Raw genomic sequence first — 266,103 nt, 5'->3', positions numbered from 1 at the left:
TCTGCTGGTTTAAAGGTTAGATGTTCCATTTTTGTTCTTACGATAGTTGCCATTAACTTAAGACCCATTTGTAGGTTTCTTAATACAATAGTGTGCTATAGACAACTTGTGCACCTCTTACTTGGCATTCATTGTACTCTGTGTTTCTTAGTAGCTGGAATTCTGTCATAGCAGGAGAATATTTACACTATAGAAATTGTCAAGTGCTATCCCTATGTCTGGAATTGGTTCCTTCCAGTGGGTTCTTGGTCTCGCTGACTTCAAGAATGAAGCCACAGACCCTCGTGGTGAGTGTTACAGTTCTTAAAGATGGTATGTCCAGAGTTTCTTCCTTCAGATGTTCAGATGTGTTCAGAGTTTCTTCCTTCCGGTGGGTTTGTGGTCTCACTGACTTCAGGAATGAAGCTGCAGACACTCGTGGTGAGTGTTACACTCATAAAGGTAGTGCAGACTCAAAGAGTGAGCAGCAGCAAGATTTATTGTGAAGAGTGAAAAAACAAAGCTTCCACAGTGTGGAAGGGGACCCGAGCAGGTTGCCGCTGCTGGCTCAGGTGGCCAGCTTTTATGCCCTTATTTGGCCCCACCCATGTCCTGCTGATTGGTCCATTTTACAGAGTGCTGATCGGTCCATTTTACAGAGTGCTGATTGGTCCGTTTTTACAGAGTGCTGATTGGTGTGTTTACAAACCTTTAGCTAGACACAGAGCGCTGATTGGTGCATTTTTACAGAGTGCTGATTGATGCGTTTACAAACCTTTAGCTAGACAGAAAAGTTCTCCAAGTCCCCACTTGACCCAGGAAGCCAGCTGGCCTCCACTCTCAATCCGCCGTCTAAATAGGACACCACAACTGCTGTTGGGAACTGGGCAATGACTGCTCTAGCTACTTCCTGGCTGGATGGGGCGAAGAAGGGGCCCTACAACACCGCAGTTGTAGTGTCCTTTAGAGGGGAACTCTTTAGGCCAGTGAAAGGGCCAGCAGGTCGGTTCAGGGGTCCTCGGTAGAAGTTGTTAGTTGAGCTCATTGAGGGTTCCATTTGTAAGACCATCTGTAGCTTGATGGCCTCAATTCTAGAGGCAACAAATTTGACAAGGAGGTTAAAAATACAGGGCCTGAGGGTGAGTAATAGCAGGATGGCTGCCACGGGACCTAGAAAGGGGAGAAGCCATGTTGCCCAACTCCAGAGGTTGGTATAAGAGTTTGAAAGGCGTTGTCTGATTTCAGAAGCCTTTTCCTGTAAATGCTGGGTGGCATCTCGTACTATCCCTGACTGGTTAGTGTAAAAACAACACTCTTCCCCTAAGAAGGTGCAGAGTCCTCCTTTCTCAGCAGTGAAGAGGTCTAGGCCTCGGCAGTTTCAGAGAGTCACTGCTGCCAAAGAGTCTATTTGGGATTGTAGAGTAAGGATAGATTTCGTTATTTCTTGCAAACTGTCTGAGAAATCCTTTGAGAGTGTGTGGTAGTAGGATAATGAAGTAGATAAACTGGCTATTCTGGTTCCTGTAGCAGTAGCCATTGCTAACCCTATAAGTAGGGGTATTAGTTGTTTGGCTCTGCGCTGATGGACTTGAGCTTTGAGGAGTACTGATAGGGTCTGATTTCCTGAGGCAATGTTAATGTTGGGACTTAGAAAGACTAAGGTGCAGGTGCCTGTCCAGTGGGGAGGCAGATATACGTCGACGTTCCACATAAGAATATACCTTGACTGGGTAGACAGAACTGGTTGTGTATGTTAAAAAGGTGTATGAGTTTGTTGTTTTCATTTTCCCATACTCCTAGAGTACTTGCCAAGGTAGCCCTGGTGAGCGGCTGGAAAGGGGTGTTGGGAGCCAACTGAGTGGCTCCCTGTGTTCTATTCTCCCGTTGGAGAAAAAATCTCTTTGTATCTACTAGGAACCATTCGAGAGAGCGATTGAAAGAGGGGATGAGAAGGCATTCACTAGTGGTGGGGGCGCTGGTGCAGGGGGTCCAGGGGTGAATGGTCATGTAGGGAGTGTGTTTGCCATTACAAAACCTGGACTGTTTGTTAAGCAGGGAGGAGGTGGTGATTTTAGGGGTCCCTGAGAAGCGGATGAGCCATCTGAATGGAGCTGTTTCGGTGACTCGGAAGTTACTATGATCAGTTGGGGCTTGAAGTTGTAGGGTGTAATTACACTGATGGGGTAGTAGGTGCCCAAGAGGCAGGCCTGATAACAGGTTGCGTTGGATGCATAAAGGGGCTTGGAAAGTTAAGACGGTATTCGTAGTTACAGGGCCATATATGGGCTATTCGTTGCTTGTGTAATAGTTGAGGTTGGAAATGTAAGAACGTAAAAGTTGGATTGTAGTCCTGTTAGGGTATTCTTGGTCCTATCAGAGATGGGGAGGTTGGCTAACGATTGAATATTTAGAAGTTGGAAAGGGTCTTTTCCTTCATAACGAGGGTGGTAGGTTAAGTTGGTAAAGACCCAATTTTTTGTGGGAATGGGAGTGGCAACATAGCAGAATTTGATAGATACAAAGCCAACAGTCATATGCCAGGGAAGGATTGGACTGGTTTAGCAGAGAGTGGGTTAAGTTGAGAGTCTTGTAGAGGTAATTAGGAGCTAGTGGAAGGGGAGGGGCGATTGTATGAGGTATCCAACGAAGCAGGAGGGATAGATAGGCAAAGAGTAAATAGGAAGGTAAAGAGGGTGCTCTGGAAGACGAGATCATTTTATCCAGTCTGAGTTAAAGGTAGGAGTAAATAGCTGTCAGAAGGAAGAAAGATAGAAAGAAGGTTGATGTGATTAGGATTTTCATCGCAGCAGGAGCTACAGTATATAGTCCTATTGCAAAGAGTATGGTTAATATGCTGCTTAATAATATGATGAAATAGTAAAAGGGTTTCATTAAAGGGGCAAGGAGAGGTGTTAAAGATTATGTAGCTTTTCACTTATCTTTTTTAAAGAAGAAGGGGTTTTTCCTCAGGATCAGCAGTAGGAGCCTTTTTAGTCTGGGATGTTTCCTTCCAAAATAGGAGATGCAAGTCCTCCAATGGTTCATGGGTATATTGAGGCTATTCTGGCTGATCTTGGGACTCCTGAGCTGATGGTCCCACAGGTTCCTCAGGGGTTGCCCAAAATTTAACTCAGGTGTGGTGAATCCAATATTCCACTCCTGCCACCTTAATATCTGTAGCGAAGTCTCCCAATTACAACTGAGGAGGTGGGAGAAATATCTGGTTACAGGCTGTACCAGGCCTCCTTGGATGGTAACGGACCTTGAGGACAGCTGTCTCAGACAGGAGATTAACACTGAGAAAGCTGTGCCAGTGTCCAGGAGGAAGTCAATTTCCTGGCCTTCAATGGTTAAATGCACCCGGGGCTCAGTGAGGGTGATGACATGAGCTGGCGCTTGCCCCGAGCACCCTCAGTCCTGTTACTGGATCATCTGGTTGGAGGCTTCTGATCCAGAGAACCTTTGCCCTCTGGGGCAGTGTACCTTCCAGTGATTGCCTTGGCGTAGTGGACATGGACAAGGGGGCAGCTTGTTTCTCATTGGACAATCTTTTTTAAAGTGTTCTTGTAAACCACACTGATAACAAGCCCTACCGAGTGATTGCCCTGCCCCATTTTCTTTCCTCTCTGAACCACCAAGGTTTGTTTGTCTGAGGGCCATGACTAAGGCTGAGAGCCATGACTAAGGCTGAGGCCTTTCTCTGGTCCTGCTTTTCCTTTTGGGCCTCTTCCTCTTGGTCCCTATTATAGAACACCGAGGTTGTCAGGTTTAATAATGCCTCCAGATTTTGTTCAGCGCCCAGGGCTCACTTTTGGAACTTTATTCTGATATCTGCACCTTATTGGGTAATAAACTTATCTTTTTTTTTAATTATACTTTAAGTTCTAGGGTACATGTGTACAACATGCAGGTTTGTTACATATGTATACGTGTGCCGTGTTGGTGTGCTGCACCCATTAACTAGTCATTTACATTAGGTATATCTCCTAATGCTATCCCTCCCCCTCCTCCCACTCCACAACAGGCCCCAGTGTGTAATGTTCCCCATCCTGTGTCTAATGTTCTCATTGTTCAATTCCCACCTATGAGTGAGAACATGCGGTGTTTGGTTTTCTCACCTTGCAATAGTTTGCTGAGAATGATGGTTTCCAGCTTCATCCATGTCCCTACAAAGGACATGAACTCATCATTTTTTATGGCTGCATGGTATTCCATGGTGTATATGTGCCACATTTTCTTAATCCAGTCTATCATTGTTGGACATTTGGGTTGGTTCCAAGTCTTTGCTATTGTGAATAGTCCCACAATAAACATATGTGTGCATGTGTCTTTATAGCAGCATGATTTATAATCAGTATATATCCAGTAATGGGTATATATCCAGTAATGGGATGGCTGGGTCAAATGGTATTTCTAGTTCTAGATCCTTGAAGAATCACCACACTGTCTTCCACAATGGTTGAACTAGTTTACAGTCCCACCAACAGTGTACAAGTGTTCCTATTTCTCCATATCCTCTCCAGCACCTGTTGTTTCCTGACTTTTTAATAATCACCATTCTAACTGGTGTGAGATGGTATCTCATTGTGGTTTAGATTTGCATTTCTTTGATGGCCAGTGATGATTAGCCTTTTCTCATCTGTCTGTTGGCTGCATAAATGTCTTCTTTTGAGAAACATCTGTTCATATTCTTTGCCCACTTTTTCACGGGGTTGTTTGATTTTTTCCTGGAAATTTGTTTAAGTTCTTTTTAGATTCTGGATATTAGCCCTTTGTCAGATGGGTAGACTGTGAAAATTTTCTCCCATTCTGTAGGTTGCCTGTTCACTCTGATGGTAGTCTCTTTTGCTGTGCAGAAGCTCTTTGGGTTAATTAGATCCCATTTGTCAATTTTGGCTTTTGTTGCCATTGCTTTTGGTGCCATCGCTTTTGGTGTTTTAGTCATGAAGTCCTTGCCCATGCCTATGTCCTGAATGATATTGCCTCGTTTTTCTTCTAGAGTTTTTATGGTTTTAGGTCTAACATTTAAGTCTTTAATCCATCTTTAATTAACTTTTGTATAAGGTGTAAGGAAAGGATCCAGTTTCAGCTTTCTACATATGGCTAGCCAGTTTTCCCAGCACCATTTATTAAGTAGGGAATCCTTTCCCCATTTCTTGTTTTTGCCAGGTTTGTCAAAGATCATGTTGTTGTAGATGTGTGGTATTATTTCTGAGGGCTCTGTTCTGTTCCATTGATCTATATCTCTGTTTTGGTACCAGTACAATGCTCTTTTGGTTACTGTAGCCTTGTAGTATAGTTTGAAGTCAGGTAGCGTGAAGCCTCCAGCTTTGTTCTTTTGGCTTAGGATTGTCTTGGCAACGTGGGCTCTTTTTTGGTTCCATATGAACTTTAAAGTAGTTTTTTCCAGTTCTGTGAAGAAAGTCATTGGTAGCTTGATGGGGATGGCATTGAATCTATAAATTACCTTGGGTGGTATGGCCATTTTCACAATATTGATTCAATAAACTTATCTTTTAGAATCAATTGATCCTCAAGTGAGTTGGGTGACAGGGGAGTATATTTTCTTAAGGCCTCCTGTAGCCACTCAAGGAAGGCAGAAGGATTTTCTTCCTTTCCCTGAGTTATGGTGGACATCACTGAATAATTCATGGGCTTTTTCCAAATTCTCCTTAGTCCTTCTAGAACACAGGTCAACAGATATTTATGACTCCAGTTCCCATGATCTGAGCCGAGGTTCCAGTGGGGAGCCATACTAGGATGGCTTGCTGAACGATAGGGAATTTGTCCCTTTCTTCAGCTGTCATTCTGTCATTTACTTGACTAAGATACCAGGTATCTCCAAACTCTCAGGCTAAGCTAAAGCTGCATTCTTTTCATTAAAGGCCAGTGTTTGATCTAACAATAGCATGACATCTCTCCAAGTGAAATCAAAGGTTTGCTCTAGACCCTGTAGGACATCTATGTACCTATCAGGATCATCTGAAAACTTCCCCAGGTCTGCCTTGATCTGCTTTAAATCAGAGAGGGAGAAGGGGACATGTACCCGGGTTGGGCCAAATTCCCCTCCCCCATAGCATGAAGGGGACATAACTGATAGCCCAGAGGGTTTTGTGGTCCTTTGGAGATATCTTTTTTTATTTCCTTCTGGGTGGGGGAGATGAGAGGAGGCTTATCATTAATAGGAAGGGGAGCTATAGGGAGGCTAGGATATGGGGGTAAGCTGAGAGGTCCTCCTGTGGGATGTAAATTGCAAGCTTTGCATAGTTGTGGATTCTCCTTCAATGAAAAGAAAGCTTGGACATAAGGTATTTCACCCCATTTGCCTTCCCTCTTACAGAAAAGATCAAGCTGCAGGAGAGTATTATAATTTATACTTCCCTCAGGTGGCCATTTTTCCCCATAAGAGAGAGAATATTGGGGCCCGGCTGTACTGCAGAAAAAATGAGCCACCTCTTTTTCAGGGTTTGCAGGTCAAATTGGTCCCAGTGGCTTAGGATGCATTTCAAGGGTGAGCCTGTTGATGCCTGAGTGTTTCCCATCTGAAAGAAAAAAACGTCCATGGTTTTGGTTGTTTGGCTTCTCCCCCTGCCTAAGAACCTGCAACAGTCCCTGGACCCTGCTGATCGGAATAGTTGCACTCACCGATGCAGCAGCAGAAACACCTCTTGCCCAAGAACCTACAATGGTCCCTGGACCCTGCTGATCAGAATAGTTGCACTCACCAATGCAGCTGCAGAAACACCTCTTGCCCAAGAACCCGCAACAGTCCCTGGACCCTGCTGATTGGAATAGTTGCGCTCACTGACACAGCAGCAGAAACACTAGTTTTCCTCCTAGACCACAAGGAGGACTGAGGAAGGTCGGATTTAGTGGCCCTTACCGACACATTCTCAAAAACCTGTTAGAGTTCTAAGCATTCTCCTGTTAGTATTGGGACCTTACCCGTGTCCTATAAAGATGTTATACCCCAAAAATGAAGTGGAGGGCCATACCCTGAGGGAGGAAAGGGACCTCCAGAGTTGGAAGAGTGATGCATTTTGTCCTCACTTATATGAATAAGAAAGATACCATTTCTGAAGCTCCCCATATCCTAGCTTCAGGAATAGCTTTTGTTAGGCCTGCTAGTCTGAGGAGGGATCCTAAAATTCCAGATAGTCCCCGCCCTAACAGGGCTTTGGGCAAAAATTATATCTTTCTGATTGGTGAGCCCAGGTGCCTAAAGAAGGTAACAGAGTCCTGAGGTTTATACTAGAAATCATTCTTATAGGAGAAACTAGAAAAGCACCAGAGACAGGGAGTGGTTTTTAGAAGTGGGACTAACCTTGGAGAAGAGAGGCGAGAGGAAGTTTGTCTGACAGGCGTTAGGACCCAGAAGGCAAGGGTCAGGATAGATAGGATAGATGGGCGAGTCTTGCTTGGGTGACATGACTTTGAGACTTCTGCTCTTGGCCGCAGAGTCAACCAACTTGCTGTCAGGACCCTGGAGCTGAATAGCTTTCCTCTTTTTTGACCCTCAGCTCAGCCCAGAAGTACAAGAAAAGTGGAAGCTCATTCCAGGCAAACCAACGCTCCCAACTCTGAAGAGTCAGGGTTTGTTAGAGAGTGCTTTCCCAGAAAGCCTGACACCCGTGTGTTTAGTCTGGCGGCCATGCTAGTCGCTTTTAACTGGCTGAAAGATGCCCGGTATTTAGCCCCCGAATTCTAAGGAAAAATAGGAGAGAATAGCAAGCAAAAGGGGTCCAATGGTGCTCACCACTTGGCGATAGTCAATAGTCCCTTTGTGGTTGCCAAAATGTGTCTGGAATTGGTTCCTTCCGGTGGGTTCTTGGTCTCGCTGACTTCAAGAATGAAGTCGCGGAACCTCACAGTGAGTGTTACAGTTCTTAAAGATGGTGTGTCCAGAGTTTATTTCTTCAGATGTTCAGATGTGTCTGGAGTTTCTTCCTTCCAGTAGGTTCGTGGTCTCACTGACTTCAGGAATGAAGCCGCAGACCCTCTTGGTGAGTGTTACAGCTCATAAAGGTAGTGTGGACACAAAGAGTGAGCAGCAGCAAGATTTATTGTGAAGAGCAAAAGAACAAAGCTTCCACAGTGTGGAAGGGGACCCAAGTGGGTTGCCGCTGCTGGCTCAGGTGGCCAGCTTTTATTCCCTTATTTGGCCCCACCCACGTCCTGCTGATTGGTCCATTTTACAGAGTGCTGATTGGTCTGTTTTTACCGAGTGCTGATTGGCACATTTACAAACTAGATAGAGCGCTGATTGGTGCATTTTTACAGAGTGCTGATTGGTGCGTTTACAAACCTTTAGCTAGACACAGAGCGCTGATTGGTGCGTTTTTACAGAGTGCTGATTGGTGCATTTACAAACCTTTAGCTAGACACAGAGTGCTGATTGGTGCGTTTTTACAGAGTGCTGATTGGTGCGTTTACAAACCTTTAGCTAGACAGAAAAGTTCACCAAGTCCCCACTTGACCCAGGAAGTCCAGCTGGCTTCACCTCTCATCCCCCCTTCAGAGAACCAATTGTTAGACATTGATCAGCATATTACTGTCTTAATCACTATTGATAACTAATTTGTCCCTGAAACAAGACAGGTATTTTAGTACAGCTCTACCCAATATGGGATCCATGGGCCTATGGTGACCTACAAGCATTTACCATAAGTCTGCAATAAGTAAAGAAATTTAGAGTAATTTACAGCAATTTGAAATTACAGTGATACCCAAATGTGTGATTTTATATTTCACAAAAGCATCAGTCCAGGATGGGATGGAAATTTGAAACTCATCCATCACCACTGGTTGTTTGAGAAGTACTGCTTTAGCACACTGTCATGATTCTTTGTTCACCTCCCACCTCCTAAGACAGGTGGTGACATTGTCTTTCCAGATCTTATAATAAAAGTCCTGTTAACTGGTTGTGGATGGATTCCTCATCACCTTCTTAACTCATGGGCTTTAAAAATTGATTTGATACCTTCGCTCGGGTTCCACTGTTCTAACTTCTCCTTGGCAGCCTCCTCTTCCAATTGAAGTAGCATCAAAAGGCTTAGAAGAAGTGCAAGAGTTTAAAAACAAACAAAGACTCATATAGATTATAAAAAATCCCTTCCTCTCTTTATCTTTCCCATTTTTAAAACCAAGAAGGCTATCCACAGACTTATATTGGTGGTTATCTTTGGGTGGTAAGACAATGAGTAGAATTTGTGTTATTTTGCGTATATGAATTTTCTATATGATCTATAATCAATTATGTATTATGTTATCAAGAGAAAAACAAGTCCATGCCCTCATATCCTGGGTTTTATGGACTTGCAATGGATTTTCCTTCTTATATCCTGGTTCCCTTCAGAGGAAATGCTGAATTTTATGTATAATTCCTGGAAAGTCTCAGGACACTGTCATAAAACTGTTGTCTTGACATTCTCAGATATTTAAAGCCATATTAGAACTTATCCACAAACACTGAGCTGTTACGTAGAGTTGTGGTTTGTCTCCTCTCCACCAATTTTCCGCTAAATCCTGCAGTTCCTACATTTATTGAGAAATTATTTTAATCTTGAAGATTGGTTTGCTGGAACATCATCACTAGTATTCCTACATGAGGATATGATACATGTATTCAACTCTGAGTTCTCCATATGTAAAGCAGGGCTCTTTCTGGGCTTATCCTAAGCATCTTAAACATCAGAACTATTAGAACTATTTTGGCTTGTGGTCAGAACCTAAGTATTGCAAGACAGTAATACATGCCTTGCATTTCTATAGAAAAAATTTATATCCAGGGGAAGTTTAACACATATAACATCATCTCATCCTATTCTTAAGTAGGATCCTTAAAGTAATTGTAATTAGAGAAATTAAAATTAAATCCACAATGTAATGCATTTTTTACCTATAAATTACAATATATTCATTTAATGCTATTATCCAATCCTGGAAAATGTATAGGGAAACTGGCGCTCTCATATACTACTGACAGGAGCATAAATTGGCATAAAGTTTCTGGAAAGCAATTTATCTCTCTGTATCAAAAATGCATGCGCCAGGCCCAGCGCAGTGGCTCACGCCTTTAATCCCAGCCCTTTGGTATGCTGAGGCGGGCAGATCATTTGAGGTCAGGAGTTCGAGACCAACCTGACCAACATGGTGAAACCTCATCTGTACTAAAAAAATTTTTTAAAAAAATACAAAAAAGTTGGCCAGGCATGGTGGCGCATGTCTGTAGTCCCAGCTACTTGGGAGGCTGAAGCAGGAGAATAGCTTGAACCTGGGAGGTGGAGGTTGCAGTGAGCTGAGATTGCGCTACTGTACTCCAGCCTGGGTGACTAAGTGAGACTCTGTCTCAAAAAATAAGATAAAAATAAAATAAAAATGCATGCATAGACAGAACATCTGAGTAAAGCAGAAAGATGAGGAAGGCAAATCTCCCCCCCTTCCCCCAACCACCTGCAATGACAAAACTGGACAAAGTTATTCAAAAATAATTATTTCAGGGCTCTGGAAGTTGACCAAAGGCAAACAGAAAATTTAAAAATATATACTCATGAAAAGCTGCTGAACTTTGGGTGAAAACAGAAGGAGTCTACTATATTATTGTCTGGAACTATTCCCATCCTGCCAGCCAACTTGTGACCCAGTGGTGCTATCAGTGTGGGGCAATCTGTGCATATCAGTAGCTTTGATGCTAGAAAGGATTTGATTTGGGGTGGAGGGAGGAAAATCTGTGCCCAGGAGTATTGTCAGTAAAAGTAGCAAACAAATAGGGAATAGTACTGATAGTTTGAAGTTGCATTGCTAGTTGGGCTGAGTGACAGAATGGGGAACTATCCAGAAATTTGACAAGAAGATCCTGGAAATTATAGAATCATAGAAATTTGACATAGAAGCTCTCCACACATCCCTAGCTAAGTGGGACACTGCATGCATTGATGTGTAGATCCAAGAAGTTCAATAATGCCTAAGTAGGATAAGTGCAAATAGACTCTCACCTAGACACATAACAATCAAACTATTAAAAGCCAAAAACAAAGACGAAATCAAAAACAGCAAGGGGAAAAATGACTTACCACCTACAGGGAAACAGCAGTATGATTAGTAACTGACTTCTCATCAGAAACAATAGAGGGCAGAAGGCAGTGGAACAACATGTTGGAAGTGCTGAAAGAATTCTGTCAAAAAAGAATTCTAGCTGGGCTCAGTGGCTCATGCCTGTAGTCCTAGCTACTAGGAAGGCTGATGCAGGAGGACTGCTTGAGCCCATGAGTTTGAGATTGCAGCAAGCTATGATCATGCCACCGCACTCCAGCCTGGGCAACAGAGCAAGACTCTATCTTAAAAAAAAAAATTGTGTATCCAACAGAGCTATTCTTCAAAGACAAAGGCAAAATAATGTTATTTGCATTTGAACAAAAATTGAGGCAGTGTTGCTAGGAGACTTGCCTTATAGTAAATACCAAAATAAGTTCTTCAGGCTAAAATAAAATGACATCAGATGATAACCAGGATGGACAGAAAGAGGCAAATGGTAAATATGTGGGCAAATATAAAAGACTGTATAAATGTTTTGTCTCTTCTCATCCGTTAGTGTCTTTTAAAAGATATAATATTGTCTAAAGAAACAATTACTACACTGTATTATTTGGTTTCCAATACATATCAATGTAATACATATGACAATAATAGCACAAAGTAGAGTGAATAAAATGGAAACATATTGGAAGAAAGTTGCCATATTTTACTCAAATGAAGTCAGGAATAGCCTCAAGTAAAATGTGAAAAGCAAATGGAGATACATATTATAATTCCTAAAGCAATCACCAGGAAATTAACTAAAAATATATAGACTTTACAAAATATAATCCCATTAGGTAAATACAAATCAAAACCACAATGAAATACCACCTCGTACCCCACAGGGGGGTTATAATTTATAGAAAACAGAAAATAGGCTGGGTGCGGTGGCTCACACCTGTAATCCCAGCACTTTGAGAGGCTAAGGCAGGCAGATCACCTGAGGTCAGGAGTTTGAGACCAGCCTGACTAACATAGTGAAACCTCATCTCTACTAAAACTACAAAATTAGCCGGGCATGATGGCACATGTCTATAATCCCAGCTACTTAGGAGGCTGAGGCAGGAGAATTGCTTGAACCCAGGAGACAAAAGTTGCAGTGAGCCGAGATTACGCCATTGCACTCTAGCCAGAGCCACAAGAGTGAACCTCTGTCTCAAAAAAAAAAAAAAAAGGAAATAATAAGTTTTGGCAAAGATGTCTTGTTTTTGGAACCTTCATGCATTGCTGGTGAGAATGTAAAATGGTACACACACTATGGAAAGCAATTTGGTGGTTTCTCAAATTAAACATGGAATTACCATATAACACGGCAATTCCACTCTTATGTCTAAACTGAAAAGAAATCAAAACAGAGACTCAAAGATGTGCTTGGGCACAAATGCTTATAGCAGCACTATTCGCAATAGCCAAAAGATGGAAACAATCCAAATGTCCATTAACAGATGAAAGAATAAGCAAAATATGATATAGACATACAATGGTACATTATAAAAAGGAAGAACTGATACATACCCACAATATGGATGAACCTCTAAAACATCATACTAAGTGAAAAAAGTCACACACAAAAGGTTGCATGCTGTATGATTCCATGTATATGAAATATACAGAAAAGATAAACCCATAGAGACAGAAAACAGATGGATGCAAGGAGCTGGGGGGTTGGATGCAGGAAATGAGGGGTGACTGCTTAATTGGTATGGGGTTTTCTTTTAGAGTGTTATGTGTTGGAAGCAGATGGGGTGGTGGCTGCACAACCATGTGAATGTACTAAATGCCACTGAATTGTATATTTTAAAATGATTAATTTTATGTTATGTGAATTTCATCTTAATTTTAAAAACCTTGATCCTATACATTGAAAATCCTAAGGAATCTACCAAATTTTAAAAACCCTACTAAAACTAATAAAACTGTATAATTTTAGCAGGCTTCAGGAAATAAAATCAATATGCAGAAATCAATTGAAAAGAAGTCAATTGTATTTCTATATACTAGCAACAAACAATTTGAACATGAAATTAAGAAAACAACTCCATTCTCAATAGCATCAAAAAGAAAAAACTACCTGGGATTATGAAAAGATAGGCTAGAGAACGAAATAAAATATTTTCAAATCATATATCTAATAAAGGATATGTATTTAGAATATATAAAAAAACTCTTACAACTAACTCTGAAAAATAAAAAATCCAACTTAAAAATTGGTGAAATAGGCCGGGCACGGTGGCGCACCCCTGTAATCCCAGCACTTTGGGAGGCTGAGGCAGGAGGACCACGAGGTCAAGAGATGAAGACCATCCTGGCCAACATGGTGAAACCCTGTCTCTACTAAAAATACCAAAATTAGCTGGGTGTGGTGGTGTGCACCTGTAATCCCAGCTACTCAGCAGGCTGAGGCAGGAGAATTACTTGAACCCAGAAGGCAGAAGTTGCAGTGAGCCAAGATCACACCACTGCACTCCAGCTGGGTGACAGAGCAAGATTCTGTCTCAAAAAAAAAAAAAAATTGGTGAAATATTTGAATAGACATTTTACTAAAGGTATACAAATAGCTAATATGCATATGTAGCGGTGCTCAACATCATTAATCATTATGAAAATCCAAATTAAAACTATAGTGAAATACCACTACAAATCTACTAGAATGGCTATAATCCAAAATATTGGTAATATCAAGTCTCTGCAAGGATGTGGAGAAACTGGCACCTGAACACATTGTACCCGGAATGTGGATGGTACAGCCACTTTGGAAAGTAGTATGCAGATTTTTATACAGTTGAAAATAAATTTACCATACAACCTAGTAATTCCATTATTAAGTATTTACCCAAGAGAAGTGAAATATATGTCCATGTCCATACAAAGACTTTTATGTGAATTCTCACAGTAACATTATTTAAAATAGCTAAAAGTAGAAACAACCCAAATGTCATCAACTCATGAATGAATACACAAAATGTGGTCTATCCATTCACTGAAACACTCTTGGGCAGTATAAAGGAACAAATTGCTAATATGTGCTGCCAGAAGAATAACCTCAAAAACATTATTTAAGGGAAAGCAGCCGGATACAAAAGAGTACCTTTTATATGATTCCATTTATATGACATTTCCAGAAAAGACAATCTGTAGAGCGGATCAGCGGTTGCCTGGAGTTAGGCTCATCAGCATGAAGAAACTTTTGGGGCTGATGAAAACATTCTCAAACTGAATTGTGGTGATGGTTGCACAACTCTATAAATGTACTAAGAATTATCGAATTGTACCCTTTTGGTAAATTATAATTCAAAAACTGTTAAAAAGGTATTTACTTTTTTGAACCAGTAATTCCACTTCTATTTATTTTAACACTTATAACCATTTATGTGATCAGTTTTAGCTCTAAGGGTGTTTACCACAGCCTCATTTATAAATAGAAAACAATTTGAAATAAATGGTTCAACATTGCGTAACGATTAAGTAAACTGTGGTATAGCTTTACATAGGAATATTTTTACATAGGAATATTTACCAAATTATAATATTATATACAATATTACATATTCTAAAATGATATAAAATACATTTATTAACAATGAAAGATGTTCAAGACATTCTGTTAAGCTAAAAAAGTAAGGCTATAAAACAGTACACAGGGCCAGGTATGGTGGCTCACTCCTGTAATCCCAGAACTTTGGAAAGCCGAGGTGGGTGGATCACAAGGTCAGGAGATCCAGACCATCCTGGCTAACACGGTGAAACCTCGTCTCTACTAGAAATACAAAAAAATTGGTCAGGCATGGTGGCACATGCCTGTAATCCCAGCTACTCGGGAGACTGAGGCAGGAGAATCGCTTGAACCCGGGAGGCAGAGGTTGCAGTGAGCTGAGATTGCACCACTGCACTCCAGCCTGGGTGACAGAGCAAGACTCCATCTCAAAAAAAAAAAAAAAGTACACCAAATGATCTCATTTTAGAAATACACACACACAAGTACATGCATAGAAATAAGTCTGGAATGGTATACATCAAAATTATATCTGGATGATGGGATTGTGAGTGTATTTCTAGTTCTTTTTTATCTTTGCTTGCCTGCATCTTATATTTTTATACAATATGAATATTTATGAAGTAAGAAAAAAATAACATGGGAGGCCAAGGCAGGAGGATTGCTTGAACTCAGGAGTTTGAGGCCAGCCTGGGCAATATAGTGAGACCTCGTCTTTACAAAATGCTTAAAATTATAAAGAAAAAAAAAGTTAAAAGAAAGGTCTGTGAGGTAGGCATGGCTGATCAGTATAAGTAAATGAAGTGATTTGCCCACCTGATTTATCACCTGTGATTTATCACCTCAGCAAATGAATTTCTGCAGAAAAATCCCTTCCCCCTTCCTTTATGCCATATTCATTAATCATAACACTTCATACTTGTCATAGTAATTTGTGCATATTTATACTATATGTTATATATAGTGTATAACATAATGTATATTTTTACATATACATATATATTCCTCATTTAGCTTTCACAACAAATCTGAAGTAGTTATTATCTTTATTGTATAAATTGGAAGAAAATCTGAGTCACAGGTTAAGAAACTAGCAAAGTTACATTATTATCCCCATTTTAGAGATTGGAAAACAAGGACTGAGCCTCAGAAAGGCTGAGGTATGGTAAAATCACACAGCTAGAAAGATGCAGAATCGGCACTTAAACTTTCCATTAGAATGACTCATTATTACAATGGCCTATCCAGGATCTTCCATATTGTTTGAATGCTGACTTTCTTTGGAGGTGGAGAAATAACGAGTGTTGGCACAAACAGGTTTATTTCAGGGCTGGTAGCAAGTAACAAAAGTTGAAAGAAATGATGGATCCCTTCCAGTGGTTTGTCCAGGAGGTGCTTGGCCTACTTTCTCTCCCCGTGGAATTTGGTTCTTGGGAAAAGGTGATTTTCTTTCTTTGGATTTAGACCTTAATTTGGATTTGAGTAAATGCAAGCCACAATGCTCTGCCCATGTAAAGGGCCTAATATAATTTGTTCAAGTCCATTTGTTCCTGGATTTCAGGCAAAAACTGCGATGTTAAACATAAAAATATAAAAGCATAAAGTTCTTCTTTTGGAATCCAAATGCTCCAAACACTGAAACACATGTTTGAGTATGTTGAACATTGTATCATGCCTTTTAGGAACCAGGCACTGCAGAAAAGTTTATGTATATTGTGAGCAGCTAGTGGAAGTTACAACAGCCATTGTTGATGCCAAGTGCTAGTCATATGACCTTGAATATGTTATTACTGTAGCTAGGCTTCAGTTTCCTCATCTGTAAAAAAAAAAAAAAAAAAAAAAAAAAAAAAAAAAAAAGCACAAAAATGGTACCTTCCTCACAGGGTTGTTGAAAGGAGGATTTCATAAAATCCCATATACAATGCACTAAGCTCTATGCAAAGCACACAGTAAGCACTCAATAAAAGTAGATATTATTACTGCTTAGTGTTCTGGGTTTGACAGCTGTAAAAACAACCCTAGCACTTAGCACAGACAGAATTCAGACTCAGATCTGTTGGACTCTGAAGTTGAACTGTGTTCTGTAACAGATTCTGTCTGTTGGACTCTATACTGCCCCCTCTTAGAATTGTGGATATAGGTATCCCTGACTGAAAATTTGACTACTTCAATTAAGTGTATTCTCAGAATATTCCCAAAGACCTCTACAGTAGTTTAAAAAAAAATAAAAGGAGTAAGAAATATGGCATTTATATATGAGACCAATTTCAACCTATGTGTGAAGGTGCTACCCACTTGCTGAAGTTGGAAGAGTTAACCAGCTGGTAAGGATCAGAACCACAGATAGTTAAAATCAATGAATTCATTTCACTCAGATTTCCGTCATGGCTATGGGGGTGCTAGGCCTTTTATAATATTATATTTGTGTTTACAATATGTACAATATATAACATGTGTTACATGTGTTACAGTGACAGCAGGGTGATGTTTAACATTTTCAACCTCTGATATGGCATGGGCACTGACCCACCAAGTGGAGTGGACCCTAACTGTAAAGTATTGGTATGGCTGTGCATTCCTAGTAGTGAATGTCAGCTCTGCAGAGTCATACCTACAAGAGCAGGGAAGCTTCAAAGCAAGGTAGTATTTGATGATTTAAATTGAAAAAGGAGTTGCATTTCCCTAGGCAAAGAGCCAAAAGAGCATTCTAGGAAATAACAGCATGAACAAAAGAAAGGCAAGGAAAGGGCCAGGCATGGTGGCTCAAGCCTGTGATCCTAGCATTTTCGGAGGCTGAAGTGCAGGAGGATGGCTTGAGGCCAAGAGTTCAAGACCAACCTGGCCAATATAGAAAGACCTTGTCTCTAGAAAAATAAAATTTTATTTTTAAAAAAATAGAAAGGCAAGGAGGGAAGAAACTATGTGATCAATGGACCAGTTCAGCTTGGAAATGGCTCCCTAATGGGGACAGTAGGAGATAACCTGGGAAAGATAGATCAGAGCAACATTCTGAAGGGCCTTGAGTATCACAGTGAATGCTGTGATATTAATAAAGGAATAGTGTGATTCCTTTCTATTCTTGGCAATTTGAAGCCTTAGGGTATTTTTAAGTAGGAAACTGATGTGATTACAAACTGATGAGAATCATTGGATATTTTCTAGCCCCTCATCCTTAAAAATGCAAGTGTTAATCCCTGCAAATTGGTCAGCCAATTTTTCCTTGAATACATTCAAAAATAAGCAGCTCATTATTCTTAGTCTAATTCTCTGCTAGAGAAAATACTTTCTCAACTGCTTTGCTAAGAAAGATACACTTTATGGTATTTTGTGACTGACTGACTGATGAATGAAGAAATTCATTTCCATGTACTAGTTCTTCAAAATGACATAGAAGATAACTCCGTTTCCCACACTGAGCCTTCAAAAATTTGAAGTTAGCTACATTCACTCAAAAATCCCCTCCATATAACCAATGTTTGGAAGCAACCTAAGTGTCCATCAACAGACAAATGGATAAATAAAATGTGGTACATATACACAATGGAGTACTATTCAGCCATTAAAAAAAATGAGATCCTGTCATTTGCAATGATGTGAATGGAACTGGAGGTCATTACATTAAGTGATAAACCAGGCACAGAAAGGCAAGCTTCACATGTTCTCACTTATTTATGGGAGCTAAAAATTAAAACGATTGAACTCACAGAGATAGAGTGATGGTTACCAGAAACTGGGAAGGGTAGTGAGGGTTTGGGGAGTGGGGGGTGGGAATGGTTAATGGGTACAAAAAATAGAAAGAATGAATAAGATCTAGTATTTGATAGCACAACAGGAGGACTATAGTCAATAATTTAACTATGTGTTTAAAAATAACCAAGAGTATAATTGAATTGTTTGTAACACAAAAGGTAAATGCTTGAGGTGATGGATACCCCATTTACCTTGATGTGATTATTATACATCGTATGCCTGTATCAAGGTATCTCATGTACCCCATAAATATCATAAATATATACAACTACTATGTACCCACAAAAATTAAACATTTAAGAAAATTCCCTCCATGACCTGATTCATAGCACCCTTCACTGTCTTGATTTCTGTCCTTCTGAATACAGTACTTTAGGTTATTGATATCCTTTTTATGCTCAAGGCTACGCAATAGACATTCCCTGCAGTCTATATAGCACATGAGACTATTCCCGTTCTTCATCTGAACATCTTTCTTTATCCTCAGTTTTTGTTAATTACTATTTTTTTAACTTTTTAAGATTTGCTTATTACAAAATTAATAAAATGCTCGTTGTAAAATAAGTCAAGTAATACAATATGTATAAAGTAAAACATATAGCCCTTTCTTCCTCCTAGTTCCACTGCCCAAAGATGACTACCATGAATTCTGAGACTTCTTCCAGACTGTATCCAAATATTAACACAATGTGATTGCACCATTATTAGAATTTAATTAGGTTCTTACGTGTCTGGCTGGCCACTGTCTCTGCAGACTCATACACAGATTGCAGTCAGCTAAACCTCCTCCCCTGCCTCACATCCTCAAGTTATTAGAGAGTTTTGCTGGTTCTGTAGCCAGAAGCAGTGCTTTATTATTTCTCTTTGTTGAACTTCAACGTGTTGGTTTGAGCATTTTGTCCCAACTTCTAGCAGTCTCTCCAACTCTGTGCTTTGTATCACCCATAGATTTCACCATTGAATTGAACAGGAGAGGCTTACAGAGAGCACCGTTGGCCCATCCCTGTTTAAAATCTTTCAGGGGCTCCCCACAGTGCCTCTGAGCTTTCCTTTCCTTACCCGTAAAATTAAGAGGTATGATTTGGTGGTCTTTGAGCTCCCTCTCTGATTCAAAAGTCTCGGAAACCATGTGCAGAGTGGCATGCCCTGAAAAGCCTCCTTCTAGCAGTAGCTGAAATGCTTTACAACCCCAGGAAAGCCCACATTTCCAAGACACGTTGCAGAAGGTAGAGGTGATTATTCTGAGAAGCCGACCAAGGGCAAAGCAAACAGCTTTGATGAAATTATGCAGTCTTTTGTTTTGAAAGACGGGCTGTGAAAACATTTGCAGCAATTCTAGAGAGCGGCCTAGCTTAGTACTGTTTTCAAGTTTCAAGTCCTGGATACATTTTTTCCTAGAGGGAGAGTTTGATCTTAAAAAAAAAAATAAAACAAACCCAGCCGGGTGTGGTGGCGCATGCCTGTAATCCCAGCACTTTGGGAGTCCAAGGCGGGTAGATCATGAGGTCAGGAGACCATCCTGGCCAGCATGGTGAAACCCCGTCTCTACTAAAAATACAAAAGTTAGCTGGGCGTGGTGGTGCGTGCCTGTAATCCCAGCTACTTGGGAGGCTGAGGCAGGAGAATCACTTGAACCAGGGAGTCAGAGATTGCAGTGAGCCAAGATCGCACCACTGCACTCCAGCCTGGCAACAGAGTGAGACTCTGTCTCAATAAATAAATAAATAAAAACAATAAAATAAAATTCCCTCATTTAGCTAGGCATGGTGGTGCGTGCCTGTAATCTCAGCTACTCAGGAGGCTGAGGCAGGAGAATCTGTTGAACCCAGGAGGCAGAGGTTGCAGTGAGCCGGGATTATGCCACTGCACTCCAGCCTGGCAACAGAGTGAGACTCTGTCTCAAAAAAAAAAAAAAAAAAAAAAAAAAAAATCAAATCCATGAGTTACAGCTGTGGCTCCCACTTCTACCAAGTTTGGCTGGAAGTTAGAAACTTCTGAAGGTGACTTAATTGCTTGGCTGGGAAATTCTCTTGGATGAGAATCTCAGCCTAACCAGCCTTGTGAGACTTTTCTTGAAATGGAATTCAATGCTACCTCAAAGAACTTGTCCTCACTTAACACCTAGAAAAAAGAGTGACCTGCAGAGCAGAGCAAGGAAAATCTTGAAGTGTAATTAATAGTTGAGTACACTTTAATTATTTGGCTGAAATACATTATGGGAATAATTTTCATTTTTAAATGATTTACTTATTTTGCTCTTCCAATGTAGAGGATAAAAGCAGTCCCTAATTTCTTTTTCTCAAGGGCATATTTTTAGGGTTCTGTTCAGACCAGAAGGCATTGTTATTTCCCTTTACACCATATGTCACAATAGGAAATACTGCAGTACCCAGCCTTGATTGATGTTAGGAAATAGATGTACAGAAGGACTTTCAAGAAGACGGGAGATGATGAAAGGGAAATCCAGTGCATAAGAAGTTACCAAAATAAGTAGAATTAAGCAAAGCTACCAGAAGAGAAGATGTCTGAGTGTCCTTTCGGCAAAAGCAAGGACTCTGGAGCCAGACTGCTGAGTTCAGATCACCACATTCCAGCTGCATGACCATAGGCAAAGTCATGCGTACGTACCCTCTATGTGCCTGCTTTTTCATCTATAAACTGGAGACCGTAATCATACCTGCTTTATGTGGTTATTGTGAGCATCACATGAGCTAAGACATGTAAAGTGCATAAGAGCAGTGTCTGGCTCATGGTGGGTCTCAATAAAAGTTTTATATACAGTGTGTATGTATTATATATTTATTCATAATACATATTCAAATACGAATGAGACCTTCACAGCCATTAGGATGGCAATTGTATTAGTCAAAGTTTTCCTGTGCAACGGGACCAAAGTCGACCTATCTATATCTATCGATCTATCGATCTACGGATCTATCTATCCATCTATCTATCCATCTATCAGCTATCTATCGATCTATCTTAGACATAGATAGGTAGACTTTGGTCCTATTGCACTGGAAAACTTTGACTAATATAAATGCCACCCTAATGGCTGTGAAGGTCTCATTCGTATTTGAATATGTATTAGATAGATCGATAGATGATAGATAAATAGATAGATAGATAGATAATAGATAGTTGTAAGATATATTGAGATTTGTTGTAAGAAATGACCCACATATTGTGCAGGGCCAACGGTATAGTTCCAGTTAGCAGGCTGTCAAGCTGGAGAACCAGGAAGAGTCAATGTTCCAGTTTGAGTCTAAAAGCCTGCTAAAGAACTCCTACTACTGAGGGGAGGGTTGTCTTGTGTTCTATTCAGGCCCTCAACTTATTGGATGAAGCCCACCCACATTATGGAGGGCAAGCTGCTTTACTCAAAGTTTTACCAGTTTAAATGTTAACCTCACCCCAAAACACCCTCACAGAAACACCCAGAATAATGTTTGACCAACTATCTAGGCACCATGACCCAGTCAAGTTGATATATAAAATTAAACATCACAGCTATTGTTATTTTTTAAAAAATAGGGAACAACAAGATTTGGCAAGGATGTGGAGAAATTCAGCATTTGTGCATTGCTGGTGGGAATGTAAAATGGTGCAGCCACTGAGGAAAACAGCATGGCAGTTCCTCAAAAATCTACACATAAAATTACATTTGGTGGCCAGGCGTGGTGGCTCACACCTGTAATCCCAGCAATTTGGGAGGCCGAGGCAGGTGGATCACCTGATGTCAGGAGTTCGAGACCAGCCTGACCAACATGGTGAAACCCCATATCTACTAAAAATAGAAAAATTAGCTTGGTGTGGTGGCACGTTTCTGTAATCCCAGCTACTCGGGAGGCTGAGGCAGGAGAATCGCTTGAACCTGGGAGGCAGAGGTTTCAATGAGCCGAGATCATACCACTGCATTCCAGCCTAGGCAACAGAGCAAGACTCTGTCTCAAAAAGAAAAAAAATTACATTTGGTGCAGTAATTCCACTTCTGGGTATATATATAAAAGAGTTGAAAAAAGAGACTTAAGTAGATTCTGTACACCAATGTGTATAGCAGCATTAATTACCATAGCCAAAATGTGAAAAAGAACACAAATGCCCATCAGTGTATGAATGGATAAACAAAATGTGGTCAACACATACAAAGGAGTATTATTCAGCCTTAACTCGGAGTGAAATTCTGATACATGTACAATAGAGATGAACCTTGAAGACATTATGCTAAGTGAAACAAACCAGACACAAAAAAGACAAACAATGTATGGTTCCACCTATGTAAGTCACCTGGAATAGTTGAATTCATAGATACAGAATGTAGGACAGTGGTTGCCAAGGGTTGCAGGAAGAGAAAAATGGGGAATTATTATTTAATGGGTGCAGAGTTTCCATATGGATAAAGAAGTTCTGGAGACATATAATGATGATAGTTGCACAACAATGTAAACATACTTAATGGCATTGAACTTTATACTTAAAAGTAGCTAAAATGGCAATTTATGTTATGTGAATTTTACCACCTTTTTTAAAATGACTCAACAGACACACACACGCATACATGCACACACACACACATATTTTAATTAGACCTAAGCAACCTGATTCATCTTTACATGTAGCTTAAAAAACTCATCATGATATAATTTCAGGGGCTTTTGAAGTGACTCCTTGTTAAAATATAACTATGAATTCAGCATATTCAAGCTGAAAGGGACCTAATTGACATTACTTAAATGTTTTTTCACCTGACATGCCCTACTTAGTGCTTTACATATGATAACTCATTTTATCTTCTCATGATCCAATGGCAAAAGTCCTCATCTTACAGATGAGGAAACTGAGGCACAGAGAGATCAAGTAACCATCAAATGGTCACATAATTAATGATATAAACATGGTCTTTTTTTTTTTTTTAACATTACCCTGAACTGTGTTTATTTTCAGAAAAAAATCTTCACAGATGAATGATTTTAATATAAAAGAAAACAAATTGGTCAGAAATTATCAATTAAGTAAGTATAGGTCAGTAAGAAAGAAAAGCTTGCTCCCGTTGTGCTTTGAGGATGAATTGAAAAACCCACATGCCAAGATAATCAACGTTAGTCCAACAAAGACAGTAACTTCTCACATGGTAATAAGCATATCATCTACCGTTAAGTAAATATGTGTAGTCATATGACTCAAAACATGGTCTTTTTGTCCTGGGTCCAGGTCTTTCCCACTCTATCACTTAGAAATTCTTCATTCAGCTGGGGCTTGAAATTCCCCACCCCGCCTGATACCTCCCCACAACACTCAAAGACATCTAGAAATTTTTTCTGTCATTGAGCCTGAAGACAGTTTTACCAGATTCTTTTTGATAAGGAGAGTAGAGAAAAGACTTGAGGAACATAACTATCTGAGGTGGAGACAAGAGGATGCCAAGGAAAGAGAGAGAGAGAAACGAAGAAATTTTAACCCTGCCCTGGTTTGAGTGTGTTCCCCAAAAGTTCATGTGTTAGAACTTTAATTCCTCAATGTGCAATGCTGGAAGGTGGGGCTTGGTGGGAGGTTTTTGGGTCATAGGGACTCTGTCCTCATGAAGGGATTAATGCAGTTCTCATGGGACAGGGTTCATTCTTGAGAGAGTGGGTGGTTATAAAGCAGGTTGCCCATTTATCACCCCTCTCCTTCATGTGCACTTGCCTTGCCTTCTGCTTTGCTACCATGCTACAAAGTAGCACCAGGCCCTCACCAGAGGCAGCTGCTTGATCTTGGACTTTCCAGCCTCCAGAACCATAAGAAATTAATTTCTTTTCTTTATAATTTTCCCAGTCTGTGGTATTCTGTTATAGCGACCCAAAAAGGACCAAGACAGACCAAATTGGGGAGCACCCTAGTTTTCATAAGAACAAACCCTAAAACCAGTCAACCATAATCTTGCTCTGTGAACAAGGGGGAGCCAAGTTTTAAAGGCAAACCAATGTTTGAAAGTCACAGACTTTCCTGTGGAAGGTCTTAGGTGCTTGGGGAGCAATGGGAATAGTATACTGAGTTTCCTGGGCAGATGCAGGACCTCACAGGAACATTGTCCCTGCTCCCTCCCATCTGGGTCCCCAGGAGCCATACCATGTGGAGCAGGCTTGGCATTCAGGTAAACAGCTGCCATGTGCTATGTAGGGGGTCCTCCTCAGTACCTGGTCATCCTTTCCATTTGGCCTAGCTGACTTTAAGAAGTAAAGCAGCAGGGTCCCAGTTTATTTCCTGTGAAAGCCTTACTGGGCCTCATGGGGTGATGTACTGAGACCAGGTTCCATGTACTGAATGGAGAGTACCATTTCTTTTTGCCTTGATGATAAGGAATTTCATTTTTAAACTTGGTTTATAGGAGGTGATTCTTGAGGCTCTTTCAGCCCCAGGCATGTTTTGGGGACTCACGAAATCTTTGTGACCCTGAGGACCTCATGTGATGCTCTGTGGTGCCTGATGGTGCCCATAGGACATAACCCCACTTTGCAGGACTTCTTGCCAGAAAAAATCTGATAAGTCACTGCTTTTTAGATGATAAGACACCCTCCCTCCCAATTATGTCTACCCCTAACACCCACTCCAATCAGGGGCAGGGTAGCTACCACCTTAGTCCTTCATTCTGACAATAGCCACAGACTTGCAAACCCTGATAATAACAGTACCAGCAGTAGTAATAATAATAGCTAATGCTTATATATAATCTAGCACAATTACTGTGTATCAGCAAAGTTTCTAAGTGTTTCTCACATTATAACTTCACTTAATACAACAATCCTATGAATTAGATAATATTATATCACTCCATTTTATCGGTGGGAAAACTGAGGCACACACCAATGTCCTATACCAAATAAAATGGCAGAGTCTGGGATTCCAACCCAGGTAGCCTGATCCAAATTGCACATTATTCCCTAAAGGATTTTAAACATGAAAGCCCCCACCTGTGAATAGAGTCAAAAATTACATGAAATTACTGCAAGGTGCCTGTGAATCCATATGGCAGGCAAGTATAATCTGCAAACAAATATATAATGCTTGAGACATTTATGTACAAATATTTTTCAAATGTATATAGATGTTACTGTGAAGAATAAAAATATCAAATATTGAATACATTGTGGCTCTACTCATTATGTTGTTTCTCAATCTCAGATATAGAGGAGAAATCAAAGCTCATGGTGATATATCTAATTACTGTCTTCTTTTGCCTTCTTTCGAGACGCTGATAGATTTGCTTTTCTCTAATATTTTAGAGAAACATAAATCAAAAGAATAAACAAGTGCAAATTCTAAACAAAGGTGACTTAAAAAATTGTTTTTATTGAAGCAAAACATACATACAGAAAAGGGTATATATTATAAGGGAAGAGCTGGATGAATTTTCATAAATGGAAGCCAGGAGTAGCTAGCATGCAGATCAAGAAACAGAACATCGCCAGCACTCCTGAAGACTCCTCCTGCTTCTCAATCACTCAACAACCCTCTTCAGGGGGAGCCCTTTAAAGGGGTAGAATCATGTCCCTAAAAAGTTATATTCAAGTCCTAACCCCAAGAATCTCAGAATGTGACCTTATTTGGAAATAGGGTCCTTGCAGATGTAATCAAATCAGGATGAGGTCATATTGCATTGGGGTGGACCCTAATCCAATGACTGATGTCCTCTTAAGAGGACAAAGACCCAACACACAGAGAGGAGAATGCCATGGGAAGACACAGACACATGCAGGAAGGATGGCCATGTGACATGGAGACTGAGATCAGAGATGCAGCCACATGCTGAGGAGCACCAAGGATTGCAGGTGGCAACAGAGGCTGGAAGCAACAAGGAAGGCCCCTCCCTGGAGCCTGGAGAGGGGGCATGACTCTGCTGACACCTTGATTTTGGACTTCCAGCCTCCAGAACTGTAAGAGAATAAATTTCTGTTGTTTCAAGCCACCACCTTGTGATAATTTGTTACAGCAGCCCTGGGAACATAATACACTGTTATTCTGGCTTTCAACACCATAGAATCATTTTTGCTTGTTTCTGTCCTTTACATAAGCGGAAGCATACAGGGCCTATTCCTTTGTGTTTGCCTTCTTTCACTCACCATTGCTCAGCATCATGTTTGTGAAATTCCCTCACGTTGTTGAGTGCAGTTGTAAATCTCTCATTCTTTTGTTCTTAGTATTCTACATAAACAAAAGGACTTATTAACAGGAGATCTACCTACATCACATGTTCTCCTGTCTCACCACAAATTTGCAATCTACCTTTGAGTAAAGGCAGAGAACCTTGGCAGACTGTATAAAAACAATAGTTAGTGTCTTCACATTCCATTAGCATCCTAGGAGAAGAAAACAATGCTACGAAGTTGTGTCAGAGAGTCTCAGGTCCCATGTAAAAGGGTCCCTAAGGGTCTCCCTAAACAGACTCCAAACATCGCAAGGAATCCTATCACAGCATTTGCCTGCTGGTACAGGCCTTTGGCTGGAAAAAATATTGGTATTTGGAATTGAGGGGAAATTATTTTTTATTATACTTTAAGTTTTAGGGTACATGTGCACAATGTGCAGGTTAGTTACGTATGTATACATGTGCCATGTTGGTGTGCTGCACCCATTAACTCGTCATTTAAAATTAGGTATATCTCCTAATGCTATCCCTCCCCACTCCCCCCACTCCACAACATGCCCCGGTGTGTGATGTTCCCCTTCCTGTGTCCATGTGTTCTCATTGTTCAATTCCCACCTATGAGTGAGAACATGTGGTGTTTGGTTTTTTGTCCCTATGATTGCTTGCTGAGAATGATGGTTTCCAGCTTCATCCATGTCCCTACAAAGGACGTGAACTCATCATTTTTTATGGCTGCGTAGTATTCCATGGTGTATATGTGCCACATTTTCTTAATCCAGTCTATCATTGTTGGACATTTGGGTTGGTTCCAAGTCTTTGCTATTGTGAATAGTGCCGCAATAATCATACATGTGCATGTGTCTTTACAGCAGCATGATTTATAATTTTTTGGGTATATACCCAGCAATGGGATGGCTGGGTCAAACAGTATTTCTAGTTTTAGATCCCTGAGGAATCACCACACTGTCTTCCACAATGGTTGAACTAGTTTACAGTCCCACCAACAGTGTAAAAGTATTCCTATTTCTCCACATCCTCTCCAGCACCTGTTTTTTCCTGACTTTTTAATGATCACCATTCTGACTGGTGTGAGATGGTATCTCATTGTGGTTTTGATTTGCTTTCTCTGATGGCCAGTGATGATGAGCATTTTTTCATGTGTCTTTTGGCTGCATAAATGTCTTCTTTTGAGAAGTGTCTGTTCATATCCTTTGCCCACTTTTTGATGGGGTTGTTTTTTTCTTGTAAATTTGTTTGGGTTCATTGTAGATTCTGGATATTAGCCCTTTGTCAGATGAGTAGATTGCAAAAACATTCTCCCATTCTGTAGGTTGCCTGTTCACTCTGATAGTAGTTTCTTTTGCTGTGCAGAAGCTCTTTAGGTTAATTAGATCCCATTTATCAATTTTGGCTTTTGTTGCCATTGCTTTTGGTGTTTTAGACATGAAGTCCTTGCCCATGCCTATGTCCTGAATGGTATTGCCTAGGTTTCCTTCTAGGGTTTTTATGGTTTTAGGTCTAACATTTAAATCTTTAATCCATCTTGAATTAATTTTTGTGTAAGGTGTAAGGAAGGGATCCAGTTTCAGCTTTCTACATATGGCTAGCCAGTTTTCCCAGCACCATTTATTAAATAGGGAATCCTTTCCCCATTGCTTGTTTTTCTCAGGTTTGTCAAAGATCAGATAGTTGTAGATATGCGGCATTATTTCTGAGGGCTCTGTTCTGTTCCATTGGTCTATATCTCTGTTTTGGTACTAGTACCATGCTGTTTTGGTTACTGTAGCCTTGTAGTATAGTTTGAAGTCAGGTAGCGTGATGCCTCCAGCTTTGTTCTTTTGGCTTAGGATTGTTTTGGCAATGCGGGCTCTTTTTTGGTTCCATATGAACTTTAAAGTAGTTTTTTCTAATTCTGTGAAGAAAGTCATTGGTAGCTTGATAGGGATGGCATTGAATCTATAAATTACCTTGGGCAGTATGGCCATTTTCATGATATTGATTCTTCCTACCCATGAGCATGGAATGTTCTTCCATTTGTTTGTATCCTCTTTTATTTCATTGAGCAGTGGTTTGTAGTTCTCCTTGAAGAGGTCCTTCACGTCCCTTGTAAGTTGGATTCCTAGGTTTTTTATTCCCTTTGAAGCAATTGTGAATGGGAGTTCACTCATGATTTGGCTCTCTGTTTGTCTGTTATTTGTGTATAAGAATGCTCGTGATTTTTCCACATTGATTTTGTATCCTGAGACTTTGCTGAAGTTGCTTATCAGCTTAAGAAGATTTTGGGATGAGACGATGGGGTTTTCTAGATATACAATCATGTCATCTGCAAACAGGGACAATTTGACTTCCTCTTTTCCTGATTGAATACCATTTATTTCCTTCTCCTGCCTGATTGCCCTGGCCAGAACTTCCAACACTATGTTGAATAGAAGTGGTGAGAGAGGTCATCCCTGTCTCGTGCCAGTTTTCAAAGGGAATGCTTCCAGTTTTTGCCCATTCAGTATGATATTGGCTGTGGGTTTGTCATAGATAGCTCTTGTTATTTTGAGATACATCTCATCAATACCTAATTTATTGAGGGTTTTTAGCATGAAGTGTTGTTGAATTTTGTCAAAGGCCTTTTCTGCATCTATTGAGATATCATGTGGTTTCTGTCGTTGGTTCTGTTTATATGCTGGATTACGTTTATTGATTTGTGTATGTTGAACCAGCCTTGTATCCCAGTGATGAAGCCCACTTGATCATGGTGGATAAGCTTTTTGATGTGCTGCTGGATTCGGTTTGCCAGTATTTTATTGAGGATTTTTGCATTGATGTTCATCAGGGATATTGGTCTAAAATTCTCTTTTTGTGTTGTGTCTCTGCCAGGCTTTGGTATCAGGATGATGCTGGCCTCATAAAATGAGTTAGGGAGGATTCCCTCTTTTTCTATTGATTGGAATAGTTTCAGAAGGAATGGTACCAGCTCCTCCTTGCACCTCTGGTAGAATTCGGCTGTGAATCCATCTGGTCCTGGACTTTTTTTGGTTGGTAAGCTATTAATTATTGCCTCAATTTCAGAGCCTGTTATTGGTCTATTCAGAGATTCAACTTCTTCCTGGTTTAGTCTTGGGAGGGTGTATGTGTTGAGGAATTTATCCATTTCTTCTAGATTTTCTAGTTTATTTGCGGAGAGGTGTTTATAGTATTCTCTGATGGTAGTTTGTATTTCTGTGGGAGCGATGGTGATATCCCCTTTATCATTTTTTATTGCATCTATTTGATTCTTCTCTCTTTTCTTCTTTATTAGTCTCGCTAGCGGTCTATCAATTTTGTTGATCTTTTCAAAAAACCAGCTCCTGAATTTACTGATTTTTTGAAGGGTTTTTTGTGTCTCTATCTCCTTCAGTTCTGCTCTGATCTTAGTTATTTCTTGCCTTCTGCTAGCTTTGGAATGTGTTTGCTCTTGCTTCTCTAGTTCTTTTAATTGTGATGTTAGGGTGTCAGTTTTAGATCTTTCCTGCTTTCTCTTTTGGGCATTTAGTGCTATAAATTTCCCTCTACACACTGCTTTGAATGTGTCCCAGAGGTTCTGGTATGTTGTGTCTTTGTTCTCATTGGTTTCAAAGAACATCTTTATTTCTGCCTTCATTTTGTTATGTACCCAGTAGTCATTCAGGAGCAGGTTGTTCAGTTTCCATGTAGTTGAGCGGTTTTGAGTGAGTTTCTTAATCCTGAGTTCTAGTTTGATTGCATTGTGGTCTGAGAGACAGTTTGTTATAATTTCTGTTCTTTTACATTTGCTGAGGAGTGTTTTACTTCCAACGATGTGGTCAATTTTGGAATAGGTGTAGTGTGGTGCTGAAAAGAATGTATATTCGATTGATTTGGGGTGGAGAGTTCTGTAGATGTCTATTAGGTCTGCTTGGTGCAGAGCTAAGTTCAATCCCTGGATATCTTTGTTAACTTTCTGTCTCGTTGATCTGTCTAATGTTGACAGTGGGGTGTTAAAGTCTCCCATTATTATTGTGTGGGAGTCTAAGTCTCTCTGTAGACCTCTAAGGACTTGCTTTATGAATATTGGTGCTCCTGTATTGGGTGCATATATATTTAGGATAGTTAGCTCTTCTTGTTGAATTGATCCCTTTACCATAATATAATAGCCTTCTTTGTCTCTTTTGATCTTTGTTGGTTTAAAGTCTGTTTTATCAGAGACTAGGATTGCAACCCCTGCCTTTTCCATTTGCTTGGTAGATCTTCCTCCATCTCTTTATTTTGAGCCTATGTGTGTCTCCACACGTGAGATGGGTTTCCTGAATACAGCACACTGATGGGTCTTGACTGTATCCAATTTGCCAGTCTGTGTCTTTTAATTGGCGCATTTAGCCCATTTACATTTAAGGTTAATATTGTTATGTGTGAATTTGATCCTGTCGTTATGATGTTAGCTGGTTATTTTGTTCGTTAGTTGATGCAGTTTCTTCCTAACCTCTCTGGTCTTTACAATTTGGCATGTTTTTGCAGTGGCTGGTACCAGTTCTTCCTTTCCATGTTTAGTGCTTCCTTCAGGAGCTCTTTTAGGGCAGGCCTGGTGGTGATAAAATCTCTCAGCATTTGCTTGTCTGTAAAGGATTTTATTTCTCCTTCACTTATGAAGCTTAATTTGGCTGGATATGAAATTCCGGGTTGAAAATTCTTTTCTTTAAGAATGTTGAATATTGGCCCCCACTCTCTTCTGGCTTGTAGAGTTTCTGCCGAGAGATCAGCTGTTAGTCTGATGGGCTTCCCTTTGTGGGTACCCCGAACTTTCTCTCTGGCTGCCCTTAACATTTTTTCCTTCGTTTCAACTTTGGTGAATCTGACAATTATGTGTCTTGGAGTTGCTCTTCTCAAGGAGTATCTTTGTGGCATTCTCTGTATTTCCTGAATTTGAATGTTGGCCTGCCTTGCTAGATTGGGGAAGTTCTCCTGGATAATATCCTGCAGAGTGTTTTCCAACTTGGTTCCATTCTCCCTGTCACTTTCAGGTACACCAATCAGACATAGATTTGGTCTTTTCACATAGTCCCATATTTCTTGGAGGCTTTGTTCATTTCTTTTTATTCTTTTTTCTCTAAACTTCTCTTCTCACTTCATTTCATTCATTTGATCTTCAATCACTGATACCCTTTCTTCCAGTTGATCGAATCGGCTACTGAGGCTTGTGCATTCGTCACGTAGTTCTTGTGCTGTGGTTTTCAGCTCCATCAGGTCCTTTAAGGACTTCTCTGCATTGATTATTCTAGTTAGCCATTCATCTAATTTTTTTCAAGGTTTTTAACTTCTTTGCCATGGGTTCGAACTTCTTCCTTTAGCTCGGAGTAGTTTGATCATCTGAAGCCTTCTTCTCTCAACTCATCAAAGTCATTCTCTGTCCAGCTTTGTTCCTTTGCCTAGGTTTTCTTCTAGGGTTTAATTTCAGAAAAATTGCTAGAAAAAAAATCAGGGATCTATTCCTTGGCTTTCCAGCCCTTCTTTCTGGGGCTGCCTGCTAAAGTCGTTATAGAGTTAGATTTTCTGTGTGTTTCTGTGCTGGTTAAATGAGGTAAACATACCTGCAGTGATAAACAAATAATAAAACAAAAAGTCTTCATACTTGAAAAGATGAAGAGTCATCAGAGAAAGTGATTGTATTACTTTGCTAGGGCCACCATAACAAAACACCACACACTGGGTGGCTTAAACAACAGAATTTTATTTTCTCACCATTTTGGAGGTTGGAAGTCCAAGATCAAAGTGTCAGCAGGTTTAGTTTCTTCTGAAGGCATGTCTCCTTGGCTTGCAGGTGGCCACCATCTCACTGTGTCCTCATGTGGCCTTTCCTCTATCAATGTCAAATAAAATATGGAGACAAATCTCTAAATTTAGAACGTTTTCTTTGGGAAGCCAGAATTGCAACTTAGGGCATACACACAGACTGGGTGGTCTTTAGTATGTCCAAAGAACAAAGAGAAGGTTGGAAGTTTTATAAAAAGGAGAAATGTTACATATTGTTTTAAAAGAAACTTCATTGGCATTATGGATGGGGGAGCTGGCAAGTTTTGATTGGTTGAGTGACTGTGGTGGGTAAAACTAGTCTTAATGTCACAGCAAGTTGTTTCAGGAATTATTAGATAGAACTGGTTTCAGGTTACAACAGGCAGTTTCAGCAGCCAGAAATAACCAGACTTACGAAGAATTACATTCTTGGGGCAATGTTATATGCCCTGAGTGCTTTTTTACCCCCGGGTCTTTCAACTGTGTTTTAATTGGGTGTAACAAGAATGACGCAATCTATGTGATCAACTTTCACACCTCTGTGTGTGTGGGTCCAAGGTGTCTTTCTATGTGTCCAAACATCCTCCTCCTGTAAGGACACAGTCAGATAGGATTAGAACCCACCCTACTGGTCTTATTTTAACTTAATCACCTTTTTAAGGTCCTGTCTCCAAATACAGGCACATTCCAAGGTGCTGGGGGTTAGATCTTCAGCATATGAATTGGGAGATGGGGTGTATGGCAAAATTGAGCCCATAACAGTGATTTACTATTGTTTTCATTGTTAACTTTTATGGTCGTTCTGACCTCACCATGGGGAACTTTTACACAAGCAGGTTTCAGACAGTAAAGCCTGAACCAAGGAGATTGCTGGTGGGCCTTCTAACACAGAAGCTCTCTCTCCTAGGCCACAGTCTCTGTGGTCTTTTTTTTTTTTTTCTTTAATATGAAGACGTTCTGATTTTAGAATGTGGGAGGAAATGCCAAGTGAAGTTCTAAATCATCTCCTATAATGAGGTTTGACACCAGTGTTTCCCTATGTAGAGTTGTACTGCCCATGACTGACAGTAATTGCCTTAGAAGGAAGAATTTTCCACTCAGTCACTTTCTAAGGCAAGCACTTTTCAGGTTTGGTTTTTTTCTCCTTTCAGAGAAGGTATGCCCTTTCCAAGGATATGCCTCAAGATGCTCACTGTTGTTTTTTCTTCCTTTTTTCTCAACTCACTGTGTTTTATTTTGTAGTGTTTCATTGAGAGGTTTGTAAATAGGGACTCTCATTATTATTTGTGTGTAAAAGCAAATGAATAAATGCTCATTCTTTCAAGGAGTCTTTTTTGAGTGCCCACACTGTGCCAGGCAATGTGTTTTGAGCTTGAAGCTATAGAGATGAGTCCCTGGGGGCTCAGGGTCTAGTGGAGGAGACAAGAATGGTGCCAATGATTTCCAGGAAGCCTTGTAAGTGTTATGACACATTTCATTCAACCTGGGATCCCATTTCTCTAAGGAATTGCTCCTTCTGATATGCAGGAACAGGACCTGGCAACAATGTGGGCCAGTGATCCTGCCATCCAGCCTTAGCAGATGAAATAAGAGGTGTACAGCTGTCACTAGCTGGGTGTATCATGGTCCCTCTCCTTTGAGTTGTGTAGAGATACTCATTAGTCTCTACTGATCACTTGAACCAAGGACATGTGAATTTGGGAGCAGCATCTTACGCTGCTGTTTAGAGAAACAGCCAGTCTGTAAACAGGAAAGACTAAAACTCGCGCTCAGAAAGATGTGAAAACAGGCTACTACATGGAGAGAGAAAGAGAAAGAGAGAGAATGAATGAGCAGATAAACTGATTCTTAGCATTCTAGGTCCTTTTCTGGGACCTCCTGATAAGCCCCTCTTTCTCCTTATGCTAGAAAGTGTAATTGATGTTTAGGGCTGGATAAGTCTTTGTTGTTGGGGACTGTCCTGTGTATGGTAGGATGTCTAGCAGCATCCCTGACCTCTACCCACCATATGCCAGGAGCACCCTCCAGTTATAATAATCAGAAATGTCTCCAGACAATGACAGATGTCCCTGGAAGGGTGAGAAGTGGAGCAAAATCAACCTTCCCTGGAGAGCCGTTGTGCTCACTCTAGTGTGAGTGAGGTCCTGTTACCTGCAACCGAAGGATCCCTGGCTGAGATCCTCCCTGGGGGAGACTGGCCTGGCCCCAAGTATTGCCAGATGCATCTACAGCAGAAGGGGTGTCCCAGAGAGACGACAGGCTGGATGTGGGTGCTAGACCCTTGGAGAAGATAAAAATTTGAGGGAAACATGGTGGCTGCTGTTAGAGGTTCCTAGAGAGTGGATAATATAATTTTAGAAAGAACAGCTCCTTAACCTTTGAGACATCAAACGTGGTCATATCTCTTTTATTTTTCTAAATTAAATTTAAATGAGCTGGAATACTCATCTGCCACATTAGAAGGAATACCCACCCTTTTGGTTCCCTTTTCCACCTTAACTATCTGAAATAAAAAAAAAAAAACACAATTCTGGGGCTTAAGCACCCCAAAAAATAGAGTCGATTCTACTTTTAACCCAAAAGGAATGAACACTAGTTCTAAGGCAGAGATTTTCAAACTTTATTGAGCATGGATTCATATCAGTAAAATCTTTTTGAGATTGTCTCTCCAATATATGTACTTATGTATTTTTTTTTTTTTTTTTTTTGAGACTCCTCTCACTCTGTTGCCCAGGCTGGAGTGCAATGTGCGATCTCAGCTCACTGCAACCTCTGCCTCCTGGGCTCAAGAGATTCTCCTGCCTCAGCCTCCTGAGTAGCTGGGATTACAGGCACGTGCCACCATGCCCAGCTAATTTTTGTATTTTTATTAGAGACGGGGTTTCACCATGTTGGTCAGGGTGGTCTCGAACTCCCGACCTCGTGATCCACCTACCTTAGCCTCCCAAAGTGCTGGGATTACAGGAATGAGCCACTGCACCTGGCCTTATATTTATTTATTTATAAACCACAGATGAGGTGACATATAAAGAAAGACAGATGAATCCTTTTACAGTAATACATTAAATTATGTAACAATGTACTATGTTATAAAACATGGAAAATATCAACATTTTAAAGTGATTAAAGTACATATAGTCCATCAATGAACAAATAGATAAACAAAATGTGGTATATTCAAACAACAGAATATTATTTGGCCATAGAAAGAAACGAAGTACTGATACATTCTACAACAAGGATGAATCTTAAAAACATTATGCCAACTGAAAGAAGCCAGCCACAAAAGACCACGTGGTATATGATTCTATTCATATGAAAATTCAAAACAGGGGAAACTATAGAGACAGAAAGTAGAATAGTGGTTGCTTAGGCAGATCGGGATACTGGGTGATGAGGAGGGGGCAATAGCTACAGGGTAAAAGATTTCTTTGTGAGATGAAGAAAATGTTCTAAAATTGCCTTTGGTAATGGTTGCACATATTTGTGAATATACTAAAAACCATCGAATTGTACATATTAAATGGGTGAATTGTATGGTATGTGAATTATAGCTCGATAAAGCTGTTTTAAAAATACATATAAATAGAAGTTCTATTTTCTCCTCTCGCCCCTTATTTCATGCTGGGTCCTCTTGGGCAAGAACGTCTCACTTTGGAGATCACAAAAGCAATGTATCAGACCTACTCTTGCCATTGCCTTCCACTGCCAAATTGAGGCACTATTAAGACCTGGTCTGCCAGACATGGTGGCTCATGCTTGTAATCCCAGCACTTTGGGAGGCTGAGGTGGGTGAATCACTTGAAGTCAGGAGTTCAAGACAAGTCTGGCCAACATGGTGAAACCCCATCTCTACTAAAAATACAAAAATTAGCTGGGCATGTTGGCAGGCTCCTGTATTCCCAGTTACTCAGGAAGCTGAGGCAGGAGAATCACTTGAACTCAGAAGACAGAAGTTGCAGTGAGTTCGAGATCACACCACTGCACTCCAGCCTGGGCAACAGAGTGAGAGACTCCCCCTCAAAAAAAGAAAAAAAAAAAAGAGCTGGTCATCCTAACGTGCCTCAATATGATGGCTAGAATTAAGAAATCTTTCCACACCAAGCATTGCCAATGATGTAAAGGAATTAGGTGAAATGGATATACACTCATATACTCTTTGTGGAAGTGTAAATTGGCACAATCACTTTACTATTAAAACTAAATATGTGCACACTTTAAGTCCCAGTAATTTAATTTCTTGGTATTTACCCGATGGAAATGCAAACACGTGGAAATCAAAAGATATGTACTAGAATGCTCATAAAGGATTATAAATCATGCTGCTATAAAGACACATGCACACATATGTTTATTGCGGCACTATTCACAATAGCAAAGACTTGGAACCAACCCAAATGTCCAACAATGACAGACTGGATTAAGAAAATGTGGCACATATACACCATGGAATACTATGCAGCCATAAAAAATGATGAGTTCATGTCCTTTGTAGGGACACGGATGAAGCTGGAAACCATCATTCTCAGCAAACTATCGCAAGGACAAAAAACCAAACACCACATGTTCTCACTCATAGGTGGGAATTGAACAATGAGAACACATGGACACAGGAAGGGGAACATCACACACCGGGGCCTGTTGTGGGGTGGGGGGATGGGGAAGGGATAGCATTAGGAGATATACCTAATGCTAAATGACGAGTTAATGGGTGCAGCACACCAACATGGCCCATATATACATATGTAACTAACCTGCACGTTGTGCACATGTATCCTAAAACTTAAAGTATAATAATAAAAAAAAAAATAGAATGCTCATAGCAGTGTTGTTTGTAACCGCCCAAAACCAGAAACAACCCAAATGTCCATCAACAGTAGAATGGGCAGATAAATTGTGACCTATGGATACAATGAAATTATATTCAGCAATGAGAATGAGTGAAATAATCTTACACATAATAAATGAATAAATCTCATGAAAATAACTTGAGCAAAAAAAAAAAAAAAGCCAGACACAAAAGTGTACATACTTTATGATTCTATTTAGATGAAGAAAGGCAAAACTAATCTAAGTTTTTAGAAGTCAGGCTAGCAGTTACTGCCAAAGATATGGGTGGGGACTCGTGAGAAGGAATGAGCAAGGAGTTCTGGGTTGTTGTAATATTTTATTTCTTGACCTAGGTGGTGGCTACATGGGTGGATTCATGTTGTAAAAATTCATTGAATGTTACATTTTGACTTTTGCATTTTTCTACATGAGTGCTATACTTTAGTAATGTTTATTAAAATAAAGTGAAAAATATAAATAAATAAAATTTGGGGAGGAGGGTCTGCTAGAGTCCTTCAGCCCACTCCAGAGTGCTGCTGTGATAGGTTTCTCTGATGCACACACACCAGGTCAGTATACTTAGGCAACAGGGATTGCAGCAGAGAAAGAGTTTAATAATTGTAAGGCAACCAAATGAGGAGATGGGAGGAAACCTCAAATCCACCTTCCTGAGGAGTTTGGGTCTAGAGAGTTTAAGGGGTTCGGAGTGGGCTGAGGTGTGGAGATAATTGATTAGTCAAAGAGTGCAGGGTGACGTCATGGGACAGGGAGATGAAGAAACTGCATCCTCATGCTGATTCGATTCCTCTGTGGGGATCTTTAAACTGGTTGGCATCAGCCATTCTGCTGGAATTTAGGATCTGAAGAACATCTCAAACAATTCCTAAACAAAAAGGCTTATGACCCTAATGTCAGAAATCCTATCAATAGAAACAATGGGGCTCTCCCTCTCCCTCTCCCTCTCCCTCTCCCTCTCCCTCTCCCCCTCCCCCCCCCCTTTTTTCGGTCTCCCTCTGTTGCCGAAGCTGGACTGTACTGCCGTGATCTCGGCTCGCTGCAACCTCCCTGCCTCGGGCTCCTGTGACTCTCCTGCCTCGGCCTGAGGAGTGCCTGGGATTGCAGGCGCGCACTGCCATGCCTGAATGGTTTTTGTGTTTTTGGTGGAGACTGGGTTTTGCCGTGTTGACTGGGCAGGTCTCCAGCTCCTGGCCTGGAGTGATCTGCCTGCCTCGGCCTCCCAAGGTGCTGGGATTGCAGACGAAGTCTCGCTCACTCAATGCTCAATGGTGCTCAGGCTGGAGTGCACTGGCGTGATCTCGGCTCGCTACAACCTCCACCTACCAGCCTCCTGCTTTGGCCTCTTAAAGTGCTAAGATTACAGCCTCTGCCCTGCCGCCACCCCGTCTAGGGAGTGAGGAGCGTCTCTGCCTGGCCGCCCATCGTCTGGGATGTGAGGAGCCCCTCTGCCCGGCCGCCCCATCTGGGAAGTGAGGAGCACCTCTGCCCAGCCGCCATCCCTTATAGGAAGTGAGGAACGTCTCTGCCCCGCCGCCCATTGTCTGGGATGTGAGGAGCGCCTCTGCCCGGCCGCCCCGTCTGGGAGGTGAGGAGCGCCTCTGCCCGGCTGCCACCCCATCTGGGAGGAAGTGAGGAGCACCTCTGCCTGGCTGCCCTGTCTGGGAGATGAGGAGCACCTCTGCCCGGCCGCCCCGTCTGGGAGGTGAGGAGCACCTCTGCCTGGCCGCCACCCCGTCTGGGAGGAAGTGAGGAGCGCCTCTGCCCGGCTGCCACATCTGGGAAGTGAGAAGCGCCTCTGCCCGGCCGCCACCCCATATGGGAAGTGAGGAGCGCCTCTGCCCGGCCACCCCGTCTGGGAGGTGAGGAGCGCCTCTGCCTGGCCGCCACCCCGTCTGGGAGGAAGTGAGGAGCACCTCTGCCCGGCTACCCCGTCTGGGAGATGAGGAGCACCTCTGCCTGACCGCCCCGTCTGGGAGGTGAGGAGCGCCTCTGCCTGGCCGCCACCCCATCTGGGAGGAAATGAGGAGTGCCTCTGCCCGGTTGCCCCATCTGGGAAGTGAGGAGCGCCTCTGCCCGGCCGCCACCCCGTATGGGAAGTGAGGAGCGCCTCTGCCCGGCTGCCCCGTCTGGGAAGTGAGGAGCACCTCTGCTCGGCCGCCCCGTCTGGGAGGTGAGGAGCGCCTCTGCCCGGCTGCCACCCCGTCTGGGAGGAAGTGAGGAGCACCTCTGCCCGGCCGCCTAATCTGGGAGATGAGGAGCACCTCTGCCCAGCCGCCCCATCTGGGAGGTGAGGAGCGCCTCTTCCTCGCCGCCACCCCGTCTGGGAGGAAGTGAGGAGTGCCTCTGCCCGGCCGCCCCCTCTGGGAAGTGAGGAGCGCCTCTGCCCGGCCGCCCTGTCTGGGAGGTGTACCCAACAGCTCTGAAGAGACAGCGACCATCAGGAGCGGGCCATGAGGACGATGGCGGTTTTGTTGAAAAGAAGGGGGGGAAGTGTGGGGAAAGGAAGGAGAGAGCAGATTGTTGCTGTGTCTGTGTAGAAAGAGGTGGGCATAGGAGACTCCATTTTGTTCTGACTAGGAGAAATTCTTCTGCCTTGGGATGCTGTTGATCTATGGCCTTGCCCCCAGCCCCGTGCTCTCTGAAACATGTGCTGTGTCAACTCAGGGTTAAATGGATTAAGGGCGGTGCAAGATGTGCTTTGTTAAACAGATGCTTGAAGGCAGCATGCTCTTTAAGAGTCATCACCACTCCCTAATCTCAAGTACCCAGGGGCACAAACACTGCAGAAGGCCGCAGGGACCTCTGCCTAGGAAAACCAGAGACCTTGTTCATGTGTTTATCTCCTGACCTTCTCTCCACTATTATCCTATGACCCTCCCATATCCCCCTCTCCGAGAAACACCCAAGAATCATCAATAAATACTTCATAAATTAAAAAAAAAAAAAAAAGAAAAGAAACAATGGGGATGCAAATGGTCAGTATCTAGTGCTATGACTTTCAGATACAAGAAAGTGCGCCCAAGTACCCACTGATTATTGTTAAATTATAACTGTATTTCTGCCCAGAGCCAGCATGTAATTCCTATTAGCCCTGTGAGGACTGCTTCAGGCCTCCATGGCCCAGCTTAGCTCTCAGGACAGACGGCTGCCAGGGTCCTCTGAGGGATGCCGACTCAGCTTCCTCTTCCTCCCCTCAGCTAAGCTGGACCACGGATATCTCAGCCTCCCAAGTGTGTCAGCTCCTTCTTTCTGACTCTTGGACTGCCCTTTCCTACTCCCTCTACCCACCTTGCAGCTGCCACCAGAGGGTTTTATCAGAATCATTCAAGCATTGTCCTTTCATATCCAGAACCACTTGCTCCTTTCTGGGAAATACAGAGGGATCAGACCGGTTCCTTTTAAATCTTTTTTTTTTTTTTTTTTTTTTTGAGATGGAGTCTCACTCTGTCACCCAGGAAATAGTATAGTGGCATGATCTTGGCTCACTGCAACCTCCGCCTCCCAGGTTCAAGCGATTCTCCTGCCTCAGCCTCCCAAGTAGCTGGGACTACAGGCGCGAGCCACAATGCCCATCTAATTTTTGTATTTTTAGTAGTAATGGGGTTTTGCCATATTGGCCAAGGTGGTCTCAAACTCCTGACCTCAAGTGATCCGCCTGCCTCGGCCTCCCAAAGTGCTGGGATTACAGGCATGAGGCACCGCGCCCAGCCTTAAATCTTAAACAGAGTGCATTTCCCAATTCACACCCTTTCTAGTGAATTGCCCTATAGCTGTCTGCTCCACCTTCCTGTGGGAAACACCCCTCAGGATGCTGGTGGCTGTGAATTTATGTTTCTGAGGGAGGTTCTCCCCATTGGCCATAATAGCTGCCTTTTGGGGGGTTTACTCTTCACCATATCCTGTGTTAGGTGCTTTGAATGCATCATCTCATTTAATCTTCACAACAAGCTTTTGAGGTAGATACTATTATCATCTTCACTTTCCGGACAAGGAAGTAAGAGCCAGCAAAAAAGAAAAAAAAAAGTGTCAAGGCAATTTGTTCCTGTAAGAGAACTTCCTAAGGAATTCCATCCTTTCAGCAGTTCCTTAGTGAATTCCTGCAATTTGTCCTGGAAGAGTAGAGTGTGAAGAAAAGTTGTTCTAACTAAACATCTCATTTCAATGATAAACATATAAATAATAATTATAGGAGGGAAGTATGTTAAATGCCCAAGAGAGACATAAACAAAGGAGAGACAAAGAGGTGAGATAACCTCACAGCGAGGAAAGGAAGAGAGGAAAGGAGGAGACACCAGTTGGAGGAGGTGGTATTGAGTGGCCCTCAATGAGCAGCCAGGAATTGGACAGGAAAAAATGAAGCAGGGACCCATCTAGACCAAAGCAGGGAGGTGGGAGAAGCCAGGCATGATTAGAAAGCACTAGGGGTGGCCAGGCACGGTGGCTCACGCCTGTAATCCCAGCACTTTGGGAGGCCAAGGCTGGTGGATCATGAGGTCAGGAGAGCGAGACCATCCTGGCTAACATGGTGAAACCCTGTCTCTACTAAAAATACAAAAAAATTAGCTGGGTGTGGTAGCGCCCCCTGTAGTCCCAGCTACTCAGGAGGCTGAGACAGGAGAATCGCTTGAACCCAGGAGGTGGAGGTTACAGTGAGCCAAGATCACACCACTGCACTCCAGCCTGGCGATAGAACGAGACTCTGTCTCAAAAAACAAAAACGAAAAGAAAGAAAGGAAGAAAGAAGTAGAGGTCCAGTGTGGCTGGTGTGTAGAGTATGTAGAGAGGCAATTGAGAGGTAGGGCTGGAAAAAGAGGCTGAGTGCCCCTCAATGGCAGTGTGATGATCAATTTTATGTGTCAGATTTACTGGGCCATGGAGTGCCCAGATATTTGGCCAAACATTATTCTGGGTGTTTCTGTGAGGGTCTTTTTGGATGAGATTAATGTGTAAATCAGTGTACTGAATAAAGGAGCTTGCCCTCCCTAATGTGGGTGGGCCTCATCCAATCACTTGACGGACTGAATAGAACAAAAAGGCTGACCCCCTTCTGAGCAGGAAAGAATTCCTATTGCCTGATTGCCTTTGAACTGGGACATCAGCTTTTTCCTGCCTTTGGACTTGAACCGAAATGTCCTCTCTTCCTGGGTCTCAAGCACACCAGCCTTCTAGACAGCACCATCAGTTCTCCTGGTTCTCAGGCCTTTGAGCTCAGACTGGAACTGCACCATCAGTTCTCCTGGGTCTCCAGCTTGCCGACTTAACCTGCAGATCTTGGGAGTTGTCAGCCTCTATAATCCTGTGAGTTTATTCCCTGTAATAGCTATTTATCTGTATGGAGAACCCTGACTAATACAGGCAGGAAAAGGAGTCGACACTAAATCTGGTGAACAGTAAGGAACAAGTGAAAGGGTTTGGCAAGTGGACTTTGGAAAGATGAATTCAGCAATGGAGTGAGGTGTTTCCTCCCTGGGGGAAATACTCAGTTCAAGGGCACCTCTTCAACCACCTTTTAATAGTTGGGAAGGTCTTTGGTTGAAGGATTGGTCTGAAAGTGCTGTGGTCTTCTGGTTCTAAAGTAATTCTAGAATCACATTCAGGTCATAGATGCCTCACACAAGCAAAGGGCTCTGTCATATTATTTTAAATTTTAAAGGTACAAGAATATCCAGTGAAAAGTGCCACTCCCACTTACATCCTTCATCTATCCAATTTCCTTCCCCAGAGGATTCTAGTGTTAGCAGTTCTCAGAAATATTTTGTTCATACACATTCATATTTTTTTCACTTTGCTACAAACAGCACAATAGACACGCTATTTTTGAACCTCACCTTATTCAGTTGACAATATATCTTGGGGATCATTCCTTACCAGTGCATAAAGATCCTCTCATCCTTTTTATGGCTATATAATATTCCATGGCTGGGATGTGCCATCATTTTATTTAACTAGCCATCTAGGGGTGGGTATTTAAGTTGTTTTCATTCTTCTGCTATTACAAACAATGCTGCAATTTAAAAGCAAACAAAAACTCTTGTACATATGTCACTTCACATATATGCAAGTATTTAGGTGACAGAAGTCAGACATCATTCTGCTCAAGACCCTTCACCGCCCTCCTGTCATATTCAGAACAACATCAAAATCCTTCCCACAGCCTTCAAAGCCTCACATGATCTGGCCTCTGGCTCCTCTCCAGTTCCTCTTTCCCCTGGCTCACTCTCCACACTGTCCTCCTTTCTCTTTCACAAACATGAGCTCCTTCTCACCGCAGGGCCTTTGCATTCACAATTCTCTGTACCTAAGAGAGCTGCACAGCCCTCTCTCTCCCTCCACCAGCTCTCTGCTCAAAAGTCTTCCCAGAGAGGACTTTCTTGACCACTCAGCTAAAGTAGTCTCGTCTGTCACTTTTTTTTAGAGACAGAGTCTTGCTCTTCACTCAAGCAGGAGTGCAGTGGCGTGATCGCAGCTCACTGCAACCTCTGCCTCCCAGGTTCAAGTGATCCTTCCACCTCAGCCTCCCTAGTAGCTGGGACTACAGGTGTGCATTACCATGCCTCCTAATTTTTTTTATTTTTTGTAGAGACAGGGTTTCACCATGTTGCCCAGGCTGGTCTCAAACTCCTGGCCTCAAGCAATCCACTCACCTTGGTCTCCCAAAGTGCTGGGATTACAGGTGTGAGCCACAACCCCTGGCCTTACTCTGTCACTCTTAATCCACTTTCCCCATTCTGTTTTCTTCATAGCACTTACTGCTACCTGAAACTACGTTTGCTTAATTTTATTTGTTTCTTTATTTTCCATCTCCCCAATTGAACATAATAGAACATAATCTCCAGGACAGCAGGGACTTTGTTTTGTTCACTGCTCTATCCACAGCTTCAACAACAGTAGCTGGCATATACAGTCAGCTCTCCATATCCATAGGTTCCACATCCATGGATTCAACCAATTGCAGACCAAAAATATTTGGAAAAAAATTGCATCTGTACCAAACATGTACTGATTTTTTTTCATATCATTATTCCCGAAACAATACATTATAACAACTATTTACATAGCGTTTACATTGTATTAGGTATTATAAGTAATCTAGAGATGATTTAAAGTATATGGGAGGAAGCATGTATGTCATATGTAAATACTACATTATTTTATATTAGAGACTTGAGCTCTATAGATTTTGGTATCCGTGAGTGGTCCTGGGATCAATCCCCCACAGATAACCAGGGATGATGGTAGTAGATGCTCAATAAATATTTGTTGAAGGAAGAAATTTAGTGTCTCCCCTCTCTTAGCAATGTGCCTGGCCTATGGGCGATGTTCAGGAAATATACATTACATGGGTAATTGCCTGTGATCTAGTTATTTCTATACTTGTTTCTCTTTCACTCTAGATTACAAACTCTCTGAGGCCAGGTATCCCCTATTTATAGCCCACATCACCTATGTATCACAGAGCTTTATATATTATAGGCCATGCATTTATTGACATCTTTGCCTCTAAAGTGGGTGGTAACTGCTGTGCACCTATGATGCACTCCATCAATATTTTTAAATTGCTACTGAACATTTCTACTTAAACATTCCATTACTGGGTTCATTATGAAGAAAGAACACAGACATTAAACAAGCGAATGACCACATGGGGAAGATCTGACCCTCATTTTGATTCATTGTATGATTTTATGTCTACAGCATTAGCAACCTGCTATTTAACTATGCCACAATAATTTTGTTGCATACAGAATTGGATCCACTCATAATGTGATTGGGTTCTTTTTAAAGTGCCACTTTTGCTGTTTTTAAAGGATGCATCTTTGAACTAGCATTTTCAGGACATCTTGTTTCAGAAAGTTGCGTCTTCAGTGAAATTCAATAGCCTTGATGAGAAGCACTTTTTGGAATAAACAAGAGAAAGAGAGAAGAGACTTTTCTTTTTGATCCAAAGGTCACAGGAGAAAGAAATTGTCAAACACTTTTGCCCCCGTGAGAGAGCTAAAGGGCTGAGTTAAAGCTGCTTCATTATAGAAGCAAGTGAAGAGTGGAAAGGAGAGAAGGGAAAGAATGTTGGCGTTATCTAGTTAATTTCCTAACTAACTCCAAGCATGCGACACCCGTGTGCTTGCGCAGCAGCGTCCATCTGGAGCTTGACTTCTTCCAGTGGAATCAGAGGCTGTGCCCAGGCGCTGAGGTGATGTGGGTTTTTATTTCACCAGGCATCCACTTGGTACACACAAAGCTTGGGAGGATTTGTATTCTCTCTGATTCTGGAGGAATCAAATTTAGACAGGACAGAAAGGGAATTTTCTAGAATCTAATGACTGCCATTATAAGCCAAAGGCAAAATGTCAGCTCAGGGCGGCGTGATAATGAAGTTGGTCATTAGCAGCTAGGAAATACTATTCCTGCAAATCCTGCTCTGGTGAACCACGTGAGATTGGTTGGAAGATTACAGATTGCCAGTTTATCCTGCTCTCAGTGGCCTGTCACATAGTGAGAGCTGGGTGTCGTCACGAGTTTTCCCGTTTGTAGGAAAACAATAGAAGCTGAATAAAACTGAAAAAAAATCTGTAAAAAATTTGGAAAGAATATGGAATGGTGAATATTTTAAAAAGTGATCAGATTCTAAGGGATGGAGCAGGAGTTCTCAACCATAACACACATAAGCACACATTTTAAAGGAAAAAAAATTATCCTCCTCCCCAACCAAAGAATTTATTTGCCATAAGAAACGAAAGCCATTTTGTTAAATGGCTGTGAATGGCAAATAATCATGCACAAAGAGAACTTTTATCTTTCTCTTTATAACTGATGAAGTATTTTAAGATTACCATGAAAACTACATACTATATTTTAAAATCCTGGTAGAACATGCAGACCCTAGTTTAAGAAATACTGTGTTGAAGAAGATCTGGCTTCTGTCAACTTCAGCTTCTATCATATGGTCACTGGCTTACAACCGACATTTTTCACATAAACCTAAAACTATGTTAACTATTAGGTAGAGGTAAAAGAGGAAAATGCATACAAAACTGGTGCATTTCTTCTTCTTCTTCTTTTTTTTTTTTTTTTTAGACAGAGTTTTGCTCTTGTTGCCCAGGCTGGAGTGCAATGGCCCAATCTTGCTTGGCTCATCACAACCTCTGCCTCCTGGGTTCAAGCGATTCTCTTGCCTCAACCTCCCCAGTAGCTGGAATTATAAGCATGCGCCATCACGCCTGGCTAATTTTGTATTTTTAGTAGAGACAGGGTTTCTCCATGTTGGTCAGGTTTATCTCAAACTCCAGACCTCAGGTGATCCACCCACCTCAGCCTCCCAAAGTGCTGGGATTACAGGCGTGAGCCACCGCACCCAGCCCGGTGCATTTCTTTAATATGACTTTGCTTCTATTTTTGTGAGTCATGAAACATCAGGTTTTATAGGCATATCTTCCCCCCAGAAATGGTTGAGTTAGTGTTACAGGTTAAAATCCTCAGTTAGCCATAATATTCAAGGATGCATGTGGTCCTAACTAGAACATTGGTAGTTGAATGCCAAAGACCAAGAGCAAAGGTCCGTACAACTCAAAGTCATCAAGGCAATGATGTGCTGGAATTACTATTGCTGGCTAATGAGAGCTGACTGTTAAATAATCAGGAATTTTGTAAGGTAGTTGATAAAGTGATGGTAGCTTGAGATCTGCTGTGCTGAGAATACTTACACCATAGAAATTGGCACACACTACATAGTTTGGGTTTTTGTTTTGTTTTGTTTTGTTTAAGAGACAGAGCCTCACTCTGTTCCCCACGGTGGAGTACAGTGGTGCAATCATAGCTCACTGCAGGCTCCAACTCCTAGGCTCAAGTGATCTTCCTGCCTCAGCCACCCAAGTAGCTAGGACTATAGGTGTGTACCACCACCTACTAGTTAATTTTTAAATTTTTTGTAGAGACAGCATCTCACTACATCTCCCAGGCTGGTCCTGGCCTCAAGCAATCTTCCCACCTTGGCCTCCTCAAATGCTGGGATTACAGGTGTGAACCGCTGTACCCAGCCTTTTTTTTTTGAGAGTAAATTTCCCAGCACACCTCTCTACATAGAAGAGTTTTTAAAGACATGCAAAACTGGTCTTTCAGGAGCTGCCAGGGCAAGCTCAGGAGTACAGGCTAACTGAGAGTCACGTAATAGTCAAGAACATTGGCCTTGAAGTTAGGCGGACAAGGTTTCTAACTGCCAGATTGCCTCTTATAGTTGTATGACCCTGGTCCAGTCACTTACCTGAGCTTTCTCATTTGTAAAATGGAATGATGGCTGGCTGCAGTGGCTCATGCCTGTAATCCCAGCACTTTGGGAGGCTGAGGAGGGCAGATCACTTGAGGTCAGGAGATCAACACCAGCCTGGCCAAAATGGTGAAACCCCGTATCTACTAAAAATATAAAAAATTAGCCAGGCGTGGTGGCACACACCTGTAGTCCCAGCTACTCAGGAGGCTGAGGCATAAGAATCACTTGAACCCAGGAGGTAGAGGTTGCAGTGAGCTGAGATCACGCCACTACACTCCAGCCTGGGCAACAGAGTGAGACTCCATCTCAAAAAAAGAAAAAAAAAGGAATGATGCCAGCCACTTCATGTGTTTGTGATGATTGGGTAAAACAATGTGTATATAATCTGACTTACCTAAATATAGTCCTTGGCACACAGTAGCCACATAGTGGGCATACATGTGTTGAATGGCAAATAAGCCCATTCCAAGCACACACTGTTGGCTTAATTGCCTCACAGACCTCTGAATCTAAACCACTTCTTATCCAATTCTGATCCCTCCTGAGTCATATATATATATGTATATATAGAGAGAGAGAAAGAGACAGGATCTCACTCTGTCACCCAGGCTGGAGTGCAGTGGCATAATCACGGCTTGCTGCATCCTCAGCCTCCCCAAGGTCAGGTGATCCTCCCACCTCAGCCTCCCAAGTAGCTGGTACTACAAGCGTGTGCCACCATGCCTGATAATTTTTTTTTTTTTTTTTTTTTTTGGAGAGACAAGGTTTCACCGTGTTGCCCATGGCTGGTCTTGAACTCCTGGGCTCAAGTGATCCACCCATCTCTGCTTCCCAAAGGGCTAGGATTATAGGCGTGAGCCACCATGCCCGGCCAGGTCATCTTTGGTGACTGCCCTTGTCTTTAAGCTCCTATTCGTGCTCTTACTCAAGCTTGGGCTCTCTCTCTCTCTTTCTCCCTTTCTATTTCTCTCTCTCTCTCTCTCTCTCTCTCTGTCTCCTATCTCTCCTCAAGTCATCTGGTCCTGAACTCTAAGGTTACAGGAGTGGATGGGGGATGGCAGCTGAGTTCCTCTATAATCAATATGTTGAACAAGCACAACTTGTGACATAATCAAAACACAATTTTGTATTTATCTCCCACTATCTCTTTAAAAGTAATTCAGTGAACAGTCTGGCAGTTCCTCAAAAGGTTAAACATGGCAGTTTTTCAAAGGTTATCATGTGACCCAGCAACTCCACTGGTAGGTATACATCAAAGAGAAATGAAAATACATGTCCAAACAAAAACTTGTGTACGAATGTTCAGAGCAGCATTATTCATAGTAGCCAAAAAGTAGAAACAGCCTAAATGTCCATTAACTGATGAATGGATTTTTTAAAATGTAGATATCTAAACATGGGTCTCCAACATCCATCTCATAAATACTGGCATATTACTTGGCTGGAAAAAAGGAAATAAAGTACTGATTCATGATATAACATGGGTGAACCTTGAAAACATTATCCTAAGTGGAAAATCCAGTCACAAAATACTGCAAAGTACACAATTCCATTTATATGAAATGCCCAGAATAAGCACATCTATAGAAATAGAAAGTAGATTAGTGGTTCCCTAGCACTGGTGAGTTTGGAGGGAAATGGGGAGTGACTTCTAATGGGCACAGGACTACTTTTGGGATGATGAAAATGTAAAATTGATTGTGGCAATGATTGCACTAGACTTGGGGCGAAGGAAGTAGAACCCTTTTTCTCTCCCCTCCTGGGAGGATAGAGGGAAATTGCACAGGACTTCCCCAAAGAACTCTTTCCATAAATCTTTCCCACCCTGACCCTTTGTTAGATCTTTGATGTGGTTGAGGGATCCAAGAGTCACAGAATTGTTCTTAGAGATTTGCTTTGTAAATTCTGCAATTGTAATGTGACCCCTTAATTTGAAGCACTTGAATGTCTGAGCATGGGAAGTACAAATACTATACTTACTTGTCACCTGGTCAGGTTCCTGGACCATCTCTGCTCTCAAGGAACAGTTCTACTGAGCAATTCCTCTTTAGACCATAGTGAGGTCCAGGAGACTCTGCTACCTTCTTGAAAAGTTAGCCACAGAGGTACCGGGGCTGGCCTGAGCTTTCTACTTGGAGCAACGGTGGGGATGTGAGCAAGGAGTGAAGAAAACTTACTCCTTTATTCAGTAGTTGATAGTTAAGAACAGAAGTAAAGTGCACAAAGAATTTAGTCCTCAAATCTAGGGTGCGAGACATGTCACAACACTTCATTTCTTGAAATCAAACGTAATCTGCTCCAACGCACCCCCCACCACATTCCCCTCACAGGTGGGGAATATTGTGGGTATTCAGTAATTGCAAGGTGGAAGAAAGGACTCTCTCCCCACTTCCACTGGGTAATTCAAGAATTCTAGGCTAGGCATGGTGGCTCACACCTGTAATCCCAGCACTTTGGGAGGCTCAGGTGGGAGGATCACTTGAGTCCAGGAGTTCAAGACCAGCCTGGGCAACACAGGGAGACTTCATCTCTACAAAAATTTAAAAATTAGCTAGGCATGGTGGCACACACCTGTGGTCCCAGGTACTTGTGGGACTAAGGTGAGAGGATTGCTAGGGCCCAGGAAGTCGAGGCTGCAGTAAGGTGTGATTGTGCTACTGCATTCCAGCCTGGGTGACAGAGCGAGATCCTTTCTCAAAAAACAAGAATTCTGAAATTACAGACAAGTCCCTTCAGCAGACACAGCATGAAGGGACAGTGGTAAAGCTGGCGCCAACTGTGATGCAATGAGTTGCTTCCTACCCCAGGTTTCTAGTCTCAGAATGGGTCTTCTCAATGGGTCTTTAGAAATCTAGTGTTGGCCTTGTTACGTGGTGGGAGGTGGAAGGAAGCAGATGCTAACTTAGCTAGTCTTTCCTGTGTGTGAGTGTGTGTGTGTGTGTGTGTGTGTGTGTTTCCTTAAAAATTTACCCTCTTACAGAATCTCAGCAAACCATGAGTCTCAGCACACATATTCATGACCTGTTCAACAGAATAACTCTGAACATGTGGACTCCTGAGTGGCCCAACCACGAATAACAAGGGCAAGCTGGTACAGGAGACACAGCAGGGAGAACTCGACTTCCGGCACTCTCCAGCCAAATTCACTGTGTGCCTGGAGGGACTGCACAGCTGGAAAGCTGGCATTGGCTCTTGTGGACACCTTCACTGTCCTCCGCTCCCAGCTGGTCCAGGGCATGTCCATAAGTTACACACATGCTTCAGGAAAATGCAGATATCTTGGTGCTCAAGCCACACCGACACAGTCTTCAGTACCTAGCTAGCCCTTCACTGAAGTCAATTTCAGATGTAGAATTTTGAGTAGAAAGAACACAGTGATTATGGATTTGTACTCACTGAGAAAGTAGACAAGGCTTTGCTCCACTTATATTTTATTAAAAACACTCTGCTCCATGAAAACAGCCTGTATACTGACCCCTGAAAGCCAATCTCATTGTCTCCTGGAAATCACATCCTCTTCCTTCCCGCCCTGCAAGGTCTGTTAAGGACCAGCTCCTCTCCCACCACCTCTGGGAAGTCTCTGATCATGTCAGTCTGAGGAGCACTTCTCTCTTCTGAATCCTGATATTGTCACTCTCTGCCTGTTCCTGCAGCTTAGTTCAGGTTGTCCTTTAAGGTTTTAATGTTTTATAAGTTTTACCTCTTTGAGGCCAGGGACTCTGTCCTCTGTCTTAGCTCGATTCAGAGGGGGCCTTTTTGCTTTAATGTTTTATATGTTTTACCTCCTTGAGGTCAGGTTCTGTGTCCTCTGCTTTAAGCCTCCCATCTCTTCCCTGACCCCATATCCTAGCACGTTGTTTTGGTCATTATCATTATTGCAACTATTTTTACTGTAACCACTTATCAATGGCATGCCGTGTATCAAGTAGCAAGCTGTTTACATGTACCCCTTCAACAATCCCCACAGCAACCCTGTAATGTGGGGACAGTTATTACCCCCATTTCACAGAGGAGGAAACAGGGACTTCCAGAGGCTGAGTCTCTCTCCAGCCAGATGTAACAAAACTAAGTCTTCACTTGGGTCCATTTGACTCCCACGCCTGCACTCGTAGTTTCCAAAATTGCTCTGGGTCAGATTACAGAGCAGAAAATGGAAGGCAGGGGTTACTTCTTAAATATTTATTTTATAGATGAGCAATAATCCCAGGAAAGACTCTGAAATTCAGAAAGGGACCTACCCCAAGCCAACAATTTGTCCAGACAGAGAGGGGTATAAATGCAGAGTTCTTGATCCCCCAAGCCAGCACTCTTCCTTCCGCACCCTGGTGCTCTGCTATAGGACAAAAATACTCCTTTTGGAAACTTAGTCTTTTTGTACTTCTCTACTGTAGAACAAACCACCCTTTAGCAAAAACCAAAATAGTAATTTTCTGTGGAGTGGATAATCATTCAATCCAGTAAACTAAAACAACATACTGTGGTTAGAGCAGGAGAAATGTGAAAAATCTTATGCTCTGTTTCTCTCTGTTTATACAAAGTAGACATGTATGTCTGTGTGTACACGTGATGTATACATACTTTCCAGTTCACCTCCCTTGTGAATAAGAGCTGCTCCTAGTCTGGCCACTAACCCACTGCTGCCCTGAACTCTTCAGAGACTAGACCAGAGCAAAATAGAAACTGTTTCTGTAACCATTATTTATAATCTTTAGTTTAAAAATTTCACATCCTGAAAAACTTTTGAACAGCGTGGCATTGAAAAGGCATGAGGGAGGGTGACTGAGAGAAAGGGGAGGGGGAGAAATGGATGAGGCTGCACTTTGCCTAGAATACCCGTCCCAGCACCGATCCTGTTTTAATAGAGGTCAACTCAACAGACTTTAACTGACTGTAATACCTGCCAGAGTTTCTGCTAGTTGGTGAAGATGCAAAAATGAGTAAGATGATCTCCAGCTTCAAAGGCTCACAGTGATGGGGTAAACGGACATGTCAGAATGAACACCCTCAGGGAAGATTAAAAGAACACAAAACAGCCTCCAAGTACCAAAGTAATCATCTTCAGGAAGAGCTTTCTAGGGGTTGGATAGCATGCTTAGCAGTCAGACCATCACATCCCAGCTCCATTACGGACCTGACCACTCTGTGCCTTTGTTTCTGCATCTGGAAAAATAGAAATAACAACCATATTTATATCCTGGAGTTGTCAGGATTAGAGAAGACAATGCACATCAGAGACTTACTGCAGTGCTTACTGCAGCACTTGGCTGGTAGAAAGTGCTCACTTAAACTGTAGTAAAATAAAGCAGGACAGGGTCTAAAGAGAGATGGGATGGACAGCTTATTCTGAGAAGGGTAACTGGAAAGATGTCTCCGAAGAGCTAAAACTCAAATGAGGTGATGGAGAGAAATATAAGGAAAGTGTACCCCAGGCAGAGGGACAGGAAGTACAAAGGCATGATTGAGGAAGGACAGACAGACAAATGTGGCTGCATGGACAGAAGAAGGGAGTGAGCGGTAGGAAGACAGTGAAGAGGTAGCCAAGGGATAGATCATATAGGAAAAGGCTTTGGTTTTTGTTTCAAGTGTGATGGGAAGCCATCTGTAGGTTTTAAGTAAGGGAGTGCTATAATGTAATATCCACATATGCTGCTGGGTGCAGAATAGGCATGAGGGTACCAGGAGTGGACACAGGGCAACCAGCTGGGGGGCTGGTTCAGTAACCAAGGCCAGAAATGATGTTGATTTGTATGATGGTAGCAGGAAAGGCAGTGGGCATGGTCAGATCGGAGCTATATTTTGAAGATATAGCTCACAGGACTTGATGGGGTCATGGTATTCATTTCCTCATTTGTTTATTGTCTATTACTGATAGTACTTTCGAAATGATTACCAAGAGGACAGAGACTTTGAATTTTTGTTTTCTCAGTTTCTAAAAGATGGCCTGGTGAATATCTGGCACTTACATTTGTTATGTATTTGTTTAATGAATAATACATTGAATATGGGTATGAGGGTGAGTGTCAAAATAACTCCATCACAGAGGTGACTTTGCCAACATGCTCATAGTTTGATTCATAATCATGGGTCAGTTTTACTCCTATGCTCTATGTTCAAGACAAATGGAGAAAGAGAGAGAAAGAGAGAGAGGAAGAGATATGGATATATGGAAATACAGATATAAGATAGATAGATAGATAGATAGAGATATAGATATAATTTTTTTTCAGTCAAGAATCATGGGACATCATCTTGGGAGATCATCTATCCACATGCCCTCAAATGAGTACGAATAGTCATGCTCATTTTGACTTATGAGGCAAACTAAGGACCAGAAAGCTGAAGTGACTTACCTAATATAATTGAACATAATGATGATAATAGATACATTTATTTTGCATTTACTATGTGTCAGGTCTATTGCAAAGTGCTTTAGAATTCTCACAGTTACTCACAGAAGTAGAGACTGTATTATCCCCATTTTACAAATGAAGAAAATGTGATGTCACAAGGCCACATAGCCAGGAAATAATGGAACCAGGACTCAAATCCAGGTTCTGTTTAATGTTAAAGGAACAACCCTATAGGGTCTCCAAGAGTTACACAACATATTGTGTTACAACAATCAATCCTCTCCCATCCTCCTGGGTTAGGTAGGGAAGAGCAATACAAGGGTTTATGAATGATTAGCTTCTCTGGGTTCCCCCACTGACTCAGTTGTCCTTGTGACCTTTTGGACTTAGAGCCTATTAAACTGAGGAGGTGAGGTGAGTCAATCTATTATTTTTCTCTGTTCTCGGTCTTTGTCTTTCCCACAAATAGATCACCTTTAATGAAATGTGTAGCAGTTAACTTGCACATGTGATATTGTGTGTTGTTACAACAAATTGTAAAGCCCCATGGAACTGATTTCTTATTGTCTATTCAAAAGATTCAAAAGGTATTGTAGTTTATCTTTCTTTTATATCCAAATCAGTTATCAAAGCTCTAGAAGTTAGATAACTTTTCCACATACTATATAGGTCACTGGTTATCTTTGGTACCTTTTCAGTGTTTTCATGCATTTTAATGAGATATTGATTGAGACTGTTATTCAATTTCCAGTACTTACTTAAGAAATGTTTTATATGTAGCCAATAGCTAAAACTGAGCCATTAACTCAGAAAAGGTACAGCATCTGTTGACAAGAAGTAAAACTTTGAAGCACCTCATAGTATGCTAAATTTTCAAAGGCTAACAATTCATTTTTCCTCTTCTTTTGTATGAAAGTGGCTTTTATTTAAATAAGTATATGACTTTTAGGCTGGGTGCAGTGGCTCACATCTATAATCCAGCCTGGAAAACATAGCAAGACCTCATTTCTACAAAAAAAATTAAAAATTAGCCAGATGTGATGGCATATTCTTGTAGTCCCAGCTACTTGAAAGGCTGAGGCAGGAGGATCATTTGATCTCTGGGGGTTGAGGCTGCAGTAAGCCATGATCGTGCCATTGAACTCTATCCTGGGCAACAGAGTGAGACCCTGTCTGAAAAATAAATAAATGTTATGAGGCTTTTAGAAATGACTTAACACTTTTGAATACTGAAACGTGAAATGGTCACAAAACCAAACATTTCATATCAAATATGCAATATATAGTATAAAATCAGAAAAGGCAAGCATAGAATTTTAATACACAATTGATTAGGGACCTACTGTTTATACTAAGCACTAGACAGAGAGAAGATATGGCAAGAAAAAATTGCATGTAGGAAACCAAGACAATTTTCCATTTTCTAACATAGAAAGCTCAAAAGGTCCCATATCACTTGGCCTATATTAAGTCATAAGGTTGATTTAATGCCATGCTGTTTCATTTGAAAAAAAAAAAAAAGATGTAATTAGGCAAGAGAAACGAAACTACCACACGAACCACTAACAGTCTGAAGTGTTTAACTGTGCCAGGTACTGTTCTAAGCATTTTAAATGAATTAACTCAATTCTCATAACAACTTTGTGAGGCAAATATTATTATTATTGTCATTTTGCAGATGGAAACAATGTGTAATAGGAGATTGAGTGACGTATACAAATAATGTGACAAGTACATTGCTGAGCAGGGATTTGAATACAGGCATGCTGAGGTTCTCAGTCTAGGTTCTTAACTACCATATTCTGGCATCCCTCAACAATAACAATATAATAATTTAAATAACATCATTTTTAAGTTCTAGCATGTGCTAGGCCTTATTGTTGAAACGTCTTATCTCTTATCTCATTGAATCCTTCCAACAACCCAATGAAGTAGAGTTTGCTATCCCAGTTTTACATGTGAGGGGCTTAGAACTTTCAAAGGCTTAGATTTATCTTGTTTTCACTTTCCTCTCCCCATTAAGTTGTTGGTATTAAGAGGCAGAAATAGAGCAAATGCTTGAGAACACAGACTCTCATGACTAGAAGGGAATTAAAAGCAACTAAGCCCAACCCTGAGATGAGACTTAATCCCCTTCTCCACCATCTCTGACTGGGCTTGAACTTCCGTTAATGAGGTTGTTACTTCTAGACCTTCCCCTCCAGATGGAAAAATAGACTTCTGCTTCAGATTTAAAAAGGGAAACATTTCTTCATTTCAAAGAAGCTGAAATAAAACAAGATGAGGCCATTTATTAAAAGGAACCCATGGGAAAGTGTTAAAAAGCTATGAGAGTCCAAGACTATCCTCAAAGCTATTAATTTGCTAAACCATATGAAGCTGAAGGGGAAAAAAGGTGGAGATACTGTCTGACAATCCAAACTACAGGAAAAATGCCTAGTAGAGATGATCCTGCTCCTCGTCCAGAGCATAAAGGGTTTTAGAGCCAGACCTGGAAATGACATACATTACCTCTGCCCACATCTGGTCCAACTTAGTTTCAATGGAGGCTGGGAAATGTAGTCTTCCTATGTGACTAGGAAGAGGAAAATAAAATAAGCTTTGAGAAATATATGTTATCTCTATCCACAATTACAATGATTTCTACAGTTCTACCCCTAGATTTCGATTTAATATTTGAAGGTGCAATTATGAAAATGAACCAAATGAACTGTATCCCTAGTATGTAATACTATTCTTAACATATTGTAGGAGAGCAGTAAGTATTTGTTGGATGAATGTATGAGCTAACTTCACAAATTTGGACATAACAAGTCTATCACCCTGTAAGTCTGGGACATGGAAACAGGAAAAGAAATTCCCCTTGACTTGGCTCTCTACTGACTTCCATTTCTTCCCAAGAACTTTTATGGTTAAAGGTTAGTTTAAAAATTATTGAATGGAGGAATTAATTCTAGGACATAAGATGAAGGACTCAGTCTTGGCTTGGACACATTCTATGTATGTGTTCCTTAGGAAGCCTTTAACCTCAATGGACCTCAGATTTCTCCCCTATAAATGGTGGTGGCAGTAGGTAGGTGGAGACTAGGCAGGTGCGCTTATCCAACAGTCCTTTCATCTTCCTTCTGGATAATAGAACCACAGTTGTTTCTATGTGGAAATGTGCCCACCCCCAGAAGAATTAATTATGATTGGTTTAAGCCAAGGATGGGAATTATTTTCTTTTTGACACTAATTGTCAAAAGGTAGGCTTGTGATTAGGTTATGACCCATGAGATTAAGAGAAGGTCTGATGAAAACATTCAAGAAAAGTTTGTCCTCCCTGATAAAAGAAAAAGATTCATGAGAAGGACTTTTGACCCTATCTGCTTCCTTCTTGGGATGCTGAAAAGTGAGACTATAATACTTGGAGCTGCTACAGCTTGCCTAGACCTTGAGAGGAGACATTGCAAAACACTGAAGTTCCAGCATGGAAAAATGGGAAGAGCCGGGTGGTCACTGACATTGTTGAGCCTTTGAAACAACTTGGGACAACCTATTTTCAGACTTAGTGTTATATGAAAAATGTGCACTCCTATTGTTTAAACCACTTTATTTGCATATCCTGTTACTTGCAACCAAGAACATTCCAAACTCATCATCTATAAAATAGATGACTTTTAGAGGTCTTTCTAGCTCCAAAATTGTCAGAGTCTTAAGTGACATTTCAAAGACTAAAACAAAAGAGGCAAATATCCTGCGATATATGAAGGGATGGGAAAAATTAAATGGAAGAAGAAACAATTGAAGGCAGCTAAACCTAGATATATCAACCAGGTGACAAGAATGGCATAAAGAACTTAAATGCAAATCGGAAAGCCCACTGAAACAGAAAATTGGGTCAGGTCCCTGTGGAGGAGGGAAAAGAGCTGATACAAATGTGTAGGTACAGAATTAGAGGAAATAAAACCTGAACAAACATGCAACTTTATCAAGAACGAATGACCACTAAAAAAGCCTTTTGACATTATATTTATTCAAAGCAAATGCTGTCTTTTGATAAGCAAAAGAGTACTAAAAACAGGTGACTTTGAAATAATCCCTTCCATCTAAATTTTATGTGTCTATGATTGCCTTTTTGAAACTTTCAAAAACCTGTTCCAGAAAATGCTGCCTATGGTCAGATGATTAGAACAAATTGAAAGTCAAATTAGAATAGGGAATTAAAAAGTTGACAATTGTCTTATACAAACAAAGCTGTCCACTGCCTGTGTCTGAGCCTGTAATTAGCATTAACCTTTCTTGTAGAAGATCTATTGAGCATTGTCGACACAATATCTGGTATTTATAAGGAACTCCATAAATATTGGTTCAGTTCGATTTTTTATGCATATTTTAAGTGACTCTGCTCTATTTAGAGCAATAACCAGAACAAATGGAAGGGCATCAGTCAGCAATGAACAAGTAAGAACACTTCCGGGGTCCTCCAGAAGGGACATAATGACCTCAGGTTCCACTTTGAACAATAGATCAAATCTAGAACCCAGGCATTTAGGTCACATGAAGTGGGTTATAATTAAAATGATCAGTACTTATTGAGTGCTCTCTATTTGCCATACATGGCATATTCATTTTCCCATGTAACACTCATAGTAGTCCTTTGAGCTAGGAACATTTCTTATCTCCATTTTACAAATGAAGAAACTGAGATTAGGTTCAGAAATCTCACCAAGGTCACTCAGTCTAGAAAGTGGCAGAAGTCAAGCCCAATTCTATCTAACTCAAAAATTCCACTGTAGAAGATGAAAAGGAAGAGCAGGTTCTGTACCAGCTGAGACTAGAAGAAAGTTGTTTCTCCGAGAAGCAGGATCAAAAAAGTGTAGGCTAAGAGGAGAAACTGGAAATCAAACAAAATCTTCCTTGGAGAGTTGAGAGAATTAGAAAAGGGAGATGACTCAGCATAGAGCTGGGATAAAACCAGGTAAAACTTTTTTAAAAAAAAAAATACAGACTTCAAAAATAATCAGGGAAGAAAATGAATTGGACAAACAACAGTTGAGTTTAGATATCCAGCATATCTGGATTTCTCTGGTAACATAGGAAATCTCAAAACAAGCTTTTACCTCCTCTACTGGATTCTTCCTAATTTAGCTTTTTTGATATCTGATGGAACTCTCATTCTGCAAAAAGCAAAACATTTGATGAATCCTCCACTTGCCTTGTTAGCAATTTCTTCTTTTAGAAGATTCAGGGAGCAATGATGAAGGACATGTGATTGGGTGGGGACTGTGCTGATGAGCTCAAATTTTCAAAGGGCATGTACAGGAAGAGGGAATAAGGGACACATAATCAAGACTGAATACACAAAATCTGGCAAAGCCCTGTAAGAATCATGTCCAGAGGGTAAAGCCCCGAATCTCTGAGGCTGATTTAAAAAATGCTAAGAACAACAAAAAAAGGATTCTACTAGTTTATACAGAGAAAGTACCTCCTGCTTGGGGCTGAGGGCATAATGCTAACAGATTTTTTTAAATAAAAAGCCAAACATGGAAACAAGTGGCAAAATCAAATTATATTTTTTTGCAAAGAGATTAAGAACAAAAGTGTGAATGAGATCTGGGGGACCCCTGAAGATGGCACAGAAACCCTGGGCTGGGAATAGCAGAACTGTTATCACTCCTAGGCTTGAAGGGATCCCAGGACAGAGATGTTACCACAATCTGGAAGAAGAGAGGGTCTTGCAAAGCACAGAAGCTTGAAGGAGCAGCCATCCATAGAAGGACATGGCAAACCTCAGGCTACCTTGCAGGAATGAAGCCAAGGGCACAGACCCCTGACCTCCTCTCCTCCCTTTCTCTAGTCTTCTACCAGGGCTTCTCATGTGCTGCATGGGTTTCCCAATTGGGATACAGAGGGCTGGGCAGCCCTTCAATGTAGAACAGACAGGGAAGCCTCCTAGAGTAGAGGGCAGAGTGGAAAAGGGTGAAGTGAATCTAGGGGATCCACAGAAGATAGCTGACACACTGCCTCAACGACTTTGTGCTTCTAAACCTGCCACATAAAGTGGGCACTAAATACTAACCAGAACACGTCTTTAAAACACAGAATCTTCCCAGTAACGTTTCCCTGGCTTTAACTACTTCTGTTTCCCTTAGGTATTACTTACACCTGAGCCAATGCTGATGGTGCAACTCTCCTCCAATTCTGCAAATATTCCTGGTACAAAATGCCTTCTTTCTAGATTGCTGCAATGGAACATGTTTTGTAGGCCTCTCTAGGTTTCAATGGGGTGAGAACCAATGATCCAATGATCCAATGACTTTGAGTTCTACAGCAGAGGCAGCTGATGCCAGAGATTCATGTTGCCCTTCTATCATGTATCTTGGATACTGGGAAGCAGCTGCCCATTCAGGGACTACATTTCCCAACCTAACTTTCTTCTACATGGCAGTCAGGTGACTATTTCTAGCCAATGGAATGAGAGCAAAAGTGATGTGTGTGTCTCTATAGAGCTAAGGCAGTTGGTTAAGTATGTGGTGTGCCCTCATGTTTGCCCACCCTTTCACAGAGAGCCATGTGTGAAGCCAGGTGTCACGAGGTGGAAAGACTGTAATCCCTAAATTACCACTTACATGAAAGCCAGCCTGACAAGGAATATCCGCATTTTGAAAGTGAGAAATAAACTTTTATTGTGTTAAGAGCGGCTGGTTCTTTGTTATAGCAGTTAGCCTATCTAGACTAATGTAAAGCCCTCTACTCTGTAGTTACTTCCTGTGATCCCACTTTCAAATTCTCCACCCTTGGCTTCAAATTATAATAACTGGAATAAAAGACTCGTGTAGAAAATTGCCTACTAGCTGCCTCACCAAGAGTTTGCTGTTTAACTATTTTGTGTAGGAAACATTTGCGCTAATGTTCTTGTTGTTAAAAGATGTGCAAACCATTTTCTTTTTGTTAAATTGCAGAATATAGTATTTGGAGTATTTGAGTCCAAGTTCTACCACTTACTTATGCTGCCTGACCTTGAAGAGATCCTATCAGCTTTCCTCTCTGTCAAAGAAGGATATTAATAATGCTTCCCTGTCAGGTTGTTGTTAAGATCAAATAAGATAAGGGATATGAAAACATTTTGTTCACTAGAAAGCTTTAGACAAAATTAGTTTTCATCTCCACTAAAAGGGAGTCAAGTTGCATTTGCCTTTTGAGATCATTCTCTTGGGTCGTGGTGTTGTCAAATTAAATCCCCCCTCCTTTTCTCTCAGATGGTCGGGTTCAGTTCCTTCCACTCTCTCTCACCTCTATTAACAGGCAAGCAGTTCTCTTTCTTGTTCGGAATTTTTGCAATTTGAGTTTTGCCCAAGGAAGAATGATTTAAAAAAAAAAATGGATCCAAAAACAAATTAATAAAAATATCTTCTGAACATTTTAGGGCCATGGTTTACAGGAAAGCTCAGTCTTTTCCCTGGGCTGTAGTTTCCACGTTGAAGTTGTTGAATTTCTCATATGCACACACACAAACCCATATCCAATGCCCTGTTTATTATTCCAAATATAATATGGCTTTTTGCTCCTTTAACTTTCTCTATATTTATAAGTAAGATATTTTTTCATCAGTGGCTTTTTTAATTTTAACCCAAGATATAAACAGTGAATCTAGTTCAATCTTCTTGTTTTATAAATGAGGAACCAGAAGCCCAGAGATATTTCATGACCCACTTTAAAAATCACCTCTTCCAATAAGCTTTCTCAGCTTTGTTACTCCGTCACAGACTAAGCCGGGTATCCATCCTTTATCATAGAACTTGTTGATGATAGAACCAGATTCTGAAGTCTGTATAGGAAAAAAGCAAGTCTTCTCTGCATCCCAGGGACCTCTGATCTCAGTGTAAATCCCCAGCTATCTTCTGCTTCTGTCCCATCAGCCAAAACTGTGTCACATGGCCACCTCTAGCTACAACGGAGACTGGGAAAGGAAGTAGTTAGCTGAGCAAATTGCCTCCCCAAACAAAATCAGCATCTTATGAGCAAAGAAGTGGATGTGGATATTGAGTTGGCTACTCACAGTGTCTGTTGCAGCCTGTGACATAGTAGGAGCTCAATAAATATTTGCAGACTGAATGTCAGTGTAAGGCATTCAAGGTTGAATAAGTAAACTGTCTAAGTTTGCTATAGTGGTAGAACAGTGGCTAGGATTTACGTATGCTGAGTTCCAGCCTGTATTAGTCCATATTCACACTGCTATAAAGAACTTCCCTGAGACTGGGTAATTTATAAAGGAAAGAGTTTTAATTGGCTCACAGTTCTGCATGGCTGGAGAGGCCTCAGGAAACTTATAACCATGATAGAATGGGAAGCAAGTACCCTCTTTACAAGGCAGCAGGAGAGAGGAGAAAGTGTAGGGGGAAGAGACTCTTATAAAACCATCAGATCTTGTGAGAACTCACTCACTATCATGAGAACAGCATAGTGGAAACCGCCCCCGTGATCCACTCATCTCCCTCCCTCCACACGTGGGGATTACAATTCAAGATGAGATTTTGGTGGGGACACAGAGACAAACCATATTACAGCCTGAAGCTTTCTACTACCTAGTACTACCTCAGTATCATAAATTCAGTAATATGAGTATCTGGTTCTGCATTCTTTCCAAGAATCGCTCTTCTCTCTCTGCAGTATCTTAATTCCTCTAAAAGACATGTAACCAATCCTATTAGAGGTTTTCTCTCCAATTCTTCTATAATATTTACCTAGATACCTTAGTAATAGGAATGTGACATTAATGGAAATCTAATAAATGTTAAGATCTTGGGGGTTTTCCCAGTTTTTTACTTTACTTACTTCCAGACTCAAATTTGTTATGACACATAACTTTATCTCATCCAGCATTACAGTTATTAATAACTTATCCTGCTGAATAAATCAGAGACCTGGAAAAATGTGGAGTAAGCATTTGTTATGCACATATGGGATTTACCAAGTTTCCACATTTGAAGGTCTAATATTAGGATTCACATGTTGTGCAAGGCTTTGCAGAGGAAAAGACGTTTCACATCTTCTCGACTTTGAAAATAGGGTATACTTTGCATGCAAACAAGTCTAGGTGAGTAGAGTGATTTTGAATAAATCACCAAGAAACAGGATTTCAGTAAACTGTGAGAAATACATTTCCAGGATAATTTCAAAAGCAGAAAATAAAATTAGGTGCAAGGATTTACCAGGACTAGTGGATCAAGTGTTAGTAGGCTGCACGTTAGGTTGAGCTCTGCTCATAATTAGCAGTGTGACCTTATGGAACACCATTAACATTTGGAGCCTTTGGTTCTGTCACCTGTAAGAGGAGAGGGTTGTATCAGGTGATCTCCAACCGCTCCCCCAGCACCCCACCATCCATGTCTAGATTCTGTCATTCTATTTCTTATGCACTGAGACCAAGAGAGTTAATTTGTGGAATTACGTGACGGCCAAATCCTGAAAAGGGCACACTAACCTTTTACCAGTGTTACCCTTGGGTTTAAGGCTGATAATTTCTAAAATTTACCATAGAATTATTATTATTTTGGCATATTACTAGTTGTTTGCAATTAACAGACTTGTAATCACTGGAAACTTACTGTTTTGAATTCCATTCTTTTCACTTAATATTTCATTATAAATATTCACCCATATTTCCACAGTCTTCATAATTTTGGCTTTGATGGTGCCATATTATTTTTCCATTTGGTTGACATGCCACAAATTTGGAGTCATTGTTCCCTTCCTTTCATACTCTGCATCCAATACCTTGGAAAATTCTGTCAGCTTTACCTACAGGTTATATGCAGAATCTAACATCTCACCCTCTCCATCACAGCCCTTCTTGTCCAAACCACCATTATCTGTTGCCTGGATTATTTTCATGGTCTTCCAGCTGGCACCTGTACCTCTGCACTTCCCCACTGCAGAGTGTATTCCACATACTGCATTGGGAGAGGTCCTCTCAAAACATGATCATATCTTTTTCCTCTTCTCAAAGCTTTCCAATAATTTTTCATCTTAGAGCACTTTAAGTCCTTCCTATGGCCTTAAGACTCAACATGATCTGATTTCTCTTCTACTTCTTCGATCTCATCTTCAACCACTTTTCCCCTGGCTCACTCTACCCCAGCCATATGGGTCCCCCTGTTGCTCTTACCAGGGTCACTCCTGTCACAGAGATTTGCAATCACTGCAACCTCTAAGAATGCCATCCCCCCACATATCCTCATGGCTCCCCCTTTTACTACTTTTCGGTCTCTGTTCAAAAGTCACCTCATTAGAGAGGTCTTCCCTGACCACCTTAGCTAAGATAACAACCTCCCCCCCAGCATTCTCTATGCCTCTTTATATTTGTTTATGGCACTTATCACCACCTGATATATTATTTATTTGTTTATAGCCTTCTACCATCACTGCCAAGACACACCAAAATGGAAAATCCATGAAGGCAAGGACTTTGTTTTCTTCACTGCTATAGAACCTATGCCCAGAACAGTAAGTGTTCCGTAAACATTTGTTTAATATATTGATTAAACCATCGATAATTGTACAATGTAAGGTTATAAGTTTTGTGGTAGAACATTCAGGAGATAGTGTTGGGAGATGAGACAAGGCAAGCAAAGGGATCATCTCATGAAGATCGTTGTGTGCTGTGCTAAAGCTTTGAATTGCATCATTGCCTAACATGGAGCCATAGAAAGGCTTTAATCAGGGAAATGACAAAAGCACATTTGTCTTTAAAAAAATAAACTCTACCTAGAGTGGGAGAATGCATTTGTCATGAAGGAGATAGAAGACAGTGAGGGGACAGTTGCAAAGGTCCACGAGAGGTAAATAATTAAAAACAGAATTATCATGTGATCCAGCAATTCCAGTTCCACTGCTGAGTCTATAACCAAAAAATTAGAAGCAGAGACACAAAGAGATATTTGTAAACCCACCTTCATAGCAGCAGCATTCACAATAGCTGAAAGGTGGAGGTCACCCATTCAATCAGTGGATGAACAGAGAAACAAAAGGTGGTATATATGTAAAATGGAATATTATTCAGTCTTTAAAAGGAAGGAAATTCTGACACATGCTACAATGAGGATGAACCTTGAAAATACTGTGCCAAGTATTTCAGTCATTCTAATGACTATATGCTAAGGATGCCAAGTCTGTATTTCCAGCTCAAATGAAATAAGCCAGCCACAAAAATACAAATTGTGTATAATCTCACTCATGTAAGGTGTCTAGAGTAGTAAAATTTATAGAGACAGTAAGTAGAATGGTGGTTACCAGGGTCTGGAGGGTGGAGGGAGGGAGAGTTATCATTTAATGGGTATAGAGTTTCAGCTTTACAAGATCAAAAAAGTTCTGTGAATAGATGATGGTGATAGTTGCACAACAATGGGACTCTACCTAATGTCACTGTACCAAATGCTTAAAAATGGTTAAAATGGTAACTTATATATATATATATATATTTTACCATAATTTTTTAAAGTCTATTAGAAAGCTAGTGCAAGCCAGAGCCTGTGTAATGCAAGGGAAAATAGTCAGGAAGGGACAGATTCAGGAGATATAAAGGGAATTTGAAGCAGCAGGATTCTGAGATCCATTGAATGTGGAGAATGAGGATGGTTTCCAAGTTTCTAGCTGGGTATCTAGAGGGGAAAGGGGGGCCTAAACAGAAAAAGGAGGAAGAGGAATGAATCTGGGGAGAAGGATAGTGAGCTAACTTTTGAACTTAAGTTAGAGTTATCTGTAGGTCTTCCAAATGAAGATACCCAGGAAACCTTTAAATGTATAAAGCAGGATCTCAAGAGAGACACTTGAGCTGCAAATACAGACTTGGCATCCTTAGCATACAGTCATTGGAATGACTGACATCTCTCAGGAAGAGTGTTGGAGAAAGAAGAGAAAAGGGTTTGGGGGTAGAACCCTGGGGTCAGAAAAGGAAGGCACGTCTGCACAGAGAGACAATGAAGAAAGAATTGAAAAAGAACTAGGACCTACAGGGAGTGGATGGTTCTGGAATCCATGGAGTGGTCACTGGCATCAACAGCCATGGTGTGTTTAAGAACGATAAGTACTGAAGTGGGTTTCTTGAATCTAGCCATCGGGGAGGTCATTGAAGATGTTCATAGGAGCAACTTGAGAAGAATGGTAGGTTAAAAATCCAAATGCAGTGAAACTACCAAGAAGGAAGTACCAGTTAAAGGCATGGAAAGAAATTTGAGGAGAAAATTACAATGTCTTTAAAAAAAAAAAAAATCTCCTGTAATTCAGACCTTTAATCTGGCTGGAAAAAGAACTAATCACCTGGGAGGGACACCATTTATTTTATGGTGATGACTTAAGTCAGCCAAGTGAGTTGGTATATGTCCACCTACTCAGCCCTAAAAACAAAGCAAAACAGAGAACATAGCTGGCTTAAAAGAAATAGTATCTATGGCAGAGATAACAGTTTTTCCACCCATTATCCTTTTTCACCTTCTCTATTAGCACAACAGAATTCTGATTTATTTCAGGTCAGCAATGTGTTCAGCTAAAAGTCTACCTTCCCCGCTTCCCTTGCAGCTAGGGAGATGTGAATAGAAATCTTTGGATAGGGCTTTCAGGAGAGCTCTATAAAGAAGACTAACTCAGGCCAGGTGCAGTGGCTCACACCTGTAATCCTAGCACTTTGGGAGGCCAAAGTGGGCAGATCACTTGAGCCCAGGAGTTCAAGACCAGTCTGGGCAACATGGCGAAACCCTATCTCTACAAAAAAATACAAAAATTAACCGGTTGTGGTGGCACATGCCTGTAGTCCCAACTACTCAGAAGGCAAAGGCGGGAGGATTGTCTGAGCCCAGGGAGGCTGAAGCTGCAGTGAGACGTTATCATGCCACTGCACTCCAGCCTGAGCCACAGAGTGAGACCTTGTCTCAAAAACAAACAAAAAAAGGACTAAGAGGACTAACTCAGCATGATGGTGCCTCCCTTTTGTTTCATGCTGTTTCCCTTCTTCCTTTCTGGAGAGAGGATGTTATGGCTGGACCTCCAGGAACCATTTTGGGTCCATGGGGCTACTTTGAAGATGGAAGTTATATGCTGAGGATGGCAGAGCAGAAAATACACCTAGGTCCCTAATACGATCACAGATACCATACCCCTCTGAAGTGTTTACCTGCGGGCTTCTTCTATGTGAGAGAATAAACTCCTACTTGGTTGTAGTTGGGCCTCTGCCATTAGCAGCTGAACAGAATTCCTAACTGATATGTCATCTTATACATCTGACTTTGAATTACTATTCTGTTCAGGTCCAGCCTTCTCCAAGAGCCACCACTAAAATACTGCAATATTAAGGGCACTGATAATGCTGGCTGCTTGATAAAAAGTCTTTCCTGGTTGCTGATGCCTAAAATTCCTGGGAGAGTGGCCAGAGCTTTGTTTTACCACTCAAGATAAGATTTCAGTTACAAATATCCTTCAGAGAGATGTCTCATGGACTAAAATTAATTCGCAGAGTCTACCCTGGGTTTTGATAAGGGTCAGGGAAGGAACATGATATGGATGAACACCTGGGGAAGAGGGGTTATTAAAGGAGCTCATGATAGAGCCAGGCAGTCAGGCACTGGGGCTCAGATGATATATTCACCAGCTTTGAGACTGAGCAGGGACCTGTCTTAGGGGCCTGTAGGCCACCCCAAGCAAAGAAATAAAGAAAAATCTCGAGTTCCTTCAAGGGAAATTCCAGGCACCTAGCTAGCCTTGAAAAGTAAATGAGCAGCTTGATGAGCAAGAAGGTAATAGTAACTTAATACCCAAGGAAGTTAGAGTCACAGTATTGTTTGGTTCACTACAGAAACTAAAGATAACAGGCCTGTTATGATGGCTCACACCTGTACCTGGCAAATTAGGAAGCCAAGGCAGGAGGATCCCTTGAGGCCAGGATTTCAAGACCAGCCTGGGCAACACAACAAGACCTCATCTGTACGAAAAATTTAAAAATCAGCTTGCCGTGGTGGTATGCACCTGTAGTCCTAGCTAAAGTCGGAGGAGCACTTGAGCCCAGGAGTTCGAGGCTGTATTGAGCTATGATCTCACCCCTGTACTCCAGCCTGGATGACAAAACAAGAACCTATTTATTAAAAATAAAGGTTAAAAAATTTAAAGAAACCAAATATAGTGTCTTAACCTATGTCCCTGAGTTGTTTTCCAGAAACCCAAACCCCCACCAAATGGATCCGCTGGCACATAGGTTTCACATAAGGAGGAATTAAGAACTGAACTCTGGCCACTGTTCTCTGTTCTTAATTTCTTCCTGAGGGGCCTGGAGGAGGTCACACCCACAAGCCGGAGCTAACATTCTTTTCTGCTGATCACAAATTTTTAAACAAAGCTTTGCCTCTTTAACCCATTGCAAATCAGAAAGTCTTTGAATCCACCTATGACCTGTGGGCTCCCTGCTTCAAGATGTTCTGTCTTTTTAGGTCAAACAAATGTATGACCTCCACGTATTGATTTGTGACTTCTCCTGTGACCTTCACCTCCCTGCCTTTACAAACCTTTACCCGATCTTAATTTAAAAATAAAAAATAAATTTTTTAAAAGACACATTGTAGTACATAGTTTTTCAATGCTCTGTTAGCTCTTAGAAGCAAGCACTGTATAAATTTACTTATAAGGGCATTAATGACACCCAAGAGATAGTGATACCCATTATTCTCCTCATTTTACAAATTTGGAGGCACAGAGGTCACATGACTTGCCCAAATGGAATAGAGGAATCAGGATCATGGCCCTAGAAAAAAAGCAGACCCAACCGCTTTGTTCTGGTAGGGTGTCATGGTGAGATGAAGGATGGAGCTCCTCCACACAATTTAAGAAGTTTTAAAGATGAAACTCTCTCCTCCTCTTTTTCCCCTTTTGGAATAAAGGGTCATTTTTCTCTCCTGAGGAATTCAATCATCTCAGCGGATACCCTGGGAACAATGTCCAGGTGCTAGGGACTCAGGAGCCATTGCTAGAGGTGCCTGGAATGGAAGGTGACACCACAGATCACACTGACACCTAAACCAGCATCTGGGAGGGAGGAGATGGGCTGAGCATGGTTTCCACCATCAGCTGCTACTCTCTGGCCCCGGGCATGTTCTCTTGCAGCTGACAGTCAAGCCACTGAGGTGCATGGAGGACACAAAAGAAATCCAAATCTGAGGCTGAAATTTTCTTTCCAGTGCACCAGGACAGGCTTCCCAAGAGTGTCCTTGGTGTCTCCTTTTGGCCGAGACCCTGAGGCAAAGGAATTGAATCTTTCTTCTTCTGCTCTCCAACAATTCAAGCTGGAAGGTTCTAAGAAAAAGTCTAGGCTCTGAGGCTGTGTGTTGGTTTTTTTTTTTTTTTTTTTTTTTTGCTGTGATATTGTTTATACATGTTTAGAACTGTACACTGTTGTCAAATTATATAAAGTCCAAGAAGAGCTGTGATTGCAGTTCAGAATCCAGTGGACTGATGGTTCTGATGGCAGATATCTTTAGAAATAGTACCTGTGATTTATTTTGCATTTCAAAGCCTCGTGGTGGTAAAATATTTTATGTGGAAGAAATGGCTTCTTGACATTCATCTTCCAGTGTATTTCTTGATCGTTAGAAACCACTTGACTGTTATACAGATTCTGATGTGCCACAGTCACTGTTTTTGTAAAATATAATACATTACACTATAGAGTTAAAAAATAAGTTATTACAAGTATATTTTACCTCTACTCCATTGCTAGATGAAGCTGGAAACCATCATTCTCAGCAAACTATCGCAAGGACAAAAAACCAAACACCACATGTTCTCACTCATAGGTGGGAATTGAACAATGAAAACACTTGGACACAGGAAGGGGAGCATCACACACTGGGGCCTGTCGAGGGGTTGGGGGAGGGGAGAGGGATAGCATTAGGAGATATACCTAATGTAAATGACTAGTTAATGGGTGCAGCACACCAACATGGCACATGTATATATATGTAACAAACCTGCATGTTGTGCACATGTACCGTAGAACTTAAAGTATAATAATAATAATAATAAGGTTACTGAGGCTATGTTTTGAAACATCCCTTCCTGCTGTTGTAAGGGGACATATCTGCCTATCAGGCCTCTGGTGGCTTGAAGGCCAGAACCTTTTAGTTCCACCATGTTAAATACCCCAATGAGTGGACTATTAATGCATATGTTGGTTACTGCCAATTTTTACCTGGATTCAGGCTTACTGGTTTTTAAAAAAATAAAACAACAACGAGAAACCATTTTCCACTTTTCAAATACTTCATTTTTTAAAAAAATAGTAGTAAATGCTGAGATGGAGAAGGGACATGGAATGATTTTCTAATACTCAGCAGGTGAGAATAAAGATTGGCAAAAAGCTTGGTAAAAGCTGTCAAAATATTAATATTATTTGACCCAGTGATTTCACATGGGAATTTATGCTAAGAAATAATTAGAAATGCAATGATTGATATACGAGAGTGTTGCAGTAAATGCTTTTTGAATTCTATCCAGAACAACTCCCATGCACATTCACCTTTGTAGAAACTCTCATCTCATCATGGTTCAAATGATATCGTCTCACCCATCCCAGGCCCCCTGGCCACCACTGATTGGAGGAAGCAGGCTGGACACCTGACCCAAACTGGACCCGTGAGAGTTCCCACTCCCTTGATCAATCATCATTTATTGGTCCAGGGATGGCTAGTTATTTTTCAAGCTGGATTTGTCATTTTCATTTGAAATAGTGCAGATGTTTATCACAGCATTATTTATAATGGGAAAAGTCTGAGACATAAAATGTCTTCTAATGCAGGATCGGCTAAATAAACTATGATATACCTACAAATGGAATAGTGATATGATTGTCATTATCAGCATCAAACTTGCTGTTTAATATCTTCCTTTGTTTGTTTGTTTGTTTGTTTGAGACAAAGTTTCACTCTTGTTGCCCAGGCTGGAGTGCAATGGCGCAATCTCGGCTCACTGCAACCTCTGCCTCCCAGGTTCAAGCGATTCCCCTGCCTCAGTCTCCCAAGTAGCTAGGATTACAGACACCCACTACCATGCCTGGCTAATTTTTGTATTTTTAGTAGAGACGAGGTTTCACCATGCTGGCCAGGCTGGTCTGAAGCTCCTGACCTCAGGTGATCCACCCGCCTTGGCCTCCTAAAGTGCTGGAGTTACAGGCATGAGCCTCCGCACCTGTCCACTATCTTCCATTTTTAAAAATCCTCCCTCCACCTGCCATGTCCTTCTCCATCCCACACTGCATCTCTCCCCTCCCTTTCTGCAAAACTCCTAGAAAGACTTATCTAGACTCAATGTCTCCACTGTGTCTCCTCCCATTCTTTCCAAAATCCCTTCTAATCAGTTTCTGTTCCACAAAATTGCTCTTGTCAAAGTCACCAATGACTTTCATGTTGCCAAGTCTATTGGCTAATTCTCAGTCCTCATCTTTCTAGACCTTATCAGCAGCATTTGACATAATTGATGGCTTACATCTTCTTGAATTTCTTCCTTCACTTGGCTTCTGAAACTTGACTCTTTCCTGCTCTCCTACCTCCCTGTTCAATCTCTTAGTCTTTTCTTTTGCTGGTTCTTCCTCATCCTCCCCACTTCTAGACATTGTAGTGCCCCAGAACTCAGTCCTCAGGCTTCTACTCTTTTTATACTTCCTCAGTGATCTCATCCTGCCCATGAATTTAAATTCCATCTATATGCCAGTGACTTTCAAATTCTATCTCTGACCTCGATTTCTCCTCTGAATTCCAGACCCCTTGTTACTCTACTTTTGCATTTGGATGTCTAATAAATATCTCAAAACTGTCCAAAACTGAATTTTTATTTTCCCCTACAACTTAATGCCCATCCCTGAAACATGCTCTTCTCCCAATCTTCCAATGTCAATAAATGGCATTACCATTCACTTCACTGCCCAGGTCCATATACTAATAGGGACTGTCCATGGATAGTAGAAATATAGGTGATTTCTGTTTTTCTTTACACACTGATCAGAGAAAGAATTAATGATATTACAGAAGGAAAAGGATTCAGGAATAAAGAATAGATACAGACTCTGTGAATTTAAGGCAATAAGTACACGCCACAAATATCTTGTGAATAAACAGGTAAAACAAGGAAGTGAAAACTGGAAACTGCATAATGTTTGCATCCTTGTGACCAAGAAGGTGAGGTAGCCAAGAGCAGCGAGAGTTTGACCAGATGGAAGAGCAGGTCCCTATGTAAGAGTGACAATCACAGCACTTGGCCTTCCTGCATGTGCTTATCCAGACCATATAGCTGGATCTGGGCTCTAGGCTAGGTGAGAATGGCACCTGAGACTCAAAATTGCTTCTCTTTAGGAGAGCTCCCAAAGTAGACATGGGTACAGGAGGACAGACTTGGCTATTCATTCCTCCCTTATCTCAGAGAGGTGCACCTACATTTAGCTCACTCTGAATAAAATATCTGCCAGGTCAGAGGAGTAAATCATTGCAAGTTCAATGGCTTCTATAACTTTCCAGCCATGGCAGCAGCTAGAAACAAATAATATTACCATAGAAGGCAGTAATTCTGCTTCTCAGCCAGTCAGGTCATCTAAGCTTAAGGTCCTAGGTTCAAGCCTTGAAATTCTGCACCAAGGTAATCTTCCATTATCAGCACCTGCACTTCAAGGCCAGAAGTTTCCTGTTTCTGTCTTCCTAGGGGCTTTCTGTGGGCAAGACTAGCTGTGGAAATCTGTATTAGTCAGGGTTCTCCAGAGGAAAAGAACCAACAGGATGTGTATATCTATATATATAGAAAAGCGAGATTTATTTTAAGGAATTGGCTCATGTGATTGTAGAGGCTTGGTGCGTCCAAAATCTGATAGGGTAGGCCAGCAGCTGGAGACTAAGGAAAGAGTTGCAGTTTAAGTGCAGTTTGAGGCACTCTGCTAGCAGAATTCCTTCTTGCTCAGGGAGGTCAGTCTTTGTTCTATGAAGGCCTTCGACTGATTGAATGGGTCCCATTCACATTGTGGAGGGCAATTTGCTTTACTCTAAATCCTCCGATTTATATGCCATCCAAAAAAGAACACCTTCACAGAAACATTCAGAATAATATTTGACTGAATATCTGGGGACTGTGGCTCAGCCAGTTTGATGCATAAAATGAACCCTCCCAACAACCTCACTTCAGTTATGGGACCTCTACTTCATAATGAGGAAACTCTGTGCAAATGAAGTTCAAAGAGCCACACATGCTCTAACTGGCTCCATGTGGAAGAAGGTCAGAGAAAGGCCTGGGAAGGCTGTATGTTGTAGAGGGAACACATGCAAGTTATGTATAACTGGTTTAAGTTGAGCCTGTGCACGTCACAAGTTCTGGGTTCCAAATGACTTTCCCATTTCCCCTGCTGACTTCAGAGAGAGTCCATGTAGATAATAAAGTATAATGCAGCATATCTGTGACGTTCACCTGCTCTTCCCATTGGCATCACTGCCTAAAAGGAAACTTGGAGTAGAGAATGTCAGGAGCTCATTCATCTGTTGACATCTGGACATTAACCTGAGATCACAGCAACTGTAGCTACCTGCTGATTAGATTACTATAGCCCAGGAAGGCCAAACATATCAGAATATGTTCATGGGCAAAGAAAACAACACACACTTTGTTATTTTATAAATTTCCTGTGAAAATGTATCTTTCTATAACAGATATAACAAAAAATCTTTTAAATGGCAAATAGGAAAAAAATACCTGGAGAAGAGGTGGAGGGTGGAGGGGGTCAGTAAACAAGAGAGCACAAACAGCAGAACTCATGTCAACCAAAATTAAGGCTGTAGAGACAGAAATAATTTGATAAAGGTTTATGGTAAGCCAATTTGAGAATCAACCCAGGAAGATACTCCAACAAAGTTGAGCAAGTTCTGAAGTCTGTTGCAAGTTAAAATGCTTTTATAAGAAAGTTTAGGAGAAAGTAAGGGGACTCCTCATATTGGAGTTGTCCTTTTTTGTTGGAGAGTACAATACCGATGTTACAATCCTTGGCTACAGATGACAACATACAGGCTAAAATGTTTTACCTGCAAGACGATAAGTAAAACTTCATGATTCAGAAACAAAGCAGCAAAACTTCATTATTCAGAAACAAAGCAGTGTCCTTTTCAGTGTCAGTAGGTTACGTATTAATCAGTATGACAACGGTTTGAGGAACTCAGGAGAAGATTAGAGGGATTCATGGTAAGATTCTTTACTGAAGGACAGGATGTAAGCCATGAATCATAAGACCTTCCCCAGGCAGTTAATTTGGAAGCCCGTCAAATGTGATCTGTGGGTTATCACTAAGAAAGACACAAAAAAAAATTTCACCCCTAATTACCCTGGTTTGATCATTACACATTGTATGCACGTATCCAAATATCACATGTGTCCCATAAATATGTACGATTATCATATATCAATTTTTTAAAACGTTTGGAAAAATTCACCAATTAAAAAGAATTTTTTTTCTAAGAAGCTGTTTCCCCATGCCTCACCCAAGTCCACTGGCAGGGCTTAACCCCTTTGTTCTTGAATTCCTGTCATTAAGCTAATCTTGAGTCTGTCTGGTATTCCTGCTGTTCCCTGTTATTTGATCCTTCCCATCTATTTTTCTGAACTCGACCTATGAGACTGAAGTGATTAGTTTTATAATATATGTTTGTAGGGAAGGTCTGAGACTTTTCCCCGATAGATGAATGAGGTTGCCTTTGTAATATTGATTTTTTAAGTTATTTTGTCATTTCTTGCTTATAAAATCATAAATTACAGGGCCAGATGATATCTTAGGGTACATTGAGTTCAACTCTTAACTCTCTGGGGTTAGGAAACGGAGGTCCAAAGGGGGTCAAAGATTTCTCAAGACCAGCATCCTGCACAGAGATGAGCCTAAGCCCCAGCTCACCAATTTCTAAGGGTCTCTCCACTGCATCACAGGGAGAAAAAGCAAGCCATGTCAAAGGGAAGAAACAGAATCCCTTCCTGCCAACGAGGAGGCACGTGACTCCTTCCACATATTGCATGTTTGTTACTCTGGGAATTAATGGCTCAATTTGGTATCAAACAAAATGGGTCTCGTGGCTGATCTGGCCCAAGTGAAGGATCAGCAAAATGGAGATGTGAGCTTCCCTGGATGATAATTAGGAGTAGTCCCTGAATGGGTAAGACAAACACATTAAGCCTTTCTGCAAAGCCAATTTTGGGCAATGGTCTGATTGCTGGATAAATCACACCAAGACATTGAAATGAGTGGTGAGGATGGCACAAGCAGGGTACATTAGAGGGTAGCAAACAGTTTTCTTTACCTTTGAGAAATCACTCTATCCGAAGTAGAGAGGAATTGTGCAGAATGTCCAGGGAAATAAGGAGAGACAAGGAAGAAGAAAAAAGCATACATGAAATACATAAATCAAAAGGATAAATTGATGTTAGAGGTGGTATAGAATTAAAAGAAAGTAAGAAACTGATAGCTAAAGACAGGGCTGAAAGGGGAGAGAAGACTGCAAGGGAAACAAAATACCCAAAAATATACTTCCCTCTCAATGGTTCCTTGACTTGGTGATTTATTCATAGTGTATTTTTTATGCCATGTTAAACTGACATGGCCACAAAGCACAGTACTCCTGTTCTCTCCCTTTGCTAGCCTGTACTCAGAGGATGCAAATTAGTGTAATGCTAGGTAAAGCATGGGCAGGAGACTAAATTTATTACAGTCTTAGCTATCAATCATTTATTGACTTACTCATGTACTCAAAACATATTTATTGGGCATCTAATATGTACCAGGCACTGTGTTGGGATACAGTAATATACAAAGTTGTTGTAGACCCTGTCTTTGTTGAGCTAACACTCTAACAGGAGAAGAAAAATGATGAGTACAAAGCCACATAAAAGTAATTTAAGATATTAGCTACTCTATGGCTCACGCCTGTAATCCCAGAACTTTGGGAGGCCGAGGCGGGTGGATCACGAGGTCAGGAGATTGAGACCATCCTGGCTAACATGGTGAAACCCCGTTTCTACTAAAAATACAAAAAATTAACCAGGTGTGGTGGTGGGCACCTGTGGTCCCAGCTACTTGGGAGGCTGAGGCAGGAGAATGGCGTGAACCCGGGAGACGGAGCTGGCAGTGAGCCGAGATTGCGCCACTGCACCCTAGCCTGGGCGACAGAGCGAGACTCCGTCTCAAAAAAAAAAAAAAGATATTAGCTACTCTACAGCTTGGGTATCAGGACTGTACTTGCAACATGCAACAGAAAACCTAAATAATAGTGGCTTAAACATATAGAGGTTTATTTTTTACATTTAATAAGAAATACAAGCAAACAGAGATTTATTTTTCATACATAGAAATACAAATACAGTCAAGAGAAGGTGCAACTCCTCAAAAATGACACCAAGACCCAGACTGGGTGGCACAATGTTTAAGTGCAAGGACAGTAGCACCAGGCTGCCTGGACTGCTGCTACTTACTAGCTCTTATTGAATCTTACTCAACCTTGGCTCTGCTACTTATTAGCTGTGTGACACTGGGAAAGTTACTTAACCTCTCCCTAGTTCTCCAGTTTTCTTATCTGTAAAATGGAGATGAAAATAATAGCCTCACCCCCTAGGCCTATTGAAAGGATTAATAGTTTGATACATGCAAACTACTGGCACAGTGCAGTAGGCAGTATGTAAGTGTTCCTGCAGATGTGGATATTAGATGTACATATTAGATGCTCAATAAATGTTTTAAATAAATAAGTCAATAAGTGCCCTGACTTTACAAGTTGGATTTTGTTCTCATGTTTGGCTCTTCATAATCTGTTTCAAGAAGGCTGCTGCATCCTGAGACATCACACAGTATTCTGGACACGAAAAAGGAAAACGAAATAAAAATGACATGGCAGCTCAATCCAACCCTTTAAAAATCAGGAATACAAAAGCTTTTCTGAAAGTCCCCTGCAGCAGACTTTGCTTTCATCTCATTGGACAGAACTGTGTCACATGACCACACCTGGCTGGAAGGTGAAGAACTCAGGTTATAGATGAGTTAAGGAGACCGTGGATGGGGGTTGGAACCTGGAATATGGGCATGGGATCAGCCACCGGTATCTGCTGTGGCTTCCATTTAGAGACAGCCACTTGACATATTTCCATTTTGATGTGCACTTTTCCCCTCAATTACATGTATCAAGCTGAGTGAAGTGAATAGTCCCAGCTTCCCATCCACCTGTTACCCACCTGGGTCCCATTTCCTCCACACAAGATAAGTCACCCCAAGTTATTCATTTCCAACCATTCCAGCCAACTCAACTATTTACTACATTCCCAGTATGTACGAAAAACTATGCCACGTGCTGCAAGAGGACCGGAAAATTTAGAAATGATGCCTGGTCTCATAGATCATACAATCTCTTCTGGCAAGAGGTGGCCCAAATTAAGGAATTTATGAACACTATGGAAAGAAATCTGGCCTTAAGAATCGATAGCCTAAGAAATGTTCATATCTTTAACCCAGCAATTTCATTCCAGGACAACTCTCAACACACAGCTGGGAGGCCAGATAAAAATTATATGCACGAAGATGTTGAGCACATGCTGTTTTCAGTGGCCAAAAAGGCCATACAACTGAACGTTAAACAATCACAAAAATTATGCTTATAAGGGGCTTTTAATGTTACGGGAAACATTATGGAGAGTTTTTGTTAGGTTTTTATGTTTATGTTTTTAATGTCATGAGACGTAATGTTATGAGAAAATGCTCATGATATGTTATTAAGTTGGGAGACAGTTTACAAATGTGCTTAACCTCTATGCAGTATAGTGGTTAAGTATATAAACTTTGGAGTTAGATAGGCTAATTCCAAATTTCTTCTCTGCAGCTCACCAGTTTCTTATTTGGGTATCAGGACTGTACTTTGCAACATACAGCAGAAAACCTGAATAATAGTGGCTTAAACGAATAGAGGTTTATTGCTTAACCATGGACCACCAAGTTACCATGTGACATGAGCTGCCCATCATAAACTGGGAATTATCTGACCCTTAGAAGACCTAACATCTCTAAGTCTCTAAATCCAGCATGGAAAGTTACAGGCGGGAAGGGAAAAATTGTAAGAGGAAAGAAATGCCTTAGCAAGACACCAAAATGGCAATGGGGTTGAGAATGTCAACAAGACCAGCCCAGGTAAAATAATTTTCATCCACTGTGATCTCCTCTTCCTTACAACAGAATTTCTGCTCAACCCATCTCCGATTTGTATACGCACCCACCCCAGAACACAGATCAGAATATACTTGTGTTAAGGTCACCAAGGACTTCCATGTTACTGAATCTAATGTTGCTCTCAACCTCTCTGAGGTGCCAGTGTTATCAGCACCTCTCATCTCTTGAACCCTCTTCTTTCTTGTCTTTTCCTGACTCCCTCGTGAGTTTTCTCATTGGCCTCATCACTCACTTCTTCCCCATTTCCACTCCCAGCTTCTACTCATCTGCTCCATCCCTAAACATTGGGGCATTCCAGATCCCAGCCCTGAGCCTTCCACTCCTATCTGAATGCTACCTTTTTTTTTTTTTTTGAGATGGAGTCTCGCTCTGTTGCCCAGGCTGGAGTGCAGTGGTGCGATCTCAGCTCACTGCAATCTCCGCCTCCTGGGTTCATGCCATTCTCCTGCCTCAGCCTCCCGAGTAGCTGGGACTACAGGCACCTGCCACCATGCCTGGCTAATTTTTTTGTATTTTTATTAGAGACGAGGTTTCACCGTGTTAGCCAGGATGGTCTCGATCTCCTGACCTCGTGATCCGCCCACCTGGGCCTCCCAAAGTGCTGGGATTACAGGTGTGAGCCACCGCACCCGGCCCTGAATGCTACCTTTTATGATGACTCCTCAACTTTCATCTCTAGCCCTGACATCTACAATTAAACTCCAAAATCCTTACCCAACATCTCAGACATAGCAAGTCCAAAAGAGAACTCTTGATTTTCCTGCTGAAAAATCTGCTCCTTTCCTAGTCTTGCCTGTTTTAGTAAATGATATGTTCAGCCAACCAGGTACTCAAGTCCCAAACCTAGAATTCTTCTGTTCCTCAAACCACTTCCTGCCCTCACTACATTTAATGGACCAGCAATCCCTGCTAGCTACAACTGCAAAATATATCACTTCTGACTCTCTGCATGGCTCCAGCCTGCTCTACACCATCATAGTCTCTTGCCTAGGTCAGTTACCAAACTGTCTCCTTAACCGTTTCCTGTTTCAATGCTTACCTCCTGGATTAGTTTCCTAGGGATGCTGTAATAAATGGTATAAATGTAATACCATTTATTACAGCATCCCTAGAAAACTAATGGTATTCTAAGCCACAAACTCGGTGTTTTAGGACAATATAAATCCATTCGCTTACAGTTCTGGAGGCCAGGAATCCAAAATCAAGGTGTCAGCAGGACTGTACTCTTTCTGAAGGTGCTAGGGGAGAATTTGTGATGGTTAAGTTTATGTGTCAACTTGACTGGGCCACAGGGTGCCAAAATATTTGGTCAAATATAATTCTGAGTGTTTTGGGGGGGTGTTTTTGGTTGAGTTTAACATTTAAATCAATAGGCTGAATAAAGCTGATTGCCCTCTCTAATGTGGATGGGCCCCATCACACAACACATTCCTAATTTCAGTGTGTTACTCCTACCCATTTACTGAGTGACCCAAAAAGCTGTGAGTTTTGAGTGGGGCCTAGAACGAGTGAAGGCTCTGCAACAGGTCCAGGCTTCTGTGCAACCTGCTCTGCCACTGGGCAACATAATTAAGAAGATCTAATGGTGCTTAAAGCATCAGTGCTGATAGGGATACTGTTTGTAGCCTTTGGCAGGTCTCTATAGGGGAACTGCAATGTACATCCTTAGGATGTTGGAGCAAAGCTCTGCCATCCTCTGCAGGTAACTACAGCTGCTGTTTCTCCTTTTGAGTAAAAGCTCTTGACCTGCTACTGGGCTTTAGTAGAGACTGAATGCTTAACCCTGGGCCACTAAGTTACCATGTAACCTGAGCTGCCCATCATGAACTGGGAATTATCTGACCCACCAAGCCGTAAATTGGATGTGCACAGCAGCACTCCATCATCAAATGAAAGTGGTACATCCATGATGGGGCCCAACTAGGCCCTGGTGACATAGGCAAGTTAGATGAACAATCAGCCTAGCCAGGCACGGTGGCTCACACCTGCAATCCCAGCACTTTGTGAGGCCGAGGTGGGCGGATTGCTTGAGGTCAGGAGTTAGAGACCAGCCTAGCCAACACAGCAAAACTCCATCTCTACCAAAAATACAAAAATTAGCTGGGTATACTGGCACGTGCCTGTAATCCCAGCTACTCAGGAGGCTAAGGCAGGAGAATCACTTGAACCTGGCAGGCAGAGGTTGCAGTAAACCGAGATCGCGCCACTCCACTCTAGCCTGAGCGACAGAGTGAAACTCCATCTCAAAAAAAAAAAAAAAAATCAGCCCAAATGTCCATGGTTCCCACTTCTGCTACACTGTGTTCTCTCTCTCAGTTGCATCTACAGTGTTACGGGAGTTTCCTACAATTAGTTGACAGAGGAAGAGAAAACTCAGGCCCGGTTTACAGATGGTTCTGCATGATATGCAGGCACCACCGGAAAGGGGACAGCTGCAGCACTACATCCCCTTTCTGGGATATCCCTGAAAGACAGTGGTGAAGGAAAATCCTCCCAGTGGGCAGAACTTTGAGCCATGCACCTGGTTGTTCACTTTGCTTAGAAGGAGAAATGGCCAGACATGCAATTATATACCAGTTCATGGGCTGTGGCCAGTGGCATGGCTGGATGGTCAGGGACTTGAAAGTGAAACAATTGAGAAACTGGTGACCAGAAATTTGAAGAAAAGGTATGTGTAGAACTCTTGGAATGGGCAAAAATGTGAAGATGGCTGGGAGCAGTGGCTCACGCCTGTAATCCCAGCACTTTGGGAGGCCGAGGCGGGTGGATTGCCTGAGGTCAGGAGTTCGAGACCAGCCTGGCTAACATGGTGAAACCCCATCTCTACTAAAAATACATTAAAAAAATTAGCAGGCCTGGTGGCAGGCGCCTGTAATCCCAGCTACTCAGGAGGCTGAGGCAGGAGAATCGCTTGAACCCTGGAGGCAGAGTTGCAGTGAGCCGAGATCCTGCCACTGCACTCCAGCCTGGTGCAAGACTCTGTCTCCAAATATACATATATATATTTGGGTCCTATGTGAATGCTCAGCAAAGAGTGATTTCAGCAGAAGAGGATTCTAATAATCAGGTGGATGGGATGACCTTTTCTGTGCATATTAGTCAAGCCTCTTTCTCCAACCTCCACTGCCACTGCGCAGTGAGCTTGTGAACAAGGTTGCCATGGTGGCAGGGATGGAGGTTATGCATGGAATAAGCAACATGGACTTCCACCCACCAAGTCTTACCTGTCTACAACTGTTCCGTGTTCAATCTGCCGGCAGCAGAGAAAAACACTGAGCCTCCAATATGCCACCATTTCCTGGGGTGATCAGCCAACTACCTGGTGGCAGGTTGATTACATTAGATCACCTCTGTCACAGAAGGGGCAGCATTTTGTTCTTACTGGAATAGAAACTTTATCTGGATGCAGATTTGACTTCCCTGCCTGCAGTGCTTCTGCCAAAACTACCATCTGCGAACTTTCAGAATGCCTTACCTTTCAGAATGCCTGTGTGGTATTCCACACAGCGTTGCTTCCAATCAAGGAACTCACTTCATGGCAAATGAAATACAGCAATAGGTCCATGCTTATGGAATTTCATGGTCTTCATCTTACCATGTTTCCCAACATCCTGAAGCACCTGGCTTGACAGGTTGATGGAATGGCCTTTTGAAGACTCAGTTACAGCACCAGGTAGGTGACAATACCTTGAAGGACTGGAGCAAGGTTCTCCAAAGGCTGTGGATGCTCTGAATCAGTGTCCAATATATGACACAGTTTCTCCCATATTCCATATTCAGAGTTCATGAGGCCAGAAGCCAACAGGTGAAAATGGGAGTGGCATCACTCACTATTACCCCTAGTAACCCACTAGCAAAATTTTTCCTTTCTGTTCCCACAACTTTATCCCCTTCTGGCCTAGACAACATAGACGTCTTCTTCCTGAGAGGGAAGAATGCTTCCACCAAGAGACACAAAAATTATTTCACTTAACTGGAACTTAAGACTGCTGATTGGCTACTTTGAGCTCCTCACGACTCTAGTCGGGGTGATTGATCCTGACTACCAAGAGAAATTGGACTAGTACTTCACAGTGGAGGTGAGGAAGAACATGGCTGGAATATAGGAGATCCCTTATGATATCTCTTAGTATTACCATGCCCTGTGATTAATGTCAAAGGAAAACTACAACAACCTAATCCAGGCGGGACTACTAATGGCCCAGACTCTCCAGGAATGAAGTTTTGGGTTACCTACCAGGTAAAGAACCACAACCAGCTGACATGCTTGTTAAAGGCAAAGGGAATACAGAATAAGTAGTGGGAGAAGGTAGTTATAAAGACCAGGTATGACCACCTGGCCAGTTACAGAAACAAAGACTATAATTGCCAAGAGTATTTTCTCTTTATTTTGTTATAAATATGTTTATGTGTATGTCAAATATCTTTGTTTTCTTCCCTCTTCTATTCCCTTATCATCCAACATAGATGTATTAACTTTGTGTCACATTATTTAAGTATTATTAATTTTACATCATAGTATTAAGTTATGGGATATCAAGGAGAAGAGTAAATATCACTCAAGCACTTCTCTTCTAGGGAAGGAGTTCATGCCTTTTTGGCTGTATGAAGATTAGTTGGCAGAACTGGCAGAATTATAACCTTGATATTGTCTTCATTTGGAGATTAAGTATGGTTTAAGAAGATGATGACAAAGGGTAGATTGTGATGGTTAATTTTCTATGTCAACTTGACTGTGCCATGTGGTGCCCAGATATTTGGTTGTATTAATCCATTTTCACACTGCTATAAAGAACTACCTGAGACTGGGTAATTTATGAAGTAAAGAGTTTTAATTGATTCACAGTTCCACATGGCTGAGGAGGACTCAGGAAACTTTCAATCACAGTGGAAGGTGAAAGGGAAGTAAGGCACGTCTTACATGGCAGCAGGAGAGAGAATGAAGGGGGACATGCCACATTTTTAAACCATCAGATCTCAAGAGAACTCACTCACTCTCACAAGAACAGCATGGGGAAAACCACCCCCATGATCTAGTCACCTGCCAGTAGGCCCAGTAGGCCCCTCCTTTGACACATGGCGATTACAACTCAAGATGAGATTTGGGAGGGGACACAGACCAAACCATATCCTTGGTCAAACATCATTCTGGGTGTTTCTGTAAGGGTCTTTTTGGATGAGTTTAACATTTAAGTCTATAGACTGAGTAATGCCTTCCCTAATATGGGTGGGCTTCATCCAATCAGTTGAAGGTTCGAATGGAACAAAAAAGCTGGCTCTCATGCAAGTAAGAGGGAACTCCTGCCTCACTGTTTTGGAGCTGTGACCTCATGTGGTTTTTCTCTGCTTTCAGACTCCAGATGAAACATTGGCTCTTCCTGGGTCTCAAGTTTGCTAGCTTTTGAACTGAAATTACACCACTGGCTCTCCTGGTTCTCCAGTTTTTGGACTCACACTGAAACTATACCATCAGATCTCCTGGGTCTCCAGCTTGCTGATTGCAGATCTTGGGACTTGTCAGCCTCCATAATCACATGAGCCCATTCTTTATAATAAGTAAACAAATGTACATACACACACATTGGTTGGTTATGTTTCTCTGCAGAACCCTGACTAATGCAGAAATCTCTTTTGCTTCTTTCAGCTCCTGGTGGCTCCAGGCATTCTTCAGCTTGTGGCCGCATCACTCTAATTTCCGTCTCCATTTTGAAACACCTTCTCCTCCTCTGTGTGCCTTCTCCTCTCTGTCTTTTCATAAGGACACTTGTCATTGGATTTAGGGCCCACCTGAATAATCCAGAATGATCTCACCTTGAGATCCTTAATTATACCTACAAAGATCAGTTTGCCAAATAAGGTCACATTCATAGGTTCTAGGGTTTAGGATATGGGCATAACTTTTTAGGACCACCATTCAAACCACTACATCTCCCTACAATACATTCTCCCTACTTAAGGAGAGTGACCTTGTATAATATGAATCAATCAATGTCACTCCTCTGCTCCTTAAAATTTTTCTAATGGCCTTCCTTTGTACTTGGAAAAAAATCCAATTGCTAACTATAACCTACAAGGCCGTACACACTTTGGTCCCTGCATATCCCCCTGACCTTAACTCCTGTCTCCCTGCACTCCAGCCACACCAGCCTTCATTCAGTTACTAGAACCCACCACATTTGTTTCCACCTTAGAACTTTTGCACTTGCTATGCACCCTGCTAGGAGGCTGCTTTCCATATTATCATACTCTTAGCTCCACCTTGTCCTTTAAGTCACAGCTCAAACATCACCTCCTGAGTAAAGCCTTCCCTGAGCACTCAGCTTAAATTAATGCCCTCTGTCTAGACTCCCTACCTTGGCACCTTGCTTTAGTTCCTTCATATTATTCAGAAAAAAAGCTGGGGTCAGGCACAGTGGCTCACGCCTGTAATCCCAGTACTTTGGGAGGCCAAGGTGGGCGTATCACTTGAGCTCAGGAGTTCAAGACCAGCCTGGGCAACATGGCAAAACCCGGTGTCTACAAACAATACAAAAATTAGCCAGGGGTGGTGGTACACGCCCATAGTTCCAGCTACTTGGGAGGCTGAGGTGGGAGGATCACTTGAGCCCAGCAGGCAGATGACAAGGGGTAGATTGTGATGGTTAATTTTCTATGTCAACTTGACTGTGCCATGGGGTGCCCAGATATTTGGTTGCATTAATCCATTTTCACACTGCTATAAAGAACTACCTGAGACTGAGTAATTTATAAAGGAAAGAGTGAGTGGAGATCCAAGCTGAGTGACAGAAACAGACACTGTCTCAGAAAAAGAAAAAAAAATGGAATCACTTGGTTTACATAGTTTACATAGTTGCTTACTTTTTTATAGTCCCTATTCAGGACTGCAGAGACTTGATCTCTCTTGTTCACTGCTGTATTTCCCAGTGTCTAAAACAGTGTCTGGCCACAGCAGGAACTTGAAAAAGATGTATGAAATAAATAAAACAGCATACTACTAGTAGTAATAATAAAACAAGTAATACTAAAACTAATGCCTTTCTTTGTATAATGTTGTGTTGTTTCAAAGCACTTCCAAATATGGAGCTATATATTGAGTAGGATTTTTTGGGCCATTCTATAGGCTTCGGTTCAAAGCTGAAGACAAATGATGCCAGATATCCCCATATTCCAAGCTCAAGGAGCTTTCTAGAAGCCACTAGCCATTGAAATCATCTGCCTTCCTGCAGAGTTTGCTGAAAAGGCCCCACAACTGGTACAAATACTTCCATCTACTACCAGTCACCCCTCACATAGGATTCAATGGCCAAAAGAGTCCATTGACTCTTATGAAGCTGAGGCGATCCTCCCACTTCAGCCTCCCAGGTAGCTAGAACTATAGGTCTGTGCCACTATGCCTGGCTAATTTTTGTGTTTTTTATAGAGACAGAGTTTTGGCATGTTGCCCAGGCTGGTCTCTAACTCCTGAGCTCAAGTGATCCGCCTGCCTTGGCCTCCCAAAGTGCTGAGATTACTGGCATGAGCCACCGTGTCTGGCCCCAGCATTTTTTCAAATAATATGAAGGAACTAGAGCAAAGTGCCAAGGTAGGGAGAGGCAGGGAGAGAAAAACATCACTGGCCTTAAAGAAAGTGCAGTGTTTGTGGAGAGAGAACATTCTCTCCCCTAATCCAGGAATACCTCTTGTGATGTTAGGTGTTATTGACTGAATTATGTTCTCCCAAAATTCACATGTTGAAGCCCTAACCCCAACACACTGGTATTTGGAGATAGACCCTTTGGGAGATAACTCAGTTAGATGAGATCATAAGGGTGGGGCCCTCATGATGGGATTAGTACCCTTATAAGAAGAGAAAAAGGCACCAGAGAGCTTGCTCTTTGCCATGTGAAGACACAGTAAGAACACAACCATCTGCAGGCCAGAACAAGGCCCTCACTAGAACCCGACCATGCTGGCACCCTGATCTCAGACTGCCAGCCCCCAGAACTGTGAGAAGTAAATTTCTGTTGTTTAAGCCACCCTGTGTATGCTACTTTTTGTTATGGCAGCCTGAGTAGATTAAGACATTAGGGGAGCTTGCAAGACAAAGAGCTTCCCATTTCCTGGTGGGTTGTTTGCTGATCTCTGGTACCTGCTGGGCCAGTCATCAAGCTGTCCCCAAGCATTCTCTGGTGAGAGAGAGCTCTTGGAGAATGTTCTAAAAGCCCAGGAATAGCCCATAAGCCTTCTAATTTCTCTCCTCACTATGGGAAAAAAGAGTAGGTGCCTGAAATGTGCAGTCTTAGATTTGGGGGACTTTGGAAACAGACTGGTGCTTACTTAACTTCTTACTGAAGTTGGATGTCTTGGTGGAAGAGCCCATACCCACAGGGCTGGAAATATCCATGGTGCAATGTGGTGGGGCTGGGAAGAAGACAGTGAAGGCCCACTCCATACCTGTTCTCTGTGGCCTTTAGAGGGTGCAGAAGAGGAATTTGGAAATTTCTGTGTCTCCACTGGGTAAACAATACCAAGGCAAGAAGAGCAAGAGTCTTTGAGCAGCCCTGATGACCACTGGACCAAATGATGGGATGTCAACCAGGGAAAGTGGTCCCCAGTGGCAGAGGAGACTGAATACCACTCCAAAGAAAAACATGCACACCATCTGTGAGGAGACCACCACTCCAACAGAGGGCACTAGCATCAGACCCAAATAGAACTGGAGGGAAGCCAGAGACACAACTTTTCCCTACCCCTTGAGGCCTTGTGGGAAATCACAGAAGAATACCTCTGCTTCCTGTAACCTTCCTCCTTGCCCTCAATTACACAAGAACTGGGGGGAGGAGGGGGGAATGGGGGTAGGGCAATGACCTCAAAGCCATCTCTGGTCTTTGGTCTTCCACCCCAGGCTCCCAGGGCTGCAAAAGAGGATGATCTGCCTGGGGCCAGGAACAGAACTTTTAATCAAGCTTGATATTGGGGTCATGAAAATAAACTGTGTTGTGTCTTAAACTCTGAAACAAGATTGCCCACATCACAAGGTGACTAGGAAGTTATTAAATCTGTCCAAGATATCACCAAGGGAGCACTATCCCCAAGAAAAGAGCAATACAACATAGCAAGTTCGAACCAATGATTGGGGAAAATAAAACTACTTCATGGCGTTATACCCAAAGGGATTGAGACCCTTCAGATAACTGATTGCATACACACTGTTAGAAATTTGATCCTCAAAATTGTTCTTTGAAGTTAGTTATTATTATCCCATTTTACAGATGAGAAAAGAGAGACCCAAGAATCCTGTTAGATTACTTGTCCAAAGTCACAAAGCTAATAAGTAGCAGAACCAACAGCTCAGCTATAAGTCCAATGGTCTTTTCAGTGACAATCAAGTCACCATTACCTTTTGTTAAGTGGTTACAATGAAAGCCAACCCTGAACTAAGGACTTTCGTTCCAGTGTCTCATGTAATCCTTACAACTCTCCGAAGGCAGATTTTCCTACTTTCATTTTGCAAAGGAGGAAGCTGCCTCTCTCACTGTAGGTGCCCAACACAGTAATCTGCAAAGCACTATCTGCGTAGGTGGGTGAGACGCTTCAGCTTTCTGTGGCTCACAACAGTGTCATGTCAACACACAGCTGAGTCAAAGATAAGTAACCAATCGAAGGGAGGATTATTAAATAGCAAATGAAAGACATAATCTATTACGTTATAGGACTCAAAGTAGAGAATGAGCATGCGGAGATAGGCTTCTTGCCCACACCTAAGAAAGATGGCATTTTTACTGGGTCTTAAAAGATTGTCCAGGTTTGGAAAGCTAAGCCTGAAAATAGTGACATGGGACCCCAAGAGGTAGATTAGGGAAATAATCACCAAGACCTCAAATGTGGATTCCAAGGACAGTAAGTCCTCTAGTCTGGCATAAGATGACTCTTCAGGAACAGTAGGCCTTTACCGCATACTAGAACTTTCTCCTTATCCCTCTTCTCTTCACCCTCTCAGCTCCCTGCACCTGGCTTACTCCTCCTCATCTGTTTAGTTTCGGCTTGGACCTTGCCTAAAGAGATCACAACAGGGACAAATAGGGGATCAGGAGGACACATTGAGAAAGAAAAAACAAATCTGCACTTGGTAAGAATTTAGAAATAGTCTATTGGTCTCCTTTCTGTTCCTAAGATTCAAAGCCTGCTCCTGACTCAGGGACTTTCTCAGTAAGGCCTTCTCTGACCCAATTTCTATTCCATCCCTAACACTTTACATCCCTCTTTCCACTCTGGATTTTTCCCCCTCCTTAGCACTCATCACTAATATACTAATTAATTTACTTATTTATTCTATTTATTTTCTGTTTTCTTTATAAGAGCAAGGATTTTATCTATTTTGTTCAATTCTATACCCTGCAGCCTAGAACGTTTCTAAGCACACAGGGAATCCATACTAAAGGGACTAGACAACAGGGACTCTAAGTTATAAATCTGAGTGTTGGGGGAAATGGTTTGGTTGGCAGAAATAAGGGAAAGTTAGCTTGAAGAGTGTATTAATCCATTTTCACGCTGCTGATAAAGACATACCTAAGCCTGGGTAATTTATAAAGAAAAAGAGATTTAATGGATTCACAGTTCCACGTGGCTAGGGAGGCCTTGCAGTTATGGTGGAAGGCAAAAAGCATGGTGTTACATGACAGCAGGCAAGAGAGAATGAGAGCCAAGCAAAAGGCAAAACCCCTTATAAAACCATCAGATCTCATGGGACTCATTCACTACCATGAGAACAGTATGGGGGAAACCACCCCATGATTCAAGTACCTTTCACCAGCTCCCTTCCACAAAATGTGGGAATTATGGGAGCTACAATTCAAGATGAGATCTGGGTGGGGCACAGCCCCACCTGACATTTGTCGTAAGTCCTGCAAGGGTGGCAATCGTGAGTATAGGGAATAGAAGGAGAAAATCCTTGATGTTTAATGTTGTCCACCCACAGTCAGTGAGCTCTGCCTGAACCCAGGCCAGGCGGGGCCACTGTCTCCCCACACACCACTTATCATTTCCCTCTCACACTGCCCTGCAATGTTCCCCAATAACTGGGAAACACTGGATGTCAAGCAAGCCCACTAAGTCTCTTATCCTGCCTGAGCTATGAACTGCCTAGGTGATTCTGAGTCCTTCATTTCAGTCTTAACTTCCTCATGGAAAACATGAGTGTTGGAGATGATTTCTAAGGTTCCTCTAACCTTTACAGATCCTGTGATTCTAGGATGAAAAGACTGCAAGCTAAGCCATTACATAAGAGGTCCTTCCTCGCCTTCACATTCTGGGATTCTAAGAAGGGTGCAATGTGGGCATCCCTCTGCTCAAACAGCAATTCAGAGCAGGACAGCTCGGGGTAAGCAAAGAGGAATCCTATGAAGGTGCAGAGCGAAGCTGTTTCCTTCAGGAAGATGCCCAAGAAAGGGCGGAATTTTGTTTTCTATCCTGAATGTGTTGGCACCTGCGTATGGTAATCGCATTCTTATAGCGCCACCTACTGATAAGGCTTTTCAGCAGCAGATAAAATGTGCTCACAGAAGGGTTTGGTATCTCTACCTAATCTTGACCTTTTAATAAGCGTGTTTCAGGAAACAATGTCAAGTGAAATTTAAAACAAAACCTCTCCCATAGAGAGGCTTCTCTAACAGCTTTCACATTTAGAAAGAAAAAGGAAATAGAGCTTTGCAGACCTTATTCCGTAATTGTAAAAAAGAACCAAACCTTTCATTTGTTCTTCTTTACAAGGAATGGATTCCTTGCTCAATAAAGCAAGCATTTTCCTGAAAGGTCATGAGTGTTAACCAAATTTGAATTGAGAGATTTACATTTTAATGGCAATAAGGGAGATCACTGCTCTGAAGAGTCCCAAGGGTAATCCTTTTCTAAAGCAAAATAATCACTCCGTAATATTTGCTTTGGTAAGTTCAGCCTCTCATTTATTTTGTTTTAAACCTGGGCCCACCTGTTCTTGTGACATGGGTTCTGGGCAATTTTAAATGACAGCCTTTAGCTCATACCCTCTTTAAAAACAAGCTAAATGCGCTCAAAACCCATTTTGAGCTGGCAGTGAGGCATGTGTAAGAGGTTATTTACGATGTGCTGCGCCTGCCTGGATCTGGTGGGCGAGCCAGATGGGCGCCCACCTCTTGTCCTTCCCAGTGGCCTCTGCCCAGGATCCCTGGCTTGTCAAATGTTGTCCTTAACAACTACCACTCTAGGGTGCTTGAAATCATTGTTTAGGCTCTATTGTGGTTTTGCTACTAGCTCATACCCCAAAGAGCAGAATTTAGTGTAAGATAGACTTCATGGGGGGTTAGTTACTATAAGACAAAAGGCTCCTATTTTTAAAGGATTATATTCGAACTGTGTGGGCCAGGATGAGAGAAAGCATTATAATGCGTTTGGGCTGTCTGATAACAATCTGCTCATATCAAGTAGGATAACTTAAGCTTTCTAGGCCAACAGGCTTTAAAAGATAGTTTCATATCTTTTGCCAAGAGGATAAGGTTCTGGGACCCAAGAATGGTACTAAATAGTTAAACACTTGTTTTCTGAGGTCGGAAAGAACTAGATTTAAATTTCAGTCCTCCCTTTTACTCACTGTCATTTAAAATGCCAGATAAATTACTTATTCTGTGACTCAATTTTCTCAGCTGTAAAATGGGATAATAAGCATACTTACCCCATCAGGCTGTTGTCAGAATTGAGTGTGATACCCAGCATCAGGCACCTAATAAAGGCTAAATAAATGGTAGTGATCATTATTAATAATAATGATATCAAATGTCATAGCCCCTTAGCCAAAACTGATAAGGGGATTAGAAGTCCAGAATGAGAGAAGGGAAAGGGCATAGGGTTGGAAGTCAGAAGACCAAAGGTTTGTTTTTTTGTTTTTTGGGTTTTTTTTTGAGACAGAGTCTCACTCTGTCACCCAGGCTGGAGTGCAGTGGTGCCATCTCAGCTCACTGCAACCTCTGCCTCCTGGGTTCAAGCGATTCTCCCACCTCAGCCTCCCAAGTAGCTGGGACTACAGGTGTGCACCACCATGCCCGGCTAATTGTTGTATTTTTTGGTAGAGACAGAGTTTCACCACATTGACCAGTCTGGTCTCGAACTGCTGGCCTCAAGTGGCCTACCCACTTCAGCCTCCCAAAAAGTGCTGGGATTACAGGCATGAGCCACCATGCCCAGCCAGACCAAAGGTTTTCATCCCAGCTCTGTGTACAACTACCCATATGACTTTGGGCTAGTCCCATTGGTTCCTTTTGGGCCTCAGTTTCTTCATTTCCTAGATAAAATCGCTAGTGTACTTGATCCATTTCCACTCTGATATTAAATCAATGAGATCTGTTGCTGTAAATGTGGTTTTGAAGTCCTGGGTAATGGAAATATATGATTATTATAAAAATGATTATTCTGAGGCTAAGAGAAACATTTCAATCAAATATTTAGGTTAAGTCTTTTCCTCCATGTTAGAGCCATCATAAATATGAGAACATTTTGGAGCACAAAGGCTTCCTTGTAGATTGTTATTAAAGGTTTGATGTGAAATGAGGTCAGGGGAAAGCGGAGAGTGAGCACTGATGACAGGACGGCATGGAGCCCCATGCAGACTCTGCAGGGCCTCTCTCGATGGGGTTGGGACAACTCCAAGGGTTTAGCACATCGGCTTCCCTGAGGAGCAACTGCCCATTGGGCTGAATTATGGCAAATGGAGGAGCTGCTTGTAAAGTGAGCAAATATCCCCCAAGGATCATATTTTAACCAACACATTGTACTTTTCAAACTGCTGAGTACAACGTGTGGGAAAATGACCTTGTAATCAAATCAGACTGCCAATGTGAGGTCGGCCTGGAATGGAAGTGATTTTGGATATAGAAATCAAATTTATGACTTGTCTTAGTCCACCAGCTTTTATTGATTTTTTGGCTAGGCTGGCAATAAGTAGAGTTAATGTCGCCCGTCTAAAGGCAGCTAGCCTGCTGAGCAGTGGAATTCTCTTTTCCAGAAAATTTAACTCCATCTCAATAATGAATCAATCCAAAGGCAAGACCCTTAAGAACCCTATAAAGCCAAGTTGTAGATACTGTATTAACCTTTGACAAGCAAAGCATACTGGAACTGAGGAATTTTCCAATAAAATTTAATATTTCCTTTACTAGCTAATTTATTTGATTGGCTTTTTTTGTTTTAAAAATAAGTGAATTGTATTCAAATGGAATTACCTAGGACTGCGAACTGTTTTCTAGGTCCACACAAAAAACCAACACCACACACTCACATTTTGTTATTAAACTAAAATTATATATAGGAAAACTATAACAACAAAAACAAGGCTTCCCTTAATCCCAGAACCCAAACAGAACCATGAGTAATGCCTTACAGTATTTTTTCAGCATGTCTATATGTAGATGCAAATAAAATTGGGTTTGAATATGTGACTTCTAAAAATAGATATAAAGAAAGTTCTGGCATCATTTAAAAATCAAAAAAATTGCTGAGAAGTGAATAACGGGAAAATTAGAAACCTAAAATTTAACAATACTTGAAACTCAGGTGGGCATTTGACTGATATTCTGGAGTAGAGTGCAATTTCAGAAAACAAACATGATTTGTAATTTAAAAGATGTGCTCTTCTTTTCAAAGGGTTTTTTCTATCAAGTATATTTGTAGACTCTGCAATTATTATTATTTTATTTATTTATGTATTTATTTTTGAGACAGAGTTTCGCTCTTCTTGCCCAGGCTGGAGTGCAATGGCGCAATCTTGGCTTACTGCAAACTCCGCCTCCCAGGTTCAAGTGATTCTCCTGCCTAAGCCTCCCAAGTAGCTGGGATTTCAGGCATGCACCACCATGCCCAGCTAATATTGTATTCTTAGTAGAGACAGGATTTCTCCATGTTGGTCAGGCTGGTCTCGAACTCCTGACCTCAAGCCATCCACCCACCTCGGCCTCCCAAAGTGCTGGGATTACAGGCGTGAGCCACCACGCCCGGCCTTTTTTTTTTTTTTTTTTTTCCTTCTTTTTTTGCTTCTAATCTGAACAACAGCATGAGACCATTTAATTATGTCCTGTACATCTTTTTCAGTATTCCTGTTATTGGAAAGAGACTGAAAGCACTCCCCAAAATGCAACCATAAAGATCTTCATTAAACAGTCAGGAAAGCTAAGTGATTGAATATGCTGTGCAGCCCTGAGAATGAAGGGATTATATTGTCAAGTGAGACTAAAAGCTTGTAATTAAAGCTGACAGAATTTAAAAAGACACTACAGAGATCTTCTGTGTACCAATAACTTTGAAATGAGTCTGTGATTTGCTATTTTAAGGTTCAAGGACTTTGTCTCTATCCATGTGGCCATGATATCTATGGGATCTCCTGTGGGATTAAGATAACATATTTTATTATATGGCTTATAACTATATCATGTGGCTTGGAGCTGAACACTTCATGTTGTCCTGTGAAACTTGGCCAAGTTCCATGTACCATCTACACAAGACACAGGCACAACAATCAAAACTCAAAGGTGGCTTTGCTTCAGAAATGAAATGTGGCCGACTGGAGTTCATTGTGTTAGCATAGTTCCGATTCACAGGTAGAGAATTTTTTAATCTGAGAAAGAATTGAGATGCAATGGGTTTTGCTGAATATTCCAACAAAGAAAAATAAGGGCCAACATGAATCGATTGCTTATTCTATGTCAGACACCTGCATGGATTAACTCATTTAATCCTGACAGTAATCCTGTGAGGCAAGTACTGTCACACTCCCCATTGTACAGACGAGAAAACTGAAGCAGAGCTAATAAATGGCAGAGTGAGGAATAGACCCCCAGGAAGGCTAGCCCAGAGCCTATGTGTTTAATGGGACATTCAGGACACCCTCCCTTCACTCTTTTAATTAAAATAACAGAGATTCAGCTCTCCTCCTGGTTCTTGGTCTGCTTAACTCAGTTGTCTTTCAGAATTCCTTAGAAACCTTGCTTCCCTGGAGAACTTCCCTGATTTCTTAGGCTGTATTTGGCTATTTTTTTAACTTGTCCTCCTAGTACCATGCTTCAACTAACAAAACCCAAATTATAATTTTTGGAAGTTACTCATTGAATTAACTGTCCTCCCCAGTAGAATTCTTCAAGAGGGCAGGGGCTGTATCTGTTTCGCTCACCATTGTAGTCTCAATACCAGGCACAGAATAGACACATGATAAATCTTTATTGCATGGATAAATAAATAAGCACATCATATCTGTGTGCTTATGGGAGTTGGTAAAGAAAACGTGTCCTGTGTAATAGGAAGCATGCCACAATATGGAAAAACATTGTGTTATGGAAACAATTAACTGAAAATCAGGCAGCAGGCCCAACAACAGAGGTCAGATACGACATCTGCTGGTGGTTCTGTGTATGGAGGAGAGGCTGGTTCTCAAATAAAAAACTCATGACATGGCCCCATCTTTTGCTGCTAGCACCTATTCATTCATCCAGACTGTCAGCCTGGATTTATTGGTTTTCCCTCAGAAGGGTATGACATAAAATAAAAACAATCATTATCAGCCTGGCATGTTCCGGCTACAACCCCTTAAAAGAGGAAGTGGAGGAAGAGTTCACTTACACTGACATAAAAGCTAGCTTCAATCTGTCCAGGATTTTTGTTCTTCGTCTCACTTTACAAAAAGAAGCAAGACAATCTCCAAAGACTGTTAATTTAGTATAAACAGTATCTCTTTTTTATTATGGACTTCTAGTGAGTATAGCTTATCTTTACTAATTTGATCTTGTTCATTCAATTTGGAACCCTGGACTTGTATTCTAATTGTAGTTCAGTTTTATTATTCACTTAACACATTTTTTTTAAAATCACAGCCTTATTATGTGCAACTGTGCTAATAGCTGGGACACGGGAGTGAACAAAAATGCAACCCCACCTCACAGTGTAGTCTAGTAGACAATACAGATGTGTGAACAGACAATTGCAAAAATGGTAGGGACCTATGGCTCCTGCATGAAATTCAGGGAGTTTTAAAAAAAAAATCCTTAACTGGCAAACAAAACTGGATATGTATGTTTATGTGCATTTTTCACTATTTTAGCAGATATTTAATCATCTTCAATCAAATGGTTCAGGTGAGACAAAACTACATGTAAAAGTCACAAGCACATATAACCAAAGCATACACAAATCATCCAGCCCAGCTATTTTGAACTAGATGTACCATGTAATTGGGGCCAGGCAGGGGCAGCTCTGAACCAGTTAGTGAAAGATCTAGTTTAGAAATTCTGTGTAGATACTATTCAAAGAGAACAAAAAGGCAGGTGTTGTAGACTGTGTTTTTGTTCTCCATCATTCTCTTCTCCCCCTGTGATATGATAATAATGCCACACCTTCCTGACATCAGGATTGGCCATGTGCATAGAAGTGTTTATGCCTCATCCAAGAAGAAGCTTTCAGAGCCTTTCAGTAGTTCTGCGTTATTCTTTGCCTTCTGACACAAAGCAGACCTGCCTCAGGTATGGGCTACTCCTCTAGCGTAGGTTCCAGAATGAAGAAAACATAGAGCAGAGTTGGCCAGAGAATAACATGTAATGTGAACAAGTAATAAATCTTCATGGTTGTAAGCCATTGAGATTTGGGGGTTGTTTATTATTACATATAACCTAGCAAGGGTAAAGTAGATCAGTAAGTTTCAGAGTCACCAAATGAGATTCAGAGAGGCTTCAGGGGAGGTGCAGTATACACATGGAATAAACACAAGTTCCTACAGCAAGCCAATAAATTAAACAAGGGAAGTTTATGGTCAAGTGAACAAAGAAGTCAGTGAGATTTGAAATATGATTTAAATAACCATGAACAAGCTGGATGTAATCTCTATTTATAGTGCATTAAACCCAAGAATAGAAAAATATGCATTGTTTTCTTTTTCTTTTTATATATATTTTTTCATACATGGAGTCTCACTATGTTGACCAGCTGGCCTTGAACTACTGGACTCAAGCAGTCCTCTCACTTCAGCCTCCTGAGTAGCTGCAACTTCTGGTGCATGCCACCACGCCTGGCTCATTCTTTTCAAATTCCATGGAATAATTTGTGAAAAATGACTAACCATGGTACTAACATGAAAGAGTCTCAGCAAAAAAATTGATAACCACAATCTCTGCCTATAATGCAATTAATTTAGAAATCCATTTTTAAAACAGAAATAATCATACATTTAGAAATATAAGAACATATCTAAATAGCTCATAAAACAAAGAAATAATGAGAACTAGCAAGTATTTAGAAGTGAACAACACTACTACTTGTCAGAATTAGTGAGATACAGCTATGGGAGTATTTGGAGGGACATTTATAGTATCTTAAATGCATATACTATAAAAGAATAAAGGCTAAAAATTAATTAGCTACGAATCCAGCTTTAGAAGTTAGAAAAAGAACAAAATAAACCCAAAGAGAGAAAAAATATAAGAGCAGAAAATCATAGAGAACAAATACACCACAGAGAGACCCGACAAAACTAAAACATTCTGGGTTTCTTTCCTATGAATTCTAGGGTGACCTAGTTGGGTTTTTTTGAAGGACCAATAAAATTGGCAAATCTCTGGGAAGACCCATTTTTTTTTAAAAAAAGGACAAATAAATACTATTAGGATCGGATTTCCTAGGCATATTTCCTAAAAAGCTCTTGTGCATAAGTATGAGAAGACAAAATGTTTACAGCAGCAATATTTGTAATAATTTTCTTAAAAAATGAAATTTATCCAAATCCATTGATAAAAGAATGAATACATAGATCATGGCTTGTTCTTTTTAAAAATTCTATTTATTTATTTATTTTGATATTGACAAATTATAATTGTATATATTTATGGGTTGCAAAGTGATGCTATGGTATATGTATATAATATGGGGTGAGTGAACCAAGCTAATTAGCATATCTACCATCTCAAATACTTATCTTGGTTTTTTTTGTTTTTTTTTTTGAGACAGACTCTATCTTGTCTCACTGCTACCTCCACCTCCCAGGTTGAAGTTCTCCTGCCTCAGCCTCCAGAGTAGCTAGGATTACAGGCACGCACCACCACACCCTGCTAATTTTTGTATCTTTAGTAGAGATGGGGTTTCGCCATGTTGGTCAGCTGGTCTTGAACCCCTGACTCAGGTGATCTGCCTGCCTGGGTCTCCCAAAGTGCTGGGATTATAGGCATGAGCCACCATGCCCAGCCTCAAATACTTATCATTTATTCCTTCTGTCTAACTGAAACATTATACCCTTTGACCAACATCTCTCTATTACCCCTCTCCCCAGCCTCTGGTAACCACCATTCTGCTCTCTACTTCTTTGCATTCAATTTCTTGTAGCTTCCACAAAAAAATGAGAACATGCAGTGTATTAGTCAGGGTTCTCTAGAGGGACAGAACTAATAGAATATATATATATATATATATATATATATATATAGTTTATTAAGTATTAACTCATATGATCACAAGGTCCCACAATAGGCCATCTGCAAGTTGAGGAGCAAGGAGAGCAAGTCCAAGTTCCAAAACTGAAGAACTTGGAGTCTGATGTTCAAGGGCAGGAAGCATCCAGCATGGGAGAAGGATGTAGGCTGGGAGGCTAGGTCAGTCTAGTCTTTTCACATTTTTCTGCCTGCTTTATATTCTAGCTGCACTGGCAGCTGATTAGATTGTGCCCACCCAGATTAAGGTAGGTCTGCCTTTCCCAGCCCACTGACTCAAATGTTAATCTCCTTTGGCAACACCCTCACAGTCACACCCATGATCAATACTTTGCATCCTTCAATCCAATCAAGTTGACACTCTGTATTAATCATCACATGCAGTATTCATCTTTCTGTGTGTGGCTTGTTTCTTAAAAGGAATACTAAGCAACAGTGAAAATTAATGAACTTGGCTGAATTTCAAAAGCGTAATGTGAGCAACAAAACCAAGCTACAGAAGACTAGATTCAGTATAATCCAATTTACATAAAGTTCAAAAATACAGAAAACTAAGCAGCATATTATTAGAGATTGCTTTTCTTCAAAATTTTAAAGAAAAATATAGGAATGAAATACAAATTTCAGGATAGTGGTTACCTCTGGGAAGGAGGGAGAGGGAAGGAACCAAGGAGGTACACAGAGTTGGCTTCGAAGTTATGGTAATAATAGCCTATGCTTAAACTAGATATTGAATATATAGGTATCATGGTATTGTTATTTAAGTTTTACAGGTGTTTTATGGTTATCACATTGTAGATATTCAATATCCAATTTAAAAAAATTGGATCTTTAAAGAATGCATGAAATACAGTGAATTGTGAATGTGCAATAACAGAAATAATAAAATTTTAAAACAGAGATTTCATTCCCTCTTCCTTGTTTCCCAAAACACTAAACAAAAGAGCAATTTGGATTTATTTTTTTCAAACTTCTGATTTTCACCAGTAATTCTTCCTCCTCGTCTTCAGCAGGGACCTGAAGAAAATGAGAAAACAAGTTATGTGGCAATCTGAGAGAAGCTTCTGGAACCAAGAGTAGAATACAGAGGGAACAATAAATTGATCTTTGTCCCGCAATATCAAAAGTTAATCAGACCTATCAAGAAGGCTGTAGTAAATCACCTCCAGCAGCTTGCATCCGGTCCATGAATGATATTCACCCCACCCCCACCACTGCCTCTCAACCCCAACTCTCCCCTTATTTTGATATTATGATAAAGATCCTGGGTTGCATTACAAAGCCCTCATCCATTAACTCAGCACCAGAAGGCTCCATGTCTAATCACTATTTCCTAATTTCCATCATCTTCACCTTGACTCTGAAGGGCTGTGTTTGTTGAGAGATTAGGGGGGTGGGGTGGACGGTGATAACCACATTCCTGTTACTTTTTCAAATTTGCTCCCCTCTCTTTATCTTCACACCTACCTACTTTATTATTTCTTGCCTACTAGGGTAGTCTCCTTGCCTGTACCAGCCCACTCTATTCAATCTTCCAGGCCTCTGCCAGAGAGGTCTCTTCTTTTAAGATATAAATCAGATTAGTCCCTTGCTTTAAAGCCTCACTGACTCCTTTTGGACTCCAGGAACTGTCCACAGTCCTTACTGTGGTATACAGGATGCTTTCTGAACGAGCTTTACCCAACCTCCTTCCTCTTCTTCTCGTGCTTCCTATGTTCCAGTCTCAGTCAACTAATACTTCTCATTTCCCATATTGTTAAAGAAAAATTATCGAATTGCACTTATTACAGCACAGTAAGGTGGATTTATTCAGTACTGTTGCAACAGATATAGGGACCACTGCAATGGAATTTTGCAGTGAGGGAGAGAGACTGGGTTCAGCTTCGAATACAGCATGAGCAGGTGGGAATTTATAGCAGGGCAGGGGTCAGTGGATGGGAAATTATTAAAAGCAAACATCAGGGGTAAGGGGAATTCTGGCTAACCTGATCTAACAGGATTTTTCCTGAAGACAGGTCAGGGTCGTCAGACATCACCTGGGGGAGGGTAGAGGATGAGGAATCTGATCAGATATCGAGGATGGGGGAGTCCTTGCTACACTGGCTTAGCAGAGTTGTTGTTAAAACCGGATTTTACAAGGTGCCCAGGAGAAGCTTCACATGCCTGGCCAAAGTTTAGTGAAGCAAAGAATCTTTGTCACTCTATACTATGCCCCTGTGCCTTTGCACATGCTATTCCCTCTGAGTTGAATCTTCTTCCTGAACTGTTACTGAAGCACCTGATCCCCTGCAGATTCTTCAAGCCCTAGCACAAAGTCAGCAAGCGCCTTCCAAGATGTCTCTGGTCGGAATCACTGCCCCATCAGAGCACTTCCCATATTTCACAGGTCCCAGAAAAGTTAGGAAGCATGGGACAAGCTTATTATTTATTTATTTATTTTTAAATTTTATTTATTTATTTATTTGAGATGGAGTCTCGCTCTGTCACCAGGCTGGAGCGCAGTGGCATGATCTCGGCTCACTGCAACCTCTGCCTCCCAGGTTCAAGCAATTTTCCTGCCTCAGCCTCCTGAGTAGCTGGGACTACAGGCACATGCCACCACGTCCAGCTAATTTTTGTATTTTTAGTAGAGATGGGGTTTCACCATGTTGACCAGGGAGGTCTCAATCTCTTGACCTCGTGATCTGCCCGCCTCAGCCTCCCAAAGTGCTGGGATTACAGGCGTGAGCCATTGCGCCCGGCCAGGACAAACTTATTTTTAAATTGAATGCTGGTTACATTTTCAAATGATCTACTTAGTAAGTTTTTCTTTAATCTCCAGACAACTTTTCAGGTGATTCCTCAGCACTGCTAAATTTAAAGCAAGGGCTTTGGTGTTTAAAAAAAGAATACAATAAATACACTACCAACTATCCCAAAGCCTGAAAACATAGGGAAAATATGTATTATTTTCTGTCTGCATGTTTTTCTCCCTTCACCAGGCCATGTGCTCCTGAAGGAAATACATTTTATGATTTCTACACAAGTCGCAACACACAACTAGCAGAAAATATATGCTTGAGAAATAATTTTTTAAATGAGGTCAGAAAATAAAACAGTTGAACAAATAAAATACTCTATAACTATTTAAGACATTCTTCTGCTATGGATTGGAAATAAGAGTGTGTAATATTATATCTAACAGCTAATATGATTTTATTTTGTAAAAATGTCCTAAATTATTGATGCTGTGTTTTGGAACTTACAGTGTAATCAGTGTTTGACAGTGAGTTTCTTTTCATTTGTACATCATGACCATATGTATTATGCAATACTCAGGTGAGAGGGCTTTCTGAATTTTGGCAAATATTCATCTGTTTCTCCACTTGAAATTTCTCCTACAGGCCAGGTGCGGTGGCTCACGCCTGTAATCCCAGCACTTTGGGAGGCCAAGGCAGCTGGTATCACCTGAGGTCAGGAGTTCGAGACCAGCCTGATCAATATGGTGAAACTCCGTCTCTACTGAAAATACAAAAATCAGCCAGATGTGGTGGCATGTGTCTGTAATCCCAGCTACTCGGGAGGCTGAGACAGGAGAATCGCTTGAACCGGGGAGGAGGAGGTTGCAGTGAGCCAAGATTGTAACATTGCACTCCAGCCTGGGCAACACAGCGAGAATCTGTCTCAAAAAAATAAATAAATAAAAAGAAAAAAAAGAAATGTATCCTAAAAACTACCAATGTGGATCAAGCCATACCTCATATTCAAATATTTTTCTTCTGCTCATAAATTCATTTATATTTTTAAATGAATTAAGGAATGCATAATAGGCATTCAATAAAATATGTTCAGTTGATCTGAACATAGGTAAGCAATTCAAGATATACGGAGTGACTAAAATCAAACTTTGTCCAAGAGAAGTTAAACTTAACTAGTATCAAGTATGTCTAGTAGTTCTCTGTATTTGGGATTCCTGGCCATCACGTCAGTCTTACTAAGCTTAAATCCTCCTGTCTGGTTCTCACAAAATTCTAGGTCCTCATCTTAGTATTAATCCACTTCTAAGAGTGAGGAACCAGGCAGTTTTGCAAACCATACTTCCTGGGTGCTAAACCTGGCTTCTCCCACTTACTGTGAGATCTTGAGAAAGTTGCTTAGACTCTTTGTACCTTGGTTTCCTCACCTCTAAATGGAGGAAACGATACAAACCTGAAAGAGTTAATTCAGGATAAAAGATGATGTACAGATTGCAGACCCTTTTGGGTTGATATTCCAACACTCTCCCCAGAAGATTCTGCCTCAGAATCACATTGCTGGGCCTGTGAAACATACAAGTCCCTCAGCTTTGCTCCAGACTGTCAACAAACCTTGAATCTCAGAGAAGAGGGGAGATGTCTGAGAACCCGTATATTTGGTCCTGATCAAAAGGATAATTCTAATATGCCTATGTGGTACGCAGAATTCTAAGAATGATCCCCAGTGACCCTCACTCTTATACAATGCCCTCCCCTTTGAGTTCAGGTGGAAGCCGTGATTATGGTGAGATATCCCTCCTCAAAAAGGAGATGGTCTGGGTGTGCCTCATCTCATCACACAAGTCCTTTAAAAATTAAAAGTTTTCTCCAGCCATCAGCAGAAGAGAAAAGAAACCCTAAGGAGAGATCCCAGTAGAGCCAGCCTGGACTTCTGACCTACAGAACTTCTGACCTATAAAATTGCAAGATAATAACATGGGTGTTGTTGTAAGCCACGAAGCTTGTGGTGATTTGTTATGCAACAACAACAACAACAAAAAAAACTAGTACAACATCCAAACCTGGGAAACACGAGCGACGGCATATTCTTCCTATCCCCCTACCCTGTACATAGGCTAGTTTTGATTTATCTCTGTTCATATATGGAGGTGGGCTTTTTTGGTGTTTTTTGTCTGTTTTTTTAACTGGAAAAGGAGAGGTGTTTTCATAAGAGGGAGGGCTGAGTAGAAAAAGGGGGAAAAACCCAGAAAGGTGATGAAATAGTGTCTTATTTTCAGCCCTCAAGGAGAAGGAAGTGTGGAGGCAGATGGGGCTACTCAAGAGGATTTGAGGGGCTCTGAGCATAAGAAAAGCTGCTTTAGAAGCAACCTTGAAGGAAACCATGTTCACCTAGCTACTCCGCCACGCTGCCCAAACCCTTGGCAAACAAACCCTTGGCAAACACTGTTCAGGCACCTCAGGGGTTGAAATCTGAAAGTACCCAGAGGCAAATCTTCAGTACAGTTCTTGGCAGGGTCCTGGGCACTCCCATGCAAGGTGGCAGCAATGCGGGGTGGGGAACCTTCTCCAAGCAGCTGCATAGACAATGTCGGTAGACACATGATACCAAGCAACAGAAGAAAGGTTTGAATCACACCTTTGGGTGTCTTCTGGAAATAACTGTGATCACTGATGGTGCTTGGAGGCAGGTTGAGGTGTAACTACTAATTAGCAGAGCCTATCAACCTAGCAGACATCTGGGCTGTACACACAAAGCACTTAGCATTGATATGACATTTAGCAGACTTTCCTAAAGGGTAGATCTAATCTAAGCATCCCTGAACTCACAAGAAAGTTCTCTATCCTTGATCACCAAATCCTATTTCTGGCCTAACTCTATATTCCTTGCTAATTTGAGCAATAAATCATGTCTGCTTATTATAGCTGGCCTTTTTTATTTTTTATTTATTTTATTATTTTTTTTTTTTTTTGGTGTTGTGGTTATAGTTGCCCTTTTCTTCCTGCCTAAATTCCTGGACTTCCTTTCAATCACTGTTTCCTGGGAATGAGGTTTGTACTAAAGTTTGGCTTCAGCCACAATATTTGGCCAAAATGTGTTTGGGTATTGGCTTTGACCATTGGAAGGCTGAGTAACAGAATGCCAACTTTAATGTCATTTCTGGGCTCCCTGAATGTGCATTTGATCAATGAGCAAGTGACTGTATAGTTACCATCAAATTTAATCAGCACAATAATAGAATAAGACATGCCATTCAGAGTCATTATTAAGATCTGAACGTGTACTGTCAAACATAAGTAAGTATTTTAGATGTAACTGAGAGTAAAAAGAAATTATTTGTGTGCTTTGGACTTTGAATTCCTATCACTCAGTTGAAGTATAAATGTATATTTTTACTTCATTTTCCAGAGTAAAATGCTGGAATAGTTCATGATGATTATGAAAGTTCTCCATGTTATGAAAAAAAATCTCAAGAAATTTCTAACATGTAGAGATAACATTAACTAGAAAACTTTAGGAAGAATATAATATCCTTTTTGAATCAAAAAGCTTTATAAAAATTTAAATAGCATAGGCAGAATATAGAGATTAGATTATTTCATAATTCTAATTTTTATATAATTATTTGTTTTAGCCCTCTTAACATTAAATAAAATAATCTCCAAAGCTATATTTAGCTTTTAGTAATTTAATTCTATTTAGGCCATGAATCTTCAGTTGTGTTTTCAGAAAGTAATTAGCATGCAGCCTAATGAAGCAGAATGACTGACGGTAAACAGGAAGATAAGAGGCCACTTTCATCATTTTTCTTCAGCAAAAGACAAACCTCAAGGCAGACAAGGAATTTTGGAATTGCCTTGTCATGTACTTATACAAGATGTTCAAACAAGATGAAATAGCAGCTATTACATTTTTAAAAGGCTGCTCTAACAAAACAGAGCCTTTAATTCAGCACTTTGCAGATTAAAATGCCCATATAGCAGGGCTTGCTAACCACCAGAGACTTCCTGCAGAGAAAGTGGTTCCTACACCAAAATCTACTGAATAGCCAGAGCAATGGTCCTTAAGAGAGCAAGCATTTCTCATCAATAAAGATGCACTTATCATGCTTTGCCAGGGAAAATGCGAAAATTTGCATACCACAAAGGCCAAGCTGAAGAAGGAAATACAGAGAACTGTATTACCTTGGAAGCCAATTAAAGTGGGTCCATTACCACATTTCTGGACCCAAGATTTAAGAGCACACTTTTCTAAAGTGTGAGGCAGCAAGTACATGCAAACATCAGGAATTTTAAGAAATGGAATTGATGACAATGCTTCAGAAAGTAGAGTATATCTTCTTCAGATAGTACGCAGAGCTCTTATTTGTGGAATCTCCTCCAAAAATTGTATCCTCACCATTAGACATATCTTCAGTCCAGGAGTCAAAAGTCTTCTGTGAGTTAGTACCAGGAAGAAAGAAAAGCTAAATAACACAGTGGTAATGCTGTCATCAGCTGTACCATAAGATGGTAAGGCTAGTTGGTAAGGCTAGCTGGGTTAGCTGGGATAACTGAGACCTTTCTCCATGTGGTTTCTCATCATGCAGCAGGTTAGGCTGGGCTTGGTCACAAGGCAGTAGTCACAGGGATTCAAAAGCAATGAAAGAGCAAGCCTACCATTCCCCTAAAATTGCTCCTATCAAGATCTCCTTGGACCTTAGATTGCTTTTGATACCTGTGACCACTCTGTAGATCTCAAAACCATCATCTCCCTGTGGCTCCTAGCTCTCTTTTAAATCTTTCTTCATTGTCTCTCTGTGCAGACACTTCTTCCTTTTCTGGCCCCAGGGTTCTGCCCCCAAGCCCTTTTCTCTTTTGCCAACACTCTTCCTGAGGGATGTCAGTCATTCCAACGACTATATGCTAAGGATGCCAAATCTGTATTTCCAGCTCAAATATCTCTCTTGAGATCCTGCATTATATATTTAAAGGCTTACTGGGCATCCCCACTCGGAAGACCCACAGATAACTCTAACATAAGTACAAAACTGAGCCTAGATTAGCTGGGTGTGGTGGCACATACCTGTAGTCCCAGCTGCTCGGGAAGCTGAGGTGGGAGGATGGCTTGAGCCCGGGAGGTCAGACTGCAGTGAGCCTGAGCCATGATCGCGCCACTGCACTCCAGCCTGGATGACAGAGTGAAACCCTGCACGCCCCCAAAAAAACCCTGAGCCCAGAATCTGAATCTGAGTGGAAGGGCATTCCCATTACATAGCAAGGGGGGCATGAATACAGGGAGGAGTATAATTAAAGTCATTCTTACAAATAACCCACCACATTTGCATAAACCAGAAATTCATTCTGTGGTGACAATAATTAGTTTTTGGCCTGATTATAACACTCAGTCCTTGGGTATTTGGCCAAAAGTTATATTTGGTGCACCTCTACCAACAGGCACAGTAAGTATCTTATAAGCTGTATCTTTTAGCTAAGCCAGAAGGCTATGGCTCAGACAAGTTTCTTAGGCCACAAAACTCAGGTGTTAGAAACAAGCAAACAAACAAAAAACCAGGAAGATATCAAGCATATTTCTTAATGATCAAACTGTTTCTACCTGAGCTCCCCAGTCTGTATGAGGGCAGAAAACTTATTGATGTTTTTAGGTTTTCTCAGCCAGTCGAGGATGTTCTCAGCCACCTTGGGTTTAAACTCAATTGATTGTGAATTTTCCCCTCTGCCTTCTTCATTCTCTCTTCCTGAAGACTGATCTAAGTTCAGCTTGGATCAAGACAAGCTGAAGACAAGCTAAGACAGCTTGGAAGCAAGATAGGAAACTGATATGCAGCTGTCTTCCGTTCTACACCATCATTGGTTAAAAGGGTAGAATCTCAGCTGAACTTGGGGTATGGGCATTCTTCCATGCTGGCTTCTATTGAGGCACCCATGTCCCAGGGGACATGATCGACTTTCTGCTTTCTACTTCTGCTTTCCACAGCAGCCCCTCACTGAAACTGACAATTCTTTGTAGGGTCGCTCCCTCTCAGCTCATTTCTAGGCATTTTGTGGGGCCTCTGGAAATTGTACTTGTTTTTCTCCTTGCAAACTGACCTAAGCTAACTTATCTGTCTTATAATTGTCAGGTTCTTTTGGTAAGGATCAGGTGTGTCCCATGCTTAGACGGACTGATGTGTCTTCTCTGTGCAGTATCACTACCAGATGGTATCATACAAAGCAAGCAGCATGTACAAATATTTATTGGAAAGCAGGCATATACAAAAAAATCACACAACCTGTTCCTATAATTTCAGTGACATCCCTACTCTCTGCCCTTTTACAGCCTGACAAGCATCTGGTGTGAAAGGTTCATGCAAACATAAAATGCAACAATATTCTGACACACTGGAAGCTTCTAAGGCAAAGCTTTCCAATAAAAATGTAATGTGTCAGATACATAGTTTAAATTTTCTAGTAGCCATGTTTTTTAAAAAGGTAAAAAAAGAATAGGTGCAGTTAATCTTTTGGTTTGTGTTTAACTTTTTGTATGTAAGAAAAATAAATGCTGGAAACCTCACAGAACAAATGTATAGCTTCATAAGGTGAGCACCTATGTACCTACTACCCAGGGCATGAAATAAGACTTCACTGACCACCTCCCAAGCCTCTTCCCTTGTCCCGGCCCAATCTCAACCTACTCCTGCCCTCTGCATGTTACCAGGATATTGACTTTTTTTTTTTTTTTCAATTAATAGACTTTACTCTTTAGAATAGTTTTAGATTTCCATGGGGGAAATGAGAAGATAGTATAAAGAGTTCTCATATACCTCCACAGACCCACCCAGTTTCCCTTATTATTAACATCTTAAGCCAGGCACGGTGGCTCACGCCTATAATCCCAGCACTTTGGGAGGCCAAGATGGGTGGATCATCTGAGCTCAGGAGTTTGAGACCACCCTGGGAAACACAGGGAGACCCTGTCTCTACAAAAAATAATAATAATAATAACAAAAATTAGCTGGGTGTGGTGGCATGTGCCTATAGTCCCAGCTACATAGGAGGTTGAGGTGGGAGGATCATCTCACCTGATCCCAAGGAGTTTGGGGCTGCAGTGAGCTGTGATTGAATCACTCCCCTCTAGCCTGGGTGACGGAGTGAAACCCTGTCTCAATAACAACATTGACAACAACAACAACAAAAATAAACTTGAAACATTAGTATGGTACATTTATTATAATTAATGAGCCAATGCTGATACATTATTAGCAACTAAAATCCACAGTTTTTTCACATTTCCTTAGTTTTTACCTTATGTGCCTTTCTGTTCCAGGAACCCGTCTAGGTTGCAACATTACATTTAGTTGTCATAGCTCCTTGGGCTCCTCTTGGCTGTGACTGTTTTGTACATTTTCCTTGTGTTTGATGACTTTGACAGTCTTGAGGATTATTTGTCAGGTATCGTATTAGTCCATTCTTGTGCTGCTAATAAAGCATACCTGAGACTGGGTAATTTATGAAGAAAAAGAGGTGCAATGGACTCACAGTTCCACATGGCTGGAGAGGCCTCACAATCATGGTGGAAGGTGAAGGAGGAGTAAAGGATGTCTCACCTGGTGGCAGGCAAGAGAGCATGTGCAGAGGAACTGCCCTTTATAAAACCATCAGATCTCATGAGACTCATTCAGTATCATGAGAACAGCATGGGAAAAACCAGCCCCATGATTCAATTACCTCCCACTGGGTCCCTCCCATGACACATGGTGATTATGGGAGCTACAATTCAAGATGAGATTTGGATGGGGACACAGCCAAACCATATAGGGTATATCGTAGGATGTTCTTCTACTGGAATTTGTCTGATATTTTCCTCATGATTAGATTGGGGTTATGGGTATTTGGGAGAAAGATGGCAGAGGTAAATGCCATTATCATCACATAATATCCAGGTTATATACTATCAACATAATTTATGACTGTTGCTGTTGACCTTGATCACCTGGCCAAGAGTAAAATTAATTTTAGTAATACATTTTGTTTGCTGCAATAATAGCTAAAATGTTATCATCTCAACATGAAATCGCTATAAAAATTATTAACAAGACATTTTACTTTCTTTTTTTAATACTAAGACTTCAAAATCAGGTGTGTTCTATACTTGTAACACATCTCAATTTGGATTAGACACATGGCCAGGGTCCAATAGCTACAAGTGGTAGTGACTACCATACTAAACAGGACAGTTCCAAGAGGCTCCTACCTCCCAGGGTTCCAGCAGAAAATGGAGCGCAAGCTCCTTCCCTTTGAGTTCCCCAAACATGTGTAAGGATTAAACTCAGTTAATTTTGAATTTTCCCCTCTGCCTTCTTCATTCCCTCTTCCCAAGGACTGATCCAAGTTCTCCCCCACCTGGATTTAGCTAATCTCAGAGATCCTACCAGAATGTAACACTCTAGTTTCTTGTCCAACTTCTTCTTCTCTTGGTGGTCCCCCTTCTATCCCCCTGCCCGTGGGATCTTTTGCATAACTGGAAGTAGCTCAACAGTAATTATCCAAGTCTTTTACCCTCACACCTGGAAACGTGTTTGGGCTTTTTGTTTGCTTGTTTCTTGTCTGTTTTGCTTCTGCCTAAGAACCAAGAATTTCAAGACTGTGCTTCATTGTCTTAATGTGCCTACTTCCATCTGAGGCAATTGAAGTGGTGCAGTCTATTCGAGGGGCTATACCTCATGGTAAGCATGAGAATATTCAAAGGATTTTTTTAAGGAGGTGAGAAAAAAATATGCTAGTTAATAGTTTCAGGTACATTCTTAGTAAAAATAAAATAATATAAAATAAAAATGAAGGCATACGGTCAGATAAGTTGGTCTCTTCCCACTTCTTATCATCTTAAATTGGTGACTCTAAAAATTATACCCCACATGGCAAATGGAAGAACAGGTAAAAGTTAAAAGATTTGTTTAGGGCCACAGAAAATCCCAGGACCAAATTTTGCAATGATTTTAGGCACTTTCTGGACACAGTCTTGAAAGCTTATAATAATTAGCTACTTGCTACTTATGAGATGCTCTTTTAAAAAAGAATTTCATGAGTGAAATTTATTCCTAGTTAGCTGTAGATTGCTTTAAAAAATGTTGTACACTGAAATGCTATATTGTCCTAGAGGTTGTTTTTTTTTTTTTTTTTTTTTTTTTTTTTTTTTTTTTTTTTTTACTGTGCTAATGGTTTTGTAGATAAGGTTAATGAGATAATCTTATATTTTAAGTCTATCCAGCATAAAGATTGTTTCCTTTTACTGTTCCAATTTAAAAACAATTAATGTTCTAATCTTAGAAAGTAGCTCAAATTTGGAATGGTTTGAACTAATGCAGTATTATCATAGTCAATAAAAGTACTGGAATGCCACAATAATAAAATGTAATCTAAGTAAAAAAAAAAAAAAAAAAATACTTCACAATATCACCTTGTCACACTCATTAATGCTCCTTAAAATTAGTTATGGTCCTTTAAAGCTGCAATGAAAGCAGCAAGATAAACATATCTTCACTATCATACTCTGTAAAGTGGGCTCTATACAAAACTATGCATTGTTATCTTTCAGGGAAAGGGAAAGTCATTTGTAGCTAATTCACAATACTTACCCTGAATATTCTTGCATTTTTCTCTCATTTGTGAAAGTCAACATTTAGCATCAAACTTTCAAATATTGACCCTTAAAAGTTCAAAAATGCTGTAGAATTTTGTTCCAATATGAACAGTTTTGTCAATGGTTAGTTTCCAGTTCCCCAAAACTACTTAATTCATATTGTAGCCGAATTAAATTACATTTGAACTGAATAGCAATACTGTTACATTATTTAAGGGAGCCCTCAGCATTCAGTTACAACAAATGTGTGTTCCATATACATAAATGGCCCCTTAGGCAAAACTAAATTGGTTTCATGGTCTTAAGTATTCTCCTTCCTTCTCCACTCTCCTAATTTTTTTCTCCTGAACTATTGAATTTCATCACGGCCAGGAACTGTAACCTTCTTTTCCCCCTTGTTACCAATCTTGCTAGTAGTAAAAGCTCGTAGAAAATATTAAAAGACTGTTCTTTTAGCGTGGTATCCATGGAGGAGGGTGGAAGAGGTGAAAGTTTGGTGAGATGTACAAAAAATATTATTTTTAGGCTAATATTTAATTAAAATAATAAAATTTAAAGCCTAGTTTCCCTTAAGCCTTTTAAGTTCAGTAAGTCTTATTATTCTATTAATAAGTCTAGCACATTGTAATAAGGGGGCTTTGATTTATAGTCTCAAGTTGAACAAACTAAACTCCCTTCAACTAGCTCTGTTTACAAGCTTAGTTTAATTAAATTTCCCTTAAAACATTGTAAACTGCATTCATAAATTCAACATTTTCAATTTTCTTTTTTTAAGCACATTAATCACCTACCCTGACAAGCAAAACATTCCCAAGCACTTACAGACTAAATTAAATTTATAAATACAGTATAACGAATCTCTTAAACATTTCAATACCATACTGTTTGCAAACCATAAAATCCTCTTAACACCTTTCAGCAATAAACTGCAAATCTAAAGTCAATTACTTCACTACGTATTTCAAGTTGGAATTAGAAGCTTAATCTCTCAGATATTCTCACACACCCAATTATTTTAAACATTATAAATACTGTAAATGTGAAATATACACAGATTGTTTCTAAATTTAATACAAAAGTATTAATATTGTGAATTTGGTCTCTTGATTTTTCAATATTTAATTCTACATCTTCCCAAAACTAAAATTCATGTATATACTATAACTAAGGGAATAATTATATCATCTCAAAATGAGTTGCACCTCCTATCCCAAGCAAGTTGAATTTATTTCTTGTCAGAGATATTTGGCCCAAGGGAGCATGTGAATTCCAGGGTGATTTTTTCAGCATCAAAAATGGATGCATTTGGCCTTTTGAAAAATTAGTCACTTCCTTTAACTGGAGACTTCAAGTACAAACCTTTCCAGTAAAAATGGTGGGTTTTGTGAACCCACCTTCTGGGCTTAAGCTGCATCATTATCTAATTCTTTGTTTCTATTTGAGTCTGCAACCCACCCCATCCCCCATACTGCTTCACCACTTTAATTGGATTCAATCTTTTTACTGCTTGGTTGAATGGAGCGTATCTTCATATTTTTGTCTTTGTTTGCTATCTGTACAATCTTAAAGTCTTACTGATGACATGGGTTTGCTTCAAGGAAGGGATGAAGTCCAAGGAACTCTGTGAGACTTCATTCTGTTTAAAGCAGGAATTGGAAAGGCTTCCCCAGGTACAAAGGGAAGATGGTGGTCATCTGTGTGTAATGAGAGAGGAAAGGAGCTGGCAGGGTATTGAGTTTATGCTTAGGAGCAGAGACATGACTGTGTTAACGGAAAGGTGTCCCAATCCAGATCCTAAGAGAGGGTTCTTGGCTCTTGCACAAGAAAGAATTCAATGCAAGTCCATAGAGTAAAGTGAAAGCAATTTTATTAAGAAAGTAAAGAAACAAAAGAGTAGCTACTCCATAGACACAGCAGCGGCATTGGCTGCCCAGCTGCTTATACTTACTGTTAATTCTTGATTATATACGAAACAAGGGTGGATTATTCATGAGTTTTCTGGGAAATGGGTGGGCAATTCCCAGAACTGAGGGTTCCTCCCCCTTTTAGACCATGTAGGGTAACTGCATGACGTTGCCATGGCATTTGTAAACTGTCATGGAGATGATGGGAGTCTTTTAGCATGCTGATGCATTATAATTAGCGTATAATGAGCAGTGAGGACGACCAGAGGTCACTTTCATCAACATCTTGGTTTTGGTGGGATTTGGCCATCTTCTTTACAGAAACCTGTTTTATCAGCAAGGTCTTTATGACCTGTATCTTGTGTCGACCTCCTATCTCATCCTGTGACTAGGAATGCCTTAACCTCCTGAGAATGCAGCCCAGTAGGTCTCAGCCTTATTTTACCCAGCCCCTATTTAAGACAGAGTCATTCTGGTTCAAACACCTCTGACAATAGTAATCATAACCCAAACGTGGATTCCCTGCTCCATAAGCCCTTGCCTCCCCCTGTATCCTCAATTTGCTGTCACCTCTGCCCCTAGTGTGGTGGCGGTGATGGTGGTAAGGGATTTTGGTAGGCTCTCATCTCACTGCTACATTTAAAAAAAAAAAAAAATCTATTTCTACTTGGGAGGCTGAGGCTGTAGAGTGGCATGAACCTGGGAGGTGGAGCTTGCAGTGAGCCAAGATCGCGCCACTGCACTCCAGCCTGGGCGACAGAGCGAGACTCCATCTCAAAAAAAAAAAAAAAAAAAAAAACTATTTCTGACACCCTGATATCCCCAGGAGAATCCCTGAATGTAGATTTCATTTCCTAGTACTTCTCTGCAGGCAGGCCTGAGAGCCATTGGTAACCAACGGTAGTGTTTTTCTACTGGAAAATGTATTTCTGAATCACAGCCTGTGCAGGCCTGCTTTATCTGACTGCTGTGACACGAGCCTTCCCTTCTACCATCTCCCACTTTGCTCCCTACTCCTCAACAGCCTTTCACTTCCTGCTCTCTCTGCTTGCTGGACCTTTACCCTTGTTTCTTGTGCCAGTCCCCCCTCCCCTTACCTTTAAACCTTCAAGTCTTAGTTTCAGTTCTGCTTAGGCTTGGACTAACTCCTTTTTTTTATAACCTCCTGTATTCCCATCATCTTTCTTCTGGGTAGGACCTACATCCAGGTTACAATTCGCTTTCAGTGTTGTCTTCCCCACTAGGCTCCATCCACTAGGGCATGGGCTATGTTTGTGTTTACTGTTAGAGTCCCAACTCCTAGCACGTGTCTGTCACGTAACTGTTCTACAAAAACTGTAACATAGAATTGAATTGAAATCAGAACTCTAATCTTCAAAATTAAAAAAAGAAATAGTGTACCTTGAAAGTCAGTGTTTGAGAAAACCAAGTTTAATGAAGAGTTAAATGAAGATTTCTGAAGCTTTCAAAATTGACACATATGAACAGTAAACTCTTTATTGAAATCTAACATATGGAAAAGTGTCCAAATCCTCAATGCACAGTTTGATGAATGCTCACAATGTGAGCACTCCCATGTAACCACCCTCAGGTCAGAAGACTCCAGCACCCTAGAAGGCCCCTTTGTGTCCCCTAACAGTGAATACGTTTTTTCAATTAAAAAAATAATTTCTAGGCTGAGTGTGGTGGCTCATACCTATAATTCCAGCATTTTGGGAGGCTGAGGTGGGAGGATCACTTGAGCCCAGTAGCTCGAGACCAGCCTGGGCAACATAGTGAGATTCCATGTCTAAATAATAAAAAATTAGCCAGGTGTGGTGGCACACAGCTGTGATCCCAGCTACCTGGGAGGCTGATGTGGGAGGATCACTTGAGCCCAGGAGGTTGAGGCTGCAGTGAGCTATGATTGTGCTACTGCACTTCAGCTTGGGCAACAGAGCAAGACCCCACCCCCACGAAAATAATAATAAATAATACTAATTTATAATGGTACTTCATTGTTTGTAGATGTTAGTAGCGCTGAATATGAATGTGGGATCTTAGACAGGTTAATCTCTCTGTGCCTTAGCTACCTCATCTGGAAAATGGAGATGCTAATAGTAGCTTTCTAATAGGATTGATCCTAGAATACACAATAAATGTTAGTGATTGAATCAACCACGGTCAAGCTAGGAAATAGGAACCTTGTTAAGTCTTTCAAACAAAGGAAAAATAACAAAGAAAACTAGTGTTGGAAGAACAAAGAAGCCCAACAGTTTAGCGAGACAACCCAGAGATCATCAACAGCAGAAAGTGGCTCCCATCCCTAGGCCTGGAGGAACAAAAGAACGAAATGGTCTTGTCACAGCCAATTGTCTTGACTAGGCAGGAACTGGTACCCCTGAGAGAGGGGCTGTCCAGCAGGTAATAGAACTGTGAACCTTAAAAACCTGAGACAGGTCTCAGATAATTTAGAAAGTTTATTTTGCCAAGGTTGAGGATGCACGCCTGTGACACAGCCTCTGGAGGTCCTGACATGTGCCCAAGGTGGTAGGGGCACAGCTTGGTTTTACACATTTTAGGGAGACATAAGACATCAAGCAATATGTGTAAGATATACATTGGTTCAGTCTGGAAAAGTGGGGCAACTCGAAGCGGGGAGGGGGCTTCCAGGTCATAGGTAGATAAGAGACAAATGGTTGCATTCTTTTGAGTTTCTGATCAAATGAGGCAATCAGATATGCATTTATCTCAGTGAGCAAACGAGTGACTTTGAATAGAATAGGAGGCAGGTTTGCCCTAAACAGTTCCCAGCTTGACCTTTCCCTTTTAGTTTAGTGATTTGGGGACCCCAAAATTTATCTTTCTTCCTCAGAACCATAGAGGAATCACAACCACTGCCAGAAATGATGTCACTGAAATAGCGGTGGCACTGAGGGCAGTGGGTGGAGGTAAACCCTGATTTCTCTCCTCCTGCCTTCCTATCTAATGCCAGTGCCTCCGGGGGGCCAAATCTATGTGGAAGCCAGAGGGTGAGGAACCTGCGGAAGGTTGTTCAATGCAATTTAGAGCAGGGGAAATACTCTTGTTGTTATTATTATCTAATTTCAAAGTATATACCTTTCCTTATTCTTGATAAAAAGTGTTTCATTAGCATTAATCTTATATTTATTGATAAATACTAGGATTTCTTTTGGGCTCATGTGGGAAACCAAAATATGCCACCCTAAAATATGCATCTTTGGCATATTCAAGATGGCTGTTCAGCAGGGCTGCAGAGGCAAGAATGGCTCTGGAAAGCTGTCCTTTGTGGGGGAGATTTGCATCTGTGGAGGATATCTACCTTAGTGATGAAAACAGCAATGTAGAGGTGTTCTCTGAAGTCCCCTTATCTGGATCCAGGAAAGATTAACACTCAGGAAAAGGAGGCTAAAAGTCTGACCCTTTTAGAGATCTGACACTTTTACAGAAACTTTCCACAGGGCGCCATCTATTCTTTCTGAGGGCTGTGACCTGGGAGACTTCACCTGCATCCTAAGACAGCTTTTGCTCACCGTGCCTTTCCTCCCCTCACCCTTCCATAAGCTGTCACCATGTTCCAAGCCCCTCTTTCCTTCTGTCTGGTATAAAAACTGCAGTCATATTGTCTTCTTGGAGTCTCATAATTGCAGGACTCCCATGTCCATGTGCATATTAATAAGTTTGTATGTCTTTCCTCCTATTAATCTGACTATTGTCAGTTTATTTCTCGGACTCAAACATCAAACTTCCCAAAGGACAGGGAAAATTCCATTGTCCCTATACTCACAGGTGGTGTTCACATAACATTGCTGTGTAACAAGCTACTCCAAAATTGCGTGGCTTAAAACAGCAACAATCACTGATTTTCTCATGAATATGCAATTTGGGCAGGGCTTGGAAGAGGCAGCTTGTCTCTGCACCATATGGTAATTTGACTGAGGGCCAGAGAATCCACCTGCTCACCACTGTATCCCCAGTGCCCAGAACACGGCCTGGAACACAGGAATATATTGCTATAAAAAAAATTTGACTGGCCAAATCAATCTCAGCCTGAAACAAGCCCTACTTCTAGATTTGCAGTCATTTGAGCCAATATACTTTCTTTTAAGTCAGTCTGAGATGCATTTTCTGTAGCTTACAACCCAAAGATTGTTAACTGATAGGAAGGAGGTGAGGAAGTGAAGGCAGAAGTAAAGAGTAAAGTGTCTTAGAGATGCAAGAAGTGGTATCCAGATTACCAGAGATTAAGAAGAGCTGTCTCCAGCAATGGAGGAAGAGTAAGAGTCCCAGACCCCTCTTGGTGGCAGTGTCCCAAAGAAATGGCAAGGCTCAGAGAGGCAGGGGGTGGACTAGGGAGGCAGCAACATGGCCAGGGGAGGGAGAGATCCCAGCAGCAAGAACAAAACGAACCATGATTCTGTAAGTAACACACAAAATCAGCAGATAGCCACCCAGATCTGAAATGACCATATAGGAGAGTGGCCATCTGTGCAAAGGCCAGTAGGAACAGACGGAGGGCCCTCAAAATGTGGGTACTGCATGGGGCCGCACAGTCTGATGACTCCCAGGAAGTAAAAGGGAATCTCAAAAAAATGGCTGAGGTCAGTTTCTTACCAACCTGGCAGAATAGGGGCATGGCATGAGAAATTAAGTTGATTTTCAGAAAATAAATTTTCTCAACATCAGGATTTGGAGACTGAGATTCACATCAGTTAAATAGGAGTGATCATGAGCTTGTTTAAGTTGCAAAGACTGGAGGAAATGGTGTGGGGGGGGGCAGGGAAGGGACTGGTGGGGGTTGGATGCTGAATGCTCAGGAGGTCAGGATCCTCTTGAGCCCTGGGGAGGGAAAGTGACTTACAGGCTCTTCTACTACAAAAGATATTTATGTTATGCAAATTAGCTTATAGATTATTGGTTAATATATAAATGATGTCAGTGAAAGGCAAAAGCTATGATGATTCATATGCCATTTTACCCAGTACATTAATGTTTTGTTCCACTAAGAAACAACAGTGAATGGCAAAGTAGATCCGCAGAGATGAACACAGCAAGCCACGGAGGAACGCCACACTGTGCCGGATACTCATGATTCATCCCATGTTTGTCTCCTGTCTTGATTTAGCCATAGGTGGAGTCCTACTCAACTTTTGTTTATTACATTCTTATCTCCATAAATCAATAGGCTCAACTTATTCTTATACCCTTTGCATCAAGCTAGCAACACTTTTAAAAAATAAAGCCTTATGTTTCTTTAATGAGAACTTGTCTTTTTAATTGTGTTGTCATTTTACTAAGATTGTTATTTTTGTGAGTATTGTGGTTAAGTTGTATACATTTTAAGTAGTTCGTTCCAACCAAACGTTTCCATCAGTGTTATTGTTTTAATTGTGGCATCTTTTCTGAAGTATTGTATAGATTTTTCTGGAATTTCTTGTACTTCTTGCACTAGCCTCCAGGTGGCATCACCAGCACCAGACAACTTCTTGGCTGTCATGGGACTCTGAGAGATGTGGGCCAGGGAAGTAGTGGACTGGGCAGTGCCTGTTCTCGCAATCAGCATTTATGTGTACCTTGCCTTCTCTAAATTTGCCTATTGGTCTTGTCCACTAACTATTCTTACACAAAAATCTAGCTTTGAGGACAGAGGATTGTTCTTTCTTCAAAGAGCTCCTACCAGTTTTTGTGTGTGTGTGTGTGGCTTTGGTTGATATATGAAGCAACTACTAAATCCACTTCTCTACCCTGACCCCTCTTCCAAGTATTACCATCTCAATACAACAACCCCAAGAGTGGCTGGTTTCATCCCCACTGAATGCCCAAGTACCACGGAGCTGAGCACCATGGAAGCACTTTGATAGCTCTGAGTAATGCACAGCACGATTCAGTGCCATCTCTCTGTTCTTTCTTTCCATTTCTTCCCTGCTTCCTACCAGCAGGCTCTGTTGATATTGCAGTTATAAAAAATACCCCTCCAGGTAACTGTCATTGTTCATTAGATCTTCTATTTATACTTGACAACCTTTTTCTTACATATATCGACTTCACCACATGAACATTTTTAATAAATATATTGCTGTAAGTTGCACAACCATCTACTCCTTTGGAATCGTTTTTTGTTCCTTTTTTTAAACAAAAAAAAAAAAGTTTTAAATTTGCCTAATGTAAGTGCTACTTTCTACAGAAGGCCTTCCCAGGTTTGTCTTAACCAGAATTATTCTGCCTTCCCCCATGCTCTGATAGCCCTTGGTTTGCACCTATGTAAAAGCACCTAAATACCAGTGCAATGGAGGCAGTAGAGTATGCTGGGCAACCCACAGCCTCTGGAGTTGGGAGAGCCTGGCTTTGTATCCTGCCTCTTTTAGCTTCAAGGACAAGTTATGAGAACTTAACTACTCCGGGCCTCAGTTTTCTCATCATAAGATGGCAGTAGTAATATCTATCTCATAGGGGCTGTTGTAAAAATTAAGTAATGTTATCTAAGGTACTTAGCAAAGTACCTAATATAGTAGTTCTGTGTCTGGCATATAGTAAGGATTCAATTTATCTTGGAGATTATTTAGAGTATTTTGGGCATTTAACCATTCACTTAATAAATAATATTTATTAACAATAATTAATTAATTAATTAATAATATAATAAATATTGTGAATAACTATTCATTCACTTAATAAATATTCACTTACATAAATATCAACAAATATAAATACGCTAGTGGGGAGAGACACACGTAACCAGACAAATATATAATATAATATCAAATACTGGTAAGTGCTGTAAAGAAAAATCAAGGGGATAAAGGGAATAGAGAAGGATGAGGGGTATAGATGCAGTGGACAGGTAAGAAGACCACCCTAAGGAGGTGACACTGGGGCAGACACCTGAGGGCAATGAGGGAGGGAGGCATGAGAATGTCTTGGGAAAGAACATTCCAGGCAGAGGAAGTAGCAAGGCTAGAGGGAGCATTGCTGGCCTGCTTGAGGAAGAGCAAGGAGTGAGTAAGGAGAGAGTGGGAAGAGTAGAAGCCAGAGAGATGGATGGGCCGTGGAGAGGATGCAGAGGCAGGCCAGATCGCAGGGCCAGATAGCTTGTGCAGGTCTTTGGAGTTTCTATAACGTTTGGCTGGATTTAGTAGCAACTACTATATTTTTCAGTCTGTAAATCAGATGCCTTCACTTTTTTTTTTTTTTAGATGGAGTCTCATTCTGTCACCCAGGTTGGAGTGCAGTGGCATGATCTCAGCTCACTGCAATCTCCACTTCCTGGATTCAAGCGATTCTCCTGCCTCAGCCTCCCGTGTAGTTGGGACCACAGGCACATGCCACCACGCCTGGCTAATTTTTGTATTTTTAATAGAGATGGGGTTTTGCCATGTTGGCCAAGCTGGTCTCAATCTCCTGACCTCCGGTGATCTGCCTGCCTCGGCCTCCCAAAGTGCTGAGATTACAGGTATAAGCCACCGTGCCCAGCCTGCCTTCATTTTTCTAGAGCTAAACTAGAGTTAAACCGTTTTAAAGTCTCAGTCTGCTCACTGGTTGAAAACTGGGCTAGTCAATTCTAGATCATTTCACACTGAAATTCAATCAATTCTGAAAAACATCTAAGGAGATGTCTCCTGCTTCTCTTCAGGATAGCATCTCTGTCCCCAGATGCTTAAGGAACATTACATCCTTAGAAAGGAAGGGTATTGATCTGGCTGACATTCCTTACCTGTCTACACTGTCATTTGCTGAATGTATGATCCTGTCTGGTCTTCAAATGTTGTTATCTCTCCAGGCTGGCATGTGTTGAGATGCCCATGTCCCCATCTAGTCTTTGGCCACAACCTCTTGTGACACCTTGTACCATGCTGTCCCCTTGGCATAACCCCTTAGTTATCTGGTTTTGTCTTTCAGGTAATTTTTGTGGCCCTCTAAAGATGAGGAGAAATCTAGAAAAGTCCATCTGTTCTCTCAGCCTGCAGGCTTCTGAGGCCCAGTGGCATCCCATACAGGCTTCTGTGCTGAGCCACAGCAAAGTGGCCTGGAATTTCCATGAGACTCAGCCTCCAGATTTCAGATGGGAAGCTGGCACAAATCTCCTCTACCCTCAGATCACCCTAAACTTATCTAGACATCTGGAGCTAATCCTAGATAAGGGCAGATGAGATATTTTGTTCTTACTTTAGTTAAGATAGATAATTTTAATCTTATTTTCCTTGCCCTCATATTCCACCCCAGCCTGGAGGATTTTTATACAGTTTTAGGAGAACGAGTTGGAAGCAGCAAATCTTTTCTGATTTACATCTGGACCAAGGCTCTTGAATTTAGAACAAAAAAATGCTGGACTACCTTTGTCCTCTAGTTCTGCCCCTCTGAGGTGACAAGACTCTCATCCAATGACCTGCATGGGGATGGTCACAGGACAGAAAAAGATCTGTGGGGGAAAAAACATTGGCTAATATTTCACAATATCATATTGCCACATTTGTAACTATTTACACTTTCTAAATGTACCTGGTCAAGAAAAAGGGTAAGAACAAGAGAACTGTTCACAAGTACATTCTGGTGGACTGGGTCAGTTCATGGACTATATCAATCAGTGTCCAATCAGGACACAGAAACCACACAGTAAGTCAAACAGGAAATATTTAATAAATAGAATGATCAATTATAACGGATGATTGATTTAAAAAGTATAGGGGGAATTCTAAAGAATATTCAAAAGTACTGAGGGAGAATACCCAACAAAGGACAAACTTGGAAGTGTGAGTGCAGGGAATCCTCTCCTAAGGGTGGGATTCAGACCTCATTGGAGAATGTGTTGCTGTAGCCACTGGATAATGAAGAAGTTGGCTGCATTTCCCTTAGCTCAGGCAGGGTCTACATTCACCAGGTAGAGGCCAGAGGGCAGAAAACATGGATGGGAGTGGCCACAGGAAACACCTTCCCAGAATGCAGGTGGACTGAGGCTGGGTAGCCAACTGTGGGGATGCCTGCAAGACTCGCTGGATCCACCAGCAGAGATGCCAGTGAAACCTGATAGAAGTGAGTGCTACTGCATGTCCCTCTCCAAGGCGTCTTTGTCAGTGGCAAAATAAGTACAGGAAAAAGAAAACAGAAAGACCGGAACTAGGAAGAGAAGCCCCTTCCTCTTGTAGTTTCCCTCCAATGCTCTCTACTGAGAATGTTTAGCATCGTGCCAGTGGCAAAGATGAAATCCTTATGAGGCCTGGTTCCATTAACAGACAGGAAGTAATGAAAGATGAATTTGGAGCTGAGAGGCAATAAATTGATAACCAATATATGAATGAAATGTAGTGTTAAATGTAATCAATTGGGTGTTAGCAGGGCCTCTAGAAGAACAATGGATTGAGAGTTGAGCACCAGGCATTGTAGCAAGTAGTAATGATACAACAAATACTCTGCCCTCCTGGAGTTTGCATTTGGGGCTGGAGCAGGCATAGGTTGACTGAGAATAAATAAGTAAGTAAACAAACAAAAACACAGATCATAATTGGTGCCACGACAAAAGTAAATAGAAAACTATGATAAAGAATAAGAAGGGACCCTTTTTAGCCAGGCACAGTGTTTCATGTCTATAATCCCAGCACTTTGGGAGGTTGAAATGAGAGAATCACTTGAGTCCAGGAGCTGGAGACCAGCCTGGGCAACACAGGGAGACCTCATCTTTAAAAAAATGTTAAAAAATAGCTGGTGCATGGCGGTGGTCCCAGTTACTCAGAAGGCTGAGATAGGAGGATCACTTGAGCCTAGGAGGTCGAGGCTGCATTGACCCTGAGCTGTGATCACCCCACTCCACTCCATGGCCTGGATGACAGAGACCTTGTCTAAAAAAAAAAAAAAGAGAGAGAGAGAGAGACCCTTTTAAGAATAGGTAGACATGGAGGACCTCTCTGAAGAGTTAGCAAAAAATTCTGAATGATCTTGAAATGGTCGAAAAAGATTACTAGGTCTATTGACCAGTGCACCCTTCAAGTTTTTCTCTGTCTATCATTTTAGTTTTTTTTTTTTTTTTTTTTGGCTATATTTGAGCTATTTTATAACTCTGTAAATTGCAGATAATTGATAGCAATGCAAATGAATCCTGTCCTTGGACATGCAAATGAATGCTGTCCTGTGAAAGTACAATTGATCTCCATTCCCCTACCCCTCTGTGGAAGAAGTCAGTTTTACATATATTAAGCAAATTCATTTTAAGATGCATGATGGCCTATCTGTGTAACTGCTCTTTGGATCCTCCTTTTAATCCATTGTAACATCTTATGGGCTCCTTCATTAATTAGTGAGTTAAGTGAAATTTTTGACATGTTCATTTTATATTCATAAAAGAGTCATAACTTACCTTTAAAAAATAATTACAGTGAGCTATGACCATGCTACTGCACTCCAGCCTTGGCAACAGAATGAGACCCTGTCTAAAAAAAAAAATCACCCTTTAACACATTTAAATTCAATCCCCCAAAGACTCCAGTGTGAAGGATACTCAGCCAACATTCACATCATATCAGGATTGAATGAGCTGAACAGACTGTCTACTCCTTCATTATTTGCGTATTAACAGATGCCAAAAATCACCTCTGCAAGATGGGGTCAAGAGACAACACAGGCTTTTGATTTAGAGATCTGACACAGTTTTATCAAGAGTGTTCATGAAATCAAGGATACATTGATTTTTCTAACATTGTTGGCAGTTAAAAGAACCTTTAACAAGACTCATATATTTCTGAGCTCACAGCAGAGTCACGTTCATAGAATTTTAAAATAGCACAGAAAACTTAGAAATCATGTAGTTCAGTTCCCTCATTTTATAGACGAATTAGTCAGGCCAAGAAAGCCTGGGTGACTTGTTCAAGATCATCAACTAATTTAATGGCAAGCTGAGATACAAACTGTTCTCTTCCTCTTAGTCCTGTACTCTCTTACCACCACGATGTTGGAGCCAACCAGAATTTCAAAAATGATTCCTAACAATGGCCTTCAACTCTTCTTTCCCCCTTTATACATAATATTCACTCCAAAAAGAATGGGAGTGTGTGTGTCAGTGAGGGATGGTATATTTTAAGGAAAGAGTTTTGGATCCAAAAACAGTATTAGTTTTTCAACGGGTTTGACTATGTATTTGTGTTTCTGAGTTTCTGTTTCTTCAACAGCAAACTGGGCACAGATTCTTATTAAATAATTATTAAATATTAATAAACTGCATAATTAAGATTACTAGGATTAATAATAATCTATAGAAATAAGCTTGCACATAGTAGGTGCTCAAAAGCCATAGCTAGTATTAAACGGTAACCCTCCTCCCCTAAATCATTTATACGCCATAAAAATCCTTCAGTATTTGAGGAATGTGCAGTTGACACTACTGACACTTTTATAATAAATTAGCATTTTATGTTTAAATGAAAGTTATACACACACCCCCACACAGCTGCCTGTTTTAAAAAAAACTCTGTCTTTATTGAATGAACAATCCACAAACATAAGTCAACTCTATACAAATCAATATTCTCTGCACCTCCCACTGTTTCATTTGGATGCTTGAAAACAATTCTTATGTCTTTAGACACAATCTGCTTACTTTCAAATTGCCTAAAAGGAAACACAAAACATTGTATTTTAAAAAGTACAATAATGGGCCCTGAAGAATGAAGCAATCCAAGTGAAGGCACAGCTCTGTATACCAGATCTGCTGCATAGGTGAGGGGAGGCTAAGTGTGGTGATGACCCAAGGCTTATCGTCATCAGTAAAAATGACCCATATTTGCTTAACACTTTACAGTGATCACAGGGTTTCCCTTCCCTTCCCTCCCCTCCTCTCCTCTTTCCCTCCCCTCCCCCCCATCCCCCTCCCCTCCCCTCCCTTCCCCTCTTCCCTTCCCCTCTCCCCTTCTCACTTTCTCTCTTTCTTTCTTTCTCTTTCTTTCTTTCCTTCCTTCCCCTCCCTCCCTCCCCCTTCTTTCTTTCTTCCCTTTTCTTTTCTTTTCCCTCCCTCTCCCTTCCTCTCCCCTCCCCTCCCCTCCCTTTCCTTTCCTTTCCTTGACAGGGTCTCACTCTGTCACAAAGGCTGGAGTGCAGTGGCATGGTCTTGGCTCACTGCAGCCTCCATCTGCCAGCTACATCAATCCTTCTACCTCAGCCTCCCTAGTAGCTGGACCAGGCCTGGCTAATTTCTTTGTATCTTTTGTAGATATGGGGTGTTACCATGTTGCCCAGACTGCTCTCTATCTCTTGGGCTCAGGGGATCCTCCCCAGGGTTTTCATTGTATTAGTATGTTCTCACACTGCTAATAAAAATGTACCCAAGACTGGGTAATTTATAAAGGAAAGAGGTTTAACTGACTCACAGTTCAGCATGGCTTGCGGGGGGCCTCAGAAAACTGACCACCACGGTGGAAAGGGAAGCCAATACACCCTTCTTCACATAGAGGCACCAAAGAGAAGTACCAAGCAAAAGGGGGAAAAGCCCTTTATAAAACCATCAGATCTCATGAGAACTCACTCACTATAATGAGAACAGAAGGGGGGTAACTGCCCCCATGATTAAATTACCTCCTGCTGGATCCTTCCCACAACACGTGGGGATTATCAGAACTACAGTTCAAGATGAGATTTTGGTGGGGACACACCCAAACCATATCATTCCAGCCCTGACCCTTCCCAAATCTCATGTCCTCACATTTTAAAACACAATCATACCCTTCCAACAGTCCCCCAAAGTCATAACTCATTCAAGTATTAACCCAAAAGTCCAAGTCCAAAGTCTTACCTGAGACAAGGCAAGTCCCTTCCATCTATGAGCCTGTAAAATCAAAAGCAAGTTAGTTACTTCCTAGATACAGTGGAGGGAGTTACAGGCATTGAGTAAATATACCCATTCCAAATGGGAGAAATTGGCCAAAATGAAGGGGCTACAAGCCCCACATGAGTCTGAAATCCAATAGGGCAGTCATTAAACCTTAAAGTTCCAAAATGATATCCTTTGACTTTATGTCTCACATCCAGGTCATGCTAATGCAAGAGGTGGGCTCCCACCTCTTTGGCAGCTATGCCCCTGTGGCTTTGCAGGACACAGCCCCCCTCCCAGCTTCCTTCACAGGCTGGTGTTGAGTGTCTGCGGCTTTTCCAGGTGCATGGTGAAAGCTGTCGGTGGATCTACGATTCTGGGTTCTGGAGGACGGTGGCCCTCTTCTCACAGCTCCACTAGGCAGTGCCCCAGTGGAAACTCTGTATGGGGCTCTAACCCTACATTTCTCTTCTGCACTGTCCTAGCAGAGGTTCTGCATGAGAGATCTGCCACCACAGAAAACTTCTGCCTGGACATCTAGGCATTTCTATACATGCTCTGAAATCTAGGCAGAGGTTCCCAAACTTGAATTCTTGACTTCTGTCAAGGCTGAACACCATGTGGAAGCTGCCAAGGCTTGGAGCTTGCACCCTCAAGCCATGGCCTGAGCTGTACCTTGGCCCCCTTTAACCACAGCTGGAACACAGGGCACCAAGTCCCAAGGCTGCACAAAGCAGCAAGGCCCTGGGCCTGGCCCACAAAACCATTTTTTCCTCCTTGGCCTCTGGGTCTGTGATGGGAGGGGCTGCTGTGAAGACCTCTGACATGCCCTGGAGACATTTTCCCATTGTCTTGGAGATTAACATTTGGCTCCAAGTTACTTAGGCAAATTTCTGCAGCTGGTCTGAATTTCTCCTCAGAAAATAGGTTTTTCTTTCTTATCACATTGTCAGGCTGCAAATTTTCCAAACTTTTATGCTCTGCTTCCCTTTTAAACATAAGTTCCAATTCCAAACCATATTATTTGTGAATATATAAAACTGAATACTTTTAACAGCACCCAAGACACCTCTTGAATGCTTTGCTGCTTTGAAATTTCTTCTGCCAGATACCCTAAATCATCTCTCTCAAGTTCAAAGTTTCACAGATCTCTTTGCTAAAACATAGCAAAAGTCACCTTTATTCCAGTTCCCAACAAGATCATCTCCATCTGGGACCACCTCAGCCTGGACTTCATTGTCCTTATCCCTATCAGCATTTTAGTCAAAGCCATTTGACAAGTCTCCAGGAAGTTCCAAACTTCCCCACATTTTCCTGTCTTCCTATGAGCCCTCCAAACTATTCCAACCTCTGCCTGTTACCCAGTTCCAAAGGTGCTTCCATATTTTTGGGTATCCTTATAGCAGCACCTCCCAGTACCAATTTACTATATTAGTCTGTTCTCATGCTGCTAATAGAGACACACTTGAGACTGGGTAATTTATAAAGGAAAGAAGTTTAATTGACTCACAGTTCAGCATGGCTGGGGAGGCCTCAGGAAACTGATCATCACGGTAGAAGGGGAAGCCAACACATCCTTCTTCACATAGAGGCAGCAAGGAGAAGTGCTAAGCAAAAGGGGGAAAAGCCCCCTATAAAACCATCAGATCTTGTGAGAACTCACTCACTATCACAAGAACAGCATGAAGGTAACTGCCCCCATGATTAAACTACCTCCCACCGGGTCCCTCCTACAACACATGTGGATTATGGGAACTACAACTGAAGATGAGATTTGTGTGGGGACACAGCCAAACCATATCATTCATATATATAATTTTAAAAGTATTCTTACAGAACCAAAGAAAGGCTGATATATACTTCTTGTGGCAACAGAAGCAGAAGTAGGGGAGACTATTCAGACAGATTGGCTCTCTAGAGTATTGAATTTACTTTATTGCTGCACTAGTTTGCTAGGGCTGCTGTAAAAAAGTACCACAAATTGAGAGGCTTAGAACAACAATAGGACCTAACTGTCTCACAGTTCTAGAGGCCAGAAGTCCAAAATCAAGGTGTCAGCAGTGCCACAGCCCTGTGAAGGTGCTAAGAAAGGATCTGTTCCAGGTCTTTCTCCTAGCTTCCAGTAGTTCCTTGGCTTGTGGCAGCACACTTCCAATCTTTACATGGTATTTTCCCTGTATGTATATGTATTTCTGTGTCTAAATTTCTCCATTATATGAGGTCACCAATCACACTGGATTAGGGTGCACCCTAATGACCTCATCTTAACTTGAACATGTACAAAGACCTTATTTCCAAATAAGGCCACATTTATAGTCATTGAGGGTTATATGAATTTTGGGGACACACAATTCAACCAGTAAGAATTGCCATCTCCTTCTTTCTTTTAACTTTGCCAAACACACTGGTGGCCAGCAGCACTCACTCACTCACTCATTCATTCATTAAATAAACATTTGCCTATGTCAGGCTCTGTTCTAGTGTTGATGCAAAAAATAAAAACAAAACAAAACTGAATACAGACCCTGTCCTTGAGAAATCACACTTCGGAGGGAATCAGAGGCACATTATTATGATAATAAGTACTATTACTGAGTTGGTATTGCTAAGTATGGGCACTTTTCAACTAATTTTCACAGTAGTGTGGTAAGTGATGTATCAGAAACATACTTGGAGAACCCAGGGAGGTCCTAAATTTGCCCTAGGGATCAGGAATACTTTCAGAAATTAGGTATTATTTCATCTGAGTCTAAAGGGACACGTAGAAATATCCTAGGTAGCTCAAAGGTGGTAATATTGAGTACTGGATTCCAAAGAAGAGTATTTTATAGAGGTAAAAACAGCAAAGGTTAAGAGACAAATTGTAAACCCCAGGAGGGGTGGGGTTTTAGTCTGTTTTATTAAGTATCTCCTGTATCTCTAGTGCTTTGAACAGTGCCTAGTTCATTCAAAAAGTAATCATTGAACGAATTTAAGGGCATCATATATCTAAGGGATGCCATGGCCTGCAGTTCACTGTCGCTGGAAAAGTAGACAAAAGTCCAGTTTCAAAGAGGCCGGTAAACTACATTAAATGTAAGAGACGAGGGGTGAAAGGTTGATGATATATATTGCCAGTATTAAAAAAATTCCAGGAAGTCCAGGAATGCCTGGCATCCGTCCTGCCAATTACCCTTTTCCACAGAGCATGTACAAGGGGGAGGAGGCACCCAAGGGCCAGGAGAGTGGAGGAGCACAGCTCCACAATCTCCAAAGTAGGGTTCTCTGGCCAAAGCAGGATTGAAGCACATGGTTTGGACTTGAAATGTACGTGGAGCCTCCCACTCTCCTCCTTCCACTCCATCCTCCCCTCACTCTCCGCCCGACTCCACCACTGGCTCCTGAAGGAAATCGGACAATTTCCAGGCCTTCCCAAATCCCACGGGAGGAATCGCCGAGCTCGCTCCTACCCGCCGGCCCCGCCCCCTTACCTCTGGAACGCCGCGAGAGCGCACGCGCGCCTCCCGGAGCAGCGCGCGCGCCCGCAAGCTCCCCGCATCCCCGTGCTCATCCGGGTCTCAGTGAGCCTCGGCCAATGGTGGCCGCTCATGGCCCCTGGGGGCGGGGCTAAGCCTTCCCTCACAAGGGGCCTGTGGTCAACGCGATTTGCCTCCAAGGGACGGCCACCAGTCGGCACAGGAAAGGGGCAGAGGCAGTGAGTTCAGCGTGTGGACGAGGGTCAACAGTTTTGGGATCAAGCGGCTGCCGCTCCTCCAAAAGCGACCGAAGCGCGAGCAGATTCCCCCTCGGAGCCAGTGTAGTAAACACACTTCAGAAACGTGAGGTGCCGGTGGTCACGAGGGGAGCGCGCCCTCCAATGAGGAGCCGGGGGCGGGGCCGAGGCCGCTGACGCGGCGGCGGCGGCAGAGTCACCCGGGCAGCCTCGGGACCGGTCACCGGCCGGCAACCGTCCAGCGGCCTCGACCACCGCCTCCAGCCTCCGTCCCCGGTCCTTTCTCCCGGGCCGAGAGACAGCGTCGCCGACAGGGGCTCATTCCCCTCCCGTTCTCCTCGGTGACTCACCTCGGGCGGGCCGTTTTGTCTTTAGGGGCCGCCTTGGTGGGGCGAGGATTCCGTGACGAATCTCCTGGGGCCGTCCGTGCCGGCTCGGGCCGTCGTGGCGGCTCGAGCTGCTGGAACTTGCTCAGGCTCCGGAGGTCCGAGGCCCTCGAAGTTATGCGTCGCCTCCAGGCGGTTGCGGCGGGCGCGGGCTCCTAAAGGGCGTCACACCCGGACTCCGCCGACTAGGCAACCTCCATTCATCTTCCCACTGCGCCTCCAGCGCCCCCGCCTTCTCCGGTCCCCTCCTCGGAGTCATTTTTTCCTGTCCCCCCTCTGCCGCCCTTTCCTCACTCCCCGGGTGAGGCAATTCTCTTGGAAGCGAAGGTGTCGGCTGTGAGCCGGAGCCTCCTTCCTTGAATTTATCCGTGGAGGACTCGCCGCGCCCCCCGGCATGGGGGTGAACGCCGTGCACTGGTTCCGAAAGGGGCTCCGGCTCCACGACAACCCCGCCCTGAAGGAGTGCATTCAAGGCGCCGACACCATCCGCTGCGTCTACATCCTGGACCCCTGGTTCGCCGGCTCCTCCAATGTGGGCATCAACAGGTGGCGGTGAGTCACAAGCCCGTGGGAAATGGATTTGGGTGTTTAATGAGTCTGATGTTAATGAATTCCATGCGATCCGCCAAATCCGTGAATTTAGACGTGGGACGCTTATACCGCTTACGAATTTTAGGTGCCCTAAGTATTAAATAGAATTTACTTAATACTTCTCTGGCCAAAGAGTACTGACGACCTGAAACACTTGGCCTTCATCAGTGAGTTATGTGTCTTTCTGTGCTAACTGGAGCTCCTCCCCTGAATTTGTGGAGAATTCTTAGTGCTGGAGTTAAAGAAACACCTTTCCTGTCCTTAGTGGCCAGTGTATATGGATTCCCTTGGCCTCTTTGTGGCATTCGAAAGGATTGTGATATTTCCTGTTTACGTTTGTGTCTAGGTAACTCATAGTATGGAGAAAAATTATTCATTCAGTACAGCGGGCTCCAGATCCAGTGTTCTTCCACCTTGAGGTTACTGTGGGGAAAGCAAGGGAAACAGCATTATCTGGTTTCTCTGCTCGGTTCTTTTTCTCAACTCCTCCTTGTGGTTGCCGAGACAAAGCACAGTTTTTCTTTCTAGGCAGGTTGTAGTCCTTCTAGGGATCAGAGCACTGAAAGAAATCTTAGAGATGCTTTATGATCTTTTCCTGAAACGCCAAGCTACATGATTGTTAGGCCCCCTGGTGGAAATGAAAGCATAGCTCAACAGATAGACTCTTGATCACTTACCATGTGCCAGGCACTGATTTAAATGCTAGGGATATAGCAGTGAGTGAAAGACAGAAAGTCATGTCTTCAACCAGAAAGTAAAATATGTAGTATTTTAGGTGGTGATAAGTGTTGTGGAGAAAAATAGAGCAGAGTAAAGGGATAAAGAATACAAGGGTAGGGATGGGGTTGCAATTTTAAATATGATCGGGGGAAAAGTCACAGAGAAGGTGACAGTTGAGCAGGCCTGAAGGAGGTGGTGGGATGCAGATATCTAGGGGAAGACCATTCCAGGCAAAGGGAAGAGTAAGGGAAAAGGCAGAAATATGCTTGACCTTTGGAAGGAACAGCAGAAGAATCCAGTATGTCTGGAGCAGAATAAGTGAGGGAAAAATAGTAGACGATGAGGTCAGAGTTGACTTAGGGCCAGATTGAAGAGAGCCTTATAAGCAGTTTTCAAGATTTGGGTTTTTACTTAGTGAAATGGGAATAACTGCAGGATTATGAGCAGAGAAGTAATGTGATCTGACATAAGTTTGAAAAAGAATTTTTCTGCTTGTGGTTCTGAATTGGGGAGTGGAGGTGGACAAGAAGCAGGAAGTCTAATTAAGAAGCTGTTGGCATTCATCCAGGTGAGAGATGATAACGGCTTGAATCATAATAATAATCGTGGACGTGGTGAGAAATAAACAGATGCTGGTTATATTCTGAAGGCAGAATACACGGTATTTGTTGGCAGATTGGATATGCAGTGAGAGAGAAAGAAAAGGAGTTAGGCTGGGCGCGGTGGCTCATCCCTGTAATCCCAGCACTTTGGGAGGCTGAGGCCAGGAGTTCGAGACCAGCCTGGCCATCATGGCAAAACCCTGTCTCTATTAATACTGAAAATATAAAAATTAGCTGAGCATGGTGGCGCATGCCTGTTATCTCAGCCACTCAGGAGGCTGAGGCACGAGAATCGCATGAACCTAGGAGACGGAGGTTGCAGTGAGCTGAGATTGCGCCACTGCACTCCAGCCTGAGTGACAGAGTACTCTGTCGCAAGAAAAAAAAAAGGACTTATAGTTTGGTGCTATATAAAAAGCACCAAAATTCAGTGCTTTTTATATAGTAGCAGTTTAGTTACTGTTTGAGAAAATTTTTAGCTTGAGAAACTGGAAGGATGGGGCTACACTTTGCTAAGAAAGTGAAGCCAGCTGGAGAAGCCATTGGGAGGGTGACTGGAGTTCTCTTTCATTAAGTCATTAAGTTTGAGATGTATTTTACACATTCAAATGGAGATAGCAAATAGGCAGTTGGATGTATCTGGAGGTCAAGACAGAGATCCAGGCAGGAAGTATAAATTGGAGAATTCATTAGTTTATAGATAATATATAAAGCCATTTATTCATCCATCCATTTATTGAACAAAGATTTGTCAAGCACCTACTATATGCCAGGCACTGTTTTAGGTGCTAGAGATCCAGTATAAAAAAGCAGCCCCCAATTCTCACCCTGTTGGAGCTACATTCTAGTGGAGCCGTGAGACTGACAGCATTAAAATGAGATAGACAAGAGATGCAAGTGGTGCAAGGGCTGAACCTTGAATACTCTTAATGTTTATAAATTGTGGAGCTGTGAAAGAACCAGCATATGAGACTGCAAAGGAGCCACTAGTAATGTAAGAAGAAAACCCAGAAGAGTATGGTGTCTTAGAAGCCAAGTAAAGAAAATATTTTGGCCAGGCATGGTGGCTCATGCCTGTAATCCCAGCACTTTGGGAGGCTGAGGCAGGCAGATCACTTGAGGCCTAGAGTTTGAGACCAGCCTGGCTAATATGGCAAAACCCCGTCTCTAGTAAAAAACACAAAAAAATTAGATGGGTGTATGGCACATGCCTGTAATCCCAGCTACTCGGGGAGGCCGAGGCAGGAGAATCAATTGAACCCAGGAGGCAGAGGTTGCAGTGAGCCGAGATCGTGCCACTGCACTCCAGCCTGGGCAACAGAGCCAGACTCTGTCTCAAAAAAAAAAAGAAAAAAAAGAAAGAAGGAAAGTATTTCAAGGAAGAGTGTTTTACTTACGTCAGATGCTACTGATAGGTCAAGAGGAGAACTGAAAAATAAAAATTGGATTTAGCAATTTTAGGTCATTTGGAATTTTATCTGGAGTGGTTTTGGTAGTGTCAGAGGCAAAAGTCTTTTTGGAATCACTCATAGTACCAAATTCAGTGCTTTTTATATAGTAGTAACTCAATTATTGTTTGTTGAATAGAGTGATATCTTGGAGTCAATAATTTTATATTTAAACAGCTTTATTAATTTACTTATTGACTATGGGATAATGCCCAAATTCCTTAGCCTGGCAAGATCTACCTTTTGGCGTATGTATTTCATTTTCTGCTGTTTACAATATGTGATTTCAACTCCAGGGGGAAAACCTTCTTAGTTTTCTTTAGAAGCTATCTTGTATTTTCTTCGATCAACACTTTTTAGACTTTTGGATTTAACAGAAAAGCAAAATTTTAAATAATATTTTACCTAATAAGCACATTAACAAAACCACTTTTTGATATTGCCATCCTTTCATTTAAAAAGGATGTTTTATGTTAAAAAAAAAAAGTTTGGCTGAGCTCAATGTCTCATGCCTGCAATCCCAGCTACTCAGGAGGCTGAGGCAGGAGAATCACTTGAGCCCAGGAGTTGGAAGCTGCAATGAGCTATGAATGGGCTACTGCACTCCAGCCTGGGTGACACAGAGAGACCCTATCTCTTAAAAAACAAACAAACGGACAACAACAACAAAAAATTTGAAGGACATTGTCTCAGAATAACATGTTTTGATTTGGGTTAATTTACAAGCTTTATGAAAATTCGCATCTCTTAGAAAAATTATCCTATACAAAAACTTACACACTAACATTCACAGAAGCATTATTCATAATAGCCAAAAGGTGGAAACAACCCAAATGGCCATCAATTGATGAATGGGTAAACAAAATATGGTATATCCATATAATGGAATATTATTTGGCCATAAAAAGGAATGAAATACTGATACATGCTACAACATGTATGAATGAACCTTAAAAACAAACTAAATGATAGAAGCCAGTCACAAAATTCCATGTATTATATGATTCTGTTTATATGGAATGTCCACAGTGGGCAAATGTATAGAGACAGGAAGCAAACTAGTGGCTTCTTAGGACTGGGGAAGCTGGGGAGTTGGGAGTTGATAGCTAAGGGGCACAAAGTTTCTTTTTGAGGTGATGAAACTATTCTAGAAGGTGATGGATGATTGTACAACTCTGTGCTTGTCTGGAATGATTAGCAGTATTCTGAACTCTTACACCACTTTTTGCTGTTGCTGCTCACATCACTCTTAGCATTTGCTGCCCTCATTTGTGAATGTTAGTATTGTTTTATTAATAGTTTGTTTGAGCTGCTATAACAAAATACCTTTAGACTAGGTAGTTTATAAACAACAGGAATTTATTTCTCACAGTTTTGGAAGATGTCCAGAATCAAGGCACCAGGAGATTCAGTGTCTCTGCTGAATAGACGATGCTTTCTGTGTCTCCTTACATGGCGGAAGGGGTAAACAAGTTCCTGCTGCCCTTTTTATAAGAGCACTCCCTTAGTCTGTTTGTGTTATTATAAAGGGATACCTGAGGGTGGGTAATTTATAACAAAAAAGAGGTTTACTTAGTTCATAGTTTTGCAGGCTTTACTAGAAGCATGGCATCAGCCTCTGATCCTGGTGAGGACCTCAGAAAGCTTTTAATCATGATGGAAGGGGAAGTGGAGCTGGCATATCACATGGCGAGAGAGAGAGGGGAGGGATACCAGTCGCTTTTTAATAATTAATTGTTCTGTTAATTAATAGAGTGAGAAGTCACTCATTACATGATAGCACCAAGCCATTCATGAGGGATCTTATCTCATGTTCCAAACACCTCTCACCTCCAACATTGGGGATAACATTTTAACATGAGATTTGAAAAGGACAAATATCTAAACTATATCACTCCACTTCTAGCCCCCCAAATATCTTGTCTTATTTATTTATTATTTTTATTTTTATTTTTGAGACGGGGTATCACTCTGTCTCCCAGGCTGGAGTGCAGAGGCGTGATCATGGCTCACTGTAGCCTCAACCGCCTGGGCTCAAGCAGTTGTCCCACCTCAGCCTCCCAAGTAGCTGGGACCACAGGCATGCATTACCATGGCCAGGTAATTTTTTTTATTACTTGTAGAGGTGAGATCTCACTAAGCTGTCTCATACTCCTGGGCTAAAGCAATTCTCCTGCCTCAGCCTCTGAAAGTGCTGGGATTATAGGTGTGAGCCACCATGCCCACCCTCTTTTTTCTATTGTAAAATATAATCATCTCTTTCAAAGTCCCCAGAAATCTTAACTAGTTTCAGCATCAACTCAAAGTCTAAAATCTTATTTGAGACTCAAGGCAAATTCCTTACAGCTATGAACCTGTAAGATCAAAAACAAGTTATCTACTTTTAAGATACAATGGTGGAACAGACATTGGGTAAATATTTTCATTTTAAAAGGGACAAGTTGACCAATAAAAAGGGACCCACCCAAGTCTGAAACCTAGTAGGGCAGACATTAAATCTTAAAGCTGTAAAATAATCTCGCTTGACTCTTGTCCCATAACTGAGCACACTGGTCCAAGAGGTGGGCTCTTGAAGCCTTGGGCAGCCCCATCTCTATGGCTTGGTTGGGCACAGACCACATGGCTTCTTTCATGGATTGGAGTCTAATGTCTGTCACTTCTCCAGGCTGAGGGTGTGTGCTGTTTTCATCCAAAGGATTCTTTTAATCTTTCCACTTCCTCACTTTCCACTCCCTCCCACATCCTGAGCACACTGGTCCAAGAGGTGGGCTCTCAAAACCTTGGGCAGCTGCATCTCTATGGCTTGGTTGGGCGTAGCCCACATGGCTGCTCTCATGGATTGGGGTCTAATGTCTGTCACTTTTCCAGGCTGAGGGTGTATGCTGTTTACATCCAAAGGATACTTTTAATCTTTCCACTCCCTGACTTCTCTTTTCTTTTCTTTTTCTTTTCTTCTTTTCTCTTTTCTTTTCTTTCTTTCCTTCCTTCCTTCTCTTTCTTTCTTTCTTTTTCTTTTTCTTTTTCTTAACAGTATTTAACACATTTGACCACACCTTTCTCTTCTTCTCTTGGCTTTAGTTAGACTGCCACCACTGTGGGTCCTGGAGGGCAGTGCCCCTGTTCCCACTGCTCTACAATGAGTTCTCTCTGGGGAGTCTAACCCCACATTTCCCCTTGGCACCAGCCTAGTAGAATCTCTCTGTAGGAGCTCTGCTGTGGCAAGCTTCTACCTGGACACCCAGACTTCTTGACATATCTTGTGAAATCTAGGTGGAAGCTGCCAAGCCTCCATGGATCTTGTATTCTGTATACCTGCAGACTTAACACCACTTGGAAACCATCAAGGCCTATGGTTTGCACCCACTGGAGTGGCAGTCCAGGCAGTACCTGGGGCCTTTTGAGCCCTGGCTGCAGCCAGAGCAGCCAGAACGTGGGGAGTAGCATCTCAAGACCGCACAAGGCAGCAACACCCTGGGCCTGGCCTCCCAAACCATTTTGCCCGAGGAGGGCTCTGAGCCTGTGATGGAAGGGGTAGCCTTGATTTCTGGAATGTCTTGGGGGCTTTTCCCCATTGTCTTGACTGTTAACAACTGGCTCTCTTTTATTCTTGTTAATCGCTTTAACAACCTGTTCTGTCAGGGCCTGTTACCTGGGGCTGGGTAGTTTGGATTTCTCTCCTGAAAACTTCCCTCTACCACATGGTTAGGTTGTAAATTTTTCAAATTTGTGTGCTCTGTTTTTCTCTTAATTATTAGCTTTAACTTTGTCTTTTTTTTGAGCTCCCATGTCTGATAGTAGGCTGTTAGAAGCAGCCATGTCACCTTTTGAACACTTTGTTGTTTAGAAACTTGTTTTTGCAAGGTAGCTTAGGTCATTACTCTTAAGTTCAGCCTTTTACAAAGTGCTAGGCATGGATACAATGTAGCCAAGTTTTTTGTTAACAAGCAGAACATATAATGTGGCCATTTTTTTGTTTTAGTTTTTAAAAATTTTATTTGAGACCTCATGAACATGGCCTTAAGTGTCTATATTTTAATCAGCATTTTTGTCACAACCTCTTAACCAGTCTCTAAAAAGTTTTAAAGTTTTTCTTGTGTATGAGGTTTTTTGTTTTTGTTTTGTTTTGTTTTGAGTTCTCTAAGCTCTTGTAAGCAGCTTTAGTTTTTGCTTTTTTTTTAATACTTTAAGTTCTGGGATACATGTACAGAACCTGCAGGTTTGTTACGTAGGTATACATGTGCCATGGTGGTTTGCTGCACCCATCAACCTGTCATCGAGGTTTTAAGCCCCGCATGCATTAGGTATTTGTCCTAATGCTGTCCGTCCCCTTGCCCCTCAACCCCTGGCAGGCCCTGGTATGTGCTGTTCCCCTCCCTGTGTCCATGTGTTCTCATTGTTCAGCTCCTACTTATGGAGAACATGCGGTGTTTGGTTTTCTGTTCCTATGTTAGTTTGCTGAGAATGATGGTTTCCACCTTCATCCATGTCCCTGCAAAGGACATGAACTCATTCTTTTTTATGGCTGCTTCATATTCCACGGTGTATATGTGCCACATATTCTTTATCCAGTCTATCATTGATGGGCATTTGGGTTGGTTCCAAGTCTTTGCTATTGTGAACAGTGCCACAATAAACATACGTGTGCCTGTGTCATTATAGTAGAATGATTTATAATCCTTTGGGTATATACCCAGTAATGGGATTGCTGGGTCAAGTGATATTTCTGTTTCTAGATCCTTGAGGAATCGCCACACTGTCTTCCACAATGGTTGACCTAATTTACACTCCCACCAACAGTGTAAAAGCATTTCTATTTCTTCACATCCTCTGCAGCATCTGTTGTTTCCTGGCTTTTTCATAATCGCTGTTCTAACTGGCATGAGATGGTATTTCATTGTGGTTTTGATTTGCATTTCTCTAATGACCAGTGATGATGAGCTTTTTTTCATGTTTGTTGGCCATATAAATATCTTTTAAGAAGTGTCTGTTCATATCCTTCGCCCACTTTTTGATGGGGTTGTTTTTTTTTTTTTGTAAATTTGTTTAAGTTCCTTGTAGATTCTAGATATTAGACCTTTGTCAGATGGATAGATTGCAAAAATTTTCTCCCATTCTATAGGTTGCCTATTCACTCTGATGATGGTTTCTTTCACTGTGCAGAAACTCTTTAGTTTAATTAGATCCCATTTGTGAAGTTTGGCTTTTGTTGCCATTGCCTTTGGTGTTTTAGTCATGAAGTCTTTGCCCATGCCTGTGTCCTGAATGGTATTGCGTAGGTTTTCTTCTAGGGTTTTTATGGTTTTAGGTTTTACATGTAAGTCTTTAATTCGTCTTGAGTGAATTTTTGTTTACAGTGTAAGGAAGGGGTCCAGTTTCAGTTTTCTGCATATGGCTAGCCAGTCTTCCCAGCACCATTTATTAAATAGGGAATCTTTTCCCCATTTCTTGTTTTTGTCAAGATCAGATGGTTGTAGGTGTGTGGTGTTATTTCTGAGGCCTGTGTTCTGTTCCACTGGTCTATGTATCTGTTTTGGTACCAGTACCATGCTATTTTGGTTACTGTAGCCTTGTAGTATAGTTTGAAGTCAGGTAGCTTGATGCTTCCAGCTTTGTTCTTTTTGCTTAGGATTGTCTTGGCTATACAGGCTCTTTTTTGGTTCCATATGAAATTTAAAGTAGTTGTTTCTAGTTCTGTGAAGAAAGTCAATGGTAGCTTGATGGGAATAGCATTGAATCTATTAATTACTTTGGGCAGTATGGCCATTTTCATGATGCTGATTCTTCCTATCCATGAGCTTGGAATGTTTTTCCATTTGTTTGTGTCCTCTCATTTCTTTGAGCAGTGGTTTGTAGTTCTCCTTGAAGAGGTCGTTCACATCCCTTGTAAGTTGGATTCCTAGGTATTTTATTTTCTTTGTAGCAGTTGTGAATGGGAGTTCATTCATGACTTGACTGTCTGTCTATTATTGGTGTATAGGAATGCTTGTGATTTTTGCTCATTGATTTTGTATCCTGAGACTTTGCTGAAGTTGCTTATCAGCTTAAGGAGTTTTGGGGCTGAGACGATGGGATTTTCTAAATATACAATCATGTCATCTGCAAACAGAGACAATTTGACTTTCTTTCTATTTGAATACCCTTTATTTCTTTCTCTTGCCTGATTGCCCTGGCCAGAATTTCCAATACTATGTTGAATAGGAGTGGTGAGAGAGGGCATCCTTGTCTTGTGCCAGTTTTCAATGAGAATGCTTCCAGCTTTTGCCCATTCAGTATGATATTGGCTATGGGTTTGTCATAAATAGCTCTTATTATTCTGAGATAACGTTCCATCAATACCTAGTTTATTGAGAGTTTTTAGCAGGAAGAAGTGTTGAATTTTGTCCAAGGCCTTTTCTGTATCTATTGAGATAATCATGTGGTTTTTGTCATTGGTTCTGTTTATATGATGGATTACATTTATTGATTTGCATATGTTGAACCAGCCTTACATCCCAGGGATGAAGCCCACTTGATCATGGTGGATAAGCTTTTTGATGTGCTGCTGGATTCGGTTTGCCAGTATTTTATTGAGTATTTTCATATTGATGTTCATTGGGGATATTGACCTGAAATTTTCTTTTTTTGTTGTGTCTGCCAGGTTTTGGTATCAGAATGATGTTGGCCTCATATAAAATGAGTTAGGGAGCAGTCCCTCTTTTTCTTTCATTTGGAATAATTTCAGAAGGAATGGTACCAGCTCCTCTTTGTACCTCTGGTAGAATTTGGCTGTGAATCCATCTAGTCCTGGGCTTTTTTTGGTTGGTAGGCTACTAATTACTGCCTCAATTTCAGAACTTGTTATTGGTCTGTTCAGGGATGTGACTTCTTCCTGGTTTAGTCTTGGAAGAGTGTATGTGTCCAGGAATTTATCCATTTCTTCTAGTTTATTTGCATAGAGGTGTTTATAGTATTCTCTGATAGTAGTTTGTACTTCTGAGGGATCAGTGGTGATATCCCTTTATCATTTTTTATTGTGTCTATCTGATTCTTCTCTCTTTTATTTATTAGTCTGTCTAGCAGTCTATCAATTTTGTTAATCTTTTCAAAAAACCAGCTCCTGGATTCATTGATTTTTTTGAAGGGTTTTTCGTGTCTCTGTCTCCTTCAGTTTTGCTCCGATCTTAGTTATTTCTTGTCTTCTGCTAGCTTTTGAATTTGTTTGCTCTTGCATCTCTAGTTCTTTCAATTGTGATGTTAGGGTGTCGATTTTAGATCTTTCTTGCTTTCTGATATGGACATTTAGTGCTGTAAATTTCCCTCTTAACACTGCTTTAGCTGTGTCCCAGAGATTCTGGTATGTTATCTCTTTGTTCTCATTGGTGTCAAAGAACTTACTTACTTCTGCCTTAATTTCTTTATTTACCCAGTAGTCACTCAGGAGCAGGTTGTTCAGTTTCCATGTAGTTGTGCAGTTTTGAGTGAGTTTCTTAATCCTGAATTCGAATTTGATTGCACTGTGGTCTGAGAGACTGTTTGTTATGATTTCCGTTCTTTGCATTTGCTGAGGAGTGTTTTACTTCCAATTATTGGTCAGTTTTAGAATAAGTGCTATGTGGTATGAGAAGAATGTTTATTCTGTTGATTTGGGGTAGAGAGTTCTGTAGATGTTTACTAGGTCTGCTTGGTCCAGAGCTGAGTTCAAGTCCTGAATATCCTTCTTAATTTTCTGTCTCATTGATCTAATATTGACAGTGGGGTGTTAAAGTCTCCCACTATTATTGTGTGGGAGTCTAAGTCACTTTGTAGGTCTCTGAGAACTTGCTTTATGAATCTGGATGCTCTTGTTTTGGGTGCATATATACATTTAAGATAATTTTCTCTTCTTGTTACATTGATCCGTTTACCATTGTGTAATGCCCTTCTTTGTCTTTTTTTAATCTTTTTTGGTTTAAAGTCTGTTTTATCAGAGACTAGGATTGCAACCCCTAAGCAGCTTTAGTTTTAAAGCTCCTGGTACCAGTTTTTTGTCTTTGTCTGTCCCCATGACTCAGATACCTCTTGCTAGGCTCCATCTCCAGTATTAGAGATCAAGTTTTAACATGGGATTTGAAGGGGACAAATATCTAAACTATATCAGGCACTAATCCCTCTCATGACAGTACAATGCATATGACCAAATAACTTCCTAAACGCCCCACCTCTTAATACTATAGCATTGGGGATTAGGTTTTAACATGAATTTTGGGGGAACACAGACATTCAGACCATAGCAGGGATGTATTCTGTATATAATCTCTCTCTCACTTAACATAGTACCTTCCTGAAGAGAAGTTGCCCTCTTAAATCAAAAGTTTATCTTGTATCCCTATCCATTATAGGCACTATTATTGATGCTGGGTATACAGCAGTGAATAAAACAGAAAAAGTTGCTGCCCTATTCCAGTCGGGGGAAAACAGACAGTAAGACAAAAATAATGTATCAGGTGGTGGTAAATTGAATGGAGAGAAATAAAGCAGAATGTGAGAACAGGGACCTAAAGGAAGAGGAAACAAGCTATACATGTATCTGGGGAAAGAGCCTTTTTGTGTTCTCCACAGCATAGTGACTTATACACAGTAGGCATTAAATATTGTTTTAATTTTTCTTATAAATCTAAGGTTGAGGGATGGGACAGCTACTTTATATAATTTATATGTTAATGTCTATCTTAAACTCATAACCTAGAAAAAATTCTCAAAGAACAGATTTGTTTTAGAATTTAAACTTCAATATGTTCATTACACATTTGAAGCTATCACTTGTAAGCTCTCTTAATTTTCAGTAACCAAATCTATAAATGTGCCTACATCCTTACTAGTTCTTCCTTCTAGTATACAACTTCAGTGGAAGAGATACTACTGTCTCTTTTCAAAACGAGTTTCTTCTCCTGTGCTCCATTTCAAAGACTTTGCTCATTTTTTATATTTATTCTTACACTCTACTTTTTCTTCTTTTTAGGTTGCCTCCAATCAACATTTAAACATGCTTAAGATCAAATTCTGTAAAACATACACAACCTGTAACAATAAAGGAACAGAACTTAGCATTGACTGTGTTCCACTCCTGCAACTATGTATCTCAGTTTCTTTGTAGCCAGTTTCTTGAGCAAGATGTCTAATAGTGGCTGACTTCATTTCTTTATATTCTACTTACCCTTGAATCCACTCCAAACCAAGGCATGTCCGGCTTCACTCCCACCCACTCTACCAAAACTATTTTTATCCAAAGGATACTTTAAATCTGCCCATTCCCTGACTTTTTTCTTTTTTTATTTTTTATTTTTATTTTTTAACAATGTTTGACACATTTGGCCACACCTTCTTCTTCTTCCCTTGGCTTTATTAAAGGACTCTTCTATGCTTTCCTGCCAGCGCTATTAGTGTTCTTCCTTAGCTTCTCCATTTCTGTTCAACCTTTAAATACCCCTGAGGTCTGTGATCTCCACCCTCTTTCATTTCACATATTTCTAGGCAATCTTAGCTCTTCTCATAAAGTCAGTTACCATTTACTCGTCTATGCCCGGAATTCTCAAGTTAGTGTCTTCAGCACAAATCTCTTTCCTGATCCCCAGACGTGTGTGTGTGTTTGTATGTATCATATATACCCATTTGCCTTCTTGAATATATTACATTACTCAAACTCAGCTTGTACAAAACAGAGTTCATCTTCATCCTTCTCTATTGCTCAAAAACAAACAAACCCCAAACTGAGTTTTCCTGTGTTTTCTGTCTTCACAAATGATACTTCCATTTGCCCATTTGAGTCCTCACTGTGTGCCAATTACTTGCTAATTTCTGTGGATAGCGTGATAGTCAACAGATAATTTCTCTGCCCTCAGGGAGTTTATAGTACAGAGGAAGATTTATTCAGAAATGAAATAGTTACATAAATACATTCTTCCCTCTGCATTGTCTCTTTAGCCCATATCACCATTCTCTGCCTAGATTGTTTTGGTAGCTTACAAGTCATTGTCCCCCTTGCCCTTCTCTAATTCATTCTCTACACAGCAAGTAGAGTGATCTTTTTAAAATTGCAAATCTGGTCACATCATTTATGCTTTAAAACCTTTTAATGACATTTCTTTACTCTTAGGTTAAAGTTCAAAAAGCCATAGCATGGTTTCAAATCCTTGTGTAATCTGGCCCTCTGCTTCTTTCTAGTCTCTGGTGATTATTTCACTGAGGCATTTAAACTGAAACTTGAAGTGTAAAGTGGATCTTAATAAGCAAGGCATGGAGGGAAGGGAATTCCAAGCAGAGAGAAGCAAATTCCAGACTGAAAGAAGAGCTTAAGGAAAGGCACAGTATTCTGATAGTGGTGAGGAGGCTGATGTAGCTGAGTCATATGGTGCATGAAAAGATAGAAGGTGTTGTTCAGTACTTTTTTGTTTGCTAGTTGGTTGCCTGAGTCAAACAGGCTTAAGCAAAAAGAAAGTTTATTGGTAGATGTAATTGAATAACCTAAGGGAAACTGGCTTTGGGCGTCTCTTGATACCAGGGCTCAGAAGATGTTACCAGCATCACATTTCTCTTTGCATCTCTGAACTTCACTTATCCTGCCTTGACTTCTCAAATAGGCTGTCCTCTGGTGGCAAAATATAGCAATAACAATGGCATTTACCTCAGCAAAAAGCATACACCTTTGGCCCAGAACTCTCAGCAAAAGTCTTATGGCACTTTATTGGCTCTTTTGGGCCAGTTTCTGAACTAGTCATCATGAGTTTATGATTGTCTTAGCTGAAGTGTGCTTCACTGGTGGAGTCAGCTTGACTGAACTGAAGTAACAAGTAAAATTAGTAGGAAGTAGGTGGATATCCTAAAACAACATTGTTGCCTATTATATAAGAACTCAGATAAGTGGGTATAGTTCAGAAAAGCTGCCCTTGTTAGGGGAAATATAAATTTAGTAGCTGAGTGAATGTTATAAGAGAGAGTCAAGATACCAGTTTGGAGACTTTATCAAGAGTTCAAGTGAAAGATAATGTAGGCTTGAACAAGGGGAAAGGCTATGAGGAAGGGGAAGATATAAGAGGAAGCCTGTAGAGGTACAGTGAAAAGCTTAGGTGACTGCCTGGAAAACAGTTTCATAGAGGAAGGAGGGTGAGGGAGAAAGTAGAGTGTAAGATCCTCATACTTTGTGCCTCTGTGACAATTAGACATTAAGTTAGGAAACACAGAAATAGACCATATGTAGGTGAGGAAAAGAGTGAGTTTAGGTTGTTGACCAATTTGAAGCACTGCTAAGATATCAACATGAGAAATGGAGAAAATAGAAATTTCACTCTGGGAATTACAGACATTGGATCTGTGCATATGGGAATAATTCCTGTATAAGTAATGGATGAAGCATGCCTGGATGAGATTGGATACAGCCATAAAAAGTTATGTTAGTCAAAAGCCCAGTGAAAAAACTCAGCAAATACTATATTTAAGATGAATAGGAGCTGGTGAAGGAGGCAGAAGACAACCAGAGAGGTGAAAGAGGATCCAGGAGAGTGCCATATTATGGAAACTGAATGTGGCAAGAGTGGTTTTACATTGCACTACAGGAGGCAGGTTAGGATGAGTTTTGACAATTATGTAGGAAAAATTATCAAAGATTTAGAAGTGGGAAAAGGAAATTATTGTGTATCTAGAATGCTAGATGTTGTTTAGAGGACCCTCCAGGAGTTATATGATTCTGATTAAGGGGTATGCATCTTTGTATTTGATTGACAAGGCTGTTTTACAACTCTGTAAAAAGGGATAAAAGTTAAGTTGTAGAAAACTGAAAGCAGTACAAGTGTTTTCTGCCCATACCAATGCAAATTATGTTTGTGCCATGAAAATGAATTTTGTAAGTTGAGAAATAGTAAATCAGATTCTCATTTGAATCAGTTTTAACATCTTACTTCTTTCTTCCTTAATCAATTAATTACGTAAATTCTTTGCCAGATCTTCATTTCGTGTTTGTATGAGAGTCATGATTTTACTATTTTGAAAATTATACTTTATCTGTTACAAAGGCTTTTGGTGAACTTTGAGATAACACTTCAATGTAGGTGTAAGGATAGAAATCAGATTGTATAGGATGTTAACAAAGGTGTGTGTAGCATGAGGGGAGGGGAGTGGGGGAAATGATTCAGGTTGGAATGTGAGGGAGATTTTTTATGAGAGAGGTAAGAAATTAGCTCAAGGCGTAGGTTCTGAACAGGCTGAGGAAAAGTGAATTTTGGTTAGATAACTAGACTTTTAGTCAAGACTGAGCATAGTATATTCACAGGATGATAAATAAGAAATAAAATATATAGATAAGGTGAGGCCTGAATATGTAATTCTTTGAATGACAGACTGAAGTAAGTTTAGAACATCTGACTGTACTAAGACCTATTTTATAATTCTTACTTTCCTATTAAATGGCCGTGTGACTGACCTTGGGTAAATCTCTCTCCCTTCATTTATTCATTCAGGAAAACATTCAGTGAGAGCCTGTTATCTACCAGGTACTGTGCAAGTCATTGGAGATACAAAGATGAAGATTATGGTTCTTGCCCGTAAGGAAACTTTCACACCACTAAAGGACAATTAGAACATACAATGTTAAAAAGGACCTCTGTGGAAATCTGCAAAGACAATTGTGAAAGCACAAAGGAAAGACAACTAACTTTAAAGGGGTGGGAAAAGGGGTAAAGGTGATGAGTGTGAGTTCTAGAGAGGTGTGTGTGTGTTTGTGTGTATGTGTTGGGGAGTGCTGGGTGTGAGATATGAGACTGAGAGAGGAGGAATTCTAGAATGCTTCTGTAGTAGGCCGTTCTTGCATTGCTATAAAGAAATACTTGAGACTGAGTTATATATAAAGAAAAGTGGTCTAATTGGCTCATGGTTCTGCAGGCTGCTCAGGAAGCATAGCAGCATCTGCTTTTGGGGCACCTCAGGAAGGTTACAATCATGGTGGAAGGCAAAGGGGGAGCAGGCATGTCACATAGCAAAGGCAGAAGCAAGAGAGTGAAAGGGGAGGTGCTACACACTTTTAAATGACCAGATTTCATGAGAACTCGCCATTGTTAAGGACGTACCAAAAGGGATGATGCTAAATAATTCATGAGAAACCTGCCCTTTTGATCCAGTCACCTGCCAGTAGGCCCCACCTCCAACACTGGGGATTACATTTCAATATGACATTTGGGTAGGGACACATATCCAAATTAGATCAGCTTCTTGAAGATGCATGCATGAGTCAGTGTACTTACATGAAAAGAGAGGTTTTTGTTTTTTGTTTTTTGGGTTTTTTTTTTGAGGCAGGGTCTCACTTTGTCACGCAGGCTGGAGTGTAGTGGCATGATTTCAGCTCGCTGCAACCTCTGCCTCCTGGGTTCAAGGTGATTCTCTTGCCTCAGCCTCCCGAGTAGCTGGTGGAATTACAGGTGTGTGCCACCACGCCTGGCTAATTTTTGTATTTTTAGTAGAGATGGAGTTTCACCACATTGGCCAGGCTAGTCTTGAACTCCTGACCTCTAGCGATCTGCCTGCCTCGGCCTCCCAAAGTGCTGGGATTACAGGCATGCACCACTGCGTCCAGCCTGAAAAGGGAGTTTCTAAGAAATCGTCTCTTATCTGACACCATTGGAACCTGCAGTTACTTGAAAAAGGAAATCATTTAAAAAAAAAACATAGAAAAATGTGCATTAATTTGATAGTTTTTGATGTAGGGCTTGATTCCAGGTCTGAGTTCTTTTGCTCACTTCTTTATCCACATTTATTCTTTAGGTGATCTCATCTAGTTGCGTACTTGAATACCTGATAATTTCCTATCGTGTATTACCTGCACTGGCCTCTATCTTGAATTCCGGATTTGCCTATCTAGTATTTTTACTTGGATTCAAAATAAGCATCTTAAGCTGATTTTGTCTCCATCTCCTCCACCTCCTGTGGTTTCTCTATATCACAGTAAATGTCAACATTCACCTAGTTCTGCAAAAACCCAGGAGCTACCCTTTCTTCTTTTTGTACTCAAACTTCATATCTAGTCCTAAAGCAATTGTTAGAGCTTTTCTCTTCAAATTAAATCTCATATCCATTCAAATAACACCCTCCCACTGCTATCATAATATCCAGGCCACCAGCATTTTTTACAAGATTACTGTAAAAGCCGCCTAAGTTTTCCACTTCCATTTTTGTGCCTGCCTTTCCCATCTGTTCCATGTGGAATTCAGAGTAATATTTTTAAAACCAGTTAGGTCTGGTGGCTCAATACCTGGCACAGGGTAGGTGTCAATATGTCCTTGTGTATTGAATGTATAAATGAGTATTGTTCTGCTGATTTTGCTCATGGAATTTCAAGTTGGCTTTCCTGCGTAAATTACACCCGCAGACTGATATTGCCTATCATTTGTTAAAGTTGATTAAAACCTTAAAGACCATGGTGAAGCAAACTTGAATACAGAATTCCTTTAGTACATTTTTTTCTTCCCATCTAGTTTAGCTGTCTTATCTACAGATAGTTAATTAGACAAACTTTTTTGGTGATTCACCTTTTATCAAGCCTTTTTGAAGCATTCAGTTTCATTTTCTATAAAACACCTTTATTTTTTATATTCTCAGTTTATATAAAATTTAAATTATGTGATTAAAATAAGTTCAGCTGGCGTGAACGTGTTTGAGAAACACAACTGACTCTTCATATGTCTAGAACTTTAACTGATTGGAATAGGAATTGGACTTATTAGAAAGCAGTAGCCTATTTTATTTTTGTCAGACTGAAATTAGCCATGTCCATCAGTCAGTATGGCCTCTGTACGCTTTGCACAGGGTACAGAAGGCATTTGGTTATTTGTGTGAATTGATAAATTGGAGATCACTAGTAGTTTTTGTTTTTTGTTTTTTTTTGAGACAGAGTTTCACTCTTGTTGCCCAGGCTAGGTGCAGTGGCATGATCTTGGCTCACTGCAACCTCCACCTCCTCTGTTCAAGCGATTCTCCTGCCTCAGCCTTCCAAGTAGCTGGGATTATAGGCATGCGCCATCACACCTGGCTAATTTTTGTATTTTTACTAGAGACGGGATTTCATCATGTTGGCCAGGCTTTTCTTGAACTCCTGAACTCAGGTAATCCACCCGCCTCAGCCTCCCAAGGTGCTGGGATTACAGGCGTGAGCCATCGAGCCCGGCTTAGTAGTTTTAATGTATGTTAACTACATAATTGCCAAGGTCCCTTCTAGTTCTAGAATTGTATGATTTCTGTGATGGTAATACCAAAATAATTTTTAGTATTATAAAAGATATAACGATAGGTTTTTGAAATTTGACATAAAATTCATTCTCAAATATTTTTATTTCGTTTGGGTTGCATATTTTAAATAATTGAATATTAGGGTTTCCTAGAGATTAAAAAATGCTATTTAAAAAAAGAGGATTCTATTGACTCTGGTTACTTTTGCCATTTTTATCTTATCCTATCTGTCTTCTCAATAGCAACAACAACAACAAATGAAATATCTTAATGACATGTATTTTTATTTAGTTTTCTTGTTTTAAGTGATATAGGCCAGCAGGAGTTAAAAGGCTGTAATAGAATGACTTAATATTAAATTACTGTGCTACAGTGTATATGTCTTAGAGAATGTGCTGCCAAGACTTTTATTGGTATTATGTATGGTATGGGATCAGATTCTAATTTTGAGGTTAAAATACCCTTTTTAATTGTCTGGCTTAGTGTTAATATTTTTTGTAATTAGGGGCATAATTTGGGGTAATGTGGGAATAGAAAGGAAAGATTGAATGAAAGGAAGATAATTAAAAAGAAGAATAACCATCAGAGTAGAGTGACATGTAGGTTTTTGGAAAAGGAGGAGTCACTGATTATATTTTGAGATCCCACGAAGAGAGACATAACAAAGTCAAAAGGAACTAGTTTAGAAATTAGAATAAGCTTAATTTTAGGTGTATCAAAGTTTGTTTTAGGTGTATTGAGGTTAGGTTCACAGTGGGATATCCCGATACAGTTGGTTAGCAGGGACTGAAGCTAGGAAGAGAAGTTGGGACTAGGTGTGTATATTTAATTGGAAACAGTCTTTTGAGAGGTGATAATTAAAATTAGGGTAACGGGTGAGAATACTGAAAGAGGAGCATATAGCAAGACAAAAGGAGTGGCAGTCTTTTCTATTTTTTTGAGACAGACTCTCAATTGGTCACTGAGGCTGGAGTGCAATGGTGCAATCTTGGCTCACTGCAACCTCTGTCTCCCAGGTTCACGCAATTCTTCTGCCTCAGCCTCCCTGGTAGCTGGGATTACATGCATGCACCACCATGCCCAGCTAATTTTTTTGTGTTTTTAGTAGATACAGGATTTTACCATGTTGGCCAGGCTTGTCTTGAACTCCTGACCTCAAGTGATCTGCCCTCTGCAGCCTCCCAAAGTGCTGGGATTACAGGCGTGAGTCACTGCGCCCAGCCAGGAATGGCAGTCTTTATGATTATGATTTTTAAAAATACTTTAGGCCAGGCACAGTAGCTCACGCCTGTGATCCCAGCTGCTAAGGAGGCTGAGGCAAGAGGATCGATTGAACCAGGGAGACAGAATGCAGTGAGCCGAGATCACGCCACTGCACTCCAGCCTGGGTGACAAAGCGACGCTCTGTCTAAAAAAAAAAAAAAAAAAAAAAAAGAGAAATAAAAAAATATATTTTACATGTTAAACTTTTTTGTATTCAAACTTCTGTGGTTTATATCATTAGCGATAAGCCTCAATGCTCCTTTTGCACCCAAAGATGATATAAATATTTACAATGTTTTTCTAATACATTTAGAGTTTTATTTACACATATAAATCTTTGTTCCATCTAGAATTTACATTGACACTGAGGTTACACTCTAACTTCTTTTTCCCCAAATGATGATCATTTTCCACAAAATGATGGCCAGTTATTCCAACACTACTTATTGGATCATTTCCAATTCAGTGAGGTAAGTAAATATAAGTGTTAATGTAAATTTTTAATATTTTACGATCATTTCTAGGCTATTTAAGTTTTAAAATGTGGATTTTTTCTGATGAAAAATACAATCATAGTAAAGAATTCAAATGATACGAAGAAAGTGTCTGTATAATATCACCCATAAGAAGATAAGAAATACAACACTGGTAGTAGTTTTAAAATATGAAAATATAAATGTGCAAATATGCACATATGTGTTAATATGAATGTGTGTTTACATGAAAACTTTGACATCTCTATTCACAAGTGTGATTAATTCATATTTTTCTTTTGGGAGCTAATTTTGTTAATTTTAACAATGAGATCATGTTAGCCTTATAGTAACTTCCTGTCCTTTTTATGCCCCCAACAGTATAAATAACATAGGACTTCTGTGTTCCATAAAACTTTGCTAGAATTCACCCATAAAGCAATTTGGGTCAGGGGTTTTTGGGAGTCAGATTATTTTTATAGCAATTTCAAGTTTCCTGTCCAGTCCACACAACAAACTGCCCACATCAAACCCCTAGTTAATACATGAATTTATCCTCTAATTTAGTAGCTGGTGACTCTGTAACCTACTTTCATTCTTTCTCCTCTGGAAAGTTTATTGACTCAAGAATTGATACCTGAGCTAAGCTTTGCCCATTTGGAATTTGGAAAAGGAATGCAGAGACTGTAGTCAGTTGGTATTGGGCCTTGGCACCGAGTAGTAATAAAAAATAGATATCTTTGCATAGAAAGGTGGTTGTAGAAAGACAAAAGAATGAACACATATGCAGAAAGGAACAAACAAGAGAGAATTCAATTCCAAAAAGGAGTTGGGTTCTAACATTCCAGAATCCTTAGACTTGACTATACTACTTGAGCACAAGTTTCCATGAAATACTCCTATATTCTTCCAATGCTTTTTGTTTGTTTGTTTGACCTAGTTTGAGTAGATTTCTGTTCATTGCAGTGAAACAATTCCTGACTTAGATCATCTTTAACATACTTTTTATTTCATTTGTGTTTATTGGTTATTCTAGGTTTCTTGTCAGTTTGATAATTGAATTTGCTATTAATGCATATTTTCCTAAAATATCTGCCGTTAAATCTAGTCTTCCATTTTCACATGTGTTGCTAACGTTGTATACCATATTCTTTTATTTAATAAGTACCACAATTGCTATGATAGTCCCTTTCTTACATTACTAATAGATTTTTTTTTCTTCTTTTTCTTCGACTTGCTAGATGTTTTTATACTTTATTGATCTTTTCAAAGCATAACTCCTATAGAAGGAATAAAGAATATTGTCAAAGAGTTACCTCCACAAAAAACATCAGGCTCAGATAGTTTCATAGTTGGGTTCTACCAAAGTTTAAGAAACATGTTACTTCAGTGATATGTAAATTGTTCTAAAACATGATAAAAGAAGAGGAAACAATGTGTAGAATTATCAAATAGGATACAGAAGCATATTTTAAATGTATATCCTACAAATAGGATACAGAAGCATATTTTAAATGTATATCCTACATTCATATTGAAAATGCAGGAATAATTCAGTATTAGAACTATATTAATATGTCATTATATTAATAGATCAGAGTATAATTATATGATCACCTCCATAGATGCTGAAAATACTTTTGATAAAGTTCAATATTTATTCCTAATAAAATTTACTACTAAACCAGAAATAGAAGGCTACCAAATCAGCTCAAAAGTCAGCATCATGCTTAACGGGTAAAATTTAGAAGTTCTACAAAGTCTGGAGCAAGATACAAATGCTGGCTGTCATCACTATTACTTATTGTGCCAGAGGTACTAACTAATGCAGTATAAAAGCTATAAAAATGGAAGAGGAAGTAAAATTTATTGCTGTTTTTAGGACAATATTATTATATCCCAAAATATCTAGGAGAATCAACTGAAAAGGTACTATTAATAATAAGAGAATCCAGGCCAGGTGTGATGGCTCACGCCTGTAATCCCAGCACTTTGGGAGGCCAAGGCAGGCGGATCACCAGGTCAGGAGATCGAGATCATCCTGGTTAGCATGGTGAAACCGTGTCTCTACTAAAAAAAAAAAAAAAATACAAAAATACAAAAAATTAGCCGGGCATGGTGGCAGGTGCCTGTAGTGCCAGCTACTCAGGAGGCTGAGGCAGGAGAATGGTGTGAACCCGGGAGGCAGAGCTTGCAGTGAGCCAAGATCACACCACTGCACTCCAGCCTGGGCGACAGAGCGAGACTCCATCTCAAAAAAATAAATAAATAAATAAATAAAAATAAGAGAATCCAGTGATGTGGCTAGATAGAATTTTTATTAGCCTTAGGTGCAGAGAATTAGTTTAAGACATTGTCATCACAGGTTTATGTAAGGTCTCTTCCTTGTTTTCTTTCTTTAGCCTCCTTTATTCCTATTTGAATTTCCCTTCTCCCATACATAAATACATTGTTATACAGTATACATTGTGGTTATATTCTAATATATTTATCTTTTTGTAACTATGTGTTCATGCAAAACAGATATTGTTTTATGTGCATTTATTTTTAACTTACATAAATGCTATCGTGTTGTATTTCTTATTCTGTTTTTTTCCCACAAGCACTAAATGTCTAAGATGTACTCATGTTGATACTGCTAATCCATTGCTTCTAACAGCTGTATAATGCTCTGTGAGACCTTTACCATATTATATCTGTTATCTTAGTGATAGCTACCTGTTTACTTCTAGTTTCCTGACACCACAAATTGTTTTGCAGTGAACATCCTTGCACATGACTCTGTGTTAAGTATTTGTTTGGAGTGCATATACAAATGAATAGAATTGCTGGGACATAGGTTAGCCCCATATGTAGTTTGACTAAGAAATGGCAGATTGCTATTCACAGTAGCTGAACAAGTCTATATTCCCACTAACAATGCATGAGTCTTCTCATATCCTTATGTCCCAACATTTAAAAATTATCCAGCTTTATAAACTTTACTGATCTAAAAAGCATAAACTGAGGTTTGATTCTTTTAATTTGTACTTTTCTAGTTACTAAATTTGAACATTTCTTATACATATTAGTTTTGGAGGTTTTTCTTTCTATAAATTACCTTTTAATTGTCTTGTTCATTTTTCTGTTGATGTGCTGTCTTTTCAGTTTTATTCATCGAAGTTTAAAGTATATATATATATATATATATAAAACAAACAATGGCTACAGGCACCTGAAAAGATGTTCAACACCATTAGTCATTAGGAAAATGCAAAACAAAACCACTGCAATACCACTTCATATGCACCAAGATGGCTATTATTAAAAAAATTTTATACAAAAAATTAGCCGGGCGTGGTGGCGGGCGCCTGTAGTCCCAGCTACTCAGGAGGCTAAGGCAGGAGAATGGCGTGAACCTGGGAGGTGCAGCTTGCAGTGAGCCAAGATTGCACCACTGCACTCCAGCCTGGGCGACAGAGCAAGACTCCATCTCAAAAAAAAAAAAAATTTTTAAAAAGGAAAGTAATTGTTGGTGAGGGTGTGGAGAAATTGGAACCCTTGTACATTGTTGGTGAGAGAATAAAATAGTACAGCTGCTGTAGAAAAATTTGGCAGTTCCACACAAAGTTAAACATAGAATTACCAGCAATATCACTCGTAGAATTCCAAAAGAATTTAAAGCAGGCATTCTAACAAAAACTTGTATGTGAATGTCCATAGCAGCACTATTCACAGTCACCAAAATGTGGAAACAACCTAAATGTCTGTCCACTGATGAGTGGATAAACAAAATGTGGTCTGTTCACATGATGGAACCATAAAAAGAAATGAGATACTACAACATGGGTGTCAAACACATTCTAAGTGAAAGAAACCAGACACCAAAGATCACATGTTATATGATTCCGTTTATATGAAACATCCAGAACAGGTGAATTCATAGAAACAGAAAGCAAATTAGTGGTAGCTCGGGGCAGGGGAAAAAATAGAGAGTGATTGCTTAATGGGTACAAGGTAATCAGTACAGGGTTTCCATTTGTGATACAAATGTTTTGGAACTAGATAGAGGTGATAGTCACAAAGCATTATCAATGTACTATATGCCACTGAATTGTACATTTTAACATTATTAATTTTGGGCTGAGTGCGGTGGCTCATGCTTATAATCTCAGCACTTTGGGAGGCTGACAAGGGTGGATCACTTGAGGTCAGGAGTTTGAGACCAGCCTGGCCAACATGGTGAAACCCTGTCTCTACAAAAAAAATACAAAAATTAGCTGGGCGTGGTGGCACATGCCTGTAGTCCCAGCTACTCAGGAGGCTGAGGCAGGAATTGCTTAAACCAAGGAGGCGGAGATTGCAGTTAGCCAAGATCATGGCACTGCACTCTAGCCTGGGCAAAAGAGTGAGACACTGTCTCAGAGAAAAAAAAAATTATTAATTTTGTATTATATGTATTACAATTTTACCTCAAAAAATTGTAATCAAATAGTTTCCCTATATATCAGAGATTCGCAAACTTTTAATGTAAAGGGCCAGATGATAAATATTTTAGGTTTTTCAGGCCATATGATCTCTCTCTCAGCTACCCACCTCTCCTATTGTAGCATGAAACTAATTAGGATGTCTGTGTTCCAGTAACACTTTATTTACAAAGAAGGCAGTGAGCTGACTTGACCCCATAGTTGGCTGGCCCCTTGCTACATATAAGCAACCAGTTAGCAAATATAACAGGAAGAAAAATTCTGTGTATAATAGCAACAAAGAGAAATACAACAATCTAGAGATAAATTCAGATACAAAGAGAATGATGATTGGATCTTTTTCTCTACTGAAGCTCTTGTTCTTATGGAATAGTTAGGAACTGACTGCCTTATGGCCCATGGAACATCCTCGGTTGAGAACATCTCTCAAGGGTTCAACAAAGAGTACAGTTTGAAGCTTTCTAGTGAGAGAAGGAAGGAAACCTATAAATTATCATTCAGTCAGTTTCAAGATTTCAGCCTTGTCACAGACTCCTGCTCATTGTCTTCCTTCTCCTCTCCCCTACACTTTTCCAACACCTTCTTCCCCCCATTAATCTGCAGTCTGGTATCTTTCTGTATAGATTGTTATTTACTGCTAGTCATGGAAGGGCCTCTTTTCCAGATGTTGCAGATTTAAAATGTGAAAAACAAAACTATAAAAGTAGTAGAAGAAAACTAAGGAAGTTTTTGGGTTTTTTTTGTTTTTTTTTGTTTTTTTGCCTTTGAAAAGAGAAAAGTCTTCCTAACATGCAATCCTAAAATCAAAAAGAAAAGATTGGGAACTTTAGATAATCATAAAAGTTGTGCATGCCGATATCACCATGTCAGCATCTAAAGACAACATCCCAAGGGATAAAAGGGAGTCTGTGTGATAAAATTTGATTTCCTTAATATATAAAATTCTGTTCTATATCAGTGAATTATGAGTTACAGTAGATTGTACCTTTTGTCAATATAGAGTCGATAGTATAGACTAAGTAAGGGCTGGCAACTTTCTTGAAGAGTTAGACAGTTAATATTTTCAGCTTTGTGAGCCACACATACATAGGGTCTCTGTCTCATAGTCTTCTTTTTTTATGCAGCCCTTTAAAAATTAAAAGCCTTTCTTGTGGGCTATACAAAAACAGGCCACAGGTCAGATTTGTCCCATGGGCCATAGTTTACAAACGCTTCTGTAGACTATTTCCTATTTCTTTTATTGAGTCCTTTTGAGAGACCAAGGTGGGAGGATTGCTTGAGCCCAGGAGTTTAAGACCAGCCTGGGCAAGATAGTGAGACTCAGTCTCTTCCAACAAACAAATACATAAATAAAATTAGCTGGGTGTGGTGACATGTGCTTGTAGTCGCACCTACTCAGGAAGCTGAGGTGGGAGGATCACTTGAGCATGTGAGGTCGAGAGTGTGGTGAGCCATGATCTCCAGTGCCACTGTACTCCATCCAGCCTGGGCAACAGAGCAAGACTCTGTCTTGAAAAAGCAAAAACAAAACAAACAACAGCAACAACAACAAAATTAATCTAAGCCAGGCACAGTGGTGCACGCCTGTAATCCTAGCAATTTGGGAGGCCAAGGCGGGTGGATGTTGAGCTCAGGAGTTCAAGACCAGCCTGGGCAACATGGTGAAACCCCATCTCAACAAAAAATACAAAAATTAGCCAGATGTGGTGGCACATGTCTGTAGTCCCATGTAGTCTGTGTTACTTGGGGAGCTGAGGCAGGGGGATCAGTTGGACCTGGGAGGTCGAGGCTGCAGTGAGCTGAGATCGTGCCACTGCACTCCAGCCTGGGTGTCAAAGTGAGACCCTGTCTTAAAAAAAAAAAAAAAAACTTAATCTACCATCTAGAAATAACCATCTTAAACATTATGTAAATCATTCTGGGTCTCTCTACGCACATTTAAAGATAAAAGGATGAATGGATATAGAGAAATGAAGATGGGATCATATTATATACACCATTTTAAAATAAAAAGAATTAAATTTACTTGAATATAACAAGGAAGTAAAATGTAAGAATAGCTAAACTTATGATAAACTTTTAAAAATTATTTTAGAATTATGATTTTACTGAACTGTAAAGTTGGTGTTGGGGGATGGGCAATAATCTTCACTTTCCCAGTTTTGGACTAATCAAAGGAGAGATGCACACACACAAAGGAGGGTTGTACTGTCAGAAATAATATTCACTTTATTCCTAGTAAAAACTAGGTTGTACGACTGTGTAGTCAGAATGAGCCTTATGATACTTTGTTTTTGAATTAGACTTATTTAGCAACATAGTCATCGACTGTGCTGGTCAGCCACAGCAGGAGTGGATAATGCCTCTATAATTTTACTGCATGGGAGAATAGAAACTACATCCCGTAGGGCTGGGTTGAGCATATGTACTTCCTTGTTTTTTAATGCAGAGGCAGAGATAAATTGAAGATGTTCCTTTTACTTTTTCATCTTGGTTGTGAAGTAGAAATTGCTTCCATTTATGAAAATATGAAATGTTAGGAATAAGTGTCTCATTTTGGACAACGTCCATTTCCTTATCTTTCATGGTATGGATCATTTAACATACTGTATTTCTTTCTACCACCAGTGCCAGATTATTCTTACTAATAGTTCTGTTTTATTTTATTCTATACACCAAAATTCCCAGTGATTTTTACTCTTTTTTTTTTTGAAACAGAGTTTCACTCTTGTCACCCAGGCTGGAGTGCAATGGCGCGATCTCAGCTCACTGCAACCTCCACCTCCAGGGTTCAAGTGATTCTCCTGCCTCAGTCTCCTGAGTAGCTGGGATTACAGGCGTGCGCCACCACGCCTGGTTAATTTTTTTGTATTTTTAGTAGAAACAAGGTTTCACCGTGTTAGCCAGGCTGGCCTCAAACTCCTGACCTCAGGTTTTCCGCCCGCCTTGGCTTCCCAAAGTGCTGGGATTACAGGTGTGAGCCACCATGCCCGGCCTTTACTCCTTTTTTTTCAGACAGTCTCACTCTGTCGCCCAGGCTTGGAGTGCAGTGGCATGATCTCAGCTCACTGCAACCTCTGCCTCCCGAGTTTAAGCAATTCCCGTGCCTCATTCCTGAGTAGCTGGAATTGCAGACGTGTGCCACCATGCCTGACTGATTTTTGTATTTTTAGTAGAGATGGGGTTTCACCATTTTAGTTAGGCTGGTGTTGAACTCCTGACCTCAAGTGATCCACCCCTCTTGGCCTCTCTAAGTGCTGGGAAAATGGTGTGAGCCACCATGCCCAGCCCATTTTTACTCCTAAATAAATTCAGAACTTATCAGCAGTCCTTTTATCTCCATTTATCTGTTGTTTGGCTTGATATCATTGTCCAGCTTTTGCCCCTCCCTCAAGTTCTTTTAGTTAGAGAATGTCTGTTGCTCCATTAGCATGATAATCTGGTGGGATTATTTTTCTTCTAACATATTTGTGATTACTTTTTCTATTCCATTTGTTGTGTTTACTGTTTGAAGTTTACTAATTAAGTTAGATTGGTTTTGACTCTCCTGTCTTTTTGTGGTTTCCGTCATTTCACTGTTTTTCTTTCAAATTACTGTGATCTCCTACAAACACCTACATGTCATAGTTATTTGGCAATATTGTGTGGATTCTGCCCATTTCTATTTCTAAGTTATTCTGTATTTTGATTTTCAGTTTTCTTAGATTTGTGGTCTTTTTATGTACTTCCACTGTTGATGATTTTTGTCTTCTGTTTTAACTTTATTGAAGACTGCCAAACTGTTTTCCAAAGTGGCTATACCATTTTGCATTCTCACTGACTATATATGAGACCAGCTGCTCCTCATCCTTGTCAACATTTGGTTTTGTCAGGTTTGTTCTTTCCCATTCTAATAAGTATGTAGTGGCATCTCATTGTGGTTTTAATTTGCATTTTGTTGTTGTCTGTTTTAATGTACTTATTTTCCATCTATATATCTTTGGTGAAGTGTGTTACTCTAATCTTTTGCTAATTTTTTATTGGGTTGATTATTTTCTTATTACTGAGTTTTGAGAGTTCTTTATGTATTCTGGATATTGTCTCTCTTTGCCTAGTTTATATCACTTAGCATAATGTCTCTACGTGCATTCACATCACAAATGACAGAATTTTCTGCTTTTTAAAGGCCGAATAGTATTCCATCCCGGTCATAATAGAATATTTCTATAATTACAGAAAGTTCTCTCATAACCCTCTTTGAGTCAATCCATTCAGGGAACTTAAAAAAAAAAGTATACTCTCAGTTTCTACCCCAGATCTATCAAAGAAGTAATATCCAGGGTGGCGCTTAGGAGATTTATTTTGCAAACACCTGTCCCCCCAACCCCAGTATGAGTATAATGAGCCCTGATTAAGAACTGTGACCCAGCTGGACGCAGTGGCTCATGCCTGTAATCCCAGCACTTTGGGAGGCTGAGGCGGGTGGATCACATGTGTTCAGGGATTCGAGACCAGCCTGGCCAACATGGCAAAACCCTGTATCTACTAAAAGTACAAAAATTAGCTGGGCGTGGTGGTGCATGCCTGTAATCCCAGCTACTCAGGAGGCTGAGGCAGGAGAATCACTTGAATCCAGGAGGCAGAGGTTGCAGTGAGCCGAGATCGCACCGCTGCACTCCAGCCTGGGCAACAAGAGCGAGACTCTGTCTCAAAAAACAAAAAGACAAAAACTATGACCCAGCTGGGTTATATATTGCATTTACCACATGGCCTAGATTACCCTCTAACATATATGCCCTCTAGCCTGTTGCATTTTCTTTCCCTTTAATCTCCATGCCAGCATTGAAAAACTTTACATAGCTTTAAGTGGTGAGGCAGGGAAACAAAAGCAAAAGAACTCATATATTAGAAATCCCTAATTCTCCTGAGTTCCAGTCCTTTTTATCTATTTGTCAGGTAATTGACAACTCAACCAAGGATATTTAAAACCAAATTTATTTCTTAATTAATAGCGTATCCTCTCAGCTCCTAAGCTAGAAACTTAGTGCCATTTTTGAAGTTTCCTCCTCTTCTTGGACGTAAAAATCCTATTGGTTTCCACCTCTAAAATAGCTTTAAATCTTCCATTTGTGTACAATGCTTTTCTTGCCTAGAATATTAAGACTCCAAAATGGTCTCTTGAGTCTTCTTAATCCAAGATCTTCCTCACTGCTGGCACAGTTTTGTTTCTAAAATTGAGTTCACAAACTGGGAAATAAAGAGAACACCATGAAACACATATTTTTAACTTAAAAATAAATAAAATTTTGTATAAAATCCAATACTACCTTATATACACAGTATCCTAGTATAGCAAATGTCAGAGAAGTAAATGATAGTCAAGTTTTGAATTGAGAAAAACTTAATGATTAATGAATGTTTTAGGAAGTAGGGAAATATTGCCAAAAAGACTGAAATTCACTTATGAAGCTATTGACTGGACTGTTCTGGAAGAAGAGGCAGAATAAGCTATTTGACAATATTCTTTTATCGTATGATATTATGGATAATCCTATATTCATGGCATACAATGTAGAAGAGTCAGTACTGTTAAATACTGGCTTGAATATATATTTCCTTTTGTTTGAATGCAACTCCCAGTATGCATTGTAGAAATGAGGTATTTGTACTTCTATGGTGTATGTATAAGGAAGATCTGCAAGATAACTTACTATTTTATCACAGAAAAACCAGGAGAAGAAATTTTTAGTTTAATGATTCTTTTGTGACTTTTTTTAGACTGGAAAATATGTATTATGTCGGCGCTGACACAGTACTAGCTTTGAGCATCAAGGAAAAACTAAGTTTTAAGTGATAGTAGAATAAAATAACTTGTACTGTAATGTAATTGCTGACATTGTTTTATTCAGAAAAAAGAGTTGGTAGTCAACATTTGGCTTCCTAATCATGATTAATTGTTGAATGTAATACAAATTATGAATATAATTAAAACTATAATAATCAAGTGAAAATTGTTTCATCTTCCTGAAAATATCTAGAGTCAAGACTTTGGTTTCCAATTCTGAAGTATATTATAAAAACAAAAGGTGCTCATGTAAGTTTTTGAAATATAGGATGAGATGAAAACATTTCTTCATAATACGATGTCAATAAAAAGTTACTTCTGTGACTTTTTAGTTTCTTGAATAGAGCCAAAATAGGATTTTTAATGTTGAATGTTGAGGATAAGATAATAGGGTTTCTTTTCTTTTTTTTTTTTTTTTTTTTTTGAGACGGTCTTGCTCTGTTGTCCAGGCTGGAGTGCAGTGGCACAACCTTGGCTCACTGCATCCGCCTCCACTTCCAGGGTTCAAGGAGTTCTCATGCCTCAGCCTCCCAAGTAGCTGGGACTACACCACTGTGTCTGTGTAGATAATAGGATTTCTAAAGATTGAACTGTGATGGTAAAGTTTAACTCCTTCCCAGCACTGGATAATTTTGATCACTTGTTTAGAGAAAGAAATTAGTGATATGCTAGTGGATATGGTAAGAAAAATATGTATTTTTGTGTATTGAAATAGGATTTGAAGAAATATTTTCCAAGTCCAAATGCAACTAAAGAACGTATTAGGGGCCAGGCGCAGTGCCTCATGCCTGTGATCCTAGCACTTTGGGAGGCTGAGGTGGGTGGATCACTTGAGGTCAGGAGTTCAAGACCAGCCTGGCCAACATGGTGAAACCCCATCTCTACTAAAAAGACAAAAACATTAGCCGGGCGTGGTGGTGGATGCCTGTAATCCCATCTACCCAGGAGGCTGAGGCAGGAGAATTGCTTGAACCTGGGAGGCAGAGGTTGCAGTGAGCTAAGATCATGCCACTGAACTCTGTACTCTAACCTGGACAACAGAGTGAGACTCCATCTCAAAAAAATAAAATAAATAATAATAATGTATTAGGAATCAGTTTATTACCATTTCCTGAATTGAAGCATTCGGCTGTCAGCTTTTTTAGGGTTCACTGAATTAACTTCTGAGTGCTTGTAGTAGTGAGCCATCACTAATTAAGGTAAAGAGACACTGGTAAAATATTGTGGTAGAAAACGATCATTGTTGTTATTAATTAAAATATGTTTATATTGTATTAAACATTTTAATAGATTTTCTATTAATTTACCTGAATTTAGTGGTCCACATATATGTTAAATAGTTGTTATAGCCATAGATCCTTTAATGAACTTTTTAATAAAAGTTTGATAAGAAATAGGAGTTTAATAAACACAGACTTCCAGCTTTTTGGGAATCTCAGTAAAGAGAAATAATTTTTTTTGTTTGTTTGTTTTTTGTTTTTTGAGACAGAGTCTCACTGTGTCACCCAGGCTGGAGTGCAGTGGCGCAATCTCAGCTCACAACAACTTGCGCCTCCCAGGTTCACGCCATTCTCCTGCCTCACCCTCCCGAGTAGCTGGGACTACAGGCGCCTGCCACCACATCTGGCTAATTTTTTGTATTTTTAGTAGAGACGGGGTTTCACTGTGTTAGCCAGGATGGTATCCATCTCCTGACCTCGTGATCCGCCCACCTCGGCTGGGATTACAGGCATGAGCCCCCACACCCGGCTCAAATTTTTTTAAAAAAGAGTTAAAAGGTCATAGTTTCTCTTCAGAAAGACCTGCGTTCAGTTCCTGGTTTCAGCATTTACCCACTAACAACATGTGTGACCTGGGTAGGATATTTAACTTTTCTAAGATTGTTTCTTTATTTTTAAATGGAAATAATACTATCTTAGTCTGTTGTGTGCTGCTATAACACAGTACCAAAGACTGGGTAATTTTTAATGAACAAAAATATATTGCTCATGGGTTTGGAGGTTGGAAAGTCCCAAGATGAAGGGGCTCGCATTTGATAGGGCCTTCTTGCCCCATCATCCTGTGGCAGAAGAGCAAAGAGAGGGCAAGAGAGAGAGAGCAATAGGAGGCTGAACTTGTCCTAAGATGAAGAACCCACTTCTGTGATAATGGCATTAATGAAATAGAGCCCTCCTGGCCTCATCACATCTTAAAGGTTCCACTTCAGAACGTTGTTGCATTGGGGATTAAGTTTCTAACATGTGCTTTTTGGGGAACACATTCACACTATAGCACCACATATCTCATAGAATTGTTTGAGTATTAAATGAGATAAAGAAAAATACTTAGCATACTATATCTGGGAAATTATACTCAGTAAAATGTATATTAATGCATATAATATCAATATTTTGTTCTTTTATGTTACATGTAATAAAAAGGATGGGGACTACATCTGATCACTCTGATCCAGATTAAATTTGATCTCAGATTACCTTTGATCTGCATAGTACCAAAATATTTATTTATATCACACATATTTATTAAAAACAGTATTATTTATAGATGACAATAAATTGGTGAATTACATTGAGATCACATAATAGGCTTGAAGTTAACTAAAGCCTGCAGGTCTTGTTCATTTGACCTGCTGCCTGGCTTTGTTGAGAGGATTTCTGAACCTAAATGCAGAGCCTTACCTCTGTAGATTCATTTTGTTTTCAACCCAGTGTTCAGTTGTTTGGTATAATTCTGAGTTCTGTCACTGCGAGGTCATCATTACTATTTATGTTGATATAGTATACATCATCTACTGGTTTGATATCATGCATTTTGTTTGATATCTAAATTAGAGAACTATTTATTAAATTGTACAGCTGTATATAGATGACTTTAGAAGTCTTGTCCGTTATTTTTTCAAACCTCTATTCATGATCAGGCATGGTGGCTCATGCCTGTAATCTCAACACTTTGGGAGGCTGAAGTAGGAGGATTGCTTGAGGCCATGAGTTCAAGACCAGCCTGGGCAATATAGCGAGACTTCATCTCTACTAAAAAATCGGAAAAAAAATTAGCCAAGTATGGTGGTGCCCACTAGTTTCAGTACTCAGGAGGCTGAGGCAGAAGGGCCACTTGAGCCAGGGAGATTGAGGCTGCAGTGAGCTGTGATCATGCTACGGCACTCCAGCCTGGGCAATAGAACAAGACCCTGTTTCAGAAAAATAAACAAAATCTCTATTCATGTCCCATTTTTGGTTATGATATCAATTTGGGGGGTTGTAACTTACATTAAAAATAATGAAATAGACTAGAAAATATTAGGCACATTATGTCATAAGGGCATTCTGTTTTATGAAACTTCTGTTTTAGTTACATACACCAAACACATACATGTTAGTTGCACTAGATCATTTTTCTTACCATTAATATGAGTGACTGCCAGAAAGTTTGAATGTCACTGATTTCATCCACTTACTAGATGAGGAAATAGGTCCAGTGAGATTAAACCACTTGCCCTAGGCCATATCTGTGCTTACAGTGTCTTAATATAAAACATGATTGACTAGATTCCAAATCCTTCTAGCTTTTTTGTATAATTGAAAATAATTATGAAATTGTCAAGAGATGTATGGGTACAGAAAACCTCATGATAGGCTCATTGATATTAGAATCCTTATTCCAGGTTAGTATTTATTGATTCAACAATACTTTATTGGCTACAATTCATCCAGTTAAAAATCTTATCAACAATTCAGAATTTTCTGTCTTCACAAAAAGCATCATTTACTTTGCCATATACTATTGTCGTATGTTATTGCCAGTCTAATAATCAGAAAGTGAAAAGAGGTTATTTTGACATGACCTTATTAGTAGTTCGGTTTTTTATTTTAGAACAAGCTCTGTTTTCTAAGTACTTCTAAACTTTGTTTGATAACCCTTTCTGTTACTTTCCTGAGGAAAGTAAGCACACTTACTGGCTGGTAAGGAATTTTCCCCACTGATAGCCACCTTTAAAAATCCAACTTGTTTTCTCATCTCCAGTCGTGTAACTATTTTCTCAACTTGAGCTCATTCATTGTGTCTGTGGTGTTATGTTACTCTTGCCAAGAGGTTTATCTTGGACTTCTGTTCTCTCTTTAGGTTTGTACACTCCTATTTAAAGTTTCTTATTGAAGCGTGTGAGTGTGTGTGTGTGCATCTGTGTCTGTGTGTATGTATTTACCAGGTGCTAGTGGAAGAGGACGTTCTGCATTCTCTCTGTCATTTATTAATATTATATTATTCTGAGTTATAGGCTTGTATTCTCTTTGTTAATTTTCTTGCCATGAGCATGAATTTTAAAAGGAGTTGTATTCTCATCTTTAACTTTTTTTTAAACTTCAGTTTGAACATTCCTGACACTTTATATATTTGTTTGTTTATTTGTTTTTGAGACAGGGCCTTGATCTGTTGCCCAGGCTGGAGTGCAGTTTTGTGATCATGGCTTACTACAGCCTCAAACTCCTGGGCTCAAGTGGCCTCAGCCTCTTGAGCAACTGGGACCAAAGGCACATGCCACCATGCCCAGCTAATTTTTGTTGTTGTTTTTTTGGATAGACGGCGTCTCACTGTGTTGCCCAGGCTGGTCTTGAACTCCTGGCCTCAATCAGTTCTCTTGACTCAGCCTTCCAAAGTGTTGCAGTTACAGGTGTGAGCCACCAGTCCTAACCTCAATTAACTTATTCTTATTTTTTCGTTTATTTATTCATTCTTATAGAGACAGGGTCTTGCTCTGTCACCCAGGCTGGAGTACAGTGGCATGATGATAGTCCCTTGTGGCCCCCAGCTCCTGGACTCAGGTGATCCTCCCACCTCAGCCTCCCAAGTAGCTAGGAGTACAGGCACATACATCCACACCCAGCTAAGCTGAAACTTCTTAAAGGCTTTTGTTTGTTTTTGCAGTTTTACTCAATTATATGCCAGTCCTCTCATCTTTGAAATGTGTGTTTGTGAGCAAACTTTGGAGAGAAAGAAAGAGGCATTCTTCTATTCCCTCACTCCTGATCTTAGTTTTCACTCGTTTTACTCATTCACGAGTGGGTAGGCAGGGCTTTATCTTTTTAAATTCCTGTGCCATATTGCCTCCTGATTTGCCAACCCATTATTTACTGATTATTATTTATGCCTATTAAGTGACAGGCACTCCATAAATCTTTCTACTTGGCATTTATTGGGCTTTCTTTATACCATTTTCATTGTTTAGTCTGTGTAGATTTTTCAATCTTGATAACAAAAGTATGACTAAGTATTGTACAATACTTACTGCAGTATATTATGGTGCTTATGTAACTATTTCCCCTTCTGTATTGTAAGCACTTAGAAGGCATCTAATGCAGTGACTTTCATTTCTCTTAGTTTTTTCTCTTTTTTTATTGTTACATGATAGTTTACATATTTCTTACATACTAGACAATCATCTGTAATCACTTTACTTCTGCCTAAAATATATCATTTAGAATTTTTTTTAGTGACATCTTTTGAAGACAGACTCTTTCATCTTTTATCAAAATGTCTATATGTTTGTCTTAATTCTTGAAAGATATCTTCATGAATATAGAATTTTAGGTTTCTGGGTTTGTTACCAGCTTATTGGAAATATTCTGTTGTCTTTTGGTTACCTTTATTGCTGTTGGAAACTGTTTCTCCTTTGAAGGTAATTTGTCATCTACTCCTATCCTCTAGCTGCTTTGAAGATTTTTCTCATTTTTTGAAAGATTATTTGTGGGAACTTCCTGAGACCTTTGATAAGGTTGTCTTTCTCTAGAACAATCTTTTGGCTTCCCTGGGCCACATTGGAAGAATTGTCATAGGCTACACATAAAATAAACTAACATTAATGATAGCTGATGAGCTTAAAAAAAAAAAAAAGGGTCCGTGCATAAATCTCATAATGTTTTGAGAAAGTTTACAAAATTGTGTTGGGCCACATTCAAAGCCGACCTGGGCCACATGCAGCCCGTGGGCCACAGGTTGGACAAGCTTGCTTTAGAATTTGAGCTTACTTCTTAATGGCTTTCGAGTCATTACCACTCCAGGGCACTTTAAATTTATTGTTTGAGATTTCTTGTGCCCCTCTGATGAAAATCCACCCAAGGGCTGGCCAGTGCTTACGGCCTATAAATTGTTTACTTTTTATTTATATTTTCCATCTTTTTCTGCTGAGTGCCAAGGCAACCTCACAAAAGGTGTGGAGGAGGATTTTGTTTCTGGTTCACCACTTCCCTAACGATGTCTAGGCATCTTGGCTTAATGTTTTGGGGTATCTTAGACTGTCTGTCTTGAGCTGGTTCTAGGCTTTAATTTCTGTCCTTCTTCTACCATGAGGCTGTCAAAACTACTATTGAGGTTCTCTGGGATTATTAGCAAATGTTCTTAGGGCAAAAACTGATTATATATTCGACTTAGCTTTTGGTTTGGGAATTCCTTATTGTCTTGCCAACTCTTTAGGGAGATATTTTATATATCTTAACCAGTATTTTTGTTTGTTTAGACCAATTAGATTGATCTAAATAACCTAAGCTGTTACTTGAAATTGAAACCCATTTAGCTTTATTCTTGTTTGATATAAATATATGTAGTATCTATGGTTATTTTGCCCTTGTCTTTCATTCTTTTTTTTTTTTTTTGAGACGGGGTCTTGCTCTGTCTCCTACACTCAAGCCATTCTCCTGCCTCAGTCTCCCAAAGTGCTGGGATTACAGGTGTGAGCAATTACACCCAAACCTTTTCATTTTTGATATTGCTTATTTGTCTCCTACCTTTTGTCCTGATACATTTCATCAGAGGTTGGTTAGTTTCATTGTCTTTTCAGAAAACCAACTTTATTTGCCTTCCCTATGGTAGGTTTCTTTTTTATTTCAGAATGTGTTAATTTTATTTCTTTGTTCTGCTTTTTTTTACGCTAACTTATTGAAATGGAGTTAGCCTATTGAATACCCTGTTTAGCCTATTCAATTTAATAGGCTGAATTCTTAGGCTATTTTTAGCCTTTCCTTTTTATCTGACACAATTATTTAGGTGTGTAAATATCCCTCTAATTGCTACTGTAGTTTTATTCCACATTCTCTTTAATGTGGTATTTTCATTATTCAGTTCAAAATATTTTCTAAATTTTGTTATGATTTTTTCTTTGGTCTGTGAATTATTTAGAATTATATCCTTTGTTACTTACAATATTTATTATATTCCAAACATGCAAAGTTTTCTAATTATCTTTTCAGTATTAATTTTTAGCATAAATACGTGAAGGTCAGAGACTATGCTGTAAATAATTTCAGTTCTTTGAAATTTATATAGACTTTTTTTTAAATGGTCCAATATATGCTGAATTTTTAAAAATGTTCCATGTGTACACTGCTGTCTTCGTTGTTATTAGATGGGATATTCTTTGTTTTTCCATTAGGTCAAGGTTGTTAATAAGTTGTCCAAATCTTCTGTACTCATTTTTGGTCTGCTTATCTCAATTATTATCAGAAGAATGTTAAATCCCCCCAATTTAATCATAGATCTGTCTTTATTTGAAGCTCTGTCATTTTTACTTTATACAATTTGAAATGCTGAAATTAAATATATGTCCTCCTGGTGAAGTGAAGGCTTTTGTTTTTATCATTATGAGGTGTGGATAAATATGTGTAAAATATGTATATATTTAGATGATTTTAACCTGGTTAAAGTCATTATGAACATGACTTTATAGTATATTTAAAGTTCATTATGTTTATAATTAATATAGCTATGGCAGCTTTCTTTGGTATGTTTATGGTCAACTTTTTTGTATCCCTTTTTTTTTTTTTTCCAAACTTTCTGGAGTCTTTTAGATGTCTCCTGTAAATAGCATATATTAACATTTGTTTATTTAGTCTGATAGTTTTTAATTAATTGAAGCCTTTCATTAGTCTGTTTACATTTGTTATAATTACCAAAGTATTTGGATTTCTTGTCATATTATTTTGTGTTTTCTTTTTGTCCTTCCTGTTCTATTTTTTAATATTCTTTTAAATTCTATTGTTTTAAATTTCATTCATTTCTTTCTAATAACTAGATTTATTAATTTATCAGACTTAATAAATTTATTAATTAATAAAATAATTACACATTATTTTAGCTATTCTTCTAGTGTTTACTTTAGAAATTACCAGAAGCACATTGGTTAATGTCTGAAGTTAATCAATAATTTTGTCTATTTATTGGATAATTCAAGGCCCTTGAAACACAAACTCTAATTACCTTTCTTCTGATTGGTATATTCTAATTCTGGTCATTTCTCTGTTTTTGTTTTTAAAAACCAAGATATATTATTATTGTTTTATAAGGCCAGTATTTATTTACCCACATATCTACCATTTACAATGTTCTTTATTCTTCCTAGCATCTCAGCTCTTCCACTGGGGAACATTTTTCTTTTATTTCAGATATATCTTTTAGAATTCTCTATAGAAAAAGACTGGTGATGGTAAACTCTCTCAGGTTTGTTTGAAGATACTGGCCTTGTTTACACTGGATATAGAATTCTAGGTTGACAGTGATTTTCTCTGAGCCTGTTGGGGATGTAGTTATAGTCAGCTGCCACTCCCACTCATACTTTTTTGGGGGGTAATATCTTGTTTCTTTTTGTCTAATTTTAAATATTCTCTTTCTCTGACATGTTCTGAAGTTTTTCAGTGATGAATCTCGGTCTGAGTTTCTTTGTATTTACTTCTCTTGGATTTACAGGGCTCCTTGAAACCTGTCTGTTGCTATCTTTCATCAGCTTTGAAAGTTGTTCAGCTGTTACTTTTTCAGATCTTGCTTTGCCTTGCTTTATTTTCTCTTTTTAGAAATAGGTTCGTAGCTGGCCACTGTGGCTCACGCCTGTAATCCCAGCACTTTGGGAGGCCGAGGCAAGCGAATCACCTGAGGTTGGAAGTTCGAGATCAGCCTGACCAACATGGAGAAACTCCCTCTCTACTAAAAATACAAAAAATTTGTCGGGCGTGGTGGCACATGCCTGTAATCCCAGCTACTCAGGAGGCTGAGGCAGGAGAATTGCTTGAACCCGGGAGGCAGAGGTTGTGGTGAGCCGAGATTGCGCCATTGCACTCCAGCCTGGGCAACAAGAGTGAAACTCCGTCTCAAAAAAAAAAAAAACATTTGTACACGTGTTAGACATTTTTCGCACTCTTCTTATCTTCTTCATATTTTCCATCTCTTTGGCTCTCTGTACTTCATTTTTAAAAATGTCTTTTTATCAGCTATTCTATAAATGTTATTTTTAACTATATCTGTTAAGTTTGGATTTCAATCATTATATTTTTCATATATAGAGATTTTCTTTGGTTCTTTTTCAAATCTGCCATTTCTTATTCCTTGCTTTTTTTAGTTTAAACATGTTGATTAAATTATATTGGCTCTGCCTTCAAAATGTATCCAAGTTCGGACCATCTCATGCTTCCACATTAACTACTGAATAATTTCCCTTCAGATTCTCTGGTTCTCTCCTTCTTCCTCTTCAGCCCATCGTGATCCTTCATAATCACAAGTAGGATCAATCTCTAGTGGCTTATATCTCAGAGTAAAAGGCAAAGCCCTTACCATAGTCTACAAGATGTCATGTGAATTGGAACTTGATAAGTTTCTAACCTAATAATCTCTTGCCACTCTTCCGCTCTCTGTGCTGTGGCCACACTGGTTTTTTGAGTATTCTTTTTAAAGTGTCATGCATGTTCTTCATCTGTGTTGTACATCTGCTGTTCCCTCTGCACAAAATGTTTCCTTACCAGCATTGCTTGCTCTCCAACTTTCCTTCAGGTCTCAGCACAGATATTCTATTATCAGTGAGTATTTTCTTGACTTGTTTCATATAAAATACCAGTCTCCATTCCTTTATTCCCTGAAGTCCCAGTTTCCCCTTTAACTTTATGTTATTCAGTTATTACCATTTGAACAGTTTGCTTTACTGTTTTTGTATTATTCTGTCTTTACTCCCTCTCCTTCTAGAATATTAGCTTTAAATTGTAGGAATTTTGACTTTAAAAAATCACAGGTGTGTTTCTAATATCTAGTACAGTCTTTAGTACATAAGTTCTCAATAAATATTTGTTGAATAAATAAATGATTATAAAGTGTTATTCAAGGGACTGCCCTTGTGGTGAAGAGGTACTGTCATTTTAGGAGAGTCTCAAATCTAATTACATTAGATTTTTTAGAATTCTCTATAGTAAAAGGCAGCTAATGGTAAACTCTCCCAAGTTTGTCTGAAGATACCATCCTTATTTACACTGGGTATAGAATTCTAGGTTCTTTTATGACCTTCTTGATTTTCTTTTTCTTCTCTTTAAAAATCATTCTTACCAAGTAACCGTTAGAAAAACCTCGTGCAAACTTGGGATAGTTGTTTACAGTTTATGTCATAGATCAGAAAAATCAGAATAATTTTCAGCATTTTTGAATAATTTTTTTGAGAAGGGAAATTTCTTTTAGACTGCAGAAAATCATTATATATAGTTCTAAGACAATTTGCCTTTTACAAATGCCTAACAGATTTTATTTAATTTTATATAAGTCTCCTAAAGTCCTCAAGTAGATCTGCTGATTTTCCCTCCCCTTTGGAGTCACAATATAGTGTTCTTTAAAAATAGATAAAAATTAGTAGGAGCCTTAGATTACAATTACCTCTATGTGGTTTTTGAAATCATGGTGGCATAAGTTATATAGACTTGTGCTAGTGTAATTCAACTCTAGAAGGTATATAACTTCTATTACAGATCATTTTATGCTGCTGTCACAAAGTGAAATGCTATGATAGTTAAAAGGCCCATATCAAAGATTATCTTCATGAAACTTTATGGACCTTCCTTGACAGATTGACTCCTCTGTGCCATGAACTTTAATAATGCAGTTTGATAGATAATATTCATATCTTATTCTCATTAAATTTGGGAGGCTTCAAGGATGGGAATTCTGTATCTTCTTATTTATCTATTTTTAAAGCTTTATTGATTTTTTTTAATTCAAGAAAATACCCAAATGTTGATTGAAAGAATGAGTGAATGAAAGTGCTTCAGATACAATTTTCTGCGTTTTATTGATCACTAATATTTTACCATAAAAAGGACATAAAAGCAGTAGGACTATAAGAGTATTAAAAATTAATACAGGCCTAAATGTAACTTTTTACCTAAATAAGATAATGTGACTCACAGGATTAGTTAAGAATAGTTCTGTTGTTTCTGTTTGTATGTTTTTTTCTCTACATAAAACATGTTTTTCATATAATTATGTAACATCTATATGGTTAGGGAACATTTTTATTTTCAAATGTGTAAACGCATGTAATTGAAATTTGTTTTCAGTCCATGATAGGTTCATAACCCTCTTGTTTGAAATTTTTAAAATGTTTCTCTACCTTTCTTTTGAAAACCACATCATATTTAGTGGCTATCTTAATTGGATTTTTTTTGTTGTTCTTTCATTATTTTCTTTTTTCTAGAGCTCTCATACCCACTTCCTGTTAAGTCTCCTTATCAAAGTGTCTGAATCTTTCTGTCCTGCTCTTTCTCATCCATTCCACTCTTCCTTTCTTTCATGCTGCCCCCTCCTTCTTTCGTACTTGACATCCAAACACCCATTTGTCCTTTCAAAGACTGGTTAGTCTGTCCTTCCAAGGCTGGTTAGTCTGTCTCTGTCATCTTTACAAAGATCCATCTTACAAAGATCTGTCCTTTCTGTCAGCCTTTCTTCCTTTTTGTGTTATTTCTGTTTGTGCTGCTATGAGGGAACATCTCAGACTAGGTAATTTATAAAGAAAAGAGATATTTTGGCACACACTTCTGCAGGCTGTACAGGAAGCTGCTGCTAACATTTGCTTCTGCTGAGGGCCTCAGGAAACTTACAATTGTGGAAGAAGGTGAAAGGGAAGCAGGAGAATCACATGACAAGAGAGGGAGCAAGAGAGAGGGGAGGAGGTGCCAGGGTCTTTTAAACAACCAAATCTTACGTGAACTAATAGAGTGAGAACTCACGCATCATGATGATAGCACCAACCCATTCATGAGGTATCTGCCCCAATGACCCAAATGGCTCCCCCTAGGCCCACCTCCAATACTGGACATCACATTTCAACATGAGCTTTGTAGGGGACACAATGTCCAAATCATATCACTTATTCTGTCTCTCCCTTCCTTTCTTGGAGCTACCTGCCTGTCCTACCTTCCTTCTTCCAAACTTCCCTCCCCTTGTCATCTTTCTTCCCAGCCCTCCTCATTGTTTTTCTCTCTACCTTTCCATTTTTTCTAGCTTTTTCTTCTCTTTCCATTATTCCTATTTTCTTATAGAAAGATGCTCTCTTGCTTTTACTTTCCCCTTGTGTCTCCCCCACTTTGTCTTTTGTAACCACTCCATTTTCTTTATCTCCTTACTTCCTTGAATGCGTTAGTTTTTCTTCCATCCAACTGTTCTTTCACTTGTACATCTAGTTTTATAGCAATTAGGGCCATTTCTACAGTAAGTCCCAAATTTATATCTACTATTGCAGATGTCTAGCTTAAATTCCAGAATTATGTACATCATTTTATAATTAACAAGTCCTCTTGGATGTCTCATAGGCACTTCAAACTAAATACATGTTAAACTGGGCATTTCTACTTCTGGAAGTGGCTAATTTGGTTGTCCTAGACCAAACACCAGGTATGTATGCTAAAAATACATAGGAAAGCTGAGAAAATATTTTTTAAAAATCTGTTTGAAGCCATCAGAGAGTTACACAGATAATAAGAATTTGGCTGGACACGATGGCTCACACCTGTAATTCCAGCACTTTGGGAGGCCAAAGTAGGGATATCACTTGAGGTCAGGAGTTTGAGACCAGCCTGGCCAACATGGCGAAACCCCAACTCTACTTAAAAAAATACAAAAATTAGTCAGGCATGGTGGCACATGCCTGTAGTACCAGCTACTCAGGAGGCTGAGTCAGGAGAATCACTTGACCCCAGGAGGCGGAGGCTGCAGTGAGCCAAGATCGCACTACTGCACTCTGCCCTGGCCAACAGAATGAGACTCCGTCTCAAAACAAACAGAAAAAAGATAGGAAGAATTTGTGGGGCTAAGATCTGGAAGAAAAGGAAAACCAAGATAATCGAACTTGACATTTGATGCTGTTTTTTCCTTAATGCAAAAGTCAATTCTGAAAATTACAATGGTGACTGAGAGACTGAGCATAATTTTTAGCAGTCATGTTGGGCTGAAAGGGAAAAAAATGGAGTTCAGAGACTAACAAGGAAGAGGAGCCCTGGACTATTTCAGCTTTTGGTTGAGACCCCTGAAAGGCAATATCCTAGGAATAGAGTAAGTAAAATATCCTATACAAGCACTGAAGTCCATAGGGAAATCAGCTTAATACTTAACTGATTAATGGTATTAGATCATATTTTAGAAGTGTGCCACAAGTAAATGTTAAGGTTCTCTAAAGGAGGATATCTATAACTTTTTAAATATAATGTCTGGTACACAGTAAAAAATAACCAGGCATTTTGAAAGACAAAAAATGACTGAAACCAGGAGGAAAAAAACCAGACAATTGGACTCATAGGAAATCCACATTAGACTTACCAATCATGGATTTAAAAACAGCTGTGATTAATATTTTCAAAAATTGAATACAATAGGGAATTTTGACAGAGAGCTTTAAATACTCAAATGAAAATATTAGAAATGAAAAATACGATAGCTGAAGTTAACAAGTCAGTGGATAGGTTTATCAGAAGATTAGATATAGCTGAGGAGAGAATTGATAAACTGATAGTTCAGAAGAAATAGCCAGATTCAAACACAAAATAATAGGATGGAAAATACAGAAAATAGCATGAGAGACATATGGTATTTGGTAAAGGAATCTGAAATGTTTGTATTGACATCCCAAAAGGAGAGGAGAGATAAACAGAATCTGCAGATCAAATATGAAGGAAATTCTAGAGGGGTTTTGCCAGGCAAAAGGAAAATGATTCTACATAGAAATACAGAGATACAGAAAGATATAAAGAGCAATAGAAACCATAAGTATGTGGATAAATCTGAATGAATGGCCGGGCACGGTGCCACACGCCTGTAATCCCAGCCTTTGGGAGGCCGAAGTGGGCGGATCATGAGGTCCAGAGTTCGAGACCAGCCTGGCCAACATAGTGAAACCCTGTCTCTACTAAAAATACAAAAAGTTAGCCAGGTGTGGTGGCAGGTGCCTGTAATCCCAGCTACTCAGAAGGCTGAGGCAGGAGAATTGCTTGAACCCAGGGGGCGGAGGTTGCAGTAAACGGAGATCACGCCATTGCACTCCAGCCTGGGTGACAGAGCAAGAGTCCATCTCAAAAAAAAAAAATCTGAATGAATACTAGCATTCAAAAAATAATATAATTGCTTTGAACAGTTATTTTATAATAATACTTGTTTTCTATATTAGTCTACCTATTGGTTTGTCAATTTTGTCTTTAAAAATTTTCATTTTGTTGATCTTTTGTAATTTTTTTTAGTCTCAATTTTGTTTATTTTGCACCAACTTTGATTGGTTTTTTTCTCTATGAATTTTGGATTTGCTTTGTTTTTGCTTTTCTGGTTCCTTGTAATGCATTGTTAGATTGTTTATTTGAAATCTTCCTACTTTTTTGACATAGGTGTTTGTATTAGTCTGTTCTCATACCACTGTGAAGAAATACCTGAGACTGGGTAATTTATAAAGAAAAGAGATTTAATTGACTCACAGTTCTGCAGGGCTGGGGAGGCCTTAGGAAACTTACAATCATGGCAGAAGGGGAAGCAAACTCATCCTTCTTCACGTGGCAGCAGGAAGGAAAATGAGTGCCAAGCAAAGGAGGAAGCTTCTTATAAAATCATCATATCTCATGAGAACAAATTCACTATAAGGAGAACAGCATGGTGGGAACTGCGTCCATGATTCAATTACCTTCCACCTGGTTCCTCCCATGACACTTTGGGATTATGGGAACTACAATTCAAGATGAGATTTGGGTGTGGACACAGAGCCAAACCATATCATTGTTTATTGCTATAAGCTTCTTAATACTGTTTTTGTTGTAGTCCATAGGTTTTGGTATGTTGGTTTTTAATTTTCATTTGTTTCAATAAATGTTTAAATCTTTTTCTTAATTTCTTCATTGATCCACTGGTCATTCAGAAGTGGGTTCTTTGATTTCCCTATATTTGTGTAACTTCAAAAGTTCTTGTAGTGATTTATAATTTTATTCCATTGTGGTCAGAAAAGATACTTAATATGATTTCAGTTATCTTAAATTTATTGTGTCTTGTTTTGTGATCTAACGCATAGTCTATCCACAAGAATGTTTCATATGCCAATGAAAAGAATGTGTATTCTACAACTGTGGGATGAAGTGTTCTAAATGTCTGTTAGGTCCATTTGGTCTTGAGTGCAGTTTAAGTCCAGTGTTTCTTTGTTGATTTTCTTCTGCCTAGATGATCTTTTCAATGCTGAGAGTTGGATGATTAAGTCCCTAATATTGTAATGGAATCTATCCTTTTAGATTGAATAATATTTCCTTTATATCTGGGTGCTCCAGTGTTGGATACGTTATATTTACAGTTGTTATATCCTCTTGTTGAATTGATCCTTTTATCATTATATTATGAGCTTTTGTTTCTTTAAGGTTTTGACTTAAATTCTGCTTTGTCTAATGTAAATATTGCTATTCCTTTTTGCTTTTGGTTTTTGTTTGTGTGGAATATCTTTATTCATCCCTTCACTTTCATTCTGTATGTTTCTTACAGGTGAATTAAGTTTCTTGTTGGCAGAGTACAATTGGATCATTTTGTTTTTAAAATCCATTTGGCTACTCTATAGCTTTTTAGTGGGGAATTTAATCAATTTATTATTCAAGGTTATTACTGATTGGTGAGGTCTTATTCCTGTCACTTTGTTAGTTGTTTTGTGTATTCTTTGTTTCTTTCTTTCTCTCTTATTGTTTGTCATTGTGGTTTGGTGGTTTTCTGTAGTAGTAACTTTTTATTCTTTTTCTAATTTGTGTATCTGTTCTACCAGTGAGTTTTATACTTGTGCATATTTACATGATAGTGATTATTGTCTTTGTGTTTTTAGATGTAGGATGCCTTTGAGCATTTTTTTTTTTTTTTTTTTTTTTTGAGGCAAAGTCTCACTCTGTCACCCAGCCTGGAGTGCAGTCACATGATCTTGGCTCACTGGAACCTCCACCTCCCAGGTTCAAGTGATTCTTGTGCCTCAGCCTCCCGAGTAGCTGGGATTACAGGTGTGTGCCACCATGCCCAACTATTTTTTTTTTTTTTTTTTAAGACAAAGTCTTGCTCTGTCGCCAGACTGGAGTGCAGTGGCGCAATCTCGGCTCACTGCAACCTCCGCCTCCTAGGTTCAAGCAATTCTCCTGCCCCAGCCTCCTGAATAGCTGGGACTACAGGTGCTGGCCACCACACCTAGCTAATTTTTGTATTTTTTTTTTTTTATTATACTTTAAGTTCTAGGGTACATGTGCACAACATGCAGGTTTGTTACATATGTATACATGTGCCATGTTGGTGTGCTGCACCCATTAACTCTTCGTTTACATTACGTATATCTCCTAATGCTATCCCTCCCCCGCTCCCCGCACCCCACAACAGGCCCCGGTGTGTGATGTCCCCCTTCCTGTGTCCAAGTGTTCTCATTGTTCAATTCCCACCTGTGAGTAAGCTGGGAAAACTGGCTAGCCATAGGTAGAAGGCTGAAACTGGATCCCTTCCTTACACCTTATACAGACATTAATTCAAGATGGATTAAAGACTTAAATGTTAGACCTAAAACCATAAAAACCCTAGAAGAAAACCTAGGCAATACCATTCAGGACATAGGCATGGGCAAGGACTTCATGTCTAAAACACCAAAAGCAATGGCAACAAAAGCCAAAATTGACCAATTTTTGTATTTTTAGTAGACATGGGGTTTCGCCATGTTGGCCATGCTTGTCTCGATCTCTTGACCTCATGATCCACCCACTTCAGCCTCCCAAAGTGCTGGGATTACAAGCATGAGCCACTGCACCCGGCTGCCCTTGAGAATTTCTTGTAAGCCTTATCTAGTGGTGATAAATTTCCTCAGTTTTGCTTGTCTGGGAAAGATTTTATTTCTCCCTTGTTTCTGAAGGATATCTTTGCTGAGTATGGTATTTTTGGTGGCATTTTTTTTCTCTTAGCACTTTGAATAGATCATCCCATTTTCTCCTGGCCTGTGAGCTTTCTTCAGAGAAATCTGCTATTAGTCTAATGGAGATTTCCTTTTATATGACTTGACACTTTTCTCTTGCTGTTTTTAGAATTCTCTCTTTGTCTTTAACTTTTGACAATTTGACTGTAATGTGCCATGGAGAATGATTTGGATTGAATCTATTTGGGGACCTTTGAGCTTCCTGGATCTGAATGTGCATATTTCTCCCAGACTTGAGAAGTTTTCTGCTATGATTTCATTAAATAGGTTTTTCTACACCTTTTCCCTTCTTCTTCTGAAACTCCCATAATAGAAAGTTTTGTTTGCTTAATGTTGTCCCATAAGTCTTGTAGGCTTTCTTCATTCTTTTTCATTCTTATTTCCTTTTCTTTCTCCAGTGACAAATTTCAAATAACTTACCTTCATATTCAGAGATTCTTTCTTTTTGATCAAAGTTTACTGCTGAAGCTCTCTAATGTATTTCTTTAAATTTCATTTATTGAATTCTTCAGCTACAGCATTTTTGTTTGGTTCTTTTTATTTATATCTCTTTGTTGAATTTCTTGTTTATATTGTGAATTGTTTTCCTGATTTCATTGAATAGTCTGTCTGTATTGGTCCCTGCATTGATGTCTGTGTATCTGGTAGAACAGTTGTCTCTCCCAAACTTCCTAAAATATCTTTCATAGAGACAGACTTTCACCTGTTATTGGGTTTTAGTGTGCCATTTGGGAAGGGTATGGTGACTCTCTTTCCAGATAAGTGCAGTGGTATAGTCTCCATGCAGCTGCTTCAGCTGCATTGAACATCAGCAATAACTGTGGGCACCTCAGTGGCCTAGGCTGTAGAACTCTGTGGCGGCGGCGGCAGCAGCAGCAGCAGCATAGATTGTTAATGTTCTTGGTGTCAAAGGCTTTTTGGGATTCTTCTATTCTCATTTTCTCCACAATTAGGAGACTTAGCCAAGGGGATTCCTCTTATTGTCAGGTCTGACACAACCTACAAGCAGCTGCAGCAGCTCTGGGTTCCAGGTGCAGATGTCCAGAGCAGCTGTGGGGCAGATGGAGGTCCTAATCTCAGGGTCTCATGACCCTATTTTGGCACCTGGGTCTTGGAGTGCAGGTTCACTTTCTGTGGCAGGGTTGGATGCCGGTTGTCCATAGAACCAAAATCTGTGACTCAGGTACCATCTAGCAGCTTGGTCTCAGGAAGCTGAGTTGTAGCTATGATTCTACCCCTGAAGGAGGCAGAACACAGCTCTGGCCTGACCCATGGAGTAAGAGGTACTTTGGAGGTTTGAGCCTGGGGAGCAAAATTCAGCTGCAGTTTGGGAATCTGAGCCAATAGGGCTCAGTGGCAATTTGAGTTCTAGAGGATGAGCAACTGTGTAGTAATAACTCTAGACCGTGGTATAGTGGGGCTCAGCAGTATCCTCCCTCTGGGAGGCCAGATGTAGTGGCAGCAAATACCCAGAATGGCAGAGCACAGCTGTCATTGGACCCTGCGAGGAACAGGGAACAGCACAGTTCTGACCCCACCATCAAGGGAGATGGGTATCTCAGCAACTCACACTCTAGGTAGCTAGTCCAGCTCCACAGAAGCAGAGTACTAGAGTTGTTTGGCCTGTAGAGCAGAGTATCTCAGCTTAGCCACTGCTTTTTTGTCCTGGGATGCAGGGTACTACATCAGCTCAGCTCTGAGATGTGCAGCTGCTCAGCTCAGCCAAGGCACCTATTCCCAGAGGGTGATAATGCTGCTTCAGCTCAAGCTTGGGGGAGTGTGATTATTCTGGGAAGACCAGGAACCATTTCCCTGGGATGTAGGGCTCCACTTCAGCTTAGGTACTGTGATGCATGATCATTCTTCTGGGTGGCCAAGTCACCATTTCCTGGGATGCAGGGCACTGCTTCATCGTAGACTTCAGGGAGACATGACTGCTCAGAGTGGCCAAGGTACTGTTTTTGCAAGAGGCAAGATACTACTTCAGCTCAAGCACAAGGGTGGAGGGGTAAGTAAAGTGGCCCTATCTCTGCTTGGCCCCACAGGAAAGGAAGCTTGGCTTGGGGATGTTGGACCACTTGGCTGGGGCGGTGGTTCAGTTGCATCTTAGTCTCAGAGATGAAGGAGAGTCACGACTACTCACCGCCAGAGCAAGACACCCTCCAGCCATAGTTCCAATTCTACGATGGCGTAGCATAGTAGCCCTGTAGCTGCAGGGTGTGGAGCCTAGTGTTTGCTTTTTCTCTAGGGCGAGCACAGTTACGTGGACTCCAGGTAATTCCGTCAGCTGGACTTTGTACCTGTGAGGTAAGATCTCTACATGTTCAAGGTGTCGATGGAGGTTGCTGGGATCCTCTTGCTTATCTCCTCACCATGAGAAGTTCCTCCTAGCTTTCAGCTGATCCCATTTGAAGGATGAGGTGGTGGAGGCCCAGCATTTCCTTCCATTCTCTGTGTGGCCATCCTAAGTTTCTGTACTCACCAGGGTTTCTGTTCCCGTGATATACCCCAGTGTTCTCCCTTAGCTATTTTCTTCAAAATACATTTGTTTATTTGTTGTTCTGTCTGTTTTTGTGAGGGCGATGAATGCTAGGGTCTTCCAGTTGGCCATCTTACTCAGATACAGTATATCATTACCTGGTGAAGTATTTTGTAGAATGCTCCCCAATTTGATTTTATCTGATATTTTTTCATAGTTAGATTAAGATTATGCTTTTTGGGGGAAAAATGCCACAGAAGTGATGTGCCTTTTTTTATATCAGGGGATATGTGGTACCAGTATGTCTTGTTACAAATGATACTAACCTTGATCATGTGTTTCAGTTCGTGTCTGCCAGGTTTCTCTGCTGTAAAATTACTATTTTTCTTCTGTAATTAATATTTTGGGAGAGCTACTTTGAGACTGTGGAAATATTCTGTCTCCTTAAACATTCAGCCATTAATTGTAGTATTCAACAGTAGATCTTGCCTGAATTATGTGCTATTCTAATGATGATTTTTCTATTCCCTTCATTCATCCTATATTTATTAGTTGGAATTCTTCTGTAATGAAGAGTTGTTCCTTCTCCCTCATTGATTTAATTATTCAGTCATTCATTTATAAAAGTACAGACTCATGAGTATTTTTTTTTACTCTTTGGGTCATAATGTACTGCTATTACTGTTTATTTCATTTAAATTGTTCCAGTGTTGGCACCCATCCTGTTGTTTGACATGCACCAATCCTATTTTTCTTGACCAGTTTTTTCTGACACTGTGAAATGCTCCAGTTCATCTTCTGTTTTCCTTTCCCCAGCCCCGGAATCAGCAACTGCTCTGTTGAGTCCTGGTTATTCTTACTGGGGAACGATATTTAAAAACCAAAATCTGGGTGCTGTATTCAACTTTTACAGCCTTATTTTTCTTTTCCTGGCACTCTTCCCCACCCCCACCCCATAGTGCTACCACTATGAAAGCATCTGAAAAACTTGAATTCATCTAGCATAAAAATAGGAATATCAGAAAACCAGCATATATAGCTCCGCCATTTGCTTTTGTAACTTGTTGAACATATTTCATTTAGTTCCATATTAATCCTGTAAAGCCTAGAAGTAGATTTTATACATGATTTTTGGCCTGTAGTGTTATGTTGCAGCAGCTTCTAAAAATACACATGGAATAGTAAAAGTCCTAGATTTCAAATACTGTTATGTGATTTAGAGATTAGGAAGGCATAAATTACATAGCCTTATGCTAGTGTAAGTCAACCTCAGAAGATAAAAAATACTTCAAGTAAAGATCAACTTAAGCTGCTGTCATAAAGTGCCATGATAGATATAAAAAGACCCAGATTAGTTACCATCTTTCTATTATAAAACCTTAGAGATCTTCCCTAGTATAATTGCTTTCCTTTTTTATGTCCTTTAACATTGGGGACATCAATGATACAATGCATTAATTAATATAACAATAAATTCGCGTATTTTAATCTCATTAAACGGTGGAGATTCTAAGGAGTAGAATTTTTTATTTTTTTTTTGTATCCTGAGTAAATGCCCAAATGTTGGCTGTATAAATGAAAGGATGTACCTCAGAATAGGCAGTTCTACATCTAATAAATTCTTAGCTTCACCTCTTATATTTCTCTCTGTAAGTGTAGAACAGGTTCTGTCATATAGTTGTATAGCATCCATAGGGCGGATGCAGTGGCTCATGCCTGTAATCCCAGCACTTGGGAGGTTGAGGCAGGAAGATCACTTGAGACTGGGAGTTCAAGACCAGCCTGGGCAGCATAGCAAGATCCCATCTCTTTTTTTAAAAAAAAAAAAAAAAGGTTTATATAGCATCCATAAAGTCAAGAGATATGTCTCACTTTCAAAGATGAAATCAAGTGTGTATGCAATATATTTGAGATTCATGGAAGGTTCATAACTCACTTATTAGTAATTGACCTTTTTTGTTACAGAATATCACGTCAGATTTAGGATTCTAAAATTTTGGTTTGATTGTTCCTATCTACTCTTCCCTCTTCTTTTTTAAAAAATATATTTTATTGCGGTAGGAATAATTGAGATCTACCCTGTTGAAAGATTTTTAAGTGTAAAATACATTATTAACTATAGTCACAAAGTTATACAACAGATTTTTAGGAAGTTTTCATCTTTTGGCTGGGCACAGTGGCTCACACCTGTAATCTCAGCACTTTGGGAGGTCGATGTGGGTGGATCATGAGGTCAGGAGTTTGAGACCAGCCTGGCCAATATGGTGAAACTCCATCTCTACTAAAAATACAAAAATTAGCCAGGTGTGGTGGTGCACACCTGTAGTCCCAGCTACTCCAGAGGCTGGGGCAGAAGAATCACTCGAACCGGGAGGCAGAGGTTGCAGTGAGCCGAGATTGTGCCAGTGCACTCCAGCCTGGGTGACAGAGCGAGACTCTGTCTCAAAAAAAAACAAACTAAAAAAAAAAAAAAGAAAAGAAAGTATTCATCTCTCATAACTGACACTGTATACCGTCAATTAGCAACTTCCTGTTTCCCCTTTCCTGTTAGCACCAGATAGCCACCATTCTATGTATTCTCTGCTTCTATGAGTTTGACCATTTTATATACCTCATATAAATGGAATCATGCAGTATTTGTCCTTTTTTCACTGGCTTATTTTACTTAGCATAATGTCCTCAAGGTTCATCCATGTTGTCACATATTGAAGGATTGCTTCTTTTTAATAGCCAAATAATATTCCATTGTGTGTGTATTTTATATTTGTGTGTATGTATGCATATACGTGTGTGTATATGTATGTATGTATAATATTTTCTTAATCCCTTCTTTTGGATTCATTCCATCTTGTGGCTATTTTGAATAGTGCTGCAGTGAACTTGGGAGTGCTAATATTGCTTTGGAATCCTTAGTTTAGTTCTTTTGGATAAAAACCTGGAGTTGAGTGGCCAACTCATATGGTAGTTCTATTCAAAATTTTTTTGGAAACCTCTGTGCTTTTTTCTATACGGATCACACCATTTTGCAGCACCACCAACATTATATTAGGGTTCCAGTTTCTCCATATCCTTGCCAACACATTGCCTTTTATTTTTTTGATAATAGCTAATAGGTATAAGGTGATATCTCATTGTGGTTTTGATTTGCATTTCTCTAATGATTTGTGATGTGAACATCATTTCATATACCTGTCGGCCATTTGTTTGTTTCCTTTAGAAAAATGCCTGTTCAAATGCATAGCCCATTTTTTAATGGGTTGTTTTCTGTTATTGAGTTGCAGGAGTTCCTCACATATTTTGGAAATTTACTTCTTATCAGATAAATGGTTTGCAAATATTTTCTTCCATTCCATAGGCGAGCTTTTCTCTCTGTTGATAGTTTCCTTTGCTGTGCAGAAGGTTTTAGTTTGATGTCATCTATTTTTGCTTTTGTTGCCAGTTCCTTTGGAGTCATATTGATGAAAGCATTGCCAAGACCCAATGTCACAAAGCTTTTTCCTCTGTTTTCTTGTAGGAGTTTTACAGTTTCAGGCCTTACATTTAAGTCTTAATCCATGTTGAGCTGATTCTTGTGTATAGTGTAAGATGAAGGCCTTATTTTATTTTTATTTATTTATTTATTTATTTTGAGATGGAGTTTTGCTGTTGTTGCCCAGGCTGGAGTACAATGGCATGATCCCGGCTCACTGCAACCTCCGCCTTCCAGGTTCAAGTGATTCTTCTGCCTCAACCTTCCCGAGTAGCTGGGATTACAGGCATGCACCACCACGCCCAGCACTCTGAGATGAGTGGTACAGATGCTAGTCTCTTGGGCAGCAGCTGGGAGGGATGGAACATTGGATGTATCTTCCTCAGGGAAAACCTAGGAGCTGAGAGTTTTGTCTCAATCATATGGCTCTGTGCCAAGAGTGGAGATTATGATGAGAGGGTGTCTCCTGCTAGTTTCAGTGTGGCTAGTTTCACATTCTCCCAATGTGCAGGAGCTTCTCAACTAGTTTGTTTGTTTCTCACAAAGGGAATTGATCTGTGTATTGCTGTTGAATCAGTGTGTCTGTGGATGAGAGTCCAGGACTTCCTATTCTATCATTTCACTGACATCGTTCTTATTTCCTTCTTTTTGACCCTCTTACCATTTTCCATCTATCTTTATCCATTCTTGCTTTTATATTCTGTTAGTCTTCGTTTTGCTGTCCCACATGCCCTTGCTTCTCTCTGTCTTCTATCTTTGCTTCTCTGTCCCATTTAGCTGTTTTTCCTTCCTCTATTTCTTTTATAAGTCAATCCATCCATCTTTCCTTCTAAGAATACATACATCTATCCTTTGCCACTGCCTCTGTAGACTTTATTCCATCTTTCCTCTTTTCTGCTCTCTCTTCAGCCTTCTCTGTAGCCTTCTCTGTCATTCCTTCTGTTTATTCAAAGTGAAGCTGCTTCTTTCTGTCAGCCGTTCTTTTCCTTCATCTATTCTTAAGACTACTACATATGTGCTGATGATTTCCAGTTTTATATCTCAAATTCAGCCCTCTACCATGAACTCCAGACTTAGTCATCTCATTTCCTTTACTGTATTAGCTCTTGAATTTCTATTCAGATTCCCACTCTCTTATCATTTTCACCATTACCACTTTTATCCATCTCATCATCATCTCTCTTGTAAAGAAGTAGTAACCTCTAAGTGATTTTCCTGTGCCTGCCCTTTCTTTGCCTGGTACTTATTTTCTACTCAGCAGCCCAAGTGATCCTTTTAAAGGCAAATTCAGGGCCACCTGTGGTGGCTCACACCTGTAATCCTAATGCTTTGGGAGGCCAAAGCAGAAGGATTGCTTGAGATTGGGAGTTCGAATCCAGCCTTGGCAACATAGTGAGACCCCCATAGCTATAAAAAATTAAAAAGTTAGCCAGGTGTGCTGGTATGTGCCTGTAGTCCCAGCTACTTGGGAGGCTGAGGTGGGAGGATCGCTTAAGCCTAGGAATTTGAGGTTGCAGTGAGCTGTGATCATGCCACTGCACTTCAGCCTGGGTAACAGAGTGAGACTCTTTCTCTAAAATAAATAAATAAATAAAATAATTTCTAAAAAACAAATTTATATTATGTTCCAACCTCTGCTCAAAACCTTTCAATGAGTTCCCAACTCACTCAGAGTAAAAACTTAAGTCTCTACCATGATTTACACGGACACATGTGATTGACTCCCAGTAGAACCTGAACTCATTTTCCTTTTTTTTTTTTTTTTTGAGATGGAGTTTCACTCTTGCTGCCCACACTGGAGTGCAATGGTGTGATCTCGGCTCACTGCAACCTCCACCTCCCAGGTTCAAGTGATTCTCCTGCCTCTGCCTCCCGAGTAGTTGGGATTATAGGCACGCACCACCACGCCTAGCTAATTTTTGTATTTTCAGTAAAGATGGGATTTCACCATGTTGGCCAGGCTGGTCTCGAACTCCTGACCTCAGGTGATCCACCTGCCTTGGCCCCCAAAGTGCTGGGATTACCATTTTCTTATTATTCTTTCCCCTTACTATTTGATATCCAAGCATATTGGCCTATTTTTTGTTCCTCAAACAGGCATGAGGTCCCATGTGTCTGGGCCTTTATTCCCTCTGTGATGTTCTGTTTTCTCTGTTATCTATATAGGTCATTTACCCCCTTAGGTGTCTTTCTGCTCACATGTCATCTTCATTCATTGAAACTATATATATTTATTGAATGTAGTGAATAAAAGAGGCAAAAACCTTACTTTCATGGAATTTACATCTGAGTGGGGGTGGGATACAGGTCATTAACACATAAATAAATTATATAGTATGTTAAAGAGATAGCAAGGAAGGGGGCTCAGGAATGCTAGGGGCCAGAAGTGGGGAGAGGTCTATTTTAGATAAGGTGGTCAGAGAGAGCCTCACTTAAGAGATGACCTTTGAGCAATGACCTAAAGAAAGAGAGGAATTGAACCCTGTGGATGTATGAGGGAAATGTATTCTGGATGGAAAGAACATCCTGTGCAAAGGTACTGAAGTAGGAGCATTTCTGGCATGCTCACAGGATCCCAAGGAGGACGTGTGGCTGGAACAGAGTGAGTGAGAAGGAGAGTAGTAAGAAAGATGGAGTCATAGTGGTATTGGTTGCCCGGGTTCGTTCTGTAGGACCTAGAAAGCCATTTTAAGGACTTAAAAAAAAAAAACCCCACCTACTTTAAATGGGCTGGGAAGTCATTGCAGTTGGAGACTTTGTTCACAGAGATGACATGACCACTTGGCATCTGGGTGAAGACTGGACTGGATGGCAGTAAGGACAAGTATGGAAGCAGTGAGATCAGATAGAAGGCCAGTGGAATCATCTAGGTCAGAAATGATGAAGAATTGAACCTGAGCTGTAGAGGTAAAGGCAGTCAGAAGTAATCAGATTCTGGATGTATTTTGAACATATAGCTGTTAAGATTTGCCAGAGTTTTAGATGTGGACTGTGAAACAAAGAGAGGTCAAGGATGATGTGGTAGTGTTCACCAATATCCAATTCACCTTTCTTACCTGGGCTATGCAGTATTTCAGTTCTCAGCTCTCTTTGCAGTCTGGCGAGGCTGTGCGACTCTTTCTGGCCAATGAATTGTGTGACGAAGTACTTGGCGAAGGCAGTGTAAAGCCCTGTATGTTTCCCAGTTCTTCCCCTGCTGTGGAGGAGGCCTTGTGTTGAAATTATAGAACCACAAGGTCATAATAGCTGGGATGGTAAAGTCACCATTAGAAGATAACTAGCCGGAGCTGCAGTGAACTCAGCATGAGGAAGATGAAAACTTTTGTTTTGTCAAGCCACTGATTTGGGAGGTTGTTTGTTACTGCAGCATAACCCTGTTCTATTCTGACCAACCAGGTGAGTCTTTGCCCTGATTAACTTGAAGGATGGAATTAAATGAGATTGGAAGACTGTGGGAGGAGATGGTCTGAGGCAGTCTTCAAAGGGAGATGTTTAATAAATGGAAGGATATGAATAAATCCTTCTGTGACTGCTTTGCATAAAATTATACCCCCCAGTATCCTTCTACTCTGTTTTAGTTTTCTCCATAAAAATTATCAGCACTGAAATACTGTATGGTTCAAGGAGCTTGGAATTTGGAGCCAAGCTGACTGGGTTTGAAATTGTGGCTTTGCCACTTTATTATTCAAGTGTCCTTGGGAAAATTACTTAACCTTTATATGTTTCAGTTTCCTCGTTTGAAATGGAGGAGGTACCTATATCAAAGGGTTATTGAGTATAAACATTTAAAGTGCTTACAGCAGTGTCTTATACACACTTTCTAAATGTTTGCAGCTGTAATCATCATTATCATCATAATTATCATCTAACATCCAAACCTCATGATAGCAGGCACTTAATTTTGTTCTCTGCTTTATTACCAGGGACCACAACAATGTCTGACACTTAATAGGCTCTCAATAAATTGTTAATAGATACATTACTGGATAGATTGCATAAGTGACTAAATTTTTGCAGTAATGTCAGTATGAGAAAAATCTTGACCATTGGCCAAACTTCAAACAGACCTGAATAGTTACATGTGCTAGGTCATAGATCAAAAAAAGTGGAATAATTTTTCAGCGTTATTAATATATTTTTGAAGGACAGAAATTTGAAATAGGGCTGTTAGACTACAGAAAAGCATTATTCATAGATCTGGGACAGCATGTTTTTGAACACATGTTAGGCAGATGTTACTTTAGTTGTATGTGGATCCTTTAAATTCTAGAAGTATATCTTATACTTTATTTGGTCTAACCTGGTAGAGTCACAATGCAGTGATTTCTAAAGTTAGACAAGAACTAATACAATTTCTAGACTATAAATAGCTCTGTGTGATTTTTGAGATCAGAGAGGCATAAGTTACAAGGATTATATTAATCTAATTGATGCCAGAAATTAAGTGATTTTAATCCTTTGAAACGCTTATTTATGTATTTATTTTTGTCTGTATCGATAGTACTTATTTGCCTATCATCTATAAATAATCATGGTTTTGCTTCTTCCTTTCCCATCCTTATACCTTTTATTTCTTCCTCTTCCATTACAGGTTGAGTATCCTTTGTCCATAAAGCCTGGGACCAGAAGTGTTTTCGATTTAAGATTTTTCCCCATATTTCTGAATATTGACATTACTAGTTGAGCAACCGAACTCATTGGAGCATTTCCTTTGAATGTCATGTTACCAGACATGGGCTTCTGATTCAGCCCTTAAGAGAGCGTTCTTGGAACTCAATTAAGAAAGAATTTGGAGCAAGTCCACAGAGTAAAATGAAAGCGTATTTGTTAGACAAGTAGAGAAACAAAAAATGGCCACTCCATAGACAGAGCAGCAGCATGGGTTTCTTGACTGAGTATTCTCAGTCAAGAGTATATGCTAAACAAGGGGTGGCTTATTCATGAGTTTTCCAGAAAAGTGGTGGGGAGTTGTCAGAAGTGAAGATTTCTCCTCTTTTTAGACCATATAGGGTAACTTCTGGATGTTGTCTTGGCATTTGTAAACTGTCATGGCATTAGTGGGAGTGTCTTAACATGCTAATGCATTATAATTAGTGTATAATATGTAATGAGGATGACCAGAGGTCACTTTTGTCTCCGTCTTGGTTTGGTGGGTTTTGGCTAGCTTCTTTACTGCATTCTGTTTTATCAGCAGGGTCTTTGTGACCTGTATCTTGTGATACCAGTCCTGCCCACCTCCTGTCTCACCCTGTGACTAAGAATGCCTAACTTCCTGGAAGTACTGCTCAGCAGGTCTCAGCCTTATTTTACCAAGGCCTTATTTAAGATGGAGTCACTCTGGTTCAAATGCCTCTGACAGTGTCAGCACTCAAAATGTGTTGGATTTTGAAGCATTTGAGATTTGGGATGCTCAACCTGCACTACATTAGTTAGGCCTACTATATTGAATAGAGAAGCAGTGGTAGCGGGCATCTTTGTCTTCTTTCTGATCTTAAAGGAAGTGCTTTCAACATTTCACTATTACATGTGATGTTCCCTAAGTATTTTTACGGGTACCCTTTTTCAGATTAGGGATGTTACCTGCTAGTTCTAGTTTATTGAAGCTAAAGGGAATTGAGATTTTGTTGCTACTCTTTATACATCTTGTCAATTGGTTATATAGTTTTTCTTCTTTAGTCTATGAATGAGGTGAATTACAGTAACCAATTTGTAAATATTAAATGATTTAACTTTCTGAGGATAAGCCCAACTTGATCATGATATATAATATGTTTTGTATATTGCAGGATTTGGTTTACTGTTATAATATGCTCATGAGTGAAATTAGTTTATAATTTTCTTTTATAATGTGTCTGGTTTTGGTGTCAAGGTAAATCTAACCTCATAAAATAAGTTGAATATTCCTTTTCTGTCTATCCTTTTTATGAGATTAGAATCCTTTGTAAAAATAGAATTATCTATTCCTTGAATATTTTGTAGAATTCATCTGTAAAGCTAACTGACTCTTGTGTTTTTCTTGTAAGATTTTAAGCTATGGATTCAATTTATTTAGTGACTTAGAACTATTCCTGTTCTTTCTTTACTCTTGAGTCCATTTTGGTAAGTTTTAAGTTTCTTGAGTCAGTTTTAGCAAGGAATTTATTTCATCTAAGTTTTCAAATTTGTTTGCATAAAGTTATTTATTTTCTGTTTAATCCCTGCAGTATCTGAGATTATGTCCCCACTTTTTAAAAAATTCTTAACATTTTCTTACTCTTCCCTCTCCCATTTTTTTTCTTAATTATTCTTGTTGGACATTTATATTATTGTCTCTTCATATAATACATTTTGGCTTTGCTGTTTCTCTTACGAATTTGTGTTCTGTTTTCACTAATTTCTGTTCTTTATCATTTTCTTCTTTTTACTTTTTAAGGATTTATTCTGCTCTTTTTCTTAATTTCAAGTCTTCAAGTATTTTCTAATTTCAAAACATATAAATGATACCAATTTAAAATTGATCTTGCTCTGTCATGCAGGCTAGAGTGCAGGGAAGTGATCACAGCTCACTGTAGTTTTGACCTCTTGGTCTTGAGCGATCCTCCCACCTTTGCTTCCCGAGTAGTTGAGATTACAGGTGCATGCCATCATGCCCTACTAATTTAGTCAGGGTTTCTCCATGTTGCCCAGGCTGGTCTAGAACTCGTGGGCTCTGAGATTATAGGCATGAGCCACCGTGCCTGGCCTGAAGTCTGAGTTTTAAAGTTGAGAATACAGAGAGGATTTGTGACGTGTGTGTGTGTGTGTGTGTGTCTGTAACAGTTATCTCAGGGCACACCAAGCCTGTGACCACTTTAAACGCATTGTCATGCTTGAGGTGTTTGGGACCACGTACTTTCCATGAATTTGCGTTGAGGTGATTCATTCTCGGAGGATTTTTTTAATAAAATTTTTTTGAATAATTTTAGATTTTTAGAAAATACGCAGAGATAATACACAGAGTTCCTGTATGCTCTGTATCCTGTTTCCTGTAATATTGACATTTCCATTTCCATGGTGCTTTTATTAAAACTAAGAAACCATAGTACTGGCCGGGCGTGGTGGCTCATGCCTGTAATCCCAGCACTTTGGGAGGCCGAGGCAGGTGGATCACCTGAGGTCAGGAGTTCCAGACCAGCCTGGCCAACATGGCGAAACCCTGTCTCTACTAAAAATACAAAATTAGCCAGGCATGGTGGCGCATGCCTGTAGTCCCAACTACTTGGGAAGCTGAGGCAGGAGAATCGCTTGAACTCGGGAGGCGGAGGTAGCAGTGAGCCAAGATCGTGCCACTGCACTCTAGCCTGGGCAACAAGAGCGAAACTCCATCTCAAAAGAAAAAGAAAAGAAAAAGAAACCATAGTACTAACTAAACTCCAGACTTTATTCAGATTTCCACTAAGTTTTTCTTTTCCACAGTCCCATCTAGAATACCACACTGCATCTAGTCATATGTCTCCTTTGTCTCCTCTGTAACAGTTTCTCAGGCTTTCTCTATTTTTAATGACCTCTGTGGTTTTGAGTACTGGTCAAATGTTTTGTAGAATGGCCCTCAATTTGAGTTTCTCTGATTTTTTTTGATAATTAAACTAGGGTTATGGGGGTTTGGAGGACAATACCACAAAGGTGAAATGGTTTTCTCATCACATCAAGTCAGAGTGAACATAGTATCAACATGATTGACCTATCACTGGTGATGTTGACTCTGATTGTGTGGTTAAGGTAGTACTTGTCAGTATTCACTACTGTAAAGTTACTATTTTTTCCTTTCCATTCAGGGAGAAATTTTATTTTCTTTCATCCCAAACTGGCTAGAGACAGATAAGTTTCTTTGTAGTCTTCATCTGTGACTTAAGATTTGTATCTTTCAGAGCAGTCTGGGTATAATAAGCAAAAAAAAAAAAAAAGATTTATGTCTTATTTACTAAAGCTTTTGGAAGCCCAGGCTTTATATTGAATCTATTATTAGCTTACTTACTTTGGGTGGGTCTTGGGCTTTGTCTCCTGTCCTCTTCAACCCAGATGAAGCTCAGAGTTCTCAGGGCTCTGCAGAAATCCTCAGGGCTAAAGCTGACTTTAGCTCCCTGTGACCTGTTATGCCTTCTTGCTTTTTGGACAACCCAGTGAATTATTTTAAGAACTTTTCTTTTGTTGTTGTTGTTTCTCAGTTTGTTAGTTATTTCTGTTAGGTTATCTTAATCCGGTGTACTGTCAACAACAGAAGTTGACAACAGGTTTGTTTTGACATTGATTTGAATATATTTTGAAATGTTAAAGCTTGTGTTGGGGAGAATATACAACTTAGTATAGAAAGCATAATACTTACAGTCCTTCCCCAGGTACCCCCAACCCCCAGCTCTTTTGAGTTTCTGTGATTTAAGCATACATACTATTTTTTCTGCTTTAGTTGCCCATTTCTGCTTTATCACCTTAAGCAACACCTATTAATTCTAAACTCTACTCAAATCTTTTCTTCCTTGTGCCTTCCCCTGCCCCCTTCCCCACCCCCACACAGTTAGGTTTCTTCTGGGCTACCATAATACACTTTTCATAATAAAATTTACCACATGGCACATAATATCAAAGCTTAGCTATTGTGGTAGATATCATTACTGTACACTGTTATTCAGTGTCCCTTCCTGCAAGAAGATTATGTTTTCCTGCCTTTTTGAAGACTAACTTGGCCATGTGACCTGTTTTGACTGATTTGTTACCATAGTATATCCTAAATTCTTCTTAATTGATACACACGCCTATTCCTCAGCTTGAGGACAAAAACTGTATACTAGTCATTGTTATGTTCTTAAAGCTGTCAAATTAATTTTCCTAAAACATCTTAGATTATTACATATTCTGTAGGAAAGTCACATTATGTAGTACAAAGAGCACTATGGTTTGGAGTCAGAGACATCCAGATTAAATTTTCTGCTTCATTGTTTACCTGGGTTTGGAAATGTCCTTGGTGAGTTTCAGATTCCATCATTTTTAAAATGAGATACCTTGTAAAATTGTTGGGAATATAATATATGTAAAGTATCCAGCACAATAGACATTCAGAGAATATTCTTTCCCATTCATGTTCCTTCTTCATTGACTGTTGAATCAAGCCTTTAAAATCCCTTTCTTCTGCTTTCATTAATTTATTTAGTCATAGATAGATATTTATTGAACTCCTGCTATACGTCAGGAATTGGACAGTGGGAAGTGGCGAACAAGGCCTAGTTACAGGCTACAGTCCAGTGGCCAATAATTCTCCTTCCTTATCTCCAGCTATTGTATTGATACTTCAGGGTCACTACCTACCATCACCACCACATCCTTGAAATTTTTGCCCAAGCCGCTCCCCATATCAAAACAAGGAAAGAAAAATCCAGAAATGATTTCTGCCACCTGATTTTTCAGAGCATATTAGTGATATCTATTTGTATTTTATATGTTTTATTCTACCATAGCCAGTTCTGTAGTATTTATTTACATAATATACATATTCAGGTTACTTTTTTAGGTTTTAAGCTCTGTGAGTATTGGAGCCTCATTTATCTTTGTATGACTTATAAATCAGTGATTGAAATTATAGAAGTAATTAACAGTATCACTCCTTTAAAGGCATTTTAGAAATTTTGTAGAGGAATTTTCGGTTGTCATAATGATTGATTTTTTTTTTTTTTTTTTTTTTTTTTGAGGCAAGATCTCACTGTGTCGCCCAGACTGCATGCAGTACAGTGTGCAGTGGCATGATTACAGCCAGCTCAATGCAGCGTCAACCTCCCAGGCTCAATTGATCCTCCTGCCTCAGCCCACCCCAAGTAGCTAGGACTACAGGCATGCGCCACCACGCCCAGCTAGTTTTTTTGTATTTTTTGTAGAGATGAGATCTCCCTATGTTGTTCAGGCTGGTCTCAAACTCCTGCGCTCAAGCGATCCACCCACCTTGGCCTCCCAAAAGTGCTGGGATTACAGGCATGAGCCACTGTGTCCGGCCAGTTGTCACAATGATTGGAAGGTGCTAGTGGAATTAGTAAGGAGAAGCCAAGAATGGAAGATTTCTTTCAGTACTCAGAGTAATCCCTCAAAATAAATAGTTGTCTCTAGGTGCCATACTGTGCATGCACATAGTCCCGACTATTCAGGAACCGAGATGGGAGGATCACTTGAGTCCAGGAATTTGAGGCCAGCCTGGGCAACATAACGAGACCCTGTCTCTAAAGTAAATAAGTAAATAAAATAAGTTTTTCTGAGTTCCACATAAATTTCAAATGTTCTTCCAGATGTTTAATGTAAGTGAAAAACTTATTCATAATTGTCTGAACCTAGAGCCTAAATCTTTATGTATAAACAGTAGGTATTTTTTACACAATTTTAATATACACTGAGTTTTCCTGGAATGTATTTATCACCTATATAAATAAAGGAAAGATTGTACTTTGCTTTTTTCCTGAACTTTCCTGTCTTGGTCAATATTTCAGAAAATCACATCACCAAAGACAATATCACTCATGGTGTATGGTGTTTGAGTCACCAATCACACAGCTGTATTAGTCTATTTTGTAGCTGTTAAATTTAAAATGATTCTGTATGTAGGTATGGACACTGAGTTTTAATTCATTGTCTCCTTATATCATGCCCACATATTTACCTCTAGAAATACATGTTACTTCTTTTTAAAATGTAAATGACTTTCCTTTAATTTCTCCTATATGTTTCAATTAGAGCATGATATTAATGCTTTAAAATTGTGTGTATGGATATGTTATATTATCTAGGTCTTTTATTTCAGGATTTAAAAGAGGGCATTGCAAAATATTATTTATAAAAAGTGATATAGGTCTACTGGTTTATGGCTTTTAGAGTGTGGCAAATGCAAAGTTTGCTTTTAAAATATATATTTCATCTTTACTGAACACTAAACTCTTATCTTCAGGGAAAGTGTGTATCACAAATATCCAGACAATTTAGATAAAATTAAGTTAGATGAAAGCACTAAAAATTTGTAACAAACCAGAAAAAAGAGCATATGTAAATTTTATTACATTTACACACACACAAATTGTTATTTTTTTAAATCTCTAATAAAATATAACAGACGTTGGTTAATGACTGAGAATCCCCATTTTTTTTCTTTATGATGGTGTATACAAAACTTTAATTTTTTCTACATTTGACTCTTGTTTTATGTGGATAATAAGGTTATTCTCCTTGTAGTTTTAGTGATTTTAGTTTATATTCTTTGAATCAGCTATTTGGGGTCAGCAATGAGTTGTTCTTGTTTAGATATTGTAAGTGTAGTTTTTATTGCTGAGTGTGTAAGGTATATTTTACAAACTAGCATACAGAACCACATGGCTTTATTCTGGCATGATACATGTTCTTAATGCCTTGTGTTCAGCAGCAATAGGATTATGTTGTATCTTACCATTGCCTTTTTGGACTATTTCATAGACAGAACTAGAAATTCTAGTTATATAAAGCTGTTCTAGCACAGACTGGAAAGTAGGTCATTGTGATGGAGTATACTAAACCGTCCACTGGTTGCTATAGCAGTGACCTACTTTAGGAAAATATTTCTGTTGATTCATGTTGAAGTCATCTTTTGGAAGTAGTATAAGGAAGCTTACTGCATATAATTTTTAAAATAACAGCGATAGATAGTGATCTCTGGAGAAAAAAACATCCTTAAAATGTTTAAATTGAAGAAATATATATTTTGTCACCTAATAGCTCTTCAATTTATTTTAAAGTGGTGCGTTCAGTATTGTAATTAAATAATATGAGGACTGTGCTTCTATGTAGGCAATACAATTACATGAAGGGATGTAGTGAGTTTTACTATCATTTGGCCTATTTAAAAAGCAACCTGTTGTATGTAGTTAATAGCAGTATTAACTGAGCCTTCAAATGAGTGTAGTTCAAGAAAATAATATATATGCCAAATTGGAGAAGGTCTGAAAGTATGTTCCTGTTAAGATGATATCATATGTATTTTCAGTGGAATATATTAAAAATAAATCATTCATTTCATTCAATATTGAGTGTCCCAGAGCACATGCATTTCAATTACATTAAAGTTGAACTTGGTGTGTTCTTTGGAACACACTGAATCTGAACTCTAACAGATCTAATCCTTTTCCCAGCTAAGGGTAAAGGGTTGAGCATTAGATTTTGTATAGTTTTGAAGTAACATTATTCATTCAACATTAAAAAGAAATCACACGCATCACTGAGTTGATACTTTGAACCTGGGCTGTTGGAGGTATTATCAAGGAAAAATTATATGCTTAGAGATTAGTTGAGTCTTAATTGCATTGTACCTTGTTTTATAATATTTATAGTCATATTGACCTTGCTACTGGGAAAGGTTTCCTTCAAATAGTAGTTCAAAGTCACATTCAGATGAAGTTACGAATTCAAAGTAATTCTTTATACAGGTATAGGCATCCAACTAATTCATGTTTTCTTTTGTCATGCCCAAGTAGTTACATATAGAAATGCATGGGGTGTTTTCTTTAAAAAAAAAAAACAGGAATTATTCTCAAGGGAAAATAACAACTTCTGTTTGATACATATCTACCATGTGCTAGAGACTCTACTAGGTGATTTTATGAGGCTCCTAATCCTTTCAACAGTTATACAAGACATCCCTACTAGGTCATTTAATCCTGTTTCTAATCTTTTCAACAAATTATACAAGGCACATAATGAGATTTGTCTGCCAAATATAGAAACCAAAATATAGATTAAGAAAACTGTAGTTAGGGCCAGGCCTGATGGCTCATGCCTGTAATCCCAGCACTTAGGGAGGCTGAGGCAGGTGGATCACCTGAGGTCAGGAGTTCAAGATGAGCCTGGCCAACATGGTGAAACCCTATCTCTACTAAAAATACAAAAATAATTAGCCAGGTGTGGTAGCACACTCCTGTAATCCCAGCTACTTGGGAGGCTGAGGCACAAGAATTGCCTGAACCTGGGAGGTGGAGGCTGCAGTGAGCTGAGATCATGCCACTGCACTCCAGCCTGGGCGACAGAACAAGACTCTGTCTCAGAAAGAGAGAGATGGGGAGAGACTGACTTAATTTGAAATCCATCAGGAGGAGGTTTTATTTTATATATATATATAAAATATGTATAATATGAGGTAAAATTTTTTCATCCTCTGAAGGACATAATGTACCTCAGAGGTTCAGAAGATGTAGAAGTGACTTTAAGCTGGAAGATTTAAGGTTAGTGGGATATGAACTTAAAGGGATGGGAATTGGGAAAGGTATTCCAAGCCAAGGAAAGGCCCTGGAGCACATTCCAGGAGATTGAATGTGTACTGAAAGAGAAGTTTGGTTTGGTGTGAGAGAAAGGGGTGTGAGGTAGGAAATCAACCTAGAACCCTAGGTTAGTAGCCAAGCAAAATGATTTGTTGTGTGTTGTATAGGGAATGAGTCATTGAAAACCTTTGTATAGGAAGGTGTGCCTCATGAATATTTGGAATTGCATATAAAATGAATTAGAATGGAGAGAGATTGTTAGTAGGCAGATCTATTTTAAGGCATTTCAGTAAATACAAGCAAGAGATAATATGAACTAGAATTATTGTAGCAAAAACAAGTGGAAAGGAAGGAGAACACTAAAAAGTAATAGATAACATATAATTGTGCTTACTATGGGCAGGCACTATTCTAAGAGCATATGTTAATTTATTTAATCTCACGAACAATGCTATGAGACAGGTCCGATTACTGTCCCAATTTTACAGATGAGGAGGCTAGATAGGACTTTTCAGGATTGATTTAAAGATAGTAATTTGTTGATAGACTTGTTAAATTATAGGACATCTGTGCAATGAAGTACTATGAAACTATGAAAATTGATGCTGTAAAAGTATGTCCATTGCCTCGAAAAGATGTTCACCATGTATTAAACCAGATACACATGTAGTATATCTCGTTTTTCTTCTACGTTGAAGGAATGTATGCTAATTATCAATTTTAAACTTTTTTATGAAGCTAAAAAAATGTGTTTGTTTCTCTGTTTCTCACCCCTATCTCAAACCCCCACTCCCTAAGGGGGAGATATGATTAATAGCTTGGTAAGTATTTTTCCAATTATTTTCTTGTGCACATATAAACAAAAGTAGATACAAGCAATGTAAATTTTATTTTATCAAAGTAATTTATGCAAATAGTTTTAAAAGCCTTATAACAAAGAATAGCATCATAGTGTGTTCTACTTTAGCCTTCTCTTTTGCTTTTCTTCTGGAGTCTTTTCTACTTAAAATATTTGATTACGAAGTACCTATATTATTTTTTAAGTGCTTCTATTTTTTAAATCTGTGCAACTTTTATGTGAAATGAGAGATGTAAATTATATCTGTGGAAGAAGAACACCATACTTAAATACAGCTTTTAGTCCTTTGTTTCATGAAGTACCAAAACAAAATTAATTCTTAGGTTTCAAAACTTTTCCTGTTGTAACACATTACTTTAGTCCATATCATTCTGTGCATTTGTTTGGTTCATATAATGTTTATTAAGGCCAGGCCTGTGATGGTTCATGCCTATAATCCCAGCACTTCGGGAGGCTGAGATGGGAGGATGACTTGAGGCCAGGAGTTCAAGACCAGCCTGGGCAACGTGGGGAGACCCCACCTCTACAAAAACTACAAAAATTAGCTGGGCATGATGGCATATGCCTGTGGTCCCAGTCACTCTAGAGGCTTAGGTGGGAGAAGTCAAGGCTGCAGTGAGCCATGATTCCAGCCTTAGCAACAGAGCACAATCCTGTCTCCAAAAAAAAAAAAAAAGTGTTTATTAAAAGCATTCAGAATGCTTATTCAGCCTATTAAGAAAGGGAAAGATTATTAATTAATCCATACTTAATTCTTCATTTTATGAATTAATCATGTCCTTTTGGTTTATTTCTTTTCCCATCTTACTGTCATTGAACTCTTGTACCACATAGAATTGTTTTGACCAAAAAGTTGAATATGGAGAACTCTTGCTGTTCTCAGTTCTTCCTCACTTCTGGTGGGGAAGATTTTGAAACTAATGGTACAACAGAGATTAGGGGATTATTATGGCCTTAGATTACCCCTCTAGGACATTTAAGTTTTGTACTGTTTCAATTTAAGAAAACTTAAAATTGCTAGTTCTTTCAACTTCTTAATTTTTGATCTGTGTAAAAACTCTTCGATCTTTGTTCTGTCTAGTAACTCTTCTTGCCAAGCAAATACATAAAATTAGATGCTTCCCAATAAACATTTGTCACCAGACATGATAAATTATTCATAGTTGGAGATAATTTTATTAAACTCCAATGCTTTTATATCACTATCCATCTAACAACAACAGTCTTCTCCCCTGAAATATTTGTACATTGGTAGTGGTGGGTTAGGGTGGGGATCAGGTGTTAGGGAGGTGACTCCAAACCAAGGCAGAAAAGGGATGTGATAAAATATAAATGTGGGGATAGAAAGGTTTGCTTCCTACTTGGAAACCCATGAGACTTCCTAAGGTGAAATGGTGGGATGTCTTTAACATCCTCATAAAAATATAGCACCGTGACTCTTCAAGCTGTACAGATGGCGCTCCTAAAGAGGAAGAAGTGTCAGACCTGACTAGTGTACTTATGTCACTAATAACTACAGTTGTAAAAAATCAACAAGACTTATTTGGTGAAATGATGGTATCGGAATGGGTAAAGAGAACAAAATGATCTCGACCAAGCAACTTTTTAGAACAATCTGTCCAGTAGAACTTTCTGCAATGATGGAAATGTTCTGTAGCTATACTGTTCGGTATGGTAGCTACCAGCTATACATGTGGCTGTTGAGGACTTGAAATGTGGCAAGTGTGACTAAGGAACTGATTTTTAAATTTAACTAACTTAAATTTAAATGGCTACATGTGCCTTTTGGTTACCATATTAGATAGTGCACTTCTAGAATATGCATTTCCCTGCTTCTTAATCACTCCTCTTCACAAGTAAGAGATAATCACTATTCTGAAAGACCATGTGGCCTGTGAAAAAGGCAGACAAATACTTAACCTTAATATCAAAAACATAAAAGAAGCAAAATAGGAAATAAGATACGTCCAGCTGAAAAGAACAGAATCTAGATGAAACTTAACATGAATCAAATAATAAGATTGGACCTTCCATGGGTGACATCTCTTTTAAATTTGCTCTTGGGAATGTTCCATTTCTTCGCAACAGAAGATGCACAGTAAGCAGTCTTCTGGTACTGCCCCAGAATTTTCTTAGATATCTGTCATGTGAAAGCCTTGTTACTAATTATTTCATTGAAAAAGTCTATAATCTCCACCCCAACTCCATGAAACCTTTTCTTTTTTTTTTTAGAAGTTATTCTGGCATTTTCTACACTCAGAGAATTAATAACCACATAATTTGGCATCTACTTATTAGTTTCTTTTTTTAATAAATTAGAAACTTGAAAATGGGCGTTATGATTTCAATCTCTTAAATTATTACACTATTACAAAAAAGTACTCATAATCTTTTTTTTTTGTCCCCTCAGATTCCTTTTTACCATGATATTCTTAAATTATTCACTTGCTTATTCATTACGTAGGATGTTTCCGGTTTTTTCCCCCTAGCAGAAGATATTCTAGATTTTTCAAGTTTTCCTTTCTGTATGAAAAGCCATTTTCATATAGAAAATATTTCATCAAGTTTAAACAATGAAACCAATTTAATTGCTTTGATACTTCTTTATATGTTTTTATGTTCACAAATTAAATTTTTGCTAATAGTCACTTTTATTTAATGAAAATTAGTGATTTTATTCAGTATTTTATTAAAATACTAGGTAATTTGTGCTATAATTAAAAAATATATATTAGTATGGTTTTTTGAAAAAGTATATATCAATAGGAGGTAATAAGATGATAGGTTGGCATTTCAACTTTTAGAATAACATGACTTTGTAATAATTTAGTCTTCTAAATATATATTTTTAATAATTTAAATAATACTTTCTTCTCTCTAGATTTTTGCTTCAGTGTCTTGAGGATCTTGATGCCAGTCTACGAAAATTAAACTCCCGTCTGTTTGTGATTCGTGGACAACCAGCAGATGTGTTTCCCAGGCTTTTCAAGGTAATTTGAAAAATATTTGCATAAAACAATCTTTTCTCAGATAATATTACATATTTGGTAAATAAGGTTTTTTGACTAATTGAAAATGTACAGAATATAAGTAAGTATTTTCAAGTAAAAATTTTGTGGGTTTTTTTTCTTTATTTAATGAAAAAGCTATACATGGTAAAAATCAGACAGTGAGAAAATAGTTTACAATGAAAAGTTCAATCTTTCTTCCACCTTAAACTGCTAGTTCCCCTCCCAGAAGCAACAGCTACTACTAGTTTCTTATGTATCCAATTCCAGTTTCTTGTTTATCCAATTAGAAATATTCTTTGCATAAACAAGAATTTTTTTCTGTATATATATATATACACACACATATTTTGTGTATATATATATGTATACACACACACACACACACGCCTATCCATGTGTTTGTGTCTGTGTTACTATCCCCTTTGTTAAAAGTTAAAATGACACCCTATACACACCATTCTCTGCCATGCTTTGTTCACATAACCATATCTTTTGGAAGTTCTTCCATATCATTTCCTCGGTCTTTCAGATGACTTCATAGTATTCCATTTTGTAGATGGCTATAATTTTTTAAACTAGCTTTCTACTGAACGTTTAATTATTTTCTCTGTAGGCCTTTTGCTAATATAAATGCCAGTGAATCTACTTGTCCACATTTACGAATCTTTGCTCACATGGGCCAGTACATTTGTGGGATAATTCTTAGAAGACTTCCTGGGTCAAAAGGTTGTAACAATGGACATTTTACCGATAATACAGAATTTGTAGTGCTTTTTTTTTTCTTTTTTTGAGATGGAGTCTCGCTCTTGTCGCCCAGGCTAGAGTGCAATGGCGCGATCTCAGCTCACTGCAACCTCTGCCTCCTGGGTTCAAGTGATTCTTCTGCCTCAGCGTCCTGAGTAGCTGGGATTACTGGCGCACGCCACCATGCCTGGCTAATTTTGTACTTTTAGTAGAGACAGGGTTTCACCATGTTGGTCAGGCTGGTCTCGAACTCCTGACCTCAGGTGATCCACTTGCCTCGACCTCCCAAAGTGCTGGAATTAAAGGTGTGAGCCACTGCGCCCAGCACTGTAGTGCTTTTTAAAAAACTTAATAGGATCTTAAAAATCTTTAAAAATGTTTAAGATACCTAGTCTTATCTCTTCCCATTTTTCCAAATGAAAAATTAGGCCTAGAGAGTAAATGAGTGCCCAAGATCATACAACTAGCTCATGGAAATGCCCAGACCAGAAACTGAGTTTCCTCATTGCCCTTTTTATATTCATGCCTTCCTATTTATTACTGTATTAGTCCATTCTCACATTGCTGCAAAGAAATATCTGAGACTGTATAATTTATAAAGAAAAGAGATTTAATTGGCTAACGGTTCTGCAGGCTGTACAGGAAGCATAGTGGCTTCTTGGAAGGCCTCAGGAAACTTACAATCATGGTGGAAGGCGAAGGGAAAGGGGAAGTAAGAACTTCACATGGCCAGAGCAGGAGGAAGAGAGAAGGAGCGGGGAGGTGCCACACTTTAAAAAAAAAAAAAACAAAAAACAGATCTTGCAAGCACTCACTCACTATCAGAGCACCAAGGGGGGAAATCTGCCCCCATGATCCAATCACCTCCCACCAGGCCCCACTTCCAACATTGGGGATTATAATTCAACTTGAGATTTCGGTGAGGACATAGATCCCAAACCATATCAACTACTATTAGACTTTATAAATGTATATCTGCTTTTTCTTGAATCATTTGAGTCATCAAATTTTTGAAATAGCAATGTTTCTATTTGTATTTCTTAATGTAGAAGAGAACAGCTCCTTTCTGTGAATGAGAAGATCAATCCCCAGTGCTGAGAATCAAATAAACATTACTTAGCCTTTTTATTTTATTTTATTTTTTTGCTTGTATGAAAGACACATTTAATGTTAGTGAAAATTTACATTCAATAAAGAGTGTTCACAACTGTAATACATCAAGTTAGAATTTAACCTAGGTATTTGGGAGAGTTCTAACAAGAAAGCATATCAAGCAAGCATAAGAAGAAGCAATGATAATAATTTATCAGCAACTCATGAATATAAGAGTGTGTGTCGATAATTGTTTCAACCCTATCTCTAAATCTGTTTGATATAAATAAAATGAATCCTAAGTGGCGTTGCCTTTTTTTTGTTTGGAGCCGGGGAGACAGGGTTTCGCTCTGTTGCCCTGCCTGTAGTGCAGTGGTGCCATCGTAGCTCATTGCAGCCTCAAACTCCTAGGCTCAAGTGATCCTAGGACTACAGGATCGAGTAGCTAAGACTGCAGCTGTATACCACCATACTTGGCTAATTTTTTTTTTTGTTTGGTAATCTTGCTATGTTGCTCAGGCTAGTCTCAATCATCTAGCCTCAGGCAATCCTCCTTCAACCTCCCAAAGCACTGGGATTACAGGCATAAGCCATAGCACCTAGCCCTAGTTGCTTTAAAACAACAAAATTCTTATTTACTTGTTTTTGAACCAACATTTTTCAAACCAGCAAGTGTTTTGTGTTCTTTGTTTTGAGATTTCTTCTGCCTAAAATAGCACATTATTGGGCCAAACTATCTTCTATATTTAAATGATGTCCTATCTTATCAATTTGGCAGAGAGGAATGGGTTTCCACATGGGCCCTAATATACAAATACATGAACACATACATATAGTACTTATTATTTTATTCTGATTTTTTCTTTAGCTACATATAGTAGTCTGTATAAAATGCCATTTATAAAAACTTCCTTTTAGATTTATTTACCATATCTAGAGCCATAGAGGGAATTAATTCCTTTTTTATTGAATTAATGTTTCAATTTTTACTTTTTGCTTATAGGTTCAACATGCATATGTTTAAAAAAAAAGAAAGGCTAAAAGCATATACAATTAGAAGCATTAGAAGCATATTGTTCCCCACCTTCACCCTAACCATCACAACCACAGTTTCTCTGAGGGAGAAGATTCTTCTGTCATTAACTAGCTGAGTCACTTAATTAGTGTCTCAGGTCTTTTGGTTCTAGTACAGCAAGTAGTGAGGATTTTTAATAGGTAATTAATCTGGTTTTCCACATTGGAGGTAAGGCTAGTTTAGACCTGGTAACAGTAGCCTTAGTTAATTGGGATAGTTGTGTCAGTGGCTCCAGTACTGATGGCTCCCCTAGTATCTATCTATCTTCTGTGTCATTCACTCAATTTATTCTGTTTATAAGGAGTCAGAACATTTTTATGCACACATAGGTAAACACATATATATCTAATAAACTATTGTCATTTTTTCTGGCGTTTTTTACTTAGTTTTTTTTCTAAGTTAAACTCTGACTTAATATAGGCTAACGATGGCTTTTTCTAGGCCTTGCAGAAGCTTTTAATAAGGAGTTTAAATTATTGGTTTTAGAGACTAGGTGCATAATTAATATCTAGATTTTTTAAAAACATTCTCATTATATCTATTTCTTTTTTTAATTATTTCTTTTTTTTTTTTTTTTTTTTTTTTTGAGAGAGAGAGTCTTGCTCTGTTGCCCAGGCTGGAGTGCAGTAGTGCTGTCTTGGCTCACTGCAACTTTTGCCTTCCAGGCTCAAGCCATTCTTGTGCCTCAGCCACCCAAGTAGCTGAGATTATAGGCATGCACAACCACATCTTGCTAATTTTTGTATTTTTAGCAGAGAAAGGGTTTCGCCAATTGGCCAGGCTGGTCTTAAACTCCTGGCTTCAGGATCCAGGAGTCTCCACCCACCTTGGCCTCCCAAAGTGCTGGGATAACAGGCATGAGCCACTGTGCCCAGCCTCATTATATCTAAGAAACAGAGACACATGGCTAAAGTCTATAGATGGCCACACTGAAGCATTATAAAATGTTTTGTTCAAAATCACAGAATAAAAGAACATATAAAGCCACCATTTTTCAACAGTAAAATTTATATTATGCTTTTTTAAGTTACTTTGGATCTTGCTTTGTTAATTCATGACACATGCTTGATAGAATGTATTCAACAGATACTGATTGAGTGCCTGCTATATACAAGGCTGTGTCTGAGGTACTGGAGATACAGTAGTGAAACAAAAAATTTCTATCTTCATGGTGCTTACACTGTAGTGGAAGGAGACAGATAGTAAACAAATAAGTAAACATGCAATGTCAGGTGATGATATGTGCTGTAGAGAAGAGTAAAATGTGGGATAGTAAATGTCAAGGTGAGGGAAGGTTACTTTATATGGAATCAAAGAATGCCTCACTGATAAGGTGACATTTGAGCAAACATATGAAGAGTGAGCCATGCATCTGGGTTGTGGTATATCATATCCACAATATTTTGCAGCTCTTTCTGTCAAAAGGTAGAGTTTATTTCCTTACCCCATTGAATCTGACTTGCCCTTATAACATGTTTTTGACCAAGTGTCAAAGAAGACATTGTGAATTCCAAATCCTAGGCCTTAAGCGACCTTTCAGCTTCTACTTTTCCCCTCTTAGGATGCTCCTTCTATCATGTAAGAAAGCCTGGGGTAGAATATCTAACTTTGGGAGGCCCACATATAGAGAGTGGACCAAACAACGGCCAACACCAAAGTCTGAGATGTGTGAGTTTGACTATCTTAGGCACTCCAGCCCCAGCCAAGCTGCCAGCGAATTGCAGCCTCATGAACAGATCCGAGTGAAACCAATAAAAGAACCATCCAGATACCTGACAGAATTTTGAGAATTAATAATTCCACTAAGCTAACTGCAACATGGGGGAGGAACATGGAAGGCAGAGGAAACAGTGCTTAACAAAGGCCTTGAAGTAGACATGTGCATGATTTGTTTAGGGAACAACAAGAAGGCCAGTGTCTAGAGCACAGTGAGTGAAAAGAAGAAATGGCATCAGAGAGGTGGCTGGAAGCCAGATCATAGGGCTTTATAGATCATGTTAGGAGCTTCAGCCTTTACTCGGAGTGAAATGGATGCCATTGGAGAGTTTTGAGTAGAAGAGTGACATGATTTAACTCAAGATTTAAAAGAATTTCTCTGGCTGTTTGTGGAGAATACACAGGGGATTGAAAGTGTTGTAGAGGCAGAAGCAGAAAGATCAGTTAGGAAGCAGTGGCAGTTATTTAGGAATAAGATGATGATGACCAGGACCAGGGTAGCTGTAGAGGTATTGAGAAATGGTAGGGTTTTGGATATATATTTTAAATAGAGGCTGTAAGGTTTGCCTATATGTGATATATGAGAGTCAAGGATGACTCTAGGTTTTTAGCCTGGACACATGGCAGGATGGATTCCCATTTAATGGAATAACAGAGACTATGGAGGAACAAGTTTAAGGAAAAAATAAGAAGTTCATTTTATAAATTTTTAGTTTGGGATGCCTTTTAGGCATGTTAATGTACATGTTGAGAAGGCATTCAAGTCTAGTGCTCAGGGAGAAGTCTGGACTAAATTTAGGACTCTTCAGTATATAAATAGTAGTTTAGACCCTAAGACTAGAGTTATGAAACAGAAGGAAAGGATGATGGATGGATGGATGGAAATTTTTAGATTTTTACCTTCTTTGTATTTAGATTATTTTGTGAGATAGCTTTACATTTTTATGCAATTATACTGTTTAATTTACTGTCAATTTAAAAATAAATGCTTTCTCCTAGGACATAATGTGATTTACAACTTTTACTATCAAATTTTACATTGCATATTTTCACAGTATATTAATTATGACTTAAGAACTTTTTTTTTTTAATTGTTCGGGAGTGCTATTTCTTTCTTTTGTTTTATTTTTGTTTTTTGAGACCAAGTCTCATTTTGTCACCCAGGCTAGAGTGCAGTGGCACGATCTCAGCTCACTGCAACCTCCACCTCCTGGGTTCAAGTGATTCTCGTGCCTCAGCCTCCCGAGTAGCTGGGACTACAGGAGTGCGCCACCATGCCCAGCTAATTTTTGTATTTTTAGTAGAGATGAGGTTTCACCATGTTGGCCAGGCTGGTCTGGAAGTCCTGACCTTAAGTGGTCTACCTGCCTTTGCCTCCCAAAGTGCTGGGATTACAGGCGTGAGCCACCACGCCCAGCCAAGAACTTTATACTCATTTAGTTGTTCATGTTATCCTTTCTGATTAACAAGTAATTGTGATACACAAAAATAGATACAAATCTTAGTGCTTAAAATTGCCAAGTGCTTGAGCCCAGGAGTTTGAGACCAGCCTGGGCAACATGGTGAGACTCTGTCTCTACAGAAAATTTTAAAAATTAGCTGGGCATGGTAGCATACACCTGTAGTCCCAGCTACTCCAGTGGCTGAGGTAGGAGGATCACTTTAGCCTGGAAAGCTGGAGACTGCAGTGAGCCGAGATCATGCCACTCTACTCCAGCCTGGACGACAGAGCAAGACCCTCGCTCAAAAAAAATTGCAAAGTGAATATTCACTTACTCAAATGAAAATATGTTGGTGCTATTTGCAGTCTTACTGTTAAATCCAGGTATTGAAATTCAAAGGTAACTATGTGTTGCTTAAAATAAAAACCTGCTCTAACGAGTAGATAAGCCTGGACAACATGCTGAGACCGCATCTCTACAAAAATTTTTAAAAATTAGCTGGGTATGGTGGTGCATGTCTGTGGTCCTAGCTACTCAGGAGGCTGAGGTGGGAGGATCACTTGAACCCAGGAGGTTAATGCTGCAGTGAGCTATATTCATGCCACTGCACTCCAGCCTGGGCAACAGAGTGAGACCTTGTCTCAAAAAAAAAAAAAAAAAAAGTAGATAGGGACTTCCATCTCTGGTTAAGATGTAAAAACTCACAATAGATCATTGTTTCCCATATTAACAAGGAGATGAAAGTGAATGTGACACAAAATTATAGAGGTTTTTTTTCCTCTTATTTTGTTTGAACCCGTTAGAGAATTGAGAAAATAAAGTCTCTAAAGGCTGGGCCTGGTGGCTCACGCCTGTAATCCCAGCACTTTGGGAGGCCGAGGCCAGCGTATCACAAGGTCGGGAGTGCAAGACCAGCCTGACCAACATGGTGAAACCCCGTCTCTACTAAAAATACAAAAATTAGCTGGGAGTGGTGGTGTACACCTGTAATCCCAGCTACTTAGGAGGCTGAGGCAGGAGAAACGCTTGAACCCAGGAGGCGGAGGTTGCAGTGAGCTGAGATTGTGCTACTGCGCTCCAGCCTGCATGACAGAGTGTGACTCTGTCTAAAAAAAAAGAAACAAAAACACACAAAATATATATATTGATACACCCAGGTTATATCCTAATGCTACACCATTCTATATAAGGGACTTGAGCATTTGTGAATTTTGGTATCCACAGGGGGTCCTGGAACCAATTTCCTGCAGATACCAAGGGAGGACTGTGTATCAAAATTTACAGAATGCAGCTAAAGCAGTGCTTAGAGGAAAATTAATATTATAGCTTTCAGTATTATATTAGAAAAGGAAAAATCAAGAACTAAGTTTCTACCTTAAAGATAGAAAAAGAACACATTAAACCAACAGTTAGTAGAAAGAAAACAAAAAATAAAGAGGAACAGGAATCAATGAAATAGAAAACAATAAAGAAAATCAGTATGCGTTAATTAGTTTATTATTTCTTAGTGCCAAACCCACACTTCTTTCCCTACTGTGTGATACTGGAGCTGGACACTGTAAACATTTCTCCTTTGCCAGCTGGCTAGATATTAGGCTTTATCAAAAGATATTGTTGGTGGTGCTCTGCAAGGTCACAGCAGGAGAGAAGAAGCTTTTCTTCTTGATATACTTGTGCTTTTTTTCCCTGGGCCAGCAGATGAGTATGCAGGAGGATCAGTAGCATTCACCTCAGCAGCCCTCCTGAACCAGCCACAGCCTACATACACCCTCTGGTGAATTTCTGTGTAAGCCTATTTATACCCTCTGATAAGTTTCTATGCCACCTGGTGGACAGCTTCTACAGATACCTCCAGTTAGCCCATACCTACCAGGAAGTTTCTCAGCCAACCAGCAGGTTATTGGTATGAAACAGTTTTGGTCATTGCCCTCTGGTAAGTTTCTTTACAGGGAAGGTTGTGTGTTCCTGTGGCAGCACGCTCCATCCGATGTGCCGTGAATCTCAGTGGCTTGGTGGAGGGAGCTTTTGTTAAGTTTTTTATTCATTCCTTGTTTATTTTCCCTCCGCATAGAGGTGGCAGCTGCTTTCTGCAATTGGTACTTTTGAACACCTTAGAGCAGTACCATCCAATAGAAGTCATGTTAAATTTAAAATTTTCTAGTAGCCACATTAAAAAAGTAAAAAGAAACAGGTGAAATTAATTTTAATGATTTATTCAACACAGTATATCTAAAATATTCTATATAAAAGTATTAATAAGCTATTTTATCTTTTAAAATAGCTTATTTTAAACAGAGTTTTAAAAAAAAAGTTCTTGAAATCTTGTGTGTATTTTATACTTCCAGCTCATCTCAGTGCCAGTTAGTCACATTTCAGTGCTCAGAAGCCACACGTGGCCTAGTGGCTACTACCTACCATACTGAAGTGTAGCCTTATCTCCTGTTTTACTTCTTGTCATTGTTGACTACCTTTAGTAGCTAACAATTACAGTTTTTGATACAGGCATACCTGGGAGATGTTACAAGTTTGGTTCAAGACCACCACAATAAAGTAAATATTGCAATAAAGCAAACATCACAATAAAGCAAGTCACAGTTTTTTTGTTTTCCAGTGCATATATATAAAAGTTGTCTTTATACTATTCTGTAGTCTTTTCTGTGTGCAGTAGCATTATGACTAAAAAAAATACACACCTTAGTTAAAGATATTTTATTGCTAAAAAAATGCTAGTGATCATCTAAGCCTTCAGCAAGTCATAATCTTTTTTGCTGGTGGAGGTTCTTGCCTCAATGCTGATGACTACTGGCTCATCAGGGTAGTGGTTGCTGATGGTTGTGGTGGCTATGGCAATTTCTTAAGACAGTAATGAAGTTTGCCACATCAGTTGACCCTTCCTTTCACCAAAGATTTCTCTATAGCTTGCAATGCTGTTTGATAGCATTTTACCCACAGTACAACTTTAAAAATTGGAGTCAATCCTCTCAAACCCTGCCACTGCTTCATCAACTAAATTTGTGTTATATCCTAAATCCTTTGTTATCATTTTGATGATGTTCACAGCATCTTCGCCAGCAGTAGATTCCATTTCAGGAAACCATTTTCTTGCTCATCCATAGAAAGCAGCTCCTCATCCATTTAAGTTTTATCATAAGATTGCGGTAATTCAGTCACATCCTCAGGCTCCACTTCTAGTTTTAGTTCTATTGCTATTTCTACCACATTTGTAGTTCCTTCCTCCACTGAAGTCTTGAACCCCTCAGAGTCATCCATGAGGACTGGAATCAACTTCTTCCAAATTGCTGTTAATGTTGATATTTTAACCTCCTCCCATGAATCACAGATGTTCTTACTGGCATCTAGAATGGCAAATCCTTTCCAAAGATTTTCAATTTACTTTGCTCAGACCCGTCAAAAGAATCACTGTCTGTGGCAGCTATAGCCTTACAAAATGTGTTTCTTAATAAAACTTGAAAGTCAGAATTACTCCTTGATCCATGGGCTGCAGAATTGATGTTACATTGGTAGGAATGAAAACAATGTTAATCTCTCTAATAAATCTCCATTGGAACTTTTGGATGACCAAGTACGTTGTCTGCGAGCAGTGATATTTTTAAAGAAGTCTTTCTTTCTGAGCAGTAGGTCTCAACAGAGAGCTTAAAATATTTATAAACCATTTTGTAAACACATGTGCTGTCATCCAGGCTTTGTTGTTCCTGTTCTGCACAGGCAGAGTAGATTTAGCATAGTTCTCAAGGGACCTAGGAGTTTTAGAATGGGCAATGAGAATTGGCTTCAACTTAAAGTCACCAGCTATGTTAGCCCCTCACAAGAAAGTCAGCCTGTACTTTGAAGCTTTGAAGCTAGGCATTGACTTTTTCTTCTTTTTTTATTTTTGAGACGGAGTGTTCCTCTGTCACCCATGCTGCAGTGCAGTGGCACGATCTTGGCTCACTGCAGCCTTCGCCTCCTGGGCTCAATTGATTCTCCTGCCTCAGCCTCCTGAGTAGCTTGGACCGCAGGCGTGCACCACCATGCCTGGCTAAATTTTGTATTTTTAGTAGAGACAGGGTTTCACCATGTTAGCCAGACTGGTCTCGAACTCCTGACCTCAAGCATCTGCCTGCCTCAGCTTCCCAAAGTGCTGGGATTACAGGCATGAGCCACTGTGCCTGGCCTGGCATTGACTTTTTCTGTCTAGCTGTGAAAGTCCTAGATGACATCTTCTTCCAATAGAAGGCTGCTTCATCAACACTGAAAATCTGTAGTTTAGTGTAGCCACCTTAATTCATTATCTTAGATAGATCTGGATAACTTGCTACTTCTCCACCCAGCACTTGTTGCTTCACTTTGTACTTTTAGGTTATGGAGACAGCTTCTTTGCTTAAACCTTATGTACCAACCTCTGCTAGCTTCCAACTTTCCTTCTACAGCTTCCTCACCTCTCTCAGCCTTCACAGAATCGAAGAGCGTTAGGGCCTGTCTCTGGATTAGGACTGTGCTTTAAGGGAGTATTGTATCTGGTTTGATCTTCTATCCAGACCCCTAAAGTTTTCTCCATATCGCCATTAAGGCTGCTTTGTTTTTTTTATGATTCATGTGTTCATTGGAGTAGCACTTTTAATTTCCTTCAAGAACTTTTTCCTTTGTGTAGACATCTTGGCTAACTGTTTGGTGCAAATGGCCTAGCTTTTGGCCTGTCTCAGCTTTTTTTTTTTTTTTGAGACAGAGTCTTGCCCAGGCTGGAGTGCAATGGCTCGATCTCGGCTCACTGCAACCTCCGCCTTCCAGGTTCAAACGATTCTCCTGCCTCAGCCTCCCGAGTAGCTGGGATTACAGGCACACGCCACCATGCCCAGTTTTTTTTTGTTTGTTTGTTTGTTTTTAGTAGAGACGGGGTTTTACCATGTTGCCAGGCTGGTCTGGAACTCCTGACCTCGTGTTCTGCCTGCCTTGGCCTCCCAAAGTGCTGGGATTACAGGCGTGAGCCACCACGCCCAGCCTGGCCTGTCTCAGCTTTCAACATGCCTTCCTCACTAAGCTTATTTCTAGCTTTTGGTTGAAAGTGAGAGATGTGTGACTCTTCATTTCACTTGAACACTTAGAGACCATTGTAGGGTTACTAACTGGCCTAACTTCAATATTGTTGTCTCAGGGAATAAGGAGGCCTGAGGAGAGCGAGAGAGAGTTGGGGGAAAGGCTGGATAGGGCAGACAGACCACACTACATTTATCAATTAAGTTCACCCTCTTTCATGGGTGCAGTTCATGGTACCCCAAAACAATTACAATAGTAGCATCAGAGATCTCTGATAAAAGCTGGGTGTAGTGACTGGTACCTGTAGTGCCAGCTACTCAGGAGGCTGAAATGGGAGGATCACTTGAGGCCAGCAGTTCAAGACCAGCATGGGTGATACAGTGAGACCACATCTCTTAAAAAAAAAAAGAGAAGAGATCACAGGTCATCATAACAGATATAATAATGAAAAAGTTTGAAATACTGTGAGAATTGATAAAATGTGACACAGACACGAGGCGAGCACATGCTGTTGGGAAAATGGCACCAATAGAATTGTTTAGTGCAGGGTTGCCGTTAGCCTTTGATTTATAAAATGCACAATATCTGAGAAGCGCAATAAAGCAAAGCACAATAAAATGAGTTGCCCTTGTAAATTTTTCATGTTCAAATTGCTGATGTGATTTTTGTCTCCTGTTAGTCAACAAAGCCAAAATCTGGTTCTTTGAAAACATTAATAAAATTGATAAACTCTTAACAATACTGATTCGGATAAAAAAGAAAGAAAATACAAGTTACCTATATCAGGAATAAGAAAGAGGACATCACTAGAGATTCTCCAAACTTTAAAAGCATAGTAAAGAATATCATAAACGCTATAGTGCCAATAAATTATACATCTGAGATGAAATGAAAAAATTTCTTGAAAGGTATAACTTACTAGAACTCTCATAAGAAGAAAAAGAAAACCTAAATAGCCCTATATCTCTTAAGAAATTGAATTTATAATTAAAAACCTTCCCATAAACAAACTTCAAGCCCTTAGATGGCTTTATTTTGAGTTATATCACATATTTAAGAAGGAAATATTTCCTTCTTAAATTAAACTCTTTCAGAAAACAGGATTGAGATTACTTCCCAACTCATTTTATGAGGACAGCATAACCCTGATACCAAAACCTGACAAGGAAAGTTTAAGAAAAAATTAAAAGTATAGCCAAGTGTCCCCCATAAACAAAGACTCAGAAATCACTAAATTGAATCTAGCAATATTTTTTATTTAAAAAAAGTTTTTTTTGTAAAGACACTATGTGGTCTCATTATGTTACCTAGGCTGAGCTCAAACTCCTGTGCTCAAGCCATCCTCCCATGTTGACTTCCCAAAGTGCTGGAATTACAGGTATGAACCACCGTACCCGACCGTGAACCTGGCTATATATATATATATTTTTTTTTTTTTTTTTTTTTTTTGAGACGAAGTCTTGCTCTGTCGCCCAGGCTGGAGTGCAGTGGTACAATCTTGGCTCACTGCAACCTCTGCCTCCCGGGTTCAAGCAATTCTCCTGCCTCAGCCTCCTGAGTAGCTGGAATTACAGGCACCCATCACCACGTCTGGCTAATTGTTGTATCTTTATTGGAGACGGGGTTTCACCATGTTGCCCAGAGTGGTCTCAAACTCCTGAGCTCAGGCTATCCACCTGCCTCAGCCTCCCAAAGAGCTCACTGGTGTGAGCCACCATGCCCAGGCTGCAATATTTTAAAATACTACTACTTCAGGATCAAGTGGGGTTTATCTCATGAATACAAAGTTGGTTGAGCATTAAAAAAATCAATTAATATAACCTACTGGGTTAATAGGATAAAGGAAAAGAGAAATTATCTTAACAAATGAAGAGAACGCATCTGACATAATTCAACACCCACGTATACTTTTTAAGAAGGTTTTTAGCTAACTAGAAATTCTTTAAAGTGCTGTATTAGTTTGTTCTCACACTGCTAATAAAGACATACCTGAGACTGGGTAATTTACAAAGGAAAGAGATTTAATTGACTCACAGTTTCACATGACTGGGGAGGCCTCACAATCCTAGTGGAAGATGGAGGAGCAAAGGCACATGTTACATGGCAGCAGGCAAGAGAGCATGTGTAAGGGAACTGCCCTTTAAAAAAACCATCAGACCTCGTGAGACTTATTCACTATCATGAGAACAGCACGGGCGAAACCTGCCCCCATGATTCAGTTACCTCCCACTGGGTCCCTCCCATGACATGTGGAGATTATGGGAGCTGCAATTCAAAATGAGATTTGGGTGGGGACACAGCCAAACCATATCAAGTGCTAAATAGCAATTTGATAAAGGAAGTCTACAAAAAAACACAAAATCATACTTAAAGGTGAAACACTGAATGCTTTCTACCCAAGATAGGAAAAAACAAGGATATTTGCTTTTACAACTTACTTGAAGTCTAGCCAGTGCAGTCATGGAAGACAGAGTGTGGATTATTAGCTTACAACCTCACACCCCATCCCCGTATTCTCTATCATAGCATTTTTTTTCCCTAATAGTTACGTATTCATTAATTTACCTCTGTATTGCCACTCTTTCTCAATAAGCTCCAGGAGAGGGGCATCTAGCATAGTATCTGTCATATAATTAGAATTACAATAAATATTTAGTGTATTAATGAATGTATTTAATGTTCAGGAAACTTTCTCTTCCCTAGATTTTCATTTTTCTTGTGGAGAGATGTTCACTAATTTATCCCCAGGGAAGGAAAAGTGAATGATCTCATTGGTGAGTTTAGGAGAAGGAGCTGGGCTAGTTTAGCTCAGACGGTTCCTTTTCTTTTAGTTGTAGAGAGCACACATTATATTCTCCTCTTCTATGTAATACATTTTATAGGGAAAGCCCACACTGCAGGGAGATGCTGCTTATGATTGAGTAGGTAAATCTGTTTGATTCAGCAGTGAAATAGTATTAGCAAGTTTACCTGCCCTGAAACCTAGTATGTTTTCTACAATTCAGCTTTGCTAATAATATGGCTGATATTTTTATCTTTAGCCCCCTGGCTTACATGACTGAACTCAAGAAGGAAAAGGGGCAGGAAGTGTTATTTATTGACTCACTTCAGTATTTACTACCTAAGATTTAAAATAATATTTTTCAAAAAACAGTATTAAATCACACTAGGCACATTGGCTCTCGTCTGTAATCCCAGCACGTTGCGAGGCCGAGGCAGGAGGATCTCTTGAGGCCAGGATTTTGAGACTAGCTTGGGCAATACAGTGAGACCGTGTCTTTACGAAAAAAAAAAAAAAAAATTAAGTTAGCTGGGTATGGTGGTGCATGCCTGTAGTCCTAGCTACTCAGGAGGTTGAGGCGGGAGAATTGCTCAAGTCCTGGAGTCTGAGGTTGCAGTGAGCTATGATTGCACCATTGCACTCCAGCTTAGGCAACAGAGTGGGAGCCTAACTCTTTAAAAAAAAAAAGAAAAGAAAAGAAAAAGAGTTCCTGTCATTCATTGAGGGCTTGCTATGCATTGTGCTGTGTCCTAAAGACTCTATATGCATTATGTTATTTAATTCTTTAGCAACCCAATAATATGGTTAATTTTTTCACTTCCCTGTAGCAAATACTTACATAGGGTTTATTACGTGCTGGGCACTCTCTCTGCACTTTACTTATTCTACCCGTTTTATAGACTAGGAAACAGGCATGGAGAGTTTAGCAGTTTGCCTAAGTAGTTGAGCCAGTCTTTGAACTTAGGAAGTCTAACTTGTTAGATCCTGTGTTTTTAAACTATTCTATACTACCTCACTATAAAACAAAGAAATAGAATGCTTTTCTATTCTCATCTTAGTTTTATTTTTAAATTTCAAAAATAGCAAGTTCATACTAACAAATCTGAGCAATGCAGCAGAATGTAAAAGTTATTTACATGCTCAAATTCTATTCCTCAAAATCAACAGCCCTTAATTTCTTGATGTGCACTCTTCAGGACTTTTAAGAAAGGAAAAAATTTTTAATGACATACTGTTTTTTTCCTAGTAGTTTAGCAGACATTTAAAAACAATTACTGGCTGGGCATGGTGGCTCACGCCTGTAATCCCAGCACTTTGGGAGGCCGAGGTAGATGGAGGTCAGGAGTTTGAGACCAGCCTGGCCAAAATGGCAAAACGCCGTCTCTACTGAAAATACAAAAATTAGCTAGTTGTGGTGGTGTGTGCCTTTAATCCCAGCTACTCAGGAGGCTGAAGCAGGAGAATCGCTTGAATCTGGGAGGCAGAGGTTGCAGTGAGCCGAGATCATGCCACTGCACTTCAGCCTGGGTGACAAAGTGAGATGTCATCTAAAAAAAAAAAAAAAAAAAAGATTACTAATACATATTATTGGCAAGTGTGTGGAGATCAAGCCTTAGGTGCACTGCTGATGGGAATGTAAATTTGTACAGTCTTTCTGGTATATAATTTGACAGCCTATCAGAATTTTGAATGTGCTTATCTTTGATCCATCAGTTGTTTTTCAAGGGATTATTTCTAGGAAAAAATTGGATAAATACCCTAAAATTTGTAAGATGTGTGCATAAAGGTAAAGATATATACTGTAAAGTTTATAATGGCATTTTTTTGTTTTTTTTGAGATGGAGCCTCGCTCCCGTCACTCAGGCTGGAGTGCAGTGGCACGATCTCAGTTCACTGCAACCTCCACCTCCCGGGTTCAAGTGATTCTACTTCCTCAGCCTCCTGAGTAGCTGGAATTACAGGCATGTGCCACCACACCCAGCTAATGTTTTTATTTTTAGTAGAGACGGGGTTTCACCACGTTGGCCAGGCTGGTCTTGAACTCCTGACCTCAGGTGATCCACCCACCTCAGCCTCCCAGAGTGCTAGGATTACAGGCATGAGCCACCACACCTGGCCTAGAATAGCAATTTTTTTAAACCCACCATTGGAATAGCCCTTGTCTAATCTGGAAGTGTTTGGTGAATTATATTATGTTACCATATAGGCAGTTAAATAATGGTAGAATTTTTTCTTTATGAGATAAATCAGAATAGACTTAGAATAAAAAAAAAAACTTTCTCCTTAAGAAAAATCAATTCCTTTAAGTCACAGTTTCCTCATTTAAAATCAGTATAAGGAGATGTACAGAACTTATTAACATAGCTCCTGATAATAAGTAACTGATACTATTATTACCATCTCCAAATTTTTCAGTTAACATTTTTTAGTAATCAGAAAGAAAATATTTACATACACACACACACACGACCTCAGCCAGGCAGCTTATACCATATCAATATCAAAGGTTAGTTAAAGACCAGTTCTTAGACTCAACAGACATAAATTCAGGTGGTCTGGCTCTCTGTGAACTCTGGCAGGTCCCTAAGTTTTAAAAATAAACTTATCTCCAAAATGGAAGTACTAACCAAAGTGCCAAACTCTGAGTGTTGTTGTGAGGCTCAAATGAAATAATGTAAGTATGAGTAATTTGAAAAAGTAAAGTGCTCTACAAACACATTTAGTGTAAGAGCTGGTTTTAAGCATATTGCTTTGCTAGATTGTCTGTTGCCTAGCATAATGCCCAGAATCTAATGGGTTATGCATTTGTTACTTATGTATTTTTTAATTGATAAATTGTTTACTTTTTCCTGCATATTCAAAGTTTGATTTATGTGTAATCCTTTGATATGTAGATTTTCAGCTTTTTCACTTTTTGTTATAATAGAAAAAATAACTATTAAAATTGGTGTACATTGTTCCCCTTTCTCTTACTTTAGGAATGGAACATTACTAAACTTTCAATTGAGTATGATTCTGAGCCCTTTGGAAAGGAACGAGATGCAGCTATTAAGAAACTAGCAACTGAAGCTGGAGTAGAAGTCATTGTAAGAATTTCACATACATTATATGACCTAGACAAGTGAGTCCTTTTTTTTCTATTTTTTTTTTTACTGTGGGAAAATGCGTATAACATAATATTTACCATCTTAACCATTTTTAAGTATATAGTTCGGTGGTATTAACTACATAGATAAGTTTTTAACTGAGGTTTATAAAGTAGAAATAACATGTACTTCACAGAGTTATGGGAGAATTAAGTGAACATATGTCAAATCCTTACTTAGCATTTTATTTAGCTGCTATTGACCCAATGACAGGTATCAGCATTTCAGTTTCAAAACTATTATGGATTAAGACTTACAGAATTTTCCTTGACTACTCTTAACTCAGCCTCCTGTGGTCTTGCCTTTCTGGGCTCTTAGCATTATCAATTTTATAGTTATACATAGTTATAAATTGCATTGACATATTTTGTATGCTTGTTTAATGTTATCTTATTTCATGTATATCTATCTTGTCTGTCTGGATTTTAAATCCAGATGCAAATTGGATGTAATATAACATTGCATAGCTGTAGTCCTCTGAACAATGGCATAATAGAATATTTCCCAAAGTGTATTTCTTCCAACACCAGTCCTTGGTGATCCTTTGTCCCACAGAAATTCTGTGGTCAAACTTAAATTTAGGGAGTATTATATGCTATGAGTCTTAGAGGTCTATAAAACTTAACTGTTTAAAACTTTTGGCATACCATTGTCCTTTTAAGTACTGAAATCTTATAATTTATTTACCTTTTAAATCATTTTACTTTTTTAGTAATTTATGTATTTTATCAAGTTAGTAAAAAATTCTGTAACATGACAAACTAGTTGATTTTACATTTTAAATGTATCAAAAAATCATGATTTGATTCAGACAAAGGTCTTACTTGATACTAAGCTAGGATTCATATATCTTTTAATAATAATCTTGCCTTCGAGCTCACCAATTTGCTTAACTTTAGGGAGCTCATAGCAAGGAGGGGGCAAAACAGGATAAAAGCAGTTGCTTCTAAGTGGGAGACTCAGTGTTATGCATAAAATTAAGTGTTTAGGCCAGGCGCGACGGCTCACACCTGTAATCCCAGCACTTTGGGAGGCTGAGGCAGGTGGATCACAAGGTCAGGAGTTCAAGACCAGCCTGGCCAAAATGGTGAAACCCCCATCTCTACTAAAAATACAAAAATTAGCCAGGCATAGTGGCGGGTGCCTGTAATCCAGCTACTTGGGAGGCTGAGGTAGGAGAATCACTTGAACCCGGGAGGCAGAGGTTGCAGTGAGCCAAGATAGCACCACTGCATTCCAGCCTGGGCAACAGAGCGAGACTCTGTCTCAAAAAAAAAAAAAAAAAAAAAATCAAGTGTTTATTGGATTGAATGTGAATATTTACTATATGTAATCTATCATATTAAAATGTAACATATAGAAAATGTTTTGTCCTGAGATTCTCATTTTGCTACTGTTGTGTAATTAACAATGTCCTCAGTAGTATTATTGTAGCATCATTACATTCAGCAAAATTCATTGCAACCCTATGAATAAATTCAAAATACATCAAAGCAAAATTTACTTAAACAGGATATCTTTTATGGTGATTGCTTTCTGTATTACTTTCTGTATGTATCTGTAGTTGATACATCACTACGTATTGTATAATGAAAAATACACTAAAATACACTAAGAAAACCTTGATTTGCCATTTATCAGTTATATGACCTTGACTAGTTTACTTAACTCTCCTGGTAGGCCTGTTTTCACATCTGTAAAATGATGGAGTTGGATTTCACCTGTCATTTTTTATTAAGGCCAAATGCTAAGCAAATGGCCATAATGAAAAAAAGTAGTTATTCCAAAATAGTGTCTAAACTTAATCTAAACTACCATTGGCAAAGCTAGTTATTTTTTTTAATTAATATTTGATTGAGGTAATTAATGATCAGAAGTAAAAAGATACTTAAATTTAAATAACTTGAAATTTGGGGGCTTATGTGTTCTAAGTATGTGACATAGATACATATGCTGACATCTCTCATGCCTTCATTAGCACAATAGAAAATAGGAAGTAATTGTCACCACAGTAATATAGAATCAAAATTTATAAAATTTGCTGAAGGAAATAGGGTAATTGTTTTAGTCCGTTTTTATGATGCTGATAAAGACATACCCAAGACTGGGCAATTTACAAAAGAAAAAGATTTAATGGACTTACAGTTCCGCACGCTCAGAAGGCCTCATAATCATGGTGGAAGGCAAGGAGAAGCAAGTCGTGTCTTACATGGATGACAGCAGGCAAGGAGGGAGCTTGTGCAGGGTAACTCCCCCTTTTAAAAACCATCAGATCTTGTGAGACTTACTCATTATCTTGAGAGCAGCACGGGAAAGACCTACCCCCATGATTCAGTTACCTCCCACAGGGTCCCTCCCATGACATGTGGGAATTGTGGGAGTTACAACTGAAGATGACATTTTGGTGGGGGCACAGCCAAACCATATCAGGAATGTAGGTCCAAGGATACAAAGTAGAAGTTATGTAAGATGAACAACACTAGAGGTCTAGTGTACAGAGTAAGGATTTTAGTTAATAAAATTGTCTTTTATTTGGAATTTTTATCAAATAAGTAGATTTTAGCTGCTTTTGTCACACACATACAAAAAAGTAACTGAGATTATAAATATGTTAATCTGCTTCACTATAGTAACCATTTTACTATCTACATGTATCCCATAATGTGTTGTAAACTCAAATATATACAATAAAATTTATTTTTCCTAAATGAGACCTGCTGATTACTCTTTCATATAATTATCAGCCTGGTTTAGTTTTTATTGATGATTGAGATTCTTTGAGCTGGGCCATAACATGTTTTTCATGTGTCTGTGTATATTAACTTTTTGTAATTGCCTTTAGACTAATTTACCCTCTTACTTGTTTTTTCCTCTCATAAGTTTTTAATATTCTTTGTCTTAAAGGTTTTAATATTTGTGTAGTGTGTATATTTGATACCTAGAGGATGTCTAGAAGCTCAGGAGAATGATTTTTGGACTCATTAATCATTTTGGACACATTTCTCGGTCATTATAACAAGCTAACATTTCCCTCAAAGACTTCAGTTATTAATTTTATTTTCTGCTTTTTAAGCCTTTTGGGAGCTTATTAGCCAAAATTTATTGTCTTTTTTTATACTAACTACATTTTACTAACTCTTGTTATAGGATCATAGAACTCAATGGTGGACAACCACCTCTAACTTATAAAAGATTCCAGACTCTTATCAGCAAAATGGAACCACTAGAGATACCAGTAGAGACAATTACTTCAGAAGTGATAGAAAAGTGCACAACTCCTCTGTCTGATGACCATGATGAGAAATATGGAGTCCCTTCACTGGAAGAGCTAGGTGAGTGTAAACTGTAACCAGTGTGAGGCTTAAAAGTTAATAAATCATAAATTACTGAGAAAATTCCCATTTTAATTTTGCCATGTAAAGTAGTTTGCATTAGGAGAGAAAGAAAGGGCAGGGGGAGAAGAAAAAGAACCCTTTAAGAAGTGATATGTTTGTTCATCATTTATGTGTTCTATAAGTATGTGATCTATTGTTACCACCTTAAGATGTACATCCTGAAAAATTGAAACCATGTCATATTCTCTATAGGTGAGGGCTTATTTAGGCCTTCAGTTCATTTTTATGGTACTCTCTTAATTTTTCTGCAAAGTAATTTGTTCTGCCAGTTATTGGGGTTAAATAAAAATTAGTTTCGGAAGAATGATGTTTTTTTCTTTTCTTTCTTGTAGGTTTCGATACAGATGGCTTATCCTCTGCAGTGTGGCCAGGCGGAGAAACTGAAGCACTTACTCGTTTGGAAAGGCATTTGGAAAGAAAAGTATGATAATGTAGATTATATAGCTATGGTTGTATTTCCAAACTGCCATTTAAAAAATAATTTTTCTCTCTTTTAAAAATAACAAATAGATTGTTGAAAGGGGAGGATTAACGGAAATGGTTAAAATAGCACAAACCTAATTGTTTGAAGGTTAACTACCATCTCCTCATTTAAATGCTCTTTCTCCTTCTCTTCTAATTATTTCCCCTTTAGCTACTACCGCACTACCTCTTCTGTTCTTTCTACCTAAGCTAGTATCTAGTGGCCACAATTTCGAAACTAGAATAGAATTATATTTCACCTTTACCTTTGTGTTAAAGAGAGGTTGAAAGCCAGGCATGGTGGCTTACGCCTGTAATCCCAGCACTTTGGGAGGCTGAGGCAGGTGGATCACTTGAGGTCAGGAGTTCAAGACCAGCCTGGCCAACATGGCAAAACCCCCATCTTTACTAAAAATACAAAAGTTAGCCAGGGTGGTTGGTGTGTGCCTTTAATTCCAGCTACTTGGGATGCTGAGGCATGAGAATTGTTTGAACCCAGGAGGCAGAAGTTGCAGTAAGCCAAGATCATACCACTGTACTCCAGCCTGGGTGATGGAGTGAGACTCCATCTCAAAATAAATAAATAAATTTTCCAGGCCTGGTGGCTCATGCCTGTAATCCCAGCACTTTGGGAGGCTGAGGTGGGCGGATCATTTGGGTTCAGGAGTTTGAGACCAGCCTGGCCAACATGGTGAAATCCCATCCCTACTAAAAATACAAAAATTAGCCAGGCATGGTGGCGCATGCCTATAGTCCCAGCTACTCAGGAGGCTGAGGCAAGAGAATCCTCCACCCGGGAGCTGGAGGTTGCAGTGAGCCAAAATTGAGCCACTGCACTCCAGCCTGGGTGACAGAGCGAGACCCTGTCTCAGAAAAAAAAAAAAGAGAGAGATTGAAGGTTCTCTCAGCTTTCTGTTGGAAATTTGAAGGTAATTTATTTCACATGAGTATGTGCTGCACAAGGATGACTGAAAAGAATGCTCACTTTTTTATCCTGTCTTATTTTTTATTAAAACATGTAATTTGTGGCTAGGATAAGATTTTATTCCCCAAGAACTATGTAACTTTAAAAGAAAATCTCCATTCTGAGTGTTCTTTTAAAATTAAAAAGACAATTAGTTAATGTAATTTTCTCTGTGTGTTTTCAGGCTTGGGTGGCAAATTTTGAAAGACCTCGAATGAATGCGAATTCTCTGCTTGCAAGCCCTACTGGACTTAGTCCTTATCTCCGATTTGGTTGTTTGTCATGTCGACTGTTTTACTTCAAACTAACAGATCTCTACAAAAAGGTATTCTCTAAAATTAGAGCTTACTGTTTAATACTTTAAAAAAAACATTCTGATAATACTTCTTTGCTTTTTAACCATAGGTAAAGAAGAACAGTTCCCCTCCCCTTTCCCTTTATGGGCAACTGTTATGGCGTGAATTTTTCTATACAGCAGCAACAAATAATCCACGCTTTGATAAAATGGAAGGAAACCCTATCTGTGTTCAGATTCCTTGGGATAAAAATCCTGAGGCTTTAGCCAAATGGGCAGAAGGCCGGACAGGCTTTCCATGGATTGATGCCATCATGACACAGCTTCGTCAGGAGGGTTGGATTCATCATCTAGCCAGGCATGCAGTTGCTTGCTTCCTGACACGAGGGGACCTGTGGATTAGTTGGGAAGAAGGAATGAAGGTAAGTGTTCTAACTGATATAGCTTGCCTTATTTTGAAGGAATCCTTACCTTAATAAAACAAATCCTAGAAGTTGTCTGTTATATAGATTCATTTATAGTGTAGTTTTTCAGTGGATAAAACATTTAATTCCCCAAATATGGGGACACTTTCAGAGAAAAATGGTATAATCAGACAAGCAAAAAGGTGAAAACTGGTTAAATTGATTAACCTAAAGTCATTTTAATGGTTAAACCAGCCTAGCCACTAAGAGAACTATAAAATTTAACACTGAATTTGTTGATAGATATATTTATAGGTGATATTTCTGTCACCAAAAGAATTCACTAAAGAGTTCCTAGAGATAGTGAATTCATATTATAAATTTTAAAATATAAATCATTTCACCTCACTTCACAGCTTTTTAGTAATACTTCTATTATGTAAATAGAAGCATACTACATTTTGTGACGACATCTTGTGGATTATACGTAATAAGACTTAGGTACTTTTTTTTTTTTTTTTTTTTTTGAGACGGAGTCTCTCGCTCTGTAGCACAGGCTGGGGTGCAATGGTGTGATCTCAGCTCACTGCAACCTACGCCTTCCAGGTTCAAGTGATTCTCCTGCCTCAACCTCCCGAGTAGCTGGGATTACAGGTGCCCACCACTGTGCCCAGCTAATTTTGTATTTTTAGTAGAGAGAGGGTTTTACCACATTGCCCAGGCTGGTCTTGAACTCCTGACCTCAAATGATCCCCCTGCCTCAGCCTCCCAAAGTGCTGGGATTACACGCATGAGCCACCGCGCCCGGCCATTACGTACATTTTTTACCTTTCTGGCAATATCATACATTTGCCCCATCCAAGGACCATTTCTGAGCTTATGTGTGTGTGTGTGTGTTTTTAATCTCTTATATTTCCTAGTACACAGTTGTATACAAAGACAATATATAACATACTTAATGAATATATATAAAAATCATTTATTTTAATTCTATTTTCTTTCTGATCAAGGAATTCAAAGTTAAACTATGTAATGCTAGTATATATTTTTAAGTGAATTTATATTTGAGTATGCTTCCTTTGTTTAGGCTAGAATACGAAGCTAAGTTTTTGTTGGTGTTTTATGTAATAGCATTTTTGCTTTCTTGAAAGTGGTTTACTGCTTTTCCTGTGTCTACTAATAATATCCTTTTAAATCCACATCCTTTTAAATCAGTGATTTGAATATTTTTTTTTACCTTCCATTCTCCCAGTAACACTGCAGAGGTTGGAAAAGTAAATTCTCTTCAGAAGCATACTATATTACAACTATGTTTCTTTCTCTGGAAGAGCTCATTATAGAACAGAACATAGGGAAGCTAACTTTGGAATGTTTAATTTTACAATTCTGTGCTAGATTTTCTTTGCCTTGACTTTGGATCTACTGTGACCTTGAAAATGCTTGCTTTGCGAATTATGTGTGTGCAAACTAATTGGTTACTGTTACTTCTGAAGGTATTTGAAGAATTATTGCTTGATGCAGATTGGAGCATAAATGCTGGAAGTTGGATGTGGCTGTCTTGTAGTTCCTTTTTTCAACAGTTTTTTCACTGCTATTGCCCTGTTGGTTTTGGTAGGAGAACAGATCCCAATGGAGACTATATCAGGTAAATCAAGGGTGATTACTACTCAGTTTGGAATAGTTAATTCAAGAAGAGCTTTTTATGTTTAATCAATGCTTAAAGTATTCCCCACTCATGATGGGCAGCAGAGATGAGAAGGGCAAACAGATCATTTAAATGGTCTTGATTTGATTTTGGTCTGTCATAGCTAGTAGTTATAGTTTGCTTAGAGTGCATTTTATTAGTAATCTTTCTTTTTTCTCCCAAAGGCGTTATTTGCCTGTCCTAAGAGGCTTCCCTGCAAAATATATCTATGATCCCTGGAATGCACCAGAAGGTATCCAAAAGGTAGCCAAATGTTTGATAGGAGTTAATTATCCTAAACCAATGGTGAACCATGCTGAGGCAAGCCGTTTGAATATCGAAAGGATGAAACAGATCTATCAGCAGCTTTCACGATATAGAGGACTAGGTATGTTAATAACTGTCTTTGTTTCTTTGGCAGCTGTTTATGTACTTATCTTTGAATTTTATCTTGATCATAATTTAAAAGAAAATTTTTTTGTCCTTTAGGTCTTCTAGCATCGGTACCTTCTAATCCTAATGGGAATGGAGGCTTCATGGGATATTCTGCAGAAAATGTCCCAGGTTGTAGCAGCAGTGGAAGTAAGTGAAAAGGAAATTTCTGCACTTAGTAACATGAAGAGGTTATTAAACAAATATATTTGTTATTGATGCTCACTAACATATTTTATAAAAATCTATCTTTGAAATTAGCTTAATAGATTCTTTGTATGCATGCATACATGTGCACCCAGACACATCTCTTCACTCCATTGATGACATTTTAGAGATGGAAAATATCATTAGGTGTAGTAGATACTGGGTCAAGTTAAAGCTCTTGCAAACTGAGGAGAGCAATTTTAAGGATAAAATGAAACTCAAATGTCACATTTTCAGAATGCTTATTATTTTTTACTCTTTAGGTGTATGGCAACTATAAGGTAATTAGTTAAGAAAGTCAGTGGCCCTATGAACATGGCCGAAAGATTTATTGTACACATGCATAGAGCCCTCTAGTCTTTTTGCACATAAGTTTTTCTTATAAAGTCTGGTCTGTAGTAGTTTTCTGTATGATACGAATTTAGTGACCATGTAAATTCTTACATGAGATATTAATAATTTCAAGAACTCAGTATGTGTTAGAAATTTGAATCATCATATTAGTTTTTGGCTTTGACCAAAAATAGCATGAAGCTCAGTAATTTGATTAAAAAATAGGACAGCATCAGTGAGAATGGTGATTATTAAAAAGTCAAGAAACAACAGATGCTGGTGAGGATGCAGAGAAAAAGGAAGGCTTTTACATTGTTGATGGGATTGTAAATTAGTTCAACCATTGTGGAAGACAGTGTGCTGATTCCTCAAAGATCTAGAAGCAGAAATACCATTTGACTGAGCAATCCCATTACTGAGTATATACCCAAAGGAATATAAATCATTCTGTTATAAAGATACATGCACACGTATGTTCATTGCAGCACTATTCACATTAGCAAAGACATGGAATCAAGCTAAATGCCAATCAATGATAGACTAGATAAAGAAAATGTGGTACATATGTACCATGAAATACTATGCAGCCATAAAAAGGAACGAGATCATGTTCTTTGCAGGGACATGATGGAGCTTGTAGCCATTATCCTCAGCAAACTAAGGCAGGAACAGAAAACCAAACACCTCATGTTTTCGCTTGTAAGTGGAAGTAGAATGATGAGAACACACGGATACATGCGGAGAACAACACATACTGGGGCCAGGTGCAGTAGCTCACACCTGTAATCCCAGCACTTTGGGAGGCCGAGGTGGGTGGATCACCTGAGGTCGGGAGTTCGAGACCAGCCCCTGACCAACATGGAGAAACCCCAGTCTCTACTAAAAAGACAAAATTGGCCAGGCGTGGTAGCGCATGCCTGTAATCCCAGCTACTTGGGAGGCTGAGGCAGGAGAATCACTTGAACCTAGGAGGCGGAGGTTGCGGTGAGCTGAGATCGCACCATTGTACTCCAGCCTGGGTAACAAGAGCAAAACTCCGTCTCAAAAACAAAAAACAACAAAACACACACGCTGGGGTCTGTTGGGGGGGCAGGGGCAGGGAGAGCATTAGAAAGAATAGCTAATGCATGCTGGCCTTAATACCAAGGTGATGGGTTGATCTGTGCAGCAAACCACCATGGCACATGTTTGCCTATGTAACAAACCTGCACATCCTGCACATGTACCCCCAGAACTTAAAATTGAAGGGAAGAAAAAGAAAAAAGAAATCTATACATGTGATAAAAGAGCATAAAATTATACAAACACATTGTATCAATGTCAATACCTGGTTATATTGTTGTACTGTAGTTTCATAAGATGTCACTAAGAAGACAGGGAAACAGGACCTCTTTGTACTAACTTTACAACTGTTTGTGAATCTATATTTTTCAAAATAAAAAAAAAAAACAGGATAAAAACAGGGTAGCATTTGAGGAATGCTTTTTTAAGTCAGATGTTCTAAGTTGATATTAAGAATAAAACCTTTTAAAAATTGAACCTTTTTGAATTCAGAAATGTCCTGCATCCTTGTGAAAACAGCATGTATTTTATCCTCCAAGAATTAGTTTTGGGAGAAGGGGACAAAAGCACTCACATTTTGACTGCCTACCTTGTGCCCAGTAGATAGTAAGGGATTTTTGCCTACTTTCTCACAATAACCTGGGGAGGAGGTAGTGGGATCCTCATTTTATATTTGGGGAAATAATCCTAGAAAGATTAGGTAACTTAACCAAGATCCCACAGTTAGTAAGTAGTTGAGCTAAGATTCAGATCCAAGTCTGACTAGCTCCAAAGCTTGTACTTCTTCCTGCATCATTGGGCCTCCTCTGCAAATGGAATGCCATAAGTGTTTACAAGAGAAAATATTTTATTGCTGGAATGTGATCCACCCAGCAGTTGACAGTTGCCAGTGATGGCAGTATACTTGAGAAATGTTCCTTCTCAGGATCTCCTACAATTTGAATAAACTTCCACAAGATAATCATTTCAAAAGTTCTTTCAGATCTCTTGTTCAGTTCATAGCCTGCCCTGTCAGCCCACACATGAGTGAGGGACAGAAGCTCTGTGAAGCACTAAGATAACAGGCAGGTAGCAATGGGCTAGGAACCAAGGGCTGGGCTAATGCACAATGATGGCACAGACAGCTTCTTAGACCACTCAAACCTGTGTCGTTTATTTGGAATTATCTTTAAAAGCTAATCATGGTAGCAGGTTAAATTGGGACAATTTTGCTTCACAAATGTATAAATATAGGGTAGTTTATTATATAATAGAAGAATTAATAAATCTTGAAATTATTTTAATCATGTAAATATTTGCCTGTAACAGTTTGTAGCCAGCTTCTTGGAGGCTTTCAAAAGACATGAGACATGAAAAGCTAAGTAGAACTTAAGTCTAAATGGGGGTGTGGAGGGAAAACAAAAACAAATGAAAAAGTGGTAAATTATAAGATGCTGCCTCCATGTGCAATATGAGAAAAGGGAGAGATTATTGAGAGCTGAAAGGACTAGAGAGACTTTCTTGAAAGGTGACAGGATTGAGTAGCATTTGGGTAGTGAGATGAAGAAAAAAAAACGTTTTAGACCTGGAAATGGGAAATTGTGAAAAGACACGACTTGGGCTATGCTATTAATATTAAACATTTCTCCTCTCAGGTTTCTGCCCCATTTGAAAGGACTTAAATGCTTCTAAAGCATATACTTTTATGCCTTACACCTATCCTGTCTGTAGGCTTTTATAGTACCTTACAAGGCACGTCAAAGGGCAAAATTCTTTGACTTTTCTTAGTTTTTTGTTTGTTTGTTTTTGTTTGTTTTTTTAATGACTGTGGAACATTCTTAATCTCTGCAACACAAATTGCATTTTTCTCTGCTCATCTTTGTATTTGTGTGTGTGTGCACATGTGCTCAGGAAAGGAATAAACTATACATAGAAGTCTTACTTTTGTTCTTATAATAAAACAGACTGTAATATGTTTACTACTGTAGCAATATGTTTTAGTTTTTATTTAACTTTTAGGGTTTTTTTATTGTAAAATATCAGTTCATCGGCATTATTAGTCATTAGGGAAATGCAAATTAAAACAACTGTGGGATAGTACTTCATACTCACTTATGGTGAGCAACTGCCACTGATTGCCTGGGATTGAAGTTAATTAAAATGAAAGTTAAGTGCACAATCTAGTTCAGGCCATAAGATGTTGACCTATCCACCTGCCCATGGATAGGTCCAGAATGCTCATATTTTTCCTAACCTGGACACACTGACGGAAATGTTTCCCTAAAACATACTTCTCTGTTCTAGCCAACATATTCTCCTATAATAGTGTTTGTTTTTAGAAGGGTTGATATGATTGCTTAGGCTAGGTAACTGCCACATAGTCTGTGTCTTCTGCTTGTTGTAGATTTGAATTGTTTAACTCATCGGCAGGCCCTTATTCCCTTATCCTCAAGGAAATATGTTTGGAGGGGCTCTGAAGGAAAAGCGTGGGAAAAGGGACAAGAGTGAGGGAAAAATGTCTGTCTCATTCTTGCCCCTATGTTTTACCTTCATGGTCAAGTTTCAAATTGTCATCTAGTAAGGAAATGTTTTTTAAAAAATGATCATCAGTGATTTTGCCTTTGAACTGTCAACACTTCTGTGAGCCTAAATTTAAGTTTTCCTGATTTGACCATGTGATTTTTGGTTCATAGGAAGATTGAAATTTAGTCTTAAAAGCATATAAATGACCTTAAGTACAAGCACTAAAAGTCGGATTTGTAGTCTTAATAATATATACATCTTACATTTGATTTTAAGTAATTTTACTGTGTTTTAAATACTAACAGGTTGCTCTCAAGGGAGTGGTATTTTACACTATGCTCATGGCGACAGTCAGCAAACTCACCTGTTGAAGCAAGGTAAGAATGAAGCATTGGAGCATACTGTTCTTTTTCCTTTTCCTATCTTAAACATACATTTTTTAAATGTGCAGGAAGAAGCTCCATGGGCACTGGTCTCAGTGGTGGGAAACGTGCTAGTCAGGAAGAGGACACACAGAGTATTGGTCCTAAAGTCCAGAGACAGAGCACTAATTAGGTAAATATTTTAGAGCTTTGTTTCTTGCTTTAGATGAGTATATAATTAACGTAAATTAAGATAATTTCAAAAATGGAGCAAATCTCTATTTTCAGAGCAGAAAGTCTTGAGGCATTAATTTTTAAGCAATTTTTACAAAATCAGTTAATTTTTGGTCAAGAGACATGCATCTGTACCAGAGAAATTGTTGCACCAGTTTTATATTCATCTGAACCAATTCTCTTTAAATTAGAGATGTTTATGATTTTGTGGTCAAGTTTTTTCTTAGAAAAAGACAACTTTTTTATTTCCTTTCTACGTAACTATGAGTCTAAAACAGTTAAAGTGGCCTCTTTATTTTAGTGACATTAATATAATCTTTTTATGAACTTTCCCCCAAATTTTTGCCTCTTAAATGTTTATAAATTTCTTTTATCTGTTGTGATGCTTCTAAAATCTAAATTCTTTCCAATTTGGGAATAGGTTAAAATTTTTTAAAATGCTGGCCCTTATTAGAAGTATCAGAAAGCCTTTCCTGCATTCAATTTAATTGGATTTGGGATGTCATTTTGTAATTTAAATTAATATGAAAAGTATTTATACGTTGGATTTGCCAGTTTTTAAAAATTTTCTGTTTCTTCAATTTCTAACACTGTTTACATTTTTTATTGCTTAGTTTTTTTATGTCAACCTAATTAGACTATAAGTATCTTGAAGATAAGGTCAATAAACACTCATCACATTTTTGTCATTGAATTATTTGCAATCAAGCTTTACCTAGTTTTTTTTTCCCCTTAAATCACAGAAAACATTCAGGAGGAATACTGTTGCAGCTGAAATTGGTGGGGAGTTCAATACTTTTCAATTAAGTTATTTAAAAATATTCTTCATTGATGGAAAGCAGTTACATATTGAAATATGTTGTTTCTAATGACATTTCTGTGGTTTTTAACTTTTTAATGAATTTCACAGAGGACAATTGGTAATTTGTATATAAAGAACTTGGCAAGAGAATTTGCTTAATGTAAATATAAACAGTCACAATTAGTATAGACCCATCGATATATTTTTGATAATTTTTCATGTATGGTAAAGTTAAAATGACAAATTGATATTCTGATATAAAACTCAAAGTTTTGAAGTCAGTGGGAAAAAAGGAGGTTTTTAGACTTTCTTAAAAGACTTTGTTAAAATTTTAGGACAGAATTTTCTTGACGTTGTTTGATCTAACTTTGCACTCTTTGATAATAATGTTTTAGATAATGTGCATAATCCAAATTGGTATTGTAGCCTCTGTTAACACAGACAGTATATGTTTTAAACTTTGATGTAAACCTTTTTAGACCTAAACTTGTTGAAGTATCATGTGTTAAGTTCTTTGTCTCTGTTTCTTTGTTCATTTATTACTAAAATGACCTTGTTATTAAAGTATATGCAAATATGAAATCTTGTGTACGTGGTTTTTTTTTTTTCTTTTTTGGTAAGAGAGAGTATTGCTGTATGATATATGATTACAAATTACAAAGAGATTCTATAAACCACATCATTTTGAAGGAACAGCTACCATATGTTTAGTTAAACAGTGTTTTTCAAAATTATATGCAAGAAAGAGGTAAAACTAAAGGGACTTTTTTCAAGTAATGGCATTTGTAACCATAAATCAGGCAGTATGGGCTAGCAATCAATAGAGTGAGCTCTAGAACCAAATGCCCAGTTCTGCCGTTCATTAGCTTTGAGGTCTTGAGCAAGTTTAACCTTCTGTGTCTTCTTTCTTCTTATCTATAAAATAGGAATGAGGGTAGTATCTGCTTTATAGTTCAGTTCCATGTAAAATACTTATGAGCTGGCATGTTAGGGTACTCAATGTTAGCCACAGGGCTGCCATGCTGTGTCACCCCCTGGCGTGTACAATGCACAGTCTGCATAGCTGTATGCCACAGCTCTGGTTAGTTGCCATTATTTTTATTACTATTGTTATTATCCCTTTAATGTTCTCTAGTAGGTTAGTTCTTGCCATTCTGAATTATAACCAGTGGCTTTTCATTTTCCCATCATTAATCGTGATAGATATTTAGTATGATAATTTAAAGATAACTGAAGATAAAGTTGAGTAAAAATACAGAATAACATTTTAGATGATATGCATTTTTTAAAATATCCTGGATAGTGAATTAACAATGATCAATAATTCCATTACTGAGGCTAGGTGTGGTGGCTCACGCCTATAATCCCAGCACTTTTGGAGGCTGAGGTGGGAGGATCACTGAAGCCCAGGAGGTCAAGGCTGCAGTGAGCTATGATTGTGCCACTGTACTCCAGCCTGGGTGGACAGAGCAAGACCTCATCTGAGCTGGGTATGGTGGCTCATTGCCTGTAATCCCAGCACTTTGTGGGGTTGAGGCGGGAGGATCACTTAAAGCCAAGAGTTTGAGACCAGCCCTGGAGACTTAGCAAGACCCCATCTCTATTTTTAAAAAATCAATATAAAAATAAAAAGTAAAAAGTAAAGAAGACCAGGCATGGTGGTTCATGCCTATAATCCTAGTACTTTGGGAAACTGAAGCAGGAGAATCACTTGAGGCGTGAACCCGGGAGGCGGAGTTTGCGATGAGCTGAGATCGCACCACTGCACTCCAGCCTGGGTGACAGAGCGAGACTCCATCTCAAAAAAAAAAAAAAAAAAAAAAGATTAGCCTGAACAACATCTTGGGACCCCATCTCTACAAAAGGAAACAACAAAAATATTAGCCAGGTGTGGTGGTGTGCACCTATGTTCCCAGCTACTTGGGAGGCTGAGGTGGGAGGATGGCTTGATCTGAGGGGTTTGAGACTGCAGTGAACTATGATTGCACCACTGCACTCCAACCTGGATGACAGGGTGAGACCTTGTCTCGGGGATGTGGGGGTGGGTGGGAAATTTCATTACTGAGAAAAAGAATAAGAAAAAATCCTGTGCTTTATCGTTCTTTTTTCACCACTGTTAAGTAATATTTTAATTGTTTTTTATGGTAAGTGTACCTCACATCCTACTCTTTGGACCTGGTTGTACAGTGCAGAGTTGAGAAATTCATAGACCTGAGATTTACCATCACCGTACAAGAGGTCATAGATTTCAGTTTTCTTGTTGTTTTGAGACAAAATCTCACTCTGTCGCCCAGGCTGGAGTGCAGTAGCATGATCTCGGCTCACTGCGGCCTCTGCCTCCTGGGTTCAAGTGATTCTCCTGCCTCAGCCTCCCAAGTAGCTGGGACTACAGGCGCGTGTCATCACGCCCGGCTAATTTTTTGTATTTTTTAGTAGAGAGGGTTTCACCGTTAGCCAGAATGGTCGCGATTTCCTGACCTTGTGATCCGCTGGCCTTGGCCTCCCAAAGTGCTGGGATTACAGGCATGAGCCACCGCGCACGGCCAAAGATTCAGTTTTAATGTGAATAAATAAACATTTCAGTAAAAGAACACTATCTCAGCATAAGCACTGGTATGCTATTTATAAATGTAAGAGGATTTTTTTTTTATTAGGGAGTTTTTTGGAAAGCTTTTTCAGTTTGGTGTAAACAGTGGTCAAAATGAATCACTGAAAGGGAAAGAAAAGGCATCAATCATCATGCTCTACTTGAGCAGATACATGATGTTCGAATCAGTATTCTCCCCCTAACTAGAAATCCTACTTGTGGTTGAGGGATTTAAGACATTTTACTCATTCAAATACTTCTTCAATTCTTATTGCCAAAAACTGTACTGACAACTTGGGAAAATTATATTGAGAGAACCAGGGTTTTGAATGAACTGTACAAAGTCCTTATGTTTTTCATATTTGCTTAAAATAAATTAGTAAATTTGAGATATAAAAGACTATCAATATTTTTAATGCATCCCTTACATACTAGAAATTTCAGGATCTTCTCACAATTCAAATGTGTTTGTAATTTTCTTGTACATAATATGCATAATTGTAAGTTATTTTCCCCTTTTCTTCATTCAAGGCTTTTTTTCTGATTATATGGTCCTAGAAATGCACTGTTTAAATATTTGGGCTGGAAAAAACTTTGAGTAGCATTTATTTAATACAGTTGGCATAGCTGATTTGTCACTTTCAAGTTTTGTTTACAATGCACGGGGTCATATGTATTGTAATTCGTTACACAATTACTTGGAGCCCTAATACAAGCTTCCAGCACCCTGGTGCACATTTCTGCTCCCTCCTTCCTGACCAGTGATGGCAGCTTGCAGTTCCAAGTCCTGAGTTTACATTCCTTAACTTCCTTTTCTGTATCCTAATTTCCTTTTCCTAAGTGCAGATGACACACTTTGGTTAGTCTGGACCCCAAATCATTTTATTTCAGGAAAAAGTGTGCAATAAATCTATGCATAATAGAGTTTTTATATTCGGATAACTCAGGAGTTGCTGGACAAACACCTCCCAGCTGTACACATGAGTTGCTCAGATCGTTCTAGAATATCCTAGAGATCAGAGGTGGGTGATCTTGAGGAGCCAGGATTCTTGCTGCTACTCTGTGGAGTTAAATGCATGGGTGAGCTCCTCTCAATAAAGCCTGTTGAGCCTAAACTGCATAGTGAGACTAGACTGAAAGATTTGGTTAACATTTCCTGAGTTCCTACTGTGTGCCGAGCATTGTTTACAGAAAAAATCAGTAGCCTCAAGGAATTCACTCCACAGGGTGCGAGGGCAGTCTAAGTATGCCAGTGCCACCGATTATGGCAGAACTGTGCACAGTGTGCTACGAGCACCTGACAGCAGACACCTCCAGCTGGGAAAACCAGTTTTCGTGACTCCAACTCCACACAAACAGAGTTTGTGTGGCCCAGCTCAGGGCACCTTGTCCTCGATAACACTTAACTAGGTGTGATTAGTCACGTTATTAGTTGTTGATATCTCTGCCCTCTACTAGAATGTAAGCTCCATAAGGACAGGGAATGTGTTTTATTCCCCCTCTTATCTTCTCATTGCTGTCTCAATATGCTTGGCACTTAACAGGCCTGCCATAAATACTTGTTTTTTTTGGATGGATAAATGTGAAAATAGACATTCAGCCTGGCTTTAAGGAGAAATTAACGTGTTTAGTGTATGAGGTTGGGCATCACCAGTAATCATTAGAATGGAAACCACTTGGCAGTTTATCAGAAAAGGGGAGTATTTAGGTGAAGGTGGCAAGGAGGGGGAGAAAGGAGAATGGCTTTTAAAGACAGTCGCTAACTGCTGGGGTAGGGTGGGGGCGGGGAAGAGTTTAAACGTTTCAAAGAACTTTGGGGATTTTTTAAACATTTCTTTTGTAAGTTGGTTCTTTACCTAACTGAATTATTTTGGGAACAGTGATTTGGCTCTATCTTAAAGATATAGCGGTTTCTGTTACTTCTTTTTTTCTTACATTTTCTAAGCGTCAAAGCCACTGGAACTCCGCTTTCTAAAATGCTGCGAAGGAAAGGGTGTGAAAATGCTAGATGCCTCCGCCAGCACAGGCTCGGTTGCCTGGAAAGCCGATTCCCACTCCGACTCGCCCTCGTGGTGCGGGGAGGGACGCGTAGTTGTGTCCCGCGCTCTGACTGGCTGCGTTGGGACGCGGGGGCGTGTTTTTGGGGGGGCGGGGGGGGGGTGGTCATCTCCCGAGCCCTGATTGGCCATGGGCGAAGGGACTGGTGGCCTGGTTGGCGCTGCCGAGAACTGTCGGGAGCTTCTTGGGACCGAGGACCGAAACCCCAGCTCCAGGCCTCAGGGGGACTGCGGACTGTGTGGAGGCTGGCCGGAGAGAGAGAGGGAAGGACGGGGTCTGGCCCCCGGGACTCCCCGTGCCTTGCTTGGAGCTGACGCCGACGGGTGAGTCGCCCTCTTCCTCTGCTCCTGGGCGTGTTCCTCACCAGCGGCGCCGCAGCGGTCAGGGCCCGCAAAACCCCACGCCTTGCCAGACGCTCAGCTCAGCCTGCCGGGTTTCTCTGGAAAAGTGGAGGCCCCACAGTGAATGTGCGGCCTTTTGATCGGTCCTAGAGATCTTACGTGGACCCTCGTTTTTCCTTGCTTATAAACGTTGGTCAATTTCAAACTGGCAGCAGGGCATACGTGTTACGAAAGAAGAACTTTATTGAAACCAGTGGTGGTGTAGAGAAGACCATGCTAACCATAACTGTGTGTATTACAGAAGTGAATTTCACTCCCTAAAAATGCTTAAGAAACAAGCATCCTAGAACAGCCCACATTGTGATTTAACAAACATTTACCAAAAGCATTACTATATGTGGGGGCACAGGGCTAAGAGCAGGCAGGACTCTGGAGCCAAGCTGTGGGGTTTGAGTCCAAATTCTGCCGGTTTTTTTTTTTGTTTTTTTTTTTAGCTAAGCAACCTTGGGCAAGTTCCTTTACCTGCGTCTGTTTCCTCATTTTAAAATGAGTTGTTGTGATGATTTAATGATTTACTATATGTGAAGAGTTTTCTTCATATTCTAAGTGATTTGTGGTATTAACTCGTTTGATCTTTGCAGTCACCCAGGAGATAGTATCACCATTTTCCTGATGCCAAACTGAGGCTCAGAGAGGTGAAGTAACTTCCTCAAGTCACAACACAACTGTTGTCCAGGAATCAGGCAGTCTGGCTCTGGTAACCCAGTTTTACCCACTGCATTAATTTACCGCATCCACTTGTTCACTCAGTTTCACCTGACAAATACTAATTTTGTCTCTCTGTGGAACAAGTTCTTTGCTGGGTGCAGGGAATAAAGCAGAACACCGTTCAGTTCCTGCCTTCCCAACGCTTGTAAATCTAGTGCAAGTTATTCATGGCCGGGCTGCAGGGTGTCCATGAATCCTGCTAAAATCATTCGCTAAATGTTGTGAGTGTGGGTCTTTTCTTCTGGAAAGAGAGTCTGTGACTGTCAGGTTCTGAGTTGATCTGTGATCCAAACAGAGGTATGAAGAAGTGTTGTTTTAGCAGACCTGTGCCTAGTATGCCTGATACACAGCTTGAACTTCAAACAAACAGCAACAAAATTCCTACTGGTTGGAAGAATGAAGAACTCGTAAGAGCATAATAAGTGCTGCAGTAAGGTCCGGAGCAGGATGCTGTGGAAGAGCAAACAGAAGGCCACCTGCCCAGGAATGCCTCCTAGAGGCAGTGAAGGCAGCTGGGTGAAGGATAGGGAAGCAGTTCATTGGAACACTGTGGTGACCAGTCTCTATCCATGTAGAGTGTTGAGACAGAAACAACACATGAACAGCTGCAGCTGTTGTACCACTTGTGCACAAGTGTAAAAGTCCATGGTGCCATGAAATCCTATAATGGGGACAGGAGGCTTCATGGATTCATGAAGGTTAGAAAAGTTTCCTTGAGAAAGTGACACTTAGGCCTAAGAGTTGGAGCATTTTGGGCATGGAATCTGGCCCACAGTCTTCAAAGACCACATGGTAGAAACCAGTAGAGCACCAGGGACTGACAGGAAGCAAATGCAGCTGGTGCAGGAGAGGGAAATGGGAATTAGGGTGGTGGCAGAGCCCAAAGAGGCCTTGTAGGCCATGGTAAGGCATTTCTATGTTTTATTTTATTTTGTCTTTATCCTAAAATGCCATTGGCAAGTTTATTGCAGGGAGCTGACAAGATCACATTTTGAGAAGAAGTTGGAAAGAATCCCAAGTGGATGAACTCAATATCTGGATGAGGACAAGATCTGTGGGGAGAGACTGTAAAGTAAGAAGAAGAGAGGTCTAGAACCAAGCCTTGAAGGTGAGCTTGCACGGGAGACAGATAGAGGGTGGTGAGAAGTATAGAAAGGGAGAAGAACCAAAAAAGTTGAGTGTCCAGGAAGTCATATGAGAGAATATTTCAAGGAGAAAGTGGTCAACTCTGCTAAAAGCTGCAGAAGTCAAAAGAGATAAGGAAGGCTGGGTGTGGTGGCTCATGGCTTGTGTTAGTCCTTTTTCATGCTGTGATAAAGACATAGCCAAGACTGGGCAATTTACAAAAGCAAGAGGTTTAATGGACTTACAGTGCCACATGGTTGGGGAGACCTCACAATCATGGCAGAAGGTGAAAGGCACATCTCACATCGTGGCAGACAAGAAAAGAGTGAGAGCCAAGCGAAAGGGGTTTCCCCTTATAAAACCATCAGATCTCATGAGACTTATTCACTACCATGAGAACAGTATGGGGGAAACCACCCCTATGATTTAATTATCTCCCACTGGGTTCCTCCCACAACACAGGGGAATTATGGGAGCTACAATTCAAGATGAGATTTGGGTGGGGACACAGCCAAACCATATCATGCCTGTAATCTCAACACTTTGGGATGCCAAGGTGGGCAGATCGCTTGAGCTCAGGAGTTCAAGAGCAGCCTGGAAACGTGGTGAAACCCCTTCTCTACAAAAAAAGAGATAAGAATGAAAACTACTTATTGGCTGTAACCACATGGAAGTTATCTTTATTGCAAGCTATATAAGTAGAAGAGGAAATGGAGAGAAAGAAGGATCTGCAAGAATTAGCTGAGGGGAAGAGAGTGATAGGGTTTGGGCAGGGAAAAGAAGAGCAGTGGAGAGAGATAGGGTTTGGGCAAGGAGAGGAAGAGCAGTGGAGTGATGGCTGGAGCATCAGAGGAGGATATACCTGAAGGAGCGAACACTCGAGAAAGGGCTTGAGAGTTCTCAGGCCAGAGAGGCTGAGCTCAGCACAGGAGCAGGAATGACCCTGGATAATGAAAGCTGTGACTGGATAATGAAAGCTATGAAGGGGAGCTAGTGATAGGTTTATGTCTGCTGAGAGGAGCTGCTCTCCTTTCTTTGTACAGATAGGAGGCAAGGGCACTGGTTGTGAGTGAAGGTGGGTATGGAGGTAGGCGGGAGGCCAGAGGTCTGAGTTGAGAAGATTTGAGATAGTTGGTGGGAAGTGTGGAAGAGTGAGTCAACCAGAGCTTGTTTGAGGATGGTCTGGCAGGGGGAGCCAAGTATGCAGCAAAGACCAGAAATGAGCCTCTTGGCCCCTTTGGGGAACTGCAAAGTAGGGGGATGAGGATGGAGGCAAATTAGAGACAAAAGCTACATTTAACATATGATAAAGGAGGCATCATAAGTCATGGGGAAGGAAAGGATTGTTCAGAAAATGGTACTTGGAGAGAAGTAAACTATTGATAAAATCTATTTAGATTCTCAGCTCACACCCAGAAATTTCAAATGAACTTGAGGAGCTAAGTTTTAAAATTCAAACAAAAATATGGGAGGAAATAATGGATGAATTTTTACTGATCATCTGGTACTTAAAAGCAGTAAGGATCATCAAGGAAAACTTCCCTGACCTTCCTTTGACCACGTGAAATTAACTGCTTTGTTCTAACAGATACTGTAATATGAACTTTGATAACATTATGCTAAATGAAAGAAGCCAGACACAAAAGACAAATATTATACGACCCCACATATAAGAAGTACCTAGAATAGGCAAATTCATAGAGACAGAAAGTAAAATAGAGGTAACTGGCATCTGGAGGGAAGAGGGTGTGGAGAGTTATTGTTTAATGGGCACAGAGACAGTTGGTGTTTGGGATAGCGCTCATGGTGGTACGACATTGTGACTGTACTTTAAGCCACTGAATGGTACACTTGAAAGTGGTTTAAATGGTAAATTTTTTGTTATTTATATCTTACTACAATTAAAAAAGGGGCTACTTTGGTATGCTAAACTATACCATCAACAACTGAAAATGAGCTGAAGAAAATATTTTCAAAAATGAGATTATATTTCTTAATTCATAGAGTTTATACAAGTCAATTTTTAAAAAGCAGAACGATTGCAGTTTTACAAGTCAGGAATGGTTGATTCACAAAAGGAAATAAAGGTGAACAAAATAGTTTAATTATGAAAACATCACCCTTATAAATAATAAAAAGAAGTTAAATTAGTGTTGTATCATTTTTCACATATCAAAATAAAAACTGATGAGAGAATCACTCATACTGCCTGTGAGAATGTCAACTGAGATAGTTTTTCCTGACAGGAAATTTAGCAACTTTGCTTTCCCAGTGTTCACGTATCTCCTCTTCAGTTAGGAAATCTATTTCTAGGAATTCATCCTAAAGGAAAAGCATATGAGATGTGGACATTTATTCAGCATATAGCAAAAATTACAAATAGCCTAAATGCTCAATATAAGGAATGAATTACAAAATAACAGTATATCCATCCCATATACCAAGCACTCAGATGTTTACAGAGCATTTTTAATACCACAGTTAGATACTTACTGTGAATAAAATAGAAGCAGAAAGATAAATTAGATACATATATATGTATTATGTGTTCATTACATAGGAGTCACAACATTCACACTTTTCACTTTCATAGTCAGCTGTGTTTGCTCATCAGAGACTAAGCAAGGCAGATTAACTGGTAAAGACTCACCTGAACACGTCATAGTTCATAGCCAACTGCTTCATCTGTGTGGTGTCTGCATAAGAGATTTTCAAGAAAAATTCTGAGTCTTTGTAATTTTCACTTTGTAGGCTGAATTCAGAACCTAAGTACCATGTGTAGGGAAGGTAACACACAGGAGACCAGTAATACACTATCTTTCAGCAAGTCCAGCACAGCCAGGAGTTCCTCGGGTTTGGAACAGATCCTGTTCTCTGGCTAAGCACTAGATGCTGCAGTTGGCTTGGTTGGGGGTTACATTATACAGAATGACAGATCATTAAACATTAGAAGGACATCGACCATGGCAAGGCACATCCACTGACAGAGGCTCCTGCACAGTGAGGCTAAGGGAACAGCAGCTGTCTGCATTTCCTGCTTACTCCAGGCTGAACTGTGATGTGTTCAGGTCACACATCATCATGTATGCCAAAATATGAACAGTTATCTTCAGTGGTGGGGATTGTGAAAGACTTTTTCCATTTCTTTATACTTTCCAGAAGTTGGCAACTTTTCCACATTGAATGTGCATAGCTTTTATAAGCAGTTATTTTGGGAAACAGAAGCATTTAAAATCCATTTTTTAGGCCAGGCGTGGTGGCTTACACCTGTAATCCCAACATTTTGGGAGGCCGAGGCGGGTGGACTGCTTGAGCTCAGGAGTTCCAGACCAGCCTGGGCAACATGGCAAAACCCTGTCTCTACAAAAAGTACAAAAATTAGCCAGGTGTGGTGGCTCATGGCTGTAGTCCCAGCTACTCAGGAGGCTGAGGCTGGAGAATCACTTGAGCCCGGGAAGCAGAAGTTGCAGTGAGCCAAGATCACACCACTGTACTCCGTCCAGCCTGGGTGACAGAGTGAGACCCTGTCTCTTAAATAAATAAATGCATACATACATACATACATAAATTTTTTGGTTTTCAGTTCTCTTTGTAAATAATCTATTTCTGTCTAAAATACAATTTAAAGTCATACTACTACAAGACTTTTAGCTCCAGAAATTTTACTCTGTACCAGGCATTGTGCAAAGTATTTGACATGCATTTTAACCCTTACAGTTTTCCTGTAAGGCTTAGATTCTGTTCTTTCCATTTCACAGATTGCTGCTGGTAATACTCATTGACTAGTTAGTGTGAAGTGCTGTTCTAATCACTGCTGTCTTGTTTTATCTGAGGCTAACTTACCCAAGGGTGCCCTATAAGCTGGAGCCAGGATTGGGTGTGGGTGGTTGGCAGCAGCCCACCCTCCTCCCCCACATGTGGTACAGAGGTGCAGCCTGAGCTTGTGGGGTCTCACAACAGGGAGTGGGGAGTGGGATCCCAGCCCCGATCTGCCTGTGCTTCATCGTGCTGCGCCTCCTCCTTCCTGTTAAAGTTGATGGCCTTCTTAGAAAGTTTTTAAAATAATATTTTCATCTTGGCTAACAGTATTAGGAATTATCTGAAGAAAATTCTAGTTGAACCACTAAGAGTAAAACAAGCTATGCCTACAATTATTTTAGTCTCCATAGGCGCTCACAGTGAGCTAAACCAAAATGGGAAACCAAAATGGAAAGGGTGTTACATAACTTTCCTAACAGAATAATCATTTATTTGGATTAGTTAAGACAGGGCTGAAAGTGAAGAGTCCCCAGCATACATGGCAAGGGCGTTTAAATTAGAGTCAGGGATGGAAATGGCTGCTTTCTTCTTTTCTTTCAGACCTATAAAGAGTGACGGAAGGCTGCCAACAGGCTAAATTGACCCATACTACACACTTTTGTGGCAAGGCTGAGACACTTACAACACTCTCAGGTACTAAAACAAACCAGATGTATTTTCATTACCAGAGACAAAAGGAATAGTGGTGAAGGAGTTCATTATACCACTTTTGACATATTGACCATTTTGAATTAAAGGCTCCTGAAAAATAGCAGGTGTAAGATCTTTCTGTTTCTTAAAAGCAGATAAAATTCCCATGTGAAAGACAGCCTCCCTATACCAAAAGGAATAACATCCTTAACCTCAAGGATGAGAAATTGATACCAAAAGATTTCTGCACAGTCCTTGTTAAAATAACTTATCTTTTAGACCTCCCCATGTAATTCGGTTGCTTCTTCATAGCTTTCTATTTTTTGTCCAACTCAGTACATAAATGACTCTAACTGCTTCTTTGGGTCTTTGATTCCTTATGAAGGCTCCCATGCCATGTGAACTTGTATTAAATAAAGTTTATGGCCAGGGGTGGGGGCCCACGCCTACAATCCCAGCACTTTGGGAGGCCGAGATGGGCAGATCACGAGGTCAAGAGATCGAGACCATCCTGGCCAACATGGTGAAACCTCATCTCTACTAAAAATACAAAAATTAGCTGGGCATGGTGGCGCACACCTGTAGTCCCAGCTACTCGGGAGGCTGAGGCAGGAGAATCACTTGAACTCGGGAGGTGGAGGTTGCAGTGAGCCGAGATCGCGCCACTGCATTCCAGCCTGGCAACAGAGAGAGACTGTCTCAAAATAAATAAAGTTAAAAAAAATAAAGTTTATGTTTTTCTCCTGTTAATATATCTTATGTCTAATTCTCGGGTCCTGTCACGACCCGAAGAAGATGGAGGTGTTTTGCTGCCCCTACAGAGGCAAAGACTGTTAATGTGTCAGACACAGTATAGCCATCTCAAGATACCTACAGATGTCAAGTGGATAGCTGATTACACTGTTCTGAAAGTACAGTCACCATTCCACAGCTGACCTGATTTCCCATGGCACCACGGGAACAGTTATGTGGCATTTTTTCATTTTACCCAGCTAGGGATTACGGGTGCCTGCCACCACACCCAGCTAATTTTTGTATTTTTAGTAGAGATGGGGTTTCACCATGTTGGCCAAGCTGGTCTCGAACTCCTGGCCTCAGGTGATCCGCCCGCCTTAGCCTCCCAAAGTGCAGGAATTACAACTTATTCTAATTCTGGTTTTATAAAAGGGAGTTTTGTTCATATAATTCTAAAAAAAAAATCCATTTATTAACTCATTTAAAATAAAATAATTGGCCCACTTTGGGTGATAGTTATTCAGCAAAATATTTACTCTAATGTATAAAATTAGAGATGACCCTTCCCCTCTTCCCCCTTTAAGTATCTGCTTCAGCTAAACATCAACTTAATAATGTAAAACATTTCAAAAAACCATGTTTGTGTGTGTGTGCATAATACAGGCCTCCTAAAAGAAAAGATAAACAGTTGTGGAAAAGGGAATTTGTATGAAAATAACATTTGAGGTCTGTGAACCTTCGAACTCTTTAGTCTTGCTGCTCTTCTGTAAAATGGAAGTAACTCAACAGTGTATTTACGAAGTATAAGATGTCGAAGTTGTGGAGAAGTGTATTACAATTCAATTATTTAGGAGGTTTTTTTTTTTTTTTTTTAAGAGTTTCACTCTTGTTGCCCAGTCTGGAGTGCAATGGCACAATCTCAGCTCACTGCAACCTTGGGCTTCCGGGTTCAAGCAATCCTTATTTAGGAAGATTTTTCAAAATATTCCACATGAGTAGTTTTCTTGTCTAATTTAAATCCACTTTATTTCCAGACTTCAACAGCTCAAATTTGTAAGTGTATGTGTTCTGGAAAGTCAACACCCTTATACTAAAAACCTTTATTTTCTTTGTTACAGATAGAATGAGTCCATTTAAGTCCCAGGACGGTGGAAACTAGCTAGTGGATTGCAGCCATGTTGTGGAAGCTGCTGCTGAGATCCCAGTCCTGCAGGCTGTGTTCTTTCAGAAAGATGCGATCACCTCCAAAATACAGACCTTTCTTAGCATGCTTCACCTATACAACTGATAGACAGTCGAGCAAAGAAAATACAAGAACAGTGGAAAAGCTCTATAAATGTTCAGTTGACATCAGAAAAATTCGTAGATTAAAAGGATGGGTACTTTTAGAGGATGAAACCTATGTTGAAGAAATTGCGAATATTTTACAAGAACTAGGTGCCGATGAGACTGCTGTAGCCAATATTTTGGAACGCTGCCCGGAAGCAATTGTCTGTCGTCCAACCGCTGTTAACACCCAGAGAAAACTCTGGCAGTTGGTCTGCAAAAATGAGGAAGAGTTAATTAAGTTAATAGAGCAGTTTCCAGAATCTTTCTTTACTATTAAAGACCAAGAGAACCAGAAGCTGAATGTTCAGTTCTTTCAAGAGTTGGGACTAAAAAATGTGGTCATTAGCAGACTTCTGACAGCTGCATCTAATGTTTTTCATAATCCTGTTGAGAAGAATAAGCAAATGGTAAGAATTCTCCAAGAGAGTTATCTAAATGTAGGTGGCTCTGAGGCCAACATGAAAGTTTGGCTACTAAAATTGTTAAGCCAAAACCCATTTATTTTGTTAAATTCTCCCACAGCTATAAAGGAAACACTAGAATTTCTCCAGGAGCAAGGTTTCACAAGCTTTGAAATTCTCCAGCTTCTGTCCAAACTCAAAGGATTTCTTTTTCAACTTTGCCCAAGAAGTATACAGAATAGTATTTCATTCTCTAAAAATGCTTTTAAATGCACAGATCATGACCTGAAGCAATTAGTTTTGAAATGTCCTGCCCTTTTATATTATTCTGTTCCAGTTTTAGAAGAGAGAATGCAAGGATTATTGAGAGAAGGAATTTCCATAGCTCAGATAAGAGAGACGCCAATGGTTCTTGAATTAACACCACAGATAGTACAGTACAGGATAAGGAAACTGAATTCCTTAGGCTACAGAATAAAGGATGGACATCTAGCAAATCTAAATGGATCAAAAAAAGAGTTTGAAGCTAATTTTGGCAAAATTCAGGCCAAAAAAGTAAGGCCATTATTTAACCCTGTGGCACCATTAAATGTTGAAGAATGACATACTGACTGTTGTTGCTTCTTTCTAGCAGTGCAGGGTGAAACTAACTAGCAAAGACAAAAATTGAGGCAGTTTGTAGACACCAGTAATTTTAAGAACCTGCTTAGCTTCTGGGTTGTATTTAAGTTATCTCTAAATAGATAAATTCTGACTCATTTGCCATATTATAAAATATAAATCATATTTATTTTAATAAATAAAGTTGGTAACTTTTACCTTAAACCATTATTTCAAAAACTCATGTACTATTAAATGGCATATCAGTGTGATACTTTATAAGTGAATCACTTCTAAGAAATGGACAAGTGCTTCCTTAATTCAAGGTATGGATACATTTATATTCATACAGCACATTTCATCTTAGGAAGCAAATCCAGTCTTTCTCACTACTAGCCATGAAACATCACTCTACTGTGGTCTGAATTCTGTAGGTTAGTGTTACGTGAACTATTAGCAAACTTCTATACCTTTTTTTTTTTTTTGGAGAAAATTTCATCATGTGTTTGGAATAAATTACTGTCTTTGAGAATCAAGTATTACTCATCCAAAAAGAAGAGTTGGAGCCTACTTGTGTGGTCAGTTTGCTTAGAATTGACCATTATTATAACTCTTATAAAACATTATGTGGATTCATTACTTTCCTCATTTTACACATGAGGAAACTGAAGCTGAGAGAGGCCACTCAGCTGCCAAATGGCAGAGTCCAGGTTTATTAACTGGGCTCTAACTTCTGTTTAAACCTTGTGAACTGGAAGGATTACTTATGAATTGGCATAAGAGAAGTCACCCCTACCTGACAGGCCAAAAGGAATAAGTACTAACAACAAATTCGGGGACATTTATGAAAACCTCTCTATAAAGTGTTCTAATTCAAAATTATCTAATTTATATACATTTGAAATAAATGGAGCTTTTTGGAAAACTTTCTGAAGATCCAGGTCTGCCTGTAAGGGAAAGTGGGTGATGGTTAGTACTAATTTTAGGGGTGGTGTTTCAAGTTTCCATTTCTGAACCTTGTTCCAAGATAAACATACCCAGATAAAGAACTGACTCACTTTCAGCTGTGAAGTCTGAACTTTGTAACAAATGTACAGCCAAACAATTGACTGACAACATCTGTGCATTATTTGTACATGGCTTAAGTATAATGAAAAAATTATGGAAGATGCAGGCAGTATCCTCACTCTTCACTCCTTCAGCAAATGTAAGTACCCTTACTATCCAAATCTGTTCACTTCCTATAGGGAGCTCTGTATAGAAAAGTGCTTTACGATTCTAAAAGTACCATTGCTCACTCTTCTATGGATGAGGAGACTCAGGGTAAGTCACTTACCCAAGGTCATGCAGGAAGGTTTGTTCAAGAATAGCAGCCAGTACAGTTGGAGCAGGGTTGAGTGACTGGGAGAGTGGCACAAGAGGAAAGAGGCAGCACAGGTCCATCTAAGGAGCAGAATCTCATTTGAAGTGTGATGGGAAACCCTTGGAGAGTTTTCAGTTTACGCTTCTTGTCCTGACATAAAGTATCAGGGGCGCTCTTGCTCTTTCACTCTGAAGTGTCTCAGTTGGGAAGACATTATATGTGATATGGTTACCTTGGTAGTTAGATGTCAATTTTGAGATGCCTACTAGACATCCTAGCAGGGATATCAAACAGGCAAATGGCTAAGTCTGGAGTTGAGTTTCAGTCAGAACTGAAAATACATATTTGGGGATCATCTGCATATCTATGCTATTTAAAGCCATGGCTCTAGGTTAGACTGCCTGGGGGAAAACAAAGTGCAGATTTGGAGTAGGGTGGTTGGCCAAGCCTGGAAAAAGACTGGTCAAAGCAAGAAGTTGGTCACAGGAAGAAACAAGGACATGGTCAATAATAACGAAGCCACTGAGGGGGTCAACTAAGACATAGAGAAGTGACTAATGGGTTTAGCAAAAAGGAAATAATTGGTTCACACTATAGAGTGATTCTGGGCCAGGCACTGTGGCTCACGCCTGTAATCCCAACACTTTGGGAAGCCAAGCAGGAGAATGACTTGAGGCCAGGAGTTTGAGACCAGCCTGGGCAACATAGATCCTGTCTCTATAAAAATGTTTAAAAATTTTTTAAATCAGCCTGGTGTGGTGGCACACACCTCTAGTCCTAGCTACTTGGGAGGGTGAACGGGGAGGATGGCTTGGGCCCAGAAGATCAAGGCTGCAGTGAGCTATGTTCACACCACTGCGCTGCAGCCGGGGCGACAGCAAGACCATGTCTCGGGGGCGGGGGTGGCGGGGAGTCATTTTGAGGAGGGTGAAAGCGAACATACAATAAAAGGGCATATTAGAAAGTTTGAGTGAGCATGTGTACTTTGTGGCCATTAATTTAAAAGGAGACTAGTCAATACAGCAGCAAAATTTAAGTGCTCAGATCTAGCCACAGAGAACCAGAAGTAGTTTCAGTTATAGAAATACATTTGTAGCTTACTCTAACTTGAAAAGATTACATTCTTAATCAATTATGCAGTATACTGACTTTATTTTCCCTTAGGGCCCATTCCATTGCTTTTGGTTCTTGAACCTCTGAAATTGTTCTGCTTTGCCTTTTTTTTTTCATTCATACATTGTAACTCAGATCTTCCTGTGAAACAGAATTTTAAAAATTCAAAATCAGTAACATAGCAGGGGGAGATATCCTTTCATAAAACACTAGAGTCAAATTCGATTTCCTCTGTGAAAAAACGCTCTTTAACAAAATTAGATTTTCTTCAATTTGTGTAAAATCACACTAAACTCATTGCTGTAGCAAAATGTGGTCACCAAAGTAGATATGGTCACGTGAAAGACTTCCGGTAAGCTGCAAGTCAGACAGCCTGGTCAATCAAGCATACAGGCTGCGCTGAATGTCAACACTAGAATAAAGGCCTAGTTACTGAGTAGCCCCATTTCTGTTCCTGGACATAAGCTGGAGAAGTTGTGACCTACACTAATTCAAAAGTGATACGGAAAATTCGACTAACATTGAAAGTTAGCCTGTTCTGTATTTGTAAGGGAATAACGATACTTCCTTCATAAGGCCCTCATGCTGATTAAATGAGAAGTATGGCCAGTACCTGGCAGGTAAGCAGATGCCCAGTAAATATCAATTTTCTACACTCCTCCCCACCCCTTTTAGTCAGTCATTTCTTTCCAGTGAGATGTCTCAGTTGGTTCCACAGCTACTTGGAACAGAGAGAAGTGCTCCCTGCTTTATAATCCATCAGTTTTCAAACTTTGTTGTACACAAGAATTACCCAGAGAGGTTCTTAAAATGCAGTCCTGGGCCCCACCTTGCAGAGATTTGGCAAGTTGGGGTAAAACCTAGAAATCTACACTCTTAATCTTTATTATTAGGGTTGCTTAAAATATATTTGTATTTCATGGTTGTGTCAGCATCAAAATACATATCCAAAGATATGTTTGTACATTACTATCAAAAAAATTTTAAACTGGCTACAGCACTTTCTGAACTGCAAAGTAACTAAAAATGGTAAGATCACCCTGTTTTAAAGTTTCCTTTATTTCTTTAGATCTTTATGAAACATTCCATCGTTTGCAGATCATAGTGCTTTATTAACAAATTCATGTGTTCTTTTCCCATCCCTTTAATACAAAAAAATTATTCATCAGTTATTTTCATCTGACATTTCACTAAGTACAGAATGCATAATGTCAACATTATTAGATCAGCCATTCAAGTGGGTCACGTAAGTTTATCCTCATTGTGCCAAATACCCACTCAAAAGGATAAGCTGAATAACAGATGCCTCCAGGCGTATACAACCACCTTAGTTTCTTGACTTGAACTAGTCCTGTTTAACAGGTCAAATTGCTAGTCTTTCTAAGTAAACTAAAAAAGACTCAAGTATACAGCTGTACATACATATCATCAGATGGTAAATTCATTTCAACAAGAACCTCTATAACTAACTGTACATTTGTACGGTTTTCTGCTATCATTGCAAAAGCCCCTCTGAACAAAGTTACAGTTTAGAATTTAAAACAATCCTGATGAGACAAAACGTACCAGGTGGCTTTTCTGTAGCAGAAATTAATTACAACCATTTTACTCAAGCAATTTTAAAGACAGGCAAAGTTGAAAATAAATATGCAAGCATACAGTAAACAAAATGTCTATACTGAGAAATTCAGACACAAAGCACAGTGGAGTCTATAACTGTAGAAGTTAGAAATACAAACTAGCAATGAAGCAACAATCTCTTCCAAATAGCAGGAAACAAGTTCTCCAATACCATTATTTAAATAATTATTTAGTGTTCACCTATTGGAGTTTTTTTTAATCCCGTTTGCTGATTATGACATTTGACCAGAATCCCAAGAAATACCTTAAATCATACTGCATGAAATAAATGACCATTTAATTCCTGATTAGTTGAACTCCTTAATGACTTTTCAGTTTTGTATATAATAGAAAGGTTCAAGAACCTTTGTAAATTTGCTTACAATTGCTGCTGGTATTTATGAAAGCTTTTAAAAGTTATGTTATATTCTTCTGCATTTGTTGATTCCACATTAACGTAATTCTCAAGTATTTTATAAACAAGCCTTGGGTGTTAGAATGGTCTGTTTCAAATTTTCAGGCATGCTATTTTGACTTACTTACTGCAAGGTATCACCCCCCTTCCTCCCCTCCACTATAAAAAAAAAAAAAAAAAAAGTTGGCAGAATGGAGACAAATTTCCAGATTTAAGTAAAAAGAAATTTAAGATTTTCCCAGACTTGGATTATAATCCTTGGTGGACAGGAATACCAAGTATATATGCCAATTGTTAAATGTTTTATGAAATTAAACATGAAACAAAAAGAAAATGAATTCCGGCTAAATCATACTAAGAAGGAATGAGACATGAGACATATTAATAAGATATGACACATTTATCATCCATAATCAAACACTTCAAATCCCTGACTGAAATTGGCTTGAAAAATGATACAAACTCTACGGCTGCTTTAAAGGACTGTAAGATAACATGTTTTTAAAGCCTATATAAATCACTGAAGCACTTTTATATATTTTATATTCAAAACTAATCTATGGAGCTCATTCCATTCCATTTAAAATAGTAAGTCCTCACATACTTGTGGTTACTTTTACAGTGTTTTTAAAAAAGGAGTACTGCTAATAATTTAAGACATCCTAAAGACAGAATAGGTGTGAAGGCTTCTTTTTATATTTGGGGTGTTTTAGGTAATTTTTAAGAACTTAAAATTATTATTTGTTCCTCCTTAATATGAAACTCTTCCAAAATACCTTCTAACCAGTAAGTAAATGTTCCGTAGGCACTGTGAGGTGTATTAATGATGAAGCATGAACCCAGGCTGAGAAGTGTACAATTTGATTTTAACTACTGCCAAAAGAGTTAACAAGCACTGTCTTATCCACTGACAGCAGGAAATGTCTTTACCCCACTACTCCTGAGATTCTAAAGAGGGAAAACTAATTTCACAAACAAACTTTAAAAGAATCCATAGATGATTCTAAGAACAGCACATATTCAGGGTATTAGAAAAGATGTTTTCTTTTGTAAGGCATAACAAAAGATGGTTAACATTATCATAAAACCATTAATCTTTTCTTTTTAAACTTCTCTAATTCCTGCTAATTTTGCCAGCTTAAATAACAAATGAATGTCTCTTGGCCTAATCAACTATGGTTATAAAAAACTAAGACATCTGAAACTATTAGGCACATCAAAGGTACGGCTTATGTAATTCAAGGTTCCCTTCTTAAGGGGCAGGTGAGTTACCTGGCACATTATACATATGGAACTGTGAAGATCATCTACTAAATTCAACTTTCACATTTTTAGTCAAACTGAAAGACTTATAGTAAATATTCAAACATACCATATCTTCAGTTACAACCGAGTAAGTGTAACATTTTACCAGATAAAAAGCTGGAACTTAAGTATGAGAAACCTTCATATACTGTGCTCGTATTGGTCTCTTCTTTTTAGATGAAAGCCAGTCATCAATACTTTCAACACAGCAGTTTAGAAGATAAATGTCCAAAACAGTTGACTTGGTTGTAGTCCATAATTTAGCAATTCAATGCCATTGGCATTATAGTGCTGTGGAGCGCAAGTGTATCTCTATATTTTAGTCAGATTTGTCTTTCTTCTTTCCTGTTAAGGGCACTTTGTTTACAACAGCAGACCCAACAGCTGTAACACCTCCAGCCACAGCAGATACACCCCCTTTCACCAGCCCTATTCCCATGGAAGGCACAGTTGTAACAGCTGTTTTGGTCACTTCCAGACTCTTTCCACCAATCCAAGCCACACCACCAATGGTGGCACCAACAGCTCCCTTTGTAACACTGAAGATACCCCCAGTCACACGGGACAACATGCCTGGCTGCTGCTGTGGGTGATCTTTCATTGAACCTAATGAGAGAAAATATCATGAGACAATCAAATATAAGTCATAAGTCTTTAAAAGAACAGTACACATCATTAAGTAACCTAAGACTTCCTCACAACAGGAGGTTGATTTGATAAGGCCAACCACACCGATTCAAAGACACTGAAGAGCTCTTCCTTCGGGGTATAGTTGTACATGTTTTTACAATATCTTGGTCCAATGCTAAGTCTTAGTATCTATGAGAAGAAATGCTTTAGAGACTAGACAACTTTTGTAAAACAGAATCCTATTTTAAATGTTTCCTTGGTTTACGGTTTTGTTAACAAATAACCTTTATTTTACATCCTAAAACGAACATGAAAAAATAAAAACATAACTACATTTGGCCTTCATTTCCTTGATAGGATTTAATCAATCATTACCGAAACAATCTTCTTTGTAAAAAGCAGTAGTTTTCAAGGTATGGTCTGGGACCACTGCAGATGCCGAAGACCATTTCAGGGGGTCTACAAGGTAAAAACTATTTTCATAATATTATTAAAATATCATATTATTTTAATAATATTAAAATATCATTTGTCTTTTCACTTTCTGTCATGAGTCTATAGCAGAGTTTTCCAGAAGCAGAATGATGTATAATACAACAGACTGAATGCAAAAGCAGCTGCAAGAATGTAGCTGTCTTGCATTAATCCAAACATTAAAGAGATTTGCTAAAATGTATAAACCAGTATCACCTTGCTCACAATTTCCACAATTTTTTTTGTTTTGAAATAATTACTATTCATAAAAATATTTTAATTATGTTAATATGGGTTTTTAATGCATAAAATATTCAAATTTCTCAGTTTTTATTGTTAATATAGTAAATACTGACAAAGACACAGCTCTTTGGGGCCTCAATTTTTGACATTGTAAAGGCATCCTGAGACCAAAAAGTTTAAGAACCCCTATTAAGTAAATACGTTTGGGTCTCTGCTCTGTCTCCCTTACTGACGTATTTAAAGAGCTAATACTATGTAAAAATTAAAAACTATTCATCATTTAAAATCGTGTTATCTACCTAAAAAATCATTTTTATTCAGACATAAGTAGGATAGAGAAACTATAGCTATGGTTAACACTTAAAATTACTGCCTCAGTAATTCTTATGAAAGAGAGTGTGTGCTTTAAGTATCTAGTTTTTAAAAACTAGAGATATCCCCCATAAAAGGTAATAGCAATATGAAAAATTAAGCTGTATCTAAGTCATGAGTTTATTTTCTTTGGTTTTTTTTTTTTAAATAGAGCCACATATATTAGCATGTAAGCTCAAACTTAGGAATAAAATGACTAGCAGAAAGATTTCATAAAAATTTGCACCAGCTTGAAATGAACATAGGTCTTTTCTCTTTAGTAACCTAATAATTTTTTTTTTTTTTTTGAGACGGAGTCTTGCTCTGTCACCCAGGCTGGAGTGCAGTGGCGCAATCTCGGCTCACTGCAAGCTCCACCTCCTGGGTTCACGCCATTTTCCTGCCTCAGCCTCCTGAGTAGCTGGGATTACAGGCGCCCGCCACCACACCCGGATAATTTTTTGTATTTTTAGTAGAGACAGGGTTTCACCGTGTTAGTCAGGATGGTCTCAATCTCCTGACCTCGTGATCAACTCACCTCGGCCTCCCAAAGTGCTGGGATTACAGGCGTGAGCCACCGCGCCCGGCCTAGTAACCTAATAATTTAAGCAGCAACAACACATAAGCATTGGTGTTTTTCTAAACTTCATGGAAAAATATTTGGTACTTACACAATTCAAGCTTTACCTCTAAAAAAGAGGGGTAAGTTACTGGGTACATAAGTCCAACTAAGAGCACCAAAACTATTAGATTCTAGCAGAATGAAGTTCTCAGAGAAGGTATCATGGGGAAACTGACAATATTTGATGGAGAAAATAAAAAATTCTGAAAACTGAGCTTTCCAATGCACAACGCACAAATTTACCTTGAGATAGTTTTTCTTTTCATTGTCTGAAGATTTTACATTGTATCACAAGTGGGAAAATCTCACTGACTAGTCAAAATATCTTTGCAAAATAGTGCATAAATACAGATACAGCAATAGCTATAAATTTTAAAAACCAAATATTTTTATGAAAACTACTTAAGTAATAAGTATAGTTAATACAAATTTTTAATAACTGAAGTAAAAGACTTAAGATATAGATGGGCATTTGAATATATTAGTTATAAAATTATGATGGAAAGGATTACATAATTGGTAATTCTTCTGTAATCAAGGTCACTAGCCCTAAGAAAAAAGGCAAAATCCTGATTTGAGGCTACAACAGATAACTGCCTCATGCCAAATATCTCATTAGTAAAACTACCTTGCCATGCCAAATTTGGTACACATGCATTTAAAGAAGACAAATAATTGTTCTTAATCAAATCAGATAAATAATTAATGCAGTTGATCTCTTTTATTACAGTATACTCTTAATTATCACCATATAAATTATCTGCTTTGCAGATTCCTCTTGTTTAGTGGTTGGCATAGAAAGACATTCTGCTTTGTTCTCTTCCTTGACAATCATGCCCCTGGATGGCCTTAATTTATCCCTTTCCTGATTTCTTTCTCACAAAGTCCTTGTTAACCTTCTCACTGAGCCCTAACTTTTCAAAACTCCATGGTTCCAGACCTAAAAATGTAAGGCATGGAAAAGAGCTAAGTTAGTAATTTCCCAGGCTACTCCTCCACCAAACTAAACTAAACCTAATCAGATAGTTCTTTTTTTTTTTTTTTTTTTTTTTGAGACGGAGTCTCACTCTGTCGCCCAGGCTGAAGTTCAGTGGCACGATCTTAGCTCACTGCAACCTCCGATAGTTCTTTTGAATTCTTTATGGCTTAAGTGTAAACTCTTTGTTGCTATTTTCCTAGCAATTTCATTTTTGCCTACCAATAAAAGAAATATAGGAAGAAAATTTTAGACAATGGGTAACAGAACTAGGAAAAACTATATAATACCTAGAGTCACAACCTCCAGCCCTAGTAATCAACATGCAATTCTCCAAGGAGATCACTATTTGGATTAAGTTTAGTAACAGTCTATACCAAAAACATGCCTCTAGTCATTTTCTGTATGTACTCAGGACATTCAGGTGTGTTTCCAAGGGTTTTTGAAGAATTAAAATGATTCATGATATCACAGTTTTCAAACTCAAAGAAAATTATGACTTAAAAAGACAAATGAAGCAGATCCCAAGATCATGTGTTAATAGAGGAGGAGAGGTACCAATTACAATATAATGAATAATAGGAGTTTAAGAACAGATCTCTAATGCCTCTTGCATTAGGCTGATTTTGTATGCAGGATATCAAAACTAAACACAGTCCATCCTTCCTCTGTATCCATCCTCACCCTTTACAAATGAAAGGATACTTATACTTCTAAAATGGTCTTAAAAGAAGAATGACAGCAAAATATTATGCCTTGTATGGTAAAATTGTGTCCCTATTCACCACTATCTATGCTTTCTTATTAGAAGCTAAAAATGTTATCTTCAATTATTTTGGGGACATATTTACTGACAAGGTAAACAGGTTATATTTCTTTAATATAATTTAATATAATTTAATGAGTGGTGGCTCATGCCTGTAATCCCAGCACTTTGGGAGGCCGAGGCAGGTGGATCAACTAAGGTCAGGAGTTCAAGACCACCCTGGCCAGCATGATGAAACCCCTGTCTCTACTAAAAATACAAAAAATTAGCCAGGTGTGGTGGCAGGTACCTGTAATCTCAGCTACTTGGGAGGCTGAGGCAGGAGAACTGCTTGAACCCAGGAAGCGGAGGTTGCAGTGGGCCAAGATCATGCCACTGCACTCCAGCCTGGGTTGACAGAGTAAAACTCTGTCTCAAAAAAATAAAATAAAATAAGTAAAAAATAAAAACTATCAGAACTTTAATTCAGTATATTTTTCCATTCTTAGTGTTACAGATGCATACTTACCTTCTGGTGGTTCATCATTAAGGTATGATGGGATTTCTTGTTGATTTTTATCTGTCTGATTCATGATCTCCTAAAAAAACATACAAACACATTTCATTTTAACCTCAACATATGAGACTACCTCTTATCACATGCTAAATTGTGATTTCATCAACATTATTCAGATAAACAACATTTTGTACCCACTATACAACTAGTCTTCATCTTGTTTCTCTCCTACTTCAAACTGCGGCATTTAATAAATACTTTAAATTATACCAGTAGACAACATAAATCTTATGTGAAACACCCACCAAAGAGTGGCAGTCATAGTATAAGTTTTCCTATGTTGTTACTGTGGTGCTTCAACTACAACTGAAAATTACTCACTGAAAGAGAGCTGGAAGGTGGGGGTTAGCCGACAAAAATGTTGTTTCCTCCTACAGAATACTGGTTAATTTAATTGTAATTTATTTCACAATAGACTTAAAGAAAAAAGTATACCAGAACTAAAAAAGGTGTTCCCCAGACAGAATGGCTATTATTAAAACGTCAAAATATAACAGACGCTGGCAAAGCTGCAGAAAAAAGAATGCTTATACACTGCTGATGGGAATGTTAATTAGTTCAGCCACTGTGGAAAACAGTTTGGAGATTTCTCAAAAGAACTTAGAACTACCATTCAACCCAGCAATCGCATTTCTGGATATAACTCAAAGGAATATAAATCGTTCTACCACACACGTGTTATGTTCATCACAGCACTATTCATAATAACAAAGACATGGAATCAACCTAGATGCCCATCAACAGTGGACTGGATAAAGAAAATGTGGTACATATACATCATGGAACACTATGTAGCCATAAAAAAGAATGAGATCATGTCCTTTGCAGCAACACAGGTGGAGCTGGGGGCCATGATCCTAAGTGAGTTAACACTGGAACAGAAAACCAAATACCGCATTTTCTCACTTATGAATGAGAGCTAAACACTGAGTATACATGGACACAAAGAAGGTAACAAGAGACACCAGGGCCTGCTTATAGGTGGTGAGTGGAAAGAGAGTGAGGATCAAAAAACTGTCTATTGAGTACTATGCTTATTACCTGGGTGATGAAATCATCTGTACACCCCACTCCCACAACACACGATTTTACCCACGTAATGAATCTGCACATGTACTGCTGACCCTAAAATTTGAAAAAATTAATAAATAAATACTAAGGTGTTCTATCTGAGAAAGTCTTTAAAAAAAAGACATCCCTCTCTTGTAATGATGACACCACCAATCTGAATCAGTAACAGATCAATTTTGATGACTTTTTGCTGTTCTTAAAGCTCTTATGAACAGAGGCAGTTAACAGAATTCAAAATTTACTGTACAAAAATATATATATATGTATATATCAATATCAATACAGACGGAAAAAAATCTCTGCCATCATGAAATGGATACTCCAATGGGGAAAGGCAATAAATAAATACAAAGAGAGGACTATATGTCAGTGGTATTTATATGCTATGGAGAAAAAGGGGTGGATGAGAGGGTGTGATACTTTATTTTTGTATAATTTTTTTTTTTTGAGACAGAGTCTCACTCTGTCGCCCAGGCTGGAGTGCAGTGGTGCGATATCAGCTCACTGCAACTCTGCCTCCCAGGTTCAAGTGATTCTTCTGCCTCAGCCTCCCGAGTAGCTGGGACTACAGTCGTGCATCACCATGCCTGGCTAATTTTTGTATTTTTAGTAGAGATGGGGTTTCACCATGTTGGCCAGGCTGGTCTCGAACTCCTGACCTCAGGTGATCCGCCCACCTCGGCCTCCCAAAGTGCTGGGATTACAGGCATGAGCCACCGCGCCCGGCCAAGGATGGATGGGGAGAGGATATGATATTTTAGATAGGATAGTCTGTGAAGGCTTTACTGCGATGACACTCAAAGAAGGTAAGGATACAAGATATTTAGGTGAAGAGTCTTTGCGGAAGAAGAAATGGCAAGAGCAAAGGCCCTGATGTGGGAGCTTACCTGGATCAGCAAGAAGGAACAGCCAGTAAAGTGTGGCAGGGTCGCATCAAGGGCAGTAGGAGAGGAAGTCAAAGAGTGAGGTCTGGATCAACATAGGCCCTTGAAGGCGATGATGGAGAGTGGCTTTTAACTGAGTGAGATGGGAAACTAGTAAAAGGCACTGAACAAAAGAGTAAGGTGATCTTTTAAAAGATCATTCTGGCTGCTGTAAGGAATACAAGCAATAGGCGAACAACAGCAGAGGCAGAAAGTCCCATTAGGAAACAACTTCAATAATCCAGGCCAAAAAATGTTGGTGGCTTGGATGAGGGTGGTAGAGGCAGAGGTTGTGAGAAGTGGGACTTTTCAAAGGTGATTTTAACTTCATGGAATTCATCTTCTTATGACTTTAAAACGTAAATCCTACTTAAGATGAGACTTCTCTGCACCCCTGCTGAGTCCAGCAGCACATGTTGTGTTTAATAAATAGCTTTCAATTGCTCTAATGAAAATCCTGACTCAGGTCATTTATCAATGGCACCTAATCTTTCCTGGTTTGGTTTGAGAATTTAGCACATCATCCCAAACATAAGATTTAAAAAGTAATAGTAAAGCTAAGTAATCTCTCACAGAAAAACCAGTAAGAATTTCAGCATTACTGGGAAAGGAGGTTCTTGATGGATGTGCCTTAATTTTAAAACTCCCCAACCACAAAGGTTCATTTATTACCATTCACATTTATGTTTTCTTTGATCTATCATCATGGTAAGATCATAACAAATTATACAGGATGGTGGTTAAGGCTTTGGGGTCAGAGTGCCTGAGTTTGAATCTCAGCTTGACCATAAACTGTATAGAAGAGGACAAATAACTTCATTAAATACTTGCTGTTTAGGATAGTTAAAATAAAAATCAAAGACAATTCTAGCCTTAACCCTAAGATGAGAATACTATTTAACAAATTCCAAAATAAAACATGCGGAAATTCCTGGTAGAATATGTGTGTCCCTTCTGAGAAATGATGATTTTGAAGCCACTTACTTCCCTGCTGGACTATTAATTTCAAGAGGACAGACACCTTTGTCCAACTTGTTCATCATGGTAATCTCAGTACTATATATTAATACCATACACATAGACACAAATCCAGGAGATCACTTGGCTGGTCAATCAACAGAAGGTACCATACCCTACAGAGAAATATGGGAAATTACATATACCCATACATCTTACATATTTTAACTGGAGTTTAAAAATAGGTGTGATTATGACTGTAACCGCATATATTTCAAAACGGACTTTCTGGTGCCTACCCCATAAATCCCTACCAACAGTCTTACCTTTTATTTCTAATACAGTATCCCTTAAAAACAATTATTTTTCTATACCTATCTTGTAATTAAGAAAAAGACCACAATTTTTAAAAATTAGTTCTGCTTCATGAGAGCATAAGATATATACAGTTTAATCTAAATAATATGAATTGACTTCATCCTTCTGTGGGTAGGCAATAAGAACCCATGAGCAGAGCTATACTGTCATATCTGTGCCTTAAGACTCTAACTGAAGCAAGAAGAGATGGAAGGACCGAGAGATTAATACAGTATGTGGCTACTTTAGTAGTCCAGTAAGATAGAATTTTCTGACAGTCTAAACTCTGCCAGATTTTCATGTCTAAATAAATGCTTTGGACCAAAATACCAGGGTCACCTTTGAATTGTGCTTTTTTTTACATTCCCATCTAATTATCGGTAAATTCTGTTGCCTAAATAAATCCAGAATATAACCATTTCTCATTACCTCCTACTGTTACCACTTTTAAGCCACCATAATCTCTTACTTGTAGTACTGCAAAATCTCTGAATGGGTCTCCCAGCTTCCACCTTTGTTCTTCTTTCAGTCCAGTCATGTCATACTCTGCTTAAAATCCTCCAACTGCTTCCTATTTTGCTTAGAATAAAATTTGGAGTCCTTATACCTTTGCCTTTGAGGCCAGATACTTAACCGCCATCTCCACTTTCTACCTCTTGTTCATTCCAGTCTAGTAACACAGAGTTCCTTGTTTATCCTTTCCTCGAAGCCTTTTCCCCAGTATATGTACATGGCTCAGGTCCTTCTGCAAATATCCCCTTATCAGAAGATGTCCCCTGACCACCTTATAATAGATGAGCAACCTCCACTCTTCTTATCATTTTCACCTAATCTGCTTACTTTGGGTCTCTCCCAATTAAAATGTAAGCTCCATGAGAACAAACGCTTGGTTTGTTCACTACTCTATCACCAGAGACTTAATCAATGATGCATGGTTGACACTCATATACCTGAATTTTTTGTAAGAAGTAGAATGTAACTTGGGTATTAATGTGAGATGAAAGGGAGAATCTCATGTCATATTTCTAGTATAAGACAGAGATGATGAACACAGAGAACATCAGAAGAGAAACCTTTTGAGAGAAGATGAAGGACTTGTTTCTGAAAAAGCTGTATTTGAAATGCCTTCAGGGCATCCACACTTGTTCAGCAGGCAATTGGATTTAAGGGGCCAGAGATTCAGCATAAAGTTGGAGTTAGAGTTGAGGTTCTAAGAGCGGTTTGAAGTGATAGCTGAAGCTCTGAGCAGTGGGTGATATGATCAAGGAAAAGAGTGATGAGAAGCCGACTGACAGCCTTAATTGGCCAGCTCATATTTAAGAGGTGAGCAAAACAGAAGCCAGCAAAAACAAACAAAACACATCTGAAAATGAACAAATGAGTACAGCCTCATGGAACACAAGAATTTATAAGCTTCCAAAAGACATACATTATGCAGATGTGAAAATAACTTATGATCAAATACTACAGAAATATGCTAATGCTATATTTAGAGACTGTAAAAGGCATATATCATCATGCCCAATTTTTTAAAAAATGCATACAAAAAGACTGGAAGAAAGTATGCCGAAGTATTAATAAAGATTGCCAGGGGCGGGGGGGTAGAAATACATAAGTTTTACATTTTACATACACATGCATGAAGTAGTATACATAGCATTTATGTATTTATAGTATATATAGTATTTGTATATAGTATTTTTATACCTACACATAGAAATATGCACAAATACATATACATAGAAATATGCATAGTTAATTAACATCTATAAATTTTCTTCCATAAAAATGTGTTGCTTTTATAATTAAAGAAAAATACATATTTTCAAGTCTTGGAAATCAGTAATATTCATAAATATTTTTAAAGATTATGTAGTTCATCAAATCCTAATTATTCTAAGTTTTAGCCACAGATGAAGTTAATAATCTAAAAAACAATGTACTTGAATCACATGATGCTTTAAGAAAATGGTATCACTGAGTTTTGTTCACAGTTATGTCTTGGGTAAGGAAATCCTGACAAACAGCCTTATGCAGGTTATTACTATATTAACTGTACAATACTGTTAAAGACATTACCCACTACAACACTTAATAGCTCTGATACGGAACTCCACATTAGAAATTTCTTCAGAGGTAATTATTTAGAAAATGTCTTGTTTCCCCCAAATATTTAGCATGTTTTCTTAAAGATATAGGCATTTTTATATTTAAAAGATACAAAGGTATGATGTCTTCCTTCTCTTTGGCTTCCAGGAAGCTTACAGCTAAAATCCCAGCTCAACTAGGTAGGCTCCTGTGGCCTGCACAGTTGTGTCCTATCTTCCTCCACACTTCCACACCTCCTCAAGACTGCTACTTGGATTGCTATTTCTCCCTGGTTTGCAATTTGCGTATCTTATTTACATATTTTTACCAATTTGTTGGTACATGTTTTTGTTGTAAGCTGCCAGATAGTATTTGTGGGATAAGTAGAATAAAAAGAAAATATTGTAATCCCAGCACTTTGGAAGGTTGAGGTTAGAGGACTGCTTGAGCTAAGGAAGTCAAGACCAGGAAAACATAATGAGACTCTGTCTCCACCAAAAAAAAAAAAAAAAATTGACTGGGCATGGTGGTGCACGCCTGTAGTCCCACATATTTGGAAGGATGAAGAGGAAGAACTGCCTAAGCCCAGGAGTTTAAAGCAGCTGCAGTGAGCCATGATCATGCCATTGCACTCCAGCCTCAGCCACAGAGCGAGAACCTGTCTCAAACGATAGGACAGGACAGGACAGGACAGGACAGGATGAAGAGAAGAGAGGAGAAGAGAAGCGAAGAGGAGTATCCACATATACTTTAAGCATCACAAGAAGAAATACATACCAATATATGGCCCAAATTTGGGGTTTAAAAAAAAGAAAACTCTAAGCTAGAGTCATGCTTTCCAAATGTACCTTTTTAAACTTAGGCAGTGGTGTGCCAAGGACTTAAGAATACACAGGAGAGACATAATGCCTGCATTTAATCTAGAGTAATTTAAAATACTGTTTTATTTTTAAATTCACACACAGTAAAAAGTGAAATGAAAAGTGCTTTGAGCATTGTGTTTTTTTAAAAGATAACTAGACTTTCAAGAGATTTCACTCTCGCCTGGGGCTGCTTCCGGGTATATTCTCAGACTTACCAGCTCTCCCTGCCAGTCCAACCACACTCCCACTCCCACGCCCACCATGAGTTCATTCTGGCCTTAAATTAGGAGTATTTCTGTAGAGGAGTATGAAATGTAAAAAGCTAGATACTATTATATAGAAATATTCAATTGCATTTAAAATGTATTAGCAGTAGTTACCAATAAGATTATCAATAAACAAGAAAGTAGCAACTCTGGAGTCCTGCCATGCCAGGCATATGTCTACCTAGACTAGAGGAATTCACTATTTAGAAAGCCTTGAAAGTCCTAAGTGCCACAAAGATTAGTTTCATTGTGACTTAAAAAAAAAACAAGGGCCGGACATGGTGGCTCACACCTGTAATCCCACCACTTTGGGAGGCCAAGGCGGGTGGATCACCTGAGGTCAGGGGTTCGAGACCAGTCTGGCCAACATGGTGAAACCCCATCTCTACTAAAAATACAAAAATTAGCCGGGCATGGTGGCACACACCTGTAATCCTAGCTACTCAGGAGGCTGAGGCAGGAGAATTGCTTGAACCCAGGAGGCAGAGGTTGCAGTGAACCAAGATCTCACCACTGTACTCCAGCCTGGGTGACAGGGCAGAACTCCATCTCAAAAAAAAAAAAGATTAGTTTTGTTTTGATGTTTGGGCATCTTGTACATCACACCTTAATAGCCAGTATGTAGTATCAAAATTCCTCTAGAACTCTTAGAGTAATAAAAATTATTACTAATTTTTAATTAATTAAAAAGCCACAAGTATTTGAGATTTTTTTTTCCTGAATTCCTAATTTGATCATAAAACAGTTACCTTATAAAGGTATTTGCTAAAATCCTTAACTGTGTCATCTGTACTTTTCATTCACATAAACCATTCCAAAGTCCTACACACAAATATGTGCCTAACTTTTAGTGATATTACCTCTTTATGGATATTGCCACTTCGTTACTAAAGAGAAATACTTTTTATATTACTATCCTGCTTATTATAACCATTGCAGGAGACCTGTTTCTCTTATAGTAGGAACTGTGAAGATAAATAGACCCCAATCTAAAACTTTGAAAGGTAAATAATCTACTAATAAAATTTAAGAGTATATATGTAGAGACAAGTATCAACTGACAGTAAAAATTTCAAAATGGGCCTGTAATCCCAGCACTTTGAAAGGCTGAGGCAGGCAGATGACCTGAGGTCAGGAGTTCGAGACCAGCCTGGCCAACATGGTGAAACCCCATCTCTACTAAAAATAGAAAAATCAGGCGGGTGTGGTGGCGGGTACCTGTAATCCCAGCTACCAGGGAGGCTGAGGCAGGAAAATCTCTTGAACCTGGGAGGCGGATGTTGCAGTGAGTGGAGATCGAGCCACTGCACTCCAGCCTGGGCGACAGAGCAAGACTCCATATCAAAAAAGAAAAAAATTCAAAATGACCATTTTTAAATGTTACTCTTAAGTAGTACATTAAAATTATTAAATTCTACACAAACTATCTGCCCTGAACTCACTGAATCATTAATTCAACATATACTTGAGCCCTACTATGTGCCAGGCACCCTGTTACGCAATTAGGAGTTCAGTGTGATTAAGCACACACAGGTACTACTCTAAACTAGAGTTTACAATCCAGTGGGAATAGACTTTTCCGGCACTTACCATTTAGTGAATCATTCAAGAAACAAATATATCTGCTCTCTAGGAGCTCATAATGCACAAGTTTCTATTAAAAACATACTTTCTGGCTGGGCATGCTGGCTTATGCCTGTAATCCCAGCACTTTGAAAGGTCGAGGCAGGAGGATCGCTTGAGCCCTGGAGTTTGAGAGCAGCCTGGGCAACACAGCAAGACCTCGTCTCTACCAAAAAAACAAAACAACACATACTTTTCTAAGGAAGGCAGTAATGACAGACAATAGCTTTAGATAAGTACAAATGATTTAACTTATTCTACAGACATAAATCAGTTCTACCTTTTGGTCCTGAAGTGTGAATAAACTATTACAATACCAACTAAACTGGTTATAAGTGGGTTTTTAAGAAATTGTGACATATGAAAGACTTCTTAGTTGTAGACTGTATATCACGACTACAAACTCATCAGCAGTTACATTAAGCATTGTAGAGATGGGCAGAAATAATTCTTGCCCAGTACAATAGTATCACATAGATTTAGCAGCTGGCAAATACACTGAGCAAGGATTAACAACGCAATTCCCTAAAGGGTAATTTATTCCAATAATAGAAATAAGTAAACAAACACTTCTTGGGAAACTTGTTTTCTTTGATGAATCAATGTTGTTTGTGGGTTTCAGTAATATTTCATATATAAATTTAAAGTTTTATTCATAATAAAAAATTCCGAAAACAGTACATAAATTTTCCTCTGGGTTACCACCCCTCTATACACCAAAGGAAGTTAAATAAAGTTTAACTTTATATAAAGCTTATATAAAGCTTAACTACAAGATACAGTGCACAAGTTTATTGTCAAAGCCACTTAAAACCACCTGTTATTCAACAGTAGGTGCCAATTTCCCTATAATAGAAAAAGACGACTATAAATGAATTAGCTAAATTCTTCTACATATTCTACCTAAAAGAACTTTACCACATCCTCACTCCCATGTTTTAGCTTTTTTGCCAAATAACTGCAAAGAGATTCAAAAATATATTTATATAGAGCTTTACAACATATACACCAACAAGCAGAGTACATGAAAACTCCAGCTTACTGTTTTTATGTTTTTCTAGTTAAACCAACTATCGAGAAGAGTCTGCTTTTAAAGATGGCCCCTGCCCATTAAATCAACAGCAAATAGGCTACAAGAAATGCTCTCAATCTAGCAAGAAAGAAAAGGTCATCTGCCAGTAAAACTTCTAAGTGCCCACTTAGACAAGTAATAACTGACAGTGTCAAAATGGCAATTTTTAAGGGTTATCCTTAAATGAAACATTAAGCAGAATTACAATACTCTATTAAACCAGAGAACCAGTAAACCATCTTCACATTATTTCAACAGATATTTGCATTCCTACTATGTGTCAAACATTGTTAGGCACTGAGGCATCCTTGTGAACAAGCATACAAAGGTCCTATTCTCAAGATGTTTATATATAATCCAGTGAGATATCTTCCGGAAGTAGAAAAAGAGCAAATAAGGAATAACTGAAACAAAGAAAGGTAAAGATTTTCCTGTAGTTAAAAAAAAAAAAATCAAACCCATGCACACACACAGAAATCTGTATATTTGTCTAATGTAGCAACCGTTATAATTACAAACGATGCTTTCTATAAATGGACAAATTTTTACTGAACTTGGTTTCTGGTACATCTGTTCTAACAAAGACTAAAGAAATGAAAGAGGAAAAAGCAAAACAGGATGCATATGGGTTTATCAAAGGCTACTTCTCCCTTTCTTTTTAAAAAGTTAAGCATGGGCGCGAGCGCGCACACACATATACACACACACACACACACACACACACACACACACGAGCGCGCCCGTTTACCTGTTGGTGTGGTATCGATACTCCTGGGGAACCCTTGAGGGCACTCACACCAGCAGAAGTTTCAAAGGCTAAACAACAGCATACAGCAAATAATCACATATAGGAAATATTTTCATTTGGAATTAGCACAGTGTTCACAAGGACGCAAAAACCAAATTAAGAACCCTTCCCTTTTCCCTAGGTGTTTCTAAACCCTTCCGGGCGGCCCCTTCTCTCCCTATTGATCCCTTTAGGCACTAGCAAATCCTTTTTTTTTTTTCTTTAGCAGAGTGAGTGACGTGGCAGGAGGCAGAAAATGACCCTGGAGGCGCCGTGGCTAGCGCTGAGCTTGGCACCTCCTCCCTCCGCTCCACGTTGTACACCCAGCACACCCCCCCAATCCCGAAGGGCTCCAGAATTTCTATGTAAGGGTTTAGGACAGGCGATCTGATTGGAAGTGGGAGCTGGGGGGTCGGTCTTGAAGCTGCGTGTGCAGAGCAGGCAGTTTTTATTTAGACTGGGAGGCAGTGACGGCACGGATGGGTGCTCCAGCACTCCCTGTCACCCCTGGGCGCCGCCAGCACCCTCTCCATTCCCACTTTTACTTTAGGTTAGGCGTGGAGATACAGCCTTCCTACCCAGGAAGAGCTATGGGGGTGTCCACTGGGAAAAAGTCTTGCGTGCCTGAACCCAAAAGGGAGGTTTATCAACAGGTCAGGAGTTGGCAGGGCGAGGAAGCCCAGCACCCAAGCCCCTCCGCTGCATCCCTCTCCCAGGCTGCTGACGCCCCCTACCTTCCTCCTCCGCCCCCAACCCCGAACCCCCAAATGCTAAGAAGTCAGGCGGAGGCTTTCCACGGGTGCCCAAGCTCCAATCGCGGCGGGGCAGTCAGCGACGTATAAGGAGGAGTAGCCCCAGAAGCGAACCTCCATCCGCCCCCAACTTCGTCCCGCCCCTCCCCCTTTCCCGCTGGGGCCTCGCCAAGGCCTCGCTGGGCAGCCAGGCCGGGCACTGGGAGGTGAGGGGCAGGGGCGCCGACGGCAGAGGGCGACGGAGGAGGGCAGGAAGCCGGGACTGCGCCCCTGCCCTCGCAACCCGACTCACTCACCGCCGGGGTCGCGGCCAGCGCTAGGGCAGGGGCCGGGCGGAGTGAGCGGGCCGGTGCCGAGGAGAGCTGAGGCGGCCTGGGCGGCAGCGGCGGCCGGCACAACCCCGGGCAGTCGCGGCTCCGGAGGCGTCCTCTCAGGATGTGGAGCTGGAAGACTGTGGCGGCGGCGGTGGAGGTGGAGACGGAGGCCTCTGGCTGCGGACGTGGCGCCCGACGCGACCCGCCCCTCCGCCGCCTCCTCAGCTCCCGCCTCCTCCCGCGGCTCCGGCTCCGAGGCGCACGCGCGCTCGTGCAGCCCGGGCCCCTCCCGCGCCCACCAGGCACACGCCCACCCGTTTCTCGCAGGGTCCGGCCCTCCCAGCAGTCCCCAGCCGGCCGTGTCCCAATTGCGCACGCGCGACGCTCCGAGGCCCGCTCCCGCCCCTTCGCCCCCTGGGCGCCTCCGTGGGAACCACCGGCCGGCCTGCGCGCGCCTCCTCCGGGGGTCTCCCCGCCTTCTTCCCGCCACCATCCAATCAGATCGGGCGAGGGGCGCGAAGCCCGGGAGACGCCTAGGCCGCGGCCCTCAGGCCCGGTGTTTTGACGTCGGCGGCTGCCCGCGTTCCGCGCCGAGTAACGGTCTTCGG

At 39.8% G+C, this 266,103-nt stretch overlaps 3 protein-coding genes and 1 long non-coding RNA gene across 18 annotated transcripts; 2 read left to right on the top strand and 2 right to left on the bottom strand.

Annotated features, from left to right (window-relative positions):
* Positions 1-123,047: 123,047 nt before the first annotated feature.
* On the bottom strand, positions 123,048-128,662 carry LOC112135850 (uncharacterized). Of its 2 annotated transcripts, none has more exons than XR_008512123.1 (4): positions 128,463-128,662; positions 125,911-126,031; positions 124,383-124,415; positions 123,048-123,205 (listed from the first exon to the last, which is right to left on the bottom strand). It is a non-coding gene; the product is annotated as an uncharacterized LOC112135850 (long non-coding RNA). The 2 variants fall into 2 exon arrangements; XR_002917086.2 differs by lacking the exon at positions 128,463-128,662 and adding an exon at positions 127,871-127,993.
* CRY1 (cryptochrome circadian regulator 1) lies at positions 127,997-230,177 on the top strand. Of its 6 annotated transcripts, none has more exons than XM_054527597.1 (14): positions 128,048-129,050; positions 144,327-144,410; positions 199,297-199,405; positions 216,290-216,432; positions 219,605-219,789; positions 220,185-220,273; positions 221,463-221,603; positions 221,684-221,995; positions 223,471-223,622; positions 223,847-224,049; positions 224,151-224,243; positions 228,503-228,574; positions 228,649-228,752; positions 229,537-230,177. In XM_054527597.1, exons 1-13 carry the CDS (start codon positions 128,893-128,895, stop codon positions 228,750-228,752), a joined length of 1,845 nt encoding a protein of 614 aa, XP_054383572.1. In that variant the 5' UTR covers positions 128,048-128,892; the 3' UTR covers positions 229,537-230,177. The 6 variants fall into 6 exon arrangements, with proteins under 6 accessions (XP_002823736.1, XP_054383572.1, XP_054383574.1 ...); XM_063711884.1 differs by lacking the exon at positions 128,048-129,050 and adding an exon at positions 148,698-148,817 and having other exon boundaries at positions 144,389-144,410; XM_054527598.2 differs by lacking the exons at positions 128,048-129,050; positions 144,327-144,410 and adding exons at positions 148,708-148,817; positions 171,710-171,791.
* A 4,276-nt stretch (positions 230,178-234,453) lies between these two features.
* On the top strand, positions 234,454-243,991 carry MTERF2 (mitochondrial transcription termination factor 2). The gene is given in 3 exon segments (NM_001133082.1): positions 234,454-234,563; positions 236,311-236,457; positions 242,777-243,991. A coding segment is annotated over 1 exon segment (1,158 nt). The 5' UTR covers positions 234,454-234,563; positions 236,311-236,457; positions 242,777-242,833.
* Positions 238,442-265,901, bottom strand: TMEM263 (transmembrane protein 263). Of its 9 annotated transcripts, none has more exons than XR_008512119.2 (5): positions 265,810-265,901; positions 254,375-254,444; positions 249,872-250,410; positions 246,501-246,605; positions 238,442-243,198 (listed from the first exon to the last, which is right to left on the bottom strand). XR_008512119.2 is itself a non-coding variant. In XM_002823689.6 (4 exons), exons 3-4 carry the CDS (start codon positions 254,436-254,438, stop codon positions 250,124-250,126), a joined length of 351 nt encoding a protein of 116 aa, XP_002823735.2. In that variant the 5' UTR covers positions 254,439-254,444; positions 264,391-264,458; positions 265,478-265,762; the 3' UTR covers positions 247,505-250,123. The 9 variants fall into 9 exon arrangements, 6 of the variants coding, with proteins under 6 accessions (XP_002823735.2, XP_063567952.1, XP_009246463.1 ...); XR_008512120.2 differs by lacking the exon at positions 265,810-265,901 and adding an exon at positions 265,478-265,704; XR_010135676.1 differs by lacking the exons at positions 246,501-246,605; positions 265,810-265,901 and adding an exon at positions 265,478-265,704.
* Positions 265,902-266,103: the final 202 nt, after the last annotated feature.

This window comes from Pongo abelii, chromosome 10 (assembly GCF_028885655.2).
Source record: "Pongo abelii isolate AG06213 chromosome 10, NHGRI_mPonAbe1-v2.0_pri, whole genome shotgun sequence".
Classification (NCBI taxonomy): Eukaryota; Metazoa; Chordata; class Mammalia; order Primates; family Hominidae; genus Pongo; species Pongo abelii.
The sequence above is the reverse complement of the archived record's forward strand: the minus strand, read 5'-3'. Positions and strand labels throughout refer to the sequence as shown.

Bases quoted from the DNA above. Each gene is read 5' to 3' on its own strand.
- TMEM263 (XM_009248188.3), bottom strand. From the start codon at position 254,438: ATGAATCAGACAGATAAAAATCAACAAGAAATCCCATCATACCTTAAT. The intron at 250,411-254,374 runs GTAAGTATGCAT...TTCTCTCATTAG, and splicing joins TAATGATGAACCACCAGAAG to GTTCAATGAAAGATCACCCA.
- CRY1 (XM_054527597.1), top strand. From the start codon at position 128,893: ATGGGGGTGAACGCCGTGCACTGGTTCCGAAAGGGGCTCCGGCTCCAC. The intron at 144,411-199,296 runs GTAAGGAAACTT...TCTTCTCTCTAG, and splicing joins GAAGATTATGGTTCTTGCCC to ATTTTTGCTTCAGTGTCTTG. The intron at 199,406-216,289 runs GTAATTTGAAAA...CTCTTACTTTAG, and splicing joins TGTTTCCCAGGCTTTTCAAG to GAATGGAACATTACTAAACT.